Source organism: Macaca mulatta, chromosome 1 (assembly GCF_049350105.2).
Source record: "Macaca mulatta isolate MMU2019108-1 chromosome 1, T2T-MMU8v2.0, whole genome shotgun sequence".
Classification (NCBI taxonomy): domain Eukaryota; kingdom Metazoa; phylum Chordata; class Mammalia; order Primates; family Cercopithecidae; genus Macaca; species Macaca mulatta.
Genome location: NC_133406.1, coordinates 148,141,365 through 148,418,173, shown reverse-complemented (window position 1 = coordinate 148,418,173; position 276,809 = coordinate 148,141,365). Strand labels below are relative to the sequence as shown.

General features: G+C 39.9%; 4 protein-coding genes and 1 pseudogene across 4 annotated transcripts; 4 read left to right on the top strand and 1 right to left on the bottom strand.

Annotated features, from left to right (window-relative positions):
- The first annotated feature begins 60,887 nt into the window (after nucleotides 1–60,887).
- BRDT (bromodomain testis associated) lies at nucleotides 60,888–112,884 on the top strand. Its single transcript, XM_015144758.3, has 18 exons — nucleotides 60,888–61,106; nucleotides 63,110–63,247; nucleotides 66,274–66,388; nucleotides 72,168–72,340; nucleotides 72,945–73,295; nucleotides 74,076–74,204; nucleotides 75,460–75,648; nucleotides 76,511–76,683; nucleotides 76,757–77,046; nucleotides 77,132–77,245; nucleotides 77,473–77,610; nucleotides 86,640–86,701; nucleotides 87,394–87,444; nucleotides 89,520–89,691; nucleotides 97,371–97,471; nucleotides 103,851–104,056; nucleotides 104,862–105,042; nucleotides 112,699–112,884. The coding sequence occupies exons 1-18, from the start codon at nucleotides 60,915–60,917 to the stop codon at nucleotides 112,765–112,767; spliced, it is 2,844 nt and encodes a 947-aa protein (XP_015000244.2). The 5' UTR covers nucleotides 60,888–60,914; the 3' UTR covers nucleotides 112,768–112,884.
- Nucleotides 112,885–125,859: 12,975 nt separating this feature from the next.
- EPHX4 (epoxide hydrolase 4) lies at nucleotides 125,860–161,290 on the top strand. Its single transcript, XM_001098374.5, has 7 exons — nucleotides 125,860–126,185; nucleotides 128,428–128,513; nucleotides 138,808–138,965; nucleotides 141,537–141,665; nucleotides 144,657–144,760; nucleotides 146,898–147,046; nucleotides 160,613–161,290. Exons 1-7 carry the CDS (start codon nucleotides 125,955–125,957, stop codon nucleotides 160,842–160,844), a joined length of 1,089 nt encoding a protein of 362 aa, XP_001098374.1. The 5' UTR covers nucleotides 125,860–125,954; the 3' UTR covers nucleotides 160,845–161,290.
- A 10,599-nt stretch (nucleotides 161,291–171,889) lies between these two features.
- Nucleotides 171,890–173,281, bottom strand: SETSIP (SET like protein). The gene has a single exon (XM_077953086.1). It carries the CDS (start codon nucleotides 173,264–173,266, stop codon nucleotides 172,394–172,396), a length of 873 nt encoding a protein of 290 aa, XP_077809212.1. The 5' UTR covers nucleotides 173,267–173,281; the 3' UTR covers nucleotides 171,890–172,393.
- Nucleotides 173,282–178,128: 4,847 nt separating this feature from the next.
- Nucleotides 178,129–276,446, top strand: BTBD8 (BTB domain containing 8). The gene is made up of 18 exons (XM_015144794.3): nucleotides 178,129–178,504; nucleotides 187,055–187,252; nucleotides 200,609–200,805; nucleotides 205,394–205,511; nucleotides 227,331–227,420; nucleotides 230,159–230,239; nucleotides 231,918–232,014; nucleotides 238,292–238,380; nucleotides 238,793–238,895; nucleotides 258,438–258,620; nucleotides 259,233–259,370; nucleotides 260,237–260,366; nucleotides 262,795–262,856; nucleotides 268,545–269,265; nucleotides 269,533–269,620; nucleotides 270,030–270,169; nucleotides 271,962–274,292; nucleotides 275,583–276,446. Exons 1-18 carry the CDS (start codon nucleotides 178,356–178,358, stop codon nucleotides 276,050–276,052), a joined length of 5,385 nt encoding a protein of 1,794 aa, XP_015000280.2. The 5' UTR covers nucleotides 178,129–178,355; the 3' UTR covers nucleotides 276,053–276,446.
- LOC106999689 (cAMP-dependent protein kinase type I-alpha regulatory subunit pseudogene) lies at nucleotides 222,774–224,138 on the top strand (annotated as a pseudogene).
- Nucleotides 276,447–276,809: the final 363 nt, after the last annotated feature.

Genomic DNA, 276,809 nt, shown 5'->3' with positions numbered 1-276,809 from the left:
GGAAAATAGTTGGGATGAGAGCAAAGCTGAATCATCATATCACGTTACAGTGTCTCAAAGTATCAAATAGTAAAATTGCGATTGCCCCACTCTCTGGATATTTCCCCAGTGGTGCCTATCTTGAAAATGCAAATTCAGGAAACATGAAAGAAATTTATTGGGTTTGGTTTGGTTTTATTTGATATAGGGTCTTGTCATGTTGCTCAGGCTGGCCTCAAACTTCTGGGCTCAGATGATCCTTCTGCCTCAGCCTCTGGAATAGCTGGGACTACAGGCATGCACCACTGAATGTGGCTTCTCATATGGTAATTCTATTTTAAATTTTTTAAGAGCTCTGTATGCCATTTTCCATGGCAGCTGCACCATTTTACCTTCCCACTAACACTTTACAAGAGTTCCACTGCCTCCATGTCCTCATCCTCACCAACACTTGTTATTTTCTGTGGGTTTTGTTTGTTTTAAAAATAATCATACATACTTTTTATTAGGTGTATTTTTATTGGGTTTCATTCTCTGAAAAATATATAACAACTCTTCATCAATCCAAATATTTAGTTAGTTGGAACACATACAAATAATATCCAAAGAAAAATAAGTAGCTTCTCCAGCATGGAAGAAAAGGTCAGAACTAATATCTGAAAATATGCAATTAATGGAAACTACATGCAAAGATTATAGTGAAACAAGGCAATCTATATGCAATAAGCTGATTATTTATGGGATTAAGCTGACAAGGATTTATATCTGTTTTCAGCTTTTTGTTTATATAATAGCATTGTACATTCTCATAAATGTTATTGTATACTATTATATATTATAACATGTTTAAAGACATTGAACTAACTTTTTCAACTGTTCTTGAAATTTTACAGAAATAAACATTAGAATAAATGTTGTGGGCCAGGCTCATGCCTGTAATCCCAGCACTTTGAGAGACAGAGATGGGAGGATAGCTTGAGGCCTGGGTTAGAGACCAGCCTGGGCAACATGGCAAGACCTAGTGGCTAAAAAAAAAAAAAAAAAAAAGTAAAAATTAGCCAGACATGGTAGCATACACCTCTAGTCCCAGCTACTCCAGAGGCTGAGGTGGGAGGATCACTTGAGTCCAGGAGTTTGAGGCTGCAGTGAGCTATGAACACGCCACTGCACCACTCCAGCCTGGGCAACAGGGCAACAAAGCAACGCCCTGCCCCTCCCCCACCCCACCAAAAGAAAAAAAACGGTGTGTGTTCACTGATACTCAAGAAATTTATAGATTTTCCTATCAAAATCAGTAGGCTCTATTAATTTATAGTAATTTTTGTGTTTTAAAACTTACATAATACTAGCATGCACAGAATTTAATTGCCCCTACATCCTTATAAGTTAAATATTACTGAAAAACTGAGGTACAAACATCTGCCCAAAGACATATATTTAGTAAATAGTTAGCTGAAATTCAAAGTTAGGTGATCTCTTTCCAAATCCCTACTTCTTTTCACTCCTCCATTAGAGAACATAGTTCTGTTTGAAGAAGTGCGGTTTCTTTTCTTTGTGTGTGTGTGTGTGTGTGCGCGCGACAGGGTCTCACTCTGTCACTCAGGCTAGAGTACGGTGGCATGATCATAGCTCATTGCAGCCTCAAACTCTCAGACTCAAGCAATCCTCCCACCTCAGTCTCCCTAGTAGCTGAGATGACAGACGCATGCCAACACGCCTGGCTAATTTTTTTTACTTTTTGTAGAGACAGGGTCTTGCCATCTTGCCCAGGCGGGTCTCAAACTCCTGGGCTCAAGTGATCTTCCTGCCTCGGCCTACCAAAGTGCTGGGATGCTGGGATTATAGGCATGAGCCACCACACCCAGCTAAGTGCAGTTTCTTTTTTTTTTTTTTTCCCCTCACATCTTTTTAGGTCTCTGAACACGCAGAACACATTTATTTCAAATAAGGGCTCAATTAATTACATTCCAGACTTCGTCCCTGTATAAGAAGCTAAAACAAACACAGGATGCCAATTCAGCACCCAGCACTGAAGAGTCAACATGAAAACAAGGCATTGTCACACACAGAGATGATGGAGGTCAGGAGTAGAGTTCGCATCAGAGACTTAGCTTAGGAAAGGAGACAGCTGTGGACAAAGGCAGTGCCAGGCTCTCCACCCCTTTTCCCTGCCTGCTATGCTGAGGATCTCATGAGATGGGTAGAGACGCCCTCCAGATCTTCCAAAACCACTGGGTTTTGTGAATTTTTTGAAAAAGGAGTGACTCCCAAGTTCTGGTAACAGTCTTCTAGCACCTCACTTAAAAAAAAAAAAAATGCAGCCCGGCGCGGTGGCTCAAGCGTGTAATTTCAGCAGTTTGGGAGGCTGAGGTGACGGTGGGGGTGATCACCTGAGGTTAGGAGTTTGAGACCGGCCTGACCAACATGGTGAAACCCTGTCTCTACTAAAAAATACAAAAATTAGCCGGGCGTGGTAGTGCGTGCCTGTAATCCTAGCTACTCAGGAGGCTGAGACATGAGAATCCTTTGAACCTGGGAGACAGAGGTTGCAGTGAACTGAGATCATGCCACTGCACTCCAGCCTGGGTGACAGAGTGAGACTCTGCCTCAGAAAAAAAAAAAAAAAAATTGCCAATCTGGACCTCTGTCTCATAAGAGAAATAATTTATCATTCATATAATGATTGTTGATGGCAAATTCTGATTACCTGTAAGAATTTTGACAGGCTAGGTGCTTTGGCTCACACCTATAGTCTCAGAACTTTGGGAAGTCAAAATGGGAGGACTGCTTGAGCCCAGAAGTTCAAGACCAGCCCAGGCAACATAGTGAGACCCCCATCTCTTTAAAAAAAAATTTAAAAATTAGCCGGGCATGGTAGTCTCTGCAGGTACTTGGGAGGCTGAGGTAAGAGGATCATTTGAGCTTAGGAGTCCGAGGCTGAAGTCAGCCTGTGTAAAAAAAAAAAAAAAGAGTTTTCAAATAAGATCTCCATGTCAATTAGACATTCTTATTCCTGGCTGATAGCAGGAATAAGCTACATATATATTCAAAATATGTTGAAAAAATGGTATTTGAATGAATTCTTATGAACTGCTAGTTACATATGGTTGGCAAATTTAAAGAATCAATCTAAGGCATCTAACATTAAAACTTAGTAAAACTGGCCGGGCGCAGTGGCTCAAGCCTGTAATCCCAGCACTTTGGGAGGCCGAGGCGGGTGGATCACGAGGGCAGGAAATCGAGACCATCCTTGCTAACATGGTGAAACCCCGTCTCTACTAAAAACATACACACACAAAAAAAACTAGCCGGGCGTGGTGGCGAGCGCCTGGAGTCCCAGCTACTCGGAGGCTGAGGCGGGAGAATGGCGTGGACCTGGGAGGCGGAGCTTGCAGTGAGCCGAGATGGCGCCACTGCACTCCAGCCTGGGCGCCACAGCTAGACTCCGTCTCAAAAAAAAAAAAAAAAAAAAAAAACTTAGTAAAACTAGCCGGGCATGGTGATTCACGCCTGTAATCCTAGCACTTTGGGAGGCCTAGGCAGGCAGATTGCCTGAGCTCAGGAGTTCGAGACCAGCCTGGGCAACATGGTGAAACCCCATCTCTACTAAAAATACAAACAAATTAGCCAGGCATGGTGGCGCGTGCCTGTAATCTGTAATCCCAGCTACTCGGGAGGCTGAGGCACAAGAATCGCTTGAACCCGGGAGGCAGAGGCTGCAGTGAGCCGAGATCGTGCCACTGCACCCAACCTAGGCAACAGAGCAAGACTGTCTCAAAAAACTATAGAAAAAACCCCTGCTAACTCAAAAACCTACTTTGGAAATTTATTGAGAGCACAGTGGTTAAAAGCATGGGTTTGAAATTAGAAAGATCAGGCCTTGAATTTTTTTTTTTTTTTTTAAAGAAATACCAACATGAGGCCAGGCGTGGTGGATTAACTTTGGGAGGCCGAGGCGGGCAGATCACATGGTCAGGAGATCGAGACCATCCTGGCTAACACGGTGAAACCCAGTCTCTACTAAAAATACAAAAAATTAGCCGGCGTGGTGGCCGGCGCCTGTAGTCCCAGCTACTCTGGAGGCTGAGGCAGGAGAATGGCGTGAACCCGGGAGGCGGAGCTTGCCGTGAGCCAAGATCGCGCCACTGCACTCCAGCCTGGGCAACAGAGCGAGACTCCCTCTGAAAGAAAGAAAGATAAAGAAAGAAAGAAAGAAAGAAAGAAAGAGAGAGAGAGAGAGAGAGAGAGAGAGAGAAAGAAATATCAACCTGAGGGCTTAAATTTGGGTTCTACTACTTGTCAGTTGTCTTTCTAATTTCAAAGCCCATGCTTGAGCACATTGCTAACCCTAAAATTCTTTTTTTTTTCTTGCTCTGTCGCCCAGGCTGGAGTGCAATGGCGCGATCTCAGCTTACTGCAACCTCCACCTCCTGGGTTCCAGCGATTCTCCTGCCTCAGCCTCCCAGATAGCTGGGATTACAGACCCCCGCCGCCATGCCCAGCTAATTTTTTGTATTTTTAGTAGAGACGGGGTTTCGCCAGGTTGGCCAGGCTGGTCTCGAACTCCTCCTGACCTCAGGTGATCCACCCGCCTCGGCCTCCCAAAGTACTGGGATTACAGGCATGAGCCACCTGCCTGGCCGACCAGTTACTTTTGCTTGCACCAAGTTGAGCATTCTCACTCCTAGATGAAAAGCAGTATCAAAGCACTTTTGGTTGCAAATGATCGAAATTTAATTAATATTAGCTTAAGCAAAAAGGAATGTATTGACCTCAGTGTTGCCAGAGCTCTGCTTCCTTCTGTGTGCTGGCGTCCATCTGCAGATAGCTTCTTCCTGCACAGCCTGATGTCAGGACCATGCGCAGCTTCAGGCTCATGCAGTTCTTTCAGTTTGAAGGCCCAAGGGAAAAAAAGCTCCTTTCTTTCTTAGTAGCTACAAATCTCAGATAAACAAATTTTAAAGACGATTCTGGCCAGGCGTGGTGGTTCACGCCTGTAATCTCAACACTTTGGGGGGCCGACGCGGGTGGATCACGAGGTCAGGAGATCGAGACTGTCCTGGCCAACATGGTGAAACCCCGTCTCTACTAAAAATAATAATAATAATAATAATAAAATTACAAAAATTAGCCTGGCGTGGTGGCGTGCGCCTGTAGTCCCAGCTACTCAGGAGGCTGAGGCAGGAGAATCCCTTGAACCCAGGAGGCGGAGGTTGGGATCGCGACACTGCACTCCAGCCTGGGCGACAGAGCGAGGCTCCGTCTCAAAAAAACAGAAGATTCTTAGTTCAGAGTAGGTGGGGCACTGTGGTCATCTCGCGAGAACCACATGGCCAGGGGAGGGGCGATTCCCCAAAAGGAAATCAAGAGCCGATTCCTGACAAAAAGGAATGGTGGGTGGGTTCAAAGAAATGGTTCATAGGGAGGTTCATCCCTGTGAGGTTGGCGGGGCGGGGCAGCTAGGAGGGTGGCCCTGAGGTTTCTGGGGGGTCGCGGACGGGATGCCCAAGAGGCAGGACTCAGTATAGTTTCGGAGCTTTATTTGCACTATCCCTAAGTTTCCGCGGAGTAATAATTGAATTAACCAGTTTTCTGTTTTCTTCTGTCCTTCATTGGTTTTAGGGGAGGGTTTGGAGAGATGTGCCTGTGCCTGCATTTGGCGTCCTCTCTTCTTTAGCTGTTATTAGCTCTGAGCAGTCCCTTTTGTATAGGGAATTGTGTTAATTTTTTTTTTTTTTTTTTTTTTTTGAGACGGGAATCTCGCTCTGTGGCCCAGCCTGGAGTGCGGTGACCGGATCTCGGCTCACTGCAAGCTCCGCCTCCCGGGTTTACGCCATTCTCCTGCCTCAGCCTCCCAAGTAGCTGGGACTACAGGCGCCTGCCACCTCGCCCGGCTAGTTTTTTTGTGTTTTTTTGTATTTTTTAGTAGAGACGGGGTTTCACCGTGTTAGCCAGGATGGTCTCGATCTCCTGACCTCGTGATCCGCCCGCCTCGGCCTCCCAGAGTGCTGGGATTACAGGCGTGAGCCACCGCGCCCGGCCTATTGTGTTAATTTTTATGTGCACCCAGAGCGATGTACCATTTGAAAGATATAGGTAAGCACTAAGGTACTTTTTTTTTTTTTGGCATAAAATGGATAAATTTGGATATCACAAAGGCTGTATAATTGTGTTCATGTGTTCTAGAGCCTTTTTCCTATTTCTCTAATGGGGAAGATTATCAAATAATGAGGAATATAAACGTAAGTGTGCGTGGCTGTCAATGAAACAGGGAAAGCAAAGGGAGCCTGTATTGCGCTTCCCGACTTTGAGATCTGTAAAGTAGATATTTACCCAGGAGTACAATACCTATCTCTTTCTCTTTCACTTTTATATCACATTCTTTACTATTTAAAAATATATATTATTCTAGTTAGAACAAATAATATCTAGTATCTAATAGCACAACAGGGTAACTAAAGTCAATAATAATTTCATTGTACATTTAAAAAAAAATAGAGTATAATTGGATTGTTTGTAACACAAAGGATAAATGCTTGAGGCAATAGATACCACATTTACCATGACGTGATAATTATACACTACATGCCTGTTTCAAAATATTTCATGTACCACATAAATATATATACCTACTATGTACCCACAAACAATAAAATTTTTTTTAAAATTTTTTATCAGGTATGGTAGAGTGAGCAGAAAAAACAAAAGATGCCCGGCTGGGCACAGTGGTTCACACCTGTAATCCCAGCACTTTGGAAGGCTGAGGTCGGCAGATCACCCGAGGACGGGAGTTTGAGACCAGCCTGACCAACATGGTGAAACCCCATCTCTAATCAAAATACAAAATTAGCCGGGTGTGGTGGCGCATGCCTGTAGTCCCAGCTACTCAGGAGACTGAGGCTGGAGAAACGCTTGAACCCAGGAGGTGGAGGTTGCAGTGAGCCTAGATCGCGCCATTGCACTCCAGCCTGGGCGACAGAGCGAGACTCCATCTCAAAAAAAAAAGATGCTCACAGCAGATAGTTTGGGTTGGATGACCCGAAAACAAAGACTTCAGCATGGCCATCTTGAGATCTATTAAAATATGCATTTATGCCAGGCACGGTGGCTCACACCTGTAATCCCAGCACTTTGGGAGGCCGAGGCAGGTGGATCACCTGAGATTGGGAGTTCAAGACCAGCCTAACCAACATGGAGAAACCCCCATCTCTACTAAAAATACAAAATTAGTTGAGCATGGCAGTGCATGCCTGTAATCCCAGCTACTCGGGAGGCTGAGGCAGGAGAATCTCTTCAACCTGGGAGGTGGAGGTTGCGGTGAGACAAGATTGCACCATTGCACTCCAGCCTGGGCAATAAGAGCAAAACTACCTCTCCAGAAAAAAAACCTTTATTTCATGAAACCACATACAAATGTTTCAGAGGGGCATTGGGGTGGCCATTCTTGACTCATGAGTATTCTGTATGCTAACTAAGCTCCACATATGGTAAACATCTGCCAAAAAAAAAGTTATCCTCATATGTTCTGCATCCTAAGCAATAAAGTGTGTGCATAATTACATGAAAAAAGGGAAAATTATCTTTCCATATTGAAAAAGCAAATCAGACCACTAATAAATAATAATCATATACATTTACGTGAAAAAGTAACAAAGGAAAAATGTTTCTTCATATTAAAGGAGCAAATCAGGAAATTAATAAATAGTAGTCTAAGAGTTCTTCATAAAATTTTGCCAATTTTGGCCCAGCGTAGTGGCTTATGCCTATAATCCCTGTACTTTGGGAGGCAGAAGCGGGCAGATCACTTGAGGTCAGGAGTTCGAGACCAGCCTGGCCAATATGATGAAACTTTGTCTCTACTAAAAATATCAAAATTAACTGGGCACAGTGGCAGATGCTTGTAATCCCAGCTACTTGGGAGGCTGAGGCAGGAGAATCGCTTGAACCCAGGAGGCAGAGGTTGCAGTGAGCTGAAATTGAGCCACTGCATTCCAGCCTGGATAACAGAGCGAGACCCTATCTCAAAAAATAAGTAAATAAATATAAAAATTTGCCAACTTAAAAACAAAAGAGTTAACATTATAGAAATAATTTCCACAATACTGAGAAAAAAAAAAAAAAGGAAGACATTGGCATTATTTGCATTTGCAAATCACTGTTGTTGGCTGAGTCGATTTTTCTAAGTGAAACAGCATCATGCTTACAAGAAAAAATAAGCTATTATAAATATTTTAAAAATACGAAAAGGAAAAATTCAGTGTTCTTTGTTTAATCCCAATGCTGAAAATGACTTTTTCAACTCCTGATTTTATTCTTCAGCATTTTGGCATATGAGTGAGTAGAATACTGATGCCTCTCAAATTAGAAGATTCTTGCTGAGATTTCACTGGGCTCCACCAATATGATCTCATCTTTCAGCTTGGTTATGTTCCAAATCTAGGAGTGAGGGCGAGTATATGATCAGGGAGGAAGAAAAGGAAACGTTTACATAAGCCCTGTAATAATACAACTTTCTTTTTTCTCTTTATTTCTTTTTTCTTTTTTTTTTTTTTTTGAGACAGAGTTTCATTCTTGTTGCCCAGGCTAGAGTGCAATGGCATGATCTTGGCTTGCTGCAACCTCCACCTCCCGGGTTCAAACGATTCTCCTGCCTCAGCCTCCTGAGTAGCAGAGATTACAGGGATGCGCCACCACACCTGGCTAATTTTGTATTTTTAGTAGAGACTGAGTTTCTCCATGTTGGTCAGGCTGGTCTCGAACTCCCAGCCTCAGGTGATCCACCCGCCTTGGACTCCCAAAGTGCTGGGATTACAGGTGTGAGCCACTGCACCCAGCCCAATACAACTTTTTAAAACTCCAATAGAAATCTGTGGTGAAGCCAGGTGTGGTGGCTCACGCCCGTAATCCCAGCACTTTGGGAGGCCGAGGCGGGCAGATCACCTGAGGTTAGGAGTTCGAGACCAGCCTGACCAACATGGAGAAACCCCGTCTCTACTAAATATACAAAATTAGCTGGGCATGGTGGCGCATGCCTGTAATCCAGCTACTCGGGAGGCTGAGGCAGGAGAATAGCTTGAACCCGGGAGGCAGAGGTTGTGGTGAGTCAAGATGGAGCCATTGCACTCCCACCTGGGCAACAAAAGTGAAACTCCATCTCAAAACAAAAAAATCCATTATGAAAAGAAGATGTATACATAATACATATACATACGTGTGTGTGTGTTTGTGTATTCCCTATGGGAGTACACAATCCAAACAGGGCATAATCATAGAATATGGTAAAGAAGTGAGAAAAAAGAAGTCACCCTTTGCAATGAAAACACCAAAAAGAATGAGATGAGCCATATGAAGATATCTTCCCTAGAGTGGACACACCCAAAATTTGAAACCTTATAACTAATAACGCTAGGTTGTCTTCCTAAATCACTAAGATATTGCATAAAAATCTCATCTGGAAGGCATCAAATTCAAATATTAACTAATTAATATATAATAAACTGGCCGGGTATGGTGGCTCAGGCCTGTAATCCTAGTACTTTGGGAGCCCAAGGTGAGTGGATTACTTGAGGCCAGGAGTTCAAGATCAGCCTTGGCCACATGACAAAACCCCATCTCTACTAAAAATAAAAAATTAGTTGGGCATGGTGGTGCACACCTGTAATGCCAGCTACTCGGGAGGCTGAAGCACAAGAATATCTTGAACCTGGGAGGCAGAGGTTGCAGTGAGCCAAGATCATGCCACTGCACTCTAGCCTGGGCAACAGAGCAAAAGTCCATCTCAAAAAAAAAAAAAAAGAAAAGAAAAGAAAGAAAAAGAGAGAGGAAAAAAAAATATATATATATATATATATAAAATAAAGCATCCCTGGAAATGATATATTGCAGTGATGGAAGCTTTTGCAACTAGTGGGTTGAACATTTTTAGTGTACTTCCAGAGTCCTTTTCAAGGAGAATGGACTTTGAGTGACCTACTGTAAGTGGTAATTAAATAGAATCAATTTATGAGAATCAGTTTTTTCTCTAATATTCTTCTTTTTTTTTTTTTGAGACCGAGTCTTGCTCAGTCACCCAGGCTGGAGAGCAGTGGCGCAATCTCGGCTCACTGCAAGCTCCGCCTCTCGGGTTCACGCCATTCTCCCGCCTCAGCCTCCAGAGTAGCTGGGACTACAGGCGCCCACCACCATGCCCGGCTAATTTTTTGCATTTTTAGTAGAGACAGTGTTTCACCGTGTTAGCCAGGATGGTCTCGATCTCCTGACCTCGTGATCCACCGGCCTCGGCCTCCCAAAGTGCTGGGATTACAGGCGTGAGCCGCCGTGCCTGGCCTTTAATATTCTCAAAATATTTACTAAGTTCTATCATGTTTTTTACCTATACCATCCCAATTTAACTAATTAGAGTATAAATGTTGCATCTCATTTATAAGGTACCTTTTAGGGATGATATCTACACAACCAAAGATGAAAGTCAGACTGGGCAATTTATTCAGTCAATATAATTAAGATATTTATTTAGTTATTTAGTTATTTATTTATTTTTTTTTATTTATTTTTTTTTTAGACAGTCTCCCTCTGTCGCCCAGGCTGGAGTGCAATGGCACCGTCTTGGCTCACTGCAACCTCCGCCTCCTGGATTCAAGCAATTCTCCTGCCTCAGCCTCCTGAGTAGCTGGGATCACAGGTGCATGCCACCATGCCCGGCTAATTTTTGTGTTTTTAGTAGAGACGGGGTTTCACCATGTTGGTCAGGCTGGTCTCGAACTCCTGACCTCGTGATCCACCTGCCTCAACCTCCCAAAGTGCTGGGATTACAGGCATGCGCCACTGTGCCCGGCCATTATTTATTTTTGAGACGGGGTCTCACTCTGTCACCCAGGCTGGAGTGCAATGGTGCAATCATGGATCACTGCAGCCTCTTCTCTGGCTCAAGCGATTCTCCCACTGTAGCATTCTGAGTAGCTGGGACTACAGGTGTGTGCCACCACGACTGGCTAATTTTTTATTTCTTTGTAAGTCTCCTTTTATTTCCCAGCCTGTTCTTGAACTCCTGGCTTCAAGTGATCCTCCTTCCTTGGCCTCCCAATGTGCAGGGATTACAGGAATAAACCATCACACCTAGGTATGTTGCCCAGGCTGGAGTACAGTGGCTATTCACAGATGTGATCATAGGGCACTGTGGCCTGGAACTCCTGGATTCAAGCAATCATCCTGCCTCAGTCTCCTGAGTAGCTGGAACTACAGCTACTCAAGAGGCTAAGGTGGAAGGATCACTTGAACACAGGAGGCAGAGGCTGCAGTGAGCCATGATCATGCCACTGCACTCCAGCCTGGGTAACAGACTGAGACCCTGTCTCAAAAAAAAAAAAAAAAAAATTCTCAGCCTCAGAGAGCTTCTATTCTGGAAGACGGAAGTAAAATGCTTAATTAACATTTCACTACATCTTTTCTTATTTGAAAAGTAGATCACAGGCCATTAAAACATTAAAATAGGCTGGGCATGGTGGCTCACACCTGTAATCCCAACACTTTGGGAGGCCAAGGTGGGTAGATCACGAGGTCAAGAGATCGAGACCATCCTGGCCAACATGGTGAAACCCCATCTCTACTAAAAATACAAAAATTAGCTGGGCATGGTGGTGCACACCTGTAGTCCCAGCTACTTGGAAGGCAGAGGCAGGAGACATGGCTTGAACCCAGGAGGCGGAGGTTGCAGTGAGCTGGGATTGTACCACTGTATTCCAGCCTGGCAACAAAGTGACACTCTGTGTCAGAAAAAAAAATTAATTTCTAGATTGTCATCACAGACTGAATTCAAGAACACCTAGAAGGAAATATTGTACCACATGCATTACTTTTCTAGATTTAAGAGAGTGTGAAATCTCTTTAGCCGAGTGCCTATAATCTCAGATAGTTGGGAGGCTGAGGCAGGAGAACCTCATGAACCCAGGAAGTAGAGGTTGCAGTGAGCTGAGATGGCACCATCGCACTCCAGCCTGGGCAACTCAGTGAGACTCCGTCTCAACAACAACAACAAAAAAGGTATGAAATCTCATTTAATGTTTATCATATAAATGATTACCTTATGGTTAAATTTGTATGCATCGTCCTAGAAAATTGTGCTTTTCTTTGTAATTATGCTTTTCTCTCTCTTTCCAGAACACATTTCTTCCCAGAGAGAAAGTCTCTGGGAAGAAATGTGTTCACAGTGGAATGTCTCTAATGTTTACATTAAAATCAATGTAGATATCAATCTCTCACAGGGTCTCAAGACTTCCTTTCTGTCCCAATGAAGAAGCCTCTGATTTAATACTTAGTTTGTTCATTAATCATCATTGCACTATATTTTTTTTAAATCCCAATATATTTTGCTGGGTAAAAACTGCTGACTCCTTGTTTACTTGAAATATGATAGAATCAAGCATGAACAAATCACAGAACATAAATTTGGGTGTTCAAAATACAAAAGATTAAAAACATACTCTGTCTACGTTAATAAAAACTTTCAAAGGGATTGCAACCAATTTTATCAAAGCCTCAGAAGTTCCTGCTTTGGCAGTTAAAAGAGAAGAACATGAAACATCTTGTGAATTTTTTTCTTTGTGGATAATTAAACACAAGCCATGAGAAAGCAAATGTGCAGATGTACACCATATTTTCCTCACTCTGAAGACTAGAGCCATGTTTTGGAGACTTAATATTTGAAAAAAAAAAATTTGAACTACATGTGAGGCATGTTACTGACTTTTTTCTTAAATTAATGTTTTTTGGTAATTTTATCAAGCATCGCCCCTGTGTCTTCCTTTCTATTTAAAGTGATAGAGTTTAGTTACCCTCTTCTTTTTTTTTTTTTTTTTTTTTTTTTTTGAGACGGAGTCTCGCTCTGTCGCCCAGCCCAGGCTGGAGTGCAGTGGCGCGATCTCGGCTCACTGCAAGCTCCGCCTCCCGGGTTCACGCCATTCTCCTGCCTCAGCCTCCCGAGTAGCTGGGACTACAGGCGCCCACAACCGCGCCCGGCTAATTTTTTGTAATTTTTAGTAGAGACGGGGTTTCACCGTGGTCTCGATCTCCTGACCTTGTGATCCGCCCGCCTCGGCCTCCCAAAGTGCTGGGATTACAGGCGTGAGCCACCGCGCCTGGCTAGTTACCCTCTTCTTTCAGGGAGGCCAAACTTACATTTCCAAATAACCAGAGCACACTGTAAAAGTGTGTACATGGGGGTGAGGGAGTGGCTCTCTATGTCAAGGTGGACATCGTCCTTCATTCAGTTTTCCCTTCATTCGTAAGAGAAACCCTTCCTGCTGGTTGCTATCACAAAAGAGATACCATTTCTCCTGGGGCCTATAAGAACTTACTTCCTTTTACTCAGAGTTGGAATCTCCCCAGTAGGGAGAAAATCAGACTCAATATTATTATGAACCACTTTTAAACCCTAAAGAGCCACATAGAAGTGAGCCATCCTGGGAACTCTTACAATTCATCTGGTAACTTAATAATTAGTGGCAAAATATGTTCATTTATTTCATCTATCCAGCCAACATACAATGAGATCCTGTAACTGGCCCAGGGCGGCTGGATGTGAGGGATGCCACCAAGAACAAGATACCTGCTCTCATGAAGATTAAAATCTGGTAGGGAAGAGACATTAATAAAATAATCCCACTAAAAAATATATACATATAATTACAACTCTCATAAGAATCAGGCAGAAAAGGTACACGGTGCCAGAAAGCTCAAAATAGGGGGACTTGATACAGCTGGGGAGGGAAAGAGGTCAGGACTGCTTTTCTAATGAAGAGGTGGGAGACCCATTCCAGATTGAGCCAGGGTTTGTGGAGCTGGAAAGACTGAATGAATGTCAGTGCAGCTGGATCTCAGAGAGCCAAGTCCCCATGGGTGTTGGGATGGGCGAGGGAGGGGAGAGATAAAGCTGGAAATATAGTTAGATCAAACAAAGCTTTATGGTTTTTTTGTCCAAGGAGCACTGAAGAATGGGAAGCATATTTGCGTCTTGAAAACGCTCCCTTTCTCGAAGAGCTAGCAGGAAGGTTGGGGTAGGTGGAGGGTTGCCTGGGATCTGGCCAGATGTAGGAGGCTGCTGTAGTACTTCCGGAGAGTCACAATAGGCTGGTGCTAGGCTGATGATATCAGCCATGGAGACAAGAGGAGGTAACATAGACAGGCCAGTAAAAGTAACCATCACATTGGAGAATACAGAAACTACAGAACAGCCCTTGACAAAATGCTGTGAAGTCCGTGCAGTAGATTTCCTCTCTTAATATTGTAAAGACGTCCACTGTGTATCTTTCACGTTTCTTCTCATTCTGGAGAAGGGTGTGTCGGCTCAGATTCCATCTGTGGGGAAAAAAGTTGGATAAATGAGTTTTCAGGTTGGGTGCGGTGGCTCACGCCTGTAATCCCAGCACTTTGGGAGGCCGAGACGGGTGGATCGCTTGAGGCCAGGAATTTGAAACCAGCTTGGGCAATAAGGCGAAAACCCGTCTCTACTAAAAATACAAAAATTCACCAGGTGTGGTGGCATGTGCCTGTAATCCCAGCTACTCAGGAGGCTGAGGCATGAGAATCACTTGAACCTGGGAGGCAGAGGTTGTAGTGAGCTGAGATCGCACCACTGCACTCCAGCCTAGGTGACAGAGCCAGACCTTGTCTCAAAAAAAAAAAAAAGTTTTCAGGCAATGGCATAGTGGTGAGGAATCTTTCTCTGGGCTGCCGCTTCCCTCCCATGCAAAGCTGTAAAGCAAAGATGGTCAGGCTTTAGAGGTTCCAGGTTCTCTTGATTGCCTTTTTCTACTCAGCCTGCCTAACTTTCATTCTTTCACACTCTATCACCCACTGCATCATAACCTGCTCTAAGGAAAGTATCTGATAAACAAATTCTAACAAATATATAAAGAAAAAGCATATGGGCCGGGCGCGGTGGCTCAAGCCTGTAATCCCAGCACTTTGGGAGGCCGAGACGGGCGGATCACGAGGTCAGGAGATCGAGACCATCCTGGCTAACACGGTGAAACCCCGTCTCTACTAAAAATACAAAAAAAAAAACTAGCCGGGCGAGGTGGCGGGCGCCTGTAGTCCCAGCTACTCGGGAGGCTGAGGCAGGAGAATGGCGTAAACCTGGGAGGTGGAGCTTGCAGTGAGCTGAGATCCGGCCACTGCACTCCAACCTGGGCGACAGAGCGAGACTCCGTCTCAAAAAAAGAAAAAAAAAAAGAAAAAGAAAAAGCATATGAATGACTTCTCCCAAAGAGTGTTTATGTTTGAATATCTAAAGGAATGAATCTCTAATTATGGAAGGCCAGGCATCAGTCAACAAACGGAAAAAAGTATTTGGGACTAGACATGATGGCTCACACCTATAATCCCTGCATTTTAGGAGGCTGAGGCAGGAGGATTGCTTGACCTCAGGAGTTCAAGACCAGCCTGGGCAATATAGCAAGATCCCAGTCTTTAAAAAATTTTTTTTAAATTATCTGTGCACAGTGGTTTACACTGTAATCTCATCACTTTGAGAGGCTGAGGCAAGAAGTTTGCTTGAGCCCAGGAATTTGAGACCAGCCTGGACAAGATAGTGAGACCCTGTCTCTACAAAAAAAATTTTTTTAATTAGCCAATGAGGCCAGGCACAATGGCTCATGCACTTTGGGAGGCCGAGTGGGGTGAATCACGAGGTCAGGAGTTCAAGACTAGTCTGGCCAAGATGGTGAAAACCCATCTCTACTAAAAATACAAAAAATTAGCCGGGCATGGTGGCGGGTGCCTGTAATCCCAGCTACTCGGGAAGCTGAGGCAGAGAATTGCTTAAACCTGGGAGGTGGAAGTTGCAGTGAGCTGAGATTGCACCACTACACTCCAGCCTGGGTGACAGAGCAAGACTCCATCTCAAAAAAACTAAAAACTAAAATATAAAATAAAAATTAGCCGGTGTGGCGACACATGCCTATAGTCCCAGCTGGGAGGCCAGGAGTTCCAGGCCACAGTGAGCTGTAATCTCACCACTGCACTCCAGCCTGGGCAACAAAGCGAGACCTTGTCTCTAAAAAAAAAATCAATTAATTAAAATTTAAAAAGAATGTGATCTGTACGCTTGACAGTTCCCAGTTTCTACCTTCCCACCTGATCCTCCTCTGAGTTCCAGACTACACCATCCAGCTCTTGATCAACCATCTCTGCTTGGACATCTTACAAGCATTTCAAACGTAATGTGTCCAAATCAGAACTCTTAATCTCCCAACCCCCAGAAACCCAGACTTCTCTAACTCAGTAAATGACAACATCAGACACTCAGAAACCTGGGGTGAGGGTCAGGGGCATCCAGGACTCCTCCGTCTCTGTATTAGTTTCCTATGGCTGCTGTAAACAATCGCAGTGTATTTTTTTCCCCGTTCTAGAAACCAGAAGTCTGAAAGCACGGCGTCAGCAGGGCTGCTCTACCTGTGGGGCTCTCAGGGAGAAACCTTCTTGCCTCTTGCAGCTTTCTGGTGGCTCTAGGTTTCTTTGTGGCTGTATCACTCCATTTTTCTTTTCTTTTTTCTTTCTTTTTTCTTTTTTTACATATACCTATTTATTATGAAGGATATTACAAAGGATACAGATAAAGAGGCATGTAAGACATGTAGGGTGAGGCATAGGGGAAGGGGTGTGGAGCCACCTTGCCCTCCCTGGTGCAACCTTCCAGGAACCTCCATGTGTTCAGCTGTCTGGAAGTTCACTAAATCCAGTCCTTTTGGGTTTTTCTGGAAGCTTCATGACATCAGCATTTCTTCCCCCAGGGTATAGGGTGGGACCCTCTCATGGGAAGGTCTTAAAGTCAGGAGGACATTAGAATGGAAGATGGGGAGAAGAAGGTCAGAGGCCTGCCCCTGAGGCCTAACACAGCCAACATTCTAACAGAAGGTTCTGACAGGGCCTATGGGAGTTATGAGTCAGGAACCCTGGGTAAAAATAATATATATATCATAACACCACAGGCCACCACCTGGTTTTCAACCACGGATTTTTTACTCTCTCTATATAAACTATATATATATTTACTATATATATGTGTATATGTATTTACTATATATGTGTGTATATATATTTACTATATATGTATATATATATTTACTATATATGTGTGTGTGTATATATATACACACACACGTACAATCATGAATGATCCAGACCATCGTACTGTTTCATGAACCCAAAAGTATCTGAGACAGATCCCAATCAATTTAGAAAGTTTATTTTGCCAAGGTTAAGGACACAACCGTGACATAGCCTCAGGAGGTCCTGGCAACATGTGCCCAAGGGTCTTGGGTTAGAACTTGCTTTTATACATTTAGGGAGACATAAGACATCAATCAATACATGTGAGATTTACGTTGGTTCAGTCTGGAAGGGTGGGACAATTCAAAGCAGAGGGGCTTCCAGGTCATAGTCAGATTTAAAAATTTTCTAACTGGCAACTGGTTTAAAGAGTTATTATCAATAGAAACGAATGTCTGGGTTATAATAAGGGGCTGTGGAGAGCAAGGTTTTATCATGCAGATGAAACCTCTAGGTAGCCAGCTTCAGAGAAAATAGATTGTAAATGCTTCTTATCAGACTTAAGGTCTGTGTTGATGTTAACGCTGGTTGGTATTTCCCAAATTCCAAAAGGGAGGAGGGTATAGTGAGGCATGTCCAGCCCCTCCTTTCCATCATGGAACTAGTTTTTCAGGTTAACTTTGGAATGTCCTTGGCCAAGAGGAGGGGTCCATTCAGATGGTCAGGGGGCCCTGGAATTTTATTTTTGGCTTACAGTTTGAATATCTCCCAAGATGAGGCCACTCAGTTTTGTAGGTTTCCTCTCAATCTTGTCAGGTTCCAAAGCAGAAGTGGTCTTGGTAAATATACAGCTTACCCTTTCAGGCATCTGGGATGATGGAGCTAAGACATAATGTCATTTCTTAATCAGAGACTCTTGAGTTTTTGAGTTGTTAACATAATATTGAATTATCCTCAATTAATAACTAATTGATTCATTCTCTCTTTTTTTTCCCCACACAGGATCTTGCTCTGTTGTCCACGCTGGAGCAAAGTGGTTTGATCATGGCTCACTGCAACCCTGACCTTCTGGCCTCAGGCAAACCTCCAGAATCAAGTGATCCTCCCACTTCACCCTCCTGAGTAGCTAGGACCACAGGTGCATGCCATCATGCCCAGCTAATTTTTTTTTTTTTTGAGATGCAGTCTCACTGTTTTGCCAGGCTGGAGTACAGTGGCGTGATTTCTGCTCACTGCAACCTCTGACTCCCTGGTTCAAGTGATTTTCCTGCCTCAGCCTTCGAAGTAACTGGGATTATAGGCACGTGCCACCATGCCCAGCTAATTTTTGTATTTTTAGTAGAGATGGGGTTTCACCATGTTGGCCAGGATGGTCTCAATCTCCTGACCTCATGATCCACCCGCCTCAGCCTCCCAAAGTGCTGGGATTACAGGTGTGAGCCACCAGCCCAGCCATGCCCAGCTAATTTTTAAAACAACTTCCCATAAAGCTGGGTCTCACCATATTGGCCAGGCTGGCCTCAAATTCCTGACCTCAAGTGATCCACCTGCCTTGGCCTCCCAAAGTACTGGGATTATAGGCGTGACCACAATGCCCGGCCTTAATTTCTTTACTGGAAGTTACTGTTTCTCTTTCTCTCCATTAATACTCAAACTTTTTCACCTTTGGAAGGAACATTAGAATTGCCACTGTGTTGGTCTAAACTGCAGGTAGCAATGCAAGTCTAGCAAGTACCTCCTCCTCAACCCATTCTCATTCAGATAGGGTAAGGTTACATAGGTGTAGAACTAATGAGCTGTTTTTACCACTAGGCAGTATAGCTACATTCACACTTTTCTTTTTTTTTTTTTTTTTCTTTTTCTTTTTTTGAAACGGAGTCTCGCTCTGTCGCCAGGCTGGAGTGCAGTGGCGTGATCTCGGCTCACTGCAACCTCCACCTCCCAGGTTCAAGTGATTCTCCTCCTTCAGTCTCGCAAGTAGCTGGGACTACAGGCATGCGCCACCACGCCCAGCTAATTTTTGTATTTTTAGTAGAGACAGGGTTTCGCCATGTTGGCCAGGATGGTCTCAATCTCTTGAGTTCGTGATCCGCCCACCTCAGCCTCCCAAGGTCCTGGGATTACAGGCGTGAGCCGCTGCGCCTGGCCTGCATTCACTCTCTGCTGCAATTTTGCTAGATGGGGTGAAAGTACACCCATCCCAGTCATGCCCTTAGGAATTTCAACATAAGGTTAAACAACATCATTACATTTTTTGCTTACAAATCTGGTTCAGGGCTAGGCGTGGTGGCTCACGCCTGTAATCCCAGCACTTTGGGAGGCTGAGGCAGGTGGATTATCTGAGGTTGGGTTTTGAGACCAGCCTGAACAACATGGAGAAACCCCGTCTCTACTAAAAATACAAAAAAATTAGCTGGGCATGGTGGCACATGCCTGTAATCCCAGCTACCCAGGAGGCTGAGGCAGAAGAATCACTTGAACCTGGGAGGCGGAAGTTGTGGTGAGCCGAGATGGCGCCACTGCACTCCAACCTGGGCAACAAGAGCAAAACTCCATCTAAAAAAAAAAAAAATCTGATTCTGATGCGATGGCTCATACCTGTAATCCCAGCACTTTGGGAGACCAAGGCGGGTGGATCACTTCAGGTCAGGAATTCAAGACGAGCCCGGACCACATGGTGAAACCCCTTCTCTACTAAAAATACAAAAATTAGCTGGGCGTGGTGGTGCATGCCTGTAATCCCAGCTACTCGGGAAGGTGAGGCACGAGAATCACTTGAACCTGGAAGACAGAAGTTGCAGTGACCTGAGACTGAGCCACTGCACACGCTGGCCTGGGCAACAAGAGCGAAACTCTGTCTCAAAAAAAAAAAAAAGAAATCACCCCTCCTGATCCAGCACTTGTACTAACAGCCCTGGCCCTGGGACCACTGCATCAGGTAAGGGAGAAAAGAAAAATTTCAAGATGATTTCAGGAAGAAATAAAAAATTATAGTTGTTATACCAGCATACTCCTCCCTTGGTAAGGACTGCATAGTCAAACCAGCATCCTCCCCAACCACCTTTCCCTTCCTCAGATCAGCCAGAAAAACAGAAAAAACCTATCAGGGCCACTCCAGTCCCACTCATGTTGAGTGTGAGCACACACTCATGAAGATATGAAAGCCAGCCTAGCGTGCTCTTATCTCCCCCGATTTAGACAATGTTTCAATTGCCCATCTACTTCTCCATCAAACTATTACTCTAAAGAGCGTATCTCTCTGCCCATTGTTGGACGTTATGTGCTGTACAGTGTGTTCCTTAATCTGAAGAAATGATGGTTGGCTGTCCTAATCCAGGCAACATCTTCTGTTCTGTTTTTCTTTCTTTCTTTTGCACTCTGTTTTCATTTCCATTGGATAAGCAAAGCCCATTTGAGTCAGCATCTACTCCTGTGATTGCCAGCTATGTTCACGGCCTTCCCATCACAGACTCTGTTCCACAACCATCAGCAGTCCCTGTCTCTCTTGCTGAGATACAGAATAGTTCTTCCTGGCATTTTGTGCCTTGGAATTGCCATCCACAAACCAAGCGGCTGTTGGTTAGTAGGTTGAGAGCTGTTTATTGTGCACTGTAGAATCCCGCAGTTTCTCACATAGTTCCAAAATCAGTCATAATGGAAAAGCAACTTCCTGCATTCCCCAGGTAGCATGATCCTCCAGAAACCATTTCCATTTTACTATGGAACTCTTCTGGGCACTGTGTCCCCATTAGAATGTTTCTCTGGCCAGGCACAGTGGCTCACACCTGTAATCCCAGCACTTTGGGAGGTCAAAACAGGAGGATTGCTTGAGCCCAGCAATTAGAGACCAGCCTGGGCAAGGCCCTGTCTCAAAAAAAAAAGTGTTTCTCTGACATCACCCAAGACAGCATGGGTATTTCAGGTGGTATACAGGTAACTTCAGCTAATGTTTCATAGCAAGGCCCATCAAGAGGAAATTCCCTAGTCCAAAGGTTCCAGTAGTTGTTGCTGGGAGGTGTTCAGAGGCTTTTTTTTTTTTTTTTTTTGAGACAGAGTTTCGCTATTGTTGCCCATGCTGGAGTGCGGTGGCACAATCTCAGCTCACTGGAACCTCCACCTCCTGGGTCCAAGTGATTCTTCTGCCTCAGCCTCCCGAATAGCTGGCATTACAGCCCATAGCCACCATGCCCAGCTAATTTTTGTATTTTTAGTAGAGACCGGATTTCACCATGTTGGCCAGGCTGGTCTGGAACTCCTGATGTCATGATACACCCGCCTTGGCCTCCCAAAGTGCTGGGATTACAGGCATGAGCCACCACACCCGGCCCAGAGGCTTTTGCCATAAGCCCCAGGAAATACTCCACTGAGCGTTAGCAAGTGGAGAATTTGTCCCTACCGGCACTGTAGCTTCTACTCTGCACTATGTGAGCTTGGGCAATATTACTGGTTCCCATTTAGCATGTCCAATTAATATTGTTTGAAAAGCAGATTCACATGCCTTATGTTTTACAGTACCAGGTAGGGAAAACATTCCCCAGTCAGATAAAATGTTCATTCCCATGATACAGTTAGGCAGAAGAGATGCTGCCATGTGTGGTGGCTCATGCCTATAATCCCAGCTCTTTGGGAGGCCGAGGCAGGCAGATCACTTAAGCTCAGGAGTTTGAGAACAGCCTGGCCAACATAATGATACCGCGTCTCCACAGAAAATACAAGAATTAGCCAGCATGACAGCACATGATGGCAGCTACTTAGGAAACTGAGGCACGAGAATCACTTGAGCCCAGGAAATGGAGGTTGCAGTGAGCTGATATTGTATCACTGCATTCCAGCCTAGGCGACAAAGTGAGACTCTGTCTCAAAAAAAAAAAAAAAGCAACCACTTCACTTGAAGTATATTCAAATATACCAACTTTCATAATTCTGGCTCCTACATTTTTTAATTTTTTATATATATTTTTTGAGATGGAGTTTCACTCTTCTTGCCCAGGCTGGAGTGCAATGGCACGATCTCGGCTCACCACAACCTCCACCTCCCAGGTTCAAGCGATTCTCCTGCCTCAGCCTCCCTAGTAGCTGGAATTATAGGCATGTGCCACCACGCCAGGCTAATTTTGTATTTTTAGTAGAGACGGGGTTTCTCCATGTTAGTCGGGATGGTCTTGAACTCCCAACCTCAGGTGATCTGCCTGCCTCGGCCTCCCAAAGTGCTGGGATTACAGGTGTGAGCCACCGTGCCCGGCATGCTGGCTCCTATGTTTTTATATTCTAGTTTCATGAACTCTTCCTCACCCTGAGACCATTTTGCCCTCTCTTATGCCAAAGTCTTTGGGTCCCCAGCCAAGGGTTGAGCCAAAGAACCCTGCCTCTTTTGTCAATCTTTCTCCTGATTAGTCTGCCCGACTATTGCCCTAAGCAATTTCAGATCAGATTTTTCATTGTAACCTCTGCTTTCCAGCTTTTTAAATTTCTCCAAACTGAGAAAAACACAGCAACCTGATTTGGGCCCTTTAATTGTGGGAGACCCAGAAGGCTTGGTTCACTCAACCTACGATAGTATTAAGACTTTTATTGTAACCTCATCAATTTTCATTTTATTAATTCCATTTCTTAATAGCCATCTAAAGATTTCCACCATGCTGGGATGAGTCCCATGACTCCTCCTTTCTTTTCTCCTTCCTTCCCTCCCTTCCTTCCTTCCTTCCTTCCTTCCTTCCTTCCTTCCTTCCTTCCCTCCCTCCCTCCCTCCCTCCCTTCCTGTCTCCCTCTGTCCCTCCCTCTGAGACAGAGTCTCATTCTGTTGCCCAGATTGGAGTGCAGTGGTGTGCTCACTGCAGCCTTGACTTCCTGGCTCAAGTGATCCTCCTACCTCAGCCTCCCAAGTTCCTGAGATCACAGGTGTGTGCTACCATGCTCAGCTAATTTTTTCATTTTTTTGTAGAGATGGGATCTTGCTTTGTTGTCCAGGCTTCTTTTTCTTCATAGTTTCACCCCATCATCTTATTTCTTTATTCACCTTATTTCTTAATAAACATTAAAAAATTTCTTGGCTGGGTGTGTTGGCTCACGCCTGTAATCCCAGCACTCTGGGAGGCCAAGGTGGGTGGATCATTTGAGGTCAGGAGTTCGAGACCATCCTGGCCAACATGGTAAAACCCTGTCTCTACTAAAAATACAAAAATTAGCTGGGTATGGTGGTGGCACACCTGTAGTCCCAGCTACTCTGAAGGCTGAGGCGGGAGAATTGTTTGAACCCGGGAGGCAGAAGTTGCAGTGAGCCGAGATCACGCCACTACACTCCAGCCTGGTGACAGAGCGAGACTCTGTCTCCAAAAAAAAAAAAAAAAAAAAGTCCACCATACTAGGATGAGTCTTTTGACTCTCCCTTTTGCCTTTCCCTGTTCTCTTTTTAACCTAATGCTTTTATTAACATCTGTAAGACCCAAAAAGCAAATTTGTTAAGGCTTCTCTGTAGTTGGAGTCTGTAGGAGTAATGTTACATGGGGTCCCCAGGTAGAAGGGGCCCCCTTAATCACAGCATTTACCCTGACCTGGTTAACAGACACATTCAGCAGGTGAATATCCTGGTCATCCCAAAGCCAGTCCCACATGGCTTGAATACAAAGCAGATCAGCTGCCTCATCTGGGGTGTTCCACTCGACATTTGTACATGAATTCCAGCAGGCCTTCTTCTCAGGATAAACGGACCTTACAGAGGCTTATATCCACTCCACCAGGCTGGCTGTTGCCTCAGGAATAACTTCCCATGTGTCTGTGGGTCCTGCGTCACGCCAAACATGCCCTTCCACTCTGCACATGTCCCCTGAATTAGTCACTCTCATAATCCATTTTAGTAAAGCATCCTCAGGAAGCCAATGATACCAGTCTACAAAATGGAACAATTTCTTCACACTCTCCTTCTGGTTTCAATAGTTACTTGGTTTTGCCCTTCCTTCACATTGACTACCTTCTTGGTAACCACAGATCTCAGAGGCACATTCTGTTGTCCCTGTATAATTTTCTCCTTTGCGGGTGACTTTGAGGCTAATGGCCTGAGCTCAGACAGACCCACATCTGAGGTTGGTCAACCTCAAGTCCTGACCCAGTACCATCTTTTACTTTCATTTTAGCCATTGCAGGTAACAATAACCAATGAATTGAATGTCTTAACTCCACTGGTAACTTTTACCTTTAGTAACTGATCTCGACACAGCTGTAGCTTCATACCATGAGTGACCACGTGGCCACCCAGGAATCAAAGATTTCTCATCCCCACCCTTTTATTCTTTCTCTTCCCAAACCACATGTTTCCATGAGTCAGAGCCAGTCCAGCAAATCCCGTTTCACTGACATCAATTGTGTAGGGAAAACTCTCTCTGACTGTGTTTTTCCTCTACTCTCACACTACAACAATCATCAACACAAAAGGAGATTTCTGTGACCATATGTATGGGTTTATTTTCCCCTAGACACCAAGCAGTGGACACCATCTGGGCGTCTTCTAATTCAGTTCCAACACTGTCTACCAGAATAGTGTCAGATCCCACAAGTTGAGACCAAGACTGGCCCCCCACCCACCCACACACACCAGTCTCAAGTCCAGGCCTCCAGAACTTCTAACCAACTGGCTTCAAGTTGGGGTTCCTATGTCCCCCTCTTTGAGTTTGATTAATTCGCTGGCATGGCTCACAGAACTCAGGGAAACACTTACTTGTGTTTACCCGTTTATTATAAAGGATATTGCAAAGGATACAGATGAAGAGACACGTAGGGTAAAGTATGGGTGAAGGGTATGGAGTTTCCATGCCCTCCCTGGATGCGCCACTCTCCAGGAACCTCCGTGTGTTCAGCTGTCTGGAATCTCTGTATCATCAATTTATGCCTCCATTTTCACATGGTCTTCCCCACTTTTGTCTGTTTTTGTCCTCTGTGTGTCTCTTATAAGGACACTTTTCATTGGATTTAGTACCCACCCGGATAACCCAGAATGACCTAATTTGAAGATTTTTTAAAATTTTATTATTATTATTATTGAGACAGAGTCTCCCTCTATTACCCAGATTAGAGTGCAGTGGCATGATCTTGGCACACTGCAACCTCTGCCTCCTGGGCTTAAGCCATCCTCCTACCTCAGCCTCCTGAGTGACTGAGACTACAAGCACACACCACCATGCCTGGCTAATTTTTCTATTTTTTTGAAAAACCAGGGTTTCACTATATTGCCCAGGCTTGTCTCGAACTCCTGAGCTCAAGCGATCCACTCACCTCGACCTCCCAAAGTGCTGGGATTACAGGCATGAGCCACCACTTAAGCTGGGTGAGGTGGCTCATGCCTGTAATCCCAACACTTTGGGAGGCCAAGGTGGGAGGATCACTTGAGCCCAGGAGTTTGAGACCAGCCTGGGCAACATAGAGAGGCTCCATCTCTACCAAAAACAAAAAAATTTTAAAAATTAGCCCGGATGTGGTGGTACATACCTATAGTCCTAGCTAGTCAGGAGGCTGAGGCAGGAAGATTGCCTGAGCCAAGGAGCTAGAGGCTGCAGTGAGCTATGCACTACAGCCTGGGGGTAGGGTAAGACCTTGGAGGGGAGGGGAGGGGAAGAGGAGAGGGAGAGGGAGGAAGAGAGAGAAAAAGAGAGAGAGAGAGAAATAAAGAAATAGAAAAAAGGAAGGAAGGAGAATAATAAAAACTTGCTGATTCCTTCAATTTTTTTTCCCCCAGTAAGAAAACTGAGGTCTAACAATATGAATAAAGTAACCCAAGGTCAACAGCTATGACAAAGCCCAGGCCCTCCATCTTAAAAAACTCATGCCTTTCCCCTGCCTTTAGTGATCATAACAATCACCCTGCATGCATGGACTTTAGTTTCTAAACCACTATCATAATCATTATCTCATTTCATCTTCATACCAACTCCATGAAGCAGGTGTTATACTCATTTACACATGAGGAAAGTGAGGCTCAGAGGCTAGGAATTTGAGGCCTGCCTGGCCAACATGGTGAAAAACCGTCTCTACTAAAAATACAAAAATTCAGCATCACTTGCTGAAGGTCACATAACCCGTAAGTAGCTAAACTAGGACCAACCCAAGATTCCAGCTTCTGAAGCCTAAATTCTTTGTTATATGCCACATGGCACTATAGCAAAGTACAATTCATCAAGTGAACTTTGTTAAATCATTTTTCTGCCAGTAGAAGTCTGTGCTAAAAGGACACCAATCAGTTGCTTACAGTAAACTTGGAAAACCTAACCAGTGGTTGGGCATAGTGGCTCACGCCTGTAATCCTAGCACTTTTGGAGGCTGAGGAGGGTAGATTGCTTGAGCTCAGCAGTTCGAGACCAGCCTAGGCAATATGGCAAAACACCACCTCTACAAAAATTATAAAAATTAGCCAGGTGTGGTGGCGCACACCTGTGGTCCCAGCTACTGGGGAGGCTAAGGTGGGAGGATTGCTGGAGCTCAAGAGGTCAAGGCTACAGTGAGTGTGATTGCACCACTGCACTCCAGCCTGGGCGACAGAGCCAGACTCTGTCTCAACAAAAAGAAAGAAAAAGAAAACTTAACAGCAATATTTAATGAATTTAAGTGCTTGTTTCTACATGTAGGTAATTTTTCTGCTATTTCACTTCAGTATTCCAGATCCATCCAGGGCTCAGTGCACGCACAATTCTCATTAATGCTCATGTGAATTGCATACACCAGTTGTCTACAGAAAATATACCCAACAGCACTCATCATTTAAGAGGCAGAAACTTCCAGGTACATGCTGTCACGTGATCAGGAGCCCTGACTGTCTTCCCTACTTCACAGGGGCATCATAAAATATTGTTTGTGGGCCGGGCGCGGTGGCTCACACCTGTAATCCAAGCACTTTGGGAGGCCGAGGCAGGTGGATCACGAGGTCAGGAGATCAAGACCATCCTGGCTAACACGGTGAAACCCCGTCTCTACTAAAAATACAAAACATTAGCTGGGCGTGGTGGCGGGCGCCTATAGTCCCAGGTACTCGGGAGGCTGAGGCAGGAGAATGGCCTGAACCTGGGAGACGAAGCTTGCAGTAAGCCGAGATCGCGCCACTGCACTCCAGCCTGGGTGACAGAGTGAGACCCCATCTCACAAAAAAAAAAAAAAAATGTATTGTTTGTGAAAGTATTTTGTCTGCTCTAAAGTACTCTCCAAATATAAAGTAGTAGTAGAAGTACTGCTTCCAAAAGGTGACACAGAATCACGCCTCCATTGACAAAGTATGTGTACATATTCTGCCACCTCATGGCCAAAAGAAGAAATCATTTTTAATATTTATGCTTCTGGTATGAAGGTAAAATTAGTGAAAGGGACCTTGTTCATATTTTTGGAAATGTCGAACCAAGACAGAGTCTCATTCTGTTGCCCAGGTTGGGGTGCAGTGGTGTGATCATAGCTCATTGCAGCGTCGATCTCCTGGGCTCAAGCAGCCCTCCCACCTCAGCCTCCCGGGTAGCTGGGACTACAGGTGCCACGCCACCAGGCTTGGCTAATTAAAAACATTTTTTTGTAGAGACAGGGTCTCGCTGTGTTACTCAGGATGGTCTCAAACTCCTGGCCTCAAGCAATCTTCCCACCACGTCCTTTCAAAGTGCTGAGATTACAGGCATGAGCCACCACATCTGGCATCCAATTTATCCAATTAATTTCAATATTTATTGAATCTATTAACTTTATATCTTTAATGCAGTAGGAAAACACAGCACCAGAAACATAATTAGATAATTTAAATTTACTTGAACTAAAATTTATGACCTGCCTAACACCAAATTTTTTCAAGTCAGATCTGGTTTTTTTCAAGCATATATTCATTGCACATGAGAGTAGTTACTGGGGACAACTCTGCTGGGGATGCAGCAGGGAAGCCAGCAAAAGTTCCTGCTTTCAGGGGAGCTTACATTGTAGTGGGGGAGATAAACAATAAACAGATAAATATAAAATAGTTGATGATGAATTTAATGAAGAGAAATGGAGTTGAGCAGGGGGAATCAAGTGTGACTGGCAAGGCTGTGTGTGCTCCACTTCAGACAGCGCTATCAGGGAAGGCCTGGGTGCAGGGAGAGTATTTCAGGCTGGGGAAACAGAAGGAGCAAAATCCTGATGCTGGGAAATATTTGATGTGATTGAAAAACAGCAAGGAAGCCAGTGGAGCAGAGTGAGTAGGGGGTTTTAGGGGACAAGGTCAGAGAGGTGGTGGGGATGCCAGCTTGGTGTAGCCATGGTTAGGACTTCGGACTTGGCATTGGGATTTCTAGGTGAGAAGGGAGTCACAGTGCGATTCTGAGTAGTGGAGTGACCTAATAATCCTGAGTAGCTCTCTGACAAACAAAAGATAATACCAAATAACCTGACAGACAAGTTTAATAGAATGCCTGGCGAGAAATGGTTCCCATAAGAAGGTAAAATTGTTCAAAATAGTTATAAAAACAGCTCTTTTAAGAGAACTCAGTGTTATATAGAAAGAATGCATGGCATCTTTACACTAAAACAAGTTACATCAGGCCAGGCATGGTGGCTCACGCCTATAATCCCAACACTTTGGGAGGACGTGGCAGGAGGATTGCTTGAGTGCAGGAGTATGAGACCAGCCCGTGCAACATAGTAAGAACTCATCTCTATTAAAAATCAAAATAATTAGCCGAGTGTGGTGGTACACACCTGTAGTCCCAGCTACTCAGGAGGCTGAGGCAGAAGGATCACTTGAGCCCAGGAGATGGAGGCTGCAGTGAGCTGTGATCATGTCACCGCACTCCAGCCTGGGCAACACTGTCTCAAAAATAAAACAACCAAGAAAAGAAATGAAAAAAAAAGAGAGAGAGAGAGAAACAAATTATATCAGGCAAACCAAAGCTATTTTTACTTAGGATTGTCTCTGAAAAAAAGGAAACTTTCACAATAGTACATACATTCTCAAGACACTCTTCAATGAAGAAATAAATACTTCCTGAATGTCCACTATATGCAGGTAACCTGAAAAGGTAGGTTACAAGACAGGGCTCCTGCTTTAAAGTCACTTATAATTCAACTGAGGAGAAATATAAAATATAAAAAATCATGCATATAAAATAATATCATAAGGAAATGTACAAATTCTGAAGGAGAGCTGGAGACAAGGCAGTGGCCTTTGGCAGGAGGACCTATGCTAATGCCAGGCTGCAGAGGAATGCAGGGTCAGGCAGGAACGGAGGCAGGGAAAACAGGGCAGGGCTGGGGTCCAGGAACAGTGACCTTGGTCTGGGCCAAAAGCCAAGAAAGACCAGGGGTCAAGGGGCCATACTTGGGATTAGAGACTCAGAGAACTTTAAAGGGGAAGAAAAAATGGAGATGATTCAATCCAGGTTTCCTGTTTCACAAAAAAGGAAAATCAGATCAATCAAGATTTCACTGGTTAGTGACAGAGCTGATCCTAGAGCAAAGACCGTTGAGTGTTTTGTTTTGTTTTGTTTCGTGTTTTTTGAGACAGAGTTTCGCTCTTGTTTCCCAGACTGGAGTGCAATGGCATGGTCTCGGCTCACTGCAACCTCAGTGTCCCAGTTCAAGCAATTCTCCGGCCTCAGCCTCCCGAGTAGCTGGAATTACAGGTGCCTGCCACCATGTCCAGATACTTTTTTGTATTTTTAGTAGAGACAGGGTTTCACCATGTTGCCCAGGCTGGTCTCCAACTCCTGACCTCAGGTGATCTGCCCACCTCAGCCTCCCAAAGTGCTGGAATTGCAGGTGTGAGTCACTGCAACCGGCTGATCCTTGAGTTTTTAGTCCATTGCTTTTGCACATCACCATCAGGAAAATGACAGTGAACCTATGGAATTCTCAAAATTGCAAAGCAGGGTTGGAAGGGAGCTTCATGGGACCATGAAGAGAACACAGATCATCATGATAGGCTAGAAGCAGGATGCAGATCTAGGAATTAGGTGGTCAGCAAGATGGAAAGAAGTAGCTAGGCCACAGGAGAGTAACTGACCAGTATCTTGAGGACAAATTAAGTGAGCCCAATGCTGGGCAAGGATAAGAAATCCTGACCCTGTAAACCTGAGCAAGAGGCACGTAGAGAAGCAGACAGAATTCAGAGTATTCTGAGATGGGGAGGGTCACAGGAGGAGTCATCCAGTGAGAAATCAAGCACAGGGGAGTGGGGTGATGGAAAGGTATCATTCTCTCTTTCCTAATAATGACGGTACGATCATTTGTCCTTTATTTGGTGATGGTGGAGGAGGAGCATGTAAATTGATAGGCTTTGGACTTGGTTTTTAGTCTTTAAAAGTTACACTTTTTTGTCAGATATGACTCCTACATGGATAGTACTGGCTAATAAAAGATGCAACTATTTGGGGATATGAAGATGTGTCACCTTTTTTATGTCAGATAATTGAGGTTTCCTATCACTTTGTTCTACAAAGAAATTGTTAATGTATGCTTCCGGTCAATCTTCAAGTATTACTAAAATTACTAGATCTTTTCTGAAAGATTTTATGGAAAAAAAAAGATTAGTACAGAGAACAGAGAAAGAAAGGAATACCCCCTTTTCCTACGGACCAAGAGAGAAGTTGGCCTACCCTGTTGTTATCACAGAGGCAGGGGGAAAACATGGTCTTTTTTCTGTTCCAGGATCCGTCACAGGATGATGATAATACATTGTACTTAGAAAGATGTCTGTTGACAAACATAAATTCTTAATTTTGTTTTGTTGTTATTTGGTTTTTTTTTTTGTTTTTTTTGTTGTTGTTGTTGTTTTTTTTTTGAGACGGAGTCTTGCTCAGTCGCCCAGGCTGGAGTGCAATGGCGCTATCTCGGCTCACTGCAAGCTCCGCCTCCCGAGTTCATGCCATTCTCCTGCCTCAGCCTCCCAAGTAGCTGGGACTACAGGCGCCCACCACCACGCCTGGCTAATTTTTTGCATTTTTAGTAGAGACGGGGTTTCACCGTGTTAGCCAGGATGGTCTTGATCTCCTGACCTCGTGATTCGCCCGCCTCAGCCTCCCAAAGTGCTGGGATTACAGGCGTGAGCCACCGCGCCCGGCTTATTTTGTTTTGTTTATGTTTCTGTTTTATTTGTTTGTTTGTTTTTGGAGATGGAGTTTCACTCTTGTCGCTCAAGCTGGAGTGCAGTGGCACCATCTTAGCTCACTGCAACTTCTGCCTCCCAGGTTCAAGCGATTCTCCTGCCTCAGCCTCCCAAGTAGCTGAGATTACAGGCGTGTGTCACCACGCCCAGCTAATTTTTTTGCATTATTAGTAGAGACAGGGTTTCACCATGTTGGCCAGGCCAGTCTCGAGCTCTTGACCTCAGGTGATCCACCCACCTCAGCCTCCCAAAGTGCTGGGATTATAGGTGTGAGCCACCGCGCCAGGCCTTGTTTTGTTTTTTGAGACAGATTTTCATTCTGTCTGTCACCCAGGCTGGCTCAGTAACAGCTCACTACAACCTCGAACTCCAGGGTTCAAGCAGTCCTCCTGCCTCTGCCTCCCAAGTAGCTGAGACTACAGGCGTGTGCCACTATGCCTGGCTTTTTTTAAAAAACATATTTTAGCTGGGTGCGGTGGCTCACGCCTGTAATCCCAGCACTTTGGGAGGCTGAGGTGGGTCGATCATCTGAGGTCAGGAGGTCAAGACCAGCCTGACCAACATGATGAAACCCCATCCTTACTAAAAATACAAAAAAATTAGCTGGGTGTAGTGGTGGGTGCCTGTAATTCCAGCTACTCAGGAGGCTGAGGCAGGAGAATCACTTGAACCCAGGAGGTGGAGGTTGCAGTGAGCCAAGATTGTGCCACTGCACTCCAGCCTGGGCAACGAGAGCAAAACTCAGTCTCAACGGAGTCTGATGGAGTCTTGCTCTGTCGCCCAGGCTGGAGTGCAGTGGTGCAGTGTTGGCTCACTGCAAGCTCCGGTTCCTGGGTTCACACCATTCTCTTACCTCAGCCTCCCGAGTAGCTGGGACTACAGGCACCCACCACCACGCCAGGCTAATTTTTTGTATTTTTTAGTAGAGACAGGGTTCACCATGTTAGCCAGAATGGTCTCGATTTCCCGCCCTTGATTCACCCGCCTCGGCCTCCCAAAGTGTTGGGATTATAGGCGTGAGCCACTGCACCCGGCCAAAAAAAAAAAAAAATTTCTTTTGGAGAGATAAGGAGGGTCTCACTATGTTGCCCAGGCTAGCCTTGAACTCTTGGCCTCAAGCAATCCTCCCACCTCGGCCTCCCAAACTACCAGGATTACAGGTGAGAGCCAACACACCTGGCCTTGATTTTAATAGTCAAATTTATCTACATTTTCTTTTTATACATAACATTTTTAATGTCTTAAGACATTTTTTCCTAACCCAGTCACCTATGTTTTCTATTAAAAGTTTTCTTAAAGTATTGTTTTTGACATTTAACTTTTTAATCCATCTGGAGTTGATTTTTTTTTTTATGTTGTGAGTAGAAATTCAATTTATCTTTTTTCCAAATGGATAACCATTTTTCTCAGCTGTATTAAATGACCAGTCTCTCCTTTTTCCACTTACCTGACATGGCATTCCAATATATACCAAAGTCCCAACTTAAATGGATCTCTCTGTTATGTTGGTTAATTTGTATCACAGTGGCTAAATTCACTCCCAAAGTGAACAGAAGAGGTCTCTCTAAATAAAGTTACATTTTTTTTTTGTTTTTGAATATCTACAAAATACAAATGCTTAAAGTGTTAGTGAGTAGGAGTTGTGGAGAACCAGCTTTAAGAGTTCCTATCTATAATAAAATAGCTTCATAAAGAATCCTAATATAAGAGAAGACAATTTCCCTTCTTGCTTTTCTTTTTCAGAAGATTCTTGGCTATTGTTAGCCCTTTACTCTTCCTTATACATTTTTTAATAATCTTGTCAAGTTCCATAAAAACCTTGTTGAGTATTGTCTGAATGGCATTGAAGCTACAGACCAATATGGAAAGAACTTACATCATTAAGATACAGAATTTTCCTTCACATGGCCACATGATATCTCTACATTTGAGTCTTTTTTTTTTTTTTTTTTTTTTTTTGAGATGGAGTCTCGCTCTGTCACCGAGGCTGGAGTGCAGTGGCGCGACCTCGGCTCACTGCAAGCTCTGCCTCCTGGGTTCACGCCATTCTCCTGCCTCAGCCTCCTGAGTAGCTGGGACTACAAGTGCCCGCTGCCATGCCAGGCTAATTTTATTTTTTCTTTTTTTTTGTATTTTTAGTAGAGATGGGGTTTCACCATGTTAGCCAGGATAGTCTCGATCTCCTGACCTTGTGATCCGCCTGCCTCGGCCTCCCAAAGTGCTGGGATTACAGGTGTGAGCCACCGTGCCTGGCCATTTGGGTCTTCTTTAATGTCTCTTAACATTTTATAATTTTCCCTTTAGATATTTTATGTGTTTTTCCTAAGCACTTAACATTCTCCAATACTGTTTAAAACAGTGTAGCCAGGCATGGTGGCATGTCCCTGTAGTCCAGCTACTCGGGAGGCTGAGGTGGGAGGATCGCTCAGGCCTGAGAGGTTGGGGCTGCAGCGAGCCGCGATTGCACCATTGCACTCCAGCCTGGGCAACAGAGGAAGATCATGTCTCACACACAAAAACAAATATTTGATATCGGTGTCTTACATTTCGGCCATTCTGGTAGGTGTGTAATGCAATCTCGCTATGATTTTTTTTCCTTAAAAAAATTTTTTTTTTCTTTCTACATAATAGAGATGGGGGTGGTCTCACTTTGTTAAGCCAGGCTAGTCTTGAACTCCTGGCCTCAAGTGATCCTCCCACCTTGGCGTCCCAAAGTGCTGGGACTACAGGTGTGAGCCACCATGTCAGGCTGTCACTGTAACTTTAATTTGCATTTCTCTGATGATTCATGATATGGAGTACTTTTTTGTATGTTTATTGGCCACATGGACATCTTTGTCAAGCACCCCATTTTTCTACTGGGCTGTCTGCCATTATCTTATTGATTAGAGTAGTTTTTCACATATTATGAAAACAAAACCTTTGTTACCATGTGTGTTACAAATAGCTTCTTCCATGCTGTACCTTACATATTCAGTCTCTTAATGGTGTCTAGGTAAACTGAAGGGATTATTGTTAGTGAAGTACATTTATCTACTTATAATACTCCCAAAGTGAACAGAAGAGGTCTCTCTGAATAAAGTTAAATTTATTTTTTGTTTCTGAGTGTTATCTATAAAGTTCAAACACTTAAAGTGTTAATGAGTAGGAGTTGCAGAGAACTAGCTTTGAGAGTTTTTATCTATAATAAACGTTTTGAAGGAAGTATTGTATATAGGTTTTAAGTTTCTCTTTGAAAAGACTTTCCAGACATCTATCTCCTTTCTTTTTTATCTCCTTAATTTAAAACTGTATTGTCTAATATGGTAGCCACATATGGCTATTTAAATTTTAATTCATTGGGATTAAATAAAATTTAGAATTCAGTTTCTCATAGCACTAGCCATCTTCAAGTGCTCAACAGCTAGCTACACGTGGCTAATGGCTACCATACTGAACAGTGCAGATATAGAACATGTCTGTCCTTGCAAAAAGTTGTCTTGAGCAATAGTGGTCTATAGTACAGTGCCTACTACTAACCTAAGGTGGCTTCTTTTTTTTTTTTTTTTTTTGAGACGGCGCCTCGCTCTGTCACCTGGGCTATGCAACCTCCGCCTCCTGGGTTCAAGCAATTCTCCTGCCTCAGCCTCCTGAGTAGCTGGGACTACAGGCATGCACCACTACTCCCAGCTAATTTTTGTATTTTTAGTAGAGGCGGAGTTTCACCACGTTGGTTGGCCAGGATGGTCTCCATCTCTTGACCTCGTGATCCGCCTACCTCGGCCGAGGCTTCTTTTTTTTTTTTTATTTAATTTTTTTTTTGAAACAGGGTCTCACTCTGTCACCCAAGGTGGAGTGTAGTGGCACGATCACAGCTCACTGCAGACTGCAGCCTCAATTCCTGAGCTGAATCAGTCCTCCCACCTTAGCCTCCTTAGGAGCTAGGACTACAGATGTGCCACCACACCTGGCTAATTTTTTTTTTTTTTCAGAGATGGGGTTTCACTATGTTGTGCAACCTTCATTCCCAATTTTAAGGAGAATGCTTCTAATGTTTGCCCATCTGCCATCATTATGTCTCTAGATTTTTTAGTGGATAGACTTTTTACAGGTACTCTTCTGTACGAGTCTGCTAGCGCTATCATCACAAAATGCCACAGACTAGTTGGCGTAAGTAACAGAAATGTATTTTGTCACAGTTCTGGAGTAAAGAAGTCCAAGATTAAGGTGTTGGCAGGTTTGGTTTCTTCTGAGGCCTCTCTCCATGTCTTGTGGGTGGCTGCCTTCTTTTTGGGTTCTTACATGATCTTTTTCTATGCACTGGCACTGCTGATGTCACTGTGTATCCAAATTTCCTCTTCTTATAAAAACACCAGCGAAGATGGGTACAGTGGCTCATGCCTGTAATCCCAGCACTTTGGGAGGCTGAGGTGGGAGGATTGCTTGACCCCAGGGGTTCAAGATCAGCCTGGGCAACATAGTGAGACCTTGTTTCTATAAAAAATAAACAACAATTAGCCAAGTATGGTGGTACATGCCTGTAGTCTCAGCTATTCGGGAGGCTGAGGCGGGAGGATTGCTTGAGTCCAGGATGTCAAAGCTGCAGTGAGCCAAGACGGTGTCTCTGCACTCCAACTTGGGCAACACAGAAAGACCCTGTCTCAAAAACAAAAAACAAAAATAAACAGTCAAAACTCTAACGGCTTCATTTTAACTTAATCACCTCTTTTAAGGCCCTGTCTCCAAATACAGTTGGCCCTCTATATTTGTGGATTCTGAATCCATGGATTAAATCAACCTCAGTTGGAAAATATTTAGGGAAAAAAAATTGCATCTGTACTGCTTACATACAGACATTTTTTCCTCATCATTATTTCCTAAACAATACAGTATAACAACTATTTATGTAGTCTTTTTATTGTAGTAGGTATTATAAATAATCTAGCAATGATTTAAACTATATAGGAGGATGTGCGTAGGTTATATGCAAATATTATGCCATTTTATATCAGGAACTTGAGCTTCTGTAGATTTCTGTATCCACTGTGTCCTGGAACCAATCTCCCATGGATACTGAGAGAGGACTGTACAGTTACATTTTACAGTACTGGGGACTAGGGGTTCAGTATATGAATTGGGGACAGGGAAACTCCATCTCAAAAAAAAAAAAAATTAAGGCCAGGCATGTGGCTGATGCCTGTAATCTCAGCACATTGGGAGGCTGAGGTGGGAGGATCTCTTGAGCCCAGGAGGTCGAGGCTACAGTGAGCTATGATCATGCCGTTGCACTCCAGCCTGGGTGACAGACTGAGACCCTGTCTCAAAAAAAAAAAAAAAAAGTGCACAAGGAGTAAAGGAGGCACAAGAGTTGATCCATGAAAAAAACATAATTATAATCTACTATTGGCGTCTATTATGGGATGAGTTGTATTCCCCAAAAAGGTATGTTCATGTCTTAACTCATATCTGTGAATGAGACCTTATTTGTAAATAGGGTCTCAGACTGGGCACGGTGGCTCATGCCTGTAATCCCAGCACTTTGGGAGGCCGAAGCAGGCTGATTGCTTGAGGTAAGGAGTTTGAGAACAGCCTGGCCAACTTGGTGAAACCCCATCTCTATTAAAGATACAAAAAATTAGCCGGAGTGGTGGCATATGCCTATAATCCTAGCTACTTGGGAGGCTGAGGCAGGAGAATTGTTGAACCCAGGAGGCAGAGGTTGCAGTGAGCCAAGATCATGCCAGTGCATTCCAGCCTGGGAGACAGAGGAGGACTCTGAGAAAGCAAGAAAGAACGAAAGAGAGAGAGAGAGAGAGGAAGGAAGGAAAGAAGGAAGGAAGGAAGGAAGGAAGGAAGGAAGGAAGGAAGGAAGGAAGGAAGGAAGGAAGGGAGGGAGGGAGGGAGGGAGGGAGGGAGGGAGGGAGGGAGGGGAGAGGGTCTCTGCAGATATAATTAAGATGGGCTCGTACCAGAATGGGGACACTTGAGCCAGTATGACTGGTGTCCTTCTGAGAAGAGGCAGAGGCCAGTCAAAGTGGCTATAATCCCAGTACTTTGGGAGGCTGAGGGGGGCAGATTGCTCGAGCCCAAGAGTTCACGACCAGCCTGGGCAACATGGTGAGACCCTGTCTCTACTAAAAATACAAAATTAGTCAGGCATGTTGGTGTATGCCTCTAGTCCTAGCTGCCCAGGAGGCTGAGGTGGGAGAAGTGCTTGAGCCTGTTGAGGCTGCAGTGAGCTGAAACTGCACCACTCCATTCCAGCCTGGACAACAGAGCAAGACCCTGCCAAAAAAAAAAAAAAGAGAGAGAGACAGACACAGGAAGAACATCTTGTGACAATGGAGGCAGAGATTAGAGTGATAGATCTACACACCAAGGATAGCTGGCAACACCAGATGCTAAGAGAAAAGCATGTGGGCGAATCTCCCTTAGGGTGTGTCCCTGCTGGCACCCTGATTTCAGCCTATTATAGTCCCCCCTTATCTTCGATTTCACTTTCTGCAGTTTCAGTCAACCATGTTCCAAAAATATTATCTGGAAAATTTCAGAAGTAAACAATTCATAAGTTCTACATTGCATGCTGTTCGGAGTAATGTGAGGAAATCTGGTGCTGTCCCACTCTGGATGTGGATCATCCCTTTATCCAGAGTATCCATGCCTTACTTTATCCAGAGTATCCATGCCTTGACATCCCTCCCCTCTTGTCACTGAGTAGTGGTCTTGGTTATCAGATCAACTGTTTTGGTTTGGCAGTGCTTGTGTTAAAGCCATCTTTATTTTACCTTATAGAGTCTTTATAAAGACCCCAAAGTGCAAGAGTAGTGATGCTGGCAATTCAGATATGCCAAAGAGAAGCCATAAAATGCTTTCTTTAACTGAAAGAGTAAAAATTCTTGACTTAATAAAAAAAGAGGCCGGGCGCAGTGGCTCAAGCCTGTAATCCCAGCACTTTGGGAGGCCGAGACGGGCGGATCACAAGGTCAGATCTAGACCATCCTGGCTAACACGGTGAAACCCCGTCTCTACTAAAAAATACAAAAAAACTAGCCGGGCATGGTGGTGGGCACCTGTAGTCCCAGCTACTCGGGAGGCTGAGGCAGGAGAATGGCGTGAACCCGGGAGGCGGAGCTTGCAGTGAGCCAAGATCGCGCCATTGCACTCCAGCCTGGGTGACAGAGTGAGACTCCGTCTCGGAAAAAAAAAAAAAAGAAAAAAAATTTCATGTTAAGGCTGTTAAGGTATACAGTAGTAACAAATCTATCCATGAAACTGTAAGAAGGAAAAAGAAACTCAGGCCTAGTATGTACATATATATATACAGGGTTCAGTACTATCCATGGTTTCAGGCATTTACTGGGAGTCTTGGAACATATCCTATGAGGATAAGAGGCAACTGTTGTACAAGCCTTCAGAACTATGAGAGAATATATTCCCGTGGTTTTCAGGTATCCAGCTTGTGGTACTTTGTTAGGACAGGTCTAGCAAACTCATACAGAATCTCTTAAGAATAACTATCTTTAAAAGCCAGGCCGGGCACAGAGGCTCACGCCTGTAATCCCAGCACTTCGGGAGGCCGAGGTGGGTGTATCACCTGAGGTCGAGAGTTCGAGACCAGCCTGACCAACATAGTAGAGATGGAGAAACCCAATCTCTACCAAAAACACAAAATTAGCCAGGTGTGGTGGCGCTGGCTTGTAATCCCAGCTACTCAAGAGGCTGAGGCAGGAGAATTGCTTGAACCTGGGAGGCGGAGGTTGCAGTGAGCCGAGATGGCGCCACTGTACTTCAGCCTGGGCAATAGGAGCAAAACTCCATCTTAAATAAAATAAAATAAAATAAAACAAAATAAAATAAAATACCAACTACTTGGAAGGCTGAGGTTGGAGGGTCTTTTGAGTCCAGGAGTTTGAGGTTAGCTTGAGCAATTTAGTGAGACTCCATCTCTAAAAATAAGAAGAAGAAGAAGAGCTGTCTTAAAAACAGTGAATGCCTCCACAAGCCAGAAGAATTCCCAGTTTCCTTTGAAATTACCATTCCCAGCTTGTTAACTAAAAATTTTCAACTTGTGGCTGCTTGTAATCCCAGCACTTTGGGAGGCCGAGGTGGGCCTGAGGATCACCTGAGGTTGGGAGTTAGGGACCAGTCTGGCCCACATGGTAAAACCCCATCTCTACTAAAAATGCAAAAATTAGCCGGATGTGGTGGCACAACCCTGTAATCCCAGCTATTGGGGAGGCTGAGGCACAAGAATCGCTTGAACGTGGGAGGTGGAGGTTGCAGTGATCTGAGATTGTGCCATTGCACTCCAGCCTGGGTGACAGAGAGAGACTTTTTCAAAAGAAAAAAAAAATCAACTTTGTCAGATATCTTTAAAGATCAGCCAGAGAAGAGGAAAACATTATCTTTATCTTTTTTTTTTTTTTGAGACAGAGTCTACCTCTGTCACCCAGGCTGGAGTGATATGGCGCGATCTCGGCTCACTGCAACCTTTGCCTCCTGGGTTCAAGCGGTTCTCCTGCCTCACCTCCCGAGTAGCTGGGACTACAGGCACACACCACCACACCTGCCTAATTTTTGTATTTTTAGTAGTGACAAAGTTTCACCATTTGGCCAGGCTAGTCTCACTCGAACTTCTGATCTCAGATGATCTGCCCACCTTGGCCTCCTAAAGTGCGGGATTACAGGCGTAAGCCACTATGCCCAGTCCAGTATGTTTATAATAGATTCAAAACCTAAGCTTACTCTTGTTGAGGAGTAGTTTAAACTACTGATGATGTCCTTTCTAAGGTCTACCTTCTTAGAAAATAGTTTTGCTTTGTCTTTCATTCCTGGAATGGTGTTTTATATATTTCTTCATTTTAAGCAAGGTATGGACAGTTGTTAATCAAGCATCAGTTATGGTGATTGATCAGTTAGAATTAAATCACTTCTTTTGGCTAGGCTCGGTGACTCACTCCTGTAATCCCAATACTTTGGAGGCTGAGGTGGGTGGATCACCTGAGGTCAGGGGTTTGAGATAAGCCTGACCAATATGGTAAAACCCCGTCTCTACTAAAAACAGAAAAATTAGCTGGGCATGGTGGCATGCGCCTGTAATCGCAACTACTCCGGAGGCTGAGACAGGAGAATTGCCTGTGGAGGTGGAGGTTGCAGTGAGCTGGGATCGTGCCACTGCACTCCAGCCTGGGCAACAGAGTGAGACTCCATCTCAAAAAAAAAAAAAAAAAAAAAAAAAGTAAAGCACTTATTTTGATCATGGTACATAAAAAACAGTCATTTGTATTCAGAACAAATTTCTGAATCAATGGAAAGATAGCCAGTTACATCTCTAGAGTTTTTTTCTGTTACATAAGCTATTCATTAACTTTCATACTTAACAGGAAGAAAAAAATTTAGACTGAGAATCTTTTATTCACAAAACCATAGCAAATTTTGTATTTTCTAAATAACATTATGGTATAATTAAAAACAATGGTTTTTGATCCAGGTTCTTAATACTGGCTCCTAAAACCCTTGGAATCTTCTGAGTGATAAGAATGTCTTTTGTATGCCAATGAGTGACTCAAGGTAGGAGTTCCTAGATAGCCAGCTGTAGGACAGGGGCTGGTTGGCCAGAAAAACCCACCAGGTGATTGGAGTTAGAACTTTCAGTCCCCTCCCACTTCACCTCCCAGGAAGGGAGAGGGGCTGAGAGATTAGGCTTAATCACCAGTGACCAAAGACTTAATCACTGTTACTGTGTAATGAAACCTTGATTTAAAAGAACCCCTAAACCATAGGGTTCTGGGAGCTTCCGGGTTGGTACACAGGTAGAGATGCTGAGAGGGTGAAACATCGAAGAAGGCTAGGAGCTCTGAGTCACCCTCTACCCCTCATAACTCACTATACCTCTCTTCAATTTGGCTCCTCCTGAATTGTATCCTCTGTAATCAACCCATAAACATAAGTAAAGCGTTTTTCTGAGCTCATGGGAACCTCTGAATTTGTAGTCTCCGTGGCAGAAGTGTAGGTAGCTTGAGCACTCTACTTGTGGCTGATATCTGAAGTGGGGGGTCTTGTGGGACTAATCTCTTTTTTTTTTTTTTGAGACAGAATCTCATTCTGTCACCCAGGATGGAGTGCAGTGGCACGATCTCGGCTCACTGCAACCTCTGCCGTCCGGGTTCAAGCGATTCTCCTGCCTCAGCCTCCTGAGTAGCTGCGATTACAGGCGCCCACAACCACGCCCGGCTAATTTTTGTATTTTTAGTAGAGACGGGATTTCACCATGTTGGCCAGGCAGGTCTTAAACTCCTGACTTCATGATCCACCCGCCTTGACCTCCCAAAGTGCTGGGATTGCAGCCGTGAGCCCCGATGCCCAGACCAGGACTAATCTCTTAACCTGTAGAGTCTGTGCTAACTCCCAATAGTCTTAGAATTGAATTGTTGGACACCAGGTTGGGAAGAATTGGAAAATTTGGTGTAGAAAATGCCCACACATTTGGTGCTAATAATGATGTCAGAAATGACAACATTATAAATACTATGGGAGTATTTATATTTACCCAAGTGTCACTCAAAAAGCAAACAGTAAGCCAAGAGGCCGTGGCTCACGCCTGTAATCCCAACACTTTGGGAGGCGGAGGCGGAGGCGGAGGTGGAGGCGGAGGTGGAGGCAGAGACAGAGACAGAGGCGGGTGAATCACTTGAGGTCAGGAGTTTGAGACCAGCCTGGCCAACATGGTGAAATCCTGTCTCTACTAAAAATACAAAAACTTGCTGGGCGTGGTTACACATGCCTGTAGTCCCAGCTACTAGGGAGGCAGAGGCAGGAGAATTGCCTGAACTCGTGTGTGGGTGGTTGCAGTGTGCCCAGATCATACCACTGCACTCTAGCCTGGGTGACAAAGCAAGACCCTGTTTCAAACAAACAAACAAACAAAAAAATCACATAGCAGATTGTAAATTCTTGGCATATCCAACAGTCATTGTGAGAACTTTTTTTTTTTTTTTTTTTAATGGAATCTCAGTCTGTCGCCCAGGCTGGAGTGCAGTGGCGCGATCTCGGCTCACTGCAACCTCAGCCTCCTGGGTTCAAGTGATTCTCCTGCCTCAGTCTTCGGAGTAGCTGGGATTCCAGGCATCCACCACCATGCTCAGCTAATTTTTGTATTTTTAGTAGAGACAGGGTTTCACCATGTTGGGTCTTGAACTCCTGACCAGGCGATTTGCCTTGGCCTCCCAAAATGCTGGGATTACAGAAGTGAGCCACTGCGCCTGGTTGAGAACGTCTTACATGCTCGCTTATTAGCAATGGCTTAAGTTTCTTACTTTCCTTTCTTCTTTTTAAATAACAGAGATGAGGTCTCACTATGTTGCCCAGGCTGGTCTTGAACTTCTGATCTCAAAAGCGCTCCTGCTGCCTCGGCCCCGCAGAGTGTTAGGATTATGGGTGTGAGCCACTGCACCCAGCCTCCTAATTATGTTTTAATAGAAATATGGCCGGGCATAGTGGCTGACCTCTGTAAACCCAGCACTTTGGGAGGTCAAGGTGGGTGAAGCTCTTGAGCTCAGGAGTTTGAGACTAGTCTGGCCAATATGGTGAAATCCCATCTTTACAAAAAAATTTTTTAAAAAATTGCCAGGTGTGGTGGTGCACACCTGGGAGTATGCCTTGAGCCCGAGAGGTTGAGGTGGCAGTGAGCTGTGCTTGCACCACTGCACTCCAGCCTGGGTGACAGAGCAAGACCCTGTCTAAAAAGGAAAAACAAAAAACAAACAATAAAAAAAGCCTATGCATTTTGTTCTACCTCCACTGTTTACTATTGGAGAATTTTTCAAAATGAATAAATGAAGCATAATCCCAAAGCTCCCATTTAAAGATTAAGAGATCGTCAATGAAGTTTAAAAATAAAAATAAAGGCCAGGCCCAGTGGCTCACACCTGTAATCCCAACACTTTGGGAGGCCGAGGCAGGTGGAATGAGGTCAGGAGTTCGAGACCAGCCTGACCAACATGGTGAAACTCTGTCTCTACTAAAAATACAAAAATTAGCTGGGTGTGGTGGCAGGCACCTGTAATCCTAGCTACTTGGGAGGCCGAGGCAGGAGAATTGCTTGAACCCCGGAGGCGGAGGTTGCAGTGAGTCAAGATCACACCACTGCACCCCAGCCTGGGTGACAGGGCAAGACTACGTCTCAAAAATAAATAAATAAATACATACATACATACATACATACATAAATACATAAAGCAAAAATTGAGGTCATTGTTAATACATGAACATATACAATTATATATGGTTAATAGGTAGAAATAGAGTATAGCAGTGCCCCCATTTCCTTGGTTTTACTTACTGAGGTTTCAGTTACCCATGGCCAACTACAGTCTGAAAATATTAAATGGGAATTCCCAGAAAAAAAGAATTTTATAAGTTTTAAATTGCCTGTCACTCTGCATAGCAGGATAAAATCTTGCACCATACAGCTCTGTCAATTCTTCTCATTGTGTAGGTATTTTATTATTTCACATCATCACAAGAAGTGTGGGTACAGTACAATAAGATATTTTGAGAGAGAAAGAAACCATTCACATAACTCGTATTACACTGTATTGTTATAATTGTTCTATTTTATTATTATGTATTGTTACTCTATTACTATGTGTAATTTATAAATTAAACTTTATCATAGGAATGTATGTATATACAGAGTTTGGTACTATCCTCAGTTTCAGGCATCCACTGGGGTTCTTGGAACATATTCCCTGCAGGTAAGGAAGGATCACTGTATTATGTGGTATAATGAAATATATGTTTAGTCTTTGTCCCCAGTTCCTAGCCCAAATCATCTAAAACCATTGGAATTTCCTGAGTGATAGTAGCTTTTGTTATTCATTACAAGTGCCTTCTATCACACCTCAGTATATGCTAACAAGGTGACTCAGGGTGGGGCGTCTCCATAGCTTCAGGATGAGAGCTGGTCTTTGGAAAGACAAAATACTTGATTAGAGGGTTGGAACTTTCAGTCCCCATCCTCTCCGACCTTGGACCTCCAGGGAGGAGAGGGGGCCGTGAGCCAGGCATAGTGACTCATGTTTGTAATCCCACAACTTTGGGAAGCCTCGGTGGGAGGATCTCTTGAGGCCAGGAGTTTGAGACCAGCCTGGGTACATGGCAGGACCTTATTTCTACAAAAAATAAAAAATTTAACCAGGGGTGGTAGTGTGCACTTGTAGTCCCAGCTACACAGGAGGCTGAGGTGGGAGGATCTGATTGCTTGAGGCCAAGAGGTTGAGGCTGCAGTGGGCCTGACTGCACCACTGCACTCCAGCCTGGGTAACAGAGCGAGACTCTGTCTCAAAAAAAACCTCAACAGACTGAGGATCCCTTGAGGCCAGAAATTCGAGACCAGTCTGGGCAATACAGTGAGACTCTGTCTCTACACTTTTTTTTTTTTTGAGACGGAGTCTCACTCTGTCACCCAGGCTGGAGTGCAGTGGCATGATCTCCGCTCACTAAAACCTCTGCCTCCTGGGTTCAAGTGATTCTCCTGTCTCAGCCTCCCGAGTAGCTGGGATTACAGGCGCCCGCCACCACACACCAGCTAATGTTTGTATTTTTAGTAGAGATGGGGTTTCGCCATGTTGGTCAGACTGGTATTGAATTCCCGGACTCAAATGATCTGCCTGCCTTGGTCTCCCAAAGTGCTGGGATTACAGGCGTGAGCCACAGCGCCCAGCCCACTTTCTTTTCAATATTTTTGAAGCTACTTTCCCCTACCATTTTTCTGTCGTACACCCCTGGCAAATCTCAATGCTACTACCTCATTTCTCCACAGTCACAAATTTCTGTGTCATCACTGTCTCAAGTATGTCTTACTAAATGTACTTTTCCAATCAGCTTGTTCTGTTCTCTGTAATAATTATTTAGAAAAATTTCCACTCTCACCTAACCTCCTTCCTGCCCTTCTTTCCCATCTTTAGCCTAGACTGTATTTTGAACTGGTTAATCAACTTCTTATTCAAAATCTCCACCTAGATATCTTACAGAATAATCAAAACTGAACTAAGAATCTTCAGTTTTCTAAGACTGATTCCCTTTCAGTAAATGGTGCCATTCTCCAAATGCTCAATGCAACCCAAGCCATCTTTACATCTAATCTAATACCAAATCCTGGCGGGGAGGCCTACCTCCCAAATAAACTCATTCTCCATATTCTCCATTTTTGCAGCCATTTCAAGTTTAAAAAAAAATAAAACAAAAATAACAGAAAACAAAATAAACTTCAAATCTGGTCTTGTTACTTTCCCTATCCCCTTAATTCAAATCTAATTTGCCAGAGTCATTAACACCCAGGCAGGGCCTGGTGCAGTGGCTCACACCTGTAATCCCAGCATTTTGGGAGGCTGAAGCAGGCGAATCATTTGAGATCAGGAGTTCAAGATCATCGCGACCAACATGATAAAACCCCGTCTCTACTAAAAATACAAAAAAATTAGCTGGGTGTGGTGGCGCATGCCTGTGGTACCAGCTACTTGGGAGGCTGAGGCAGGAAGGAGAATAGCTTGAACCCAGGAGGTGGAGTTTGCAGTGAGCCATGATCATGTCACTGCCCTCCAGCCTGGGTGACAGAGCAAGACCCTGTCTCAAAAAAAAAAAGGAAGGATTGAAGGGTAATTTACTCAACGATAATACATTTTAAAGGTTTTTGATACTTTGCACTTACGGTACATACTGTCTAGTGCAGGAAATAGACATTAAATATACCACTGGCTATACAATTGGAATTAGTGCTATTTAATTAGGTTGTAATAAGAGTGTTTAACAGGAAGACCTAATCCAGTGGAGGCCCCCTTGAGGAAATGACTTTAGCCTGAGAGTTGAGGAATCAGTGTGGGAGTGGAGGAAGGATGAAAGAGCCAACTGTAGAAGCCCAGAGACAAAAGATAGGGTCCTGGAAAGAGCCGGAAGGTCACTGGCTGGAGATGGGGACACCACTTCGTAGTTCATCTTAAGGGGTTTGCTTTTTATCCTAAAAATAATGGAAAGTAATTGAAAGGTTTTAAGGGTGGTAACATGATGAGATTTAGCTTTTTGTTTGTTTGTTTGTTTGTTTGAGATGGAGTCTCACCCTGTTGCCCAGGCTGGAGTGCAGTGGCACGATCTCGGCTCACTGCAACCTCCACCTGCCAGGTTCAAGTGATTCTCCTGCCTCAGACTCCTGAGTAGCTGGGATTACAGGCCCACCCCACCACGCCCGGCTAATTTTTGTATGTTTGGTAGAGACAGGGTTTCACCATGTTGGTCAGGCTGGTCTTGAACTCCTGACCTCATGATCCCCCCACCGCCCCCCGGCCCCCACAGCCTCCGAAAGTGCTGGGATTACAGGCATGAGCCACCGCGCCCAGCCTGAGATTTAGCTTTTTAAAAGATCGTTCAGAAGGCAGTGTAGTGTTCTGAGCCTACAGTCCCTGCTACTGGGGAGGCTGAGGTAGGAGGATGTTTAAGCTCAGGAGTTCAAGACTATCTTGAGTTATGATTGCATTGCTTCATTCCAGCCTGGGCCACAGAGCAAGACTCAATCTTTTTTTTTTTTTTTTTTTTTTGAGACGGAGTCTCGTTCTGTCGCCCAGGCTGGAGTGCAGCGTCCGGATCTCAGCTCACTGCATGCAAGCTCCGCCTCCCGGGTTTACGCCATTCTCCTGCCTTAGCCTCCCGAGTAGCTGGGACTACAGGCGCCCGCCACCTCGCCCGGGTAGTTTTTTGTATTTTTTAGTAGAGACGGGGTTTCACCGGGTTAGCCAGGATGGTCTCGATCTCTTGACCTCATGACCCACCCGTCTCGGCCTCCCAAAGTGCTGGGATTACACCCTCAGTCTTCTTTACCTAAAGTGTGCGTGTCTCCCTGCCACTAATTCTCAGGTCAAAAAAGGAGGGTCAAAAAGTTGATAGTTGGGGCAAAATTTGTACTGAGTCATTCCTGTCTTTCATTTCCCTTGACTTCCTTTAGACTTTTCATGATATGAGAGTCACACCCTAAATCTGTACCCATCTACTCTTTTCCTGAACGATAAAATAATCTCTATATCTAATCTCTATTTAATCTATTAGAGTTTCACTTTGTTGCCCTGGCTGGCCTTGAACTCCTGGGATTAAGTAAGCCTTCCGCTTTACCCTCCCCAGTAATGGGCATTGCAGGCGCCTGCAGCCACACCATGAATACTATTTTAAACTAACACAAACAAGAACACGAAAATTAAATCTAAACAAAAAGTGCTTGCCAATCCAGGTATTTATGTGACGTCTAGTAAGTAGATGAAGTGTGTTGCTTTCTTGTGAACACTTGGTTCTTTCCTCCCACACCAAAGTGATTTAATTAAGACGTGTCAAGCTGTTAATGGCCCCCAGACTTCCGGTTCAGGAAACTGGCGATCGATGGCTTTTTAGCCGGATTTGGGAGCAGCTCGTCAGCCGTTTTTGCCCTCCCCTTCCCATCCATCCACTGGGAATGAGTATTAGGAATTCAGAAGGGTTATTTGCTATTTGATCCTAAGGGAAACTACTGTACTAAATATATTCTTCTGACACATATTAGCACCCTTAAAGTATCTGCAAACCATCAAGAGGTAGTTGCGAAGACTCAAAATCCTAAATCACTCACTTACCAGCACGCAGCTGTTGCGAAACAGCTCTTAAATTGCCACTTTAAAACCAATGAGAGCATGTCTCCAGCCTCAGCTGCTACTTAATATTGATCAAGCACTCACTACGTGCAAGAGACAGGAACTGTGGAGAAGGCTGGAAAAAAAAGTGTGAAAACGACGAAAACATCAGAAGCCAAAACTCAAGAACCTGTACTAGGCTAACTGATTAGTGAAAACGTTGTGTTAACAGCAAACGCCCGCTCTCTGCACAGCAAGGACCCCAACCCACTCTGCCTGCCCTATGAGGCCTGAGCTGCCCAGCTCAGACTCCTACACCTTTTTTGCGCTGCGCGGGGGTAGGTGTGGTCACGTGACAGGTTCAGACCAATGGGTAGGCCGCCCGCGGGGGGTCTCCTATAAAGGCGCCTGTCGCAGTCGCCTAGCGGCCGCCATTGCAACAAAAACTGGCAGCGAGGAGCCGCGGAGAACTGCTGGCCTGCACGGCTTAATTTTGTGCGGCCAAAAAGGGGCAGTCACGTAAGGTCCGTTTTGTAATATACAGGTAACATTACAGGTAATGTACCCTCCATAGGGGGTGTTGCCTTAGGCCGGCCCCGAGGTGCGGCCTTGGGTGGGAACAACCGTTTTTTCCCCTCTCCCCTCCCCCACCCCATCAACATCGTAGGACAGTCCGGGCAGTTGAGAAGGCCACCCCGACTTCGTGCCTGCAGCCCAGGTGAGTTGCCAGTGACTTTCCTTTGGCCTTACCAACTTCAGACTCGTTGCCCCCAAGGAATCTTTTTCTCTCTCTCCCTCCTTCCCCCTAAATGTCTGGTTTTTTCTTCAAGGGAGGGCTGGGAAGGAGAAGGTTGGGGCGAGGGAGTGGGAGGTCCAGTTGTCCAACTGACGCCTCCCATTTTGAAATATACTCATGGTCTTTGTAGTTCCTCTTAGGTCTTGGACTGGTGTGGATCGCTGCTGCCTGTAACTGTAATTTTGGAAATGCAAGAGAAAGTACGGAGCTTTTAGCTTTAGCTAGCATTTTGTGTTTATTCTCCAAGTGGTCATTTGGGACGGGGAAGTTCGGGTTCTTGCTTCATTTATTTATTCAACTAACTTTATTAAGCCCCTGGAACATGCTGAACCGTCTTCTGGGTACTGCAGAATTGTGGTGGGCCTTACCTCAAGGCCCAATACGGGCGCGCTGGCCTGTATTAAGAATTAAGATAGAAGAGGCCGGGCGCAGTGACTCACCCCTGTAATCCCAGCACTTTGGGAGGCGGAGGCAAGCGGATCACCTGAGGTCAGGAGTTCAAGACCAGCCTGGCCAACGTAATGAAGCCCCCGTCTCTACTAAAAATACAAAAATTAGCTGGGTGTGATGGCAGGCGCCTGTAGTCCCAGCTGCTCGGGAGGCTGGGGCAGGTGAATTGCTTGAACCCAGGAGGAGGTGGATGTGGCAGTGAGCTGAGCTCAGGCCACTGCACTCTAGCCCGGATGACAATGAGACTCCGTCTCAAAAAAAAAAAAAAAAAAAATGGGCCTGCTGTGTTGCCCAGGTTGGAGTCAGGGGCTATTGACAGGCACTGTCATGGCCTACTACAACCTCAACTCCAGACCTCAAGCGATTCTCCTGCCTAAGCCTACTGGCTAGCTGGTACTACAGGTACCCTGCTTCACTGTGGCTGACAGTGTTGGGAATTGGTGAAGTAGGAAGAGATGAGTCTAGTAAGGTGGCCAAGGGGGCAGATTATAAAGGGGTTTATATAGCATGAAGGATAGTGAGTTGAACTGTGTGATCTTAAGCAACACTGTTGCATAATTCATATGGTGACTAGTGATTGAACAAAAGCAGTGGTTTGCTGATTGGAGAATAGGAAAAGAGTAAGTATCTCGAATATTTAAATTATATTAAGCATTCATTTGTGCCCATGTATTTGATACTTTGGAGTGGCTGAGATTGGCATAAGGTGGGGCGGTGGGGCTGCAGGGGCCAGGGACGGTGTATAGATGGAATTAAAAAAAAAAGGGGGGGGGCAGAGCACGGTGGCTCACACCTGTAATCCCAGCACTTTGGGAGGCCAAGGAGGGTGGATCACAAGGTCAGGAGTTCAAGACCAGCCTGGCCAACATGTTGAAACCCTGTCTCTACTGAAAATACAAAAAATTAGCTGGGTGTGGTGGCATGTGCCTGTAATCCCAGCTACTCCAGAGGCTGAGGCAGAGAATTGCTTAAACCTGGAGGGGTGGAGGTTGCAGTGAGCCGAGATTGTGCCACTGCACTCCAGCCTGGGCAACAGAGCGAGATTCTATCGCAAAAAAAAAAAAAAAAAGAAAAGGGAAGTTGAGGTGGCTCAGACCTGTAACCCCAGCACTTTGGCATGTTGAGTCGGGCAGCCAGGAGTTCAAGACCAACCTGGCCAACGTGGCGAAACCACGTCTCCACTAAAAATACAAAAAAAAAATTAGGTGCAGTGGCTCATGCCTGTAATCTCAGCACTTTGTGGGGACAAGGTCAGAGGATCGCCTGAGTTCAGGAGTTTGAGACCAGCCTGGGCAATAGAGTGAGACCCTATCTCTATAAAAAATACAAAAAATTCTGCAAAGAGACTGTATCCCCAAATTTTAGCTCAATGCTTTGGCCGCATTTGTAGGTGCTTTATGTTAGTACATATTCAATGAATGAACAAATAGAATTTGGAAAATGGTATCCTGGAAACCAGAAGAGCATTTTAAGGGTCATAATAGTTTAGTGACAGATGTTCCTGGGAGGTCAAGTTAAGAGTCAAAAATAATTCATTGGATTTAACAATTTAGTATGGTAAGTGTTAATCTTAGTGTAAGGGGAGTTTTAGAGGAATGTTGGGGAAAAGCCAAGTGTGAAGTAGGCTGTAAAGACAATGTAGTTTCTCAGGATGCTCTGGGATGAGGTATGGAAGAAAAGATTGAGGTCCCAAGAAAATGATAGGATTAAGGGAAGCATTTTAAAGGAGACTTGACAAAGTTTATATGGAGGGAAGCTAGTAGATAAATGTCGAAGATACAGAAAAGATGGACCAGGACATCTGTTGAAGATACAGAAAAGATGAACCAGCATAATGGTTCATACCTGTGATCCTAGCACTTTGGGAGCTTGAGGCAGGTGGAGGAGTGCTTGAGCCCAGGAGTTCAAGACCAGCTTGGGTAACATAGTGAGATCCATCTCTACCAAAAAAAAAAAAGGGGGGGGACCAAGGGCCTTCCAGGGGTGAAGGGGAAGTGTTATCTAGAGTCCCTGGGAAAAGAGTTCTAGATAGAAAAAGCGCCTCATCCTTAGACTGAAGGGAGAAGCAAATGAGAAGATTGAGTCATTGTAAGGAATAAACATTGTAATTCATTTCTATTAATTACCTCTGGCCCAAATTGAAGCCTGATCTAAGTTTGCAGAAACTATTTTCTCCCTTGGATTGGAGACTGCTCATTTGATGTTGTAGGATTTGGAGTTAGTATATGAGCTCATCAAGGGCCAGGTTACTTTTTACCTCCAGCTCTTTAGTTCTATGCTGTACTGTTTCCTGAGACTCAAGTATGCACATAGGGCAACACAATTTAATACATCCATCTTTGTGGTTAGTAATCATTGAGGGAATTCAAAAATTTGTCAGCTGGGTGTTGTGACTCATGCCTGTAATCCCAGCTCTTTGGGAGGCTGAGGCAGGAGGATCGCTTGAGCCCAGGAGTTCAAGACCAGCCTGGCCAATATGGTGAAACCTTGTCTCTACTAAAAATACAAAAATTAGCCAGGCGTGGTGGCACAGGTCTGTAATCCCAGCTACTTGGGAGGCTGAGGTAGGAGAATCATGTTACTGCATTCCATCCTGGGTGACAGCAAGAAAAAGATTCTTTTCAGAGTTGCCAAGGTTATTTTGAGAGTTACTGAGGGGTGAAGAGGCATGTGGTTTTCAGGTAATTTGTTCATGGAACCATAGACTGATGTAACAAGGGGAGGCTACACTATTATGTGATTGTCTTCAACAAAGTGAATTGAACTTTTAATTATGATACATTGTTTTTGAACAGTTGTAATGAGTGGTTACTATGCAACATTGAATTCTTGACATTAGATTTCATCTGCTTATGACACATCTTTTTTTTTTTTTTTTTTTTACCATTTTCTTCTCCTACCTGTTTTGTTTGTTTTTTGAGACAGTCTCCCTCTGTTGCCCAGGCTGGAGTACAGTGGCATGATCTCACCTCACTGCAACCTCCCCCTCCCGAATTCAAGCGATTCTCCTGTCTCAGCCTCCCAAGTAGCTAGGACTACAGGCATGTGACACCACACCTAGCAAATTTTGGTCTTTTTAGTAGAGACAGGGTTTTGCCATGTCGCCCAGGCTGGTCTTAAACTCCTGACCTCAGGTGATCCATTTGCCTTGGCCTCCCAAAGTGCTGAGATTGTAGGTGTAAGCCACCATGCTTGGCTTTTATTTTATTTTATTTTATTTTATTTTATTTTATTTTATTTTATTTTTGAGGCAAGTTCTCACTCTTGTCACTTAGGCTGGAGTGCAGTGGTGCAATCATGGCTCACTGCAGCCTCCACTTCATGGGCTCAAGTGATCCCCCCACCTCTGCCTCCAGAGTAGCTGGGACTACAGGTGTGCTCTATGATGCCCAGTTAATTTTTGTATTTTGTGTAGACACAAGATCTCACTATGTTGCCCAGGCTGGTCTTGAACTCCTGGACTCAAGTGTTCTTCCCACCTTGGCCTCTCAAAGTGTTGAGTTTACAGACATGAGCTACGGTGTATGACCCATCTTTCTAGAGATAATATCCATGGGCAAAAAATGTTTTGAAAGCAGAAATAACAAAATGACAAATCACTATAAACATTAGAAGCAATAGTGGAGGCTGGGTATGGTGGCTCACGTCTGTAATCCCAGCACTTTGGGAGGCCGAGGTGGGAGAATCACTTGAGACCAAGAGTTTAATAAGACCAGCTTGAGCAGCACGGTGAAACCTCATCTCTACTAAAAAAAATTACAAAAATTAGCCAGGTGTGGTGACATGCACCTGTCATCCCAGCTACTTGGGAGGATGGCTTGAGCCCGAGATCGAGGCTTCAGTGAGCGGTGATCGTGCACTCCAGCCTGGTTGACAAAGCAAGACCCTGTCTCAACAAAACAAAAAAACAAAGGACTTTCACCTAGATGGGTTAGACTGCAGATTATAGTTGCCAGTATAATGGTAACTCTGTACTTTTTTTCCCCCCTTAAGGTGACACATTGGAATGTGAGTGTAAGTGCTTTTTAGAACCTTAAATTAACCAACATGTTTACTTCTGATACTTCACAAGTGATTAGGACCCACCATTAAGATGAAAATGGTCTGGGTATGGTGGCTCAATCCTGTAATCCCAGTGCTTTGGGAGGCTGAGGCAGGTGAATCACTTGAGGTCAGGATTTCAAGACAGCCTGGCCAACATGATGAAATCCCATCTCTACTAAAAATGCAAAAATTAGCCGGGTGTAGTATAATGCCTCCCTATAATCCCAGCTACTAGGGAGGCTGAGACAGGAGAATCTCTTGAGCTGTGGAGGCAGAGGTTGCAGTGAGCCGAGATTTCTCCATGGCACTATGGCCTGGGAGACAGAGTGAGACTCTGTCCTAAAATCAAAACAACAACAAAAACCTCTTTTGGGTTATTTTATAGGACTCTTGTGGTGGCTTTTTCGTTTGTTATTAAAAATTAAGAGCGCCGGGCGCAGTGGCTCAAGCCTGTAATCCCAGCACTTTGGGAGGCCGAGACGGGCGGATCACGAGGTCAGGAGATCGAGACCATCCTGGCTGACACGGTGAAACCCCGTCTCTACTAAAAAATACAAAAAAACTAGCCGGGCGAGGTGGCGGGCGCCTGTAGTCCCAGCTACTTGGGAGGCTGAGGCAGGAGAATGGCGTGAACCCGGGAGGCGGAGCTTGCAGTGAGCCAAGATCACGCCACTGCACTCCAGCCTGGGCGGCAGAGCGAGACTCTGTCTCAAAAAAAAAAAAAAAAAAAAGAGCTAAAATTAGTCATAAAGGCTTTAGGGAAAGTGAAATAGTAAAATTGACAGCTGTCTAGCATAGAAATTTGTGAAGTATAAAAAGCCACATAAGCGCATTTTTAAACGTTTAAAAGAAACAGATTAAAGTAATTGAAGCAGTAAGATGGGTAATGACAGTGGATAAATTATAAAAAGGAAAATTTTTAGTCATATATTGCTGGGCAGTGAGCTTCACACTAGAAACCAGGGCCTGCAGCCAAGAAATCCAGAAAATTCACCACTGAGAAGATAATCGGATTATCAAATATTAGCTATTGTTTTGCCCAGTGACAATGATATCAGAATTATTTGTTAATGTTTGGTCCATTCATGTTCAAGCCGTCTGTGGCCCTCAATTACAGTGTATTTAAGGCTGTTGTTAAAATTTTCAAGCATAGAGAAAGGTAAAATAATACAAAAAACATCTCTGTATATCAGCAGTTGTCAACTTTTTGCCATGTTTGCTTTTCTGTATAGCCTTCTTCCCACAAGCCTTTTAAAGATATATTACAGATATGACTTTACAAGTTTTTTTGAGCAACACTTAGCATTTTTTTCTGTACACCTTGCTATTACATCTATCAAGATGAACAATCCCCTAGATTTCCCTAGTTGTCTCAAAATGTTTGTTATGACTGATCTTTTTCTTTGCCACCTTTCTGGCTGGAAATATGGCTGATTTTTAAAACCAAGATTTGATATAGAATAACCAATTGAGTTTGGCTAGCATGGCTCTTCCCACCCCCCACCCCCTGCCTGCTTTTCCTGAGTTGTATGTCATGGATCTTAATGTAGAGTCATTTTTCTTATTTTCTGTAATGCCTTGTCTTTTGTGAAATAGGCCATTCCAGCACTGTCCCTTAGAACTTTTCTGCTGTGATGGCAATGTTCTATATCTGCATTGTCTCTTACAGTAGCTGCTAGCCACATGTGGCTATTAAGCACTTGAAATGTGGCTAAGTTTTTTAATTCTGTTAAGTTTTGGGTGATTTAAATTTAAATTGTTATAGTTAACTAGGGGCCATCATATAGCACAGCTCTAAGTCCCTGAATTTTCTGTAAAATAAAAGTTAAATCTAAAAGCTTGATTAGGCTGGCATGGTGGCTCACATCTGTAATCCGCAGAGCTTTGGGAGGCTGAGGTGAGAGGATGACTTGAAGCCAGGAATTTGAGACCAGTCTGGGAAACATAGTGAGACTCTGGCTTCCCCCCTCCCCTGAAAAAATAATTAACCAGGCATGGTGGTATGTACCTGTAGTCCTAGCTACTCGGCAAGCTGAGGCAGGAGGATTCCTTGCGCCCAGGAGTTCAAGATTGCAGTGAGCCATGATTGAGCCACTGCACTCCTGCTTGGGTGACAGAGCAAGACCCTGTCTCCAACAAAATTTTAAAATTATAAATAAAATCTTGATTACATTCAATTGCACATATTTGACAAAAAGACTTATAAGTAATTTATAGGTACTATGTACTTAGCCATGTTAAATACTGCAGAGAAGTCTAGGAAGGTAACTGAGGAAGGCCAGTGAGGGATATAGAATTATGGAATGTTTTAAGGTATTTAGGATTTGTGGGAGAGCAAAAATTTTGTGTTAGCGCTGAACATAGTGGGAGAGGATTTTTATGTATGTGTGTTTTAATAGATTTTATTTTTGGCCCGGCGCAGTGGCTCATGCCTGTAATCCCAGTGCTTTGGGAGGCTGAGGCAGGCGGATCACGAGGTCAGGAGATCGAGACCAGCCTGGCGAACACGGTGAAACCCCATCTCTACTAAAAATACAAAAACTTAGCTGGGCGTGGTGGCAGGTGCCTGTAGTGCCTGTAGTCCAGCAACTCTCGAGGTTGAGGCAGGAGAATGGCTTGGATCTGGGAGGCGGAGCTTGGAGTGAGCCGAGATCGTGCTACTGCATTCCCGACAGAGCAAGACTCTGTCTCAAAAAAAAAAAAAAAAAAGATTTTTTGTGTTTTAGAGGAGTTTAGGTTCACAGCAAAACTAAGCAGAAAATAGTGTTCCCATCTACCCCGTTTCAAGTACAGCACCAGAGTGGTACGTTTGTCACAATGAACCTACATTGACACGTCATCACCCAACATTAATAGTTTACATAGTTTCTGTTTTGGTGTATATTCTATGAGTTTTGACAAATGGATCTACCATTATAGTATCATACAACATAATCTCACTGCCCTGAACATCCCCTGTGCTCTGCCTATTCCTTCCTCTCCAGACCCCTAGCAACTGCTGATCTTTTTACTATAGTTTTGTCTTTTTTTTTTTTTTTTTTTTTGAGATAGAGTCTCACTCTGTCGCCCAGGCTGGAGTTTAGTGGGGCCATCTTGGCTGGCAACCTTCACCTCCCAGATTCAAGCAATTCTTGTGCCTCAGCCTCTAAGTAGCTGAGATTACTGGCATGCACCACATTGCCTGGCTAATTTTTGTATTTTTATTAGAGATAGGGAGGTCTCACCCTGTTGACCAGGCTGGTCTCGAGCTCCTGACCTCAGTTTTGCCTTTTTTTGAGAATGACATTCAAGTTTTCACGATGTCTTTTCGTGACTTGATAGCTCATGTCTTTTTTGTTGTTGTTGTTGTTTTAAGGAGTCTCGCTCTGTCACCTAGGCTGGAGTCCAGTGGTGGGATCTCAGCTCACTGAAACCTTTGTCTACTTGGTTCAAGCGATTCTCATGCCTCAGCCTCCTGCGTAGCTGGGATTACCACCATTTCCAGCTAGTTTTTGTATTTTTAGTAGAGATGGGTTTTCGCCATGTTGCTGAGGCTGGTCTTGAACTCCTGACCTTGGGTGATCTGCCCACCTTTGCCTCCCTAAATGTTGGGGTTACAGGTGTGAGCCACCACGCCCAGCCGATAGCTCATTTCTTTTCAGTACTGAATAATATTTCATTGCATGAATGTAGTAGAGTGTATTTACCCTTTCACCTACTTAAGGACATCTTAGTTATTTTCAAGTTTTGGCAATTATGAATAAAGCTGCTATAAACATCCTTGTGTAAGTTTTTTGTGTGGCAAGGTATTTTTTTTAAAAAAATCAAGGCTGGGGAATGTCTGTAGCCAAAGATACCAGCAGAAAGTAATTCCAAATAAAAAATTACATGTAGAAAATGAGGCAGGGAACCGTGGGCTTACCTGTAATTCCAGCATTTTGGGAGGCCAGGGAGGGCAGATTGCTTGAGCTCAGTAGTTCGAGACCAGCCTAGGCAACATAGAAAAACCCCATCTCTACAAAAAAATACAAAAAAAAAAAAAAAAAAAAAAATGAGCTGGATATGGCAGCGTGTACCTGTAGTCCCAGAGAATCAGGAGGCTGAGGTGGGAGAGTCGTTTGAGCCCAGGAGTTTGAGGCTGCAGTGAGCCAAGATCATACCATTGTACTCCAGCCTGGGTGACAGTCAGACCCTGACTCAAAAAAAAGTAGAAAATGAAACCATGAGACTGCAGAAAGTATATTGTGTATGTGTATATATATGTGTATATAATATATATTTTTTAGCCCAGATTGCACCACTGCATTCCAGCCTGGGCGACAGAGTGAGACGCCATCTCAAAACCAAAAACATAATACATAGTAAATAATACTATATGTAAAGTTAAAAAATGGTCACAGTTTGGTCTATAGTGATAAAAGTCAGTGGAGTGTTTAACCTTTGTGGATGAGCGAGGGTGTGGTGACTGGGGCACCTAAAAAGTAGGTTAGCTTTAAATAATTACGAAGCCAGGATAAGAGCCAGTTTAGTTGTGACATCCTAGAATAGCTCCATCTTTGTTCTTAATGATGTTCTTAATGATTTTTCTTTTTCTTTTCTTTTTTAATTTTACAGGTGAGGTCTCACTGTGTTGCCCAGGCTAGTCTTGAACTCCTGAGCTCTTTTTTGAGACAGGGTCTTGCTGTGTCACCCAGGCTGGAGTGCAGTGGCACAATCTGGGCTCATTGCCACCTCTACCTCCCGGGCTCAAGTGATCCTCCTCAGCCTCCCAAGTAGCTGGGACTACAGATGTGCACCACCACGCCCTACTGATTTTTGTATTTTTTGCAGAGATGGGAGGTTTAATCTTGTCCAGTCTGGTCTTAAACTCCTGCCCTCAAGCCATCTGCCCTCCTCAGCCTACCAAAGTTCTGGGATTACAGGCATGAGCCACAGCACCCAGCCTATGAGTTTTATTAAGTGTTATATTTCCATATATGTGTAACATGAAAATCGTGAAAGTAGAAGATTGATAACCACCTTTAATTCATTTTAATGTAGTAGTACTCAATCTTGGCTGCACATCAGAAGTAACAGTTAAAAAAACCAACAAAACTGATTCCCCGGCACTCTCGCCAGAGATTGGGACCTGAGCATTGGTATTTTTAAAGATCCACAGCTCCTCATAACTATTAGGATGGCTAGTATTAAACCAAAAAATTTCTATTGGCAAGGATGTGGAGAAATTGAACTCTTGTACATTGTTAGTGGGAATGTGAAATCATGTATTGGCCATGGAAAATGGGATAGGCTTCCTCAAAAAATTAGAAATATAATTGCCATATGATCTAGCAATTCTACTTGTGTATGTATATCCAAAAGAATTGAAAGCAGGGTCCTGAGATACTTGTAAACCCATGTTCATAGCAGCAGTATTCACAATAGAGTCAACAAGTGGAAGCAACCCAAGTGGCATCAATGAATGAATGGATAAAGAAAATGATACACATACAATGGAATATTATTTACCCTTAAAAGGAAGGGAAATTCTAACACACACTACGACATGGATGAATCTTGAGGGCTTTATATTAGGAAAAATAAGCCAGTCACAAAAAAGATAATATGATTTGTCACTTTAATGAAGTATTTAGAGTAGTCAAATTAATGGCAACAGAAAGCAGAATGGTGGTTGCTAGGTACAGGGGGGACAGAAGAATGCAGATTTGTTGGTTAATGCACATAGAGTTTCTGTTTTGCCAGATGAAAAAGTTCTAGAGATTGGTTTCACAAAAAACATGAATATACTTAAATAACACTACTGATCTGTACACTTAGAGTTAATATGGTAAATTTTGGTATGTATTATGCTGTAATTCAAAAATATCTACAAGTGATTAATATGCAACAGGAGGTGAGAACTAATACTACTTTAATGCAGACAAGGATATATTATTGGCTGTTAACACTGATCTCTAAAAGTGGGCAAAATTATTTCATAACTACTTTTCATTTTGCTCATGTACTTGAGGTATTATGTGTACATTGGTAGTACCATTTTTATCCTTAATGATGCTGTCTAGGAATATTAAATACTGTCTTTCTGAAACACCTATGAAATTTAAAATATTTTATTCTAGATGTAGCAATATATGCCACAGAGTAACATTTTACTCTAATAAATTTGGTTTTAAAATAAATCACTTTGGGTCGGGTACAGTGGCTCACGCCTGTAATCCCAGCACTTTGGGAGGCCGAGGAGGGCGGATCACCTGAGGTCAGGAGTTCCAGACCAGCCTGGCCAATGTAGTGAAACCCTGCCTCTATTAAAAATATAAAAGCTGGGCGTGGTGGCAGGCGCCTGTAATCATAGCTACTCAGGAAGCTGAGGCAGGAGAATCACTTGAAGCCAGGAGGCGGAAGTTGCAGTGAGTGGAGATTGTACCACTGCACTCCAGCCTGGGCGGTAGAATGAGACTCCATCTCAAAAAAATAAATAAAAATAGAAAAATAAAAATAAAATCACTGCCGGGCGCGGTGGCTCAAGCCTGTAATCCCAGCACTTTGGGAGGCCGAGACGGGTGGATCACGAGGTCAGGAGATCGAGACCATCCTGGCTAACACGGTGAAACCCCATCTCTACTAAAAAATACAAAAAAAAACTAGCCGGGCGAGGTGGCGGGCGCCTGTAGTCCCAGCTACTCGGGAGGCTGAGGCAGGAGAATGGCGTAAACCCAGGAGGTGGAGCTTGCAGTGAGCTGAGATCCGGCCACTGCACCCCAGCCTGGGCGACAGAGCAAGACTCCGTCTCCAAAAAAAAAAAAAATAAAATAAAAATAAAATAAAATAAAATAAAATCACTTTGGCTGGGCATGGTGGCTCAAGGTTGTAATCTCGGCACCTTGGGAGGCCAAGGTGTGTGGATCACCTGAGGTCAGGAGTTTGAGACCACCCGGGCCAACATGTTGAAACCTTGTCTCTCCAAAAAATACAAAAATTAACTGGGCATGGTGGCATGCATCTGCAGTCACAGCTACTTGGGAGGCTGAGGCTGGAGAATCGCTTGAACCTGGGAGGCGGAGATTGCAGTAAGCCAAGATCGTGCCATTGCACTCCAGCCTGGGTGACAGAGTGAGACTCCATCTCAGAGAGAGAGACCATAAATAAATAAATCACTTTTTTCAAATTAGCCAGAAAAATTTTTTACTTTGCTTTTCTCTTTGTTGAATTAACAGTTGTAGAATACTTACACACTGTTCATGTCTTTAACATTCTGTTATTTCTTCCGACTAGGAATTTATAGACTTTTCCTGCTAAGACCTCAATTTGTGTTTTTTTGAAAGGCAGAAAGACTGAGATGTTGAAAAATTTAAAACATCCAAGACTAAGGCATATATAGTAAAACTTTTACTACTTGTATAGAAAAAGTTTGTTTAAAAATTGCTGCTTTTGGCTTTTTTTTTTTTAAATCCTGTCTTAATCATGATGTGCTTTAAAATACAGTATCTGTTACTCTTTTTTGAGACAGACTTTCACTCTTGTTGCCCAGGCTGTAGTGCAATGGCATGATCTTGGCTCACTGTAACCTCTGCCTCCTGGGTTTAAGCGAGTCTCCTGCCTCAGCCTCCCAAGTAGCTTGGATTACAGGCATGTGCCACCACGCCTGGCTAATTTTTGTATTTTTAGTAGAGACGGGGTTTCACTACATTGGCCAGGCTGGTCTGGAACTCCTGACCTCAGGTGATCCACCCGCCTTGACCTCCCAAAGTGTTGGGATTACAGGCCTGTGCCCCGTGCCTGGCCTCTGTTACTGTTGAATAACACTTTTCAGCTCCTGTGGAAACCATTCCTAAAGTGCTTCTGAAGTACTCAGTTTTTGTTTTTCAGGATATGTACGTGTAAGCAGGATTCGAAGCAGTTAAGAATGTCTCTGCCAAGTCGACAAACAGCTATTATTGTTAACCCTCCTCCACCAGAGTATATAAATACCAAGAAAAATGGGCGATTGACAAATCAACTTCAGTATCTACAAAAAGTTGTCCTAAAGGATTTATGGAAGCATAGTTTTTCATGGCCTTTTCAACGTCCTGTGGATGCTGTGAAACTAAAGTTGCCTGTATGTATGTCTTCAACTATATTTCAAAAAAAAAATCCTGTACCTTTCTGTAAGACATAGCTAGTCTTTAATAAATCATATTTGTTGGGCACGTTGGCTCCTGCCTGTAATCCCAGCACTTTGGGAGGCTGAAGTGGGCAGATCACCTGAGGTCAGGAGTTCGAGACCAGCCTGACCAACATGGAGAAACCCCGTCTCTACTAAAAATGCAAAATTAGCCAGGTGTGGTGGCACATGCCTGTAATCCCACCTACCCAGGAGGCTGAGGCAGGAGAATCTCTTGAAGGTGGAGGTGGAGGTTGCAGTAAGCTGAGATTACACCATTGCCTGGGCAACAAAAGTAAAACTCCATCTCCAAAAATTAAAAATACAAAAGTATTTAACAAATACCTGATTTATTTAGCATCACTGAAGTCTATCCCAATGAGTAATTGTTTTCCAAAAAAACAAAGTATTTTTCTGAGCATTCACATTCTTATTTTAATGAGTTGTGATAAATTATAATACATGTTTTATTATAGTATATGTCACTTCACCTTTTGGATGCAGAGTTATCCTGAATTTTACCTTTTCCGTGAAGTTTCTCTTGACACTTCCTGGCAGGCTTGGTCGCATCACATACAGAATTTGACTTTAGGTCTTACGTTAGGAATTTTTAGCCATTCAGTAATGCAATGGTTGAGTAGTTTACAATATAGCTAGTCAACTTGAAGATGGGATTTTATTCTATGGAGTCAGACTCCATAAAAACAAGGTTCTTACTCCTCCTGCCCTTTTTATTTTCAAGGATAATTTTATTCTGAAATTCTTATCTTTATTCATCTTTATTGGCTTTTTTTTTTTAAACATCTAAAAATAATGCCATAGCAGTCAGCTTTGTTTCTCATTACTAAAGGTTTTAGTTTCTAGAATATGGCCTTTTTTTTTTTTTTTTGAGACAGAGTCTCGCTCTGTCACCCAGACTAGAGTGCAGTGGCATGATCTCAGCTCACTGCAACCTCTGCCTCCTGGGTTCAAGTGATTCTTGGGCCTCACCCTCCCAAGTAGCTGGGAAGATAGGCGTGTGCCAGCACACCTGGCTAATTATCTGGGTTTCTTTGTTTGTTTGTTTGTTTTTTGTTGTTGTTGTTTTTTTGTTTTTTTTTTTTGTTTTTTTGAGACGAGTCTCGCTCTGCCGCCCAGGCTGGAGTGCAGTGGCCGGATCTCAGCTCACTGCAAGCTCCGCCTCCCGGGTTCACGCCATTCTCCTGCCTCAGCCTCCCGAGTAGTTGGGACTACAGGCGCCCGCCACCGCGCCCGGCTAGTTTTTTTGTATTTTTTTTTTAGTAGAGACGGGGTTTCACCGTGTTAGCCAGGATGGTCTCGATCTCCTGACCTCGTGATCCGCCCGTCTCGGCCTCCCAAAGTGCTGGGATTACAGGCTTGAGCCACTGCGCCCGGCCTGTTGTTTTGTTTTTTGAGACAGAGTCTTGCTCTGTCCCACAGGCTGGAGTGCAATGGCACAATCTTAGCTCACTGCAACTTCTGCCTCCCAGGTTTGAGTGATTCTCCTGCCTCAGACTCCCGAGTAGCTGGGATTACAGGCACGCGTCATCACGCCAGGCTTATTTTTGTATTTTTAGTAGAGATGGGGCTTCCCCATGTTGGGCAGGCTGGTCTCGATCTCCTGACCTCAGGTGATCCACCCACCTCGGCCTTCCAAAGTGCTGTGATTAAAGGTGTGAGCTACCACGCCCGGCCAATTTTCTGTATTTTTATTAGAGATGGGTTTCACCATGTTGGCCAGGCTGATCTTGAACTCCTGGCCTCAAGTGATCCTCCTGCCTCAGCCTCCCAAAGTGCTGGGACTACAGGCGTGAACCACTGTGCCCAGCCAGAATATGACTTTTTAAAGATAATCAGTTTCTCTAGTTACAGGTGTATAGTGTATTAAATTTCTTTGTATATCAATGGTTGTAGTGTATTCATTCTTACTAACATTTAGAATTTGTTCAAAACCATAGGATTATTATACCATTATAAAAAACCCAATGGATTTAAATACAATTAAGAAGCGCTTGGAGAATAAATATTATGTGAAGGCTTCAGAATGTATAGAAGACTTCAATACAATGTTCTCAAATTGTTATTTATATAACAAGGTATGTAAGCTTTATGTTATACTTGCTAATTCTTTGCCGTTACATATAGGAGAGAGATGTATAAAATCGTGATCATTTCAGATTTCAAGTCTCTTCATTTGAAATCTTTTACGTATATGTGTGTGTGTATATATATAATTTTTTTTTTTTTGAAATGGAGTCTGGCTCTGTCACCCAGGCTGGAGTGTAGTGGTGTGATCTCGGCTCACTGCAACCTCCGCCCCCAGGTTCAAGTGATTCTCCTGCCTCAGCCTCCCGAGTAGTGGGGAATACAGGCACTTGCCACCCTGCCAGGCTAATTTTTTTTTTTTTTTTTTTTTTGAGACGGAGTCTCGCTCTGTTGCCCAGGCTGGAGTGCAGTGGCCGGATCTCAGCTCACTGCAAGCTCCGCCCCCCAGGTTCACGCCATTCTCCTGCCTCAGCCTCCCGAGTAGCTGGGACTATAGGCGCCCGCCACCTCGCCCGGCTAGTTTTTTGTATTTTTTAGTAGAGACGGGGTTTCACCGTGTTAGCCAGGATGGTCTCGATCTCCTGACCTCGTGATCCGCCCGTCTCGGCCTCCCAAAGTGCTGGGATTACAGGCGTGAGCCACCGCGCCCGGCCCAGGCTAATTTTTTATACATTTTTTTTTTTTAGTAGAGACGGGTTTCACCATGTTGGCCTGGCTCGTCTCGAACTCCTGACCTCAGGTGATCTACCCACCTCGGCCTCCCAAAGTTCTGGGATTATAGGTGTGAGCCACTGTGCCTGGCCAAGATCTGTTACATATTTTTAAGGATAATACTTTTTCACTGAATTTCACAATTTTCACATACCAATACTTGTTCAGTCTATTTGCTATAATATTTTTGTGCCTGAATAGCTGTAGTGGCTTGTTATGTTTTTAAAAAATACCAATGAGAGCTGGTTTCTGTGAATAAAGTATTTCAGAATGTTTTCTGTTGCATTCCTGTCATTTTAGTTATGAGATAAAGGAAAAGTCTTAGTATATATTAATCTTCATTAAATTTTCACAGTATGGACCCCTGGCCATAAACTAAAAAGCCAAACCAATTGCCTACTTCTAAACTTCACAACAAGTTGATTTAAAGATCAGATATGTTCTCGCTGGGCACAGTGGCTCACAACTGTAATCCCAGCACTTTGGGAGGCGGAGGTGGGAGGATCATGAGGTGAAGAGATCGAGAACATCTTGGCCAACATGGTGAAACCCCGCCTCTACTAAAAATACAAAAATTAGCTGGGCATGGTGGCACATGCCTGTAGTCCCAGCTACTCTGGAGGCTGAGGCAGGAGAATCGTTTCAGCCCGGGAGGTGGAGGTTGCAGTGAGCCGAGATCACACCACTGCACTCATTTAAAACTATCAGCCAAATTTAAAACTATCAGCACAAATTTAAAACTATCAGCCAATGCAAATGATTTTTTTTTTCTGAGACAGGGACTCACTGTGTTGCCTAGGCTGGACTTGATCTCCTGGGCTCAAGTGATACTCCTACCTCAGCCTCCTAAGTAGCTGGGATTATAGGCACACACCACTGCATCCAGCTCCAATGTGGATTTTTTTTTTTTTTTTTTTTTTTTTGAGACGGAGTCTCGCTCTGTCTCCCGGGCTGGAGTTGCAGTGGCCGGATCTCAGCTCACTGCAAGCTCCGCCTCCCGGGTTCACGCCATTCTCCTGCCTCAGCCTCCCGAGTAGCTGGGACTACAGGCGCCGCCACCTCGCCCGGCTAGTTTTTTGTATTTTTTAGTAGAGACGGGGTTTCACCATGTTCACCAGGATGGTCTCGATCTCCTGACCTCGTGATCCACCCGTCTCGGCCTCCCAAAGTGCTGGGATTACAGGCTTGAGCCACCGCGCCCGGCCCCAATGTGGATTTTTTAAAAATCAGTACCATTGGCAACTTCATTTTAATTTAACTACAATTCCAAAGGGTGCTTTCAGATGTAATATTTTTAAATGAAGTTTAGTAATTTTCCTGAGCTACCTAACTTAGAAATAAATGTTCTCTTTAAGAGAACTGTTGCTTTGTAAATTACTTACTTTTTTCTCAGTCATAAATTGAAGCAAGATGAAGACTTGTAAGCAAATAATTGATTGAAAAATTGAAATTTTTTTTGTTTTTTTTGAGACAAGAGTTCGCTCTTGTTGCCCAGGCTGGAGTGCAATGGTGCAATCTCGGCTCACCACAACCTCCACCTCCCAGTTCAAGTGATTCTCCTGCCTCAGCCTCCCTAGTAGCTGGGATTACAAACATGTGCAACCACACCCGGCTAATTTTTTTTTTTTTTTTAAAGACATAGTTTTGATCTTGTTGCTCAGGCTGGAGCACAATGGCACTATCTCAGCTCATCGCAACCTCCGCCTCCCGGGTTTAAGCAGTTCTCCTGCCTCAGCCTCCCGAGTAGCTAGGATTACAGGCATGCACCACCATGCCTGGTTAATTTTGTATTTTTAGTAGAGACGGTGTTTCTCCATGTTTGTCAGGCTGGTCTCAAACTCCCGATCTCAGGTGATCTGCCCGCTTCAGTCTCCCAAAAACTGCTGGGATTACAGGCGTGAGCCACCGCGCCCGGCCTAATCTTGTATTTTTAGTAGAGACAGGGTTTCTCTATGTTGGTCAGGCTGGTCTCGAACTCCTGACCTCAAGTAATCCACCCCCCTCAGCCTCCAAAAGTGCTGGGATTATAGGCATGAGCCACCATGCCTGGTGAAATTCTCATTTTTAATACCTCTTTGATTTAGTAGGATTGGTTGGATTGTAATTCTCTAGTGTTCGGAAAGCCATTTGGGTACTTGTTAGAAGTTGAAGGAGTAGAATGCTAGAATTTTAAATGTGAGCTGCTTTCAACCATAGAGAATAAGAAAATAAAATGTGAGCAACTTCACTATTTTCTAAATTTATAAGAGATTAATACTGTCTAGGAGTACTATGTTACTGCCTTCAATAAAGTGGCCTGAATTTAAAACATTTGGTACAGTGACCATACTGTATATCCTTATGGTATATTTAATATGTTTTGTAGCCTGGAGATGACATTGTTCTTATGGCACAAGCTCTCGAGAAGCTGTTTATGCAGAAATTATCTCAGATGCCACAAGAAGAGCAAGTTGTGGGTGGTAAGGAAAGAATCAAGAAAGGTAAGGCAGGAGGTAAACACTTCATGGTTCTCTCTGTTTTTTTCCCCTCTCTGTCTCGTGTGTGTGTGTGTGTGTGTGTGTGTGTGTGTGTGTGTGTGTGTGTGTGTGTGTGTGTGTGTGTGTGTGTGTAAATCCCTCAAAGGAGACAGACATCCAGACGTCCTACATCCTATTCGATTGATAAAAAATGTCCATTTGAAATAATCTGCCAAACCTTGATCACAAGGATGGGTATCATTCAAAAATAGTGAGGACTGCATTGATTTTGGCCTTGGAGCCAGCTTTCCTGTAGCATAATGCCATTCACATAGTAGGGATTCAGAAAATCATAGCTGTTACTACTGTTTTCAGTGGATCTTGTATCTGTGCTGTACTGATAAGAATGCCCAAATTGCTAGTGCTCTCTGCATTAAAAAAAATTTCCATAGCTGAGAATGAAATGTTAGTATTGGATTGGGAGATTGTCTTTTTTTCCTAACTTTTTCTTCAGTCACAAAAATCTTTGGAGGAAATCATCTTTACAACTAATAATCATATTGTTTAAATATGGTGTTTCAAAAATCTTAAGTATCCAAATAGATTTATTGTAGAGGTTAACCAAGAATTTAGTAAATGTTGGTTTATCTTTGGATCACTTAAGCAGTGTAATCTTTAAGTTCTTAGTCATTCCGTGTTAGTTTCCTCATTTATATTATCAGGAAAATATTTATTTATTTTTTATTTTTGAGACTGAGTCTTTGCTCTGTCACCCAGGCTGGAGTGCAGTGGCACAATCTCGGCTCACTGCAAGCTCCGCCTCACGGGTTCACGCCATTCTCCTGCCTCAGCCTCCCGAGTCGCTGGGACTACAGACACCCACCACCACACCCAGCTAATTTTTTGTATTTTTTTTTTTTAGTAGAGACAGGATTTCACCGTGTTAGCCAGGATGGTCTCAATCTCCTGACGTCGTGATCTGCCCGCCTCAGCCTCCCACAGTGCTGGGATTACAGGCGTGAGCCACCGCACCCGGCCCGAAAAATATTTTTCTTTCATGATTGTAAATGTTTATAAAGTGTATAGTTAAGTGCCTGAGATATAGGAGGCTTGTAATAGGTTCATGGCAGAAGTTGATTTTTTTTTTCAGGTTTTTATTGATAGTAATATATATTTTTTATTGCTAATAGATCCTTAAGGTGGGTCATAACTTATAGTGCTTTAACCAAATCTATGAGATATTCACTGATTATTTAAGTCGTTATTCTTATTTTAGAAAAGGTTGATCTAATGTCTGACAATGTGAGACCTAGGCTTCTACAAGAAGATTTAAGTAAGCCCTTATGAGGTAGATAGTACATAGATCAGTATGGTATTTAAATTGTAAAACCAACGTGCTAATTGTTGCTGACTTAAATTATTACCCTTAGCAAGATAAAAATTGGTATTTTTTCCATTTAATGTTGTTAGAAGGTAAAAATTATTGATCTTCTCATTGATCTTTTATCTGAGGGAAACATGCTCTTAGCAGTTACCTGAGCATCTGAAACAAATAGCTACAACTTAACTTTCAAGTGTTTCTTTAAGGTTTTTTGTTTTCTTTTTTTTTTTTTTTTTTTTTTTTTTTTTGAGACAGAGTTTCACTCTTGTTGCCCTGGCTGGAATGCAATTGCATGATCTCTGCTCACTGCAACCTCTGCCTCCCACATTCAAGTGATTCCCCTGTCTCAGCCTCTTGAGTAACTGGGGTTACAGGCATGCACCACCACGCCCAGCTAATTTTTGTACTTTTTAGTAGAGACAGGGTTTCACCATGTTGGACAGGCTGGTCTCAAACTCCTGACCTCAGGTGATCCACCCACCTTGGCCTCCCAAAGTGCTGTGATTACAGGCATGAGCCACTGCGCCAGGCCTACATTTAAGTTTTTTGTTAGAAATAAAACTTGAAAAAACTTACAAGGCAATGCATTATGGAAAAAAATTAAGACAATGCATTATGACACGTGTCAGATGAAATTACATGTAATATATACTGTGTTTCAAAAGAATGAGAAGTTTTGTTTTATTTCGAGACAGGTCTCATTCTGTCACCCTGGCTGGAGTGCAGTGGCACTCCACGATCACAGTTCACTGCAGCCTCGAGCTCCTGGGCTTAAACAGTCCTCCCACTTTAGCCTCCCAAGTAGCCAATATTAAAGACACGTGCCACCACACCCAGCTAATTTTTTTGTTTCTTATAGAGGTGGGGTCTCATTTTGTTGCCCAGGCTGATCTTGAACTCCTGGCTTCAAATGATCCTCATGCCTTGGCCTCCCAAAGTGCTAGGATTACAGGCATGAGCCACCATGCATGGCCAAGAGTGAGAAATTGATATGTGATGTGTGCCAGTACATTTTATATTGCTATAAAGAAATACCTGGCTGTTCGTTGTGGCTCATGGCCGTAATGCCAGCACATTGGGAAGCCAAGATGGGAGGATTACATGAGCCCAGGAATTCAAGACCAGCCTGAGCAAGACAGAAGGACCCTTTACAGAAAAATTTAAAACTTTGCCAGGTATGGTGGCATGCACCTGTAGTCCCAGCTCATCAAGAGCCTGAGGTGGGGAGGATTGCTTGAGCCCAGGAGTTTGAAGGTGCAGTGAGTCATGGTCACACCACTGCAACAGAGTGACAGAGCGAGACCCTGTCTCAAAAAGAAAAAAAAAAGAAAGAAATGAAATATGTGAGGCTGGGTAATTTACAAAGAAAAGAAGTTTATTTGGCTCATGGTTTTGCAGGCTGTATAAGTATGGCACCAGCATCTGCTTAGCTTCTGGGCCTCAGGAAGCTTTCAATCATGGTAAGAGGCAAAGAGGGAGCTGTTGTATCACATGGCAAGGTGGGGTTAGGGAGGAGGTGCTCTTTTAAGCAACCAGATCTTGTGTGAACTCATAGAGTGAGCACTCCCTCATTACATCGAGGACGACACCAAGAGAATCATGAGGGATCCACCCTCATGACCCAAGCACCTCCCACACCAGGCCCCACCACCAACATTGGAGGTCACATTTCAACATGAGATTTGAAGAAGATGAAACATCCAAACCATATCATGCTGAAAAAGTTGGGAAAGGCTTTAGAGGTGCTATAAGTTATGTTTGACCTCAAAGGATAGGTAGGATTTGGCTTCAGAGTGAATGTCTAAGTTTAAAAAACTTCTGACAGAAGCATTCCACTACCAGAGTCATGTCTTTGTTAGTCACGGTAGTAGGGAAATTGTCATATGATGGTAGCTAGTTTAAAATAATGTGGTTATGTACATGTTGATAATTTATGGCAAAGAAAACTCGGTATTAAATTGATAATATTGATTGAGCAAATACTTGAGTGCTGATTATGTACCACAACACTGTTCTGTGCTCTTGAGATATTATCACTAAATAAAACAAAAACTTTGCCATCTTGGAATTTATATTCTAGTAGGAAGTGAGAGACAAACATGACAGATTCAGTGGAGGCCTCGTTGAGAAGTGAAGATTTGCAAGAAGAACATTCCAGGCGGAGGAATCGGCTAGAGCAAAGGCCTATAACAGATCCTCCATCACTTTGGGCCATGCCTTCATTTGTGAATCGATCTTGCCATCTCAACCATTTTATTCCTTTGTTATCTCCCTTTTTTCTTGCATCATTAATCTCTCCTCCTCTATGGGGTTAGTTTCATTACCCTATAAACTGGGTCTAGTATCTCATCTTTAAAATACTCCTTTATTCATATTCTTCCAGCTATTGTTCCTTTTTTTCTTTCTTCCTGTATACTCATGTACTCCCCTTAGCACAAGTTCTAGCTTTATTTCACCACCAAAGACGTTTTGTCAGTCAGGGTCACTTGTAGTCTTCATTCTGCAAAATTTAAGTAGTGTTTTTTTCTATTCTCATTTTATTTGACTTCTGTCAGTATTTGCCTTAGGAGACTACTTTGTCTTTTTAAAAATGCTTTTATTTCTTCGTGCACACACTAATCATGTGTACTTACTTCCCATTCTATAGTTCTCTTGACCTAGCTGTCTTCTTCTTACCTGTATAGTGACACCTTAGTTGTCAGCTTTAGAGAGGGAGGCCTTCCTTGGCTACCCTGTCCATAATAGTTCTCTGCCTTAGTTTAGTTAGTAACGTGTATATTTCCTTCCTAACACTTAGCATCACTTGTACTCAATATGATTACTTATTTTTTGTCTGTTTCTTACACTAGACAGTAAGCTCCAAGAGCAGATACTATGTCTGTCTTGTTCATTTTTGAGCCCAGGAGGTTGAAGGTGCAGTGAGTCATGATCACACCACTGCAACAGAATGACAGAGCGAAACCCTGTCTCAAAAAAAAAAAGACATATGTGAGAATTTGCGCCCTAGCACCTAAAATGGTGCCCAACACAATAGGCATGCAGTAAATATTTACTGTGTTTCTCTCATGTACCAAGTACTGCATTAGGTACAAAAGATTTAGGGGTGACCAAAACAAAGTCCCCTTACTCTCACAGAGCTTTTTATTGTGAGAGACAGAGACAAAATTAAGTAATTGTAACTATTCCTCACTATGCAGATCTAATTAGCTCCCAAGTTCAAAGAGTAACAACAGTTGGAATATCAAAGGATGTGAGATTATCTGAATGTATTTGATTCCTAAGTTTTAAAGAGTAGTGACAACTCAGATATTGAGGAATATCAGCCCTGTCTTAAAATACATTCAGATTTACTTAGGCAAAACAAATAGTCGTCTTCTGCTTACCAAATTTGAGCAAGGCCAATAGGCTAGAGTGAGGTAAGGACAGGGAAGTAATAAGAAGTGAGGTTGGAAGGAGGGAAGAAGTACGGAGAAGAGGACAAGCAGGTCGCATATATGCTGTGAGCACTTTGGTTTTTACTTAGCAAGATTCCAAGTCGTCACTAATTTGAGTTTTAAAAGATCACTTTGACAGCTGTTTTGAGGATAGACTATAGAGTACCAAAGCAGAAGGAAGACCTGCCTGGATGTTATTGCAGTAATTGAATTGTGCACTGATGATGCCTTGGGCCAGAGTGAATGCCGCTTGTGAGAAGTGTTTGGAGTCTAGATAGGAAGATAATGCTAACAGGGTTTGCTGCTGGGTTGCATATGGAGTTTGAGAGACAGTGGAATCAAAGATGACTTCAGGGTTTTTGTTGTGAACAATTAGAAGAATAGAGTTGCCTTGATGGAAGGTTGAACTCTTGAAATAACAGATTTCAGAGTGATATGATCCAAATGTCTGAAGTCATAACATTCTGTAAAAACAGATAGGGCAGAAGAACATGACAATTGTTCCTTTGGCAGAATTTTCTGAAGAATGTATTGATAAGAGAATCATATTCACATCTTTTGTTCTGTGATGGACTATGTGTAACAATTAATGAAATCCTTGGATATTTATGCAGAGCATTCTGAAGACCTCACATAGTACTGTGTGGTTGGTCTCCAGAGTATCTGAAATTTTTGCTTATGTTCACAGCTACCTGAAGCTAACCACATGGCTCTATTATTAGTCTTGGTTTAAGCCAGGCACCTTTTTGAATAAAGCTGGTAAACCTACCATTAATAACAAATGTTGAAGTCTCCATTATTATATCTTTATATCTAAATTGGTCTAACCTGTCTAATCCTGTGTGTGTAGATTTCAAAATGAAATAAGTATCCTATGCTTATATTGCTAAAAAGCTGAACTAAATGAATTGAAATAGAAAATAAGACAGAAAGTGGTGTTTTATACTTTATTCATTCATATATTTGATTCTGGCTCATACTTTTCCAGGCACTCAACAGAATATAGCTGTTTTTTCTGCTAAAGAAAAATCGTCGCCCAACGCAACAGAAAAAGTATTTAAGCAGCAAGCAATTCCTTCTGTATTTCCTAAGACATCTGTTTCTCCCTTGAACGTGGCACAAGGAGCTTCAGTCAACTCCAGTTCACAAACTGTGGCCCAAGTAAGTTTATTATAGTTTTAAAATCATTGCTTTTTAATTTTGGATTTTTTTTTTCAGTTAATAGGAAAACTAGTCTTCAACATCTAGCAGTTTTTCTTTTTTAATTCATTTAGCATCTAGCAATCTGAAATCATACTATTTCCACCTCTATGCATTTTATGAATAGAGACCTAAGAGGCTAGCCAAATTTTTGATATTTCTTAGGTAGAATTTGTACTGTTTGGATGTCTTGATAGTATTAATATCAGAAGTTGTTCACCTACATAGTTTTCTTTTAAAAATCATATATTCTTGCTGATTTTCAGGTATTCAGAAACTTTGGTATAACTATGACTTTGATTTTTTACTTTTCATTCATCTTAAGGTTTGCACAAGACATTCTTTGGTACGTGGGAAGATAATATTAGAACTATTTAGTTTGCCTACAAAAGGAAATTAACCTTTAGCAATAGTTAATACATGGATTGACAACAATATTTGTAAATTATCTATATAAAGATTTGGTGCCAATAATCTTTCCCTTTTTTCTTTTAAGTGATAAGGAACTATTGCTCTGAATATCACTTTAAATATATTTTTTTGTTGTTGAATTGTTCTGTTTTAGGTTACAAAGGGTGTGAAGAGGAAAGCAGATACAACAACTCCTGCAACTTCAGTAGTTAAAGCAAGTAGTGAATTTTCTCCAACATTCACAGAAAAATCAGTGACATTGCCACCTATAAAAGAAAATATGCCAAAGAATGTTTTGCCAGATTCTCAGCAACAATATAATGTTGTGAAGAGTGTTAAAGTAACTGAACAATTAAGGCACTGTAGTGAGATTCTTAAAGAAATGCTTGCAAAGAAACATTTTTCATATGCATGGCCCTTTTATAATCCTGTTGACGTTAATGCTTTGGGACTCCATAACTACTATGACATTGTCAAAAATCCAATGGATCTTGGAACTATTAAGGTAAATGTTGCCTTAATAGGAAGAACTTCTTTTTCTTGATTATAAAAGTAATTCATCATTGCAAAGAAATCTTAAAATCTAGAAAAAGATGAAGGAAATTAAGATCATCATTGTCATACTACCTGGAGTGAGTCACTGGAAATTTTAAAAATATATCTTTTTGTTTTCTTCCACTTGAACATGTCCATGGTTCTAGACCACGCACAGTGGCTCATGCCTGTAATCCTGGCACTTTAGGAGGCCAAGGCGGGCAAATCACTTGAGGCCAGGAGTTCGAGACCAGCCTGGCCATGGCAAAACCTCGTCTCTAATAAAAATACAAAAAAAAAAAAAAAAAAGCTGGGAATGGTGGTGCCTGCCTATGGTCCCAGCTACTCCAGAGGCTGAGTCACGAGAATCACTTGAATGCAGGAGGAGGAAGGGTTGCAGTGAGCCGAGATCATGCACTGCACTCCAGGCTGGGTGACAGAGGGAAATTCTGTCTCAAAAAAAAAAGATTATATGAAAACACTCTACTTTTGTGATTTTGTTCCAGTTCTCTTTACCTGGAATGTCCTCCTTCCTTATCTCTACTTATCAAAATTCACTGGATTTTTTTTCAAAGTCTAAAAAATATGAAACAAATGTTGCAAAATTTTAACATTTGTCAAATCTGGATGGTGGGCAACTGTTTTCTGTATATATGAATTATTTTGTAATATGAACATTTAATATCGGTGCTCAAATAATTATTGAATTGAACTATTTGTTTGTGAATCCTGTAGTTTTTCTTTAATTTAGGAGAAAATGGATAACCAAGAATATAAGGATGCATACAAATTTGCGGCAGATGTTAGATTAATGTTCATGAATTGCTACAAGTACAATCCTCCAGATCACGAAGTTGTGACAATGGCAAGAATGCTTCAGGTGAGCCATTACTTGTGCTCTGAAAGTGTTTTTCCTCTGAACATAGTTTAAACATCTTTTAGAACCATAACTTAAGAGATAAAGAATAATAACACCCACATCTCTTAAGTATTAAATGGCAAAAACCACAATTGCTTTTGCACCAACAAAATAGTTTATGAATTATACTTTTAAAACTGAGGGGGTTGTGTGTTTTTTTGTTTGTTTGAGTTCTTGCATCCTTTAGTAGTGAATATTTTAATGAAGCTGCCCTGCATACAAAGGAAACTGGGGAAATATTAGTGAAGAGGGGATGTAGATATATATATGGTTGACTAGAGCCCATGTCCCACTGAGGGGACAGTCTAAATGAACCATTTGGAGGTAATAGAATGATCTACCAACTATAGGGCCCTTGAAAGAAGATCCCATGTATTACTTGAGAGGTCTATCTTGCCTGAAAAAAATGGAGAAAAGTTGCTAAGTTTGGCAGGCAGAGAAGCATGAGTCTTTTTTTTTGACATGGAGTTTCATTCTCGTTGTCCAGGCTGGAGTGTAGTGGCACAATCTTGGTTCACTGCAACCTCCGCGTCCCAGGTTCAAGTGGTTCTCTTGCCTCAGCCTCCCAAGTAGCTGGGATTTACAGGCATGTGCCACCACACCCGACTAATTTTGTATTTTTAGTAGAGATGGGGTTTCTCCATGTTGGTCAGGCTGATCTTGATTTCCCCATCTGAGGTGATCCACCCACGTCGGCCTCCCAAAGTGCTAGGATTACAGGCATGAGCCACGGCGCCTGGCCTGCATAAATCTTAATATGTTTCTTCTGATATATCTTTTTTTTTTTTTTTTTGAGACGGAGTCTCGCTCTGTCGCCCAGGCTGGAGTGCAGTGGCCGGATCTCAGCTCACTGCAAGCTCCGCCTCCCGGGTTCACGCCATTCTCCTGCCTCAGCCTCCCGAGTAGCTGGGACTACAGGCGCCCGCCACCGCGCCTGGCTAGTTTTTTTTTTTGTATTTTTTAGTAGAGACGGGGTTTCACCGTGTTAGCCAGGATGGTCTCGATCTCCTGACCTCGTGATCCACCCGTCTCGGCCTCCCAAAGTGCTGGGATTACAGGCTTGAGCCACCGCGCCCGGCCATCTTCTGATATATCTTAAAGGCAAAAAGAATTCTGGTCAAAATATGACACTGAAATGTACCTTTTATTAAAAGCTATAATTGCTGGATTAAATTAAAAATGCAGAAAACCATAACAAACTAATTTTTCATTATAGGATGTTTTCGAAACGCATTTTTCAAAGATCCCAGTTGAACCTGTTGAGAGTATGCCTTTATGTTACATCAAAACAGATATCACAGAAACCACTGGTAGAGAGAACACTAATGAAGCCTCCTCTGAAGGAAACTCTTCTGGTGATTCTGAAGATGAACGAGTTCAGCGTCTTGCAAAGCTTCAGGAGCAGGTAGTTGATTGTATTGATACAAATTTTGATAGTCTATGAGCACTAATCTATCAGGAAATTTTTTCTGCAGATTTAAAGCTGTTATAATTAAATCATTTCATAACTGTGGCTTTATTTACTTATTGGCAAATTTGTAATGTTTAATAGTCTTTCCTAATCAAATATTTATTATAAAAATCTGTTAATTTAAAAAAATTATGTCATCCCTAATCATGAATGGTTGATTCTCATTGAAATGATTTATGAAATAATCAGAGAGATTTTATGGATGAGGTCTTATTTAACATTAACTACTTTTTATGATAACATGTTAAACTGTTCTGGAGCTCAGGTCTCAAAAATCAATGATTAAAAACCAGCCGGACACCGTGGCTCACGCCTGTAACCCCAATACTTTGGGAGGCCAAGGTGGGAGGATTGCTTGGGCCCAGGAGTTCAAGCTTGGGCAACATAGTGAGACCACGTCTCTACAAAAAAATCAAAAAAATGTGGCAGGAGGATCACTTGAGCCTAGGAGGTTGAGGTTGCAGTGAGCCAGGATCACAACACTGCACTCCCACCTGACAGAGCAAGACCCTGGCTCAAAAAAACAAAAAAGACCACCTGGAAATGTTATTTATTCTTGATCTGTTTGTAGATGAATATTTAAGTTTATGAGTTGAGCACATGATAGTTTTTGTAATTTAAAACATGCCCTTTAAAAATTCAGTGCATTTGTGAAATTAAATAAAAACTTGAAGGAAATGTAATAAGAAATGAATTTCACAAAAGACACTCTTGACTTTGGAGTGCCTTCATTTTTTTCTAGTTTCTTTAATTATTTAGAGACATGAATGTTTACAGATTTTTTTTATTTTATCAGCTTAAAGCTGTACATCAGCAGCTCCAGGTTTTGTCCCAAGTACCTTTCCGTAAGCTAAATAAAAAGAAAGAGAAGTCTAAAAAGGAAAAGAAAAAAGAAAAGGTTAATAACAGCAATGAAAATCCAAGAAAAATGTGTGAGCAAATGAGACTAAAGGAAAAGTCCAAGAGAAAGTAAGTATCTTTTATTATGATAGCTTATTAAGACAATAACGATAAGTTGGACTAAATTTAGTTTTTGTTACAGTCAGCCAAAGAAAAGGAAACAACAGTACATTGGTCAAAAATCTGAAGATGAAGATAATGCTAAACCTATGAACTATGATGAGAAAAGGCAGTTAAGTTTGAATATAAACAAACTCCCTGGAGATAAACTCGGGCGAGTAGTTCATATAATACAGTCAAGAGAGCCTTCTCTGAGCAATTCCAATCCTGATGAGATAGAGATAGACTTTGAAACACTGAAAGCATCAACACTAAGAGAATTAGAAAAATATGTTTCCGCGTGTCTAAGAAAGAGACCATTAAAACCTCCTGGTATGTATTTCTGCATATTAATAGAAATCAGTTTTGTATTTGGTTTGGTTTTTGGTTATACTCACTTTCTTCCCTCCTAACACAGCTAAGAAAATAATGATGTCCAAAGAAGAACTTCACTCACAGAAAAAACAGGAGTTGGAAAAGCGGTTACTGGATGTTAATAATCAGTTAAATTCTAGAAAACGTCAAACAAAATGTAGGTGGCAGTTTTTATATTTATTTACTTATTTTTGTAGAGACAGGGTCTTGTGACATTGCCCAGGCTGGTTGTGAACTCCTGGCCTCATGTGATTCTCCCACCTTGGCCTCTCAAAGTGCTGGGATTACAGGCATGAGCGAGCATGCCCAGCCTAGGTGGCAGTTTTTAAATGTTCCTGCAACTGTTTAATTCTTCTGGCATTTTAATGTTTCTCTGTTTTGTAGCTGAGAAAACACAACCATCCAAAGCTGTTGGAAGTGTTTCCCGACTGAGTGAGAGCAGCAGCAGCAGCAGCAGCTCATCAGAGTCTGAAAGTAGCAGCAGTGACTTAAGCTCTTCAGACAGCAGTGGTTCTGAATCAGGTTAGCTGTCCCCTTAAATGTACCTCTGTTGGTGGGAGCATTTTTTTTCCTGTAATATTGATTTATATTTTGAAGAAATATTTGTTACTTACCCAGAATCCATGGTTTGTATATCATGCTAATTATTTAATTGCATGTTGACAATCTTAGTATTTTCCCTAAAAGAGATACTGTGTAAGACGAAACTTCATATTACATGTATATGACGTGTAGGTTTGTAATGTTGAAAAAGTTTACTCAAGGAGGGATAGTCTCAATAATTTCAAATCTTAATATCAAAATATATCAGATAATAAAATAATCTTGTTTTATAAAATAAAAGATTGAGAGCACCTTTCGCTTTACTCTCCATGATCTATCAAATCACTCTCATGTTGCAAGGGTTGCCATGTGGTGATACTATGTTCTGAATGGAATAATCATTTTGAGTTAAGAAACCAGTCATCCCAGAAGCTAGAAATCAGATTATTTTTCTACTTCTTTGGTTTCTTCACTGTAGAATATTTTCTTCCATCTATAGAAAAATGTACTTTAAATTCAGATTCTCAGCTATGCTCAAGTGACCTATTGTATAGTTTAGCAGTTGTGTCAAGCTTAGGTCACTTATGTTTTCTTTGTGCTTTTCTATTAATGATTACATAGTTGATAAGTAATCACTACCCCAAGAATACTGACTTGGCAGTGGTCCATCTTTATTGACCAAAAGGCAAATTCAGAATATAGGACACTTGTCCCTAAATTTTGCTTTATTTTAAATGAAGTATTTCTTGTGAAATTCAGTTCTCTTTTTAAAGAAATATCTCACACAGAATATTGTGACATCAGGAATTCTTAGCATTATTAAAAGCATCCCTCTTTTTTCAGTGTGGTAGTACGGTCTGCTGAATTGCAATACATTCTATTTAACTCTTAGTTCTGTTTAGTTTGCATTTATATGGTGCTGATTGCTGTGTTTTGCTTTTATATTTCTAAAGTATATAGTGATAAACATTTTTGGAGAATAAACAGAATTTTTACTTTCTTTGGAATTTGTCATACTAGAAAATTTAAAAAGGTAGGGCTCTGATTATACAGTATTTCCTTATTTGACTTCTAAGCATAGAACAATACTGGAAAAACTTAAGCTGCATTTAGTATTTTCAGTTGTAATTAGCATTTGTAACTTCATCTAATAAAGCATTTGTGGTCTAATAAGTTAGAGCACTTTGTCTTTTATTTGTAGGATAAAACTCTTACTGTACCTGTTAGTTTGAATTATCTAATTATAATAAATGCTTCAAGTGTTAGAGGAAAAGTACAATATAATATAGAGTTTTCAATAAAGTACCTTAATTTTAATATGAATTATCAGTTTCTGATACAATATTATTATATGTTGCTTGGAGGAAAGAATGTTTATCACTAACTTGTGTTCTTAAAATTGTGCAATATATATTCTCTGTTTTCCTAACATTCTATCAGAATAACTCAGCCTCAGAATTCAAATCTTTTTTTTTTTTTTTTTGAGACGGAGTCTCCCTTTGTTGCCCATGCTAGAGTGCAGTGGTGTGATCTCGGCTCACTGCAAGCTCCGCCTGCCGGATTTACCACCTTCTCCTGCCTCAGCTTCCCAAGTAGCTGGGACTACAGGCATCTGCCACGACGCCTGGCTAATTTTTTGTATTTTTAGTAGAGACGGGGTTTCACCCTGTTAGCCAGGATAGTCTCGATCTCCTGACCTCATGATCCGCCCGCCTCAACCTCCCAAAGTGCTGGGATTACAGGCGTCAGCCCCCGTGCCTGGCAATTTTTTGTATTTTTAGTAGAGATGATGTTTCATCATGTTGACTAGGCTGGTCTGAAACTCCTGACCTCAGCTGATCTGCCCACTTCGGCCTCCCAAAGTGCTGGGATTACAGGCGTGAGCCATTGTGCCTCGTCTTTAGTAATTTTTTCTTAATGTAGTTTTCATTTAGTATCTGTCTTCCTGGATTTTCTTATAGCAATTTGGCTATATGCAATTTTTTAAAGCAAGTCATTCTTTCTTTTATAATGTTTGTGTCAGAGAGCTTTAATTACTTTCTCTACAGTTTTTTTTTTTCTTTTTTTCCTGAGATGGAGTCTCACCTTGTTGCCCAGGCGGGAGTGCAGTGGCCCAAACTCGGCTCACTGCAAGCCCCGGCTCACTGCAAGCCCCGGCTCACTGCAAGCCCCGGCTCACTGCAAGCTCCGCCTCACTGCAAGCTCTGCCTCACTGCAAGCTCCGCCTCCCAGCTTCACACCATTCACCTGTCTCAGCCTCCGGAGTAGCTGGGACTACAGGCACCCGCCACCACACCCAGCTAATTTTTTGTATTTTTTAGTAGAGTCGGGGTTTCACTGTGTTACCCAGGATGATCTTGATCTCCTGACCTCGTGATTCGCCCGCCTTGGCCTCCCAAAGTGCTGGGATTACAGGCGTAAGCCATCGCACCCAACCTAAAGTTTTAAATATTATTGACTTCTTATAGTTATGCTGTTGTGAGTTGGTCTCTCTTTACTACAATACCATTATGCTGTTTAGGTGGGGCAAATGTTTTAAGATTTAATATCTGAAAAATCTTTGAGTGTTGTAAGTGATATTGAAGCTATTTATTATTCCACGTTACTTAAATGGTTATCTTTCATCATTCCCAAACTTCAGTTTATGCACTTTAGAAAATATAGACTTAGTTCTGCTTTGAGAGCTTGTTTGGAGGGTCTAGTAGGGGAGCACAGCTACTCGTGTACCCTTGACCAATGAACAGTCTTCCTCTATCAGAGAAGGTCCTCTTCAACCAAGTGCACAGCTTCGGGAGGGATGTACATGGAGTGGTGAGGGAGGAAGGAGATACCTTCCTGGCCATCCAGATCAGCTGAATCAACCCTTTGACCAATGGGGTGACAGGTGTTGCAACCAGATCACCTTCACTCACTCAATTCTGCTTTGTTAAGTAGGATTGATCACATGGTGGAGCACTGATTTACAAGGAAAGTTTTATTTAAAAATCTACCAAATTCACTTAATTCTCATTTTAAACAAGATATTAAATCAGTTTCAAGATAGTCGTAATGAAATCCCAAATCCTTGAAAAATGAAAATGAGAGTTCTATGGACTGGAAGCAGCATGTCATTGCAAATTTTAATGTGATTTTATTTTATTTATCTTTTTAACTGGTGTCAGCATATGCAGATAAGTCAAGAACATTTATTAAACATCAGTATAAATATAAAATCTTTTAAAATGATTTTTCATAACTAAAATCATTAAATGTCAGATCAAAGATGTAGCCAAGCCTTGAAAATGAAATCAATTCTAATGCACGTATCTTATGTTGACTAGGCTGTGTTAGTATGCATGCATAAGCTATTGAGAGTTTTCTAATGCTCAACAATCTTGGGGTTACCTTGAGTGATTTATAGGGAGGAATATAACTAATAGCTTTAATCCTGTGACTAGTAATGATACTGAGAAAAAAAAATCAAAAGGAGCAGCTCATCAATAGGAGTACTTTTAATAAAAACCTTCCTTATAGGGAATAACTCCAGGAACTGTCTAAATATAAGCCCAGATACTTGATTAGTGTGAAATAGAATTTTTTCAGTGTACTTAATTTCAGTTTTTGCACAGTTAAACACAAACTAAATGGTCATGACATCAATTCATTGTTTTTCTTTTTTCTTTTTTTTTTTCTTTTTTTTTTTTTTTTTTTGAGACAGAGTCTCGCTCTGTCACCCAGGCTGGAGTGCAGTGGCCGGATCTCAGCTCACTGCAAGCTCCGCCTCCCGGGTTCACGCCGTTCTCCTGCCTCAGCCTCCCGAGTAGCTGGGACTACAGGCGCCCGCCACCTTGCCCGGCTAGTTTTTTGTATTTTTTAGTAGAGACGGGGTTTCACCGTGTTAGCCAGGATGGTCTCGATCTCTTGACCTCGTGATCCGCCCGTCTCAGCCTCCCAAAGTGCTGGGATTACAGGCTTGAGCCACCGCGCCCGGCCCCAATTCATTGTTTTTCTTTAGCTGTTTAAGACTTAAAGTGAATTTGTCACTTCATCCTTTGGACTCTTTACATTTTATTGGATTTGGTGTAATGTTCAGAGAAAGAAATTTATTCTTTAAATAACATTTGTTTCTTTTTTAAAAAGCTTTCTTAGTTATGGGTGACATCAAACAGGAATAAATAAATTTGTAATTTTAGTACTACAACCTAGGTCTTCTATAGATATGACAAAGATATGATTTTTTTCATGCAAGGTTTGAAAACTGACAAACTTTGTTCAAGCCTAGATTTTAACTTTTTAGAGGAGGATGATTTAGTAAGTGCAGGAAGTATACAAAGAAAGCCTCTAAATAATGTTTGCCATTCAGACTAGAAAGCTAAAGGTAAATGACTAGAGTTTATTAAATTATTTTAGACTTTTATAAATTTCTTTTTTTTTTTTTTTTTTTTTTTTTTAATTTGAGACAGAGTCTCACTGTTGCCGAGGCTGGAGGGCAGTGGCTCCATCTCAGCTAACTGCAGCCTCTGCCTCCTAGGTTCAAGCAATTCTCATGCCTCAGCCTTCCAAGTAGCTGGGCAACAGACGTGCAGCACCAAGCCTGGTTAATTTTTGTATTTTTAGTGGAGACTGGGTTTCACCATGTTGGCCAGGCTGGTCTTGAACTCCTGGCTTTAAGCGATCTGCCTGCCTTGGCCTCCCAAAGTGCTGGGATTACAGGCATGAGCCACCACACCTGGCCTACCAATCACTTTTCTATAATCTGTCCTCTATAACAAAAGTGTGATTTCTTTTTCTAATTTAAAAGTCTTTGGTAATTATTTCTGCTACATATGGCATCATATTCTGTTGTGTGTATGTTTTTTTTTTTTTTTTTTTTGAGATGGAATCTCACTCTGTTGGCCAGGCTGGAGTGCAGTGGCATGATCTCGGCTCACTGCAACCTCCACCTCCTGGGTTCAAGCAATTCTCCTGGCTCAGCGTCCTGAGTAGCTGTAGCTACAGGTGCATGCCACCACCCCCAGCTAACTTTTTTTGGTATTTTTTAGTAGAGACGGGGTTTCACCATATTGGCCAGGCTGGTCTCGAACTCCTGACCTCATGATCCACCCACTTCAGCCTGCCTTGGCCTCCCAAAGTGCTGGGATTACAGGTGTGAGCCACTGTGCCGGGTCTTGTTTTTTTCGTTTTGTTTTGTTTTGTTTCTTTGTTTTTTAAATTGTATTATGTTCCTATTCAACTTTTCAGGTTTTTTAATTCAAATTGGCTTGCTAATAATATTTAGTATCTCTGGAACATCTATCTCAGTGCTTTGATTGGTGATAGGTAGTAAACTCTTTAATCAGATCTCTATGATTGCAGATTTTTTTTAGTTCTGTGTTTTTTTGTGTTTGATTTTTTGTTTTTTGTTTTTTGTTTTGAGACAGAGTCTCGCTCTTTCGCCCAGGCTGGAGTGCAATGGCGCAATCTCCACTCTGCAACCTCTGCCTCCCGGCCTCAAGCAATTCTTCTGCTTCAGCCTCCCAAGTAGCTGGGATTACAGGCACCTGCCACCAGGCCCAGCTAATTTTTGTATTTTTAGTAGAGATGAAGTTTCACCATGTTGACAGGCTGGTCTGGAACTCTTGATCTCGTGATCCACCCACCTCGGCCTCTGAAAGTGCTGGAATCACAGGTGTGCGCCACCGTGCCCGGCCTATGGTTAATTTTTTTTTTGACAGTTTAAAATGAAAACTTTGGAAGCTAAATTTTATATTGAGTTTTTGGGGCAGATGTGAAATTAGAACATTTATAATTAGGATATATGCCACAATATGCATTTGTTTAGTAATACACATAGTATCCATTTTGATCCTCTTAAGGTAGGTGTATACATGTTGTCATCCTTCCCTAGAGAAATTAGTTGACAATGTGTATGTTGTCATTATTGTTACCGATTTTATTTTTTATTTTTATTTTTGAGATGGTGTCTTGCTCTGTCACCCAGGCTGGAGTGCAGTGGCACGCTCTTGGTTCACTGAAACCTCTGCCTCCTAGCTTCAAGCGATTCTTGTGCCTCAGCTTCCCGAGTAGCTGGGATTACAGGTTTGCACCATCACGCCCAGCTAATTTTTATATTTTTGGTAGAGAGGGGGTTTCACCAGGTTGGCCAGGCTGGTCTCAAACTCCAGACCTGGCCTCAAACTCCAGGTAATCAGCCTGCCTTGGCTTCCCAAAGTGCTGGGATTACAGGTGTGAGCTACCACGCCTGGCCTTATTATCAATTTTAATTGATGTTTGCTAGCACTGATAGAGCTTCTTCACTAATTGAAATAGGGTTGTAAGTTTGGTAGTGAAAATATGTATGTTTGTCTTTTAATTTCAAAGGCCAGGAACTCATGAATATCATATATGTATAGTTTTAGTTTATTATGCTCTTAAAAAGTCAATTATGTACAATTAGAATGAGAAGCAAAATGCTGAGACTTTTATAAGCCATATATAGTAGGTGTTTTTATTTTTTTAACTAAAATTCCTTGATGCCTTTTGCTAATATCTTTAGATTTTGAGGTGCTAAGGTTTTGGGATTTCGAACTCCTGACCTCAAGTGATCCACCTACCTCGGCCTCCCATAGTGCTGGGATTACAGGCGTGAGCCACTGCGCCGACCTTGAGGTGCTAAGTTTTATAATAATTTTGAGCTTAGTTTTATATACTAGAAAACTAAGGTGATGCCCTTGAATTTCTTTTTTTTAGTAGAACACCAATCTGGTATGTCATATTTGTACTATACTTAAGAGTTTATATTGTAGGATGATGTCATTTTAGGTGCATATTTGAATAATTTAGATGTATAGATATACATATATGATCATATTAGTGAAGTCTTTTTGGTTTTGTTTTTTTGTTCAAAGCTGAAACCATAATTTCTCCTTTATGATTATGATTACTTTTAGACAGGGTCTGGCTCTGTCACCCAGGCTAGAGTGCAGTGATGCAATCTCAGCTCACTGCAACTGCCTTTTGGGTTCAAGCGATTCTTCTGCCTCAGCCTCCCAAATAGCTGGGACTACAGGCACACGCCACCACACCTGGCTAATTTTTGTATTTTACTAGTGATGGGGTTTCAGCATGTTGGCCAGGCTGGTCTTGAACTCCTCACCTCAAGTGATCTAACTGCCTCGGCCTCCCTAAGTGCTGGGATTACAGGCATGAGCCACCACGCCCTGCCTAATTTGTCCTTTAAATGCGAAAGCTATCTGGATATATATTCTCAATCTTCTCAGTCTGTCTCCTTCTCTTACCCCTACACCTAGCCTGCAACACTTAAATAATACTTAGCTGAGTGACATTAAGATGATTCATGTCATTTTAAATACTTGAATTATTTAAAGGATGTCATTGAGTGGCATTCAGCAATTTTAACAATGTCCAGCATCAAACATTTTAGGAGAGGAAAGAACAGTAACACATCCAGTGGAAACTGATGGCTTTTCAGAAGGCAGAAGGTAATTATTAAAATTAGAATGTTTTAAGTTTGAATAATGTTTGGTGTTGACCAGCCTTGGTGTCCTGGAGCATGAAACAAATAACACTCAGGTGGTCATGAAAGCTGGCTTGGAGAGACTGATCAAGGCAGTTACTACCAGTTTGGTGCTTTACCATACTGACCCAGGATTATGACTGGGGAGGATAGCATCAGAAACAATTGTAGGATAAAGAAAGAGAAACCCACTAGCACCCTGTTGGAGAGATCTCTTTTTATGTCTGCTTCTACTGCCAGTGTCAGCTGTACAGTATTTCTAAAGGCAGAGGAGATAATATAAAACCCATTTCTTGCTGTATAGCTGAGGCTGCCAAATAGCTTAGAAGTAATCAGATAGAATCTTTATTACAGAGTTTAGCAAGCACAGCAGACCTTTCCACAGACCTAAAATAGCATTACTTTTAATAAAAGACTGTATCCTCTCAGATAAATGACATCCCCTTCTCTTATAGTAAATTCTTGATTTTTTAAAAATTAAGCCTCTTAGGGCTATATTTATGGCTATTTGATAAAAGATGATTTTAGCATAATGGATGCTGCTTATTTGAAACCTTATCTCTGTTGCAACAAATTCCTTTTTAAACTGTCAGTTATTCAAGCTCTTTACTGTTAAGTAACATACTGTGCTTTTTTGCCTGAACATAATGTAAACTGAAATTTATTCCACTATAGGAAAATAAAATATCTTTTTTTTTTTTTTTTTTTTTTGAGACGGAGTCTCGCTCTGTCACCCAGGCTGGAGTGCGGTGGCCGGATCTCAGCTCACTGCAAGCTCCGCCTCCCGGGTTCACGCCGTTCTCCTGCCTTAGCCTCCCGAGTAGCTGGGACTACAGGCGCCCGCCACCTCGCCCGGCTAGTTTTTTGTATTTTTTAGTAGAGACGGGGTTTCACCGTGTTAGCCAGGATGGTCTCGATCTCCTGACCTCGTGATCCGCCCGTCTCGGCCTCCCAAAGTGCTGGGATTACAGGCGTGAGCCACCGCGCCCGGCCGGAAAATAAAATATCTTAAAAGCAGGTATCCCTTTAGAAATTCTAGCTGATTCAAAGAGAGTGAAAACCTGTGACTATAAGGATTTCTTCATATGAGAGGTTGGTAATAAAGGCATTTTCTTGAAATCACCACTGTATTTCTTTCTTTTTCTGAGACGGAGTCTTGCTGTCTCGCCCAGCCTGGAGTGGGGTGGCGTGATCTCGGCTCACTGCAACCTCTGCTTCCCAGGTTCAAGCGATTCTCCTGCCTCAGCCTCCCGAGTAGCTGGGACTATAGGCACCTGCCACCATGCCCAGCTAATTTTTTATATTTTTAGTAGAGATGGGGTTTCACCGTGTTAGCCAGGATGGTCTCCATCTCCTGACCTTGTGATCCACCCACCTTGGCCTCCCAAAGTGTTGGGATTACAGGCGTGAGCCACCGCGCCCGGCCCTCACTGTGTTTCTAATGTTGAAAAATTATAGCTTGTTATTTTTTAAGCTAATAAATATTAAAATATTTATGTGTATACATTTGCAGAAATGTTCCCTAAGTTTACAGAAGTAAAACCAAATGATTCTCCTTCTAAAGAGAATGTAAAAGTAAGTTAATTCTTTATTCGTATCTCCAAATTTTAAAAGTATGTATGTTATAACTCATAGGTATAGTAGTAGCTTTCTTTAAAATTGTTTTCAATTTTATTTTCATGAAGAAAGTTGTCACTGTTTTTAGCTTATCAACTAAATGTTCAGTGATTTCTTCCCGAAGAAGACCGAATAGGGAAACTCTTTGGCTTCATTTTTCAATAAGATATAACTGTTATATAAGCCAAATGGATAAGTAGAACAAATTCTAGAAGCTTCAGCTTATCCCTGACAGTCTGAATACAGAGGGATGGCCTTGGCATCCTGAATGAGTGTACAGAACTGTGCGTACAATGAAGTGAAATTTCTCAAAAGATGGTAGGAGAATGGTAATTAAGGTTTCTACAGATAAAGCTTATAATTGCCTGTTATCCATTTTGACACATCTATGTTTGACTAGTAGTTGATGTGCTTTGAAAAGAACAGAAGTGATTTTTTTACTAGCTCAAGTTGTCATCCTCATGTACATTTTTTTCCCTTTGTACCCCTTCCAAACATAGAATTATTTATGCAACAACATCTAACTAGGTTAGGGAAACACAATAACAAATAATATTGTCTTAAAAGACTTGTAATTTGTGAAATAGGAATATAATCACATGGTTAAGAGATAATATAATTAATGCCATAATCTATATAATTATTTTTAGAAAATGAAGAATGAATGTATACTGCCTGAAGGAAGAATAGGCATCACACAGGTAATGCTTAAAATGTGTTTTAAAGAACATGGAAAGAAATGGTTTACATACAGATTAGAGGCTTATTTTTTAAAATAAGTAATAGCATGAAGAGAGGCAAAAAAAAAAAAAAACGAAAAAACACAGCAAGCATGTTCAGAGAAATATGGAAGGCTAAGGATATTTATTAGATGACTTGTAGTGTATAACAGGGCTTTGGACACATAAGAGAAAATATATACACACACACACACTCACACACTTATTTGTTTGTTTGTTCTTGTTGTTGAGACAGAGTCTCACTCCATCACCCAGGCTGCAGTGCAGTGGCATGATCTTGGCTCACTGCAATCTCCGCCTTTCGGGTTCAAGCAATTTTCATGCCTCAGTCTCCGGAGTAGCTGAGACCACAGGCACACACCAACACGCCTGGCTAATTTTTGTATTTTTAGTAGAAACGGGGTTTCGTCATGTTGGCCAAGCTGGTTTCAAACTCCAGACTTCAGGTGACCCACTCACCTCGGCCTCCCAAAGTGCTGGGATTACAGACTTCAGCCACCATGCCTGGCCTTCCCATTCCTTTTGAATAGGAAGAAGTTATAGATGATCTATCTTGCCAAAGGTATATTAGTGGAATAAAAAAATTATGTCAAGTTATGAAGGAACTTTGGAAGCATTTTTATCTCAATATGTAGCATGTAGAATGCCACTTTTTTTTTTTCTATTTTTTTTGAGACAGAGTCTTGCTCTGTCACCCAGGCTGGAGTGCAGTGGCACGATCTTGGCTCACTGCAAGCTCCACTTCCCGGGTTCACGCCATTCTCCCACCTCAGCCTCCTGAGTAGCCGGGACTACAGGCACCCGCCACAACGCCCGGCTAATTTTTTGTATTTTTAGTGGAGACGGGATTTCACCATTTAGCCAGGATGGTCTTGATATCCTGACCTCATGATCGGCCCGCCTTGGCCTCCCAAAGTGCTGGGATTACAGGCGTGAGCCACCGCGCCTGGCGAATGCCACCTTTTTAATGGTCTATTTTTGGTAAAAATTTTTGCACTCACTGAGAAAAAAAATGTCTGTTTATGGTAAAAGATAGTATATATTAATCCATAGGTTCATGTATGAATGTGTATATTTGTGTAGTTCTGAAAGTGATTTTTTTCTTCGGCTGATTTAAACCTGAGCATTAGGCTTTAAGCTTTGGCCTGGGTCTATATTGTTGTGATAAACATTCCTATGGCATTTGTTTTATTCATGTTCGCATAGGTGTTACTTGTATACTTGCCTACCTACTCACTCACCCCAATGCCTTGTTAGACAAAGGAGAAAGACTGTCTTATTTATCTCTGTGCCATCTACTACTGGTTAGATAAGGTTACTGGGCTTTGCTACTGTAACTTCGCTTGCCGCAGAATAGGTGTGAGATTTTAGGTAAGCTGCTTCTATTATTTCTAGAAAATGTAAATAGAGATAAAAATTATACCTAACTCATAGGATTATTGTGAGAATTAAAGAAAAACCATATAAAGGACTTACCCTGGTACCTCACATAGAGTAAACATTAAATAAATGTTAGCTATTATTACACTATAGCTTTTACTTGATAGTTACCTGAATATTGAATTAGAATTTATTGATAGTCTTGTGGGTTGACCATAATGTAATTTTAAATTTCTCCCCTTATGTCTGTAATACAGTAAGGAAAAATGGCTAAAGTAAGTGAATTGGTCTCTAGATTTGCTATGAAAACTCAGGGGTTTGTTTTGTTTTGTTTTTTAGTAATTACAGGAAAGCTTTAAAAAATGAATAGCATTGTTTAATAATATACATGTATACTCATAACTAAGATCATAGGCTTTGACTTACTCTACCTCTTGTAAGCCATATAATGACCAAGTTATTTAATCCTTTTAAACCCCAGTTTCCTCATTTGCAAGATAGGGATAACTATACATTATAGATTTGTGTGACTTAAATAATAAGGTATTTTAAAAAGATAGCGTTAAATTATATTCTTGCCTCTTGTATTTCTGTTCTCTTTGGTATATTTCTTGTATGGATAAAACTAAGTGATAACTTTGATTTTGTTTTAACAGATAGAATGTTCTGTGCAAGACAAAACCTCTGCCAATACTACCCTTGTTCATCAGACCACACCTTCACATGTAATGCCACCAAATCACCACCAATTAGCATTTAATTATCAAGAATTAGAACATTTACAGACCGTGAAAAACATTTCACCTTTACAAATTCTGCCTCCCTCAGGTAAGAAATTAACAAGTAAACAACTGTTATTGAGAAACTGACTTCTAAAACTATACGTATATGAAAATGCTATGGTCATCTTAAGTGTTAAATATCTGGGAAATACCAACAATCATAACTAGTAAATTCCAGGTTACGAATAATCACTGAAGCACATCATTAGAAATTATCTGCTTTATACCTGTAGGCATTCATTACATTTAAAAGAAAGAAAATTATGTATACAGTTCACACCCAATTTACTTTCATGTAAATTATATACATTGGTATGATATATATATACACACATGCACTACATATATAAATATATATATATAAATTATATACACATTTATGTGTATAATATACATACATTTTACACACACACACACACACACACACACACACACACACGCCTGTTACTGCCGGAGCCCATACTACCAAGTTCTGAGCAGATCTGGGAAATGCTGCTTTAACTTCCATGACACCTATCTGGATTAGAAAAGTAGGAAAGAATAAGGGAAAGATAACTTACTTAGAGATTCTATAGGTAAAGAAATGAAGTTATAGGTATATAAAATAGTTTACACTTAAGGAAACTTGGGCTAGAAATTCTTGCCTAAGGGTAGTTCCTATTCATCTAAAACTGGTTAAATTTTTATATTTTTAGATTTGTTTGACTTAATATCTTATCAGAAGGGAAAGTTTTGCATCTCAACTTGGTTCTCCTGGTGGGTCGAAGGGGATGTGTGGCACGAAGGGTACTTCTGATATGAGTTTAGCCTAGAGCATAACTAAACCTTGAGACACTAATGTATTTAGGCCTAAGTTAAAGGCAGATATGAATATTCCTTGTCCATTCTTCTTCCCTCTAGAATGTGCTCTGGTTTCCACTTGGCCACCCAAGAGCGGAAGTATCTCCCTAGCAGAATAAATTTCCAAGCTGTTTTACTGCAACACAGATTAGGAGGAAGAGGGAGACGTTTTGATCCTTCTTTGCAGCTTTCAGTTTAAAAGCTCCCTATTATTTTGTGTGTGTGTGTGTGTGTGTGTGTGTGTGTGTGTGTGGTTTTTTTAAATTTATTTTTTGAGATGGAGTCTCGCTCTGTCTTGCAGGTGGGAGTGCAGTGGCACAATCTTGGCTTACTGCAACCTCTGCCTCCCGGGTTCAAGCGACTCTCCTGCCTCAGCCTCCTGAGTAGCTGGGATTACAGGCGTGCGCCACCATGCCCAGCTAATATTTTTGTAATTTGTTTTTTTGTTTTTTTTTTTTGTTTTTTTTGAGACGGAGTTTCATTCTTGTTACCCAGGGTGGGTGCAGTGGTGCGATCTTGGCTCACTGCAACCTCTGTCTCCCAGGTTCAAGCAATTCTCCTATCTCAGCCTCCAGAGGAGCTGTGATTACAGGCATGTAGCACCACACCCAGCTAATTTTTTTTCTTTTTAGTAGAGACAGGGTTTCACCGCGTTGGTTAGGCTGGTCTCTATCTCTTGACCTCAGATGATCTGCTTGCCTCAGCCTCCCTATTCTGTGTTTGAATATTCCATTTTGTCTTTACCTAAAGTTATATCTCTTCATTGTGGGGAAGGGAATGGAGATCAATGGAGAAAATATCTAAGGCCACACCGGAGGGCATTCCAGGAAGAAGAATAAACAAATATCCCAAGTATGAAATATTTATGTCTACTCTTTTTTGGAAATACATTTTCAAGATTCTTGGAGAATAACAGAATGATAGCTATAGGTCATGAGTTACCTAGAATATACCAGTGCTATTAATTTGTATACAACAAATTGTATACAAATTTGTATACTTTTATTTGTGTACAACAAGGAGCTTCATATAGGAAGCATAATCAGATTTTATTCAATTTTATTTATTTTTTGACACAGAGTCTCGCCCTGTTGTGCAGGCTGGAGTGTAGTAGCACAACGTCTGCTCCCTGCAACCCCTGCCTCCTGGGTTCAAGCGATTCTCATGTCTCAGCCACCCAAGTATTTGGGATTACAGGCATGCACCACCATATACGGCTAATTTTTGTATTTTTTGTAGAGATAAGGTTTCGCCACGTTGGCCAGGCTGGTCTTGAACTCCTGGCCTCAAGTGATCCACCTACCTTGGCCTCCCGAGGTTCTAGGATTACAGGCATGAGCCACCACACCTGGCCCTAGGTTTTATAATAGGGAAAAAATTGCTGCTTACTATATAGAGGATGGATTAAGATGATACTCTGATGTAGTTAGGATCAAGTAAGGACACTGAATGCTATAGTCTAGGAAATGAATTATTAGGACCAAAAGTAACACAGCAACTATAGAAAGGATGTGGATGTATAAGGCATTTTTGTGGCAGAATTGATAGACTTTGTTAAAATGAATGAGCCACTGGGAGATTATCTAATAGTTGGATTGAAAACAGGAGACAACTCATTTTGCACATGTTTGAGATGTTACAGAATATCTAAGTGGAAATATAAAGCTAGAAATAGGTTTCTAGAACTACCAGCATGTAACAGGAGTTACAAATTAGGAATTAGCAGTATGTAGAAGCTACTTGAAGCCGTAAGAATAAACGAAAACACCCAGGAAAATCTGCAGAGCAGGAAGAGAAAAGCTCAAGGACAAAATTCTAAGAAACAAAACCTCCTCAGTAAAAGTAGAAAAAAATAGTTAAAAGAAGAGGTAATCAAAGGTAGAGAAAAAGGGAAAATAGTGTAATAGAAGCCCATGAAGATAGATTTTTTTTGGAAGGAAATCAAGAGTATCACATACGGCAGAGCATTTAAGTAGGATGAGGAATGGAGAGAGGGCATTACATTGGGAATGTGAGAATTTTTACTTTTGCAGAGGCTTTTTTAGTACCCATTGTGATGGGGTGGAAACCAGATTGTTGTAAATTCAGAAGTAATGGAATTTGAGTGTAGTGAATTTGAGTGTAAACCATTCTTTGAAGAACTTTGTTGGTAAAGAGGATGGGAAGATATTTGTGGCTTTAACAGGAAAATAGATTTTTTTGGAGGAGTGGGCGAGATTGTTTTGAGTTTTTTAATTGGAGAGATTTGAACATTTGAAGGCTCATTATAAAGAGCTAAAGTAGGCAAAAGTTACTGCTTTAGCCAGAGTATGTTTTAGAAGAATGCCAGGGTAGCCTTGCCCTTGAAAAGGAATAGATTATGAAAAACAAAGGTAAGAATATAGTCAAGGTGTTCTCTTATTCCTAATTTAAGAAAACACCCTATCTATGAAAAGTCAGACTTTTAATACCTACACCTTCAGTAAGGATCAGTTTGTTATATTACTTGAAATTCTGTTTATATGATTCTTATTAGTAATCTAATATATAAAGGAAAGTTTGGATGGTGCCAAAGTAGCTGTTCTTTTGCAGTTAGCAAAATTCTCAGAAACAATGTGGTTTACATTTGCCAACTGTAGGTGGCACTATGCCCAAGGGAAATTGCAAATGTATGTGAGCCATAAGATTTATAAAGACATTTTCTTTTTCTGGAGTTAAATCTCAATAGAAATAAATTTTTTGTTAAACCTTACAACTAAATGATAAAAGTAACATGTATGTTGAAGTTTTCTTATTGGAAAAATAGTTTGACAAAATGTTAGAGTACGTAAAATATTAAAAAGTGAATTTTTAAGTGTTACTGGTTTTCATCACACCTGCCCACATACGATCTCCACATGAAATGGACGATGTTGAATTTTTTTTCCTTATAAGTTGAAGCTTTTAGCCATACATAAAAGATTACTACCCTTATCCTTATAGTTTACCCTTTCCCTGTCTCATAAAAACTTCACTAAATTGCAGCCATAAAAAAAGATGAATTCATGTCCTTTGCAGGGACATGAATGAAGCTGGAAACCATTATTCTCAGCAAACTAACACAAGAACAGAAAACCAAACACCGCATGTTCTCACTCCTAAGTGGGAGTTGAACACTGAGAGCACATGGACACAGGGAGGGGAACATCACACACTGGGGCCTGTGGGGGGCTAGGGGAGAAGTAGCATTAGGAGAAATACCTAATGTAGATGACGGGTTGATGGGTACAGCAAACCACCATGGCACGTGTATACCTATGTAATAAACCTGCACGTTCTGTACATGTATCCCAGAACTTAAAGTATAATAAAAAAAAATTTTTTTAAACTTCACTAAATTATATTGAGTCTTTAAAATATTTAGGTTGTTATATAAACATGAATTCATAATTGCAAATGAAAAAGTAAATCCAGGAGTTTGCTATCTCATAGGAGACATGAACAACTGGTATATAAAGTAAAAATAATGTGCCCTGAGAGAAGCTAAAGTGAACTTTAAGGAAGTAAAGAAGGCAGAATCACCTGATCTGTTTGGCAGATACGTATTTTACAGAATGAGTATCATTTGAGCTGGATATTGCAGAAAAAAATAAGGCTTACCTATGTATATTTAGTATAGAAAGGCATTTGGATGGAGGAAGCAACATGAATGTGAAGGTTTTTAGGCAACTCATAATTCCATGTGATTAAAGATTTGGTTGGATTAAACAGGAATGTGGAAAATTAGAAAGGTAGACCAGGTTTAGATCATTTAACCCTTTAAGTCCAGATACTTTGTACTTAATTATAATAGTATAGTCAGTGGGGAGGCAGTGAAGGCTTTTTGAGTGAAGTTGTGCCTCTGGGTGATTTATTTGCCAATATTATTTAGGTGAGTTGAAGGAAAGAATATAGAGACTAGAGAAGGGAGGAGACCAGCTGGGCTGTTGCAGTAGTAGGGAAAAAATGACATAAAGTGATAGAAGGAAAGAGAAGGGGAAAGTTAAATTAGAAGAGTAGAATGGGCAGGTCTGCAAAATATGAAAACGTGCTGGGTTAATAACCCAGGGATATAAGCTTTGGTGGCTCACAGGATACTGGCTGGATACTGTCCAGGTTGACAGACCTGGGACACAGATGAAGAATAGGCTTCTGAGGAAAGATTAGTTTTGTAGTGTTTTGAGGTGTCACAGCGTAATTTATGTAAAAATATTTTTCAGGGAGTTGGACCCTTGACATACTTCCTAGGCTTTTATGACACCTCTCTTAACCATCCTATCTCTCTGTTCCTTACAGATCTCTCTTTATCTGCCTCCCTTTAGATGTTGATAATTGTCTAAGTCGCATCCTTAAGCCTCTCATATGTTTTTTTCGTCTACTCCAGAATTACCCAACCATGTTTCAAAGCACAGTCTTACTGAATGAATGTCCCCTCAGCTCTTATAGCAATGAGCTGGGAGCAGCCTTCCCATTTGTGCAGGTGGCCATACATTGATCATTTTCTATATATCATGACCTGGAAAAGGTTGGAAGCAGTGCTGTATACTTGAGTGATCTTTGGCATCCATGACTTCTAGTCTCATTTTTACAGTTCAAATGTATCCAGGCCCCAGGCATGTTTATACAACTCTACTAAATGTCTTTGCTTAAACATCACATAGGCATTCCACACACAGCCATGTAAAAACTGAATTCCCCCTTTTAGTCCCCAGATTTTATTTATTTTTTTGAGACAGTCTTCCTGTGTTGCTCAGGCTGGAGTACAGTGGCACAAACATGGCTCATTGCAGCCTTGACTTCCTGGGCTGAAGCCATCCTCCTACCTCAGCCTCTCAAAGTAGCTGGGACCTCAAATATGTGCCACCATGCCCAGCTAAGTTTTTGTTTGTTTGTTTTGTTTTGTTTGGTAGAGATGGGGTCTCACCATGGCTGGTCTCAAACTTCTGGGCTAAAGGAATCCTCCCGCCTTGGCCTCCCAAAGTGCTGGATTGCAGGCCTGAGCCATTGCACCCAGCCTAGTCCCCAGAATTTAATCCTTCCTCTTTAATTGTTAATAATGGCACTATCACCACTTACCAACTTAGGGTCAGCAAATTGAGGGTCACTTTAGAATTTCACTTACCATACATACTTTTTCTCCTTTGTAAATCATCACTGACAGGAAGCAGAGAAGGGAAGGTAGTCCTGTACTTACAGCTTTGGCTTTTCTCAGTTTTTTTTTCCTTTCCTTGTTGAAGTGAGGAAACACGGCTACACTGGGGCTGTGTAGAGACATACAAATTAAAAATTTGAGCTTTTGTTCATGCATTCTTTGACAGTGTTTTGTCTTGCTCTCCTGTGCTCACTGCTATTCCTTGATGTTCCTTGCTCTCTTCTTCTAAACCTCAACCTCAGAGTATGATTTAGCCAGAGAATCCATCAAGGGATTGATGGGTGGTAGAAGCTTAAATGTAAGTCCCTATAATATGTAAGTGGCCAGGATTTTGTTAGTTTGGGTCAGTTAATAAAGACAGCAGCTCAGTTTTGATTTGTCCCTCTTGTTCTTCAGCCACTAATTAGAACCTGTGGACGATGACTAGAGAGAATTGAATCAAGTGGTCAATTAAGTTTCATGTATCAGGATGTTCCATGTTGCGGATGACAGAAAACTCAGCCCAAACTGATTTAATAAGGAATTTTGTTGGCATATATAGGCAATAGTCCAAAGATAGGTCAATCTTTTAGTCATGGCTTTATCAGGGCTCACACTCTGTAGTTAATCTTCACCAGTAATAATAAATGAAATATTTGCATGAAAACTTAAGAATTAATGAGATTGCATGAGTTCTCCTCGCCTCAAAGTCAGACTTACTGCATTTCTCATCCCTGTTCCCTTGGTAGCTATTTTGAGTGTCTGGTATCTTAGTTCCCCTCTGTGTTTTTTTGTCTCCAATTGGCCACCCAGGCAGAATCTTTCCCTTGGAAGCCCTGCACTGGCTCAGGTCTGCTCTTCCTAAATGAGTTACTGATGGTGAGATACAATTACCATGATTGGCTTGGCCTAATCAAAACCCACCTCTAGGCTGGGCACGTAATACCTGAGGATAGTTACTACGTTTTAGTCATCCTTATGTTCCCAGTGTTTAGTACATAGTATGTGCTCAGTAAATGTTTAGTGATAACTGGGTTTTATCAGCAGTCTAAATTGCTTCAGATAAGTTATGCTATGGTTTTGAATATTTGTCCTTTCCAAAACTCACATTGAAATTTACAGGCCTGGCCAGCCACAATGGCTCATGCCTGTAATCCCAGCACTTTGGGAGGCCAAGGCGGGTGGATCACTGAAGGTCAGGAGTTCAAGTCCAGCCTGGCCAACGTGGTAAAACCCCATCTCTACTAAAAATACAAAAATTAGCCAGGCATGGTGGTGGGCACCTGTAATTGGGAGGCTGAGGCAGGAGAATCTCTTGAACCCTGGAGGTGGAGGTTGCAGTGAGCCAAGATTGCGCCATTGTACTCTAGCCTGGGGCATCAAAGCAAGACCTCTCTCAAAAAAAAAAAAAAACAACAAAACATCTGGAGCTGAAGTCACTCTGTACACTGGAGAGCTGCTATAGCATGGGGTCAAATAAAATAGGTTTTGGTATGTGAGTATGATGTCAGCTATACTTCATGCTGACCAGAATAAGCAAAAATAACAAAAAGAGAACAAAGTGGTAACTTTCAAATGAGAAATATTTTACAGTATAACAGGTCCCTAACTAAGAATATTCCAAAGTTAAATGATGCATCAAAAAATTAGTCTCTTTGTTTTCATAGTGTCTGACCTGGAAGGAAAAATAAAATCAAATTCTGGTTGAGTAGGATGAAATATTTTAATTATACTATTCTAAAAATGTGTGCATCCAGGTGATTCTGAACAGCTCTCAAATGGCATAACTGTGATGCATCCATCTGGTGATAATGCCACAACGATGTTAGAATCTGAATGTCAAGCTCCTGTGCAGAAGGTAAAAGTAATGTTTTTTTTTTTTTCTAACAAATCTTGAAAGGATTTGAAATTGGGTTTGGAAGTGGTACAAGAGGTATTTAAAAGCCCTGACTTAAATGAAATGTTGGATCTCTAAGCCTAATTTTTGCCTATGTAATTTTTAAGAAAAGTACTCACGAGCAACATCCTTCCCCTATCCACCTACCTACCTATCATTGGTCCTCTTGTTTGTATTTTTGTTTGTTTGTTTGTTTTTTGAGACAGAGTCTCACTCTGTCACCTAGGCTGGAGTGCAGTGGCACAATCTCGGCTCACTGCAACCTCTGCCTCCCAGGTTCAAGTGATTCTCATGCCTCAGCCTCCCGAGTAGCTGGGATTGCAGGTGTGTACCACCATGCCCGGCTAATTTTTGTATTTTTATTGGAGATGGTGTTTCGCCATGTTGGCCAGGTTGGTCTCGAACTCCTCATCTTAGGGGATCCACTCACCTTGACCTCTCAAAGTGTTGGGATTACAGGCATGAGCCGTCGCACTTGGCACTCTTGTTTGTGTTTAACTGAAAGTTCTATAATGTTGATATTTATTTGCCAGCAATCCCAATTTTAAAGCATGTCATAAAACCATCTATTAGAATCTATTCTAGGGATATCTAAGAAATCCAAGGGATTTCCTAATGGAGTATTATGCCTACTTAATCTTCAAATTATATACTGATATTCTTTCAACAAATATTCTAGATGATTGGGATACATTAAGATACATAAAGTACTGTTCAAGGTGTTTTCAGAAACTGTGAAAGGAATATATTTGTATATTCTCTCTCTCTCCCCCTCCCTCCCTCTGTTCCATTACCCCCTACTTCTTACCTTTTTCTTACAAGTACCTTAGAGGACAAATCTTAGCCTTAGTGTTTAAGATTGTTGTCTGGGGATACTTAGGAAACCATTTCACCATGAGGATCAAACTGCTTAGGCCCTTGTGCTTTCTTAGCATCTTTGATTCTTTTACATAATTCTCTGCTCATAATTATTATCATTAAAGACTGGCAATGTTTAGTGTGGATGTTTTGTTATTGATAAGTATGGATAAGAACCATTCAAAAGTGACTTTCCTGACAACCAACATTAATTAATTTTGTATTTTATTGTATTTTGTTTTACTTAACAACAGAAGTGTCCTCCATCCATCCCCCCCCTCCTTTTTTTTTTTTTTTTTTTTTTTTGAGACAGAGTCTCTCTCTGTCGCCCAGGCTGGAGTGCAGTGGCCTGATCTCTGCTCACTGCAACCTCTGCCTCCTGGGTTCAAGTGATTCTCCTGCCGCAGCCTCCCAAGTAGCTGGGAATACAGGTGCGCGCCTCCACGCCCGGCTAATTTTTGCATTTTTAGTAGAGACGGGGTTTCACCATGTTGGTCAGGCTGGTCTCGAACTTCTGACCTCGTGATCCACTGGCCTCGGCCTCCCGAAGTGCTGGGATTACAGGCGTGAGCTACCTTGCCGGGCCCCTCCATCCCCTTTAAGATGCAAAGAATCATGTTGCAGAGTTTTTGTTTTGTTTTTAAATTTTTTGTAGAGATGAGGTCTCCCTTATGTTGCTCAGGCTGGTTTCAAACTCCTGGGCTCAAGCAGTCCTCCCACCTTGGCCTCCCAAAGCACTAGGATTATAGGCATGAGCCCCTGTGCCCAGCCTGAGCAACATAGGGGAGACCTCTATTTTTCTTAAAATAGATTTTCTTAAACATTTGGTTCATTATATACTATACTTTTTGTTTCTAATTTAACAAAACTTTATAATTTTGACTGGCCCAAAATAAAGTTTCAAAACAATAAAATGCCCAACAGGACAAAGAGGTTACAGCAAAAATAAGCACCAAAGCATCAAGTCTATGATATGTTACACCATTCAAGTTTGTGCTACAGGTGTAAGTCACTAAAATGTTGGAGTAAAAGTTTAAGAAGAAATGGGATTGTGTAGTTGGCTCTCTTCAAAACAGAGGATCAAGCAAACTGTTTACATTCTTGACATTTCCCACCCTTGTTCCCTCATTTTAAGCAGTGTTAACACTTACTGAAAAGAGAGGTTGGGCCCAGGTGCAGTTGCACGTACCTGTAATCCCAGCTACTCAGGAGGCTGAGGCAGGAGGATTGCTTGAACCGAAGAGTTTGAGGCTGCAATGAGCTATGATTTTGCCACTGCACTCCAGCCTGAGTGAAAAAGCAAGACCCACCTCTTTAACATTAAAAAAAAAAAAAAAAAAAAAAAAAAAGGCTATGGAATTTTGGTGCTAAAAGAAATCTTCAAGAAAGTCTTTATGAATAAATTGCACCCCAGATGGCCCAAGCATCTTGCCCATGTAAGAGCTGGAATTAAACCTAGTCATTTCAGTAGACTTTTAAAAAAATTATTATTTAAGTTCTGGTGTACATGTGCAGGATGTACAGGTTTGTTACATAGGGAAACGTGTGCCATGGTGGTTTGCTGCACTCAGTAGACTTTCAACTTCTCATCTTCTAAGCAGAGCCCTTAGCTTTGTCATCCTTCTCTTACCTCTTTCTCAGGAAAAGGTATCCCTTCTCACCACGTCTAACCCATCTGTCTCTGTTCTTAATTCCCTTTCATTCAACATGTTTACTATGGAGCTCTCCTGCTCCTATAGCCTCTATCCATTATTCCTTTTTGTCTTATTTTCTCACTATCTGTTCAGATCTTAGAGTTTCTCAACCATAGCACTATTAACATTTTAGGCTGGGGTAAATTTTTCTTGGTGGTGGGCCTGTGCACATTGTAGGCTGATTAACAGGAACCCTAACTGCTACCTGCTAGATGCTAGTAGTGCCCTTTCCTCCACCCGCATTTGAAACCAAAATTGTCTATTAACATAGCCAAATATCCCAGTTCGGGGAGATAAGGGGCAAAATCAGCCCCAGTTGAGAGTCAGTCTTTATTTTACTTAGCATCTAGGTGCTCCCATATGCCTATAATTTGCATCCCTGCCCCAGAGGGGCCAGTGACCTCTAAATAACTGCATCCCTCCCAAAGTCTTCATAAGGTGTGAAACCAGGGCCTACTACTATTCTTTTCTGATTGAACGTCCACTGTGGAGATTTCAGTTACAGTCTCTATGTAGATGACTCGTATATACTTCATCTACATGATCTCTCATAAGTTTTATCATTTTTGACAACTTCTCAGTTCTCTACAACTAAAGAGGTGCTAAATTCTTTGGGTTTTACCTTTAAAGAGATCTTCTTTTTTTGTGTTTATTTTTTAATTTATTTTTTTCTTTTTGAGATAGAGTCTTGCTCTGTCACCCAGGCTGGAGTGCAGTGATGTGATCTTGGCTCAGTGCAACCTCCACCTCCTAGGTTCAAGCGATTCTCTTGCCTCAGCCTCCTGAGTAGCTGGGGATACAGGCTAGCACCACTGTGCCTAGCTAATTTTTGTATTTTTAGTAGAGATGGAGTTTCACCGTGTTGGCCAGGCTGGTCTCGAACTCCTGACCTCAAGTAATCTGTCTGCCTCGGCCTCCCAAAGTGCTGGGATTACAAGCGTGAGCCACCGCACCAGGCCTAAAGGTATCTTCTTTTCCCTTAGCATCACAGATACCAGGCCTTATTGCCTAAATCTGAGCCCTTTTAACATTCCTAAGTGGTTCTGGTCTGACTTAGTTGAGGCTTTCCTTGTTATAATCCATTCACTGTTTTGTTTTGTTTTGTTTTTTGAGACAGGGTCTCGTTCTATCACCCAGGCTGATGTGTAGTGGCATAATCACGGCTTACTGCAGCCCCGACCTCCCAGGCTCAAGTGATCCTCCCACCTCAGCCTCCTGAGTAGCTGGGACTACAGGTGCACACCACCATACCCGGGTTTTTTTTTTTTTTTTTTTTTTTTTTAAATTTATTGAGATGGAGTCTCCCTCTGTTGCCCAGATTCTGAGTAGCTGGGACTACAGGCGCCCAGCACCGTACCCGGCTAATTTTTTGTATTTTCACTAGAGACGGGGTTTCACCGTGTTAGCCAGGATGGTCTTGATCTCCTGACCTCGTGATCCACCCATCTTGGCCTCCCAAAGTGCTGGGATTACAGGCATGAGCTACTGTGCCCAGCCTACACCCTGCTAATTTTTAATATTTTGTAGAGGCAGAGTTTCGCCATATTACCTATGTGATTTACCTGAACTCCTGAACTCAAGTGATTTACCTGCCCTGGCCTCTTAAAGTGTTGGGATTATGGGCATGAACCACTGTGCCCAGCCTATTCTACTTTTAATATTTTTATATTAGTCCTCTTGATGTACTGTTGTGATTAAATTACTTATCTGTGTGAAAGCTTTAGTGGTTTCCAACTTCTGCCACCAGAATGAAAAGTAAGCACCTCTGTGTTGTGACCCCAAGCTAACTTCTCAGTCTTAACTAATGTGTCTTGTAATTAATTGAAACTGAACTACTCATTTCTCTCCAGATAAACCTAGCAAGACCTTTGACTATGTGCTTTCTTCCATGAGGAATGCTTTCCATCCTCATCTCTGCTTGTCAAAAGTCTTCTCATTCTTGGTAATACCTGAAAAGCTCCATACATGAACTTTCCTGACTTGGGGTCTGTCAAAATTTCATTGCAGTAAAATAATTATTTCAGGACACAGAGTCAGAGACCAGGGTTTCATCCTTCCTTTATTCTCTATTAAATATACAGTCAGCCCTTGGTACTTGTGGGTTCTGTATCTGTGGATTCAACCAAGGATTGAAAATATTTGGGAAAAAAATTGGATCCATACTGAACATGTACAGTCTTTTTTTCTTGTCATTATTCCCCCAGACAATAGAGTATAACAACTGTTTACATTTGTGTTAGGTATTATAAGTAGCCCAGAGAGGATTTATAGTATATGAGAAGATATGCACAGGTTATGTGCAAATACTATACCATTTTATATCAGGGACTTGAGCACCTATGGATTTTGGTATCTGTGGAAGGTCCTGGAACCAATTCCCCGTGGATACCAAGGGATGACTGTACTACCAGATATTACTTGTTCTGTTTCAAATCTCTGTTGGAAGGTGAGATGCTTTAGTTGAGTGAGTCGTAGAACTAGTAATTAACCCATTCCATAGGTAGAGACAGAAACAGGTTTTATTGACAACTTATAGGAAAGCACAACTGGCTGATCATTGGTGATTGGTAAAGGTCCTTGTGTTGGGGTCAGGGAGGGATGTTTTTACTCCATTACTTCAGCACAGAAATGAAAGACCTATAAATGTATCTAGTCATACATTTTCTTTTGCCTTATATGGGACCCTAGACAAGTTTTCTCCCCATATTTCATGGAAATATATCAAAAGTGCAATCAAGCATAATTATTAAGGAGATAATTATTTTTAGAAACTCAGAGGATGTTTTAGTATTGCACAGCCCTCTTCCCTTATTATAGATGGACAGGTTAACTGTTAGAAAGGGCCATCTAGACTTGTGCTTATCTAATATGGTAGCCTCTGGTCATATGTGGCTAATTGAGCCCTTGACATGTAGCTAAAGGAACTAAGTTTTAAAATTTGTCTTTTAATTAAAATTTAAAATGGACACAATTCAGTTTCGGAAGACTTAGATGTGTTTGGAACAGTTTGACTATACATAACTAGTTTTTCAACTGTGAATTTTATGAAATCTACAGATCAATTGTTTTTAGTAGGAATTTAGCATTTGAATTGAAATGTCTTGCAAATGTAATAATTGGGATGACTTAGTAAGAAAAAATATCTTATGTCTTTTATATTGATTACATGTAGAAATAATGCTTTGGGTATATTTGGTTAAATAAATATATTAAATTTACTTACATTTTTAAAATGTGGATATTAGAAAACATTAAATTACATATATTTCTGATGGGCAGCACTAATCTCAACCATGGTGTATCTTGTTTAAGAAGAGCAGTCACATCACTTACGTTTTTTCTTCTTAACCACCAAAAGAAAAAATACATATGTGTCAGAGGGCTCTCAACAAACTGCATGGCATTTTTAGGGTGTGATCTTACTTTGCCTCTTATTAATCCTTTGAGCATTTGCCTTATTTTCCCTATCAGATGATAAGTATCTTGATTACACTGAGGGATTTATTTATTTTTATACTTTCTGCAAATTATACAGTTAATATATATGTCTTAAAATAATTGGCAAGTGTGCTACTTTAATTTGGTCTCAGATTAATAATTGAGTTTAGATGATCTATTATGTTTTTGTATTTTTTTTCTGACTTTAGCAACCTTTAACTTTAGTAAAAAAAGTACATGAAGGCCTTTAGAATCTTCATTAAATTTATTGCTGTATCAAAAAATATTTTCTTCCTTCTAAAATTTGGTTAACATCTGTAGACGTAGACTGAACCAAATATTTGTTTTAGGATATAAAGATTAAGAATGCAGATTCATGGAAAAGTTTGGGCAAATCCGTGAAACCATCAGGTGTCATGAAATCCTCAGATGAGCTCTTCAACCAATTTAGAAAAGCAGCCATAGAAAAGGAAGTAAAAGCTCGGACACAGGAACTCATACGGAAGCATTTGGAACAAAATACGAAGGAACCAAAAGTATCGCAAGAAAACCAGAGGTCTGTAATTTACTGGATTAAAGGAGGCTTTGGGAGATATAGAATGTATTTTAAATATATTAAATTTCTTTCTTTTTTTTTTTTTTTTTTTTTGAGACGGAGTCTCGGTCTGTCGCCCAGGCTGGAGTGCAGTGGCGCAATCTCGGCTCACTGCAAGCTCCGCCTCCCGGGTTCACGCCATTCTCCTGCCTCAGCCTCCCGAGTAGCTGGGACTACAGGCGCGCCCGCCACTGCGCCCGGCTAATTTTTTCTATTTTTAGTAGAGACGGAGTTTCACCATGGTCTCGATCTCCTGACCTTGTGATCCGCCCGCCTCGGCCTCCCAAAGTGCTGGGATTACAGGCGTGAGCCACCGCGCCCGGCCTATATTAAATTTCTTACTTGTTAAGTGGCTATGATTCAACTATTTAGTAGAACACAAAGCAAATTGTAATTGCAAAAAGTACATTTTTATTGATACTTTTTCTAAGTGGTGGTATCTCTTTTGAAGACAAATAAGGGATTAAGCTAAAGATACTAATTACTAAATTATATAGTCATTATTTTACAGAAATGTCTTAAAGTTTTTCTAGTCTATGTGTAAGAAGATAGTGGTTCATCTTGGTCAGTTTTCTAAAACCATTTATTTGTTAATATAGATTAACCTATGTATAATTTGATGCATCAAGAATAAAGCTTAAAATAATGTTATAACATGAAAATGGTTGTCTAATATATGGCTTTATATTTGTCATTTAATAACATATTTTTGTAATACTTTTAAGGAACTTGAAACCTACTTTGAGCTATACTTTTTTTCTTTAAGGGATCTTGGGAATGGATTGACTGTAGAATCTTTTTCAAATAAAATACAAAACAAGTGCTCTGGAGAAGAGCAGAAAGAACATCAGCAGTCATTGGAAGCTCAAGATAAATCCAAACTCTGGCTTCTCAAAGACCGTAATTTAGCAAGGGAGAAAGAACAAGAGAGGAGGAGGAGAGAAGCAGTAAGTGAATTTTAGTTTACTAAATCTAATTTAACAAGGGAAAGATTGAACAGAGCACTGTCTTTTGTATGTTCAAGGATGCATTTGGGGTAACTTTTCAGTGACAGTAGACTTACCTCTTTAGTGAGGATCAGGTTCTAAAATTAAAGCTTAAAATAAAACATTTCATAGCCAAAGGAGGCAATGCCATAATAGAGTATTGATCCTGGAAGTACTAGACTACCTGAGTTAAAATGATGGTTTTGGAGGCAGGAGGATCTTTTGAGGCCAGGAGTTAGAGGCTGTAGGGAGCTATGATCACACCACTACACTCCAGTGTAGGTGACAGCAACATCGTGCTCTTAAAAAAAAAAAAAAAGATGGTCTGCCTATTTACCAGACTCTTAGACCTTGGCAATTATCTAACCCCTAAAATGGGAATGATAATACCTATTGTGAAGGTGAAATGAATGAGCATGTATTAAGCACATAGGAAAATGCCTAGCACTAGGTGAAGGGATTTATCACTTACTATTATTACCGTTTAAAATCTGTAAACCACCTATGAATTGTGGCCAGAAGATACGCCATCTGTTCCAGGTCAGCATTTCTTCAGTTGACTGCTAGATTAAGAAGCTGACTTTCACTTAGGAGTCCTAATATGCAGAAAATAATACTTTAAAAGCTAGAGTTGATTCCTTCTTTTATTCATGGATTGTTTCAGAAGTGTTTCGTTTCCAGATATTTGGGAATTTTCTGATTCTAGTGATTTCTGTTAGTGATTTCTAATTTAATTCCATTGTGGTCATACACACATCTGATTGAACTGTTTGAAATTTACTGAGAGTTATTTTATGGCCTGGCTTATGGTCTACTTTGGTAAATATTCTGTGTGCACATGAAGAATGTGTATTTTATTGCTGTTGGATAGGGTTAATCGGGCCAAGTTGGTTTGTCTTCTTTTTCATTATGAAATGATCTTTACTTCTGGTAATAATTACTCTGAAAATTACACTGAAATTTAAAATAGGCACTTCACCTTTTTATGACTAGTGTTGGCATAGTAAAATTCCTTCTATCATTTTACTTTTAACCTATTTTGTGTTTTTTAAAATTATTTAAAGTGAGTTTCTTGTAGGCAACATGTAATGGGAGCTTGCTTTTGTTTGTTTGTTTTTATTGAGACGAAGTTTCACTTTTGTTGCCCAAGCTGGAGTGCAATGGTATGATCTCGGCTCACTGCAACTTCCACCTCCCGGGTTCAAGCGATTCTTTTGCCTCAGCGTCCCCAGTAGCTGGGATTACAGGCACACACCACCATGCCTGGCTAATTTTTTGTATTTTTAATAGAAACAGGGTTTCACCATGTTAGGCAGGCTGGTCTCGAACTCCTGACCTCAGGCGATCCGCCTGCCTCGGCCTCCCAAAGTGCTAGGATTACAGATGTGAGCCACCATGCCCGGCTGTTTTTTATTTTTATTTTTATTTTATTTTATTTTTTTTGAGACAGAATTTCGCTCTTGTCGCCCAGGCTGGAGTGCAGTGGCGCAATCTTGGCTCACTGCAACCTCTGCCTCCTGGGTTCAAGCGATTCTCATGCCTCAGCCTCCCGAGTAGCTGGGATTACAGGCCGGTGCCACCACACCCAGCTAATTTTTTATAGTTTTAGTAGAGACAGGGTTTCGCCATGTTGCCAAGTCTGGTCTCAAACTTCTGAGCTCAGGCAATCCGCCCACCTTGGCCTCCCAAAGTGTTAGGATTATAGGCATTAGCCAAAGATCCCTGCCTTTTAATCACATGTTTAGACTAGTTACATTCGGTATAATCATTGACATCGTTAAGTTTGAGTTCATCATCTTGATATTTGTTTTCTGTTCCTGTCCTTCTTGTCTTTTTTTTTTTTTTCTGCCCGTTTTTGTGTTAAGCTTTTTTTGTTGTTAACTTTTGTTTTAGGTTCTGGGGTACATGTGAAGGTTTGTTACATAGGTAAACAGGGGTTCATTGTACAGATTATTTCTTCACCCAGGTATTAAGCCCAGTACCCAATAGTTATCTTTTTTGCTGCTCCTCTCCATCCTCCCAACCTCCACCCTCAAGTAGACCCCAGTGTCTGCTGTTTCCTTCTTTGTGTTCCTAAGTTCATATCATTCAGCTCCCACTTATAGGTGAGAACGTACAGTATTTGATTTTCTGTTACTGCATTAGTTTGCTGAGGATAACAGCCTCCAGCTCCATCCATGTTCCTGCAAAAGACATGATCTCGTTCTTTATGTCTACAGAGCATTTTTTTAGTCCACTTTATCTCCTTCATTGACATAATCAGTAACTCTTTGTTTTCCTATTTTAGTGGTTGCTTACGGTTTACAACATACACCTTTAACTTAATCGCAGTCTGCTTTCAATTTATGTTATACCACCTCATGTTTAGTGTGAGAGCTTTACGATAGTTACTTCCATTCCTCCCCTGTCAGCCTTATGCTATTGTTTAAATACTGATAATATCTCTTAAATTGTTTTAAATAATAAGGAAAGAATGTTATATTTATGCAGTTACCACTTTGTGTGCTTTTCATTTCTTTGTTTATTTTATTTATTTATTTATTTTTGAGATGGAGTTTCGCTCTTGTTGCCCAGCCTGTAATGCAATGGTGCAGTCTCAGCTCACTGCAACCTCCACCTCCCCGGCTCAATCAATTCTCCTGCCTTAGCCTCCCAGGTAGCAGGCAATTAAGAATAAAGTTGTCATAAACATTTGTTTGCAGGTTTTTCAACTTGCCACTTTTATTTTTTTTGATACAGTCTCACTCTGTTGCCCAGGCTGGAGTGCAGCAGCATGATCATGGCTCACTGTAGGCTTGACCTCCCAGGCTCAAGCGATCCTTCTACCCCAACCCCCCCAGCAGCTGGGACCACAGGCATGCACCACCACAGCCAGCTCATTTTTTTGATGGTTTTTTTTTTTGGTTTGTTTGGTTTTTTTTGTAGAGACAAAGTCTCACTGTGTGGCCCAGGGTGGTCTTGAACTCCTGGGCTCAAGCAGTCTGCCTGCCTCTGCCTCCCAGAGTGCTAGAATTACAGGTGTGAGCCACTGCGCCTGGCCCTGCCTTCAATTTTGAAAGATACTTTTGCTGAATTTAGAACTCTTAGAGCTTTAATGTTTTTTCTTTTAGCACTTTAAAGGTACTTGTTCACTGTCTCATTGATTCCATTGTTTCCACTGAGAAATCCAATACTATTATCTTTGGTCTTCTGTATATAGTATGTTTTTCCTCTACTTGCCTTTAACATTTGTATTAATCACTGGGTTTCAGCAATTGTTTTCTTCATGTTTCTTGTGATTTGTTGAGCTTATTTGAGATGTGTGTTTATAGTTTTCATCAAGCTTGGAAAGCTTTTGGCCATTATTTATTCAAATAATATCCCCCCTCACTCCCTTGTGAGGACTCCAGTTATTTATGTATTAGACCATTGAAAGTTGCCCCATAGCTCACTAATGCTCTTTTATTTTTTATTTATTTATTTATTTTTTTGAGACTGAATCTCACTCTGTTGCTCAGGCTGCAGTGCAGTGGTGTGATTTCGGCTCACTGCAACCTCTGCCTCCTCCCAGGTTCAAGTGATTCTCATGGCACAGCCTCTCAAGTAGCTGGGACTACAGGCACATACTACCATGCCCAGCTAATTTTGTTTTTGTTTTTATTTTTTTAGTAGAGACAGGGTTTCACCATGTTGGCCAGGGCTAGTCTCAAACTCCTGTCCTTAAGGGATCTGCCTGCCTCTGCCTCCCAAAGTGTTAGGATTACAGGCGTGAGCTACCTGCACCTGGGCTGCTCTTTTAATTTTTAAAATTCTTTTTTCCCTTTGAATTTCATTTTGGATAAATTCACCAGTCTTTTCTTCAGTATCTAATCTTCTGTTAATCCCCAGTGTTTTATTTTTCATCCCAGACATTGTAGATGTGAGATTTGGGTTTATTAAAAATGTATGTGTTTTTTTGTTTTTTGTCTGTATTAAACTTCTGAAAAAATGGAATACAGTTAAAATAACTGTTTTAATGTGCTTCTCTGCTAATTCCAGTATTTTGTCAGTTCTGGGTCAGTTTGAATTGATTGGTTAGTCTCTTCTTTGTGAATAGTGTTTTTCTGCTTTGCATAACTGATAATCATAAATACCAGATGTCGTGAATATTACCTTGTTGGGTGCTAGATTTTTTTTTTTCCCTAGCAATGTTAGTCCCATAGAACTAGATATTTTTGTAATCCTAGGAAAAACATGTAAATTCATAAGGCATATAAGAACATTAGTTTGAGAAGAGAAGAGCCATTGGCTTTAGCTATAGTATTGGTTAAAGTACAGAGTAATTTTCTAGGGAATAACAAAAGTTTTGTCAGCCACATATTTTATAATACTAAGGTAGAAACAAATCACATTTAATAGTGCTGTACATTTAACATATGGTGAAGTTTACTTTAGAGCAGTGTAATCTTAATGGAACTTTCTACAATGACAGAAATATGCTTTATCCATTCAAACATACTAGGAAGTAGCCACATAGGGCTCTTGAGCACGGGAAATGTAGCTAATGCAACTAAGGAACTGAATTTTAAACTTTAATGAACTCAATTTTAAATAGAAACTTTTTGGTATTGTCTTTTTGGAGGTTTTTAGGAACTCATTGTTAAATTTCATTAGCAGTTGACCTAAAGTCTTTCTGTACTGATGTAAAAATGTTTCCTGTTGGTACTCACAAGGGCCTGACTTAAGTTACCCCCAAGTGATTTCACTGCACCCTAGTTGCAGCCCAACAACGCAACTAGGTAACCTGACACATTTCCTAGTATCCTAAGCACATTTCTGGAACATGACTAGACTAGGAACCCACTGAAAGTTGACTAATGATGTTACATCTAGCAGCTTGATAACTAACAACCTGACCTTGGATCTATTTGCTATCATTTTTGACAGCCCAACCTCTTGCTGCCAATTGAGAGAGCCATACTCTGTAAAGCAATAACAACTTGACACTTAGCAGAGCTCCCAAAAGTTCACCACATGCCAGTTCCTTTGACCAAACTTTTTATCTTAAATTTGAATAGTTGAAGAGTGTGTTTAGGACCACATGGTAAGGAACAGCCAGCTTATAGTGTCAGCTATGGGGAGCATTAGTATTAAAAATCATGGTATTGGCTGGGTGCAGTGGCTCACGCCTATAATCTTAACACTTTGGGAGGCCGAGGCAGGCAGATCACGGGAAGTTAGGAGTTTGAGAACAGCCTGGCTAACATGGTGAAACCCCCTCTCTACTAAAAATACAAAAATTGGCCAGCCATGGTGGTGCACCTGTAATCCTAGCTACTTAGGAGGCTGAGGCAGAAAAATCGTTTGAACTGGGAGGCAGAGGTTACAGTGAGCCGAGATCACGCCACTGCACTCCAGCCTGGGCAACAAGAGCAAAACTCCATCTATAAAAAAAAAACAAAAAAAACAAAAAAAAAACATGGTATCTAAGGTTAATTGGTACAGTTCTCTGTCGATAATTGTTCCACATGCACAGATTTTAGTCAAGATGTAAGAAAATCTAAAATAAGCCAATACACACAACCTTTAAATAAAAGCAGGTTTCATTACATATTCTACAAATTTTGCAGTATGTCTGGATACTTATAGCAGTATCACATGATATTTAAACTAGGACAACGTATCCAATGCCTATATTGGAGGCTTAGAATAGAACTTTAAGGAACTATCTGGGCTAGACATTTGGCATCCTAGAAACTGGGTGTTAAGAATGTAGTCTGGGGCCTGGTGCAGTGGCTCATGCCTGTAATCCCAACACTTTGGGAGGCCAAGGCAGGTGAATCACTTGAGGTCAGGAGTTCGAGACCACCCTGGCCAACATAGTGAAACCCCATCTCTACTAAAACTACAAGAATTAGTTGGGCTTGGTGGTGCGCACCTGTAGCCCCAGTTACTTGGGAGGCTAAGACATGAGAATCACCTGAAGCTACGAGGCAGAGGTTGCAGTGAGTTGAGGTCATGCCACTGCACTCCAGCCTAGGTGACAAAGTGAGACTCTGTCTCAAGAAAAAAAAAAAAAAAAAGAATGTAGTCTGTGCCAGTTGCAGTAGCTTGCGCCTTGTAATCCCACACTTTGGGAGGCCAAGGCAGGTGGATCACTTGAGGTCAGGAGTTCAACACCAGCCTGGCCAATGTGGCAAAATCCTGACTCTACTAAAAATGCAAAAATCACCTGGGCATGGCGGTACACACCTGTAATCCCAGCTCCTCGGGAGGCTGAGGAAAGAGAATCACTTGAACCCAGGAGGTGGAGGTTGCAGTGAGCTGAGATCATGCCACTGCACTCCAGCCTGGGTGACAAAATGACACTCTGTTTCAAAAAAAAAAAAAAAAGATGGCTGGGCACGGTGGCTCACACCTGTAATCCCAGCACTTTGGGAGGCCGAGTTGGGCGGATCACGAGGTCAGAAGATCGAGAGCATCCTGGCCAACATGGTGAAACCCCATCTCTATTAAAAATAAGGTGTGGTGGCGGGCACCTGTCCTCCCAGCTACTCAGGAGGCTGAGGCAGGAGAATGGCGTGAACCTGGGAGGCGGAGCTTGCAGTGAGCAGAGATTGCGCCACTGCACTCCAGCCTGGGCGACAGAGCAAGACTCCCTCTCAAAAAAAAAAAAAAAAAAAGATAAAAAAGAATGTAGTCTAGATTAAGATTTAAGAAGTATTCCTTTGTCTCTAAGGCAGATTTAAAGAAATTTATATGGTTTGTAAGAGTCAGACATACCTTTCAAATATTCTTTCAGTAGGTAAATCATAATTCCAAATATTTTCCCACATAGTTAATGAGAATGCTAATTCCCATTCAAGAAGCCAACCCACTGATTGCAAATTGGTGCTTTTACCTACCACTCTGGTCTGTTGCTGTTTATTAATTTATTTTTTAAAAATAATTTTGTGAACTCTAATATTTGGTGTCATCTCAGATGCTAAAGAATATCTACCTATAAGGGGATTTAGAAAAGGCTTCAGAATATAGTTGACATTTGTTTCCTTTGTCTTAATTAGCTTTTTCTCTACTTTGGCTTATTTTTTAAATAGCTTTTTAGTGATTAATATGGCATTTTGCTGAATGTTATACATGTAATCTAATTCTTCATAAATGCCTATACATAGAATAGACTTACTAGGTTACACAGTAAGTGGCAGAATCAAGGAAAGCTCATAGCTTTAGCATTACATGTTGTGGTTATCTCGCATAACAAAGATATTGGTTCATTCAAAAAGTAATTTTGTGTGTCTGGCATTATGTTGGGTTTATAAGTAAGACAATGTGCTCTCAGAGTTCATGTTCTTACCCACTCTGTCAACATTGAACTTTCTCTTTTACTTGTGGAGAGGGGTCAAACTTATTCTTAGTGTTCTTGTAGGTTTTGTTTTTTATTTATTACATGAACAATATATTAACAAATCAGGTAGTATTTGAACAAAAATAATTATGTACAAATTTATTGTTCAATCTGAGAAAATAAAAATAAAAAAATTATTGAATAGTTTTCATTTTGTATGATCTGTTCCCAAATGTTGCATAATCATTATTGTATAGTTTTAGTAAAGGCATACATTTTTAAAGTAATCTTAAAATTTTCTGCTTTTTCTACAGATGGCGGGTACCATTGATATGACCCTTCAAAGTGACATTATGACAATGTTTGAAAACAACTTTGATTAAAACTTAGTTTTTAAATTAACCATCAACTTAAAATGAATGGTAAAAGATCAAAATGCATGTGGTAAAATGATTGCTTTCAGATACCAAGATACCAATCTTATATTGTATTTTGACTGCTCTAAAATGATTAAACAGTTTTCACTTACATTTTTAATAGCTACATGCTTATTTTTCAAATGACATAATTCACAGGAAATTTAGTAATTTTGGATCCCTAAAAATTGGACAAAATTCCCAGATATTCATTCATTCTATAAATAATTGTCTATGTATTATAGGCCCTGTACTAAGCAATGAAAATCCAAGATAGTTCCTGCTTGTTTAAAAATGAAGAGTATGATTTTTGTAATTCAATAAGTGAAAAATAATGAAGAATATATGAAAGTGTATAAAAAACATAGTTCCTGTTGAGTTTTTAACTTTTAAAACAAATATTTGTCTGCCTTCAAAAATATTTAGATTCTAACAAATAATACTTGGTTTCACTGAATGTCAGATTTCATAAGATTCCCAGCTGGTTCTATATTAAAAATTTATATTGAAATGTAGTTTTAAAGAAATACGGGCTGAAACTGCCAGTTGTGGTGGCTCACACCTATAATCCCAGCACTTTGGGAGACCAAGGTGGGCAGATTTCTTGAGCTCAGGAGTTTGGACCTGGGAAACATGGTGAAACCTTGTCTCTACAAAAAATACGAAAAATCAGTTGGGTGTGGTGGTGCATGCCTGTGATCCCAGCTACTTGGGAAGCTGAGGTGGGAAGATCACTTGAGTCCAGGAAGCAGAGGTTGCGGTGAGCTGGAATTGCACCACCGCACTCCAGCCTGGGTGATAGAGTGAGACCCCTGCCTCTACAAAAAAAAAAAAATTTGGCATGGTGGCACACACCATAGTCCCAGCTACATGGAAGGCTGAAGCAGGAGGATCACTTGAGCCCACAAGGTCAAGGCTACAGTGAACTGTGTTTGTGCCACTTCAATCCAGCTTGACCAACAGAGTAAGACCCTGTCTCAAAAAAAGAAAAAAAAAAAAAACAAGAAATATGCCGATGGTTTCAAAGATGTTGAATTTGAGTCAAAATAACTAAAATATTTATTTGTAATATTTAATAGTGAATACTATGTATGTAAGTTTCTATATAAATGAGACATTTCTTAATATGCATATGTGATAGCAATGAATGTTTAAAATATTTTAACTACAATAAGACTTATTTAAATATTCTGTAAAATATTTCTCTTGTTATTTTCAAGTTGCAATTATGTGTAAACCATGTGTATCAGCTTAATGTATTTTAAAATTTTGAACTCTTGAAGTGTAACATGACTCAGGCAGTGTTCTGCTACCATCTAAAGTAAAAATTTGAAGTGTATGTTTATTATAGAGAGAGAAAAAGTTGTCTTGACTTCACTTATTTTTACAATTAATATGATAAATTTTCAAACTATCTTTAAATTTTAATCAGGCATTTTAAAAACATGATTAAGTAGTAACTAAATGGTGATGTGACCTTCATGACACAGCCAGAATTAAAGTGACAGTTAGGGTGGCTCATGCCTGTAATCCCAGCACTTTGGGAGGCTGAGACAGACAGATTGCTTGAGCTTAGGAATTCAAGACCAGCCTGGGCAACATGTTGAGACTCTGTCTCTACAAAAATAATACAAAAATTAGCTGGGCGTGGTGGCACGCACCTGTAGTCCCAGCTACTGGCAGTTGGTGGGCGGAGGGGGGTTGGTCAGGAGGGCAGAGGGGGCAGGGGTGGATCTCTTGAACCCAAGGAGGTCAAGACTGCAGTGAGCCAAAATCATGCCACTGCACTCCAGCCTGGGCAATGAGAGTGAGACCCTGTCTCAATAAATAAAGTGATAGTGTATTCTTATCCAACTATACCTATTTTAATTAAGAAATCAGTTTATGCTAAATAGTACAGATTGTCCTATGATTATATATATATAATTTTATTTACATAATAGAAAAGATTATAGTGAGCTATGTTTGGTTATTCTGTTTAACCGACTTGGCACTTAACCTCTTCTTAGGCTATAAGGGGCCTGGCACATTGCAGATACTCAACAAACTTTTAGTGGGTTAAAGTCAGTTTAGCAAATAAAAGTATTGGCTTATAACCAATCCTTCCTATATTACACATTATTTTTAGTAAAAGATTGTTTGGCTTCTCTTAACTGTCTTCAGCTAAAGCCTGATTTTGTGAAGACTCCCTTTCTGGCCCCATCTCACACCTGCTCCAACTCCTAGAACTTTTTTATTGTGTTTTCTAGAATCCGTGATAAGTCATCAATGATGTTCTCTACATAGTCAATCCTTTTGCTTTTTTCTTTCTTGTTTTTGTTCTGAGTTGTTCTGAATGTGTAGTCCCTGGACCACACAACAATACCTGGGAACTTTTTAGAAATGCAAATTCTAAAGACTTAAGACTTATTAAATCACAAACTCTGGGTGTGGGGTCCAGCAATCCATAGTTGAACTAACCCTCTAGGTCATTCTCGTACACGCTGAAGTTTGAGATCCCCCTGCTCTCACAGGAATCTGGCTGTCTCCTGCAGCTCCCCCCTATTTGGTGCTTGTTTTCTTGTGGCTTTTCTTGTCTTTGTAGTGCTGCTTGTAGACCATTCTCTTTCTTACCTCCCTCCTCCCTAAAAACTTCCGTCTTAAAATTTTTCATGATCATTAGACTATGCCACCCATTGTCATTTACCATTCCTGGTTCACTCTTGTTCTCAGAGATTTTAGTCTCTACCTCACCGTCACTCTCCAAATGATACTTCTCAGTCCTTTGACCTCTCTGCTAATGACCTTGAGTAGCAAGATCAGCCTCAGCCACTCACTCCTTTGTCATTACCGATAACAAAAACCCTTAGTCTCAGTTTCAAGCATCCTATTCTCTCACTACTTTCTCCTATCTTTTCTAGCATACTCCTTATAGACCCTTGATGCCAACAATCCATTAATCCTAGTGTTTTCGCAGCACCTCTCCTTTCATGCCCTCACTTCTGTGCTTATCCTGAGTTTTTAGTACATCATTTATCTTTTTATTTATTTGAGACAGCATCTCACTCTCGCACAGGCTGGAGTGCAATGGCACGATCTCAGCTCACTGCAATCTCTGCCTCCTGGGCTCAAGCAATCCTCTTGCCTCAGCCTCCTGAGTAGTAGCTGGGATTACGGGCACATGCCACCATGCCCAGCTAATTTTTTTGTATTTTTAGTAGAAACGGGGTTTCACCATGTTGGCCACGTTTGTCTCGAACTTCTGACCTCAAGTGATTCGCCCTCCTTAGCCTCCCTAAGTGCTGGGATTACAGGCGTGAGCTACTGCACCCAGCCTGTAGTATGTTATTAATAATCACTCCTTTGCATACTCTGTCAACTCCATTGCTCCTTTGTTGTATTCACTTGGCAAAGCTCAAATCCTTATGAAATATGAACGCCTACTTTTGCACTCAGGAAGCTGAGTGTGGTTAGAGAAAGATACGTGACCATGATAACCAGTCTCACTTTAAATTTGTGAGCACAAATTCAAATTAACTTTAATGCTGCCCAGAAGTCTTACTGTTTCCATGGTCCATTCACTCTCCCTAGGGAGTCAACTGTTTTATATCTCCATTCTACTCAGACCACTAATCAACACTACCCACCATCAGTCTATGCTACCTATTTCTTGCTTCTCTTGGACTGAGAACAGAAGCAATCTGAGCAGACCTTCCACAGACTTCCAAAACCACATCTACAAGCATCACTATTCAGATGCTCTGCTATCTCCTTTGTTACAAACGATGAATTGTCTGTGCTCTCATTTAAGGGGAATCTGTTATTTTTTACCTTCCTAAGGGCATTCTACCAATTTTGGTTTCTACCATCAGTGTTTCCTCCTATAAATAATTATCAGCTTACACACTGGTTTTTCTGTAAGTGTAATTCAATTAGAAGAAAACCTGGGTTTTCTTCTCTAAGTTGGCTCCTCACATCCTTGGCCCTTTCTTTTTTTCTTTATAGTAATGTAATTTTTTTTTTTTTTTTTTTTTTTTTTGAGGTGGAGTCTCGCTCTGTCACCCAGGCTGGAGTGCAGTGGCACAATCTTGGCTCATTCCAAGCTCTGCCTCCCAGGTTCATGCCATTCTCCTGCTTCAGCCTCCCAAGTAGCTGGGACTATAGGCGCCCACCACCACACCCGGCTAATTTCTTTTTGTGTTTTTAGTAGAGATGGGGTTTCACCATGTTAGCCAGGATGATCTCAATCTCCTGACCTAGTGATCCTCTCATCTCAGCCTCCTAGAGTGCTGGGATTACAGATGGGAGCCACTGTGCCTGACCTTTTTTAATTTTTTAAACCCTTTATGAAATTTGGTGGTTTTTAGTATAGTTACTCTATATGGGAATTCTTAGTTCTTTATAATTCTTTGTATATTCTGAATATTAATACTTCATGTAGAAGTTCTATATATATCATTCATTAATTTATTAATTTGTACGCAATTGTGTAGAAGCCAACAGCCAAAACCAGTTTGCCAGTCCAAAAATTGTTATAAGTCATTTATACATGAATTCTATATCCAATTATGAATATTATAATTTTTAAATTATAAAGCTTTTAAATATGATATAAAGATAAAATTTAGAGGTATTAAAGTCTCTGTCCACTTCATATACTGAGAGGTGAAATCTTTTTTTCTTTTTTTTGAGACAGAGTCTTGCTCTGTCGCCAGGCTGGAATGCAGTGGTGTAATCTCGGCTCACTGCAGCTTCCACCTCCCAGGTTCAAGCAATTCTTCTGCCTCCCGCCTCCCAAAAAGCTGGGACTATATGTGCATGCCACTATGCCCAGCTAGTTTTTGTATTTTTAGTAGAGACAGGGTTTCACCATGTTGGCCAGGATGGTTTTGATCTCTTGACCCCATGATCCACCAGCCTCAGTCTCCCAAAGGAGAGGTGAAATCTTATGTATTATACTGTCTTATTTATGCCCATTCAAATATGAACATATAGAAGGTTTGAGGGACTTGTTTTTATAAAATTATGATCATCTATGTATGTTACTTGGCAACTGATTTAATGCATCTTGAGCATTAAGTCATCAGAAGGATATACACTAATTCATTTTTAAAGGCCGTACAGCATTCATTAGTATAGCTATATTATAATTTAAATAAGTCCCTGTTCATTCAGTTGATTACAGCCTTTTCCCACTATGAGCAATCACATAATTTATATAATTATACTTCTATTTCCAAAGGGTAGAGCTCCTACAATGGGATCGCTGGGTCAGAAGGTATAGTCAAAGGGAGTAGTTTTAATATTAATAGATTTTGAATCCAGTAAGTGTTAGAGCAATTCACATCCTTATAAGTTTGAAAATACCACTTTCCCATGATCTTCACCAGCATTGGATATTATTGTCTTTTTTTTGTTTGTTTTTATGTTTTTGTCTTTTTTGAGACAGGGTCTTGCTCTGTGGCTCAGGTTTCAGTGCAGTCACACGATCGTAGCTCACTTACCACCTCAAACTCCTGGGCTCAAGTGATCCTCCTGCCTCAGGCTCCTGAGTAGCTGGGACTATAGGTGAGTGCCACTACACCCAGCTAGTTGTTTTTTTGTTTGTTTTTTGTAGAGATGGAGTCTCACTATGTTGACCAGGCTGGTTTCAAACTCCTGGCCTCAAGTGATCCCCCTGCCTTGGCCTCCCAGAGTGTTGGGATTACAGGTATGAGCCATTATGCCTGTATTTTTTTGTTGATCTGAGGAAACAGGTTTTTTTAATTTGCATTTCCCACACTACAGGTAGAGTTGATCGTCTTATATTTGTTTGCCATGTGACTTGCCTACTCATTCTTTTGGGATATCTTTTTCTTATAAATTTGTACTCTGGTTTTTAATCTGTTGTTTATCCCTCAAAGCTTGTCTTTTTTTTAATTATTAAAATTTTAAATTTTGTATAGTCAAACTTTTTCTTTGTTGTGTCTGGTATATTATGCCTTGCTTAGGAATATATTCTCACATCAAGATGCTAAATAAATAAAATATTCTTATATATCTTTTGCACTTAAAATCCAGGTAAAATTAATTTTTACATGGAAAGTCCAGATGTATTAAAGATATTTTTACTTGTGGTATGAGGTAGAGAGCCAGATTTCTTTTTTCCCCAAATGAATTGTCAGTTATGCTACCTCTGAATTGCTTAACTATGACCATTTACTACTGAACTTCTGAATTGCTGCACTGTCACTCTATGAGAAATTTATAATTGCTCTAATTTGTAAAAGTTGAGTGAACTAAAATTAGAATTTTGATTGAGATTAGTTAGAATTAAACTTAGAAACCTATCAACTTTATTTCCAGTTTTACAAATATGTCCCGCATGGATATATTTTTCTGAGGCACTACCCGTCCCAGAAGAGGTGAGGGAGTTCCCAGGTTTTTCACCCCCAAATTAGCTAGGAGCAGAGCAGTCAGCAGCTGGGATGGTGGGATTTGCTTTAGGTCAGATGCTTGGAGCCATGTTAACATGCTAATTGTACCATGGGCTAATGGTGAGGTGGGAAAGTTGAATAAAGGTCTTCAGGAAGCTAAAGGTCCCGGACTGGCTATTGGCAGAAGCAGGATCAAGATGAAGAAATTAGCTCATGATCAAAGGTGAATTACATTAAAAAGCAAGCTATAATAAGTAGAAGCAGAAATAATGAACAACAAATATAGACCCACTAACTTGCACCCTATTCTCCCTAGGACTTCAGTAGAATAGCTGTTTTTAAAATCTTTAAGACTTTTGGCCGGGCATGGTGTCTCACTCCTGTAACCCCAGCACTTTGGGAGGCCAAGGCAGGTAGATCACTTGAGATCAGGAGTTTGAGACCAGACTGGCCAACAGGGTGAAACCTCTTCTTTACTAAAAATACAAAAATTAGCTGGACATGGTGGCACCCACCTGTAATCCCAGCTACTTGGGAGGCTGAGGCAGGATAATCACTTGAACCCAGGAGATGAAGGTTATGGTGAGCCAAAATCATGCCACTGCACACCAGCCTGGGTGACAGAGCAAGACTCCGTTTAAAAAAAAAAAAAAAAAAGTAGACTTTTGGGAGGAGGAGAATAGGCAGATTTAAAAAAAAAAATGAAACTTATAGGTAAGAAAATGACATAGACTCAGTTTTTAAAAATCTCAATGGATAGGTTAAAACAATTAGACATAGGTGAAGAGAAAATTAATGGGTTAGAAGATATATCCAAATAAAGATACCAGGATACATCACAGAGAGACAAGGAGAAGCAAAATAAAAAAATAAACCCTCAAAAACAAAATATTTAGTATCTGACCTCTTATTGAAAATATGTCAGAAAGTTTGCCAACCCCTGATCTACAGGACAGAATGGAAAGACCTAACATATATCTAAATTAGAGTCCTTGGAATCAACTACAAGAATAAGGAGGGTCATTATTTGAGGAGACAATAATTGTGATTTTCTTAAAATTAAAAAAATCATTTTATCCTGTAAGTATAACATTCCAAACAAGATAATTAAAAAGAAGTTCATACCTAAGACATTTTTTGGTGGCCTACACAACACCATAAGCAAAATTTTACAAGCAGCAAGGGAAAAGCGGCTTATTTTTATTTTACCAAATATAAATGAGTTATCAGTAACAATGAATACCAGAAACAGTATAATTAAATCCTCAAAGTTTTGAGAGAAAAATAACTGTCGACTTGAAATATGGAGAAACTTTGGAGGGCTGTGATTTTTTTTCCAGTATTAAACATGCATGTATTAATCTTGCAGCTTATTTTCTTGTTGTATATCTGTATATAGCTTTTCTCTGCAGCAGTTTCTCTTGATAGTGTCCCTCAGGGCACAACTAGTTATCAGTGACTAAAATGTATCTCAATCATACCTGTTTCTGTTTTTTTTTCATTAACAAAGTTTATATATGTTAGCATATTTTTTGTACCCTATTTGTGTCTGAACTATGTCACAGCAAAGTGTGTGCTGATAGGATTCTAAATTTGTATGGTTTAAAAACTTTTTTGCGGCCGGGCGCGGTGGCTCAAGCCTGTAATCCCAGCACTTTGGGAGGCCGAGACGGGCGGATCACAAGGTCAGGAGATCGAGACCATCCTGGCTGACACGGTGAAACCCCGTCTCTACTAAAAAATACAAAAAAACTAGCCAGGCGAGGTGGCGGGTGCCTGTAGTCCCAGCTACTCAGGAGGCTGAGGCAGGAGAATGGCGTGAACCCGGGAGGCGGAGCTTGCAGTGAGCCAAGATCACGCCACTGCACTCCAGCCTGGGCGGCAGAGCGAGACTCTGTCTCAAAAAAAAAAAAAAAAAAAAAAAACTTTTTTGCCAGGCACAGTGGCTCATGCTGCCCAGGCTGATCTCGAATTCCTGGGCTCAAGTGATTTATCTGCCCGCCTCAGCCTTCCAAAGTGCTGGGATTACAGGCATGAGCTACCACGCCAGCCTAGAGTGTTTTTAATGCCCAAACTTGGGAGAAACTTAAACCTCTTGCACTCATATCCCTCTGGCCAGAACCCAATCACTTGGCCACACCTGACTAAGCCTGAGACATTTGGAGCAACTTGTGGGTATTGGTAATTTCTGCCACACATAGTCATTTTACTTCAGAACTTATACTAGTGGTCAGGAGTATAAATAGAACAACATTGGCTGAGTGCAGTGGCTCATGCCTGTAGTCCCAATACTTTGGGAGGCCAAGGCAGGAGGATCACTTGAGGCCAGGAGTTCAAGATGGCAGTTGAGCCATGATCATGCCATTGCACTCTAGCCTAGAAGACAGAGAAAGGTTAAAAAAATTTTTTTTTGAAAACAATTTAACATTATTTTGTAAAATTGAATAGTGCTATGGTTTGGATACGTGTCCCCACCTAAATCTCATGTTGAAATGTAATTCCCAATGCTGGAGGTGGAACTTGGTAGAAGGTGATTTGATCATGGTGTTGGAGTCTTCAGGAATAACTATTCATGAAGCATCATCCCCTCTTAGTACTGTATAGTGAGAGTTCTCACAAGATCTTTGTTGTTTAAAAATGTGTGGCACCTCCCTCTTCTGTCTCTTGCTCCTGCTTCTGCCACCTTACCCCCCCGCTTTGCCTTCTGCCATGATGGGAAGCTCTCTGGGGACTCCCCAAAAGCAGGAGCTGCTATGCTTTCTATACAACCTGCAGGACCATGAGCCAATTAAATCTCTTTTCTTTATAAGTTACACAGTCTCAGGTTTTCTTTATAGCAATGAGAGAGTAGACTAATACAAATAATTCTGTAGTCATAACTGCAATTCGCTCAAAGTATATAACCTAGAGAAGCTATTACAAAACAGACTGAGGAGACATGTACAAGAATATACAAAACATTTGCAAGGATCGTAATAGGGAAGGAGGGAGAGGGAAAGAAAGACAGGACCAACCCAAATGCTGTTAATACAAGAATGAATAAACTGTCATAATCTCACAGTGGAATATTATCAAAAATTAATTATATGCAATAATATGGGGGAATGATACAATGTTGAGCTCTCCTGCAATCTCATGAATGTAGTTTCAATTTCTAATTGGTTAATGCTGGGATACGGAAAAACTATTGACTTTTGTATACTTACCTTGTATCTAGACACCTTACCAAATTTTATTCTATTAATTTTTTAAGGTTTAAAGAAATATAATCTGCAAATAGCTATATTTTTGCCTCTTTTCCAATTTTTATGTAATTTTAAAAATTTATTTGGTTCTTTTTGGGTTATTTCCTTAGCTTGAATTTCCAAAAATAATGTTAAATAATAGAGTTAATAGCAATCATTCTTTCTTACTCCCAACTCTAAAATAGAGGATTTCACTATAGGTTACTGTTTTCTGGTAATGGTAATGTTTAAGCAGTTTCTTGCTACCTGGATTAAGTTAGCTTTTAAGGAATAGTTGCTGAATTTTGCCACATGCCTTTATTGGCATTTGTTGATATGTGGTTTTTCTTCTACAAATGTTGATATAGTATGTTTATAGATTTCTTGATGTTGGACCATTCTTTCCTGAAATAAAACCTCCATAGTTGTATTATTCATTTTATATACTGGTAGATTCAATTTCTAATATAATTATTGAAACTATTTTCATTCAATAAATTTCTATATTGTTTTTTAATCTTCATAAGATTTTGGTATTGCGATCTATAAATTGAGGAACTTATTTGATGTGAATGAATTTAACAGGAATTCTCTTATTTAAAAGTTGACATAAGCTGGGTGTGGTGGAATGTACCTGTAATCCCAGCTATGTAGGAGGCTGAGGAAGGATGGTCATTTAAGCCCAGAAGTCTGAGGCTGCAGTGTGCTTAATGACTGCACCTGTGAATAGCCACTGCACTCCATCCTGGGTAACAAAGTGAGACCCTGTCTCTTGAAAAAAAAAAAGAAAAAGAAAAAAAAAAAAAGGTAAGACACAAGCAGCCAACATAATCTAGCAGACAAAGGTAGAACACTCCATCCACACTTTTATTTTTTTTTTAAACAACCATGTAACATTCACCAAGATAGACCATATCCCAGATTATAAAACAAACTTAAAAGAATAGAGGTCATGTGGAGTATGTTCTTGGGCCATAATAGAATCAGATACAAGTCAATAATAGACTGCCAGGCACAGTACCTCATGCTTATAGTCTCAGCACTTTGGGAGGGTAAAGTGGGAGGACTGCTTGAGGCCAGGAGTTCAAGACCAGCCTGATCAACATAGCAAGACCTCTATCTCTTAAAAATTTAATGTGTTATGAGTTAAGACTGAGGCAGAGTCTCCCTTTGTCACCCAGGCTGAACTGCAGTGGTGTGATCTCAGCTCACTGCAATCTCTGCCTCCCGGGTTGAAGCAATTCTCATGCCTCAGCCTCCCAAGTAGCTTGGACTACAGGCATGCACTACCATGCCTGGCTAATTTTTTTTGTATTTTTAGTAGAAATGGGGTTTCACCATATTGGCCAGGCTGGTCCCAAACTCCTGACCTCAGGTGATCTGCCCACCTCAGCCTCCCAAAGTGCTGGGATTACAGGTGTGAGCCACCACCCCCGGCCTTGTTTTTTGTTTTTTGAAACATAATCTCACTCTGTAACCCAGGCTAGAGTGCAGTGGCATGATTTTGGCTCACTGCAGCCTCAACCTTCCAGGGCTAAGGTGATCCTCCCACCTCAGCCTCCCAAGTAGCTGGGACTACAGGCGTGTACCACCACACCTGACTAATTTCTCTATTTTTTTGTAGAGACAGGGTTTTGCCATGTTGCCCGCACTGGTCTTGAATTGCTGAGTTCAAGCGATCCTCCTGCCTCAGCCTCCCAAAGTGCTGGGATTATAGGCGTAAGCCACAGCACCCAACCTAAAACAGGACATTTTAAAAAATACGTAACGAATGGCAAAATACAACATATCAACATATATGTAATGTGGTTAAAGGGTACTGAGAGAGGCCAGGCACAGTGGCTTACGCCTGTAGTCTCAGCACTTTGGGAGGCCGAGGAGGGCAGATCACGAGCTAACCTCGCTAACACGGTGAAACCCCGTCTCTACCAAAAATACAAAAAACTTAGCAGGGCGTGGTGGCGGGCGCCTGTAGTCACAGCTGCTTGGGAGGCTGAGGCAGGAGAATGGCCTGAACCAGGGAGGCGGAGCTTGCAGTGAGCCGAGATGGAGATCGCGCCACTGCACTCCAGTCTAGGCAACAGTGAGACTCCGTCTCAAAACAAACAAACAAACAACAACAACAACAACAGAGTACTGAGAGAAATTTATAGGTGCTAAATGATTGCATGAGAAATAGCAAAGGTCTCAATAAGTTCCTAACTCAAGACCCTAGAAAAAGAGCAAAATACAGTTAATCTTCAAACAACATGGGTTTGAACTGTGTAGGTTCACTTACACATGGATTTTCTTCCACCTCTTCCCTCCCCATCACCCCAAGACAGGAAGATCAACCTCGCCTCTTCTTTCTCCTCCTCAGCCTGCCTACCCTGATGATGACAAGGATGAACACTCTTAAGATAATCCACTTCCACTTAATGAATAGTAAATGTATTTTATGATTTTAACATTTTTCTTTATTATAAAGATATGGTATATAATACATAAACATATGTGTTAATTGTTTTGGTCAGTAGTAGGCTATTAGTACTTAAGTTTGGGGGAACTCAAAAGTTATACATGGATTTTCAGATGTGAAAGGGGTCAGCAACCCTAACCCCCCACATTGTTCAAAGGTCAATTGTATAACTCACACATGCTGAAGTAAATTCAAAATTGTACGGCCACTTTGTAAACCAGTTTGACAGCTCACAGAAAATGAACACTTAACACCTGACCCAGTGATCGGGAAAAGGCTGAATGAAATTCTAACAGTGAGCTGGACGATAGAGGAGGTCAGGACAAGAGGGGTCACGTCGGTGCTGAGGCTGAGATATCTTCCGGGGACTGTCACTCTCACGGCTTCCAGCCCTTCCACGAACTCTCAGGTGTGTGGCCTTCTAGCCAGGCTTCTGCCGCGTCACGTTTTGGAGCATTCATTGTATCCCCGGGGTTGCAGCTCTCTGTAAGTTTGCTGTGGCTGAACCAGGCAAGGAATAGGCGGATTTCTACAGAAATTATGATTCCATGAAAGATTTTGAGGAGAAAAGGAAGGCTGCTATCTTTCACAGTGCAGAGTGATTTTGCACTATGAAGAATCTATTTGGGTGTAATAGCATAGAAGTTTGTCGCTGACCTGTGTCCCTGAACTATGACACACGAATATGTGGGCTTAAAACTAGTTTTGCTTGATACATTGAGAACAACAAAGAGAACGAGTGGCGCTTCCTTCCTTGGTGCCCGGGATGGTTTGGAGAGTATCGCCTTCGTCCTCCCCCACAGTTTTGCAATTTTGAAACCGGATCTCGCTCTCCGCGGAAGACGGCCGAGCTCTGCACCCCGGCCTGGCCCGCCGCACCCCGCAGGCCCGGCTTTCCCCTGCGCGCTCCGGGCTGGGCGCAGCGCGTGTGCGGAGCAGCCGCGGTGACACGGAACGCCGGCCGCCCCGGGCCGGGGGAGGCGCGCACCAAGCGGCGACGGCGGGCTGGCCTGGCGCGCCGCGGCACTCGCTCACCGGCTCCCGAGGAAGGGCAGCGGGCCCCGCCGCTGCCTCCCGATGGCGAGGCTGCGGGATTGCCTGCCCCGCCTGATGCTCACGCTCCGGTCCCTGCTCTTCTGGTCCCTGGTCTACTGCTACTGCGGGCTCTGCGCCTCCATCCACCTGCTCAAACTTTTGTGGAGCCTCGGCAAGGGGCCGGCGCAGACCTTCCGGCGGTCCCCCCGGGAGCACCCTCCCGCGTGCCTGAGCGACCCCTCCTTGGGCACCCACTGCTACGTGCGGATCAAGGTGAAGGGCGGCGCGGGCCTGGCGGGAGTGGGAGGGAGCGTGACCGCCGCGAGGGCGGGGGGCGCCGGGCTGCTCCTTCCAAGACGCCAGCTCAGCGTCCCCTAGTGTCCGGGCAGGAGGGGAGGAGGGGTCGGGTCCCTGCGTGTCGCGTGTGTGTGTGTGTGTGTGTGTGTGTGTGTGTGTGTGTGTGTGAAAGAGAGAGAGAAAGAGAAGGATGCTGATAAACAGCACTCGGTCTTTGCAGGCACCTTGATTGGTTTCTGAATGTGGAACTTCTTTAATCAGGGTCCTATTATATTACGGCCCCCCCCCCAACCCCCGACGCCCCGCGCCACAACAACCCAGAATAAACCTGCTCTTTTTCCGACTGCAAGGGAAAGCTGTCTCCTGTCACCCTTTTGCCCTTTAGAGCTCAGATCGGCTGTAGAGAATTGTTCCTCGTGGCATCCTAATGTCTCAGGAGCCTGTTCTTGCCCAATTTTAGAGATAATAAGAGTAAACAGTCAGCCTTTGGGAGTCATGAGTTTATTATGATCACAGATGACTTAGGTTGCATGAAACAATAAGTAAATTGTGTGTGCTTGTGGGGAGGAATGCAGACTTATGAAGTCAGGGACCAAAGAAAGGAATGGAATAAAAAGTAAATCCAGCCTTTCCTGCAGACTGTAATTGTTCAAGCTTCCTCACAGCCCACAGATATTCTGTTTCCTGGTGCTCCAGGTGGTGAAGGGAAATAGTTCCCGTGATATACACCCTGCAGTCTGACTCACAGGCCTTTCAAACCCAGCCTCATAAGAGGGGATATTTATGTCATCAAGTCCTTATTTCCTGTTAGGAGTTAAATTAACCCGCAGCTGAAGTTCAGAAAGGCAAGAGAACTTCTTTCTTGCCTGGGGTCGACATGAGAATTAAATAGGTTAATATTTATAAAAACAAACACGAAAAACTTAAAACAATGCCTGATGCATAGTCAGTGCAATAAAGTATATGTTAATTAAATCCAATCCAGTGCCCACAACATTTAATCCTCCAAGACTCACCACCAATAAAAGAAGTTATTGAACCTCTAGGAAGCCATCGTGCAACTGAGGGTAAAGTCAGATTTTGTTATCTCTGTCCAACTTGAGGAGTAAAAGTAGTATAAGAACCATTTGGAATTCCATAAAACACCTTTCCCCTCGCCCTGGCCGCCTAAAGAGCTTCCCCAGAGACAGAGAAGGAAGGAGTGGAAAGAACATTGTCCTGGGAGTTAGGACAAGATGGAGATTCTGATCACAGCCCTGCTGTCAACCATTTTATGACCCATGTTACCATCTTTGGGCCTCATCTTCTGAATTTGCAAAATGATTCTTTCACATCTGAAAACTCAGTTGCTTGAGTTGCCTGATATAAAAACCCAATGTCTGTGTTCAGCTTTTGGTTCTTTTTGTTTCCTAGCTTGCTTGCTTTCAGAGTTTTTTATTTTCCTGCTGTTCCGTCTACTTTCCTCCATTCAGCTTGCTTAGTATTTGCTTGAATTCCTGTCTCATTCCCATGTTTTTAAAATTTTCCTTGGGTTTTCTTGTCTCCCACATGCAGAGTGAAGTCTTGAGCACTCAGGGCATTCTGTTATTAGAAACGCACACTGACATGACATGAGCAGGCAGCAAGGGGAACAGAACATGCAACACTCAAAATAATAATGTGGGAAGGAGAGACCTAAAAATAAGAGAAGGAGGTGTGAATTATATAACTGATTGCACAGCTCTTGACGGGCAAGCTGAGAAAAGTAGATGACTAGGATGTAAACATGGCAGAAATATAAATTCAGATTAGAATTATTTACATGTCCTGCAGCATTTGACGGAGATGAAACGTGACACATCAGTAACATGCAAGTTACAAACGGTAAGATGAAAGTTACAAATTGTGACATTGCTTCAGAAGCTCATAATATATAAATTGACCTTGTACTAGAACAAGAAGAGAAGACACTGTCAAGGGAGTGTTTGTTGACAAAGTGAATCTGTCAATTTACCCTATTAATAGGGCATGGGGTTTGCTTTTCTTTTTGAAAATTAATGAAAGTAAATTTATTTCTTGATGTTAAAAATAAGGCAACTGAGTGTCATGAAGATATTGTAAATACACAAATGTAAAAAAATAAGGCAAGTTATTATTTTTTAATGAAGTGGAAATGCTAAATATATTTCTTTGTCAATCAACACAAACATCACTAAAATTCCATGCCCTCTACTTTCAGGATTCAGGGTTAAGATTTCACTATGTTGCTGCTGGAGAAAGAGGCAAACCACTTATGCTGCTGCTTCATGGATTTCCAGAATTCTGGTAAACTTACCAACTAACATTTATTGTTATATTAAAACTTGGCTTATTTTCTCAGTTCATTTTGTGCTGCTGTAACAGAATATCACAGTCTGGGTAACTTATGATGAACATAAATGTATTTTCTCAGAGTTCTAGAGATTGGGAAGTTTAGGATCAAGGTGCCAACATCTGACAAGGGCCTTCTTGCTGCAATATCACATGGCAGAGGAGGAAGAGCAAAGAGGCAAAAGGGGATTGAAATTACCCTTTCATAGTGGCATTATTTCCATCCATGAGGGCAGAGCCCTCGTGACCTAACCACCTCTTAAAGGCCCCACCTCTTAATACTGTTACGATCGTAATTTTTGAGACAGGGTCTTACTCTGTCACCCAGGCTGGGGCACAGTGGCATGATCACAGCTCACTGCAGCTTTTGACCTCCTGAGCTTAAGCAGTCTTCCCACCTCAGCCTACCAAGTAGCTGGGACTACAGGCATCTACCACCACACCTAGCTTTTTTTTTTTTTTTGGAGATGGGATCTTGCTATGTTGCCCAGGCTGATCTTGAAAGCCTGGGATCAAGCAATCCTCCCACCGTGGCCTCCCAAAGTGCTGGGATCACAGGTGTAAACCACCACACCAAGCCTCTTGTAATGACTTTTAACAGACCCTACTTTTTGATCGTGTGCCCAGAGTTAATATTCCTAAATGTTCCTGAATCACAGCAATGGTTTTCCTCCTTAAAAGACCTACCTGCTACCATTTTAAATTTATATATTTTTTGAGGATTAAAAGACATATCTTTTAATGTTTCAAATTTCTGAAATAGTAACAAAACAGTTTGTGGAGAGTATCTACTATAGACAAAATACAACACTGGGTAGGGAAAGGAGATTTTGAACAAACCAAAGATGTGGAGTGATTGTTATCAGGAAGATTTTGGTGAAGCTGGGGTGAGGAGAAGGCAGAGAGTAGAGCACTCATGGAAACTGAAAATGAACTATTTCCTGTGCACAGAGCAATAGGCTTACAGGAATGCAGGATAATTTACCTAAATATTTCACATTAGGAAGAAAATCTAGAGCCCAGAATATGTAATTATTAGTTACTATCTTTATTCATTTTTGTTGCTATAACAAAATACCTGACACTGGGTAATTTATAAAGAACAGAAATTTATTTCCCACCATTCTGGAGACTGGGAAGTCCAAGATCAAGGCACTAGCAGATTCAGAGTCTAGTGACATCCACGTCGGTGTGTGTCCAAGATGGTGCCTTGTTGATGTGTCCTCTGGAGGCAAATAAACGTCATCATATGAATTTTGGGAGAACATATTCAGACCATAGCAGTTACCTAAGGAGAAATGTTCTATTCTCTATTGACCCCACTGGGTAAAATTTTTTTTTTTTTTTTTGAGACGGAGTCTCGCTCTGTGGCCCAGGCTGGAGTGCAGTGGCCGGATCTCAGCTCACTGCAAGCTCCGCCTCCCGGGTTCAGGCCATTCTCCTGCCTCAGCCTCCCGAGTAGCTGGGACTACAGGCGCCCGCCACCACGCCTGGCTAGTTTTTTGTATTTTTAGTAGAGACGGGGTTTCACCGTGTTAGCCAGGGTGGTCTCGATCTGCTGACCTAGTGATCCGCCCGTCTTGGCCTCCTAAAGTGCTGGGATTACAGGCGTGAGCCACGGCGCCTGGCCTTTTTTTTTTTTTTTTTTTTAATGAACATCTTTAAAAGAGGTAGTACATATCAGGAGGCCGAGGCGGGTGGATCACGAAGTCAGGAGATCGAAACCATCCTGGCTAACACGGTGAAACTCTGTCTCTACTAAAAATACAAAAAAAAAAAAAAATTAGCTGGACCTGGTGGCAGGCTCCAGCTACTCGGGAGGCTGAGGCAGGAGAATGGCGTGAACCCGGTAGGCGGAGCTTGCAGTGAGCCGAGATCACACTACTGCACTCCAGCCTGGGCGACAGAGCGAGACTCCATCTCAAAAAAAAAAAAAAAAAAAAAATAGGTGGTACATATGGCAGTAAAAGAAAACCAGTTTTTGATAGCACAGGGCTATGAGAAATAGTTCATAAAGTAAATAGGTCAAGAAATTGATGTTTTTAAAAGCCCAGTTCCCTTAGTTGACTCAAAGGTAGAATAATCTGGTATATTTTGAAAGGTCTAGGACAATATCCTGTCTGCAAATCCTCCCTTACTATCTTATAACACCTAGAATTCCACCATTACAGATTTCTTACCTCCTTTAGAGTCTTAAAGATTTTATGTCACTCAAAATCCTGATTTAAAATGCATCTAGTGCTGAAAGGATTACTACCTTAAGAAACTTTTTTTTTTTTTAGACAATCTTGCTCTGTCACCCAGGCTAGAGTGCAGTGGTGCAATCTCAGCTCATTGCAACCTCCACCTCCTGGGTTCAAGTGATTCTCCTGCCTCAGCCTCCAAGTAGCTGGGATTACAAGTGTGCACCACACCCAGCTAATTTTTGAAGTTTCAGTAGAGACAAGGTTTTACCATGTAAAACAGGCCAGGCTGGTCTCAAACTCCTGACCTCAAGTGATCTGCCCACTTCAGCCTCTCAAAATGCTGGGATTACAAGTATGAGCCACTGCACCCGACCCACTTTAGTTAATACTTTGTGAGTGAAAGGGACTTTATGAATAAATGTATTGAGGATGTTAGTATACTAGGAGGTATTAGGCGTTGAAGAAAAGAGTGGAGGATAGCAAAGACGCCTATACCTAGTAATTTTTCCAGAGTGAGAAGTCTTCCTTTCCCTGCATGAAGATCTTTTTCCCCTTCTGGATTGATGTGCATAAATAAACATAAGTCATTTTCCTGTTATGCTTTGATCTGTTCTTTCATTCATTTGGAGACAGCTTAATGAGGTGGTAGATTAGCTGCCCAGTGCAATTCGAGCCTATGCATGTGGTCTCACCTCATGGAGTGCATGGCATAATTAGTTCACAATAAAATGTTCCTCTGAAACATTGATCAAATCTGCTTAACATAGCATGGGCAGTACATTCTGGCTCAGCCACTAATTTGCTGCAGAACCCTAAACAATCATCTACAATAATGTTGCAGAGTTGGGTGAGGATGAAGAGAGTCAAAACGTGAAAAATCTGGCCCCAGTGAATATTCAGTAAATGTTCATTTTCTTCCTTCATTCCCATTCATTCAGTGTGGAGATCCATGTGTCAGATAATAATTTCCTAACTCTGGTGATGATAGTTAACATTTTCTGAGCATTCACTATGAGCCAGGTATTCTCTTGTTTAAGTTCTGGAATACATGTGCAGGATATGCAGGTTCGTTACGTGGTAAACATGTGTCATGGTGGTTTGCTGCATCTATCAACCCGTCACCTAGGTATTAAGTAGAGCATGCGTTAGCTATTTATCCTGATGCTTTCTCTCTCCCCACCCCCGACAGGCTCCAGTGTGTGTCATTCCCCTCCCGAGCCAGGTACTTCTATAAGTGTCGTATATATACCATCTCATTTAAGCCCCATAGCTACCCTTCTGAAGTTGGCAGTGCCAGAAAGTCAGGTGCCCCTTGTTTTTGAAAGTCAGGGCTGACCTCTGCAGCTTGTTCTCATTCTATAGGAATTACAGTAATCTGATCTGATAACATGCATGGATTTTTACCTTTCAAACGTCACACCTTATACAAACATTCAAGAGGGTGTTAAAAAATCAGCCAACAATATAAAAATACCTTAATTTAACATTTTAAATCATCATCCTAAATAAAATTCATACATCAGGGAGATGATACTTAACTTTTTAGAAAGAAAACATTTGAAAGCTATTTTCTTTCTCTACCTCACACCAACCCCAGTACTTGTCCATCCTTATTCCTCTGGAACTTCACCTCTTTACATGCGGAACAATATACACAAAGATAAAAATGAACCTACAACCACTTTCATACAGGGCAGTAGATGCTCTCTGTCATATTCTAAGAGATTTTGTGCATGTTTTTCACAGTCATGTCTCACTATTTACTCCTCACGAGAGCCCTTTTGCAAAATAGAAATGGCTGGTGATTCTTGTTCTAGAATCTTAAGGGGATGAAACAGCTTAGGAGGGGTCCAGCACTGGTCCCTGGACATCATTCCCATTTGTTCCCACAAAGTCAAATCTTGGATGTATCCAAAAGGGATCTGGTCATTGTGAGGAATGGTTTAGTTTTGGGGAAGCTCCTAGAGATATTTTCATTCTGAAAAGCCGTAGATTAAGAAATATGTGAAGATCATAGATAGGCATGAGTCCCTTCTATTCACTAAATCTGTCATTTGTTACTCCAGTAAGAACATTGCTAGAATTTAAAACAGCAACAACTACAAACGCAGATACTCAGCTACTCAAAATAGATCATATTGAATTCATTGAACTTTGCTGATCATTAATCTGAAGGCTACCTGGTTGTTTAGGGAGCATCTGAAAATATTACGTGGAGATTGTTGGTAATCAGGTATCTCTGGAGTCATACGCTAAACCAAGACCCCTGTTGATGCTCACTCTGTCTTTCCTTTCAATCAATCAAATTGCCACTGTTACCCATTATGAGGTCTAGTCAATTCCATTGAGGTGCTAGTGGAAACAAACAATAGGAAAAAAAAGGTCTGAGAATTTAGGACAAAACTCTAGGGTTTAAGTTTTAAGACAAAACTCTTATTTATTTTTTTCATTTTAAAGGCCAAAAAAACTTCATGCGTGGCATTTCAAAGCAATTTCAATTTACATTACAAATTTAAATGTTATTCCTCTAGCAATTAAGTTTTGCCTAAATACACATGGAAGTGTATGCTTGATTGTAGGTTAAGTAGGTAATAAATATTTAATACAGTGAAAAACAAAAAAAACCCATGAATTGATAATGTGTGTGAAAGTACTTTTTAAACAGAAAAGCACCATACAAAGGTAACATATTATCTGCATTTATCATCGTTGCCTGAGAATAGCTGTTGAGAAATGGTGATATTTAATGTACACAATCAGCTGTTACACAGCAACAATAAAATCCTGGGTCTTCTTAAAGTCTAAAGGAAATATTAAGCAAGATACACATCTACAGGACCTTTGACTGAATTAACCCCAAATAAGGCTGTTTGTCAAAGGATGATCTTTCTCCCACTCTCTCTCTCCACTTCAATTTGCATCTCCTTTAAAAATATTTTGAGCTGAGGCGGGCAATTTCTTTGAGTCGTCTTCGTCTCCAGCTGTATGGAATGCATGCGTCATCATTCAAGTGCTGAGGCAAGTGAGGGGCCTTCATCATACAGCTGAGCACAGAAGCTGACAACTATGGCATTTCTCTGTGGTAAAGAGGAGGATGAGAGTCTACATCTGAAAGTGGCTAGCCTGGTAAAACCAGGAGCCCTCCTTAGGTAAAGAGCTATCACTGGGAAAGAGATTGGTTATTTTTCCTGAGTGTCCTCTGCTATTACCTAAAACTACCAGAAAAAAGGCAATGTGGATGAAAATAGTTTTGCTTATTTATAATGTTTTCAGGGTTACTGCTTTTGTAATGTTTTTCATTCCTGTGTCAAGGAGATTGTTTTTGCTTTATTCATGTAAATGATATGTCCATCAATCTAATACTGGGGTGACTTCTTTTCCAGTTTAGGGCTAACATGTAAATCAAATGTGTTTAATTTATGAACTTCAGGAAGATGACAGTTAAAAATTATTCCTTAGTAATTTATTAAAAACATGCAGTTGCCCTATTTCTTAGAATTGTTTAGGATATTGTTTGGCTTTCAACTCATTGTTAAAAGCAGTAGCTGGATTTATTTTTAAGGCAATTTAAATTATTTCTAACATGACATGGAGGCATCATGTTTGCATAATCTCTAATCCAATTCTAAATGTAAAATGTTGCAGGATTATATACATTAAGTCAAATTTCTACCTTGAAATCTCTAATTAAATCCTAAATGAAGACATGGACCCTTAAGGTACTGAAACCACGTGCAGTTCAACAGAAATTGAATACAAATTCCCCAGTAGGAATTTGGGACCGATAACTGTCATTGTCTCAAGGTTTGAACTGGGACAAAAGTCCTACTGCACAACTGGTACTTCTAGCACTATCATTACTCAGTGTTTTTATTTGTTTGTTGTTTCACTTATTCGACAAATCTTTATTAATCTCCTACAGGGGTTAGATATTCTCATAGACAACCCAGGAAACGATCTCGTGGAAGAGCCAGGTATCAAAAGTGATGTGTGCCTCAGCCCTGAAGAGTGCACATACAAGTGTGGAAGGGGCCCACGCACCCCAGCTGTAATGGAGAGAGCTGGGAAGTCTCCTAGAAGAGGAGATGCCCAATGTGATAAGAAGTTAACTGAGGGGTGAGAGTCAGGGATTATGGAGTAATAGGGGAATGGTGGGGAGTGATGGTATTTCAGACAAGGGAAACCACATGAACAAAGTAATAAAAGCAAAAACCAATATCTCTACTTGTTCACCTATTTCAACCTAGTGCTGCAGAGGCAGTACAACATGGACTCTGGGGCCAGACTCCCTGGGCTAGAATCCTGGCTCTGCTGTTTACTGACTCTGTGACCTTTGGTACTTCAGTTAACCTTGTTTTCCCTCCACTTCTTCATCTGTTAAGTGAAGATAATAATAATACCTACTTCATAGTATTGTTGTGAAGATCAATATTACCATACAAGAAGCACTTAGAGTTGGGCCTGACATGTAGTAAGAATGGTATAGATGTTAGCTCTTTTTGTTATAAAGCAAATGACAGAGTGTAAAGTAATCTGGCTGGAAGATTGGGCAATAGTCAAATCTTTCAGTTATTTTTCTGCTAGAAAAATGAGCTGGAGCTTTATGTTATGAGTAATAGGGAGTCAAGATTTTCAGCAAGGAAATGACATGAGTTTGTGTCTTTGCTACATCACTGGTTTTGTAGAAGATAGAGCAGAGGGGAATGAAAGGGACACACTTAGACCAAGCAACAGGCTGCTGCCTAAAAGGAGGCCTGAATTAAGGTAATGACAGAATGATAGACGGGAATGTTTAAATAAATATTTATGAGGTTAAATTAACAGAACTTTATTGATTGGGTATGATGGATTATAAAGAGGGAAGAATTAGGCTTCAATTACGAAGACATAAAAAATCAATTCAAAATTTTAAGTAAGGCAAATCAGAAAAAATACAATCATATGTGTTGACAGATGAGTATCTTTAAGGAAACAAACTACTTTATTTGTTACAATCCACAGACAAGATTAACAACATTACAGCCTAGCCAAAAAAGACACGTTTATTTTATTTTATTTATATATTTATTTATTTGAGATGGAGTTTCACTCTTGTCACCCAGGCAGGAGTGCGGTGATGTGATCTCGGCTCACTGCAACCTCCACCTCCCGGATTCAAGCAATTCTCCTGCCTCAGCTCCCCCAAGTAGCTGGGATTACGTCCACCACCACGCCTGGCTAATTTTTGTATTTTTAGTAGAGATGTGGTTTCACCACGTTGGCCAGGCTGGTCTTGAATTCCTAACCTCAAGTGATCCGCCCGCTTTGGCCTCCCAAAGTGCTAGGCTCAAAGGCATGAGCCACTGCACCCTGCCAGAAGACATGTTTATTTCCTTTTTCTTTTTTGTTATTCTTTTTTTGTTTTTGTTTTTTGTTAACATTTTCAAATCCATCTTAGTTGGCATGCTTTGGCAGATTTTCATAAAATATAAATATCCTAGTGATAGATCAAAAAATGCCATATTCATTCATAATTCCAAATATGTGTCTGACACTCTTCCTGATGATGTAAGGTGGTTCATTTGTTACAATGATTTTTTTTTTGTGGGGGGCGGGGCAGGTTCTGGCTCTGTCACCCAGGCTACAGTGCAGTGGCGCGATCACAGCTCACTGCAAACTCTGCCACCTGGGCTTAAGCCATCGTCCCACCTCAGGCTCCTGAGTATCTGGGACCACAGGCACATGACACCATACTTAGCAAAAATTTTTTTTCTTTTTTTTTTTTTTGAGATGGGGTTTGCTCTTGTTGCCCAGACTGGAGTGCAATGGGACGATCTCAGCTCACCTCAACCTCCGCCTCCTGGGTTCAAGCGATTCTCCTGCCTCAGCCTCCCAAGTAGCTGGGATTACAGGCATGCACCGCCTGTTTTGTAGTTTTAGTAGACGAGGTTTCTCCATATTGGTCAGGCTGGTCTCGAACTCATGACCTCAGGTGATCTGCCTGCCTCGGCCTCCCAAAGTGCTGGGACAGGCGTGAGCCACCGCACCCGGCCTAATTTTTTAATTTTGTGTAGAGACAGGGTTTCGCCATGGTGCCTAGGCTCCTGAGCTTAAGTGATCTGCCTACCTCGGCCTCCCAAAGTGCTGGGATTACTGGTGTGAGCCACTGTGCCTGGCCTGTTTGTTACATTGATCTTACTGTTGTGTGTCACTTCATATCATTGCCCCCCTTTCACTGTTGGCTTATAATCTTATATTACAATCTTTACACTGGTTTATAATCTTAACATTCAGTTGTTAGCTTGCCTACTGCACTCCAAAAGTATTTTCAGACCATAATCTCCCACTTGGCTTGTGTCAGATAATTTTACACTGTATTTCCATGAACAAATGTGCACGCAGATGCGTTTTTTTAAATGCATATTTTGAGTCCCGTAACATAGTGAGTCACTTTTTAAAATCCATGTCTTTTTTTTCTGTTGGTTATCTAAAATGGTTTTGCTTATTTGAAAAAGAAAATCTCATGGATCTCTCTATTTCGATTAATTCTGCAGTTCCATGATCAAGCAAAGGGAGAATGCCTGGCTCAGCAGTGGCCTCCAGAACTTGGCTGCAGCACTGTGGCTGTTCTAATTGGTCAGTGCTGGTGCCATTTTGGTTGTTAAATGTTTTTAGTATCACTCTTGCTTATACTCATGGTTCAGGATCTTCTCCACAGAATTTTGCTTTAGCAAGCAGAGGTTTATCTTAAATGATTGTTTTATTATTAGATTATTTCGGTGATAATCTTTTTTAAAAAAGCCTTCAGACTTTTTCACCCATAAATAAGCTGTGGTTATTACTAAAACATTGACCCTATTTGACAGTGGAGTAAGGTGAGTAAAATCTACTTTTCAGATAAATATAATCAATTTATTATCTAGAAATTCGGGCTGTAAAATAACTAACTGTTCATAGTACAGATTCCATGGTGGCTATACACACCATTTAAGAAAAGCTTTAAAAATTGACTTATTTGGCTAGGCACAGTGGCTCACGCCTGTAATCCCAGCACTTTGGGAGGCCGAGATGAGTGAATCACCTGAGGTCAGGAGTTCGAGACCAGCCTGACCAACATGGAGAAACCCTGTCTCTACTAAGAAGAAAAAAAAATACAAAAATTAGGCAGGCATGGTGGCACAGGTCTGTAATCCCAGCTACTTGGGAGGCTGAAGCAGGAGAATCGCTTGAACCTGGGAGGCAGAGGTTGCAGTGAGCCAAGATCACGCCATTGCACTCCAGCCTGGGCAATAAGACTGAAACTCTTGTCTCAAAACAAACAAGCAAATGAAAAATTGACTTATTGGCCAGACATGTTAGCTCACACCTGTAATCCCAGCACTTTGGGAGGCCAAAGCAGGAGGATCACTTGAACCAGGAGTTTGAGCCCAGCTTGGGAACATAGCGAGACCTTGTTTCAATTTTTAAAAAATGGACTTATTAAGACTTATGTAAGTACAATGATTTTAGTATCTGATACTGTGTAGTTTCTGTAAATAGTGGCACTTTGTTACCCTCCACTGGAATTGGTAAAAAGATAAAATAATTCTAATAGAATGTCAGTGTTTCCTTCTCAAGTAGGTCTCTTTCTTGCTTACTTGCAGCTATATATCTGTTCTAAAAATAAGGAATTTCTTACAGTTTTCCACTGAGAAAATCTGAAATGTGGCCAGGTGCAGTGGCTCACACCTGTAATCTCAGCACTTTGGGAGGCTAAGGCATGAGGATCACTCTTGAGCCCAGAAGTTTGAGACCAGCCCTGGCAACATAGGGAGACCCCGTGTCTACAAAAAAATTTTTAAATTAGCTGGGTGTGATGATGTGCACCTGTAGTCTCAGCTTTTTAGGAAACTGAGGCAGGAGGATCACTTGAGCCAGGAAGGTTGAGGCGGCAGTGAGCTGTAATTGCACCACTGCACTCCAGCCTGGGTGACAGAGCAAAACTCGTCTCAAAAAAAATAAAAAAGAAAAGAAAAAGAAAATCTGTAATGTTACTCTTTGTTCTAGTAAATATGGTATTTTAAACGCTTCCTTTTTTCCTGCAGGTATTCTTGGCGTTACCAACTGAGAGAATTTAAAAGTGAATATCGAGTTGTAGCACTGGATTTGAGAGGTTATGGAGAAACAGATGCTCCCATTCATCGACAGAATTATAAATTGGACTGTCTAATTACAGACATAAAGGATATTTTAGATTCTTTAGGTAGGTTAGTTTGAAACAAAACAACTCTTTTTAAGGGACAAACATTCAACAAATTGTGAATCGATGACATCTTTTCTTGGGAGGATGCATATTCCATCTCCCCAAATTATCTGGATCCTGTCACCATGGTTTCAGGTAGTCAGCCCAAAATATCTATACAGGAAATTTAAAATGATGCATCTAGAGCAACTATTCCATCTACCAGCCAAGAATGACTTTTCAGATTTGTTTTTAAACATAGACCTAACGGCCCGGGTGCTGTGGCTCGCGCCTGTAATCCCAGCACTTTGAGAGGCTGAGGCAGGCAGATCACCTGAGGTCAGGAGTTTGAGACCAGCCTGGCCAACATGGTGAAACCTTGTCTCTACTAAAAATACAAAAATTATCCAGGCATGAACCCAGGAGGTGGAGGTTTCAGTGAGCCAAGATTGTGCCATTGCACTCCATCCTGGGCAACAAGAGCGAGACTCTGTCTCAAAAAAAAAAAAAAAAAAAAAAATAGACCTAATGTATGCTGTTTATTATTTTCAGAAATAATTATTGAAAATTTTATTTTTGTACTTAGAAAATTTATTTCTTTAGAACACACACCTAAATACTCATTTTAAAATGTTATAAAATACAGATGCACTTGCATTATTTCTGTTGTTATCCATCAGTTAGAACCACATAATATTGTGAAACAAACCACCCCAGATCAGTGACATAGGGTCATAACCATTTTTTCCTGTGCTCATGGATCTGCAGGTTAACCATAGGCTGGACTCCTCTGGTCTTTACCTCAGGCTGCAGGTCCAGCTGGGACTGGCTTCTCTCTGTGAGTTGGGCTGGAGCCCAAGCTAAAAGGGAGTGGCTGCCTGAGGGAAGCTTTTCTCCTGGCAATGGTAGTGGGTGAGCTCAGCTGCACAAGCTCAAGTTTCTACGGGCAGCCCATTAGTCAAAGCAAGTCATATGGTGGAGCCCAAAGTCAAGTTATACAGCCACCATGAGACCAAAGCAAATCACATGGCCAAGTTTAAAATCAAAGGGCAGCAGGTAGACTACTATGACAGTAGGGAGAAGGGGAAAGTAAGTATTTTTTAACAATAATCCAATCTATTAATAGTATATCCCTTTTGACTGAAACCAAGCTGCTACCATCAGTATGTTAAGGGAAGCAGTATAGTGAGAAACACCATGAAATGAAAGGCACTTTCTACAGTAATCTAATGAAAGCATAGATCAGGCCAATATTTTTAGGGGAGAAAAAATGGTTGGGGTCTGGGGGTGTCACATACAATGTTGTCATTTAGTCTGATTACAGTAAAAGAGACTCCAACACTGATTTTGAACAATTATGTTTCAGATTTTGTGATAATTCAGTCAGACCTGGCCTAAATTTGTCATCATGAAATTTTTAGGCAAATAATTAATATAAACAAGATTTATGTGTGTGTGTCTATGCCTATGTGTGTGTATTAGTATAGTGGTGAGAAGTGATGGTGAGAAGTACTTCCTTGAAAGAATTAAGCAATTTTAAGTACTCCAGGAATAAATTACAAATGAATTTTATCCATCCATACAATGGAAATCCTGTAGGAATCTCTATTCATCAACATTTTAACCTACTTTAAATTACTGAGTGATTACATGAAATGAAACTGGTGCAAAATTGGTGCTATAATTAAGACTTTCCATTACTTCAATTTGACTTCACAGTTCCAAATTAGTGACAAACTTTCTGTGTTGAGCTGTACATAGGATTTATGAAGTTACAGAAGAAATAGATGCTTCCTGGAAATAAAGATTTATGAGTTGGACATAGATGAGACATTTATAATTTTACTATAACTAGAAATTTCTGAACATTCAAAAAAAGAAAATAATCTTGCTTTTGACTTCATTATGTGCAATCTTTACCATGGTTTCCAAACTCAGGTCCATGGGACCGGAGCTGAGCAACATTAGCTATTTCAGATGTTTTTTTGTTTGTTTTATACCCCCGCTTCCCCGTCGCTTTTTTTTTTTTTTTTCTGTTTTAGAAACAGAGTCTCAGTCTCGCTCTGTCACCCAGGCTGGAGTGCAGTGGCATGATCATGGCTCACTGCAGCCTTGAAGTCCTGGGCTCAAGGGATCCTCCCACCCCAGGCTCTACAGTTGCTGGTACTACAGGTGGACACCACCACACCTGGCTAATTTCTTTATTTTTTTGTAGAGATGGCTGGTTTGGTGGGGGGTGGTCTTGCTATGTTTCCCAGGCTGGTCTCGAACTCCTGGCCTCTAGAAATCCTCCTGCTTTGGCCTCTCAAGTGTTGGGATTATAGGTATGAGCCATCACACCGGCCTATTTCAGATTTTTTAAAAAAAATATGGATTCCTGGCATAGTTTCTCAATCTATAGGTTTAGAGTGGAGCTATGTAGGTGATGTACAGACAAGTTTTGGAACCACTGAACTCAATATCTGCACAAAGTCCATAATTAGGATAAGATAATGAAAAGAGGTGCTTCAGAAGTATAACTATTTTATGTGAGGTAACGGTGCACTCACCTGTTTCTTTTTAATGATGTCAACATTTATTTCTTGATTACAGGGTATAGCAAATGTGTTCTTATTGGTCATGACTGGGGAGGCATGATTGCTTGGCTAATTGCCATCTGTTATCCTGAAATGGTGATGAAGCTTATTGTTATTAACTTCCCTCATCCAAATGTATTTACAGGTGAGTTCAAGTTTTATCAAAACAGTTCTGCTAATGTGACAATTCACTCCTGCCACTGACATTTTGGATTAGAAACAGCAAAATTTGGTTACTATAATATTTTAAAACTAAGTGACTAAACCATGATAGCACATGATAGTGTCAGATACCTTGGTTTTCAATCTTCTAGGGGAATCTAAGAAAATTTAGCTTTATACTTGCTTACATAATTTTATTCCTTCAAAAAAAGATTTTACTGTTAACTTGGGGAGGGATAAAGGGAAACATACAGTGACATTGCTTTGACAGTAATGAATCCTGACAGCCTAGAAATAAAATCTCCTCTTGCTTGACTGCTTTGGCTGTCAGGAATAGCAGTATTCTTTAAAGCAGTTCTCACATTTTTGGTCTTGGGCTTCCTTATGCTCTTAAAATTATTAAAGACCCCATTGAGCTTTTACTTATATGGTTTATAAATATTCACTGTATTGGAAATTAAAATAGAAATTTAAAAATATTTGTATGTTAATTCCTCAAAAGAAATAAACCATTACATGTTAACATAAATAACATATTTTAAATGAAAGCTAACTACATCTTCCAAAACAAAATTTTAGTGAAATGAGTGTCATTGTTTTACATTTTTGCAAATCTCTTCAATATGTTGCAATATGTTGTTTGAATTGAAGTATATGAAGAAATTTGGCCTCACACAGATCTGTAATTGGAAAAGGGAGGAGTATTTTAATAGCTTTTTCAGATAACTGTGGATTTTCTTTCTTAATACTATACCAAACTTAAAAATTAATGGTTTTGTTTTCGTTTTTGGTTTTGTTTTTTGAGATGGAGTCTCGCTCTGTTGCCCAGGCTGGAGTGCAGTGGCGCCATCTCAGCTCACTGCAACCTCTGCCTCCTGGGTTCAAGAGATTCTCCTGCCTCAGCCTCCCGAGTAGCTGGGACTACAGACACCCGTCACCACGCTTGGCTAATTTTTGTATTTTTAGTAGAGACAGGGTTTCGCCATGTTGGCCAGGCTGGTCTCAAATGCTTGACCTTGTGATCTGCCCGCCTCAGCCTCCTAAAGTGCTGGGATTACAGGCGTGAGCCACTGCACCTGGCCGATAGTTTCTTAAAGGTAACAATGTGGAATGTGATGGCATGTAAATGTTTTTTTAATAGTGTGAGCTATTAAAACCCACAGGTCTCCCTAGTACTTTTATTGGATCTTTTATCCGTGCCTGGTTTTTTATCATCATGCATTAGAAGATGTTGGTTCGCTGATTTATGCAGATCTTCCATAAGTTGACACATTTCATCAAACAGTATCAAAAAATCACATTCTTTGGCATCACCCTAATCTCATCAGAAAAGCTTTTAAAGTATTGCAAAGCTGTGAAGCTCACAGTAGCAGATATAAGTTTTCCAGAGTTCTAAGGTTCATTTGAAAGTCTGATTTTTATCAATGGCAACTACTACTGATGATTCTTTTCCTTGACGTGACAGGCTCACTTTGTTAATTTTCAAGAGATTATCTCCCAATACCCATGTCTGACTGATGATAGGTTGTTAGTCATTCTCTCAAGTAAAACAATGTTACATTTAAAAATGCAGCTAAAAATTAGCTGGGTGTGGTGTGTGCACCTGTAGTCCCCGCTACCTGGGGGGCTGAGGCTAGAAGATCACTTAAGCTCAGGAGGTTGAGGCTGCAGTGAGCTGAGACTGTGCCACTGCACTCCAGCCTGGGAGGCAAAGTGAGACCCTGTCTCAAAAAAAAAAAAAAAAAGAAAAGAAAAGAAAAAACAGCTAATTCAACCCGTCAACTCAAACAATTGTAGAAGTGCTTTTCCTTGGAACAATCATTGTATTTGTGTTGTCTTGAGACAACGGAACTGCTTTATGTGTACTTTCTATTTAATTACATAGAATAATTAAAAAGATGTACTCAAAGGTCAAGTTTAATTAATATTTTTTGCTGTTTCATCAAGGACACTGTTAAGTGAAACTAGCACTTAATTAAATTTAATTAATTAGTTAGTTTACCACCAGTGTGTGGTGGTGAAGAAGTGTATTCCTAGGAAAAGTGGTAGGTCACTGATAATGACCTTGGAGGAAAAGCAGTGTCGTTTGGGCTTCCTGTTCCCTTTTGAGTCAAGATTTCATAAAGTGAAACTTTCTTTTTTTTTTTTTTTTTTTTTTTTTGAGACGGAGTCTCGCTCTGTCGCCCAGGCTGGAGTGTAGTGGCCAGATCTCAGCTCACTGCAAGCTCCGCCTCCCGGGTTTACGCCATTCCCCCGCCTCAGCCTCCCGAGTAGCTGGGACTACAGGCGCCCGCCACCTCGCCCGGCTAAGTTTTTGTATTTTTTAGTAGAGACGGGGTTTCACCGTGTCAGCCAGGATGGTCTCGATCTCCTGACCTCGTGATCCGCCCGTCTCGGCCTCCCAAAGTGCTGGGATTACAGGCTTGAGCCACCGCACCCGGCCATGAAACTTTCTTTTTATTTAAAGTGTATAAGGCCAGGCGCAGTGGCTCATGCCTGTAATCCCAGCAGTTTGGGAGGCCAAGGTGGGCAGATCACCTGAGGTCAGGAGTTCGAAACTGGCCTGGCCAACATGGCGAAACTCTGCCTCTACCAAAAAGACAAAAAATTAGGTAGGTGCGGTGGTGGGCACCTGTAATCCTAGCTACTCGGGAAGCTGAGGCAGGGGAATTGCTTGAACCCAGGAGGCAGAGGTTGTAGTGAGCCGAGATTGTACCATTGCACTCCAACCTGGGTGACAGAGTGAGACTCTGTCTCAAAAAAATAAAAAATAAAAAATAAATAAAGTGATATACATTTTGGAAATACTGAAATACTCATAATAAGATATAAGAGCATAGAAATTGTTCCAAAGAAGCCTTATGGATTCTTTTATGGGATCATCTTAAAGTGAAATTATCCTAAAAAGAAGTTCTTCTAACAGTAAGTAATTTATACCTCTTGGATAAGGTCTAACATGGCATTTTAATTTCAGAATATATTTTACGACACCCTGCTCAGCTGTTGAAATCCAGTTATTACTACTTCTTCCAAATACCATGGTTCCCAGAATTTATGTTCTCAATAAATGATTTCAAGGTAAGCCAAACAAATCAAACAAATAATGTATTATTCTTATTAATGAAAAATGTTTTAAAGTCCACCTTTAAGAAGAATAATGAAAAATGAAAGCAAATTATTATAACTTAACAAATGGTTTTAAGAACTTACATATAGTCTTGCTTATTTTCATAGTCTCTGTTTATGTATTTAAATACCTGGCTGTTCTTCAATTTTTTTGTGAGACTGTGCCCCTACGGGCATACCCCTTTTTAGAGAACATCTCATGGGGAGATGAGGGAATACAAATGTCAGGTTTAATAGCAGCAAGGTAGAAGACTTTGGGATTAAAAAAAAAGCCCCAAACAAAGTAAACATGCAGATATTAGTGTCGCACGTACACTGACACCAGTAGTCATACGCAAATATCTTGGAAATTTATTAAATTATTCTTTGTTATTTTTATTTTTTTGTTTTGCTTTGTTTTTGAGACAGGAACTTGCTTTGTCACCCAGGCTGGAGTGCAGTAGTGCAATTACAGCTCACTGCAGCCTCAAACCTCCCAGGCTCAAGCAATCCTCCCACCTCAGCCTCCCAAGTAGCTGGGACTGCAGGCATGCACCACCATGCCCGGCTAATTTTTGTATTTTTTTGTAGAGACTGGGTTTTACCATGTTGCCCAGGCTGGTTTGAAACTCCTGGCCTCAAGCAATCCTCCCACCTCAGCTTCCCAAAGTGCTGGGATTACAGGCGTGAGCCATCACTCCCAGCCTAAATGCTTCTTATATGTCTCACGTGGTATTAGATATTGGTGAGGATTTTTAAAAGGCACAATATAATTTTACCTGTAAATAATTCCGTGTATAACTGTGATGGGATAAGAACTTAAAAAAAAAAAAAAAAAAAAAAAAAAAAAAAAAAAAACAGAAAAATCCAATGCCACTATCAAACCTAACAGAATAAATGAAAACTCCTTACTATCATTTAATACCCATTCAAATTTCATTAACTGTCATAAATGTCTTGATGTATTTTCTTTGTTTGAATCAGGAACCAAAGCCTATACCTTGTATTTAGTTGTTACAGCTTTTAAAATGTATAATAGTGCCTTCTTTCTTTTTTTTCTTATTTTTTTTTAATCTCACTTATTTATTGAAGAAATTTGCCTGAGGAAAGCTCCATATTTTGGATTTAGCTGATTGCTTCATCATGGTGGTATTTAACTTGTTCCTCTAACCCTTGTTTTTCCTACTTCATAGGTACTGGTGATCTAGAGGCTTGATTAAATTTTAATTTGAAAAGGATACTTAATAGGTGGTGCTATGTATTTCTTAACACATCCCATCAAGGAAGCGCATGACACCTACTTGGTCCAGTTTTACTAATGCTAACAGTGATCAGTGGGCTCATGAGTTGTTAGCCTATCCAAAATTTCTTCACATCCTTCCACCAAATTAATTTTAGCATACATTAGTGATCATAGCCGAGGCCCATTATTTCATTAGGGTATGAAAAATGGTGATTTTCTAATTTGATAATTCTTTCTGTTTTAATTGAAATTCTGCTATAAAGAATTTTTCCACATCTATTTATTCTGAAATATAGTTCACACAAGAATGGCAGGATATATTCTCATTCTTTTTCTTTTCACAAACAATTTTTAGAGTAATGAATATATATTTGATATATACCAATCATTTATAGTCATCATTCTTTTGGATGCCCAAATTATCCCACAATAGGCATCAAATGAGGCATTCCTTCAGGTTGGCTCTTGTGGCTTTTTGATATAATCCCTGTAGTCAGTGATAGCTTGCCTCCTCAATGTCCTGGGCTTATGTTTTCTTTCCTGCCCAGATGGGGAATTAGTCATTTATCCAAGGAACTCTTGAACTGGGTCTTGTAGAATATGAATAGGCACCAAGAAGACAGGATGCTTTTTATAAAAATGAAGTGTGCAGGGGAGATTAGAAGGGAAGAATATAGAAAAAATAAAGCCAGGAAAGCAGAAATGCATAGAATATGTATGTATAAACAATGAGATCTCAAATTTGGCTAGAGCAGAAATTAGGAGTTGTCACTGCACAATGACCACCATCCCCTTTCCAAAGCCAAAGACTTAGCTTATTAATAGATAACTAAAAAGTTTTAATTATTCTTTTCTCACTTAAATTAGGTTTTGAAACATCTGTTTACCAGTCATAGCACTGGCATTGGAAGAAAAGGATGTCAATTAACAACAGAGGATCTTGAAGCTTATATTTATGTCTTTTCTCAGCCTGGAGCATTAAGTGGCCCAATTAACCATTACCGAAATATCTTCAGGTTAGTATAATTTCTTTTTAGTTAAATAAAAATATTTCAGTCTGACCCTAAAGGGACAATATTTTATTTTTAAGGTTAAGTTAACCACTTATCCAAAGACTCAAATAAGGTATTTTAATTTTTTAGTAAGTTGCATAATCTTTTTATGGACAATTTCAAACATAAGGAAAAGTAGACAGAATAATATCACAAATCCTCCATGCAGCTGTCACTTGTTTTATCCATAACTCTATCCACTTATTCTCTCCTTTTACATTATTTGGAATAGATGTATATTTTTAGTTATTTTTAAATAATGATTTATTTATTCAAGAAATATTTATTAATCACTATGTTCTGGGCTGTGTTAGTACTCAGAACATAGTAATGAGCAAAACCAGATAAGGTCTCTGATCTCACAAAACTTGTAGCCTAATAGAGAAAACAGACATTAAGCAAATAACCACAGTAATGAGTGAATAGTTATAAATGAACAGAAAGGCTTTGAAAGAAAGAGATGAGAACTGAGGAAATGATGTTAGACCAAAGAAGTGAAGGATGACTTAAGTATTGACTAGACAAGATTGGGGACAGGGGGACTGGCATTCCAGAAAAAGGAAACAGCAGGTACCAAAGCCCTGTGGGAAGATGCAAGAGGGTTGTAGCTTCAAGCAACAGAATTATGGCTTCTTGGCTGGAGCACAGAAAGTAAGGGTGAGAAGAGCATTATGAGGCTGGGTCCAAGAGGTGGGTAGCAGCTGGCCAGGCACAGCCAAGTAGACCATATGAAGGATGTAAAGACCACGAATGTGAAGCCAGTGAATGAGAATCTCAAGCAGAAAAGAAAAACAACCCACATGTGTATTTGAATAAGTTCAGTGTGGCCATAGCGCAGAGAATGTACTGGAGAATTTTCAGAGTACATGTGGGAAAACTGCAGCAGTCCAGGCTAGAGATGATGGTAACTTGAACAACTAGTCTGAAAACAGTGGAGATGGAGAGAGTGGGCAGATTTAAAAGATACTTAAGCGGTAAAACTGACAGGGGTTGGCAATGGGTTGGAGGGAGAATGAGAAGAGAGATGTCAAATATGGATCCTGGATTTCTGGCATGTACAACAGTATGGATAAGCATGCCATTTACTGAGACAGGAAACACTAGAACGGGACTAGTTTTTATGGGAAAGTCATGAATTTTATTGATCTTAGGCTAGTTGACTTTTAGGTGATACTTTAGATATTCAAATACACAGTTGGATAGTAGGGTCTGGAACTCAGGAGAGAATCTAGGATGAAGATATATAAGATCTGGGAGTCACTGACGTAGAGACAAGCTTTGGTTTTAGAACATATTGTCTGGGGAGAAAGTATAGCGTGAAAGGTAAGACATGAATATTTGTCAGTTTGGGTCTGTACTTAGGGAAAAAAATGAGATTTCATTTCTCTTAAGAATTAGGAGCCACAGCTGGCCTTGAATTTGAGGTTTATGGATTTGAATTTGTGCTACCTCCATGATTCTGGAATTCGCAGGGCAGAAATTATGTGTTAACATGCCTTAGGCTGTTAACATTCCCTAGGAAGCCTGGCAGAAACAAAGACAAAACTTCTCTAGGATACATCTCAATTCAGGCCTCACAATATTCCCACAGATGAAGTCCCCTAAAGGTGAGTTCATAATCCAAATTTAAAAATATCAACCTGGGCCACGCCTATAATCCCAGCACTTCGGGAGGCTGAGGTGGGCGGAGTTCGAGACCAGCTTGGCCAACATGGCAGAACCCTGTCTCTATTAAAAATACAAAAATTAGCCGGGTGTGATGGCTCATGCCTGTAATCCTAGCTACTCGGAAGCTGAGGTAGAATCGCTTGAACCTAGGAGGCGGAGGTTGCAGTGAACTGAGATCACGCCACTGCACTCCAACCTAGGTGACAGAGAGAGACTCCATCTCAAAAAAAAAAAAAAAAATTAACCTACCATGAATGGTAGTCAGAATACAATTGCAGCCAAACTCCTACAACTTTCAAATAATAGAACTAAAAAGACTATTAAGTATGTTTAAATAATTACACATAAGAAAGAATAAAAAATATGAGAAAAGAACAAGGTAATATCAAGACAAGCTGGAAAGAGCTGAAAAACAACTTCTAGAAAATGAAAAATATGGTCATTGAAATCTAAAAGTCTATAGATGAGTTAAATTGCAGATCAGACAAGCCAAAGAGAATTATGAATTGAAAGATAAATCCCCCCAAATTACCCAGAATGTAGCTTAGAGAGATAATGAAGTAAAAATGTAAAAAGCAAGTTATAATTTATATGGAGGATAGAATTAGAAATTGCCTATGTATATATATGCTAATAATTTTTTATGATAAAATAATAGAAATAGAATAGTATTGTTTTCAAACCAGTAGAGGGGAATAAGGAAATAATCAATTAAAACCTGTCAATAAAAAAATTTAAAACTATCAAAAAGGCAGAAAGGGAGAAAAAGAAGCAAAGCAGGGTAAATATCACAAACTGAAATGACAAACAATTTCAACATGTCAGTATGCACAACCAGCATTTATATATTAATATTGCCAGTTACAAAACAGAGAATATCAGATTGGATTTTTAAAAGAATCCATCTATATGGTGTTTGCACAGTTACAATTAAAGCATAAGGACACAAAATGGTTGAAAGTAAGAGATGGAAAGTTACAGCAGGTATTGGTTTAAATAAAACAAAATCTTTCAAACTCTGTGGAATCCAAAGGGAGTCATGAGATTATATGAATGAGGGAAGAAGAGGTAAATCCAAATCTTTTTTGAATAACAAGAACAAATTTACAAATATATTTAAATATATATATATCTTTAGCAAAACAGAGATGTTAATTTAAATGGTCTTTGTAGGTAACAGTTTATCATGCAAGGCAAAGTGAAACCCCGTCTCTACTAAAACTACAAAAAAAAAAAAAAAAAAAAAAACTAGCCAGGCGAGGTGGCGGGCACCTGTGGTCCCAGCTACTTGGGAGGCTGAGGCAGGAGAATAGCGTGAACCCAGGAGGCGGAGCTTGCAGTGAGCTGAGATCCGGCCACTGCACTCCAGCCTGGGCCACAGAGCGAAACTCCGTCTCAAAAAAAAAAAAAAAAAAAAAGGGCAGATAGATTGCAGAGGCTACAGGTTATATTTTATAGGATATAGCAACAATATCTGAAGTAACAGTGTCTGAAGTTCATGTTTTCTTGTTTGGTTTTTATTTGTTTTTACAAATAACATTTGTAAAGAGAAAATAGAGAGAATGGCACATTTTCAAACAAGTCTTTTTTTATATTAAGGAAAAAAGATTTAAAATCTTAATTTTGGGTAGGAGACAAGAACGACAATTTTCAAACATGTTCTCAGTTTATCTTTTTATAGTGCTTGCTTTGAGTTGTAGAACAGTACGTTGTAAGTATCTATAAGGAAAGAGGGAAAATATTCTCATCTTTCCGAGATTCTTTTACTAATAGTTGTTTATTAGGAGGACTTGCATTCCCAAGAGTAGTCACTGGAATCCTGTTAATTAGCAGAGAGAGAGAGAGAGAGAGAGAATGAGAGCGAGCAGGCCTATAAACTTCAAAACAGTTTTATCAAGGCAAAAGATGGATTTTTAAACTAGCTGGTTATACGTTAAATCTCGTTGAGGGAAAGGTTCATTAGACCTCTAGAAGCTCACTGACCCCCCTCCCCAAGTAATTCTTTATATAGATAAGCAAAGCTGAGTATATCATTAACAACAGGGCTATGTAATGCACAGTAAGACTACAAATATAAGGTATAGTACATTATAGTCAGGCATGAAAATAGCCCTCATTTATTAACCTAAGCCTCCTTGGGACTATATCCTCATCCAAAGACTTGCCAAAATTTGGACCTGAGGAACCAGGATGAACTGGGAATAAGACTAGCTATAGGACCTATACTGCAAAAAGATAATTCTAAACGTATAATAAAGCATCAGATAATAAAGCAAAATGTAACAGACTTACAAGAAAAAATGGACAAATCCATAATTACTATAGGAGATTTAAACCCACTTCTCTCTGAAGTTGATCAATCAAGCAGAAACAAATTAACAAGGATATAGAAGATTTCAACAACTCTATTAATATCTTTGATCTGTACAACTCTGCACCTAACAATCAGAAAAATACACATTCTTTTCTTTTCTTTTTTAAATAGTGGTGAGGTGTCACTATGTTGCCTAGGCTGGTCTCCAAATCCTGGTCTTAAGTGATCCTCCTGCCTCAGCCTCCCAAAGTGCTGGGATTACAGGTGTGAGCCACTGTACCCAGCCTATTCAATAATGTAAAGAATATTTATGAAGATTGATTACATACTGGACTACAAAGCAAAATCTTAACCAATACCAAAAAATATTACATAGATTATTTTCTCTGAACACATTACAGTAGAAATCAATAACAATAGCAACAAACTTTTAGAAAACTTCATATATTCAGAAATTTGACTTCTGAATAACTATGGGTAAAAAATCTATGAAATTAGTAAAAACTTAGAAAAAATGATATTTCAAAACATGAGGAATAGTTAAAACAATACTTAGGAAGAAATATATAGCTTTAAAGATTATATTAGGAAATATTGAAAATCAGTGACGTAAGAGTTCAACTTAAGAAGTTAGAAAAAGAACATGTAAACAAAAATAAATTAGAAGACAAACAATTTAAATTACATATATAAAGCAAAACTTAATACAATAGAAAACAAAGACACAATAGAGAGAAGTGGCAAAACCAAAAGCCGATTATTTGAAGACTACTAAGATAGATAAGCTATTGGCAAGAATGGTTAAGAAAAAACAGAAGGCACAAATAAACAAAGTTAGGAACCAGAAAGCAGTAAATAAACATAACTATCAATACAAATATTACAGATATTAAGGTATAAATGTTTAAGTTAACAAATTTTAGAACTTTGACAAAATGGGCAATTTTTAAGAAAAACATAACTTATCCAAAACTACTCATGAAGAATTCAAAAACATGAAAAGACTTATAGCTAACCAATATGAATTTAAAGCATATCTATAGTAACACACATAGACATACAAATACACAGCTATACATAGAAGCCTAGATGGTTTTACAGGTAAGTTAGTTTTTTTTTGAGACGGAGTCTTGCTCTGTCATCCAGGCTGGAGTAAAGTGGCACAATCTCGGCTCACTGTAACTTCCGCCTCCCAGGTTCAAGTGATTCTCCTGCCTCAGCCTCCGCAGTAACTTAGATTACAGTCTTGTGCAACTGTGTCCGGCTAATTTTTATATTTTTAATAGAGACGGGGTTTCACCATGTTGGCCAGGCTGATCTCGAACTCCTGGCCTCAGGTGATCCACCCACCTCAGCCTCCCAAAGTGTTGGGATTACGGGTGTGAGCCACCGCACCCAGCCTACAGGTAAGTTTTATCACAGAAAATCCCACTGTTAAATACTCTTTCAGATATTATAAAAGGAAGATATATTTCAGCTCATCTTATGAGGCTAATATAACTTTCATACCAAAACAAGGATTGAATAAGACAGGCAAATTATAGGTCAATTTAGGTTATAAACATAGATCCACACATTCAAAATAAAATATCAAACTGAATTCAGTATGCATTAAAAAATTAAACCAAGGACGAGTTAGCATTAAAAATTCATTAATTAGGCTGGGCGCAGTGGCTCATGCCTGTAATCCCAGCATTTTGGAAGGCTGAGTCAGGCGGATCACCTGACGTCGAGAGTTCGATACCAGTCTGACCACCATGGAGAAACCCTATCTCTACTAAAAATACAAAATTGGCTGGGCGTGGTGGTGCATGCCTGTAATCCCAGCTGCTCCAGAGGCTGAGGCAGAAGAATCACTTGAAGCTGGGAGGCGGAGGTTGCAGTGAGCCAAGATCATGCCAATGCACTCCAGCCTGGAGAACAAGAGCGAAACTCCGTCTTAAAAAAAAAAAATCCATTAATTTAATTACGACATTAATAGATTAAAAGGGAAACTATGACCAGCTAAATCAATTAAGAAAAAGCGTTTAATAAAATTTAATGCACATTCATGCAACAATTCTTAGTAATCTAGAAATAGAGGAGAAAGGAGTGGACCTCAGATAGGTGGGATAAGCCTGCATCTGCTGAAGGGATATTTCTGGGAAACAGACCTTTGCTTTACTCAATTGTTCCAGAAAATAATAATAATAATAAAACATTGAGGGTGTTTTCCACTGATTGTTTGCACCTGGAGAGCTGGCAGGCATAGAAGATTCTTCAGGAGTTGGGGCCAAGGATATACAAAACCTCTATTAAAATGGTAAAATACTTGCTTTGTATTAGAAAGTAAGTAATACATTTGTAGTGCTCTTCACAGTTGTATTTCCATGGGAAACTTTGGAGGGCCTGGAAAGTTTTACTGGTATCTGAGAGAGTAATATATTATCTCCTGCTTTATGAAACCATCTTTGTAAGTTTCTTTTTCTGTGTCAGCTGGTGCCTTTCTGTTAATCATATTACGGTTCCACTACCACAACAATGAAGAAGGGAACTTTGTCTACCAAAAACCTATAGTAAACATCATTTTGTGATGAAACACTAAAAGCATTTCTTTCAAAAACAATGAATAAAGATAAACTTGAGGGGCCAGGTGCAGTGGCTCACGTCTGGAACCCCAGCACTTTGGTAGGCCAAGATGGGTGGATCGCATGAGGCCAGGAGTTCAAGACCAGCCTGGCCAACATAGCGAAACCCAGTCTCTACTAAAAATACAAAAAATTACCTGGGTGTGGTGGTGGGTGCCTGTAATCCCAGCTATTCTGGAGGTTGAGGCACGAGAATCGCTTGAACCCAGGAGGCGGAGGTTGCAGTGAGCCCAGATCCGTCATTGCACTCCAGCCTCAGCGACAGAGTGAGACCCTGTCTCAAAAAAAATTAATACATAAATAAACCTGACTACTATAACTGTTTCTCTTCACCACTGTATTACGTCTTAGCCAGCATGTAAGTTAAGGGAAAAAAAGTGAGAATCAGGGAAGGAAGAAATAATAATTCATAGATAATGTGTTTATATATCTAGAAAAACCAGGAGAATCGGGGAAGGAAGAAATAATAATTCATAGACAATGTGTTTATATATCTAGAAAAACCAGGAGAATCTACAGGAAAATTATCAAAATTAAAACAGCTCAGCAGAGTTGATACATAAAAGTTCAAGATACAAAATTATAGTCTCACAAACCAACAACCATTATAAAACACATATTTCTTAAACAGATGCACCTGCAAATGCAACAAAAAATTCTAAGGCATATAGGAATGACTCTAACAAAAGATGACCTTTATGCATTATCAAAATTTATTCTAAGACATTAAATAATGTGGGCTTAGAACAGTGACTATTTACCAACCAGTAGAGAAGTTTTTTGTTTTTTGTTTTTTTTGAGACAGGGTCTCACTTTGTTGTTGCCCAGACTGGAGTGCAGTGGTATGATCACAGTTCACTCCAGCCTCGAACTCCTGGCCTCAAACGACGCCATCTCAAAATGTTGGGATAACAGGTATGAGCCACCCTGCCCTGCCGAGAAGTATTGTAATAATTTCACAATTGATACAGACTTGCTGGTATAAACTACTGAAAACCAGCTCTGGTTTATCATGTTCATGAGTGGGAAACTACAGTATCATAAAGTTCTTGGGGCCAGGTACAGTGACTCGTGCCTGTAATCCCAGCACTTTGGGAGGCTGAAGTGGGAGGATTGCTTGAAGCCAGGAGTTAGAGACCAGCCTGCAACACAGTGAGACCATGTATCTACAAAAAAAAATTTTTTTTTTTTTTTTGAGGCGGAGTCTCGCTCTGTCACCCAGGCTGGAGTGCAGTGGCGCGATCTCGGCTCACTGCAAGCTCCGCCTCCCGGGTTTACGCCATTCTCCTGCCTCAGCCTCCCGAGTAGCTGGGACTACAGGCGCCGCCACCACGCCCGGCTAATTTTTTTTTTTTTTTTTTTGTATTTTTAGTGGAGACGGGGTTTCATTGTGTTAGCCAGGATGGTCTCGATCTCCTGACCTCGTGATCCGCCCGTCTCGGCCTCCCAAAGTGCTGGGATTACAGGCTTGAGCCACCGCGCCCGGCCTTTTTTTTTTAAAAATTAGCCAGGTGTTGTGGCATGCCTCTGCAGTCCTGGCTACTCAGGAGGTTCAGGTGGAAGGATCACTTGAGCCCAGGAATTCAAGGCTGCAGTGAGCTATGATGCTGCTAGTGCACTCTAGCCTGGGTGAGAGAGCAAGACCCTGTCTCAAAAAAAAAAAAAAAAAAAAAAAAAATAGTTTTTAAATTAATAATTAAAAATAAAAAATAGTTACTGGACTCTCCCCAAATTATTCTATGAACTTAATGCAACTTCAGTGAAAACCATAAGAAAATTTTTAAATGAAACTTGACAAGCTAATTTCAATATTTATATGGGAGAGCATAGGACCAAGAATGACCAAGATCATTTTAAAGAAAAGAATAGTTAACCAGAGGCGGTGGCTCACGCCTGTAATCCCAGCACTTTGGGAGGCCAAGGTGGGTGGATCACATGAGGCCAGGAGTTCAAGACCAGCCTGGCCAACATGGCAAAACCCCATCTCTACTAAAAATACGAAAAATTAGCTGGACTTGGTGGTGCATACCTGTAATCCCAACTACTTGGATGGCTGAGGCATGAGAATCACTTGAGGTTGCAGTGAGCCGAGATGATGCCACTGCACTCTAGCCTAGGTGACCAAGTGAGACACTGTCTCAAAAAAAGAAGAAGAAGAAGAAGAAGAAGAAGAAGAAGAAGAAGAAGAAGAAGAAGAAGAAGAAGAAGAAGAAGAAGAAGAAGAAGAAAAATAGGTGGGTGAATAGCTCTATTAGATATCAAGACTTACAATAAAGCTATAAAATAAATAAAATATGGTGTTCACTCTGGGATGAACAAATTGACGAAACAGACAAGAAAGCCCCAAAACAGAACCACATATGGGGGAACTTGATATGACAGAGATAGCATTTTAAACCAGTGGTGAAGATTCAATAAATTTTGTTGGACTAATTGGATATGCATATAGAATAAAACTAAATTAGGTCCCTGTATTTTATTTTACCAAACAAAAAATAAGCTTCAGGCATTGGGTATTCATGGACATAAAGATGGGCACAATAGACAATGGGACTCCAAAATGGTGGAGGGAGGGAGGGCAGCAAAGGTTGGAAAACTTCCTGTTGGGAACTATGTTCATTATTTGGATGACAGGATCGATGGAAACCCAAAGCATCATACAATATACCCATGTAACAAACCACACGTGTACCCCCTGAATCTAAAATAGTAGAATAAAATAAAATAAAAATAAACTTTAGGGAAATAAAAACCCATCTGCAATAATAAAACTTTAAAATGTCTAGAAAATAAAACTTTCATGACCTCATGTGGGAAGGATTTCTTAAATAAAGCACAACTAGCTCTCAAATTGTGAAGACTGATACATTTGACTACATTAATATTTAAAAATATCTATATGTCAAAAGATATAAAATGATGAGCAACCTTAGGTGGGTAGAAGTTATTTGCAATACACAATTAATTTTGAATTAATATCTAGAGTATAATAAGGAATACCTCCAAATCAATACGAAAAAAAGTAGCTCAATCAAAAAATGGATAAAGGATATGAGAAAGCAATTCACAGAAAAGGAATCTAACAGCCAATAAACATATGAAAGATGCTGAACCCTAATGGTAGCCAGGTATACAACATAGGTGTTACTGCTTGTAAGAGAGAGATGAAATAACTGGCAAAAACAAGATGGAATTTCTTTCTCTCACAAGTAAAAGTCTAGGCTGGTGCAGTTTTGCTCTGTGAAATCATCACAATTATGTTTTTCTTTGGTCAGAAGCCTTGGTGCTTTACGTTTTGTTGTTCTGTTATACATAGGGTGTTGCCCTTGTCTGTGTGGTCCATGGTGGCTTACCACCACATCTGCATTTGTCAGTGGGAAGTGAGAAGGGTCAGAGAGGGCATGCTGGGCACACATTACATCCTCACCTAACAATAGGAAGTTTAGGAATTCTGGATGACCAATTGTCCTGCTAAAAATTGGATTTTTTAAAACACTATAGTGGAAGGGAAGAAGTTTTGTGGAGCAGTATCTGGTACATCAGGTAAGTGAAAATGTTTCACACTTATTTGATTGGAAAAAAATTAACCAATTGAGAACATGTTGGCAGTGAAGTAGAGCAAAGAGAATTTTTACATGCTGCTTGTGGAACATACAATCAGTTTAAAAAACAATTTGACAATATCAAGTAAGGTTGAGGATGTATATACTCTGAAAAGCAGTTCTATTTCTGGGGATGTACTGTAAGGAAACTGTTGTACATGCGCATAAGTGGATGTGTACAAGAATGAATTTGGTTATTATTTGAATTATCAAAATGGACATTTTAAAATGTCTTTTAACAGAAGAATGGATCAATTGCAGTATAATCATATGATGGAATTCTATATAGGAATGAAAATGAGTGAAGTAGAACTTCATGTATCATTGATGCAGGGCAGGCAAACCCCAAAATTGGAGCTTTGCCTGGAAGGGTTCTTGGCTTTGCCCAGGAAGATTCAAGGGCAAGCTGGTGGTGTTAGACAGCAACTTTTATTGAAACAGCAGTGTACAGCAACAGCAGAGGTACTGCTCCTTACAGAGAAAATCTAACCTATAGGTAGTGTGCCCACAGTAGCAGCTCAGGGGCAGTTCTGCATTCGTCTTTATACCCACTTTTAATTACATGCAAGTTAAGGGACATGTAATTTCTAATTTTCTAACTTCTAAATTTCTAGAAAAGGGGTGGTAACTTCTGGGTGTTGCCACAGCAATGGTAAAGTGTCATGGCACTGGTGGGCATGTCATATAGAGAAGTACTTTTGGTGCCTCTTACCAGTTTCAGCCAGTCTTCAATCTGGTCCAGAGTCGAGTCCCACCTCCTACCTCATCATCATCAATGAATAAATCTTAAAAATATATTAAGGCACAAAAACAAGTTGTAGAAGGATATATGGAATATGATACCATTTATATATTAAATGCATCCAAAACAGCTTTATATATTTGTATAAATGCATGTACTACTCTTGGGTAGGGGGAATCTGACAAATAGCACCTCTTTTTGCTGCACAGTGTTTGAACCAGTTGAGAAATCATGAGTCAGCAGATAAAAACCAAAATATCATCTTAATTACTGATTACTTTATTTCATATGTAACATATTTAATGTGAAATTTAGTAATTTGAAACCTCAGGACCAGAGAATATGCTTTTCTTCTGTTTTCTGGAAACTCCTCTCTTTTATCTCTATTTCGATTTGGTGGAGAGTTTATATTTCTCTTTGCTCTTTGACTAATAGTCCTTTAAAACTCCGCTTACACGTGAGGCTGAGGCAGGAGAATGGCGTAAACCCGGGAGGCGGAGCTTGCAGTGAGCTGAGATCTGGCCACTGCACTCCAGCCTGGGCGACAGAGCCAGACTCCGTCTCAAAAAAAAAAAAAACAAAACAAAACAAAAAAACTTTGCTTACTTTACTAATTCAATTGTTCTGTGCACCGATATTGCTAAACCATGCAGATAACTGTTAGAAAATGGTTTGGTTTTGAATATTATTGTGCTGTAGAATGTAAGTGGCTTTAAAGTTTGCGTTTTTTTTTTTTTTTTTTAAGATGGAGTTTGCTCTGTTCCCCAGACTGGAGTGCAATAGTGCGATCTCAGCTCACAGCAACCTCTGCCTCCTGGGTTCAAGCAATTCTCCTGCCTCAGCCTCCCGAGTAGCTGGGATTACAGGTGTAAGCCACCACACCCGGCTAATTTTTGTATTTTTAATAGAGACGGGGTTTCGCCATGTTGGCCAGGCTGGTCTTGAACTCCTGACCTCAGGTGATCTGCCCACCTTGGCCTCCCTAAGTGCTGGGGTGTGTGAGCCACCGTGCCTGGCTCTAAAGTTTGAATTCTAACCCATGAGTTAGTAAGTATAGAATACATTTTTCTATCAATTTACCCATTTACAAAGAACTTAATTTTTAGGAGCATTACAACCAAATGTTGGCCACTTGTGTGGTGTCAGAAGTTAAGTCCATGGTGGGCATGTGTAATATCCTGCTGTCAACTCTGAATTGCCACAAATCAGGCTTTTTTATTTACTAGTAAAAATGTGACTCAGTGATAAACAGTTAGATGTTCATTTTCATTCTTAATCAATAGGAGTATAATTAATACTGTCAACTTTTCTGAAAAACAGTAACAGAAGATGTCAAAAGCTTCCAAAATATTTGTTCCCTTTAGCTCAGGAATTTTACTTCTAGGCTGTAGTCCAAAGGGATTATCAGAAATGCCAAGAAAAATCTGGCTATAAAATGCTTATTATAGCATAATTTAAAACAAGGAGAAATACCACAAAACCTAAATATTCAATTATAGGGGAATAGTCAAGTCATTTATGAGTTATGCCATAAACTAGTATCTTTTACAATTATTTTTGAAAAATGTTATGGAATTAGAAAATTCTTGATATCATTTAATGTGAAATTTGCATACGTGTACTGTGTATAAATTGTCTATATTGCATTATATTTATAGTATGGTTTCAAGAATATGCATAGGAAATGCCAAAATATTACCCTTTTGATAATGGAATTATAAATGATTTTATTTTTGTTCTTTATACTTTTCTGTACTTAAGAAAATATAGGCCAGGTGTGCTGGCTCATGCCTGTAATCCCAGCACTTTGGGAGGCCAAGATGGGAGGAGCACTTGAAGCCAGGAGTTTGAGACCAGCCTGGTCAACATAGCAAGAGCCCATCTCAAATTAATTTTAAAAACATACATATACACAACAAAAACTTAGTTTTAAAAAATAATCTTCTTGCAAAATATAGTATCATGTAATATTAAAGCTCAGTCCGAATATATTTTTTGAGTTTTCAGTTCCAATTTTTACAGAAAATGCATCAGATTATCTAAGAACAATTTAAAAATAAAGCTAAACAGTAACATATAAATAGTTTAAATCTCTCTTTCATTACACCATTCAGAAATTCTGGTATCCTTTTAAAACAAATTACTCCTCATAGTGATGAATTTCCTATTTAACTTATAGCTTTTATCATACATTTTACTAGCCTCATCCAATTTAAATTTTATTGGACCTTTTCTTAAATAGCCTTTTAAATATTTTATAGTAAATGTTGATTACTTAATGCATTGTTTCTCAATCACTTTTTCATTATCACTTTCCTAACGAACCTTTTTAGACATTTTTTTCCCTAATCACCCCCACCCTGTGAAATTTTAATATCTGCTTATGTACTGTATGTATATCCTTGCTTTATATATGCAAAGGGTAAGCTTTTTTTTCACCCTCCCAAGAACACAATTTTCACCCTTCTAGAAGCAAGATTGCCCCCTTCGAGAATGAATGGCCTAATGGGGCAGTGTAGGAAAATGTCATTTTAACTTTGACAGTGAATCTCAAGCCCATGTATTTTGTTTTTATAGCTGCCTGCCTCTCAAACATCACATGGTGACCACTCCAACACTACTACTGTGGGGAGAGAATGACGCATTCATGGAGGTTGAGATGGCTGAAGTCACAAAGATTTATGTTAAAAACTATTTCAGGCTAACTATTTTGTCAGAAGCCAGTCATTGGCTTCAGCAAGACCAACCTGACATAGTGAACAAATTGATATGGACATTTCTAAAAGAAGAAACAAGAAAAAAAGATTGACTTTTCTTTATCTTCTATGAAGGGTCTGTAATGAAATCTCTAAGTAATTTTTAAAAATTGTTCATCAATTTCTTTATGTTTTATTAGGAAAAAAACTGTTTTAATGTGCTTTATCATAAATAAATATCCTGACAAAATGGTATTGAAAAAAATCTGAGATCGTGTGAACATGTAATACAATGTTGATTTTCTTCTGGTGTATTTTGCACAGACAAGCATCTGCCTTAAAATATATACACTTGTACAAAAAGGAAGTTTGGAGTAAGTGGCTCCGTTTTGGTTTCTTGCTTTTTTTCACTCTGTTAACATATGGTGCCTTTTACAAATGTATATTAAAGATTAGCTGTGCTATATTGTAAGGCAAACCTGCAATGATATAAATTTTCATTCTATTGTTCAAAAGTTCTTTTTACTACTTTTAACCATTAAAAAGTTATATTATCAAATCTCTTTTGGATTTATAGTATATCTATTAGTTTGAAGGCAAATATAACTAAATGAATATGCATTTTTTTTTTTTTTTTTTTGAGACGGAGTCTGGCACTGACACCCAGGCTGGAGTGCAGTGGCGCGATCTCGGCTCACTGCAAGCTCCGCCTCCCGGGTTTACGCCATTCTCCTGCCTCAGCCTTCCGAGTAGCTGGGACTACAGGCGCCCGCCACCTCGCCCGGCTAGTTTTTTGTATTTTTTAGTAGAGATGGGGTTTCACCGTGTTAGCCAGGATGGTCTCGATCTCCTGACCCCGTGATCCGCCCGTCTCGGCCTCCCAAAGTGCTGGGATTACAGGCTTGAGCCACCGCGCCCGGCCATGAATATGCATTTTTAAAATGGGCCATATACTATTTATACTGGGAACATTAAACCATTTTTTAAAGCTGACATCTTGACTGGGCGTGGTGGCTCATGCCTGTAATCTCAGCACTCTGGGAAACCAAGGCGGGAGAATCACTTGAGGCCAGGAGTTTGAGACCAGCCTGGTCAACATGGTGAAACCTTGACTCTACCAAAAATAAATAAAAAATAAAAGTAGGCAGGCGTAGAGGTGCACACCTGAAGTCCCGGCTACTCATGAGGCTGAGGTAAGAAGATAGCTTGTGTCCGGGAGCTTGAGGTTGCAGTGAACCATGATTGGGCCATTGCACTCCAGCCTGGGCAATGGGGTAAGACCTTGTTGAAACAGAAAGGGAAAGGGAGAGGGAAAAGGAAGGAAAGGATGCTTTTACTCCATTCAATGCAAGAAGAATTGAATACTACATGTCTTGTGTGCACTAGAATCTAAGCTCCACAGGGCAGGGGTTTTTTTGTTGTTTTGTTAACTGATACCCAACTCCAGACTAAGGGCCTGGCATATTGTAGGCACTCAAATATTTGCTTAATGAATAAATAATATATGTGGCACACTGCTAGGGACTGGGGGTGGGGGGGAAATATAAAAGAAAGATAAGGTGGTAACATAGAACTTTCCCATAAGAAGCCTTAAGGGCCAGGTGCAGTGGCTCACGCTTGTAATTCCAGCACTTTGGGAGGCTGAGGTGGGTGGATCACCTGAGGTCAGGAGTTTGAGACCAGCCTGGCCAACATGGTGAAACCTCGTCTCTACCAAAAATACAAAAATGAGACAGGATGGTGGCAAATGCCTGTAATCCCAGCTGCTCGGGAGGCTGAGGCAGGAGAATTGCTTGAACTTAGGAGGCGGAGGTCGCAGTGAGTTAAGATCGTGCCACTGCATTCCAGCCTGGGCAAGAGCAAAAGTCTGTCCAAAAAAAAAAAAGAGAGAGGCATACATAGAATGCAGTTAAATTAAACAAGGGTTCAAAAGTAGAAATGAACATTATAAGTAAGAGTTGGAAAAGAGTTACAGAATAGAGAACAATACCAACTCAAGGGACTACTACTCATTCTCTTGGGTTGTTCTCCTTTAACATGGGAGAGAACCAGTAACACTGCCAAATCCCATCACGTAACAGATAAGCTCTAAATTGGTGAAAGGATTGCTTCCTACATTAAGCATAGTTCTGATTGTGACAGAACACAGGAGAAAGTCCCTAAGAATTCTCATTATTTTATCATAGCAACTTGTATTTACAACAAAAGTTCAATTTTCTATATAACAGCTTCATAACAACATGCAAGGTAGGTATCACCAATTTATAAATAGTAAAAATGTGATTTAACGTGTAACTTTGCCAATACCCATAGTGTAAGTGCTGGAGCTAAGATGTGACCTAGAGCCATCTGGTGGTAAAGCCCATGATCCCACTTACGTCAGATACCGTTTAGCAGACTTTGGTATCTATGCCACTCTTCCTGTTTTAGCAGTAATCTGGTGTGTTTCAATAGACGGAAACATCTCTCAGGAACCTACAATTTGACTTTTAATTTCGGGAGGGAAAAGGAATTCAAGTTAGCAATTAGTAAACATCGGAATATTCTATAGAACATTGTCAGAGTTGCAAATGCCACAAGGTATAGAAGAAAGCCTGGTTCATACCAACTTGGTGCTTCCCTCTTGATCCCTCCGGAAGGGCAGCAACAAGGGAAAGAATGGGACATGCTGAGACAGTAAAGTAATCCTGACTTATTTTAATAAAAACCTGTTACTGACAAAAGTGATTTTAAGATTTGTTGTTGTTGCTACTTCTGTCAATTTAGGAAGCTGACAAGTTCATGTGGACTAATATTAAGAATTTTATCAATCAAACGTTCCATGGACAATTCTGGCCTATTACAATGAATGTACTCTAATTTTCAATGGATATGGAAAAGTACTTGTAACAGATATAAAGCTTCAAGGGTGCCATCAGTTAAACCTCTTATGATAAACAGTTATTACTATCTCTAGAAATCTATTTGTAGGGCAAGTAAGTGAATTTGACTTACTAGCTGCCAAAGCAGCTCACAGTAAATAAAAACAGGTAATGGCACCTAAATTAAAAGTTGTAATTTCTAATAATATTCATCTATTCGAATTAATATATCCCTAATAGTACTAATCTATGCCTAATTTAACATCAGAAATTGCTATGTGAAAATAATTTATTAAGCATATGTCAAAAGCAAGATATTTGCAAAAAAAGAAAAAAAGATTGTGCTGTTGATATGAATTCTCCTGTTACATCATTTACCAGCTTTGATTTTTCTGATTTTAAAGGTAATGCAGCATTTTTTATTAACCTACAATTGCCTCTAAGAGTTCTAATTATGTGCAAACAGAAAAAGCAATTGGATGTGGGGAAGGGGTATATGCCAAAGGCTGCCCCCAAATCCAGGCTACATAGCCTGAGTCTACTAAGTTGGTTTCATGACTCTGCAGTCCACAGACTCTGAGTTGGAGGCGAAGGAGTCTGGGATCATGCAGGAGCTAATCAAATCCTTGTACCCTCAGTCGACATGCTTTGGTGCATGGTGCTGGACCTGCATCATCCTCGTGGGTATGAATGTCCTGCATGGTCTTACTCTTCCTCTGGCCAGTGGCCATGCTTTCCACCTTTGGCTATCCTGCTCAAATCCTACAACCCTGCCAAGAGTTGGAAAAAAAAAACTGGTGAAACCAGTACTCAAGCTCATGGTTCAGTTGACTTTCTTTTTAGCAGGGTTCCTAGCTAAAGTGAAAGGGAAAAAGGCAACCCAAGACAAGGCCCCTATCTTCATTACAGCACCACACTCCACTTTCTTTGACTCAATCCCCTGTGTGATGGCAGGGTTACCCTCAATGCTCTCTGCAAGTCAAAATGTGCAGATCCCATTGACTGGGAAATTCCTACTGTCAACACAGCTGGTGCTTGTGATCCGAGAAGACCCCAATTCCAGGAAGAATACTAAGGATGAAATCCTGAAGTGAGTGACATTTGGAAAGAAGTGGCCACAGATTCTGATTTTCCCAGAAGGTGTGTGCATCAATCGCTCCCATCTAGTCACTTTTAAACTAGGGGACTTCTGTCCAGGTGTTCCTGTGTAGCCAGTGCTGCTCAGGTACCCAAACACCCTGGACACGGCAGTCTGGACCTGGCAGGGATTTACAGGCTTCCAGGAATGTATATTGATCCTCAGTCAACCCTTCACCAGGGTAGAAGTTGTGTTTATGCCTGTTTATATCCGAAATGATGAAATAAAAAAAGACCCCATCCTTTTTGCCAATACAATACGCATCAACATGGCAAATGCTCTGGGGTGCCTGAGACAGAGCACACTTATGAAGACTGCAGACTGATGATCTCCGCAGGTAACCTTCAACTACCCATAGAAGCTGGTTTGGTGGAATTTACAAAAATTAGCCAGAAGTTGAAGTTAGATAGAGATAACATTCATTAGCATTTGGATGAATATGCTGCAATTGCAGTTGCCTCAAAAAGAGGGAAGATAGGAATTGAAGAATTTTCAAGTTATTTAAAACTCCCAATTTCAGAGCCCTTGAGACAACTTTTTGCCCTCTTTGGCAGGAATAATGCTGGCAGCATAGACTTCAGAGAGTATGTAATAAGTCTGACTGTCCTATGCAATCCTGCCAACATTGTAAAGAGTCTGCAAATGTCCTTTAAGCTTTTTGATCTTGATGCGAATGGCTTAATAACATAACAGGAGTTCACTGCTATACTTCAGGTAGCTTTTGGAGTGCCAGATCTTGATGTTTCCAGGCTCTTTCAGGAAATAGCTGGACAGAAATCAGTGTACATTTCATATGAGAAATTTAAGAAATTTGCCCTGAAGCATCAAGCATATTCCAAGTTATTTAATTCACACCTAGACCTACAGGCAGCCTATATATATTTATTACCCTAAAAAGTACATTTTTAATCACTGTATTCAAATGTTACAGGTTAGTCCTGAAAATAGTGAAAGTATCTTCTGGTAGAAATGATGATTGAAGTAAAAATTACTCTTTGAGGAAAAACTCAATAGTTTTCACTCTAAGTGGCATAGGCAATTATGATATTTAAAATATGCTTGAGGAATATTTCAGTTAGATTTTATAGTATCTATTTTTCTTCTTTCTTAAGATAGTGTTTATTTTAATGTGACCTAAATGTAGAAGAATAAGTGATCTAGTCATAAATCTTGTTCACCCAGCAGGGTTCTAGTTAGTGCCTTTATTGTCTTTAATGCTAAAATAAGGCCAGAGGAACATTAAAGCCTATCACCTCTCCCTCACTGTTGCAGAAGAAATATCACATTAAGAGCTATACTGGGGCAAGCACAGTGGCTCACGCCTATAATCCCAGCACTTTGGGAGGCTGAGGTGGAAGAATCGCTTGAGACCAGGAGTTTGAGACCAGTCCGGGCAACATGGCAAAACCCCATCTCTAAAAAAAATACAAAATTAGCCTAGTGTGGTGGCATGCGCCTGTAGTCCCAGCTACTCAGGAGGCTGAGATAGGAGGATCACTTGAGCCAGATGTTGCAGTGAGCGGATATTATGCCACTGTATCAGCTTGAGCGACAGAGATCCCATCTCAAAAAAAAAAAAAAAAAGAGCTACACTGACAGTAAATAAAAACATTAAATTACCATTTGCATTTCCTCCAAAAAAAGGAAAGAGCTATATAAATACCTCTTTAGTCATTCAAAAAGTAGCCTCAATTTTCTTATTTTTCTTATTTATTATTATTATTTTTTGAAGCAGAGTTTTGTTCTTGTTGCCCAGGCTGGAGTGCAATCTTGGCTCACTGAAACCTCTGCCTCCTGGGTTCAAGCGATTCTCCTGCCTCAGCCTCCCGATATGCCTGGGATTACAGGCATGAGCCACCACACCAGGCTAATTTTGTATTTTTAGTAGAGACGGGGTTTCTCAATGTTGGTCAGGTTGGTCTCAAACTCACGACCTCAGGTGATCCGCCCTCCTCGGCCTCCCAAAGTGCTGGGATTACAGGCACGAACCACCGTGCCTGGCCTAATTTTCTTATTTTTCAAGATAAAATAAATATTAGGAAGATATAGTATTGGGAACATATTGCAACACTTATATATGGTATGCCTGTCCCCTGCTTGCCTTTTTAAAATATAAAAGTGATTATTTAGAATGAGAAATCACAACAGATTATAATTTCTGGAAAGCTGAAAAAATATCATAAACATAGGTCATAAATATAGGAATTTTGACAAATTTCACTCTGTATGACTTTAATCAAAACATAAAAAAATTGTGTTTATAATTAACATGTTGTGCATTACTGAGAATATTCCTTTTGTTCCAATAAGGCATCAATGAGAATGGAAGTCTCTACTTATTTACACATTTATTTCCAATACCTGTCAATATGTGACATCGTCACATAGTGATGTGATCTTTGGGCCCTACCCCTTCATGTCACCATGCAGGATGAATCAGCAAAGTATTCCTGGAAACCATTCCTATACCAGGACAGGGAGCAACAACCTATCTAGACATGGAAGTGAATGTGAACTGATAAACATACCCCACCAGTCCTACTCACTGAAGCCCCTACTTAGTTTCACTGTGACTGAATCTTAAAAATGCTTGTAGCTACTCAGTAGCACCAGATATGAGGCAACATTTGACCAAAGTTTGCCAACTTTACAAAAACATAACCAAGTAAACACACTTTTAGGGATGCTACTAGAACCCTAGAAGGGGCTTGTGGAAGTGGGGCGCCTAAAGCTTTAACTCTGTCAGTTTCCTTATACTTTCAGAAAGTAGAAAGAAAGAAGAAAAGAATGGGAGAAAGGTAAGGAGATGAGGAAGGAAAAGAAAAGAAAAAAAATCAAATATTATTTTGAGATAATTTCCATGCAGTTCTGCCCTGAAAAAAAAAAAAAAAAGGATTTGGATCAGTGATTTTTCATAATCCCCATCCAGTGCAATATTCCCATGATAATAAATGCATATATATATATATATATATATATAGAATTCAATACAATGATTTGTTTAAATGTACTGAAAATTGTTCATTTAAATAACAGCTTTCACTTAAAAGTAGTTACCAAGCAATATCTTTATTCAAACAGTGGTAGTGCTACCTAAACATTTGTAGAACTCTTTTAAGGTTGTTTCTCATTAGATAGTGAGCTATACAAAAAAGCAGGGTCTTTATTATACTCTCTACATTTTAACCTCAAATGTTTAGCTGGGCATGGTGGTGTATGCCCATAGTCCCAGCTACTCAGGAGGCTGAGGTGGGAGGATTGTTTGAGCTAAGGAGGCACAGGTTGCAACAAGCTGAGATCACGCCACTGCACTCTAGCCTGGGCAACAAAGCAAGACTCTCTCGGGAAAAAAAAAAAAAAAAAAAAAAAAAAAAAAAGGTTTAACATAGCTTTGTTTAAATCCTCTTTAACACTTAACACTTAAATTTTTTTATTTAAAAATAAATACAGATACAGAAAACCATATCAGGGAAATTTATAGCTAATAATTATTTTGTGTTATAAATATCTATATTTCATATTCTAAATATAATCTGTTTTAAGATTAATACTTTTGGCCAGGCCCGGTGGCTTAAGCCTGTAATCCCAGCACTTTGGGAGGCCGAGGTAGGCGGATCACAAGGTCAGGAGTTCAAGACCAGCCTGGCCAATATGGTGAAACCCCGTCTCTACTAAACAAAAATTAGCCGAGCATGATGGTGGGCACCTGTAGTCCCAGCTACCTGGGAGGCTGAGGCAGGAGAATCACTTAAACCTGGGAGGCAGAGGTTGCAGTGAGCCAAGATTCTGCCACTGCATTCCAGCCTGGGCGACAGAGGGAGACTCCGTCTCAAAAAAAAAAAAAAAAAGGTTAATACTCTTGCAACCAACACTCACATTGAGAAATGAAACTTGTCCAGCCACCTTGTAAGCTCTTCCATACCCCTGTCATAATTACAAACTCCCTCTTCCTCTCAAAATTAAGCTCCTTTCCTGACTTGGATAGCTTCACTTCCTGTATTTCTTTACTTTTTAATCATCTAAATCTGCGTATTTTGATACCGTGATGCTTCATTTTGTGTGTCAACTTGGCTAGTCCATGGTACCCGGATATTTGGTCACAGATTACTCAAGATGTTTCTGTGAAGAGATTGTTTACATGAGATTAACATTTAAATCAGTAGACTGTGAGTAAAGCTGACTGCCCTTCATAATGTAGGTGGGCTTCATCCAGTCAGTTAAGGCCTTAATAGAAGAAGACTGACCTACCCTGAAGAGGGTAGAATTCTGCCAGCAAACTGCCTGTAGACTTCATGTGCAATTCTTCCCTGGGTCTCCAGCCTGCAGGCCTCCCTGCAGATTTGGGGGTTGCCAAGCCTTTACAATTGTGTGAGCCAGTTCCTTAAGTCCTGCCCCCTACCCCATACACACACACACACACACACACACACACACACACACACATATTTGTATGCATATATATGTGTATACACACACATACACACACACACAGAGTTCTCCAGAGACACAGAACCAATTGGGTGTATATATATACATACAGAGAAACAGAAAACTCTAATAATAGATGCTATTCCTAGACCCTATAGTTTATTCATGCCAATTTTAGACATTGTATGTTCCCCCCCCCTACATTGTAGCCCATGAAAGATATTTTTTAGACCTTTTAAAATCTACAGATTTCCCCTCTTTCCCTTTATTTTGCTTATACTTCTTCTATTGCAGAACCTGGGCTGTTCAATCTGTGGAATTTCCCATAGTCTGCATTCTGCCAACTGCATATTTATGGTACAAATCAGCATATGCTTCTGCCCTTTGTGTTTTCTGCTGATTGGAATCCAGAGGCTTGATCAAATTCAGGTTTGATTCATTTGGCAAGATCATACATGTAGTGTGTTTTTCATCAGAAAGCATATATTGCCTGGTTTTCTTTTTGTGATTTTTGCAGCTATTGCTGCTCATCACTTAGATCATTGAGGGTTGTAATATGGTGCTATTCTGATTCTGTAATCGCTTTTCTTTTTCAAATGGCTTTTCCAAATGGCTGCCTATTCTTAAATATGATGGCAGGAAGAAATCAAAATCACAACTTCCCTGTCCATGAAGACCTTCAGTGCTCATCATCACTATCACCTTTGTAAACCCACCACATCCACTGGAGCTAGTAAAATTTAACTGCTAGGAGGAAACAAACACTAACAGCAAAATGACATTGCCTATTTAAATGGAAGACAGCGTAGGGGGAAAGCTAAAACTCTAAAGAGTAACCTTCAAAACTATTTTGTGATGATAAGTCATAAGCTAATAATACACATCATAGCAGAATTTTACATGGATTATCTCATTTAGTCTTTCTAACCACCACATGAGATACCCTTATCCACATTACAGGGAAACTGAGGCTTGGAGAGCTTCACGGATCAGCACAATAGACTCAAGCTCAATAGACTTAGACTATTAGACCAGTAGGCTAGGTCATACAACAATAAACAAGTTAAATTGGATTCAATATCATGATTCTAAAGTCTGCACTTTTAACCATTACACACATGCAGGGAAGAGTCCAGAAACAGTATAAGTGAGGTTTGTGCAGAATCCTCAGCTTTATCAGTTCTATGTGTTGCTGTTAGCACTGAGAGGACATTGAACAGATTAACAGTTGACCAATACTAAGGCAAAAAAATTACTGCACCCTCACCCTTGGGCATGGAACATTCAGCAATTCATTTTTTATTTTGTATTTTTTGAGACAGGATCTTGCTGTGTCACCCAGGCTGGTTTGCAGAAGTGTGATCTCAGCTCACTGCAACTTCCACCTCCCGGGCTCAAGTGATCCTCCTGCCTCACCCTCCTAAGTAGCCAGGACCACAGGTGTGCGCCGCAACCCAGGGCTAATCTTTTTTATTTTTGATAAAGATGCGGTTTTGCCGTGTTGCTCAGGCTGGTCTCGAACTCCTGGACTCAAGTGATCCACCCACCTCAGCCTCTCAAAGAGCTGAGATTACAGGCATGAGCCACTGCACCCAGCCAGAAAAAAATTTTTTTAAAGCAATGTATATAAAGCCTCTATAATTAAAACTGTGATACTGGCACAAGAATAGATGGCCTGAACAATGTGATAGAATAGAAAGTCCAGAAATAGAACTAAGGGAGAAAACAATTTAGCATATGATAAAAGTGGCATCTAAAATGAGAAGGGGAAAAGTTGACTTTTAGTAAACGGTATTGGGATAACTAGATAGCCACTTGGAAAAAAATAAAATATACAATTGGATCTTTCCTTCATACTATGTAACAAGATAAATTCCAAATGAATTAAATAGCTACGTATAAAAAGTGAAATCACACATTATTAGGGGAAAAGCGTATGAATTCCTTAACAATCTGGAAGTTAGGATAATCTTTCCCCCTATGACTCAAAGTCCAGAAACAATGAACAAAAAGAAAGAAAAAATTTGACTACATTAAAACAAAAACATCAGGAAAAAAAAAAAAAAACCCACTAAAAGCCAAGCCAAGTCAGAAGACAAATGACAAATGGAAAAATGTATTTGCAAATTATATCACGGACAACACTAATATCTCCAACATCTAAAAATAGAGAAAAGACCAAAAGCAAAATGGGCAAAGGATATGAATAATCATTCAAAGAAGAAATTAAAACGGCAGTTGAGTGAAATGTAGTGGAATTGCCACCATAAAAAGAAATGACAAAGATCTGCATTAGCATGGCATAACCGCTAGGATATACTGGTTTTTTTTGTGTGTGTGTATACATTTAGTTTTATTGTAACAAAGCAACTTGTACACTTTTAACGTTTAAAACCGAGCATCATCTTTCCTTTCCAGTGAAACAAAAAGAAAATTTAAAAATAATCAGGAATAAAATTACAATAGAGAATGTCAATTCCAAATAAGATCCTACAGGTTCTGCTGAGTCTCCCACTGAGTGGCAGCACTCAAGTCATCATTAGGAGAGAATTTATTTTAAAAGTGTTATCTTAAACTGCAAGGATGTCTGTCAAATATCACAATTAAACATGCCAAAGGAGAAGCCATGTTGTCAAAATGCCCACTTAACCCACCCAAACATCTCAAACCCACCCTTTGCTGACCTTCTACAACCCCATTTTTTTAAAGTTTTTTTTTTCTTTTTTTAAACAAGAGAAAGTAGACAGACACATGTTGGTAAATCTAACTGCCCATATTGTCCCTTTGACCTACATAGAGACACAGTGTACTCTCTGAGCCCAATATACAGAGAAAGGAGGAAAAAAGCTAGAATTCTATGCACTATGACACAGGGGCCTAGCACCCTCCAGCTTCCAGCAGAGCGAAGGGAGCAGGTTTTTCTTCTTTCCCACAGAGCTAGGTTGTGTTGATTCCGTACAGTTTTTGTTCAGACAGGAAGGGATAAAAATGAACTTCGAACAGAAAGGGGAAGACACTCTTTTCCCATTGTATTATGCTCAAGGTATTTCCCCCAAATAAGTTGAGAACCATGGAGTAGAGAAAAGAGACCTCAAGAACAGGGCAACTGAGCACAAGAGGCAAAAAAAGAAAAAAAAAAGAAAAAAAAAGAAAAAAAAAGAAAAAAAAAGACTGCAACTTGCTCCCAGGGACTGGAGAAAATTTTAAAAAAGGAAGGTTGGAATCCATCAGTGTTCTATTCGTCATCTTCTCCTTCATCCTCCTCTCCTTCCTCCCCTTCATCATCATCTTCATCTTCTTCACCTTCATCCTCATCCCCTTCTTCATCAATATCTTCTAATCCTTCCTCCTCTTCATCATCATCATCATCTTCTCCTTCTCCTTCTTCATCATCCATATTAGGAACCAAGTAGTACTGCAATGGGTTTGGCCAAATATCATCTTTAATGACCTCTCCTAACTTATCAGCACGTGCATCAGAATGGTCAGTAAACCAGGTAAAGAAGATCTCTGGTTCCTCATGCTGCCTCTTCCTGCTGGCTTTATTCTGCGTTTGACTTGAACATTTCGTCAAATCCTTTCCAGATTTCCATTTGATTTCAGTGGACTTTGAAGATGGATCACCACTCTCATTCAGATGAAATTCTTTGGAGAAAACTTTATTTTCAAAGTAAGGATTTTCATCAAAATAAAAATCTATTCTGTAACCTGATTTAATATCTTCAAATTCTGTCACTTCAACTTTGGTCAAATAATGCAGTGCCTCTTCATCCTCCTTCCCAAGCAGTGCAGACATTTGTGGATGGTTGACAAATGTTGTTACCCAAAAATCTGGTATTTTGGCGATCAATTCTGACCTCTTCTGAAAAAATGGTTGGCAGAGTTTGTTATATTTCTGTTCTACTTTCAAAATCTCCTCACTGTCTTGTTCATTAAGTCTGTCTATTTCATTTTGTACTTCATCAATGTGTTCAATTGCTTCTTGCTGTTCTTTTTCTCCCTTCTTCAGCAAGCCTGCAGAGGCCGATGTGTCCTCTGGTCCCAGAGTAGGAGGCGGTCTTGGTTTCTTCTTTTCAAGTGGGAGTGGAGACTGGCGTTTAGGGGCCATGCTGTTAGGGAAGTCCAAGAACCAGACCACGAGTCTCCTTGCTCATCTGGAAGCAGGCAGAACACTCTAGTATATACTGTTAAATGAGGAAAAACAAGATGCAGAATGGTAAATATATAGTATGCATGTTACCTTATGTTTAAGAAGGGGTGATCTGAGTACATGGAATATGTGGAATACACACATATACATATACACATTCATTCTTTTTTCCAAGGTAAAAAGGAATTTACCCACTTTATTTCAAGTAGTATATAATTTCACTTTTTATATTTAGCTGTCCTATCCATTACATTTTTATATATAGTTTTGTTTTTTTTTTTTTGAGATGGAGTTTCGCTCTTGTCACCCAGGCTGGAGTGGAGTGGCTTGATAATCGGCTCACTGCAACCTCCACTTCCCAGGTTCAAGCAATTCTCCTGCCTCAGCCTCCCGAGTACCTGGGATTACAGGCCTGTACCACCACACCCAGCTAATTTTATATTTTCAGTCGAGACAGGGTTTCACCATGTTGGCCAGGCAGGCCTTGAACTCCAGACCCCAGGCAGGGCCTTCCAAAGTGCTGGGATTACAGGTGGGCACCACCATGGTCAGCGAATTTTTATATATAGTTCTTAAAAACAACAACAACGACAACAACAACAACAAAAACACTACTCAGCTGGGCATGGTGGCACATGCCTATAGTTTCAACTACTCAGGAGGTTGAGGCAGGAAGATCACTTGAGCCCAGGAGTTCAAGGTCAGCCTGGACAACATGACAAGATCTCTCTCTCTCTGAAAAGCTTTTCGCTTTTTTTTTTTTTTTTAATTTATTGAGATGGAGTCTCCATCTCGGCTCACTGCAACCTCTGCCTCCCAGGTTCAAGCGATTCTCCTGCCTCAACCTCCCGAGTAGCTGTGATTTGAAATTTTTCCTGTTAAAACATTCACTTTTTGTTTTGAAACAGGGTCTCACTCTGTCACTCAGGCTGAAGTGCAGAGGCACAATCAGGGCTCACTGCAGCCTCTAACCCCTGGTTTAGGTGATCCTTCCGCCTCAGCCTCCTGAGTAGCTAGGACTACAGGCATGTGCCACCACACCTGGCTTTAATTTTATTTATTTATTTATTTATTTATTTATTTATTTATTTATTTCGTAAGTAAGTAAGTAGAGACGAGGCTTTGCCATGCTGCCAAGGCTGTTCTTGGACTCCTGGGCTCAAGCAATCCTCCCACCTCAGACTCCCAAAATGTTGGGATTACTGGTGTGAGCCACCAAGCTCAGCCTAAACATTTTTAAAGAGGGAGAAATAATGCATCAAAAATGGATTTGTTTTCATGAGATTGAAGTTCTTGAAAGAAGTTTTTTCTTCCAAGGCAATTTTACCTACATTTATTTTTCACACATTAAGATCACAGTTAAAGATAACCCTAAACCAAATTACGAGTTTAGCCATGTTTACCTTCACAGCTCCCACCGCTAGTTCCTTAAACTCTCTTTTCCTCCTGATCAAAAATGCTTTCAGGAAGAACATCTGAAAACCCCACTCACATTAGGGATAAATAACTATAGAGATGAATTAAAATAAAAATAATGCTTTAAGTTAAATTATCTAATGGTAGAATGTGAAGCATCAAAGACAAGATTTTTTTTTTTTTTTTTTTTTTAAAGAGACAATCTTGCTTGCCCAGGCTAAGTACTGCAGTGCTGCAATGTGATCATAACTTACTGCAGCCTTGAACTCCTGGCCTCAAGCAATCCTCCCACCTCAACTTCCCAGTGCTGGAATTACAGGTGTGAGCTACCATGCCCAGCCATGTTTTGTTTTTTTAAGGGAGTACTTACTTATTCTTTAATCATTTCACATAGCTGCCTAAGCTACCTTAAGTTTTGTTATTTTTACATATCTTTCTTGAGACGGAGTCTTGCTCTGTCACCCAGGCTGGAGTGCAGTCGCACGATCTCGGCTTACTGCAACCTCTGCAGTGAAATGATACAGTTAAGTGATTCTCCTGTCCCAGTCTCCCAAGTAGCTGGGACCACAGGCACGCACCATCACACCTGGCTAATTTTGGTATTTTTAGTAGAACTGGGGTTTCGCCATGTTGGCCAGGCTGGTCTCAAATTCCTGACCTCAAGTGATCTGCCCGACTCGGCCTTCCAATGTGTTGGGATTACAGGCATGAACTACCACACCCGGCCTAACTTAAGTTGTTTTAAGATAAAACATGAATCAGAAATCATTCTGTCACCCATTTGCAACCAGAGAGTAGCCTAGTTGTTACTTTATCAGATGATAAAGAGGCCTGGTAGAAATCCAGCAGGGCTTTGAAGGGAGTCTGGTGCTAGACTGCCTGGGTGTTTTTTTCATTTTTTTTTTTAACCTGTAGATATTTAAGGTATACAACATGATGTTTTGACATACAGAGTAAAACGATATAGTCAAGCACATATCATCACACATACTTTTTTTCCCTCTCACCACACAGTTACTTTTTTGTGGTATGAGCACCTAAAATCTAATCACTTAGCAAATTTCTAGTATACAACAAATATTATTACCTATAGTTCTCATGCTGTACATTAGATCTCTGTACTTACTCATCCTACATAAATGCAATTTCCCCAACCACCTTTCTACTGTTTACGTACTTTTAAAAAGATCCTATATATGAGAGTATGTATTCAGTATTTGTCTTTTTTTTTGAGATGGAGTCTGGCTCTGTCACCCAGGCTGGAGTGCAGTGGCGATCTTGGCTCACTGCAAGCTCCACCTCCCGGGTTCACACCATTCTCCTGCCTCAGCTTCCTGAGTAGCTGGGACTACAGGTACCAGCCACCACACCTGGCTAACTTTTTTTGTATTTTTAGGAGAGACAGGGTTTCACCATGTTAGTCAGGATGGTCTCGATCTCCTGACCTCGTGATCTGCCCACCTTGGCCTCCTAAGCTGCTGGGATTACAGGCGTGAGGCAGTGTCTTTCTGTGCCTGGCGAATTTTACTCAACTTTACGTCCTCCAGGTTCATCCATGTTGTCACAAATGGCAGGATCTTCTGTTTTAAGAATGAATATTATTCCATTGTATATATACAACATTATCCATTAATCTATCCTAGGGACAATTAGGTTGTTTCTATATCTTAGCTATTGTGAATAATGCTGCAACAAATATGAAAGTGCCCATATCTCTATGAGGTGCTAATTTCATTTCCTTGGTATATACCTGAAGAGGGTTTGTTGGATCACGTCATAGTTCTATTTTTAATTTTTTGAGGAACCTCCATACTGTTTTCCATAATGGCTGCACCAATTTACATTCCTACCAAGAGTGTATGTAAATTGACTAAATTTGCCAGTCAAAAAATAAAAGATAAATACTGTCTGGGTTATAATATACCATTATTATGGTGTAACACACCATATATTATAGTGTGATATATGACATTGTGTGACCTTGGCCAAGTTACCTATCCTTTGTATGCCTCAGCTTCCTCATCTGTAAATTAGGTCTGAAGACAGTACCTAGCTAAATGGTTGTTATAAGGATTAACTGAGTTAAAACACACAGAGCAAATAGAGTAGCGTTTATCACATAATAAGGATTCAAATATAATCTACTATTATGTTATCTTTGACACCCCTCTTTTCTACAGGAATAATTAAGAATCAATTATCGATCCAAGCATTTGGGAATTTAAAAAATCAATTATCCAGTTATATTTTTCAGAATTAAGATGTCCAAATATTTGAGAGAGGGCATTATCTGAAGAAATGGTTACTTCTTGGCCAATCTTATGGTACAAATACAAAGACCATATATTCCTCTCCCCACCTCCTTTTTTTTTTTTTTTTTTGGTAGAGATAGGGTCTCCTTATGTTGCCCAGGCTGGTCTTGAATTCCTGGGCTCAAATGATCCTCCCGCCTTGGCCTCCCAAAGTGCTGGGATTACAGGTGTGAGCCACCGCAAGCTGGTCAATATATTTTCCAAGCAATTCCTTATCTTCACCTTGTGCGTAGAGTTTGTGAATGAAACAGAATTTTTTTTTTTTTTTTTTGGAGACAGGGTCTTGCTGTGCTGCTCAGGCTGGAGTGCAGTGGTGCAATCATAGCCCACTGCAGCATCGACCTCCCGGGCTCAAGTCATCATTCCGCCTCTTCTTCCCAAGTAGATGGGACTTGCCAGGCCCAAAGCAGAACTACTGAGTTTTCTTCTTTTGGAGGCAGTAATCAAATAAAAAATAAATACCAAAACCTTAAATGATAATCACGTTTGCTACTTTCTTTGGAACAAAAAAGAATTCTATATTTCATCCATCCACCACTTCACTGCTCAAAGACTTTGCCCCTTACCTATTTCTCCCTTCTTGGTCATAAACGTTAGGGCATTATATGCAAAGCCCCGTCCTATTAACGGAGCTTTCTCCGATCAAGTCCAAAAGCTTATGAGCGACTCCGCGGATACGAAGGGGATGGGGCCTTCTAGATGTTGTAAGTACCTCTTATATTGGACTCAGAATTGTTCTGACTGGCAGTTTATGAAGGTCTTCCCCTACCCCTCCCATCGCCAATTTTTCTTGCCCCAAACATTTATACCTCAGGGTTAAGAAGCCAGGTAAGTGAGGGTGTGTGACTCGCCCAGTCTTTCGCTGGAAAAAGTGTAGACCTGTCAGGAAGACGCATACAAAGGCTGCATGTGCTGATTTGAACTGCCTCAGTAAAACACTGAATGAATGAACACCAACCGGAAGGGAAAGTAGAGGGGAGGGGATAAGGAGCCTGAGGACTGGTTTGCCCCGCAGGATGGTCCGCGCCGGAGCCATGGGAGGCGGGGTGCCCGCAGGCAGAAGTAAACAGAGCGAGTACGCCTGCGCACGCTCTTCCCGGGTCACGAGCCGGCTTGGTTGTGGGCCTCTGAGGCTCCCCACCGCGGTCCGGCTGCTCTGTGAGACCGTCTACAAACCGACAAGAGGCGTCAACCTTTTACCCTAGGGGGCGGATTTGGGTAGGAGCCGAGCGTTCGGTTGGAAACGCCCCCTTCTTCCTCCTGGGCGGGGCAAGTGAGGCCAAGTACTGGGCCTCCAGGGCGCCGTACCTCTGTGAGACATGGCTCGCTGTGGGGAAGGCAGCTCGGCCCCCGTGGTACTTCTGGGGTCCGCTGGAGTTTGCAGTAAGGGGTTGCAAAGGAAGGGGCCGTGTGAGCGGCGCCGGCTGAAGGCGACGGTGTCGGAGCAGCTCAGCCAGGATTTGCTCAGGTAGGAGGAGGCGGGAACTCTGGCTGCTTCAGTTCCTAAATCGCCCACCTCCGCCCCGAAGCTGTGGCTTCTTTCGGCTCTGCCTCCCCCTGCCTCAGCACTTGGTTCTCCTCGCCTCAGGCGACTGCGGGTCGTTCGTCAGTCTCCCCACTATTCCGAAAGTGGCTTCGTTCGCCCTGGAATAACCAATGCGGAGCACCTCGACACCATGTACCAGATTCAAAAGGAAAACAAAAAAGCTTAATTATGTGCGGCACCAGTTTGCCAGAAATATCTTAACACAGGCACGCTTAGTTGTTTCATATCACTAAGGTCGGGGTGGATCCAGGTCCTGAACACAATTTTTAAAATAAGTTTATACAATTTTAGGAAAAAGAATAAAATTAGGAAAATGATTATTTGAAATGAAACAGCAATACTATAGTCTTGGAGGTCTCCTCTGAGGTCTATTTAAGCAGTTTACCAGAAATGCTTCCTGACTGCGACCTGGCTTCCTCTCTCCACCTAGAGCTCTCTGTAGCTCCCAGCAACTCCCAGCTCCTGTCAGGACCAAAGCAAATGGAGGGTCGTCCTGACATTTAACCTTTGTAAGCCTCATGGATATCCATCTCGGGTTATTGGGAATCCCGTTAAAATAATTTCAGCTTGCAAAGAAAATGAAGTTAGAAATATGACCTAATTTCCAGCAAGACATTGATTCTTATATTTCAGTGCATCAGAATCACCTGGAGGAGCTTGTTAAAACACAGGTTTACTGGGTCCCAGACCATAGTTCTGATTCAGTTGGTCTGAGTTGGGACCGAAATTTTCGATTTCTAACAAGGCCCCAGGTGATGCTAATGCTGCTGGCTAGGGTGACTATGAGAACCACTGAAGTAAACATAATTACTAATAACTAAAAGTTGTGCAGCATTCTACTTTTTTTTTTTTTTTTGAGACAGAGTCTTGCTCTGTCGCCCAGGCTGGACCCAGTGCAGTGGCGGGATCTTGGCTCACTGCAACCTCCACCTCCCGGGTTCAAGCAGTCCTCCTGCTTCAGCCTCCCCAGTAGCTTGGATTACAGGCACCCGCCACTACGCCCAGCTAATTTTTGTATTTTTAGTAGAGACTGGGTTTCATCATGTTGGCCAGGCTAGTCACGAACTCCTGACCACAAGTGATCCGCCTGCCTCGGCCTCCCAAAATGCTGGGATTACAGGCGTGAGCCACCGCGCCCAGCCAGGATTCTACATTTTAAAGTGCTTTCTGTCAAAAACTCACCCGTACTTAAGGCTCCGGTAGCTATAAACAGAATTTATCAAAGTAAAAAACATTTCCCTTGAATTTAGGACTATCTACTGGGGAAGCTACTTTGTCTCTACCAGGGAGGGACTGATGAAAAAGATGGAAAAAATAATACTGAAGTTGTTAACGTTTCTAGGGTAACACATCTAATTTATATGAAGAAAATGAGGTTGAAGTATTGCTAGTGAACGATTTATCCTCATCTTAGTTACAACTGAGGGTAGGACTCAGAACTCCCAAATTCTTATTATAAACAAAGAAAAATATATATAGCAAGATTTTTTTAAAAACAAAAAGTCTCACCCAACTACCTTAAACGTTATACTAAATTTTCTCCAAGCATAGCAGTCATTTATTTATTCTAATAACTAAAAGTTGTGCAGCATTCTACTTTTTTCTTTTACAAATACGAAGTATCTAGCACCTACCACGTACCTAGCCCAGTACTAGGTCTTAAGTAATAAAGGTTAATGTTGTTTGTTCTTACACTCTAGTGAGAGGTAATGGCTAAACAAAAGTGATAGTTGTGGTGGGGTGAGTTGAGAAGACTTTATAGGGTGACATTTGAGCGAGCTCTTAGGGATTGGTTAAGAATTGATTAGGCAAAGATTGGGAAGGGAGAGGTAGAGGATATCTACACAAGGGGAATAACTTTTACGGAACCACAGAAATTTGAAAGAGCTTGATTGATTTTGAGAAAGCAAGTCGTGTTAGACTCTGCCAAAGAGTAAGGAACAGAGACACTCCTAGGTTACCTGACGTGATAAGATATGTAGAGAAGTGAGGAAAAGTGGGAGACAGTTTTAGCCCTCAAAAAGCTGGTTCCAATGTACAACCGGAAAGTTGTTTGGGATATAACAGTCATACAATAAGACCACATCGACAAATGGACTGTTATTCAGGGCAGTTGTAAAAAAACAAAACTAATATCTATTGCCATCCTACTATTTGCTATACACTGGGCTTACATGAAATGTTTTACTTACTTCTCTCATGAATCCTGTGAGGTAAGCCTTGTTATTCTTATTTAACACATAAGGAAACTGAATGTTAAAAAAAAGAGATGATGGTGGCACCTGTAGTCCCAGCTACTTGTGAGGCTGGGGCAGGAGAATTGTTTGAACCTGGTAGGTGGAGATTGCAGCGAGCTGAGATTGAGCCACTGCCTTCCAGTCTGGGCATCAGAGCAAGACTCTGTCTCAAAAAAAAAAAAAAAGTGATGGAGTCAGAATAAGAACCTTGACAATCTGGCTCCAGAGACTTTCAAGTGACTTGCCCAGGGTCACATAACCAGAATATGAACCCAAGCAGTCTGCCTCCTCTACAGTAAACTGATCTTCCAGTTAACTTTGCACCTTCATCTCCTCTTCTCTCCTTACCTATTTCTTTTTCTACCATAGATTTGCTTAAGAATGCTCTTCAGTGCCATCAGTTGGTTTGTGTTTGTTATAGAACATCTTTGCTCAGGTTCTCCTGCTTGACTACTACATTGGCCAGTGGCTAACCTTGGTTCAGTCCATTGTCCATTCAGATGTGATTAGGATGTAGGGGCATGTGGTACAAACCAGGGCCACATATAAGTAATAATTGAATTTGGTAGCTTTATTTGGAAGGAGACTGTATGGCAGGCAATCAAAGTTACAGTAGGTAAGGGTGAGTGGGTAGACTAAGACTAGATCATAGGGGCTTTCTTTCTCCAGTGAAATGTTTGTGATGTATTCTAGAAGCAGTGGAGAAACATCAGTGTTTTTAAAATAGGGAATTAACACATTTGGATCTGGAATTTAAGGAAAGGGAAATTGGAAATGGGACCAGCTGCTGGGAGATTTTATAGCAGTCCAGGGATACATAATGGCAGTGGAAATGGAACAATTGATAGGCTTGGTGACTGATGACATGCTGGGGAACAGGGTAAAGGAAGCATTGAAAATGGCCCCAAATCTTAGGATATTTGAAAGGGAAGCATTTAGGCTACTACCATACCACCCTGAACAAGCCCGATCTTGCCTGAAAGGGAGGTGTATAATGAATGTCCAGCTACCTATATCCAGGAAACAACTGGAAATGTGTCTGGAGTAGAGGAGGGAAGTTGGACTAGCAGATTGGTAGTATCACTAGCACCCAGTTATCCAAATATGAGAGAGATCCAAGTTATTCCCTTCCATGCCAATTTTACCAACTCCTGCCAATTTTATTACCTAAATATATTTTAATGTCATCCCCTCTTTATCACCATTGATCCTCTCCTGGCTTCATTCATCTGTGTGGTAGTTTTCTCATCTTCATTCTCATTTTCTTTTTTTTTTTTTTTTTTTTTTTTGAGACGGAGTCTCGCTCTGTCGCCCAGGCTGGAGTGCAGTGGCCGGATCTCAGCTCACTGCAAGCTCCGCCTCCCGGGTTCACGCCATTCTCCTGCCTCAGCCTCCCAAGTAGCTGGGACTACAGGCGCCCGCCACCTCGCCCGGCTAAGTTTTTGTATTTTTTAGTAGAGACGGGGTTTCACTGGGTTAGCCAGGATGGTCTCGATCTCCTGACCTCGTGATCCGCCCGTCTCGGCCTCCCAAAGTGCTGGGATTACAGGCGTGAGCCACCGTGCCCGGCCTCTCATTTTCTTTTTTTTTTTTTTTTTTTTTTTTTTTTTTTGAGACGGAGTCTTGCTCTGTCACCCAGGCTGGAGTGCAGTGGCCGGATCTCAGCTCACTGCAAGCTCCGCCTCCCGGGTTTACGCCATTCTCCTGCCTCAGCCTCCCGAGTAGCTGGGACTACAGGCGCCCGCCACCTCGCCCGACTATTTTTTTGTATTTTTTAGTAGAGACGGGGTTTCACCGTGTTAGCCGGGATCGTCTCTCGATCTCCTGACCTCGTGATCCGCCCGTCTCGGCCTCCCAAAGTGCTGGGATTACAGGCTTGAGCCACCGCGCCCGGCCCTCTCATTTTCATCTGACTCCTCCTCTACACAAATTTATATATTTTGAAAAATAAATTTGCCATTGTTTCAAACCAGTTACAGGGCAAACACGCCTGATAGCAATAATGTAGGCATAACCTTAAAATGACCCTGTATGGTGGATGTACCTGCGTGTGTTGCGAGCTAGGGAATCTGGGAGTCGCTATCCCGGAGATTAGTTCTTTGTGAGGAACATCTGAGCTCCTGGGCCCATACTGTGGAACACAGGCTGTAAAGGGGATTGAAGCTGTGAGTTTTGGGGGGGGGTGGGGAGGGGTCTATGAAGATTGCCAGGACATTAAGGGAATGTAGAGGACATACATAATGTGGAGGACATTAAGGGAAGGGGGTTAAGTGAAAATGCTGTATAAACTTCTATGCTGCTTGCAAGGGTTTGCAGTTTTCCTTCCCAGTCCGTCACCACTGGACTGTAGGTAAGGTGGATACCTTGTCTGGCCTGCCATCACTGGACTCTCTCCCCTGTATGTAAACCCCTGATAAAAGCCTATGTCTCATTTGCTGGCTCTGGGTCTCTTCAGCCTCTTGAGCCTGTTGCCTTCCCTGTTGAGGTTAATAGAGGTTCAGCACACACAATTTTGTGACTCCTCTTTCACTGTAAGATACAGTTAAGCTCTTTGCCTCTTATTCATCTTTATCTCTGCAGCTTCATCTGCCATTTCACACCCTCTCAATACTTTATGCTGACTGATGTATAGTTCCACACTCACACGTATCTTTGTAAGGAACATGGAGCCAGGCACTTACCTTGCCTTACTTCCCTTACCAGCTCTTACTCAGTATTTAAAATCCCATTTGGTTTTCATGCCTCTATGAGGTCTCCTCTTTTGTTTGTCCCTGAACAAAATTTACTTATGCTATTGAATATATCACACACTTTAATTTTCAGACCTGGCTTCCCTACTATACTGTAAACTCCCTGAGGATAGGTATTATGTTTTAGTCATCTTTGTGTTTCCAGTGCTTAGTACATAGTATTTGCTCGGTAAATGTTTAGTGATAACTGGGTTTTATCAGCAATCTAACTTGCTTTAGGTAAGTTACGCTACAGTTTGAATGTTTGTCCTCTCAAAACTCATGTTGAAATTTATGGCCTGGCTGGGCATGGTGGCTTATGCCTGTAATCCCAGCACTTTGGGAGGCCAGGGCAAGCAGATCACTTGAGGTCAGGAGTTCGAGACCAGCCTGGCCAACATAGTGAAACCCTATCCCTAGTAAAAATACAAAAATTAGCCTGGCATGGTGGCACGCATCTGTACTCCCAGCTACTCAGGAGGCTGAGGCAGGAGAATCGCTTGAACCCAGGAGGTAGAGGTTGCAGTGAGCCAAGATCACGCCACTGCACTTCAGCCTGGGTGAGAATGAGACTCCATCTAAAAAATAATAATAATTTACAGGCTAGGCAGGTGGCTTATTCCTGCATTCCCAGCACTTTGGGAGGCTCAGGGGGACGGATTGCTTGAGCTCAGTGTTGGGGTGATCAGACCCAACACCAGGCCTTGGGGGCTATGAAGTTCGGTGGAGTCAAAAGAATGAGATAAGACATAAAGTGGGACCAGGTGGCAACACTAGTATGGGGGCCGTGAGGGCCCTGAACTCTGGAAGCCTGCACTATTTATTGGCGATCAAACAAGCAGATGCTAAGGATGTGGGGGTTGAAAGAAAGCAGTGTATCAAGTGCATGATCTACAGTTGTGACGGTTTAGCATTTTCTTTGAAGCATATGGAACATGTTCTGCTACTTGAGATAATGGGAAACATGTTCGTCTAGTTTAGGATACAATTGATCTATGAGCCTGGGAGTGCTAGAAGCAAGGAGCCAGAGACCATGAGGGGTTTTATGCTCTGAGCCCTGGATTCCATCCAAGCCATGAGGGGTTTAATGCCCTGGGCTTAGATTGTGGTGCAGCAGGGCAGCCTTCCACCCTTCGGCACAGAGCTTGGTGTTCCAAAGGCAACGAGGGGTTTTAGACGCTGGACCCCAGACATGTTCCAAGATTCTTTTACATTATGTCAGATATGCAGGCCCTGCCTCAGCTTTTTTCCTGACACTCAGCTTTTCCCCAACACTCAGGAGTTTAAGACCAGCCAGGGAAACATGGCAAAATCCTGTCTCTCCAAAAGATACAAAAATTATCCAGGTGTGATGATGCTTCCCTGTGGTCCCAGCTACTTGGGAGGCTGAGGTGAGAGGATCCCTTGAGCTCGGGTGGTGGTGGTTGCAATGAGCCGAGATGGTACCACTGCACTCCAGCCTGGGCAACAGGGCAAGACTCTGTCTCAAAAAAAAAAAAAAAATTTAATTGCCATTGTAGCAGTATCAAGAGGTAGGACCCTTAAGAAATGATTAAGCCAAGAGGGCTCCACCCTTGTGGGTGAGATTGGTAGTGTTATAAAAGGATGAATTTGGCTCCTTCTTGCTCCCTTTTGTCCTTTATCCTTCTACCGTGTGATGACTTACCCTTGCAGATGGTAGCACCTTAATGTTGGACTTCCCCGCCTCCAGAACTGTGAACCAATAAATGTTTGTTCATTATAAATTACCTATCCTGTGGTATTCTGTTACAGCAGCACAAATGGACTACGATAGGTGAATACAGTAGTTGGCAAAGATATGAGATGGAAAGAAGCTGGGCCTTGGCATCATTGAGACTTTGCTCCAATCTGTCCTTCCTCTGGACTTTACTATTCTATGAGCCAGTAAACTCCCTAATGTTTAAGCCAGTCTGAATCAGATTTTCAGATTTGTAACAGATATAAAATATACTTGAAACTGATAAAAGTGGTTCTATCAAATAAAAAGCACTGTATTTTCACATTAACAATTTTATACACACTTTTTTTCCCCCCCATTTAGCAAGTACTCATGAGCATCCATTAGCAGCAAGGTGGATTTCCTGCCAATGGTTGTATGGCTACCAGTTGCAGTGCTTCCTTATTCACTTGAGGGGTGGGATGGGGGAAGGAGGGTGGGAGGAAGGAACAAATTGAGTGTTTATACAGTTTCTGTTTCAATTAAAGTTTGAGAGCCCAACACCTTTTTGTGTAACTTTAAAAATTACTTATGAAAATAATTTATTGAAAATATTGACCAAACTAAGATGCACCTGTTTGGCCATTATTTTCAAGGTTTGAAAGCTTTTGTGCTCTGAAGCATTTGTTTTGTCTAGGGTAAAATAGGATCATTCAATAAGCAGATATTGAACTCTTGCTGTATACTGAAGATACAGTTTTTGCCCTTGGGGAGTCACAGAAATACTATAATAGAGGTATGCGCTGAGTCTGATGGGATTAGAGGAAGGAGCCATTAACTTGGTGCTGGGGGAGTATGAGTGTCATTGGCAACTTTCTAAGCTTTCACTGTAATGGATATCTTTATCCGTTACTTGTACCTCCTGTAGTGTACTGTTGTGATTGCCAGTTTTATATATCCTGTAATACAGAAGTCCTCTGAGAATATGTACCTTGCTGATGATATTGCTATAGTGATATGAAGTATTATTTAATATTTAGAGAGTAAAATATATAGTTACTGCAGAGAGACAAAAGATTATATTATGACATTTTCTATTATGTTGATTTCTCTTCTATCACTCATGGATACGTGTAATCAGTGGGCTTTACAGTAGCTATGTCTGTACATTAGCAAAGGGATTTGAAAGGGTTTACCTCATGAATCCATCATTTAATGATAGATTAGAGCATAATTCTATTTGTGGGAGTGGGAGACTGGAAAAGAGACTAAATGTCACATTTTTGACAGCCACACCTGGATTTCCGACTTGGTAATTAACATTAGCCAGAACTAAGTACCAGTTTCTAACCTGAATTTTCTACTGACATGTGTGGTTTGTTGCTGTCATTGACTATTAACTTTTTTTTTTGGCTTCAATTTAAGTAAGATTTTAAAAAATGGATTCTTTTAAATAATTAAAGATCATGTCAACTTTGCATTTTAAAAATAAATCTAAAGTACATCTAAAGACAAATCAACATAAGTAGCAGAAAATGATTTTTTTATTATCAGAAGGAATTCATAAGAAAAAATATTTTGAAACAGTAGTCTTACTCTTTTAGTGAAATTATCTTTGTTTTCACTATGAATTTTAGAAAATTAGGCTCTAAGCCAATATTAAACAATGTTCTTTGGAATGAACTGAGGACAAACTCATTTTTATATTAACTTTATGTTGCCTCTGTATTTTTTAGCTTGTGTGTTATTTTTAAACCTACTTTATAAAAATATGTATATGTTTCTTAGCATCACTAATTAAACTATGATTCCTTTTTATTCCTTATAGGCTTCTAAGGGAAGAATTCCATGCAGATGTTACCTTCTCTGTGGGTTGTACTTTGTTCAAAGCACACAAAGCAGTCCTTTTAGCAAGAGTTCCTGACTTCTATTTTCATACTCTTGGACAGACATCAAATAGTTTAACAAATCAGGAGCCTGTTGCTGTGGAGAATGTTGAAGCTTTAGAATTTAGAACGTTTTTACAGTAAGTGCTTTCTTTATTCATGTAAGTCTAATATGTAATTGCTTATTTTTAACATGTGTGTTTTTATTTAATATATTTTCATATGTATTTTGTAACCTGATAAGAAAAATCCATTCACTTAAATTGCAAATTATCTTAGTAATTAGTGTTAATGGAGGCTAAGTGTTAATATTAGAAGCTTAGTAGTGATAGAGGCTAAACATTAAGCTAAGACTGATCCTGAGAAAGGGGAAACGGTGTGCTCTGTAGTAATTTAAATGAATTAGTCTATTCCAGGATTTCTCAGTAGTGGCACTATTGGCATTTCAGGTTGTATAATTATTTGTTGTGGGGACAATGCTGTGCATTTTAGGATGTTTAGTTGAGACCGAAATATCTCCAGACATTGCCAGATGTCCTCTGGAGGTTCTGATTGCCCCCTGTTGAGAACCATTGCTACGTACTGATTTCTGTATTGTTGGTATGTGAAACTTTATGTATATTTATAAAAATATAACATCATAACTGTTTTTATTCTCATGGCTTATGTCTTAGTCCATTTGGGCTGCTATAACAAAATACCTTAGACTGGGTAATTGGTGAACAACAGAAACGTATTGATCACAGTTCGGGAGCCTGGGAAGTCCAAGATCAAGGTGCCAGCAGATTCAGTGCCTGGTGGGGGTTAGTTACTTGAAGACAGCATCTTCTCTGTGTCCTCACATGGCAAAAGGGATTAACAAACTTTCTTGGGTCTTTTTTATAAGAGCACTAATCTCATTCGTGAGGATGGAGCCCTCATGACCTAATCATCTCTCAAATGTCCCACCTCTTCATACCACCACATTGGGGATTAAGTTTCATCATATGAATTTTGGAGATGGGGGACACAAACATTCAGACCATAGTAACTTGTATTTGGTCAAATTGTTTTTTTAGAACAGAACATCTTGGGGATTCATGTTTTAACTCAGAATTGTCATCAGCTAAATAATGGGAGAAACCAGTTTAAATTAATCTTCATTCTGTACTTCATTTCTTTTTGTTGTTGCATAATATTTCATTGTATGGCTATTCCACATTTTGTTAATCCATTCGTTGCCATTTAAATTGTTTCTATTAGTACTTTTTGGCTATGATGTATAATGCTGCTATAACACTTATATACAAATTTTTTTGTGAACCTATGTTATTATTTTTCTTGAGTATATACCTAGGAGTGGAATTGCTGGGTCATATATATAGTAACTATGTTTAACCTTTTGAGGAACTTCTAAACCGTTTTCCAAACTGGCTATAACATTTTACGTTCCCACTAGCAATGTAAGAGGGCTTCAGTTTCTCCACATCCTCAGCATACTTGTTATTATCTTCTGTATTTTTTTATTATTACCCTGCTTGTGGATGTGAACTGGTATCTCATTATAGTTTTCATTTGTATTTCCCTGATGACTTATGATGTTGAGCATATTATCATGTGCTTATTTGCCATTTTTATGTCTTTGGAGAACTATCTACATCCTTTGCCCATTTTGAAATTGGGCTCTCTTTATATTATTGACTTCTAAATGTTCTTTATATATTCTGTAATGTTAGACTCTTATCACAAATATGATTTATACATATTTTCTCCTATTCTCTGGGTTGTCTTTTCACTTTCACGATGGTATCATTTATGACACAAAAGTTTTAAATTCTTAAGTAGTCAGGCCAGGTGCAGTGGCTCATGCCTGTAATCCCAGCACTTTAGGAGGCTGAGGTGGGCAGATCACCTGAGGTCAGGAGTTCAAGACCAGCCTGGCCAACAGACGGCAACCCCGTCTCCATTAAAAATACGAAAAAGTTAGCTGGGCATGGTGGTGCATGCCTGTAATCCCAGCTACTTGGGAAGCTGAGGCAGGAGAATCACCCGAACCCAGAAGGTGGAGGTTGCAGTGAGCTGAGATTGTACCATTGCACTCCAGCCTCGGTGACGGAGCAAGATTCCATCTCAAAAAAAAAAAAAAATTATGTAGTCTAGCTTATGTAATTTTTCTTTTGTCGCTGTGCTTTTGGTGTGATGGCTAAGAAACCATTACCTCATCCATGGTGTTGAGGATTTACTCATTAATATGGTTTGGATTTGTGTCTCCACCCAAATCTCATGTCAAATTGTGATCTCCAGTGTTGGAGGAGGGGCCTAGTGGGAGGTGATTGGATCATGGGGATGGATTTCCCCCTTGACGTTCTTGTGATAGTGAGTTCTAAGGAGATCTGGTTATTTACAAGTGTGTAGCACCTCCTCCTTGTTCTCTAGAGCTCTTCCTCCTTCTTTGGCCATGTAAGACGTGCTTCCTTCTTCTTCGCCTTCTGCCTTGATTATAAGTTTCATGAGGCCTCCCCAGCTATGCTTCCATGCCTTCCTGTACAGCCTGGGGAACTGGGAGTCAATTAAACCTCTTTTCATTATAAATTACGCTGTCTCAGGTAGTTCTTGATAGCAGTGTGAGAACGAACTAATATACTCGTGTGTGTGTGTGTGTGTGTATGTGTATGTGTGTGTATGTATATATTTTTTTGAGACAGGGTTTTGCTGTGTTTCATAGGCTGGACTCTTAACTCCTGGGCCCAAGTGAGTCTCCCAAGTAGCAGAGATTACAGGCATGTGCCACGATGCCCAGGTTACTCCTATATTTTCTTCTAAGAATTTAATGTTTTTATATTTTTAGCTCGTACATGTAGGTCTTTGATCCATTTTGAGTTAATTGCCATGTATCATGTAAGGAAGGGGTCTAGCTTCATTCTTTTGTATGCAGATATGCAGTTGTCACAGCGCCAATTTTTCCTCCTCCTCTCCCTTCTTTTCCTCGGATTGTCTAGACACTTACTGAAAATCAGTTGCCCATTGCTGTGGACTGCAGTTGTCTCCACCCAAAATTTATATGTTGAAGCCTTAGCCCTCAGTGTGATAGCAGATGGAGATCGGCCCTTTGGGAGATAGGTTGAGATGAGTTCATGAAGGTGGGGTCTTCATGAGGATTAGTGCCTGTATAAGAAGACTTAGGGTGGGTACAGTGACTCATGCCTGTAGTCCCAGCACTTTGCGGGGGCAGAGGTGGGTGGATCACTTGAGTCCAGGGGTTTGAGACCAGCCTGGGCAACATAGCAAAACTCAATCTTTACCAAAAATACAAAATATTAGCTGGATGTGATGGTGTGCAGCTAATAGTCTTGGCTACTCAGGAGGCTGAGGTGGGAGGATCACTTGAGCCCAGAGACAGAGTAGTGAGCTGAGATCAGGCCACTGCACGAGCCTGGGCCTCAGAGTGAGACCGTCTCCAAAAAAAAAAAAAAAAAAAAAAAAGTAAAAAAGAAGAGGCTCCAGAGAGCTTGTGTGCATACTTACTCTATCCCTGCCATCCAAGGACACAGTGAGGCAATGGTGTCTGGAAGCCAGGGAGCCCTTACTAGAACCCAACATACTGGCACTTCATCTTGGTCTTCTAGCCTCCAAAAACTGAGAAATACATTTCTGTTGTTTAAGCTACTCAGTCTATGGTATTTCATTATGGCAGCCTAAGTTAATTCACCCATAAATGTGAGGGTTTATTTCTGGTTTCTCAGTTCTATTCCACCAGTTTGTATGTCTGTCCTTAATGCCAGTGCCACTTACCTGTTTTGACTTTTATGAGAAGTCAGTTGGATTTTTGTGTTTTTATGTCCTTATGTATCTTTTATATGTCTAAAAAACTTCTGGGATATCTGTCCTTATATCCCAGAAATTTTTTAGATGCCAGTCTTTTAGTTATTTGCTGACGTGGTTTTTGCCTATAATCAAAATGACATTTACATTAGTATAGAAAATTATCTTTGGATAATTATATTTTAAGTGTATTTATGTGATTGGCTTATTCATTTTATGCTTTAGCAGTTGCTTTAATGACTTTTTTCTTTATTGTTTCTGTTTCATGTGTGAAGCTCCTATGGAAAGCATAAATGGAAAATTGCCTAACTTCGGCTACCTGTGTTCCTTAAAATAATATACTATAATTTAAGCAGATACTTTAAGTACAACGTAGAAAATCATTATCGTTTTTCAGTACAGGTTATATGCTCATCATTGAGTTTGAAATACCAATTTTTGTTTTGTTTTGTTTTTTGGAGACAGGAGTTCCGCTCTTGTTGCCCAGGCTAGGGTGCAATGGCATGATCTCGGCTCACTGCAGCCTTCACCTCCCGGGTCAAGCGATTCTCCAGCCTCAGCCTCTTAAGTAGCTGGGATTACAGGCATGTGCCACCATGCCTGGCTAATTTTGTATTTTTAGTAGAGACGGGGTTTCTCCATGTTGGTCAGGTTGGTCTCGAACTCCCAACCTCAGATGATCTGACCACCTTGGCCTCCCATAGTGCTGGGGTTACAGGTGTGAGCCACCGCACCCAGCCAAAATATCAGTTTTAAAGTGTACACTTTTTTCTCCTAGTAGGTAATAGAGAATTGTTATAAGAACAAGCTTTGTGGTGAAGCCAGTTCTACCACTTCTGTGTGAACTTAGACTAATCACTTACCATTAGTTTCCTCATCTGAAAAATGGGCACATTAATAATACTTATAGTGGTGTTGTGATGGTTAAATGTGATGGTTATAAAGCACTTAGCACAGTGACCTGGGCATATGGTAAGCACTGAATAAGATTGTTTTATAGGTAGTGACTGCAGATATGGCTCAAATGATTCAGTGGAAAGTTGTGCTTGCTTTTTGAGCTCATGATTATTGCATTATTCATAATAGCAGGTGCTATGAAATTATACACTTCTTCAGCTGTTGAGTGTATGTTTAAAAGAAGATCCTTGGCATAGATCAGATTTTTATACATTAGAGAAAGGGAGACATTACATCAATGATATCCTTTATTTGTTATCATTGAAAGTGATTGGAAAAGATTGAATTAGACCCAGTATGGGAGAGTAGAGGAAGCACTGGACTTGGCAGTAAGACAGATCTGCCTTCTGGCTGTGCATTATCTTGTTTTACTGTTTTTTAGCCTCAGTTTTCTCATTTCAAAGAACGTAGTTGGAGTAGCTGGCTGTGTGCTTCATAGCACTTCACAGTGCTCTATTTTAAGCACTTAATCATATTCTGTTTTGTATTAGGTTAGTCGTGTGTGTCTGTGATTATGTAAGCCCCTTGAGATTAGATCGTCTCATTGATGTGCACATCTCCATTGGTGCCTCATGTAGTGTCTTGCACATAGAAAGCACTTGTGATGTACCCTTTTTTTGCTTTCAAAGCAGATTGCTTTGACATTTGTCTGTATGAAAAGAAGGCAAAAGGAAGGGAGTACAATGGAAAATGTTGACATGAAAATTTCTTCTAGTGAAAATTCTGATAAAATAATTTCTTGAATTTTTGCTTTGTGAAATTCAGTCCTTGTAAGTCTCTTCAGTTCACATCCTTTCTTTTTAAGTCATGGATAAAGATCTTGAAATAGTCTTTTATGGTACCACTTATTGTAGCCTTTTGGTGTGCACTTTGTGCACTTGAGTTAGAGTGTGAAATACAGCCTTTGAAAAGTTGTTTTATATGAAGTGACTTCAGATATAGCTCAAATGATTGTCAGTGGAAAGTTGTGCTTGCTTTATGACCTCATGATTAAAGTTCAATTCAGGATCATAAAAATCTTTGATTTCCCAAGAAGACTAACCTGGTTATTGTTGTGAGAGTGTGTATGCATGTGAAAGGTAAAGAAAAGAGGGAGGACCTTTGAATGTTTAGTTTAACATCAAGAGCTGGACAAGATGCCAGGATAAAGTCTCAATCAGGTAAGTATATAAAACAGCACAGAACAAAGGAAATCATTTCCTCTGCAAGCTTTCTCTGGCGGTGGCCATTGTCTCTCCCACATTCCTTATACTACAAGGATTGACAGTGGTTGGAATAGGTGTCTTCCTTGTTGTATTTTCTTTCCGGTATCTGGGGTCTTGCTGATGGGGTTGGGGGAAAAGACTGCCCCTTCCAGGGTTCGCTAATTCCTAGATATAGTAAATGACTTGCCTGTGAACCAGCCAATCCTAAGTACAGGGACCCACCTATATATCCACCCGTATATCCACATTCTCTATCTGCTTCTTATATTCCAGGAGATAATATTCTTTCCCCCTAATCTCCCTATAGCCAAGTACCAGACAAGTAGGGATCACTCCTGTAGGCCAGAGCCAACCAACGTTATTCAAACAATCCAGTCCTGATCCTGTTCAGTTGCTTACCTTGCCTTGCTTATTCCTTCTCTTGAAAACCCCAATAAAGGCTTTTGTCCATGCTTTCCCCTTGCTCCTTCTGACCAACCCTGTTGCTTCCCTGTGTGGCCCTGCATGGTGTGCCCCCTCCTCTTGTAAATTATAACTAACAAATTATCTTTTCAATGGCAATTGTCTCCTGATCTGTTGGCCTCACTATACCTGAATAACACCAAAATTCTGGTACATTTTAAACACTCATGAATGTCGTTGTTTCCTTCCTTCTTACTCCCCTATCATTGAATCTCATTTTACTAGTCTATACCATAGGACAGTCATCTACAGACCGCCAGTTCAGTCCTCCTTCCATAAAGATTTTAGCTACTATTGTCAATTTTCCTAAGCATATGTTTTAGTAATTGCAATTGCTATATAGATGATGTTTCCAGTAACATGGCCTCTCAGTGCCTGCAATTCCTGTCTTCCAGTAATCTTGTTATCCATTCTACCTCAACTACTCACTGCCATGTCAAATCCTAAATAGTGCTGTTATCAATAACTGCAGCCCCCCATCATCTTGATTCTAAGAGTCTTACTCTCTAACTTCTACCTCCTGTCTTTCTAGCTTATTCCCTTTAGGACTTAAATTCATTAATTGCAGGTCCTGGTATAGTTAATCATACTACTTTTTTTTTTTTTTTTTTCTGAGATAAAGGCTTGTTCTGTTCTGTCACCCAGGCTGGTGGGCAGTGGCGTGATCTTGGCTCACTGCAACCTCTGCCTCCAAGACTTAAGCAATTCTTGTGCCTCAGTCTCACAAATAGCTGGGATTACAGGCGTCCATCACCGTGCCAAACTAATTTTGTGTTTTCAGTAGAGACAGGGTTTTACCATGTTGGCCAGGCTGGTCTCGAACTCCTGACCTCAAGTGATCCACCCGCCTCAGCCTCCCAAAGTGCTGGAATTACAGGCATGAAACATCAAGCTCAGCCTACATTTAAATTTTCTTTTATCCTCTTACGTCCTCATTTCCCTCCTTACTCAGCTTAAATGCCTTCCACTATCATTGTATTACTCCCTTTGCATACAATTTCAACTCTGTTGTTCCCTTTGAATTTGATTTGTATGTCAAAACTCCAAATCTTACATTCAACTCTGACCTCCCCACTTCTACATTCACACAGCTGAATGTGGCTGGAAAAACACAGTCATGCTAACCACCAGTAGGCACTTAGTGCTGTTAGTCATACTACATGCAATCACCTGTATTTCCTCTTTTTTTTTTTAGAGATGGCATTTCATTCTGTTGCTTAGGCTGGAGTGTGGTGGTGCAATCATAGCTCACTGTAACCTTGAATGCCTGCACTCAAGTGATCCTCCTGAGTAGCTGGGACTACAGGTGCATGCCACCACACCCGGCTAATTTTTCTATTTTTTGTAGAGATGGGGTCTTGCTGTGTTGCCCAGGCTAGTCTAGAATTCCTGGGCTTAAGCAGCCCTCCCACCTTATCCTCCCAAAGTGCTGAGATTACAGGTATGAGCCATAGTGTGTGGCCAATCACCTATATTTCCCTAGTCCTATTGGAGTTCCCACTTTCTTGGAGTATCATTTTATACTTCCTCTTTTCTGAACCTTCAGCCATTCCTCTTCATTCTCACTTTTGATGACCTGCTTTCTATTTCACTGAGAAAGTCAAAGCAGTGAGAACTTTTACAAACTTCTTCCATATGTATGCACATGTTTGCATTTGTACCTATATGCTTTATTTTCCTCCCTGTTATTACTGATGAACTGTCAGTGCTTCTAAAATCAAATCCTCTATTTGTCCACCAGATCTCATCCTATTCCTTTTCACCTAGTCAGGGACATTGTTGCAGCAGTTTTCATCTTTCCACAGAAAATTTCTTCTGTCTTAGATCTCTTCACCTAAGCATGGTATTTTCTCCCCTACCTAAAAAATGACTCTTTTCTAACCTGCTTTCGCTTTCAGCTAATACTCCACCAGCTAATACCCTAATGCTCTGCTCCTTTTCACATCAAAGCACCTCAAGAATCATCTATCACACCCTCACCAATTCCTTTCCTCCCATCTACTCTTTTTTTTTAATGGCTATAATATACACATACTATAAAACTGACCATTCTAAAGTGTATGAGTCAGTGGTTTTAATATATTCACAATGTTGTGCCACCAGCATCACTAATTCCAGAATATCTTCATCATCCCAGAAAGAAGCCCCATAGCCATTAGCAGCCACCCCTATTTCCTCCTTCACCCAGCCCCTGGCGAACAACCTACTTTCTGTCTTTAAGGATTTGCCTCTTCTGGTCATTTCATATAGATGGAATTATACAATATATGGCCTTTTACGTCTGGCTTTCTAAACTCAACATGATATTTTCACAGTTCATCTATGTTGTGGCATGTATCAATACTTTATTCCCTTTATGGCTGAACATTTTTTATATGATAAATCAGGGGTCATAGGATCATCCTTAGGTTTGATGATTTGCTGAGAGGACTCAGTACTCAGTGTATAGTCATGCTAAAGGCTATGATTTACTACAGAGAAAGGAAGCAAAGGGAAAAGCCGCGTGGGGCAAAGTTCATGAAAATCAAGGCATAAGTTTCTAAGGGTCTTCTCCCAGTGGGATCACAGAGGACATGCCTAATTTCCCCAGCAATGAGTTGTGACAATGCGTCTGAAATGTTGCCAACAAGAGACACTCATTAGAAGCTCAATGCCCAGGGTTTTTTATTGGGAATTGGTAACGTAGGCACTTCCGCCCAATGTGTACCCCAATTCCAGACTCCCAGGAGGAAAGTCTGTGTTCAGCATAAACTATTGCTTGCATAAACGGTTTAGACAGAGTGAGCCACCTTTACATTTAGAGAATGCTAAGAATACTGCCCAAATCCATGTTTCCAGATATCAGCCAAGGGCCAAGCTTATAACTAAATCTTTCAAGTTATAGCAGTCAGGCCTGCTATGTTACCTATTTTCCCCTACATATGGATATACTATATTTTGTTTACCCAGTTATCAGATGATAGGCTTTTGGGTTATTTCAACTTTTTGGCTGTTATGAATAAATCCGCTATGAACATTTATGTATAAATTTTTTGTGTGAACATACATTTTCAAGTCTCTTATATACCTAGGAGTGTAATTACTGGGTCATATAGTAACCTTTTCAGGAACTGACAGACTCTTTTCCATAACGACAGTACCATTTTACATTACCACCAGCATGTACAAAATTTCCAATTTCTCCATATTCTCAACATGTTACCTCTTTTTTTAAAAAAGACTGTACCTATCCTAGTGGATGTAAACTGGCATCTTATTGTTTTCATTTGCATTCCCATGATAGCTAATCATTTGCATTCCCATGATAGCTAATGATCTTGAGCAATTTTTGTATACTTATCAGTTATTTTTATATATTCTTTAGAAAACTAATCACATCCTTTGCCCATTTTAAAATTGGGTTCTCTTTATTGTGCTTTAAGAGTTCTGTGTATATACTGGAATACTAGACTCTTATCAGACATGATTTGCAGAAGTTTTCTCTCATTCTGTGGGTTCTCTTTTAGGGTATTCTGGAAATCAAACATCTTTAATTTGTGTCATTTCCACTTTATCTTTTCTTTTGTCACTATGCTTTTGATATATCTAAGACACCAAGGTCATGAAGATTTATGCCTATATTTACTTATAACAGTTTTGTACTTTTAGCTTTTCCATTTAGGTCTTTGATCTATTCTGAGTTAATTTTTGTACGTGGTATGAGGTTAGGGTCTAACTTCATTCTTTTGCATTTGGATGTTCTGTTGTCTCAGCACCATTTATGGGGGAGATTGTTGTTTTCCCATTGTATTATTGTCTGGACACTCTTGTCAAAAATTAGTTGCCCATAAATGTGTGTTCTAGACTCAGTTCTATTCTACTGATCTACTTGTCCACCATTCTTATGCTAGTACCACACAGTCTTGATTACTGTAGCTTTGTGGGAAGCTTAGAAAATTGAGAAGTGTGAATCCCCCAACTTTGTTCTTTGCAAGATTGTTTTGGCTATTCTGGGCCCCTTGTATTTCCATTTGAATTTGAGGATTGGCTTGTCAATTTCTGCAAAAAAATAAAAAAAAACCCAGAAAAAAGTCAGCTAGAATTTTAATAGGGATTGCATTTAATCTGTAGGTCAATTCAGAAAGTACTACTGTCTTAACGATATTAAGTCGTCTAATCCATGAACACGAAATGTGTTTCCATTTATTTAGTTGCTTTTGACATTGTTTTGTAGCTTTCAATGAATGTCTTATACTTCTTTTGTTAAATATATTCCTGCTATTTTATTTTTTAGAATATTGTTGTAAATGGAATTATTTTCTAATTTCATTTTTGATTGTTCATTGCTAGTATATAAAAACATAATTGATTTTTACATGTTGATCCTGTATCCTGCAACCTTGCTAAACTTTAGTGTTTTTTTTGTGAATTTCCAAAGATTTTGTATATACAAATTTGTCATCTATAAATAAGGATAGCTTTACTTATTTCTTTACCATGTAGATACCTTTTATTTATTTTTCTTGCCTAATTGCCTGGCTAAAACCTCCTATAAAATGTTGAGAGAAGTGTTAAGAACAGACATCCTTGCTGAGCTTAGGAAGAAAGCTTTCAGTTACCATTAAAGTATGATGTCAACTGTGGGTTTTTCATGGATGTCCTTTATCAAGTTGAGGACAGTCTCTTTTATTCCTAGTTTGTTGAATGTTTTATCATGACAGCGTGTTGGACTTTGTCAAATGATTTTTCTGCTTTGGTTGAAGGGATCATGTGGTTTTTGTCCTTTATTTTGCTGGTATGGTGTATAACATTAATTTTCTGAATTCCTGAGATAAATCTTTTTGTCATGGTATATAATCCTTTTTATGTGCTGCTGGATTCAGTTTAAAATTATTTTGTTGAGGGTTTTTTTTATTTACACTAATAAGGAATGTTGAACTATGTTTTTCTTTCCTTGTGGTGCCTTTGTCCGCCTTTGTATTAGTAATACTGGCCTCATAGAATGAGTTGGGAAGTGTTCCTTCCTCTCCTGTGTTTTTGGAAAAATGTGTGAAGGATTGGTGTTAATTATTAAACATTTGGTAGAATCTACCAGTCAAGCTATCTGGTTCTGTTTTTTTTCTTTGCGGGAAGATTTTGATTACTAATTCAATCCCTTTATTTGTTAATAGGTCTACTCAGATACCGTTTTTTCTTGAGTCAGGTTTGGTAGTTTGTGTCTTTCTTGGAATTGTCCATTTCATCTAGATTATCTACTTTCTTTGGCATTATTATTATTATTTTTGAGACGGAGTCTCACACTGTCACCTGGGCTGGAGTACAGTGGCATGATCTCGGCTCACTGCAAGCTCTGCCTCCTGGGTTCAAGTGATTCTCCTGACTCAGCCTCCCAAGTAGCTGGGATTACAGGCAACCCACGCCCGGCTAATTTTTTGTATTTTTAGTAGAGACGGGGTTTCACCATGTTGGTCAGACTGGTCTCAAACTCCTTACCTCGTGATTCGCTCACCTCGGCCTCCCAAAGTACTGGGATTACAGGCGTGAGCCACCGTGCCTGGCTGGCATTATTTTTTGTTTTTATTTATTTCCATAGGTTTGTGGGGGAACAGGTGGTGTTTGGTTACATTAGTAAGTTCTTTAGTGGTAATTTCTGAGATTTGGGTGGGCCCATCACCCGAGCAGTATACACTGTACCCAATTTGTAGTCTTTTATCCCTCACCCTCCTTCCACCCTTTCCCCCACCAATCCCCAATGTCCATTGTATCATTCTTATGCTTTTGCATCCTCATAGCTTAGCTACCATTTATGAGTGAGAACATACGATGTTTAGTTTTCTAATCCTGAGTTGTTTCTACATCACAGGATAGTTCTCTGTCAGGAATATTCTGCGTTGTCATTTTCAGTCTCATATCCCAAGCTCTGAAGGGCACAGGGATCAACTCAGGCCATGTGCATGGATACTTGACCATTGATAGTTGTTGAACCTTAGCCATTTATGCCATCTCGGTAAAAGCAATGCCTTCCAAGCAAATCTCTGGAATAATTTTACTGAAGCATGACAGAATTCTCACGGAAGAAGACAGCTCCTGAAATATCCATGACAGCTCCCACAGACACAGTGCTCACTGCCCCAACAGGACCCGGGGAACCTCCCCCAAGAGGAAACAGAGGCATCATAGGTTCCAGGGATGAGGTGGCAGTCAATGTGGGCAGCCAATGGCAGCCACGAGTTCAATTTTTTGGCATTATCTATTACTTTTTAACATTTAACATTTTTATAGACTACTTTTCAAAGTTTCTGCTGTTTATTTTTTATTTTTATTTACTTATTTTTGAGACAGAGTTTTACTCTGTTGCCCCAACTGGAGTGCAGTGGCATGATCACAGCTCACTGCAGCTTGACCTGCAGAGCTTAAATAATCCTCCCACCTCAGCCACCCAAGTAGCGGGGACTACAGGTGCACGCCACCACACCCTTCTAAGTTTTTAAATTTTTTGTAAAGATGAGGTCTCACTATATTGCCCAGGCTACTCTTGAACTCCTGAGCTCAAGCAATCCTCCTGCCTTGGCCTCTCAAAATGTTAGGATTACAGGCATGAGCCATCACACCCGGCTTCTGCTATTTTATTTTATTTATTTATTATTATTATTTTTTTTGAGATGGAGTCTTGCTCTGTCACTCAGGCTGGAGTGCAGTGGCACAATCTCAGCTCTCTGCACCCTCTGCCTCCTGGGTTCAAGCGATTCTCATGTCTTAGCCTCCCAAGTAGCTTACAGGCACCTGCCACCATGCTCAGCTAATTTTTGTATTTTTTTAGTAGAAACGGGGTTTTGCCATGTTAGCCAGGCTGGTCTCGAACTCCTGACCTCAAGTGGTCTGCCCACCTTGGCCTCCCAAAGTGCTGGGATTACAGGCATGAGCCACCGTGCCCAGCCGGCTTCTGCTGTTTTAGATTGACCTTTCTTCAGTTAGTCCAAATTAAGAAGGTTTAATATTATATATGAAAGTGGCACACTAAGGAAACTAGCATTCTTTTTTTTTAAGAATCACCAATGTTATTTAATTAATATTTTATATTTTGTCTTTTAGGATTATATATTCATCAAACAGAAACATAAAAAACTATGAAGAGGAAATTCTTAGGAAAAAGATAGTGGAGACTGGGATATCACAAAAGCAACTTGACATCAGTTTTCCACAGTGTAAAAACTCATCTGATTTTTCTCTTCAGAAGCATGAAATTCCAGAGGATATCAGTGACAGAGATGATGATTTCATTTCCAATGGTAAGGTATTTTTTAGGGAGTTTTATTTATAGCTGTGAAAATAATTATATTCTGATACAGTTAGAGAAAAGCATACTTCAAAGATATACTTTACTGATTTTTTTTTTTTAAATAAGCATGGAGAATTGAAAACACTAGTATCATTAACTCCCAGTTTTTCCCAAGTAATTGGAGATAGGCTTATTATGAATAAATCCATACGTAACTCACAATTCTCCTTTTAGCCACTATGCCTCTGTGTTATTGTCCTTATTATACTCTATGGCAATAAAGAAGCTTTAGCAGAGTCAGTTCTGTTTAATACCCTAATAAAAATGGTAGCCTAGTTTTATGAATATTAAATGGTTAAGAAATACATAAATACTATAATACATATGGCATTTTACCATGAAAAAGGCCAGAAGTTTGCTTGTCGAAGTGGATTTCAGAAGGGTTGCAGCTTGTGAGTTATTGCAGATTGATGGAAAGAGAATATTAAGGAGGGATGCATGCATAGAGAGAGGTTCTGACAGAAAACCTGAGGTCCCTGGATCAGAGAACAGACCATTTATCACTTGCAGAGCATCTTAGTGCCAGTTCTCAGCTCCTAAACTCTGTGAGGCACTGCGGTGAGGGCCTGATGTTACCCAGCCCATGCAGTGGGATTGCACCACAGAAGAGGAACACCAAAATTAGGAAACTTTAAGCTTTCACAGGTTGCTGGCAGATCTTCCCATTCTCTTCTCTAGAGACAGAAAGACCTTTCTTTGGAAGGTAAATCTTTGGGAGGGGAGGAGAAGGTAGTTTCCTTACCCTGTAATATAAGGAAATGACTTCAGAGGAGGAAGGTTTCTCAATGTTTCTGAAGTAATACATATCTCTAGTTTCCAAGGCATGTTTGCTGTTTAATCATCCTTTAACCAAGTTTACTGGTGCTCTGCTCAGACAGATCAGACCATGATGAAACATAAAAATATTCATAGAAAAGTGTCTCCCAATAGTTGGTTATCTGAAGTCAGATGGGAATTTATAAAACCAAATGTAGATGGGTGTGTCTTATAACACATGCAGTAAACTGAGGTATCTGGTATTTAGGTGTGCGTGTGTGTGTGCATGGCTCAGTTCAACCGAGTGCAGCTTTCTGCATTAACTTAGTGTTTCTCATCTGAATTTTGCACCTAAGCAAATGCAAAATTTATGTTATGCTCAAAATGTTCCCTAATACATGAATTGTATTGGATCAAACTCATTTTTTCAAAACAAGTGTTAGAGCAGAATTGATTGTATTTGAAAACATTTGTTGGGCTAAAGGATCTTATTACTGGTGTGTAAAGCAACAATTACTCATCTGATTTATCCTGGTTAGATTCCTGTTATATTACAGTCAACATATCTATTTATGAGTGAATGAATAGACATTCTAGGCCTTGAGGTAAATCATTCATATGCTTTATTTAATTTCGTCTGATAAAACCCTAGGAAGTGTTACAGACTGATTTTATCAATAAGACCCAGATAGGACTCTAAGACTCAGAGAGCATAAGAGACTTTCCTGAGGTCACACACAGCAATTGACAGAGCTGATATTTGAAATCCAGTTTTCTTACTCTAGTCTAGAGCTCTGCTGTGGCTCTATGGCAACCCTTTAAAGTGACTAAATAAGTTACGAGTTTAAGTGAAAAGAGCCTCTGCCTTTTGACTCTTTTCTCCATCACTCCATGGAAAATCCCCACGTTCACCAGTAACCTCCTAGTTGCCAGCTTAGCAGACATTTTTTTTGTCTACATCTTATAAACCTTTTTGCAACCTTTCATACTGTTAATGCTGCCCTCCTTGAAACTTCTGTTTTCTGTGACACCATGCTTTCCTGATTTTCTTTCTTGGCCAATTCTCAGTCTTTTTTACTGATCTATCATCTTTCTGCCCCTTAAATAAATGGTATTCTGTAATTTTTTTGAGCTTCATATCCAGTCACTGACTAAACATATCTGTTAAAGTCAACCTTATTTTTTTATTTTTTAAATCTTTATTGTTTTTAATGAGATGGGGTCTCACTCTGTCACCCAAGCAAGAGTACAGCGTCATGATCTCAGCTCACTGCAACCTCTACCTCCCAGGCCCAAGTGATCCTCCCACCTCAGCCTCTCGAGTAACTGGGCCCACAGGGGTGACCACCACGTCTGGCTAATATTTTGTAATTTTAGTAGAGATGAGGTTTCCCTGCGCTGCCCAGGCTGGTCTTGAACTCCTGAGTTCAGGCAATCCACCCACCTCAGCCTCCTAAAGTGCTGGGATTATAGGCATGAGCCACTGTGCCCAGCCAAAATATATCTTAAATATCTCAAATGTAACCTGTCCCAAATTCAACTTGTGGGACTCTGTCACCAGTGACTGATCTTCACCAGATCTACTGGCCAAAGTTTGTTGACAAGCAAAGTTACGATAAACAGTTGTTAAAAGAAAAACGTTAGATAAAATAAACCTGAGTTTATTTGAACAAAGAACAATTCATGAATCATGCAGCACTCAGAACCAGAAGAGGTTCAGAGAACTCTGCTCTACAACTGGCCAGTGAGTATGTATAAACAGAACATGGAAGTAAAGTACAGAAATGACTTGATTGGTTATAGCTAAGTGTTTGCCTTATTTGGACATGGTCAGATCAGTTGGCTGCTTGTGATTGGGCAAAGCTCGGCTTCTTATAATTGGCTGGGATCTAGCTATCTATTACCAAAAATAAACACTCCTAAGTTAGGTTAGGTTTTAGTTTGTTTACATACTAAGGTTGCAGTTCCTTAAGTGGGAACTCAAAGTATGGAAGCAGCCTTAGTTCAAATTTAAGTTAACAATTTCTGCCTTTGGATTAGTCTCTTGATTGTGAGATCGACCAAAACCTTGGGCATTGATGCCAGTCTCTTGATACCATCATAATGGACTCGTTTGGTCTCAGAGTAGAACCTACTGGTCTCCATGTCAGGTCAGTTAAATGATTAAGACCATTTAATGCACGATGGATGGCAGCATACAAATATTTAAGACTCCTGAGAGGATATGGTATGCCAGGGATGCTACTATTATGACTATCAGGAGGCTAATACCAAAAGACAAAAGTGTACTGCCAGGTGCGGTGGCTCACGCCTTTAATCCCAGCACTTTGGGAGGCTGAGGCGGGTGGATCACGAGGTCAGGAGATTGAGACCATCCTGGCTAAAACGGTGAAACCGCATCTCTACTAAAAATACAAAAAAGAATTAGCCTGGCGTGGTGGCACGTGCCTGTAGTCCCAGCTACTTGGGAGGCTGAGGCAGGAGAATGGCGTGAACCCAGGAGGCAAAGCTTTCAGTGAGCTAAGATCGCGCCACTGCACTCCAGCCTGGGTGACAGAGCGAGACTCCGTCTCAAAAAAAAAAAAAAAAAAAAAAAAGTGTGCTCCTTTATAGGGGCTCCTACAAACCAAACTGATCAAAATTAATCAAATAAAAATTTAGGCAAGATAGAGAGTTCAATAATATTTCAAATTGGTCATAGTCTGTTCAGGGAATGATGGTGATTAAGGACCGTAGTTTACTGTAGAATGATCTGATTTCAAAAGGTACCCAAGTTTGTGACCAGCCTGGGCAACATAAGGAGACTCTGTATCTATAAAACATAAAATTAGCTGAGTATGGTGGCGTATACCTGTAGTCCCAGCTACTTGTGAGGCTAGGGTGGGAGGATTGAATTGCTTGAGCCCAGGATTTTGAAGCTATAGTAAGCTATGTTCATGCCACTGCACTCCAGCCTGAGTGACAGAGCAAGACTCTGTCTCTAAAAAATAAAATAAAAATTTTAAAAGATAATCCAATATTGTTGTTAGCCTGATAACACAGGTCATAGTAACCTAGAGACCCACAAGAAGAAACATAGAGATTAGAAATTTTTCTAAATTCTAATTAAGAAGTAATTAATTCTAATTAAAAATTAGAAAAAGATGTTCATGAAGAGGCTTCATTTTTGGTGTATAATTCTCTGATAATACTACCTATATTTAAATATGTATATTTAAAAGTATACAGTCATGTGCTGCATAATGACATTTTGGTCAACAATGGACCACATATATGACAAAGGTTTTATAAGATTATGATACTGGATTTTTACTGTACCTTTTCTATGCTTACATACACAACTACTTATCATTGTGTTACAGTTGCCAACACTATTCATTGCAGTAACATGCGGTGCAGGTTTATAGCCTAGGAGCAGTGGGCTATACCATATGGCCTATGTGTGTAATAGGCTATATCGTCTAGGTTTGTGTAAATACACTCTGTGATGTTCACACAGGAATGAAATCAGCTAACAACATATTTCTCAGAACTGTCATTAAGGGATGCATGACTGTTATTAAGCAATGCATGACTCTATCTATATTTACATGTAAGTAGAAATATATTTCAAAGGAGAAAGTCTAGATGATTTAACCTTTTTGTTTTATTTTTAATTTACTACTTACATATTCCAACTAATTGAGATAATTATGTGGGAAACCTCTTGATAATAATAGAAAACAATTTTTGGATGTTTGTAATATTAAACTATTTTTTAGTCTTGTTTTTCTTTTTTAAAGATAATTATGACTTGGAGCCTGCATCTGAATTAGGAGAAGATTTATTGAAGCTTTATGTGAAACCTTGTTGCCCAGATATTGATATTTTTGTTGATGGAAAACGTTTTAAAGCTCACAGGTAAATAGACATGACTAATTTGCTGTCTTGGTTGTGACTGTAGAGTGTGGAAGGGCAGCTGTCTCTTTCCAGCACGGTGGTTTTCAAGCTTTGATTTTCACACAGGCCACAGGGGTTCCATGAAGGCCAAAGGGGTTCCACTGTGATTCCTCAGGGGGGAGTCGAACAGGGGAAGAGGTTGACCATCAGGCAAGGTTTTCTGCCGGTTTTCACACATGCACACGTGGGCCCACCCAGACATGTGCATGTATATGTTTCTGCCAGAGCAGATCTCATCTATGTTTGGGCATGAACCTAAGATTTTATTAGAAGAAAATGTTCTGCTGCCTAAAATAGATTTGAAAGCCACTGTCACAGAAAATGTAGTTAAATGCAGTTTTTAATTTTATAGGCATTATAGTATTGAGAAGTATTATTTCTACATGAATGACATGTATTTTCTCTGAATGCATTTTGGCTCAGATTCCGTGTTTCAAAATAGATGATGCTCATGAATAGCATTGATTAGGAGGTTTAATATTTCAATGTACTTTTTAAAAACCATTGTTCTGCTTCAGAATTGGGTTGCTTAAACATTCCAGGCATTTAGATTTCAAATTAAAGCCGGTTGCCTGTTTTAGTCAGGCTCTTTGATTGCAAGTAACTAAAATCTGCTTAAAAGCAGAAAAAAATTTAATAAGAAATACATATTATCTTTTGGAACTCAAGGGAAAGAAGTACAGCTGGGTCTCACTATAGACTAGAATCTGAACCAGAAAACTTAGGAACCCAGACAGTTCTTCCTCCTTCTCTTTGTGTTTCAAATAGAATGTTGATAAGAAGTTATTCTGGTGCTTCTGAAGAGGAAGAACCAGAGTATTTGCAGTGGCAAGTGGTGATCTTCTAGGTTCAGGGGTGCCAGCCCTTAATGAAATTAGCAGTGGGTTTAGGTTACTGTAATCCAGCAAGCCAAATAGTGGTAATATTTGTACTCTTAGAAATCACACTGGTTTTGCCAGTTGACAGCAATACAACCCAAGGATTGCTAGTCTGAACTAGACTATTTACTATTCAAAATTTAACTTTTCTCTATGGGAATATGTACTTTGTAAATATACATATACGCATTTTTCTAATTCTTGTGAAATCTGCATTAAATATTGCAAAATTCAGAATATAATCTAGATTGATCATTATATTTTCCATCTCATGGGTATATTTCCTAAATCATGGTGTGGGTGTGGTTGTGTGTCTCTCCATCTTGTTTTCATTTTTTTTTCTGACCAACACAATTTTATTTTAAAAATTAATTTTATTTTGTGTCCAGGTTTTTCATGAGACCGTGTGGGCATCCTACCAAAGTTACAGAGCCCTAAAGCTATTGCCGTCATACAGGGAAGGCAGGACCCTGTGACCATTTGCAATATGTCCTCAAACAGTGCCTATATTTGGCCTCTCCCTGTGTACTGCCTGACAATGAACTAACAGGACTGTGTTTTAGGAGCTGGACCTAGAATAGTAGGTTTGTATTCCAGGACAGCTCTTGCTCAATTTCTGGTTTATTTTGTTCACCTAGCAATAAAAAAAAAAATTCACATTAACTAGAAAGACAATAAGTTTTCCTACTTTTTTCTTGCCCGTATGTAAGTTAGAATAGCAAATTCTAAATTATAAGGTTACCTTCCTAGTCCAGACTCAAACATCTTTCTGTTTATAGTACATACTAATTTTATTATGCAGTTTAAGGAATATTGTGTCAGTAGTTCAGAGAATACATATTCATCTAAAGCCCAACATTGGAACTTTCTCAGTTACTTGTTCTAGATGATCATTGTCAGCATTCTTCTAGTGGTGTGGCTAAAAATCCTTTTGTAATATGGCTGCTTTAATTTTTTAATTATACATACTTATATATTAAAAGATCAATACAAGTACTTACAAAGGACCAGGATTTATGACTGGAATTTTATTCAGTTTAGGTATCAACATTTTTAAAACCTTAGTTTGCTAGTTTAATGTGCCCAAATTGTTATGGTCTTCTATTAAGCTAATCTTTCTCTCATGGTCAAGTTACTTCCTCGGTAACAGTTCTTCCAAGGTAGTCTCTCCAGCTGCTCTGTCCATTCTTTACCATGATCCTCAGCCCAATTCCTGGAACACTTTGTATGCTGAAAGACAGTCTGATGCCAGTCACTTGCTTGTGGTGGCACAACTAAGCCAAAGAAATCATTTGTAACAGAGTGGTTAAGAGTGTGTAGACTCTAGGGACAATCTGCATGGGTTTTAATTTCATGTCCACCATTATTAGCTGTGTGAATTTGGGTAAGTCATTTAACCATTCATTCTGCGTTTCAGCATCCTTATCAGAGATGGGGGTTATAACAGTCTCCATCTCATAATGTGATTGTGAGAATTAAATTACAGTTGTTACTGAGCACTCAATGGGCTTACTACCTGATTAGCCTTCATGGATTCCATTAGTTAGTTATGTTACTACTTTTCTGAATATTGTATCCTGGGATACTACTGCACATTACCCCTTGTTGTGGACCTCTGTAACATTATCTTCCTGCCCCAGATGCTCTCAATTACCATATGAATACCATCTGGATATTGTACATTTCTTTCTGCTTGTATTTATTCCTGTCACCTTCAGTCTACTTCTAAGTATCTGCCTGAGTCACTGCATTGCTGACTTCCCTTTTTTTTTTTTTTTTTTTTTTTAAGATAGAGTCTTGCTCTGTTGCCCAGGCTGGAGTGCAGTGGCGTGATCTCTGGTCACTGCAAGCTCCACCTCCTGGGTTTACACCATTCTCCTGCCTCAGCCTCCCAAGTACCTGGGACTACAGGCGCCCACCACCACGCCCGGCTAATTTTTTGTATTTTTTGGTAGAGACGGGGTTTCACTGTGTTTGCCAGGATGGTCTTGATTTCCTGACCTTGTGATCTGCCTGCCTCGGCCCCCAAAGTGCTGGCATTACAGGCGTAAGCCACCGCACCTGGCTGCTGACTTCCCATTTTGTAGTGTAATTTATTATTTTAATGTTTTATGAAAGAAGTTTAATGTTACATTTTTAAGATAATTTGTTGCACTTCTGTGTTCCGTAATTAAAATTCTCTTATGCTGCCTCATTGAAAAAGAGCAGTCATTCTTTTTTTTTTTTTCCCTAAGACAAAGTTTTGCTCTTTTGCCCAGGCTGGAGTGCAGTGGCGTAATCTCGGCTCACTGCAACCTCCGCCCCCTGGGTTCAAGCGATTCTCATGTCTCACCCTCCCAAGTAGCTGGGATTACAGGCACACGCCACCAACCTTGGCTAATTTTTGTATTTTTTAGTAGAGACAGGATTTCACCATGTTGGCCAGGCTGGTCTCAAACTCCTGACCTCAAGTGATCCACCCGCCTTAGCCTCCCAAAGTGCTAGTATTATATGTGTGAGCCACTGTGCCTGGCCCCGTCATTTCTAACTTTAGCTTTGTGACGCTCAAAATCTGGTATATCTTCCAGAATACCTTTCTTATCAGTGCCTGATAATATACCATTAGACATTCATTCATTTGGTAAGATGTCAAATCTTCCTTTAATATCTCTCTGAATATTTAGTAAATTGGCACTGTGTCCTAAGATCATTGTTCTGTATGTCCTTGAAAAAGCTAAAAGTTTTTTCAGAAGTGGTATGATTTAGTCATTAAGAAGTTGGTCTTTTTGTATTTAGATTATGATTCCACCACTTATTTTGAAAATTCCACCACTTATTAATTGTTGGGAAGTTACTTAATCTCTCCAAGTTTCAATATCTTTATCTGTAAAAGAAATAGTAGTAGAAATTATAGCATGGGATAGCTGTGAAGATTGAATCATATAATGCACATGAAGCACTTAGCAGAGTACCTGGCACATTGTAAGCTTTCAAAAGTAAATGTTAGTTGCTATAAGTATGTAATAGATATCTGTAAGACTGGCACATATGTTGCCTGTTCTAGCTTGCCTTATATCAGGGGGCAAACTGTGGCCTAAATGTGGTTAAGTGGCCTGTTTTTGTATGAGGCAACAAAAAAGCAGAGACAAGTAATGCCACAGGGACCTGCAAGTCTAAAATGCCTTTCAAGAGTCACTTGGGTTTGTTCCCAAACCTGCTTATGCCATTTGAATTTATTTTTTTGATGACAATGAATATAAGTCAGTGATACATAAAATGTGAAAGAGAAAAGTTATTGTTCCAGTGAAAACTCGGGTGAGTGCTTTGGGAGGATTAAATAAGGATTAAATAAGGGAAAGGCACTTTAAAAATTGCTGTTGTGGCCAGGTGCAGTGGCTCACACCTGTTATCCCAGCACTCTAGGAGGCTGAGATGAGAGGAACACTTGAACCAGGGAGTTTGAGACCAGCCTAAGCAACAAAGCAAAACCCCATCTCTACAAAAAAATTTAGCTGGGCATGGTGGTGTGCACCATGTAGTCTCTGCTAATTGGGTGGCTGAGGTGGGAAGATCATTTGAGCCTAGGGGTTTGAGGTTGCAATGAGCCAGTGAGTGCCACTGCATTCCAGCTTTGGGAACAGAACAAGACCCTGTCTCAAAAAAAATTAAAATCAAACTAGATATCATAGTGTATATGTGTATTGTTTTTGTGAGAATGACGCTTATATCAGTGAACCCATGTTAAAAAAAAAAAAAAGATGGGTCTTATGATAAAAGATGTGTGAATTAAATGCATATTTCTTCTTAAGTTAGATAGAATAAAATTATAGTATACAGAAATAGCTTTTTAAATTCCTCATTTTTTCAATTAACTAAACGACTATTACTCCAAATTGTGTTGGATAATAGGGTATCCACGGCACTTAACTTCAGAAAAGTCCAGTCCTATGAAAGCTGTAGTCAATGGATGTCACAAAATTCTCAAGAGATGGTTAACTTTGCTTTCACAAAGTTATGTTCTCTGAAGTATTTGCTAAGAAGTGACATGGACAATAGTGATTACTCCAAAAATTTAGATTCGTGACTCTGGATTTAACTCTTACTCAGTTATGTGGAATTAAAGCAAATAAATAAATAAATACATTCTTGGAGTAAGAATACTTCCTTCTCTAGAGCTTCTCTGCATAATCCAGGCCATTATTCTGCCTGGAGTAGTGAATGTAGTTCAGCTAACATTGGGAAGTATTGAATAGCAGTGTACTAAAGCAGCAGCAAGGTGGAAATTAGGGCATCTTGATAGAGCCAGAAGCAGCGTTAACAGTTGAAATTAAACTTAATCAAAAGGAGAAAATAGTTTTTGGCATGATGGAAAATAAAAAATTTGGCAAAGATTTTTAATACACCATACCATCTACAGCATTATTTTTTAACCTGAGGCATCTGTCCTAATTAAGTAGGAATGTTTTCTAAGTTTCTGTTTTAAGGTCAGGGTAATTGTTTAAGCCTCAGATGCTCCTAATTTTACTAAAATGGAAATGGCTGACATGCTGTGTTCAAGTCTTCTGAGGAGTAGACACAAAGATGGGATTAGACTTTCAATAAATGTATTAGGCTAAATGCATGTGAGAGAACATAGAAAGCCAGAGAAAACAGAGCTGCTAGACTGCAATGCTGATTTGACTCTAAGTGAAGGAGAAAGAGAAGGAAGTTAGATAGAAGCATCTTAGACTGCAGTGGAGTCCTAAGAAAAGTTGGGCAAGGCCGTTAAAGTTCCCATGCCAAAGGCACCCATCAGAGAAGCACCTGTTTTCTAGGGCTAGCCCTGCCTTATCCTTGCTGGGCTCAGTCATTGTCGGGAAATAGCTTCTGAGAAGATGGCCTTGTGACCCAGGTGGAATAAATTTCAGAGTGCTGTAGCTGAAGCTGTCGGTCATTACGCAGTCAAAGATTAGAGGGGTAGGCCCGGCGCACGGTGACTCACACCTGTAATCGCAGCACTTTGGGAGGCGGATCACGAGGTGGGTGGATCACGAGGTCCGAGATCGAGACCATCCTGGCTAACTTGGTGAAACCCCGTCTCTACCAAAAATACAAAAAATTAACCGGGCATGGTGACATGCCTGTAGTCCCAGTTGCTCGGGAGGCTAAGGCAGGAGAATCACTTGAATCCAGGAGACAGAGGTTGCAGTGACTTGAGATTGTGCCACTGCACTCCAGCCTGGATGACAGAGTGAGACTCTGTCTCAAAACAAAACAAAAAAAGATTAGAGGGGTATATTCTCATGACTACCACACATATAAATCATCACATGCTATATATATATTTATATTTCTTTACCACTAGGCATAGTCAGATGAAGTAAGAAATAATTGTTAAAAAAACATTTATTGTTTGCTAGGTATTATGGTGCTGAGATTGGGATTCATAAAGAAATGAATGAAGTACTGAGGATTAAATGGGTTATATATCAATATTCAACAGTGTGATAGAAAAGATTGCCATGGAAAAAAGGCCTGACAGATATCCAATAAACTGCTAAAAGTGGTTTTTTCTAGATCATGGAATTGAAGTAAACAAGGAAGCAGGGTGAGAACTTAAAATTTTCACTTTATCCAATTCTATATTGAAGTTTATTACAAACATATTGTTTTTATAATTTAAAAAAGTTTTTAAAATCTGGCTTTCCATTTTTAAGGAAAGAATTACAGACTAAAAATTTTTTATCGGCAGCACATATAATTTTTTTTTTTTTTTTTTTTTTTTTTTTGAGAGGGAGTCTTGCTCTGTCACCCGGGCTGGAGTGCAGTGGCCAAATCTCAGCTCACTGCAAGCTCCGCCTCCCAGGTTTACGCCATTCTCCTGCCTCAGCCTCCCGAGTAGCTGGGACTACAGGCGCCCGCCACCTCGCCTGGCTAGTTTTTTGTATTTTTTAGTAGAGACGGGGTTTCACTGTGTTAGCCAGGATGGTCTCGATCTCCTGACCTCGTGATCCGCCCATCTTGGCCTCCCAAAGTGCTGGGATTACAGGCTTGAGCCACCGCGCCCGGCCAGAATTTTTTTTTTTTAATCTGTTCAAATAGGCTCAACCATACTCTGAGGTCACTATCTTTGTCCTCTTTTATTGAAAAATAAAAACTATATAGCCGACTTAGTGCATTAAGTATTCATTTGATTGTCAGGGTCCCTGAGATCCCTCCTTCTTCAGGGGGTCTGGTGTACAAACTGTGAGGAGGGGAGATTCTCAGTGTGGTGGGGGACTGAGTGTGGTAGGGACTCCCCAGCAACTGAACGCTTCTCTCTTCGTCTCATGCTCTTACTGGGGCTGGTGGTCCGGAGGCTCTTACTCTTTGGAGGCCATGTGGACCATGAGGTGCACCACCCTGTTGCTGTAGCCAAATTCATTGTCATGCCTGGAAATGAGCTTGATAAAGTGGTCATTGAGGACAATGCCAGCCCCAGCACTGAAGGTGGAAGAGTGGGTGTCACTGTTAAAGTTGGAGGAGACAATCTGGTGCTCATTGTAGCCCCAGATGCCCTTGAGGGCCCCCTCTGATGTTGCTTTACCACCTTGACGTCATCATATTTAGCTGGTTTCTCAAGAAAGCAGGCCAGGTTCATAACTAACGTGGTGGTGGGGACATGGAAGGCCACGCCAGTGAGCTTCCTGTTCGACTTGGGGATGGCCTCGCCCACAGCCTTGGCAGCACCAGTAGATCTCTACTGGTGCAGGGATGATGTTCTGGAGAGCCCCATAGCCATCACACCACAGTTTCCCAGAGGGGCCATCCACAGTCTTCTGGATGTCAGTGATGGCATGGACTGTGATCCTGATTCCTCCCATGATGCCAGAGTTGTTATGGATGACCTTGACCAGGGAGCTAAGCAGTTGGTGGTACAGGAGACGTTGCTGATGATCTTGAGGTTTTTATACTTCTCATGGTTCATGCCCATCACAAACATGGGGGCATCGGCAGAAGGGACAAAGACGATAACCCTTTTGGCTCCACCCTCTAAGTGAGCCCCAGCCTTCTCCATGATAGTGAAGATGCCAGTGGGCTCCATAACATAATCAGCACCAGCATCATCCTGTTTGATTTTGGTGGGATCTCACTCCTGGAAGATGGTGATGGGGTTTCCATTGATGACAAGCTTCCTGTTTTCAGCCTTGATGATGCCATGGAACTTGCCATGGGTGGAATCATACTAGAACATGTAGACCATGTAGTTGAAGTCAATGAAGGGGTCGTTGATGGTAACAGTATCTACTTTGCTAGAGTTAAAAGCAGCCCTGATTACCAGGCACCCTGATGTCTCAGGGACATGGCTGGTGCTGCCCAAGAACGGAAGAAGGAGAGGGCAAGGTTCTGTCACTTTTTCTCTTCCTTTTGCTTACTTTAGGTTTAATTTATGCTGCTGTTTGTACTTTCTTAAGGTGGAATTCGAGATCATTAATATGAAACCTTTTTCCTTTTCTACAATAAGCATTTAAAAGCTAAACATTTCCTTCTAAGCACTGTTTAGCTGCAGCCTGCAAATTTTGATATATTGTATTTTCACTCAAATAAATGTATTTTCTAATTTTTCTTTTGATTTCTTCTTTACCCATGGGTTGTCTAGAAGTATGTTTAATTTCCAACTCTTTGGGAATTTTCCAGATAATTCTCCATTATTGATTTCTAGTTTAATTCCATTGCGGTCATAGAACATATTTTATATTATTTTAGTTTTGTTTAAATTTATTGAGACTTGTTCGATGGCCCAGAATATCGTCTGTGTTAGTGAATGTTCCACATGTAGTTAAAAAGAGTATGTGTTCTGTTGTCCTGTGGTGGAGTGTTGTATAAATGAAAATTGGTTGATAGTGTTGCTCAAGTTTTATGTTTCCTTAGCTGAACTTTTGTCTATCTATCCTGTTAATTAGAAGTCTCTAAGTATCATTATAAATTTGTTTCTCTTCTTAGTTCTGTCAGTTTTTGCTTCATGTATTTTGAAGCTCTATGATTTGGTACATACACATCTGGGATTGTTATTTCTTCATAATGAATTGAATCCTTTTTATTTTGAAATACTGCTTTTTACCCCAGGTAATGTCACTTGTTATGAAGTTTACTTTGGTTAATATCACCACTCGAGCTTTCTTATGATTAGTGTTTATATTGTATTCTTTTTATATCCTTTTACTTCTAAACTTTGTCTTTATATTTAAAATGGATTTTAAATTAATTTCTTGTAGATAGCAAATAGTTGTATCTTGCTTTTGTTATCCAGTCTCATAATCTCCTTTTAATTGGAGTAGACATTAATAGTATTTGACTATTTATAATAATGTAGTTATTAACATGTTTGAGTACAATAAGTCTACCATTGTACTTTTTTTTTTTGGATCCCTCTCTGTTGCCCAGGCTGAGTGCAGTGATATGGTCATAGCTTCTGTAACGTTGAACTCCTGGGCTCAAGTGATTCCCTGGCCTCAGCCTCCTGAGTAGTTGGGACTACAGGCACTTGCCATCATACTCAGCTAATTTAAAAATTTTTTTGTAGATGTGGGTTCTCGCATTATTGCTCAGGCTGGTCTTGAACTCCTGGCCTCAGGGAATCCTTTTGCCCCAGCCTCCCAAATTGCTGGGATTACAGGTGTGAGCCACCATACTCAGCCCTAAAATGCTTTGTCTGCTAACTCCATCTTCTGTGTCATTTCTGGGTCTGATAATATTGACTGATTTTTTCCCCCTTTTAATGTTCACAATTTACTGCTTCTTCACATTACCTAGTACGTTTTTGATCAAATGCCAGACATTATAAATATTATGTTTTTGAATGTTTGAATTTTATTGTTTTTCTTGAAAAAGATTATTGAAGTTTTTTTTAGCAGGCATTTAAGTTATTGTGGATCAACTTCACGTTTATAAAGCTTCTTTTTGAATTTTGTTAGGGTGCGTCTAGAATAGCCTTTGCTCTAAATGTTGTAAAGCCTTTCTACTGAGGCTTCTGGGATCTTTCCTTAGTGCCCCAAGTATTCAATTCTGGCCGGAAGGAACTTGAATATCTGTCAGCCATATAGCTCCCTGGCTTTTATTCTTTGCCTGGCTTTGTGTAGTTTTACCTTATGCACGCTCAAATTATATTCAGACAAAAGCTCAAGGGAGGGAGTATCTACTCTGATTTCTGGAGTTCTTCATGACTCCCTCTTCTATATTACTGCACACCACAAATTTCAGCTGACTCAGCTTCTTGGGGCTCCTATATCTGTCTCCTCAACTCAGCCACAAGGCTCTGCTCATTTGTCCTTCCTGTGCCTTGACTAGAAACTGCTTCTAGGAAGAAAGCATTGTGATTGTAGAGCTTACTTCATTTGTTTTTCTTCTCTTGGGGATCAGAGTCCTGTACTGCCTTTTTTCATGGTCATATTTTGTTCAATTTTCTAATTATTAAATGGAAGGTAGGGAAGTCCTATACTTATGGGTAGAAGCAGAATCCTAATTTTTTCTTAGTTGGCCTTATTTTTTAGAACAGTTCCAGATTTACAGACAAGTTAAGAGAGTATGGTATTCTCATATACCCCCACACCTAGTTCCTCGTTATTAACATCTTATAGTACATTTGTTACAATTGAGTCAATATCAATACATTGTTATTAACTAAAGTATGTAGTATATTCAGATTTCCTTGGTTATTACCTAGTGTCCTTTTCTATTTGAGGAATCAATCCCCAATCTCACATTACACTTAGCTGTCATGTCTCCTTAGGCTCCTCTTGGCTGTAACAGTTTTTCAGACTTTCTTTTTTTTTTTTTTTTTTTTTTATGACATTCCAGTTTGAGGAGTACTGGTCAGGTATTTTATAGAAATGTCCCTTAAATGGAGTTTATCTTACGTTTTTCTCACAATTACATGGATTATGGGTTTGGGACAGGAAGACCACAAAGATAAAGGGCCATTTTCATTACATCATATTAAAGGTACATGTGATCAACATGACATCACTGTTTATGTTAACCTTGATGATGACCTTGTTTTCATCTGGTTTCTCCACTGTAAGTTACTCCTCTCGTCACCTCCCATTTCCAGACTGTGCTCTCTGGAAGGAAGTCACTGTGTGTGTCCCATATTTAAGTGATAGGAAGTAATGTTCTACCTCTTGAAGCGGGGGTATTATCCACATAAATTATTTGGAATTCTTCTGCACAAGAAACTTATCTCTTCTCCTCCACATATTAATTTATTCAATCACTTACATATATCGGTATAGACTCATAGATACTTATTTTGTACTTTGGCTTATAATTTGACTTATTTTTTAATTTGGCTTGTCTTTTTTTTTTGGCTCAATTTGTTACAACTTTAGCTGTGGGAGCTCTTTCAGGTAGCTCTTATGTCCCTTTTATTCCCTCAGTGTGTGTGTGTCTGTGTGTGTGTGTGTTGAGCATTTTCTTACTTTCTGGCACTAAAAGATATATCTGGTATAAAAGACAAATGATACACCTATCTACATAGGGCGCTTACCGTGAATAGAAGTTGCAGGACTGGAAGTTGCTTTGGGCGAGTCATTGAGTGAGTGGTGGGTGAATGTGAAGGCTCAGTTCATTACTGTACACTACTATAGACTTTATAAATACTAAGGATACACATGAAATTTATTTTAAAAAACTATCTTCAATAATTAAACTTGACTTATTGTAACTTTTCATTTTATAAACTTTATAATTTTTTGAAACTTTTTATTCTTTTGTAATCACACTTAGCTTAATCACAAACATGTATAGCTGTGCAAATTTTTTTCTTTTTTTCTTTTTTCTTTTTTCTTTTTTTTCTTTGAGACAGGGTCTTGCTCTGTCATCCAGGCTGGAGTACAGTGGCGTGATCATGGGTCACTGCAGCCTTGACCTCTCTAGCTCCAGTGATCCTCCCACCTCAGCCTCTTAAGTAACTGGGACCACAGGGGCATGCCACCACACCCATCTAATTTTTGTATTTTTTGTAGAGACAAGTTCTTCCTGCGTTGGCCAGGCTGATTTCACATGCCTGGGCTCAAATAGTCCTCCTGCCTCAACCTCCCAAAGTGCTAGGATTGCAGGTGTGAGCCACCACATCTGGCTTTTTTACTTTGTATCCTTATTCTATAAGCTCTTTTCTTTTCTTTTTGAGATGGAGTCTCGCTCTACTGCCTAGGCTGGAGTGCAATGGCACTATCTTGGCTCGCTGCAACCTCCACCTCCTGGGTTCAAGCAATTCGCCTGCCTCAGCCTCCCGAGTAGCTGGGATTGCAGGCATGCACCATGACGCCTGGCTAATTTTTTTGTATTTTAGTGGAGATGGGGTTTCACCATCTCTAACTCGAACTCCTGATCTCAAGTGATCCACTCGCTTCAGCCTCCCCAAGTGCTAGGATTACAGGCGTGAGGCACTGCACCTGGCCTATTAGCTTTTTTCTGTTTAAAAAATATTTTTAAGTTTTTAAACTTTTGTTAAAAATTGAGACAGAAGCAAACACATTAGCCTAGGCCTACACAGAGTCAGGATCATCAGTATCAATCCCTTCTGCCTCCACATCATGTCCCACTGGAAGGTCTTCAGGGGCAGTAACACACATGGAGCTGTTATCTCCTGACATGCCTTCTTCTGGAATACCTCCTGAAAGACCTGCCTGAGGTTATTTCACAGTTAACTTTTTTTTTTATATGTAAGTAGGAGTACTCTAAAGTAACAATATAAAATGTAGTACAATAAAATAATAAGCCAGTAACATAGTTGTTTATTATCAAGTATGTACTGTACATAATTGTATATGCTAGACTTTTACACAGCTGGCAGCGCAGTAGGTTTATTTATACCAGCACCTCCACAAACATGTGAGTAATGCTTTGCACTTGACCTTCTGTCAGCTATGATATCCCTAGGTGGCAGGAATTTTTCAGCTTCATTGTAATCTTATGGGACCATCTTCATATGTGTGTGGTCTTTTTGACCCAAACATTGTTATGTAGCACATGACTAAATTTTGGAATCACTTTGTCAGTATTTACAAAATAGCTTTCTGAGATTTTGATTGAAATTGTCTAAAAATTTTTTTCTTTTTTTTTTTTTTTTGAGACAAGAGTCTCACTCTGTTGTCTAGGCTGGAGTGCATGGCACGATCTCAGCTCACTCCTATCTGTACCTCCCAGGTTCAAGTGATTCTTACGCCTCAGCCTCCCAAGTAGCTGGGATTACAGACATGCACCACCAGGCATGGCTAATGTTTGTATTTTTAGTAGAGACAGGGTTTTGCCACGTTGGCCAGGCTGGTCTCGAACTCCTGGCCTCATGTGATCTGCTTGCCTCAGCCTCCCCTAGAGTGCTGGGATTACAGGTATGAGCCACTGCACCTGGCCAAAATTGCCTAAATTTTTAAAATCCTAAATTGGTGTTGAATTTTGTCAAATGCTCTCCTGCATCGATTTTGCTGATCACATGATTTTTCTCCATTCTTTTTTAATGTACTAAATTATATTGCTTAACTTTGGAATGAAAAAATAATCTTACATTCCTGAAATAATTTCAGTTTGGTTGTGATGTTTTATTCTATTCGTGCTGAATTCAGTTTACTAATATTTTGTTTAGGAATTTTGCATCTATGTTCATGAGACAGATTGGCCTGTAATTTTCCTTTTTTGTAATGTCCTTGTCAGGTTTAGGCCTCAAAGTTATGTTGACTTTATAAAATGAACTGTGAAGTATTTCCTCTTTTTTATGCTTTAGTTTGAGTAATATTGATTTTTTTATATCTTCCTTAAATATTTATTAGAATTCACCAGGGAAGTTATCTTGGCCTGTTATTTTCTTTCTTAAGTAAATTTTGTTTTCATTCTTTTTTATAGTGAAGTATATTGAGTTAGAATGCATACACAAACAAATGCACACGACTTAAAGTCCAGTTCAATGAATTTTGACTAATGTATAAACCTGTTTTACTTCCACTATAAGCAAAATACAGTGAATTTTGTATTTTGTAAAAAAAGTTCCCTTGTGCCCATTTACCTTCAGTACCTATCCCTACCCCAACCACAAGCAACAAATGATTTTCACGTGCTTATTTGCCATCTGTATGCCTCTTTGGTTAGTTTTCTGTTTATATCTTTTGCCCATTTTTTTTTATTTTTTATTTTTTATTTTTTTGAGACAGAGTCTTGCTATGTTACCCAGGCTGGTCTTGAGTTCCTGGGCTTAAGGGATCCTCCCGCCTCAGCCTCCCAAGTAGTTGGGACTACACACGCACAGTACTACTCTTGGTTTGCCTACTTTTAAATCAGGTTGTTTGTTTTCTTATTATTATGTTCTCTATACTGTAGGATATTCTTCCTTTCCTAGAATTTCATGTAAATGGACTCAGATATACTGTTGTGTCTGGCCTCTTTTGTTCAGTGTAATGTTTTTGAGCTTCATCCTTGCATATTACATGTGTCAGTGATTCATTCTATTTTTATTGCTGCGTAATATTGGATTGTATAGCTATACCACAATATGTTTATTTATTCTCCTGTTGATGGAATATTGGTTGTTTCCAGTATTTAGCTATTATTATTATTTTTTATTTATTTATTTATTTTGAGACGGAGTCTTGCTCTGTCGCCAGGCTGGAGTGCAGTGATGCAATCTCGGCTCACTGCAGCCTCCGCCTCCCAGGTTCAATCAATTCTCCTGCCTCACCCTCCTGAGTAGCTGGGACTACAGGCTTGTGCCACCATGCCCAGCTAATTTTTGTATTTTTAGTAGAGATGGGATTTCACCATGTTGGCCAGGATGGTCTTGATCTCTTGACCTCATGATCTGCCTGCCTTGGCCTCCCAAAGTGCTGGGATTACAGGCATGAGCCACCATGCCTGGCCTTTTTTTTTTTCTTTTTTTTTTTCTTTTTAGACAGAGTCTCACTCTGTAGCCCAGGCTAGAGTGCAGTGGCACTATCTCGGCTCACTACAAACCTGTGCCCCTCAGGTTCAAGAGATTCTTGTGCCTCAGCCTCCTGAGTAGCTGGGGTTACAGGCGTGTGCCACCATGTCCACCTAATTTTTGTATTTGTAGTAGACACTGGGTTTTGCCATGTTGGCCAGGCTGGTCTTGAACTCCCGACCTCGAGTGATCTACCTGCCTTGGCCTCCCAAAATATTGGGATTACAAGCGTGAGCCACCACACCCGGCCAGGGATGTCATTTTTTATAACTAGCCATAAACTTTAGCTTTGAAGTAAAACTATTTCTAGCAAGTGATTTTTACCTGATATTTTTTGTTGTTCTTGCCCATATTTTAGTTGGGTTGTGTTATTATAGTTCTCTATGTATTCTAGATTTAAGTTTTTGTATATGGTGTGAGGCAAGTGTCAAGTTTAATTTTTTTCCTACAAACATCCAGTTGTTCCAGTACCTTTTGATGATAAGACTGTCTTTTCCCCCATTGAATTATCTTAATACCTTCATGAAAAGCAATTGGCCATATATATGTGGATCTATTTTTGGACTCTCAATTCTGTTCCAGTGATTTATATGTCCACCCTTACGTCAATACCATGTTATTTTGATTATTGCTACTTTATAGTAAGTGAAGCATGTTGCCTGAAATCATGTCTTCCACCTTTATTCTTCTGTTGATGTTTGCTTTGGCAATTAGGGGTCCTTTGCATTTTCATATACATTTTAGAATCAGCTTATCTATTGCTACTAAAAATGCTTGATTGGGATTGTGTTAAATCTAGAAACTAATTTAGGAAGAATGGACATATTAACAGTTTCAAGTTTCAGACCCATGAGCATATTTTAACTCTCCATTAGGTCTTTTAAAATTTATCACAGCAGTGTTTCATGGTTTTTAGTGTAGAGATCTTAACACGTTTTTGTTACATTTGTTGCTATGTATTTGACCTTTTTGATACTAGTGTAAATGGAAATTTTTTCTTTTATGTTCTAGTTATTCATTATTACACTAAATCATCTTTGGGTTGACTACTAAACATTCTGTTGAAAATTTGTAGAAATAATTTGACACTCAAGGTGATATTTTAATGCAGACAGGATTTCCTTTTGCTTTTGTCTGGCTCGCAGACTAGATGCTGATCACTTTGTTTCAGTCAGGGACCGAGATAATTCAAAACTGGCTTTCAAGGCTAATACGGGCTTGTCTATTTCCTGTTCACTCTTCTGTTTAGAATGTGGCCCTTCGGGATCCAACTGAAATCCTGGGTTATCTACTAAAACCCCTCCTCTTTGATGGGCCCCAAGTTCCAATTTGTGTGAAGATTGCCAGAAGCTATACTCAGCTTATCAGCCTTCCAGCTGTTGCTTTTGCTTTCAGATTTGGCAATTGCCTCAGTGGAAAAAGTTACCTCAAATACTTGGGTCGCTTCTTTTGTCTTCTCTCTCAAAACTTGTGTAACTTTTCTAATCACTGTGGCAGTATTCTGATGCCTTCAAAGCATGCTTTCCTTTTTTTGCTTCTTTTCTTAAATATATATATTTTGTCCATCTTTCCTAAGCTGCTTTCAGCAGGAGGGTTGATCTGAGATAACCTGGGAAGCCATTCCAGAAGTGTCTTTCTCTTCCTGTCCTCCACCTTTCACTGGAATATAATATTGTTTTCTGTATCTCATTTAATGCTGTACTCCCAGCACTTAGAATAGTGTGGAGCACAGAGTAGAATATCTTTTGGATTAAAGATGAGGCTAGCCAAGAGTTTGAGGCTGCAGTGGCTATGATTGTGCTACTGCACTCCAGCCTGGGTGAAAGAGCGAGAGACCCTGTCTCTAGTAAAAGAAAAAGAAAGAATGAGGGTGAGTGCAGTGATTTAACACCTGTAATCTCAGCACTCTGAGAGGCTGGGACAGGAGGGTCACTGGAGCCCAGGTGTTTGAGACCAACTAAAGCAACATAGTAAGACTCTGTCTCTCTCTCTATTTTTTTTAATTTCTTTTTAAAGAATGAATTCATTAGCATTTTATTTGAGAAGATAGAATGGTAATTCAAAAGAAAGTATCTTTCTTGTCATTTTTTCAAAACTAAGATATATCCTTTCTTAAACATAATTATGGTGAGTTTGAACTCAGGACCTTTAGGATTGTAAGCTCTTTGTTTTATAATTTAAAAATATTTTAAATTTAGAGTTGGTCCTATTTTTTATTTTTATTTTCTTTCTTTCCTAAGATATTGTAGAATCTATTTTTTATTTTAAAAATGTTTAATTGACAAACAGTAATTGTAATCTCTTATTGATATTTCCTTAAAATTTAAAGTAACATCTTTGGTCTTTGTTTCTCCATTTGTAAATGATTTATTCCTCTTAGTCATGGACATAGTTTCCATTGTTGTTAATTAAAGAAACTTTGAGAGGCATTGAGGGAGGTTGGAGGGAGAGTAGGGTGGACAGAGGAGCAGAGGAGAGAAGAGGGAAGCTCATTGAAAGCCACGTGGAGAAGGAGTGAAGAGGAGAAGAAAGAATAGAGGGGACCTGAGACACCCAGAGAGGGACAGAGAACCATGGCGTCTGGTGACACTGCTGCCAGAGAGGAGGAGCATAGCCTTTGAGAATGTGAGCTCTGCCTCCAGAAGCACAACATTCAGGTACTGCTCAAAGATTCTATTATGCAGTTGTGCACTGCTCAACCCCGGGGACCAGTGGCATTCCTCAAGGAACACTTTGAGAGGTTGGAGAAGGAGGAGACAAAACAAATTCACAATATGCAGGAAGCAGGCACTTGTACAGAATTAAGGAGAATGAAATCTCTCCTCCTCCATCCAACCCAGTGGTTAAAGATCAGAGGTGACAAGGTACCGTCAGCACTGAATTCTTCATGGAGGAAGATGCCACATTATATGTTAGAAAGATTATACCAAAAGATTATAAGATTATACCAAAAGCCATTATAAGGCAATGTCTTTAACTAAAGCCATTGAAAAGAATGTGCTGATTTCACATCTTGATGATAATGAGAGAAGTGATATTTTTGATGCCATGTTTCCAGTCTCCTTTATCACTGGAGAGACAGTGATTCTGCAAGGTGATGAAGGGGATAACTTCTGTGTGATTGATCAAGGAGAGAGGGATGTCTGTGTCAATGATGAATGAGCAACCAGTATTGAGGAAGGAGGGAGCTTTGGAGAATTTGTTTTGATTTATGGAACACCTAGAGTAGCCACTGTCAAAGCAAAGGCAAATGTGAAATGGTAGTGTATCAACCGAGACAGCTATGGAAGAATCTGTATGGGAAGCACACTGAGAAAGTGGAAGATGTATGAGGAATTCTTTAGTAAAGTGTCTATTTTAGAGTCTCTGGATAAGAGGGAGCATCTTATGGTAGCCGATACATGGGAACCAGTCAAGTTTGAAGACTGGCAGAAGATTGTGGTGCAGGGAGAACCAGGGGATGAGAGGTGAGTTCCTTATTATTCTAGAGGGGCCAGCTGCTATGCTGCAATGTTGGTCAGAAAATGAAGAGTTTGTTGAAGTGGGAAGATCGGAGCCTTCTGATTATTTTGGTGAACTTGCATTACTGATGAATCATCCTCCTGCTGCCACAGTGGTTGTACATGGCCCCTTGAAGTACATTAAGCTGGACCAGCCTAGATCTGAATGTGCTCTTGGCTCATGCTCAGACCTCCTCAAACGAAACATCTAGTAGTACAACAGTTTTGTGTCACTGTCTGAAATCTGCCTCCTGGGCCTCCCTTTTTTCCTCTCCCCAATCCATACTTCACTCATGCAGACCACTTTATTTTCGCTATTTACAGTGCCAGATGGACACTAGCATCACAGCTTCTTGTCTGTTTGTATATTACAAGTTGCTCTTACTGTACCATTTTTAATTTGGAGTAGTAATTAAATGCTCGTACACAATTAAATAGAGTTTTGTGGAGTCTTTGCTGTTACTGCTTCACTTTGGGCAATGTTAGTATTCAACCTCTGAGCAGTGAGTGCCATGCTTTTGGGTGAGGGCAGATTGCAGCATCAGTTGAATTACCATAGAGTAATGATGGAACAGTGTAACATTTTTTTTTTTTTTAACTGACATAACTTTCCAGTTTTAAGCATATTTAGACTGTGGACATATATGCTGTATTTCTTTATAGAATAAATGATTTATCATTAAACTTTAAGGATTAGGAAAAATGGATACAGAAAAATCTTAATATAGTAGAAATACATCTGCCTGTAATTAAACTAGTTTAAGGGTGGAAAAATGCCCATTTTTCCACTCTTAAATTATCAGTGGGTATGATCAGTTTAGTTTCTTTTTTTAACCAGAATTTTTGTTTGCCAAGCTAATTTGCCTGGTCTTGTTTATATCTTGTTATTAATGTTTTCCCTCCAATTCTGAAATATTTTTAGATGTATCTATCTATACCTGTCTTTTAAGTTTGGAACCAAATCATAGACTGCAAATATTGGGTTATGATTTAACTACGTCTGCCTCTGCTCACAAATTCTGATTAGACCTTTATCCAGCTAGTGCCAAGTATTGATCAGATGCTGAATTGAGGATCAGAATTTGAGATCTACACTCCTGGTTGTTAATTTAGAGCTTTTGGTTAATGTACATCCTTCAGTTGACTCTAGTATAATCTCCTATGCTTATCAAGCTGATTCCAGGAGATTGAATTTGCTACAACTAGATTCAGTTGGAACAAAAGTCATAACAGAAATGGAGGTGATATTGCTAAAGGGAGAGGTATCAAGCTGACAAAGTTCAGTGTCTGGAATTTTTCCCCACTAAATTCAGTGGGATATGAGATTTTGGAATTTTTTTTCTTTCTTTCTTTTTTTTTTTTTTTTTTTTGAGACAGAGTCTTGCTCTGTCACCCAGGCTGGAGTGCAGTGGCGTGATCTCTGCTCACTGCAACCTCGGCCTCCCGGGTTCAAGTGATTCTCCCGAGTAGCTGAGACTACAGGCACAGCCACCACGCCCAGCTAATTTTTGTATTTTTAATAGAGATGGGCTTTTACCATGTTGGCCAGGCTAATCATGAACTGCTGACTTCAAGTGATCCACCTGCCATGGCCTCCCAAAGTGTTGGGATTACAGGTGTGAGCCACCGTGCCCGACTGAAGCTTTTTACTTTAGCATTTGTTCCTTCCTTTTTATTTCAACTAGAATTTCTGGTGGGATGGGGGTAGGGTATGGTATGTTTGTGTTTTTCAAATTGGTATAAAAGGCCATTCTGCTACAAGTCCTACTTTCCTATCTAGCATTTATTTCTCTAGCAGACTTTTTAAAAAGTGAACTTATGTTATGAATCTGAACTGTATTTCAGTATTTTCTAGCCTTACAAGTTACATTATTCCAATGATACCCAACAGTTTATTTTTATTTTTTGTTTTTATTATTATTTTTTGAGACAGAGTTTTGCTTTTGTTGCCCAGGCTGGAGTGCAGTGGCGTGATCTCGGCTCACTGCAACCTCCACCCCCTGGGTTCAAGCAATTCTCCTACCTCGGCCTCCCGAGTAGCTAGGATTACAGGCACGCGCCACCACACCTGGCTAATTTTTTGTTGTTGTTGTTTGTTTTTTTGAGACGCAGTCTGGCTCTGTCGCCCAGGCTGGAGTGCAGTGGTGCGATCTTGGCTCACTGCAAGCTCCGCCTCCCAGGTTCACGCCATTCTCCTGCCTCAGTCTCCCGAGTAACTGGGACTACAGGCACCCGCCACCACGCCTGGCTAATTTTTTGTATTTTTTGTAGAGACGGGGTTTCACCATGTTAACCGGGATGGTCTCGATCTCCTGACCTCGTGATCTGCCTGCCTCGGCCTCCTAAAGTGCTGGGATTACAGGCGTGAGCCACTGCGCCTGGCCATTATTATTATTTTTTTTTTTAAGTAGAGATGGGGTTTCCCATCATTTTGGCCAGGCTGGTCTCGAACTCCCGACCTTGGGTGATCCACCCACCTCAGCCTCCCAAAGTGCTGGGATTATAGGCGTGAGCCACTGTGCCTGGCCTATTATTTTCTAAATAGAATTTCATAGTTCTGTAATGTAGGCACTTATTTCCATTGTGATTTACATATAATGTAATGTAGGGATATATTTGGGAGTGACAACAAGCATTTTTCCATCTGTGTGCAACTGGCTCTGATTATTGATCACCTCTCCTACCCTTTCCCAGGTCATTTAAATTGGTCATGGTAGGTTTTTTTTTGTTGTTGTTGTTGTTTTCATTGATTTGAAAAAGTTTCAGATTGTTTCTAAGTATGAAATATAAATCTGGGAAAGAGATTTGATTTATACTTTAGTATGAGATAGGAGGCCACCTCGTTAAAAATTTTTAAATTTCCAAAATAATCCATATTAAATGAGGTTTGCTGATCAGTACTTTGTCTTTAGCTACCTTTTTATATTTAACTAATTACATATAAAAATTATGTTTTTATAAGCTTAAAAAATTAAAGAGCCTTCAAAGAAAAAAAAGATAGCAAGGGCATTGGAATTAATGTTTTAAACAATCAAAATGCTTAGTTATAAATCCCAGCACTTCAGGAATAGGGGGATTGCTCGAGTTCTAGAGTTTGAGACCAGCCTGGACAACATAGTGAAACCCTGTGTCTACCAAAAATTTAAAAATCAAGTTGAGTGTGATACTGTATGCCTATAGTGTTAGCTTCTTGGGAGGCTGAGGTAGGAGGATCATACTTGAGCCTAGGAGTTCAGGGTGGTAGTAAGCTATGATCACGCCACTGCACTCCAGCCAGGGTGACAGAGGAAGACCCTGTCTCTTAAAACAAAAAACAAAACCCTTAGGTATAAATATAAACTTATAAGTTTTATTATGTAGTAATCCTGCCCGTGAATACAAACAAAACAAATAGATTATTGTGTTTTAATACATAAAGATGAAAATTTTCATAAAAAATTACATTTTGAGTAATATGTAAATGTTTATCTGTGTTTCTCCCCCCTCTTCCCTTTAGGGCCATTTTGAGTGCCAGATCTAGTTATTTTGCTGCAATGCTGAGTGGCTGTTGGGCTGAAAGCTCCCAAGAGTACGTTACTCTTCAAGGGTAAGCATATTTTTACAGGGCCATTTGACTGCAAATGATTGCAAATTGTATTTCATACAAAGCACTTTTTATGAATCTGATTTCCCTGGATGTTCAGTGAAATATTTCTCAGGTAGAATTCAACAACGTACATTTTCTGAAACAGGAAGTAATAGAGAGCATTTATTAATAGAGGTATTGTGTTAATCTGCTTATGCTTCTATGACAGAATATCCAAACTGGGTGATTTAAACAACAGGTATTTATTTTCTCAAGGTTCTGGAAACTGAAAGTTCATGATAAACGTGCCAGCAGTTTTGGTGTCTGATGAGTGCTCTGCCTCTGGGTTGCACTCTGCCGCCTTCTTGCTGTACACTCATGTGGCCCTTCCTTGGTGCATGCACTTGGAGAGAGAGTCTTATGGTACTTCTTATGAGGAAACAAATCCTATCAGATCAAGGACCCATGTGACCTCATTTAACCTTAATTACTTTCTTAGAGGCCCCATCTCTAAATATGACCACACTGGGGGTTAGGGCTTTACCATATGAATTTGGAGGGAACACAGACATTTCAGTTCATAACAGGTAGTTTTCTAAATTTTTTTTTTTCTTTTTATTTTTTTGAGGTGGGATCTAGCTATGTCGCCCAGGCTAGAGTGCTGTGACACAGTCGTGGCTCAGGCGTTCGAGGCTGCAGTGAGCCATGGTCACACCACTGCATTCCAGCCTGGGTAACAGAGCCAAACCCTGTCTCAAAAAAACAAACAAACAAACAAACAAAAAATATATATGTACACATACACACATATATACATACACACATATATACATACACGTATATATTTTATATAACTTAAAGTATCTCCAGTTATCTCAAAGGGATCTTAATTGTTTAAACTATTAATATGCAAAGCAAATATTTCCATTCAATTTCTTTTTTGTTTGTTTGTTTTTTGAGATGGAGTCTCATTCGGTCACCCAGGCTGAAGTCAAGTAGCGAGATCTCAGCTAACTGCAACCTCCATTGGTATCCCAGGTTCAAGTGATTTTCCTGCCTCAGCCTCCTGAGTAGCTGGGATTACAGGCATGCACCACCATGCCTGGCTAATTTTTGTAGTTTTAGCAGAAATGGGGTTTTGCCATGTTGGCCAGGCTGGCCTTGAACTCCTGACCTCAAGTAATTCACCTTGCCTTGGCATCCCAAAGTGTTGGAATTACAGGCATGGGCCACTGCACCTGGCCTACATTCAAGTTTTTAAATACTAATATAACACTTTTAGGAAAGGGGTATTAGAAAATCAAATTAATAGCAGTTCATAAATAAAGACTTGGAAATCACTGACCTTACCAGAAGGACTATGCTGGAGACCTTTCCAAAGAAGGTTTTGCTATTCTCTGAGAGAAGAGATCTTCAGAAATACACATTTAGATACTAGATATACAATTTGGCTGTTTGATGGTCTTTATTAAGTGTATAAAGAGAAATTAAACTCTTCAACCTAACTGAGAAATAAATGTGCTTAGAAACGTCCAAAACATGAAAATACATGGCATGGGCAATACATAGCAAAGATGTGTAACAACAGGAGAAGTGAGTTGTTTTCACTACTTGTATCTACCTTTTATTTGTTTTCATTTATTATTTCTGTATATGCGCTTTTAAAAAATACATTATGTAGGCCAGGCGCGGTGGCTCCCACCTGTAATCCCAGCACTTCGGGAGGCCAGGGTGGGGGGATCATGAGGCCGGGAGTTCAAGATGAGCCTGACCAACATGGTTGAAACCACGTCTCTAGTGAAAATACAAAAACTAGCTGGGCATGATGGCACATGCCTGTAATCCCAGCTACTCAGGAGGCTGAGGCAGGAGAATCTCTTGAACTGGGGAGGCAGAGGTTGCAGTGAGCCGAGATCGTGCCACTGCACTCCAGCCTGGGTGACAGAGTGAGACTCCGTCTCAAAAAAAAAACACAAAACAAAAAAAAACACGTTATGTAATGATGATCAAATTAAATTCTTTTTATCTGAGATCAATATAGGGCCTCAAGTGATCCTCCTGCCTCAGCCTCCTAAGTAGCTGGGATTATAGATGTGTACTCCTACACCTTGCTAGTTTTTATAATTTTTAGTAGAGATGAGGTCTCATCGTGTTGCCCAGGCCGGTCTCAAACTCTTGATCTCAAGCGATCCTCCCACCTTGGCCTCCCAAAGTACTGGGATTATAAGTGTGAGCCACTGCACCCAGCTTAAATCACATTTGTCAATTCATAATTCAGAGTTCATTCCACCACAGTCAGTGAAGAAATTTAAAAGTTTTCCCATTGGTATGTGTTCTTGAGCTAGCTCAGACTGCTCTTCTTCTCCACTGTGTAAATCTTTGTCCCACAGAACCCTAATGTTCCTAGTAGGCATGTTAGGAGAAACACATGGCATAGGATTGGGATCTTAGGGGAAGGCCATTTGGTAAGGGATGCCCCTTCAACTTTTATCTGTTTTATATAGTTCAAGGTAGAAGATGCTCAATAAATAATGATTTGCTAACATACTAATAACACTGTATAACTTATATAAAAATCTATTGTTGTCGTTCTGTTTAAATTAATGGTATACCTGCATGGATGTTATTTGAAGAGTGTATTCTTCAGGTAAAAGGAAGATTAGAACATTATCTTGGCTGGAAGTTTATGGGAAAATTGAATCATTGATATTGATTAAACCTTAATTATTTCTGGATTTGAGTTTTCTTTTATTTTTCAGTATAAGCCATGTAGAACTGAATGTTATGATGCATTTTATATATGGAGGAACTCTGGACATTCCAGACAAAACTAATGTTGGGTATGTATTCCTTTTTAATAATTTAAAATATAAAAGAGTTAGGTTCTACTTTGTTGAGCTGTGTTGCAAAGTGTTAATGAAGTAGAAACTGCTTTTTATAATCTATTTTACTATATCTTCAGTATGTCTTGAGAACATCTAAAAATAAGCAGGTCACCTTATTTAGAAGAAAAGGTGACTTATCAACTCACAGTAATAAGATTGAAAACAGTCTTTATTAGACTTAAATTTAGAAGAAGCTATAAATTATGGTTTATAGATCAATAAATTGATTAAACTTTTATCAAACTTTGAAAATTATTTTACTACTTTTTGAATTTTAGTATATCTTTTCTAAACAGCAAAAGAAAAGAAAAAACACACTTAAGAATATAGGGGCCGGGCACAGTGGCTCTCACCTGTAATCCCAGCACTTTGGGAGGTTGAGACGGGCGGATCTTGAGGTCAAGAGATCGAGACCATCCTGGCTAACATGGTGAAACCTCGTCTCTACTAAAAATACAAAAAAAAAAAAATTAGCTGGGCATGGTGGTATGCACCTGTAGTCCCAGCTACTTGGGAGGTTGAGGCAGGAGAATCACTTGAACCTGGGAGGTGGAGGTTGCCGTGAGCAAAGATTGCACCACTGCATTCCAGTCTGGTGCCAGAACGAGACTCCATCTCAAAAAAAAAAAAGAAAAAAAAAAAAATATATATATATATATATATGGCATTTGCCAGGCGCAGTGGCTCACACCTGTAATCCCAGCACTTAGGGAGGCAGAGGCGGGAGGATAGCCTGAGCCCAGGAGATCAAGACCTGCCTGGGACTATAGTGAGACCCCGTTCTTGGAAAAAAAAAAAAAGAATATAGGGCATCCTAAAGACCAACAACTGTGATTTTTAAATGCGCTATAGTGAAATACCATCTAAGCCTCTGAAATCCTACTTGGGAGTGAAAGTTCACCTTGCTCTTTTAATTTTCTGGATGTCTTCCATTTTCTTGGTATTCTCACATCAGACAAATGAAAGCTACTTTTTAATTTTAAAAATTATTTGGTTCCTTTAATTTTAAACTGAATAAATATGTTTTTCAGGAGAACATACTGTGAGTCCCAGGATTTACTACTAAGTTTTTATCCCCTGACAACCTATACAAAATTTTGTCATTCTTTCAAAGCTTGTAGGCTTCTTAAGTACCTAAAGTATGTGTAGGTGTTCAGAAATACTTGCCAAATGAAAGAAGCAAAAGAAACTCTGGTCACTGGATGCTGTCTCCAATCTTAGGGTTATTTGTAGACATTTTCAATAGGATAAGACATTAGTGAATTGCCCCTCCGCCTGCCAAGAAACTTTTATTATACAAATTTGATACAGAGAGTTTTGTAACTTTTACAGCCTTTATAGCAGTTTCTTGGATTTTGTTCTGTATATCACTTAGTATATGAAGGGAATTTGAGACATCTCCAGATTTATTTCTTGTTCTTTACTAATCAAATCACGTGTCAGTGCTTTCAACGTTTGGCCTATGCTGTGTTTATAATCCATAAAGGGTATATATTATGTAAGGCAGAAAATTAGAATCAAAATATTTCAGATTATTTTTTTCTAAACAGACTATATATTATCAATAAATTAGTATGTATTGTGCCTTGAGTTTTAAATTGGAGAATTAACAGTGCATCTATTTTTATTTTAGTCAGATACTCAATATGGCTGATATGTATGGACTAGAAGGATTAAAAGAAGTAGCAATCTATATTTTAAGAAGAGATTACTGTAATTTCTTTCAGAAGGTAATTATTGAGCCTCAGAAATCTTTTATCCAGTGCGTTGTCATCCATTATTACCTACCAGATTTTTAACTCTGATAGTAATAGTGCTTTAAATATTTTAAATATTAAGTAAATTTAACTAATGAGAACTCCAGTTGAGAAATAATACATATGGTATGCTTGCAAAAATCAGAAACTAATTCAAATAATTTTAAGTAAAACAAAATTGATGGGAGGGCAGGTATTGAGAGGAGGTAGGAGTATCCTGTATAATTCAAAGGTGCCCAGAGTTCGGAACTAGGAGAAAGGAAGTTAAGAACTAAGGTTACTAGGTTACTTTCCCATTTATCAAAGGGCTACACAGTGCTTTATTTGTTCTTACTCCTGAAAGTATACTCCTTCCTTCTACCACTTCTCTTTATAGCAGGGACTTGGGGTGGAATGTAGTTCTTTTATGCCAGTCTCTTCAGGTGACCTATGGATACTAACTAATTTTAATTTTAGTTACTGCAAAGGTAAGTTAAATGTCTAAAGAAGGAGCTCATACTATGCATTTCGAAGCCATTCATACATTATTCTTAGATTATCCATTGTTTTAATACATTCTGCGATTTTAGGTTATTTTTATTTTCTTATTTATGCTTGTCTATGTTTTTAAAATTTTCTACAAAGAACAAGTATTTTATAATCAACTAAAACAAATCTAACTTTTTACATCATATTTCTCTTTTGCTGGTGTTTGAAGCAATAATATACATTGTGTGAATTCTAATTAGGTGGTTTTAATAATGCTTAAATTTAGATTTTTGTTTCGGGTAGGTCTTTTTCTGCCTCCCTACAAGTTGTAGGTGCGGAAGCAGCCCATGTGCTAAACAAAAGCCATGAACAACTGGGTCTAGTACCACCACTACTACCAACCCCACAAGGTTTACTGAGAAATAGTTAACCCCTCAGCTTTCTTTAACGAACCATTCACTTCAGCCTCTGTAAGTAAGGGCCTTGGAAGAAGGACGGCAGCTGGTGGTGTCCTCAGCTTTGTAGAAAGTGAGGAATTCTGGTGAAAGATTCTTCCTTCTTCATATGTCCCCCTCATATTTCCAGTCAAGTGAAAGTTAGGGGGATCCAAGTAAATCACAAAGATTAAAGCTAGAGAATATCTGCAATAAGGAGTTGTTGTCTTCTCATCCCCTAGATGAACATTAACTATATCTGTAAAACCATCCCACCCTGGAGCTTCTATCAAAGACAAAGAGAAAGTGGTAATAAATTTCTTAGGAGAGCTTGGAATATGTCTGAGAAGCCAATGAGAATGTAGTTGAGTGAGGAGATTTCTAAAGAGAGAAGACTTGCTGGAGAAGCCAAAACTAGCCTTGGTGTAAGGAACTTCAGTTACTGTCATACAGAGAAAAAGTATGAGGATTCCACTCTGTACCCCAGTTACACATGGTCCACAGGGAAGGAGGAGGACCTTAATGGTTTCATGAAAGTTAGAGAAGACTGATAACAGGGCTAGATGACACCGTGTCCCGCTTGGGGAGGTATTGTGCATCATGAGCCACTTAAAGAGTTCTTATCCACAGAGAGCCCAGGTTGAAGCTTGATCTGCCACTAAAAGAGCCATTATATCAATAAAGGCCTCCAGTATCTGAATTAGAACAAAGCCAAGGATATCTCCCTACTACCATCTTGGTCTCTGCTTAATTACGTAAGGTGACCAGAGCCATCTATAGTCTTCTGTACGAATTTGACCCAGAAAATGGAGGAGCAGGAGATCAGACCATACACTACTCCCTATTTCACATTTCAACCATAAATCTAGTCAGCAATGGGGAGGGAAATATTTATATCAGATACGATGAAGAGATAGATGTTAAAATAGTACTGTGCTGCATTTCAATAACAATAGTATCCAGAAAGTATTGGAATCTGCCTATAGTTTCATTAAGGGATGGGAAAAAGGGGAGATTTGACATAGCATGGTTGAAAGCGTTAGTTGGGAAAATAAGAAGTCTCATGTTAGTATTTTTGAGCTGAGATTCTTCAGTAAGCCAGTTAAAGCTTATTTAAGAGCTTTAAAAGTTGTAAAAATAATCTTTTATGAGTAGTCTTTGGATCATTGCCTCTATTTTTATTTTTTAATATGTGGATGAGTGTATTGGGTTATATGCAGCTTCTTGTATTTTACTTTCAATAATTCACTTTATTTTAAAAACACAAAAGACATATTTGTTTATATTATTAATAAAACAGAAAATGAAGTTTATTTTAAATTATCAGTATGCTGTTTTGTTGAAAACTTTTTTTGCTTTTATTTATTTGTTTATTTATTTATTTATTGAGACATAGTTTTGCTCTTGTTGCTTAGGCTGGAGTGCAATGACATGATATCAGCTCACTGCAACCTCCTCCTCCCAGGTTCAAGCGATTCTCTTGCCTCAGCCTCCCAAGTAGCTGGGATTACAGGCGCGTGCCACCCCGCCCAGCTAATTTTTTGTATTTTTAGTAGAGACGGGGTTTCATCATGTTGGTCAGGCTGGTCTTGAACTCCTGACCTCAGGTGATCCACCTGCCTCGGCCTCCCAAAGTGGTGGGATTACAGGTGTGAGCCACTGCGCCCAGCCACGTACTTTAATGTTGTCTATTTTGCTGTGGTAACAGATATTTGAGAGAACAATTTCTGGTTTTGTTGACATAATCTTTAAAATTTTTGCTTTATATTTCTTAATGTATATTTTTATAAATATGCTTTTGAATAGATATAATTTTGAACTTTTAGTCCTTTTTTTTTCTTTGTGATGGAGTCTCACTCTGTCAGCCAGGCTGGAGTACAGTGGTGCGATCTCAGCTCACTGTAACCTCCGCCTCCCAGGTTCAAGCGATTCTCCTGCCTCAGCCTCCCCAGTAGCTGGGACTACAGATGCATGCCACTACGCCTGGCTAATTTTTGTATTTTTAGTAGAGACGGGGTTTCACCATGTGGGTCTCGAACTCCTGACCTCAGGTGATGCACCCGCCTTGGCCTCCCAAAGTGCTGAGATTACAGGAGTGAGCCACTGCGCCCAGCCTTAGTTCTTAGTTATGCATATTTTTGGCTGTGACTTAAATATCATAAACTTAAAATAATGTTACACAGTAATACAAATATGGGTATAATGTGATGGACAACTGGTCCCAGAACTCCTAGCAAGCTAGCTTCAATAATTTCATTAGCTTCACAATCCTGTCTTTTACACAATTAAACATTTTTGACTTCATTTATAGGATTTTGGTAGGCTTTACTTTTTTTTTTTTGTCACCAATTAAAAATATACTTTAGGCCAGGTGTGGAGGCTCATGTCTATAATCCCAGCACTTTGGGAGGCCAAGGTAGGAGGATTGCTTGAGCCCAAGAGTTTATGACTAGCATGGGCAACAGAAGGAGATCCTGTCTCTACAAAATTTTTTTAAAAAATTAGCCAGGCATGGTAGGATGTGCCTGTGGTCCCAGCTACTCAGGAGGCTGAGGTGGGAGGATCACTTGAGCCCAGGAGTTCGAGGCTGCAGTGAGCCATGGTCACACCACTGCATTCCAGCCTGGGTGACAGAGCCAAACCCTATCTCAAAACAAAAACAAAAACAAACAAAATATACACACACACACACACACACAGATATTTTATATAACTTAAAGTATCTCCAGTTATCTCAAAAGGATCTTAATTGTTTAAATTGTTAATATGCAAAGCGAAAGATTTGCATTCAATTTCTTTTTTTTATTGTTTTTTTTTGAGATGAGTCTCACTCATTCAGTCACCCAGGCTGGAGTCAAGTGGTGGGATCTCAGCTCACTGCAACCTCCACCTGCCTCCCAGGTTCAAGTGATTTTCCTGCTCAGCCTCCTAAGTAGCTGGGATTACAGGCATGCACCACCACACCTGGCTAATTTTTGTAGTTTTGGTAGATTTGGGGTTTTGTCATGTTGGCCAGGCTGGCCTCGAACTCCTGACCTCATGTAATCCACCTTGCCTCAATATTCCATAGTGTTGGGATTACAGGTATGAGCCACTGCACCTGGCCTACGTTCAATTTTTTTAATACTAATATAACACTTTTAGCAGAGGGGTGTTAGAAAATCAAATTAATAGTAATTCATAAATAAAGAATTGGAAATCACTGACCTTACCAGAAGGACTATGCTGGAGACATTTCCAAAGAAGATTTTGCTCTTCTCTCAGAGAGCAGATCTTCAGAAGTACACATTTAGAGACTAGATATACAAATTAGCTGTTTGATGTTCTTTATTAAGTGTATAAAAAGAAATTAAACTCTTCAACCTAATTGAGAAATAAATGTGCTTAGAAACGTCCAAAACATGAAAATACATTGCATGGGCAATACATAGCAAAGATATGTAACAACAGGAGAAGTGAGTTGTTTTCCCTACTTGTATCTACCTTTTATTTGTTCTCATTTATTATTTCTGTATATGCACTTTTAAAAAATACATTATGTGGCCAGGCGCGGTGGCTCCCACCTGTAATCCCAGCACTTTGGGAGGCTGAAATGGGTGGATCACCTGAGATCGGGAGGTCGAGACCAGCCTGATCAACATGAAGAAACCCGTCTCTACTAAAAATACAAAATTAGCCAGGTGTAGTGGCACATGCCTGTAATCCCAGGTACTCAGGAGACTGAGGCAGGAGAATCTCTTGAACCTGAGGGAGGTTGCAGTGAGCCGAGATCACGCCACCGCACTCCAGCCTGGGCGACAGAGTGAGACTCTGTCTCAAAAAAATATGTATATAAGCCGGGCGCGGTGGCTCAAGCCTGTAATCCCAGCACTTTGGGAGGCTGAGACGGGCGGATCACAAGGTCAGGAGATCGAGAGCATCCTGGCTAACATGGTGAAACCCCGTCTCTACTAAAAAATACAAAAAACTAGCCGGGTGAGTTGGCGGGCACCTGTGGTCCCAGCTACTCCGGAGGCTGAGGCAGGAGAATGGCGTAAACCCGGGAGGCGGAGCTTGCAGTGAGCTGAGATCCGGCCACTGCACTCCAGCCTGGGCGACAGAGCCAGACTCAGTCTCAAAAAAAAAAAAAAAAAAATATATATATATATATATATATATATGTGTGTGTATATATATATGTAATTATGATCTAACTAAATTCTTTTTATCTGAGATCAATATAGGGCATCTCATTGCACAATTACTTTAATTTGTATTTATATGTTAGGAAGCAGATTAGACCATGTTGTTGTATTGCAATGTGATGTGCTAGAAATTATTATACCACTTTTGCTTTAAAAAAGATATTTAACCTAAAATAAATTAGAATAAAAATTGTGTGCATTCTGGCAGCCAAAAGAGTTCAAATGATATGCCATAAAATTGAAAGTTGTTAGTGACACTTAGTTTTAAAGGAATTACAGACTTTTTAACAAAAAAAACTTAGAGCATTTTTAGGTTCACAGCAAAATTGAGAGGAAGATACAGAGATATCCTACATACCCACTTCCTTCTACACATGCATAGCTTCCCCCATTGTCAACATCGCCCACTGGAGCGGTACATTTGTTACAACTGATGAGCATACAATTACACATTATTGTCCAAAATTCATGGTTTGCAATAGAGTTCGCTATTGGTGTTGTACATTTTATGGGTTTATACACGTGTATAATGGCATGTATCTACCATTATAGTATCATAAGGAGTGTTTTCAGTGCCCAGAAATCCTCTATGCTCTGAGTGCTCATCCTTCCCTCCCCATTAACCCCCAGCAACCACTGACCTTTTTACTGTCTCTGTAGTTTTGTTTTTTCCAGGGTGTAATATAGTTGCAATCATATAGTATTTTCAGATTGGCTTCTTCCACTTAGTAATATGCATTTAAGATTCCCCCATGTCTTTTCATGGCTTGATAGCGCATTTCTTTTTAGAGCTGAATATTTCATTGCACAAATGTACTACAGTTTATTTATCCATTCATCTAGTAAAGGACAACATGGTTACTTCCAAGTTTGGGCAGTTATGAAGAAAGCTGCTATAAACATTCATGTTTAAGTTTTTGTATAGAAAGGTGTTTTTAAGGAAAAAAATAGACTCTGACTAGAGCTTATTTGTAGCCTCAGTACCAGCAGAAGTTAATTTCAGATAAAGGGTTAAATATAGAAAATAAATTTTGAATTTATCAGATTTTGAGTTGTATGTGTTCTGCAGTTTAGGTATATAAATTGGATTATCTTTATGAACCAAATATTTTTAGCCTCTGTAAATTGAAAAAGAATAAATGTTGTGTTTTCCATCAATTTTAGCCTGTTCCCAGAACATTGACGTCTGTACTAGAATGCCTGATTATTGCTCATTCAGTTGGAGTGGAAAGTCTTTTTGCTGACTGCATGAAGTAAGTTAAGTAGTGCTAATACTATTAATTTTAGGGATTTTGTTTTTCTATTCTTCTAATTTTGTGGGGAACTTTAGAGTTGGCCTGTTTTCTTGGACACAATGTAAGTAAGTAGCTTAGTGCTGTACTAGTTTCACCACTAAATAGAGTAATAATGTAGATATTACTGAAGATACTTAGGATCATTTTATCTTAGCTGAGCCACGGTTAATTATGTTAAAATCTCTGCACATGGGTTTAAAATACTTGTTTACAGGAAAGAGAATATAAAGTCCATTTTAGAGTTCATAAAATCAATAGTATTAATCAGGTCATATATATATGTACAGTTATGTAATTGAAACCAAAATATTGACTATTATAATGAAAAACATTTTAATTTCTTTAACTTGGTATTCTTTGATTTTAACAGGTGGATTGTAAAGCATTTTGCAAGGTTTTGGTCTGAGAGAAGCTTTGCAAATATACCTCCTGAGATTCAGAAAAGTTGTCTTAATATGTTGATTCAGTCCTTAGTAAGTATAACCTGAATACTCTTTTGTGTGTGTGCCATTAAAAAGTTTATTCAGTTTTGTATAGTACTTACAGTGATTGAAATATAAATGTAAAATATTATAAAAGCAAGAAGCGTGAACCAATTCAGATAACCTAATCCTAAGATTCAGTTCCTTTGAAACCACTCTCCATACCCAGCTCATCTGTCAGGGTTCAAACTGAGAAGCAGAACCACCAGGATGTGTATATTGATTCATGAACAAAGCAGATATGGTGCCACAGAGAAAGGCTTATGCATTGGTTCAGTAATATCAACCCACTCACCCAGGTGGATCTGGGTACAACAGTGAAACTCTCAGTGGTACCATTCTTCAAGGGAATCAGCCATCTACCTGGTGGCAGGTTGATTACGTTGGATCAGTTCCATCCTGTAAAAGGCAGTGCTTTGTTCTCACTGGAAAAAACATTGCTCTGGATAGCGATTTGCCTCCCTTGCTCATAATGTTTCTGCTGAAACCACTATCCATGAACTTACAGAATGCCTTATCCATTACCATGATATTCCACACAGCATCACTTCTGAATAAGGAACTCACTTACCAGCTAATGAAGTATGGAAATTGGTTGGGCCTTGCTTGTGGAATTCACTGGTCTTAGAAAGATCCCAGTCATCCTGAAGCAGCTGGGTTGATAGTAGGTAGGAAAGGCCTTTGAAAACTCAGTTACAGTGCCAGCTAGGTGGCAATGCCCTGTGGGGCTGGGGCAGTATCCTCCAGGATGCAATACATGCTCTAAATCAGATTTTGATTTATGCTGCTATTTCTCCTCTAGCGAGGATTCACGGGCCTAAAAACCACAGTTTGGAAATAGGTGTGGCACCACACACAATTACTCCTAGTGATTCAGTAGCAAAATTTTTGCTTCCTATCCTCCCAACTTTAGGCTCTGCTGATTTATAAGTCTTAATCCCCAAAAGAAGAATGCTTCCATGTGGGGACACAAGTAATGATTCTGTTGAACTGGAAGTTGAGACTGCCCTCCTATGGCCACTGTAAACCCACAGGCAAAGAAGGGGAATTATTGATAGATTGAGCCTATCGAGGAAATTGAGTTGCTACTACACAGTGTGGGTAATGTAGAGTACGTCTGGAATGCAGTACTCATAGGTTCTATGAGTAAAATCAATAGAAAGCTATAAGAACCCAAGTTAGGCAGTGCTGATGATGGCCCCGATTTTTTGAGAATAAAGTTTGGGCCACCCTTCCAGATAAGAAACTATGAATAGTGAAGTACTTGCTGAGGGCAAAGGGAATATGGAGTGGTTAGTAGAAAAAGATATGTAAAAATAACAGCTACAGCTATGTGAGGAATTACAGAAGTGAACACTGCAGTACTGATACAAACGTTCATATTCCTTCTTAATACATGTTTGTCTATATATTAATCAAATATTTTTGTTTCTCCTACTGTCTCATTCCGCATCATCTAATATAAGACATGTTAATAATAGTTAACTTTGTATCTACATATTTAAGTTACAAAATATCAAATAAAACTGTGAATCAGATTGAAGGAGAATGAACATCCCCTGAAAACAAAAAAAAGGAACTCATATCCTGTCTTTTAGAAGGAAGGGGTTAGGATGTTTGTTCTGTGGAGGGATAGTTATATCATGTTAGGTGGAAGCATGACTGTTATTTTCTCCATTTGAGAACTAAGTATGGTTTTAAGAGATGTGTATGGTTGAGATGCCAGGTTGACAAGATGTTGACTGTGTAATATGTTAGTTTCACTAGGGTCAACTACACTTCACAGAATTTCCTTCTTGTATGTTTCTAGTTAGAGTGGCCAAAAGAGACAATTTTGTGTGAAATTTGGAGGATGAGAGTGAAACAGCAGCTGTTTTTGGCTTTTATACTAGGAAGGTTGGAACACTACTGCAGTGTTCATTTACGCTAGGAAAGTTATTTACTGGCTCACTGCAGTCAGGTCTGTAACTGTTCTTCCTTGCCCTATATCCTCCTTCAGCTTCTCTTACCCCGTGCCAGTATATGTCTAGCTCCATAATGAAAGGCACCAGCATCTCCTGCAGGATACCCATTGCATCCAGGTTGGAGGCAGTAAGACTGATGTGAGTCCATCCTTGTCAACCAGCTGATGCTCTTGGGTGTCAGTTTGTTCTCACTCTCCCCAACATTACATCTTTCCTCTTCTCAACTGCCTGCCCTGTGGAATTCAAACTACACCATCAGATACAAAGGCTGTTTAAGCGGCTCCTACAATTGTGTAAGGTCAACTCCCTGTAACAGATTTCTTTATTCAATAAGTCTGCACTTGATGTCATTGATGGGTCCTTGGAATCTTAGAATCTTGGAATCTAATTTAACTTTAAGCAAAACAATGTATAGCAAAACTAATTTTACTGTATATAGACTAATGGATATGAACAAGAGTTAAGTTCCTATGGCATATTTCTGGTCACAAAAAGATCATCAGCCTTCTAGTAAAGACCTAAGACACTTCTTATATTGAACATTGAAGTAAATGTGAGCTATACATACATTTCAGAAATATTAATAAAAACAAGGTAATTATTTACCCAGTTTTTGGTGAATCCGTGAGTGGCAGTAGTAGCAATGGTGGGTTAAATCAAGGAATAAATGTTTGCAAAGCAAAAATTGTAAAGAACACCTCCTACTATATGCAGTTCCAAAGCAGTCACAAATATGGCAGGCTCATTGAGTGTTTTTATACTGCATCGCTTATTGTCTTATATTTGTATGATCACCATATGCTTTATGAATTTTTACTTTACAATAATTTGTATTCATTCATTTTCCAACATGCTTTTTCTGGTTTCAGTTGTGGGTGGCTGGAACCTGTCCTTGCAGCTAAAGGCCCAAGGTTGGAACCAAACCTGGACAGGATGCCATTCCAGCGCAGGGTGTACTCACAGCACAGAACACTCACTTATACTGGGACATTGTAGAGACGCCAGTTCAGCTAATGTACACATCTTTGGGATGTGAGAGGAAACTGGAGTGTCCAGAGAAAACCCATGCAGGCATGGTTAAAACATGAAAACTCTACACAGACAATGGCCTGGCCAGGAATCCTTTTTTCCCTTATCAATATTATAATGAAACAACAGTAAACAAAATGACATTATTCACGGACCTCTTATGTATATCTAAATACCTCCTAGTGGTCCCGTGAACCCTGAAGGATAACATCAGACTGGGTTACATAGAAGATACGTCGAAATCTAACTGAGAAAACACGTGTAGGATATCAGCTGTTGAGATACCACTACAAAAAGTAAATGTAAGGCTGGGCGCAGTGGCTCCTGCCTGTAATCCCAGCACTTTAGGAGGACAAGGCAGGTGGATCACCTGAGGTCAGGAGTTTGAGACCAACCTGGCCAACATGGTGAAACCCCATCTCTACTAAAAATACAAAAAATTAACTGGGCGTGGTGGTACATGCCTGCAATCCCACCTACTCGGAAGGCTGAGGCAGGAGAATCACTTGAACTCAGGAGGCAGAGGTTGCAGTAAGCTGGGATCATGCCATTGCACTCCAGCCTAGGCAACAAGAGCGAAACTGTGTCTCAAAAAAAAAAAAAAAAAAAGTAAATGTAATTCTGTGTTTTAGCTAATGAAGGACTGTGTTGTATTGTTGCTTACTGTTTTACATTAGTTTGTTGGTCAGTGAATAGTTAACAAATTATTGGCCCAGCCATAGTTTAGTTCAATAGAAGAGGCAGGTTCATTTACTAATGTAGTAGTAGTACTGGTATTTTTTTAAATGATTTTTTTTTCAATAGTTTTTGGGGTACATGCAGTTTTTGGTTACATAGGTGAGTTCTTTAGAGGTGAAGTCTGAGATTTTAGTGTACTTGTCACCTAAACAATGTACACTGTACCCAATATATAATCTTCTATGCCTCACACCTTTTCCAACCTTCTCCCCTCCCTGAATCCCCAAAGTTCATTTTCTCACTGTGTATGTTTTTGCATTCTCATGACTTAGCTCCCACTTATAAGTGAATGGAATAAATACAGTATTTGGTTTTCCATTCGTGAATTATTTAGAATAATGGCCTCCAGCTCCATCCAATGTCTTGCTGCAAAAGACATTATTTCATTCCTTTTTATGACTCAGTAGTATTACATGTAGTACATATGTACCACATTTTCTTTATCTGCTCAGTACCAATATTTAGTGGATTTTTTTAGACTTATAGAGCTCCACAAAATCCTTTTTTTTGTGAAATTTAGCATAAGACAGGTACTGTTGTCTCTACTTCACATATGAGAATAGAGAATCAAAGAGTTAAGTGCCTTGTTCAAGTTCCCAAGACAATAAAAGACAAAACCTAGTCTTAAAACCAATTGCTACCATTCTAAATATAATACGATAAGTACTCCATGTGAGCAAAGCTTTTTTTTTTTTTTTTTAAATGTGTGGGACTTGACTTCAAGAAACTCACAAATTTGTGGAAAAATAGGCATTTAAACAACTAAGAAAAATACAAGGTAGACCATGATGAGTACAAGCATTAAGTTACATGTCAAATCTTTACCATTGTAGCCTCAGCCTTAGAACAGTGCCTAGCACATGTTAGCACTCAGTATATATTGTCAAATAGGTAAGCAAGTGAATTGTATAACTTAGAATTCAGGTGTATACATAGGATCACACAGGTTAAATCTGACTGAAATAATGAGAGAATTAATTTGAAATGAACCTGGTTAGAGGACAATTTTAAAATAAGTAGGTTAGGGCATTCCTGAAAGACTAAAAATGTGACCAGGGATGTGGAGTCTAGGTAGTGTCAGTATTCTGCTGTAACTAGAATGAGAGAAGATGAGTCTGGGGACAGGCTAAAGATAGATTGGGAGGGATTTTAGCTGAGTATCTTTTTAACGAGTTTGATTTTTTTTTTTAAACAAGTGGTAGATATATGATTTTAATTGAAGAATAAGCCCATCAAACTATGCCTCTCCCAATGCTATACTCTTTTATTTTAATTTTATGGCTCTAATTAGGTCCTTGTAAACTTTGTGGTGAATACTTGACTTTTTCTTTCAAGACAGATGAAAAGATAAACATCAGAACAGCCAAACATCCAGTTTGATCAATAGCCTCTGGCATCATAGTGATTATTCTCAAAATTTGTCTTTCTTTGTGGATAATCAGGTTTTAAGAAATACTAATTTAACATATTTGTCATATTCTATTATATAAGTAAAATATGTTTAACTTTATTGATGGAAAATAGAGTATTTTAATTTTCTCAAAATTCGAAGTATGTTACCCAGAAAGAGTATTTTAATTTTCTCAAAATTCGAAGTTTGTTACCCACAGACAATGGCCTGACCAGGAATCCTTTTTTCCCTTATCAACATTATAATGAAACAACAGTAAACAAAATGACATTATTCACGGACCTCTTATGTATATCTAAATACCTCCTAGTGGTCCCGTGAACCCTGAAGGATAACATCAGACTGGGTTACATAGAAGATACGTCGAAATCTAACTGAGAAAACACGTGTAGGATATCAGCTGTTGAGATACCACTACAAAAAGTAAATGTAAGGCTGGGCGCAGTGGCTCCTGCCTGTAATCCCAGCACTTTAGGAGGACAAGGCAGGTGGATCACCTGAGGTCAGGAGTTTGAGACCAACCTGGCCAACATGGTGAAACCCCATCTCTACTAAAAATACAAAAAATTAGCTGGGCGTGGTGGTACATGCCTGTAATCCCTGTAATCTGAAAGAGCAAGCAGTCTTTTTTTTTTTTTTTAGTAATAACCCCAGATTGACCTTTTAGAAAATCTTATAATATGTACATGCAATATTAATAGTGTTATTTTTAAACATAGTTCCAAATTGTTATGTTTTTACACATTTGAAACTAACTTAAAAAATGAATTGCATTTAAAAAAATTTCTTGTGTGTTTGCAGATCTCACAAAGCATTACTTCTGACCAATTCTTATTAATGTGGCTTTTACCTGTGGGAAGTAATTTATATATGAATTATATCTGGCAATTCTAGTTCGTTAATATTACTTTCTATATATTTTCTTATTCATCCTTATTTTATTTTGGAAAGAATACTTAACATGGTATCTATGCTGTTAACAAATTTTTAAGCGTACAGTACAGTATTGTCAATTATAGGCACACAGTTGAACATCAGATCTCTCATCTTTCGTAACTGAAACTTAATGCCCAGTGATAGCAACTCCCTATTTTCCCATTCCCCAGCTCCTGGCAACCACCATTCCGTTCTCTGATTCTATGAGTTTGACTTGTAATGGAATCATACAGTATTTGCCTTTTCTGTGACCGGCCTATTTCACTTAGGATAATGTCCTCAACATTCATCCATGTGGTCACATATTACAGAATTTCCTTCTTTTTAAAGAATGAATAATATTCTGCTATATGTATACACCACATTTTCTTTATCCATTCATCCACTAGTGGACATTTAGGTTGCTTTCACATGTCGACTATTGTAAATAGTGCTGCAGTGAACATGGTAGTGCTAATATTTCTTTGGAATCCTGATTTCAGTTCTTTTGAATGAATGCTGATGTGTTTTGAATGTTTGTCCTCTCCAAGTCTCATGTTGAAATGTAATCTCCAGTGTTGGAGGTGGGGCTTGGGAGGGATTTGAGTCATGGGGGCAGATCCCTTATGAATGGTTTGGTGCCATCCCCATGGTGATGAGTGAGTTCTCACTCTAGTAGTTCAGGTGAGACCTGGTTGTTTAAAAAGGAGCCTGGTATCTCCCCACTCTGTCTCTTACTCCCTCTCTCACCATGTGATGTGCCTGCTCCCGCATTACCTTCCAACATGATTGTAAGCTTCCTGAGGCCGTCATCAGAAGCTGAACAGATGTGGATGCCATGCTTATACAGCCTGCAGGACCATGAGCTAATAAACCTCTTTTCTTTATAAATTGCTCAGCCTGCAGTATTCCTTTCGTAGCAATGCAAACAGGCCAACACAAATACCTAGAAGTAGGATTTTTGGATCATATAGTAGTTCTATTTTTAATTTTTTGAGGAACCTCCATACTGTTCTACATAGCAGCTGCACCATTTTGCATTCCTGCCAGTGGTGTACAAGTGCTCCCTATTCTCCACATCCTCACCAAGATGTGTTATTTTTTATTTTTTTGATAATAGCCATCTAAACAGATGTGCGGTGACATCCCCTTGTGGTTTTAATTTGCCTTTTCCTGATGATTAATGACACAGAACATCTTTTCATATACCTGTTGGCCATTTGTATGTCATCTTTGGAGAAATATGTATTCAAATCTTCAGCCAATTTTTAATTGTGTTACCAGATTTTTGCTATTAAATTGTAGGAGTTCTTATATATTTTGGAATTAGCCCCTTATGACATGTATGGTGTGCAGTATTTTTCCCCATTCTGTAGATTTTTTCGATGTCTTGTTTCCTTTGCTGTATGGAGACTTTTTAATTTGATATAGTTTCACTAGTTTATGTTTGCTTTCGTTGCTTGTCCTTTTGGTATCATATCTGTGAAATCATTACCAAGACCAATGTCATGAAGCTTTCCCCTGTGTTTTCTTCTAGGAGTTTTAGAGTTTCAGGTCGTAAGTTAGAAGTCTTAAATCCATTTTGAGTTGATTTTTGTGTATGTTGTACGATAAGGATCAAATTGTATTCTTTTGCTTATGGATATCCAGTTTTCCCAGCACCATTTGTTGAAGAGACTTTCTTGACCCATTGTGTATTCTTGGCACCTTTACTAAAGAGCAGTTGTATGTATGCGGATGTATTTCTGGGCTCTCTGTTCTGTTCCATTGATCTCTATGTCTGTCTTTAGGCCAGTAATCACACTGTTTTAGTTACTACAGCTTTGTTATATATTTTGAAATCAGAAACTCAAAGTCACTCCAACTTTTTCCTTCTTTCTTAAGATTAATTGGGCTATTCGGGGTTTTTCGTGGTTCCATATGAATTTTAGATTTGTGTTTTCTATTTCTATAAAAAAAGCAATCAAAATTTTAATAGAGATTGCATTGTATTCATAGATCACTTTGTGTAGTATGGACTTTTTAGCAACATTAAGTCTTCCAATCCATGAGTACTAGATGTCTTTCTGTTTGTCTTCTTTAATTTCTTTTTAACATTTCTATCTATCTGTTTATTTATGAGACAGGGTCTTGCCCTGTTGCCCAGGCTGGAATGCAGTGGCATGGTCATAGCTCACTGCAACTTTGAACTCCTGGTCTCAAGTGATCCTCCTGCCTCAGCCTCCCAGGTAGCTGGAGTTACAGGCACAAGCCACTGTGCCCAGCTGTGCCTTCTTTAATTTCTTTCATCAATGTTTTGTAGTTTTTAGCATACAAGTCTTTCACCTTCTTAGATAAGTTTATTCTTAAGTATTTTACTCTTTGGTGCTATTGCAAATGGGATTTTTTTCTAATTTCCTTTTCAATCATTACAATTGTTAGTTGAAATGCAACTGATTATTGTATGTTCATTTTTTTATCTTTCATCTTTACTGAATTTATTTTAACAGTTTTTTGGTGGAGTGTTTAGAGTTTTCTATACATAAGATTATGTTATCTGCAAGCAGGGACAATTTTACTTCTTCCTTTACAGTTTGGATGCCATATTATTTCTTCTTCATACCTGATTGTTCTGGTTAGGACTTCCAGTACTATGTTGTGGAGAGAATAGAAGTGGAGAGAATGAGCATCCTTGCCTTGCTCCAGATATTAACTTAAAGGAAAAGTTTTCTGGGTAAACCTTGGGTATGATGCTAGTGATGGGCTTGTGGCCTCTATTATGTGGAGATAATTTACTTCTATTCCTAACTTGTTGAGAGTTTTCAATCATGAAAAGCAAATTGAATCTTGTCAAATACTGTTTCTGCATTTACCTCAGTCAGTTACCTCAGTCATTTACCAAAGTCGTTTGACTTTTATCCATTCTGTTAATGATGTGGGTTGCATTAATTGATTTACATATGTTGAATCATCCTTGTATCATAGGAATAAATACCACTAGTTCATGGTGAATTATCTTTTTAAGTACTGTTGAATTCAGTTTGCCAGTGCTTTGTTGAGGATTTTAACATCTATGTTCATCAGGGATATTGGCATATAATTTTTCTTTTCTTGTAGTATTCTTATGTGGCTTTGGTGTCAGAGTAATGCTGGCCTTGTAAAATGAGGGAAATATTCCCTCCTCTTCAGTTTTTTGGAAGGGTGTGAGAAGGATTGGTATTAGGTCTTTCCTTTAACTAGCAGAATTCAGTAATGAAGCCATCAGTAGAATTCAGCAATGAAGCCATCAGTTCCTGGACTTTTCTTTGATGGGAGACTTTTTATTACAGCTCAATCTCCTACTCATTATGAGTCTGTTCAGATTTTCTATTTCTTCATGATTCAACCTTAATAGGTTGTATGTGTCTAGGAATTTATCCATTTCTTCTAGGTTACCTTCTTTATTGGCTTATAATTGTTTATAACAGTCCCTTATGATCATTTTAATTTGTGTGGCATCTATTGTAATGCCTCCTCTTTCATTTTTGATTGTATAATATTTATTTGCATCTTCTCTGCTTTTTTTCTTAGCATGGTTAAAGTTAAAGGATTGTCAATTTTGTTTATCTTTTCAAAAAAGCAACTCTTAGTTTTGTTAATTTTTTAAAAATCGTTTTTCTATCCTCTATTTATTTCTGCTCTAATCTTTATTTTTTCCCTTGGTTTGCTAACTTCAGGCTTAGTTTCTTCTTTTTTTAGTTCCTTGAGGTATAACGTAAAGTTTTCTTTTTTTTTTTTTTCAGATCTTTTTGTTTTTAATGTAGGCATTTATTGCTGTAAACTTTCCTCTTAGTTCTGCTTTTGTTGCATCCCATAAGTTTTGGTGTTTTGTGTTGCTGTTTTTGTTTGTTTCAAGATACCTTCTAATTTATCCTTTGATTTCTTCTTTGGTCCATTGGTTGTTCAAAAGCGTGTTAATTTCTACAATTTATGTATTTTTCAGTTTTTCTTCTGCTGTTGATTTCTACTTTCATTCCATTGTGTTCAGAAAAGATGCTTGGTATGATTTCAGTTGTCTTAATTTTGTTAAGACTTATTTTGTGGCTGATTGTGATATATTCTTGAGAACATTTTGTTTATGTTTAAGAAGACTGTATTTTCTGCCCCCGTTGGTTGGAATGTTCCGTATAGCTATGTTAGGTCCATTTGGTCGATAGTGTTTTTGAAGTCCAATATTTCTTTATTGATTTTTCTGTCTGATGTATTCATTATTCTTTTTAGTTAGTTAGTTCAGAGATGGAGTCTCACTTTGTCTCCCAAACTGGAGTTCAGTGGCATGATCATAGCTCACTACAGCCTCAAACTCCTTGGCTTAAGTGATCCTTCTGCCTCAGCCTCCCAAGTAGCTGGAACTACAGGCATGTGCCACCATAGCTTTTTTTCTTGGTAGGGATAGGGTCTTGCTGTATTGCCCAGGTTGGTCTTAAAATCCTGGCTACTTTCTTCCAAAGTGATCCTCCCATCTCAGCCTTCTGAGTTTCTGGGATTACAGGCATGAGCCACTGTGCCCAACATGTTGTATTCACTATTGAAAAGTTGTGTATTGAAAGTTCCTACTATCTTTGTATTGCCATCTCTCTCTCTCTTCAGATCTATTAATACTTGCTTTATATATTTAGGTACTGTGATGCAGGATGCATATATATTTATAATTTTTATATCTTCCTATCTTCCTTTTATCATTTCTTTTAGCATATTATTTTATCATTACATAATGTCTGTCTCTTGTGACAAGTTTTGACTTAAAGTCTATTTTGTTGATAAGGTATAGCCACTCTTACTCTTTTTATTACCATTTGTATGGAATATCTTTTTTTATTCCTTCACTTCCAGCCTAAATGTGTTGTTAAATCTCAAGTGAGTCTCTTGTAAACAGTATATCATTGGATCTTGTTTTTGAATCCACTTAGCCACTCTGTCTTTTGATTGGATAGTTTATTTATATTTTAAGTAATTATTGAGAGGAAAGGATTTACTATTGCCATTTTATTATTTTCTGTTGTCCTATAGTTCTTTGGTCCCTCTTTTTATCTCCTGCTGTCTTCCTTTGTGCTTTATTTTCTTAATATTGATATACTAAAAAATTTTTTTCTCTTTTTTGGTATAACTTCTATATGTATTTTATTTATAATTACCATGGGGCCTACATAAATATCTCATAGATATAACAGTCTATTTTAAGCTCAATCACATACACAGAAATTCTCCACTTTTACTTCTCCCCCCACACATATACTCTGTTACTGATTTCACCATTTATATCTACCTATAGTACATATTTGTTAATATACTTTTTAGTTATAGTTATTTTTAATACATTTATCTTTTAACTTATATGCAAAAATTAAAAGTGATTAATTCAGTTGAAACAAATATACCACTCTGGTGTTGAATGTCAATAATGGGAGAGGCTGTGCGTTGTGTGAGATCAGGGGGCTTATGGGAAATCTCTGTACTTTCCTCTCAGTTTTGCTGTGAACCTAACACCATGCTTAAAAAATGAAAAAAAAATTTAAGACAGGGTCTCACCCTGTCACCCAAGCTGTAGTGCAGTGGCATGATCACAGCTCACTGCAGCCTTGAGCTCCTGCCTCAGCCTCCCGAGTAGCTGGAACTACAGACACGTGCCATCACACCTGGCTGATTTTTGTAGAAATGGTTTTGCCATGTTGCCCAGGCTTGCCTCAAACTCCTGGGGTCAAGCGATCTGCCTAGATCAGCCTCTGAAAGTGTTGGAATTACAGGCATGAGACACTGTGCCCAGCCAATATCTTTTTTTTTTTTAAGTGATTTATTCACTACCATAAGTGATACAGTACTCATTACTCTTTGTTTGTTTATATGTATTTTTCTTTTCTTTTCTTTTTTTCCTGGAGATAAGGTCTTGCTCTGTCACCTAGGCTGGAGTGCAGTGGCTCACTGCAGTCTCAGCTTCCTAGGCTTAACCAATCCTCTCACCCCACAGCCTCCCAAGTAGCTGGGACTGCAGGTGCATGCCACCACAACCAGCTAATTTTTTGTATTTTTTTGTAGAGACAGGGTTTTGCCGTATTGCTCAGGCTGGTCTCGAACTCCTGAGCTCAAGTGATCTGCCCACCTTGGCCTCCCAAAGTGCCTGGATTACAGGCATGAGCCACCATGCCTGGCCTTATATATTTTTCTTCACCAATGAGTTTTATACTTTCTTATGCTCTCATGTTACTTTTTAATGTACTTTTGTTTCAACTTGAATTCCTATTAGCACTCCTTATAAGTCAGATCAACTGGTGATTAATTTTCTCAGCTTTTGTCTTTTTCTTGCCCTCATTTTTGAAGGACAGTTTTGCCAGGTTTAGTATTCTTGGTCGGAAGGGTTTGTTTTTAAAAAGCATTTTGAATATATCATTGCACTCCCTTATTGCCTGTAAGCTTTCTGCTGGAAAATCTGCCTTTAGTCTTATAAACATTCCCTGTGCATAAGTTGCTTTTTTCTTGCTGCTTTCAAAATTTGCTTTTACTTTGGCAGTTTGATTATATGTCTCACTGTGGATTTCTTTGGATTCATCTTATTTGGGAGTACTTTGGGCTTCCTGGATCTGGGTGTCTGTTTCCTTCTCCAGATTTAGGAAGTTTTCAGCCATTATTTCTTTCAATAAGTTTTCTGACCGTTTTTCTCCTTTCTCCTTTGGAACTTTAGTAATGTGTGTATTTTGCCACAGTGCCTTAAACTTTCTTTACTATTTTTCATTCTTTTTGCTCTTCTGACTGAATAATAATTTCAATGACCTGTCTTTGAATTTGCTTATTCTTTCTTCTCTTTGATCTAGTCTGCTGTCGAACACCTTTAAAGAATTTTTCAATTCAGTAATTGTATTCTTCAGCTCCATGATTTCTGTTTGGCACTTTAAAAATATTGTATATCTCTTTACTGAAATTATTACTTTGTCATGCATTATTTTCCTGACCTTGGTGTGAACATCTTTATGATGATGATATTGAATTATCTGTGAGCTAAATCATATATCTCAGTTTCATTTAGGCCAGTTTCTGGAGATTTATTTTGTTCTTTGGAACATATTTCTTTGTTCATTTTCCTTAACTCTGTTTGTATCTGCACATTAGATTAACAGCTACCTCTTCCAGTTCTCATGGACAGGAAGAAGACCCTTAATAATCAGCCCAGCCAGAGGTTCAGGGCCTCTCAAACCTTCTTGCTAGTCAAACTCACTTTCTTTGTAGTGGCTTCCAAGCATCTAGAGTATACTGGGTCATATTAGTGCTCTGAGTCAAGTTTCTTGGGTAGCCCTCAGAAAAGTTAGGTCATTGGATATTCCTCTACACTCCTTCCTGCCCCAAGTAGAAGGCGGGATTTGGGGCTTTTCCAGCTGTTCACTCTTTACTGAGACAAGTGAAGGGGCTCTGGCAACTAGTCGCATGCAACATCATCTGCCTTCTTTGTTCTCATTGGCCCTCGGATGTCTAAAACATGCCACGTCCCATTAGCACTCCAAAAGAGCAGGACAGAAACCTGTTCCGTGGACAGTCCTCATAAAAGTTGGGGCTTTGGATACACATTTCAATTCTTTGTCTCCCTAGGGAGATGTTGGGAACTAGAAGCTGTCGTCTACTCACTGTGTGCTGAGCAAGAGTGAGAGACTGTGCTGACTCTCGGTCAGAATCACCATCTCTGTTCTCACTAGTCCCCAGGTGACTACCAGCCCAAATCACCATTTGTGTTCTTTCCCAGGTAGCTAGAGTTTGCTGGGTCCCATCAGCACTCCAAGACTGCAAGACAGAAATCAGTCATGCAAGCAACCCCTGGAAAAGTTGGATGTTTGATACATGGTCTAACTCTTTCCGTCCCCAGGGAGAAGCTGGGAGCTTGTGGTTTTCTTCCCAGTTGTACAGCTCTGTGCCAGGGGTAGGATTCTGGTGAGAGTGTGTCTCAAATTTCCCTATCAGCTTCAAAGTGTCTGGTTTCATGCTCATCCTCAGTGCAGGAGCCTTTCAACTAGCTTCTCAATTTCTCACAAAGACAATTTGTTAATTGTTGAATCAGTGTGTTCATGGGGGAAGGAGGGTTTAGGGCTTCCTATTCTGCCATCTTGCTGATGTCACTTCTCAAACAGTCTTCTTAAGCCTTCTTTAGTTCTAATTCAGTTCAGCCACATGTGCCATGGAAGGTGCGCTGATCCATCAAGTATTTCTTTGTCATCAAGGGAGATTTGAAAGTGCTACTACATTAGCGTATAACATGGAGAATTTTTAAGTATATTTTAGTGTGAGGAACTTTAAATTTTTATCTTTCTTTGTCACCAAGTCAAAAGACAGATAACATTTCATATGATATTTATAACACTAATTTTCCTAGTATATAGAGAGTTTCTACAAATTGATTTTTAAAATCAAAGCGAAACATAGGATAGAATTAGATAGTTCACTAAGGAAATACAGATACCTCTTAATTTGATGAGCAGATCCTGAACTTCATTAGAGAAGACATGAGAACTACCATGTCAGACCATTTTCTGTCTTTTGGAATAACGAAAAGAAATTTTCACTGTGTTAGTAAGAATATATGGGATAAATATCCTGATTTATTCCTGGGAAGGTCGTAAATTAGCACACCTTTTTCTGTGTTTCCTAAGCTTTTTATTTGTGACCCAGAATAAAAAGATGTTTTTTGTTTGTTTTGTTGTTGTTTTCATTGCAACCCAATACACTAACACATATAGGACAGAAACACAAGTTTCACAAAAGATCTCTTAGCCTTATTTCATATGATGTACTGGTGTTTTCTATGTTTCTCCTTCCTTTCTCACCCACCCACCCCCTTCTTTCTTTTGTTTTCTAGTGCTGATTGTGAACCACTAAATACATTTCTCTAGGTTGCAATGGAGGAGTCTACCACTTGAAAAACAGTGCTCCATTGATTGTATATTGGCAGTGTTTTGGATACCCCGGGTGTCCCACCTTATAGCCTCTTGGCCCATGTTTGTACTCAAACTATTGCTGCAGCATCTAGCTGCCCGTGGATGTGATTCTGACAGCACTTTCCCTCAGCCACATCACATACACATCTTTCTCACTTTCTGTCCTGAGGCTTCACTGCTACTCTACATGAGATACCTGCAGCTCAGCAATTCTGAACCTGTGTAAACCTGGAGGTGAAAGAGAGTTAACATCCCTGAGGGAAAGCCTTGACCAGTGGGAGAAGAGAGCCAGTGGTTAATGTTTCCTTGTTCTGTCTGTTGGATGGATAATTCAAAGTGTGTCCTTCATAGCTCTTCAGAGGGTCCCCAACAAGATTGAGTCCCAGTTGCCTACAATAGTGAATTCTATATTAGTGCTTTTCAAACTTTAATGTATCTGCAAAACACTTGGGGGTCTTGTTTAAATGCACATTCTAATTCAGTAAGTCAAGGGAGGATACAGAGATTATGTATTTCTAACAGGCTCTGGCTAGCTGACGCCACTTTGAGTAGTAGAGAGATAGAAAATACACCCATGAATTGGCTTTCCTTCCTTTCTTCCCTGTTGCACTCTTCCAGCACCTCAGATCCCCCAGGATCACTTCACAAATAAACTGTCTGCATATAAGCCTGTTTCTCAGGCTCAATTTTTAGGCAGAATCCAGGTTAAGAGAAGTAGTATTGACCCAGCAATTCTACTTCTAGAAATGTATCTTGTAGATATTTTCACATATATGTGAAATAATGTTGTATACAAGGTAAGTCATTACGACATAATAGCAAAACTGAAAACAATGTAAATGTCTTGAAGCACAGGACTGGTTAAATGACTTGTGATATGTCTATATTATGGACAATTACATGGCTATTAAAACAGAAAAAATATGTATGCTGGTAAGAAGAATATTCAAGATGTGTGCTAAGTGTAAAAGGGAAGATACAGAGTACTGTGCATATTAATGCCTTCATTTGGATAAATAAGCAGAAAATTACATATATGTTTTATTTGTATATGCATAAAATAACTGGAAAGATAAGGGAAAAAATAATATTGGTCGTAAAATGGATGGTTTGGGGACAGGGAGGAGAGGAAGACTTTTCGTAGAATGTCCTTTATACATTTTGATTTTTTTTTTTTTTTTTTTTTGAGCAGTAGCAAGGTTTATTGTGAAGAGTGAAAGGACAAAGCTTCCACAGCGTGGAAGGGGACCCGAGTGGGTTGCCCTATATTTGAAATTTTAAAACTATGTGATTGTATTAACTGTTGAATTAAAATTTAAGTGTTTGGTCTAAAAGTATTACTTTTTTTTTCTTTGAATCTCGAGGTACTCTAGCATTTAATGTTTATCATATATTCAGATGAGTATGGAATAAGATCATGTATCACCTATGTTATTTAACTATGTCCATATAGTAGTTTTCCAAGCTAAATTATGACGGTTTTACTCTATATCTGTGGTTTTTTTAAAAATGCTACTGTCAGAGCACATCACATTATGTATATAGTAAGCACTTTGTAGATACCTGCCAAATTTATTTAAATACCTTACATTTGACTTCCTTACCAGAGCAGTGCCTGCAGTAGAACTGATTGAGCTTATTGTCTAAAACTTAGTAATTGCACAGTTACTCAGGAAGTCACTGGAAGAGGAAACGACAATGGTTCTAAAAATGAGACGAATTATAGCAAAGTATGACTTTTTTTTCTTTTACTCAAAGCAGTGGAAGAATATAATACATTTTTTAAGGATTATTGGCTGGGTGCAGTGGCTCACACTTATAATCCCAGCACTTTGGGAGGCTGAGGTGGGAGGATCACTTGAAGCCAAGAGTTCAAGACCAGCCTGGACAGCATGGCAAGACTCCAGCCCTACAAAAATTTTTTTAGAGCTGGGCATGGTAGCTCACACCTGTAATCCCAGCATTTTGGGAGGCTGAGGCGGGTGGATCACTTGAAGCCAGGAGTTTCAGACCAACCTGACCAACGTGGTGAAACCCCGTCTCTACTAAAAATACAAAAAATTAGCTGGGCATGGTGGCATGCACCTGTAATCCAAGCTATTCACATGACTGAGGCACAAAAATGGCTTGAACTGGGGAGGTGGAGGTTGCAGTGAGCTGCGATCGCACCACTGCACTCCAGCCTGGGTGACACAGCAAGACCTCGTTGCAGTGAGCCGAGATCGCACCACTGCATTCCAGCTGCGGGGTCTCGCTCTTGTCGCCCAGGCTGGAGTGTAGTGGTGCAATATCGGTTCACTGCAAGCTCTGCCTCCCAGGTTCACGCCATTCTTCTCCCTCAGCCTCCCAAGTAGCTGGGACTACAGGTGCCTGCCACCACACCCAGCTAATTTTTTTTGTATTTTTAGTAAGGATGCCAGTGTTAGCCAGGATGGTCACAATCTCCTGACCTCATGATCTGCCTGCCTCGGCCTCCCAAAGTGCTGGAATTACAGGTGTGAGCCACCGCGCCTGGCCAATACTTTTTAAAAAAATAAACATGCACCTATGGTTTCAGCTACTTGAAAGGCTGAGGCAGGAGGATCACTTGATCTCAGGAGTTTGAGGCTGCAGTGAGCCATGTTCAAGCCACTACATTCCAACCTGGGTGACAGAGCAAGACTTGTGTCAAAGAAAAAAAAGAATTATTAGTAAATGGTTAAAATTTTTAGTTTTGAAGTTGAAAGATTAAACTTGTTATCTTAGAGATTGATTGATAGACTCTGTCTCCAATCACGTTAAAAGATCAGCAAATAAATTTTAGTGTCTACTATAACCCAGTTTTATACTAGGCCCTGAGGATACATTGGTGAGCTAAAACAGAGGTAGTTTTACACTCATTGAACATACAGCCTAGTGAGGGAGACAGACATTAATCATACAGTAATGTTCATGTTTGATTAATTACAAATGAACTAAGTGCTCTAACAAAAAACGACAGATTTTCTCGTAGTGTGTATAAAAGGAATCTGATGTAGATGTATGGTATCAGGGAAGACGTAGTGCTTCTGGACCTAAAAAAAAAAAAAAAAAAAAACCAGAAGCTGTGTAAAGTCCACATCATGCTGTCTGTGTTAGGTATTTCAGTCATTTCCAGATTTATCAATGATAATCTATTGCTGTGTAACAAACCACGCCCAAACTAAGCGGCTTGAAAAGACTTCTCACAATTCTGTGAGTTCACTGGGTGATTCTTCTGCTGGTCTTGTCTATGGCGGCTGCATTCAGCTGGGGACTGAGCTGGGGGTCTAGTCCTCCTGCACCAAATGTTCTTCCTTACCAGGCTTCTTTTGGCATTCTCAGAAGGTAAAGACTGAAGCTGCAAGCCTTCTTGAGGCCTAGGCTCTAGAACTTGCACATCAACCCTGTTGGTTAAGGCAAGTGAAAAGGCTAGTAGTCTAGATTCAAGACTGAGGAAATAGATTCCACCTCTTGGTGGATGGAATTTGTGGCCATGTTTTTCAATTACCAGTCTATCAAGTAACTAATTAATAAATAGTTATTTACTAAGTATTGCTTTAAGAACTGGAAATAAAACATGAATAAGATACAGTAATCTATAAGTTGCCTTTTTTTTCCTTTTCCTTGGAGTACATGGTATTTGTGCATTGTCATTCCACTTTCCATAGAGATCAATATTTGTGAATGTTTTTTTCCATGGTATAATAATGAATCATGAAATGAATAAAATATAAACAGCAGAGTCTTACCTAATTAGAGAAGAGGAGGAAAATCCCTAGGAATTATAAGTAATTTTTAACCTTTCCAAATTTGCATAAAGAACATGTATTTTGTAGTCAGAAAAGAGTGAATGCTATGCTGGTGGAGCCATGCAGTTATGAATGGTATCTGTAAGCCCAGAAATTACCTTAGTAGTGATAATCTTAGGGAACTCAAATTTTTCTTTCTAGTTATTATCACTTTGCTGTCAGGTTTATTTTAGCTACTTTTTTTTTTCTTTCTTTCTTTCTTTCTTTCTTTTTTTTGAGACGGAGTCTTGCTCTGTCACCCAGGCCAGAGTGCAGTGGTCTGATCTCGGCTCACTGCAACCTCTGCCTCCCGGGTTCAAGCAACTCTCCTGCCTCAGCCTCCTGAGTAGCTGGGATTACAGCTGTGCACCACCATGCCTGGCTAATTTTTGTATTTTTAGTAGAAGTGGGGTTTCACCATGTTGGCCAGGCTAATCTTGAACTCCTGACCTCAAGTGATCCACCCTCCTCAGCCTCCCAAAGTTCTGGGATTATAGGAATGAGCCACCGTGCCCCACCTGTTTTAGCTACCTTTTAAAGCTGGTTTCTTCCTAGCTCAAACTTTACCCTTTTGAATAATTCTGAATGAATGAGTAAATTAACATTATATGTAAAACTAATGACAAAGACATTAGCTACCTGGAATTTTGTTTTTGCAGGAAACATCCCACAACAACAAAAGTATTTTATTGGCTTAGAGAGTTACTTTATGAGCAGTAATACCATCTAACTTTTTCAATTTTTTTTTTAAATCTAAGAATGATAAGAATGCTGCTTTTCTTCTGATGGAAAGTGACAGGCTAATCATCAGTTTACCCAGAGTGAAGTGGACAGAAGTGGCACTGACCATGGCGTCTCAGCTTCAAGAAAAATGTATTGCATTTATTGTAGAAAACTTCTCCAAGATTATTCAGAGTGAAAATTTTGCTCTTCTCTTACAGGTACTATGTCTAAAATTATATCCTATATTTAGTTCCATCTTTGTGTTCTGATTTCAATTATATAAGAGCTTTTAAATGCAGGTTGCTTTTGATTAAATTAATGTGATTTAAATAAACTCCATGGCAGATGGCATGTTTACATAGGATTTAAGGCAGTGATGGACAGGATTTTTGGCTCACAAGATGAGAAAGGCGAGAGGGACAGGTTTGAGTGCCCTGGCAAGGCACAGTGTAATTCTGGCCAACTCTAGCCCTCCCTCAGCAAACCACGTTTTAGAAACCAAAGTCATAAAGATACTGTTTTGGCCAGTAATACAATTATGGTCCATGCAGAATTCTCTGTCTTATTGGAAAGCTACTTTCTCTAAAATTATTCACGGAATAAATAACTCCTATTGTTTATTTCTAGATTCTGTATTTAGGGCTATGTTGGCTTTTAAAAACTGTGTGTATATGCATATATGTGGATTTTTTAACAAAAGAAAGGGAAAAGACAAATATTTCTGGTTGACTTCATACAGCTAGTTATAATGATCTGTTAACGCCAGACTTTCACATTTCTTGTGCATTTTGTATGTATTCCTCTTAAATATTAATTTATGTGTTTTATAGTCACAAGCAATGAGTAGCACAGCCGATCTGTTGGACACAATTTTCAAAGCAATTGAAGAAAATATCACCACTGAAAATAGTTGCTCTCTTCTTATGGCTCTGGACACATTGCTGAACTCTGACAGTACAAAGGAAATGGTACTGAATGTAATGAAATTTATTAAAATAATGCAATATTTGAACTAAGATTTTTAAATGAATGTGCATTTTAAATGTTGCATGGGTCATTGAAGCCAGGCAGTGGATACCTAGGGGTGGATTAAGATCTCTACTTTTGTATGTGTTTGGAATTTTTTATAATACTAAATTTTAAAAATTCCATTTGTCTCCAAATGGACTTTTTATAAAAGTTTAGAAATTGGCACTTTGGCTGGGTAATTTTAAATGTAGTGTGACACTTAGCAATATTATTTGGCACAGCATAACTTTAGTATTTCTCCCTGGTCCTACAGTAAATTTTTTAGATATAAAATGTATATTTTAGAGTTTTTAATCATCAGTGTCTTTTATTTTTATAATCTTAATTTTTCTTTTCAAAAAATCATATTTTAAAATTAGGCGGTGAAGCAAAATTAAAATATTTATTTTTAAGTACAATTAATCAGTGGCCATTAATTAGGTAATTACAAATTATTGGCATTCTGTATTTGTTCAACAAAAATGGTTTTTAAAATATATCATATTTATTACTATTCCATAGAGCATTTGACCTTGTAATGTCATAGTTGATATGAAAAGGCTGCAGAAGGTGTTCATATCAAGGGCATTGGTGTTTTAAAATAACGTTTGGTTGAAAAGATGAGATTTTTTAGCTTTGTGTTCATTTATAAAATTTTGTTATTAATGAGTAAGCCTTCATAAATAACATGTACCCAACGATCTTAAAAATCTAAATGATGACATCATTGATCTAGCTTAGGAGTAAGTAGATTCTGAAAGGAATAATGACTGGTTGCTATGACAATGTGGCTCTCACCAGCTGCTGATTTGTTGCTTGAACACAGGGTTTTACGTGCAAGATCCAGGCTCTGCGTGATAAGCTGTGGATCTTCCTGGTTCAGTCTTTCTATGCTGTTCGTCACACAGAAAGCTGGAAGCTGATGAGCACAGATGATCAACAGAAAATCCAAGCAGGTACGTTAGCCTTGAGATATTTCAATTCTTATGTAATGATTGTTGTGACAGCAGATATTTTGAGGGCATTCTGATAAGTGGAAAGGTTAACATTTGTGTGCTTCTGTTGGATAATAGGATGCTAACTGAAACTGGTGCTCATATGTTTAGGCAGTTTTAATAAATCATGCTTTTTAGCTGTTCTTAGAAAATGAAACTAATTTCCTTTACATATATATATATATATATATATCAATTTTTAATCTTACTATACATTAGCAACAATGTTCTAGGCAAATTTGCTTGCAAGCATTCTTGTGAAGAGATTAAAAGTGTAAGAAAATGTAGCCCACATAGAACAGAGTATCAAACATACTTTTTCCTCCTTTTTAAATATGTTTTGTCATAAAGCTTTTCCATCTTTTTCATAAGACACGCTTTCTTGTGGTTTTGCTTGGAATAGATGGCTTTATTTCACAACTGATTGGTTCAGTGATGTGCAGTGTGCTATTGCGGACTGTCCCTCAGGAGCTGCACAGTGGTCCGTGACATTTAATAGGTATCATCTGAAACATTAGCATTAAACAAAAGATGTATATATTTCAGAACGTGTTTAAAAATATATATCAAAATAAAAATTCGAGGGTGTGGAACTAAAAATGGCTTCATGAGTATTTTTGGGTTAAAGCAGGTGCCTTAGAAAAAATATTGACATATCCAGTGTGTATAGTTTTTACAACGTTTTAAGAGACTAAATTTTATGAAGCAAACATTTTAGTACTGTAAAACATGGAAGCCATATCTGTTAAAATATATTTTGAGAATGCATAAATATGTTAAATTCTTTAGTGGTATTATCAGCATAGGATCTGCTTTTACATTATAAGCATTACATGATAGTGTAGCTAGATGTGATATGAAGAGCACTTTTCAAAAAAATTCCATTATTTTAAACAAAAATTATGAGAAGAAGGTCTTAGAAATTGGACATTTTTTTCCTTGTGACTCTTTCTCTGCTGATTTTTAAATGTTTTATTTTTACAAAATGTATGTAATGTGAAGTAACAAGGTAAGATCAGCATTCCTTCAGTAAGTGTCTTTCAGCGCTCTCCTGATTAGTAGGAAACTTTGTTTTTCTCTATTTTAGAGGATTTCATAGTTAAGTTGAGCTTCAGTGTTCTTTAATTCTTCAGAGTGCTAATTAAAAATACATGTAAATACCCATATTTAAATAAAATGTTATTGGTAATCCAACTATCCAGCTAATCCAACAATCCTTTTTGAATTGTCAAAAAGGACTTTTCATTCTATTACGTTGAGTCAGTATAATAATAATGTTTTAATCTTAAATAAGTTGAATTATGAGTCCTGACTTATGCATAATTACTTCCTCGGGAAACCCAGATAAAGGAATGGTTCTGGGTTGTCTGTTACTACATTTCGTATGTCATAGTTGAGTTACTGACTTTGGGGTGAAATTTTTTATTTTAATTTCTTCCTGTGTATTATTGTGCAGAGTCATTTGCTTACTGCAAATCAGTCCTATAGTGCCATTTTCAGGATCCTGCTTTGTCTTATAGCACATATCCTATAGAATAGAGATCATGGAAGATGCATGGTAGTTACAGATAATTTAATGTAGTTTTTATTAGCTGATTTAATAAAAATCAAATAATTTTTGGAGATTACATATATTTCTTCAAAATAATCTTAAAGCCCAGTAACCGTCAAAAGAAAGAAATACATTTGCTAAACTATATTTGTAGCTCTCATATCATTTTTTCAGCCTACATATTTTCCTGACATCTTTCAAATTCTTATTTGAATAGCATAGACATGAGTTCTGCAATAAATTCCCATATAAACCTAACTTATAAAATGAATTTTTATTTAATTATAAAAAGAATGATATTTTGAAGATTGTTTCTTGTTTTATTTTCAATAGAACCTTATTTTTTCTTTTCTCTTTCCTCTTTCCTCATTATATATATCTGCAAAACCAGAAAATATTTTTAACTTCAGAGTATTTTTACATTTAGTATAAACATTTTCTCGTATTTAATAGCTTGTAGAATGTTACCTTTGCCATAATCTGTAATTTTTTGTAATTTGGAAAACTAAATGAAACCAATTATCTAAAATGTCACGGTTTGAGAAAATTCTCGTGTTTTTGTAAATGTATGAATCTTCTCTGTGAGATTGTACAGTTCTTATTTATTAATTTTAATAACATAAAACCTAGGGGCCAGAGAGTCAGATAGAAAATGAGGTTCTTTTAAAAAAAATCTAAAATATAATAGGGAGTTGTTTTGTATACTAGATTGGTTTCAGGTTTATTAAGTTATTTCCATTAAAATATGACTTTTTTTCTGCTGACATACTATTTTTCCTTTACTTCTAAGGTATAATAATGTTCCCTATAAAAATAAATTGCTGTTTCTTTCTACAGCTGCATTTGACAAAGGTGATGATCGAAGACTTGGCAAAAAGCCTATATTCAGTAGCTCACAGGTAAACTTTCTAAATTTTATAGGTACAAATGAAAAATATAACAAATTATTTAAAATTATTTAAAGTTTATTTTATATTTCAGAAAAAGTTTTAAAAATCTGTTCATTAATTGAAGCTATTTCTTAATGGAAAATTTTTCTTTTTCTAAATCAAGTGAACATTTAATAAATGTTTTAAAGTGAATTTTTTATATCCAACTGGCATTGGAAGTATCTACCTTTTTCATTTCCTTGAAAACCTTTTTGGCAGCTAACAGAGCTATTTCAGTCTATTGGCAGTTGTTTAGAACTATAGACCTAATTCAATGTCTATTTTTCTAATTAGCCTACTTCTTAAAAAAGAAGATTTTAGGCCAGGCGTGGTTGCTCACGCCTGTAATTCCAACACTTTGGGAGGCCGAGGCGGGTAGATCACCTGAGGTCAGGAGTTCGAGACCAGCCTGGCCAACATGGTGAAACCCCATCTCTACTAAATATACAAAACTTAGCTGGGCATGGCGGCGCACACCTGTAATCTCAGCTACTCAGGAGGCCGAGGAAGGAGAATCGCTTGAACCTGGGAGGCAGAGGTTGCAGTGAGTCGATATTGTGCCATTGCACTCCAGCCTGGGTGACAAGAGCAAAACTCCGTCTCGAAAATAAAGTTTTTAATTCACATAATATATTTTTGGTGTTTTTGAAAAAAGCAATTAGTACTAAGAGTACAACTGTGTTTTACTTTAAAAGTTACTTGTTATACTTATATGAGGTATCTAAAGTAGTTGAACTCTTAGAAGGTAGTATTGTGGTTGCTGAAAACTAGGGGGAGGGAGAAAGGGGGAGTTGTTCAATGAGTACAGAGTTTCCATTTTGCAAGTTGAAAAGTTATCTGTTGTGCAACAAAGTGCATGCAGCTAACATTACTACACTGTTACTGAAGTGTATTAAAGAGTACTTAAGTATGTTAAATGGTTAAGATGGTAGATGTCATGTTTTATGTGTTTTTTGTTTGTTTGTTTTACCATCCACAAAGTTATTTGTTGTTTTCCTTATAACCTGAAATAAATTTTTCTTCCCAAAAATGTTATTAATGATGGTTAGGGTTCCAAACTAACTTACAGATGTTCACTTAAACAATAATATATTCAAAGTACAAAATTATTCTAACCTTCTCTGTGTGGTACAATGATAGACATACATTGAGAGTTCCAGTTTGGAATGCAATGAACATATTGCCCTAGCAGAGTGGAATAGGAAATCCCTTTTTCTTCCTCATCAGCCAGTTGATAGGAACTAATGCAGCTCCAAGCCACAACCGAGAGTTCTCATGGCTTGAGGAAGAAGTCAAGCTCCAAATGTCTTGAGTGAGAAACCAGGAAACTGGATTTTTGCCAGTTAACCTCTTAGGATTGTTTCCAAAGTGCATTTCACAAGATATGAGCTCCATCTAGCATCAACTATAAGTTGGAGAGTTGCTACACACACCATAGTTCCTCTTTTTTTTTTTTTTTGAGACAGAGTTTTGCTCTCGTTGCCCAGGCTGGAGTGCAATGGCACGTTCTTGGCTCACCGCAGCCTCAGCCTCCTGGGTTCAAGCAGCTCTCCTCCCTCAGCCTTCCGAGTAGCTGGGATTACAGGCATGTGCCACCACACCAGGCTAATTTTGTATTTTTAGTAGAGACAGGGTTTCTCCATGTTGGTCAGGCTGGTCTCGAACACCCGACCTCAGGTGATCTGCCCGTCTCGGCCTCCCAAAGTTCTGGGATTACAGGTGTGAGCCACCACGCCCAGCCCCATAGCTCCTCTTATAGACCGATGATGCATATTACACCTTGAAAGTGCTGAGAAACACTAAAGAACTACTTTTGAATTATTGCATCCAAAATTTCCCCCAATGTTATAGCTATGGAATAAGACTAGGGTTCCCTCATCCCTTTTTTTTTTTTTTTTTTTTGAGACAGAGTCTCGCTCTGTCACCCAGGCTGAAGTGCAGTGGCGTGATCTCGGCTCACTGCAAGCTCCACCTCCCGGGTTCGTGCCATTCTCCTGCCTCAGCCTCCCGAGTAGCTGGGACTACAGGCACCCCCCACGACGCCTGGCTAATTTTTTGTATTTTTAGTAGAGATGGGGTTTCACCGTATTAGCCAGGATGGTTTTGATCTCCTAACCTTGTGATCCACCAGCTTCAGCCTCCTAAAGTGCTGGGATTACAGGTGTAAGCCACTGCACCCAGCCCCCTCAACCCTTTTAAAACATATTATATGATTCCACAGAACATACTCTAGGAAATGGTGCACTAGGACATTTTTTTCTGTGTTCCCTGTTATCCGCGTGTTTTTTAAAGGCCCCGAGGAATTAACCTACTTGCCTTCCTTTCCCCTGCTACCAACCAGGCTTTTCCTCCTTCCTTGCCTTATTGCAAAATAGAGCAAGGTTTCATTATTTTTCCTCATCCTCCTGACTTTGTGGTTGTCTAAGTCTTTTTTCTGTTAAGAACAGTTGGAAGGAAACAGTTTCCTTCCCAATGGGAAGGAAGTAAGTTTCCCCCAGAAAGACAGTGATATGCTGAAATGGATGCTGGACATAAAATAAAGAGTTCAAATTTTGGCTTTACATTTATTATGTGTCATCTGTGAGTCTCAGTTTGCTTATTTATAAAATGGAGTAATAAAACCTCACAGGATTATTGTGAAAATTACGTGAAATAATTTATGTGCAATTACCTGGTATGTAGTAAGTGCTCAATAAATATGGAGCAAATAAATGTGTTTTCCAAACAGGGATGAGCTATCTAGGAGGTGGGAGAAAGTTTATCAGATAAGACAGGGAAGAGGTTTTTTGTTTGTTTTGTTGTGGTGGTGGTTGTTGCCTGCTTCATTTTTCCATCATAGAGCAATTTAAGAAGAATGCTTAGTACCAAAGTACTTAAGAATAAAATATATGATATCTGGGATTTGCTTCAAAATAAAATAGGAGTAGATGTGTATGAAACAAAATGGGAATTAATAATTAATAATTTTTAGAGTTGGCTATTAGGTATGTGAGGATTCATTATACTCTTCTGTCTTCTTTTGATTATGTTTAATTTTTCCCATTTTTTGAGACAGGGTCTCACTCTGTCACCCAGGCTGGAGTGGCATGGCATAATCACGGCTCACTGCAGCCTTGACTTTCTGGGCTCAAGGGATCCTTCCACCTCAGCTTCCTTAATAGCTGGCATAGGCCCAAATTACCATGCCTGGCTAATGTTTGTGGTTTTTTTTTTTTTTTTGTAGAGGCAGAGTTTTGCCATGTTGCCTAGGCTGGTCTCAGACTCCTGGGCTCAAGCAATCCACACCTGGCCTATTGTGAAATTTTTCAAGGCATACAGCTATACCGTATACTATATAGATTTCACCCATAGCATAATACTTCAAGATGCATAAATTCAAGGATAGAATAAATTAAGTAGAGTTAGTGTTAAGGGTGGGAAGGAGTTCTAAAAGCAGAAGTCAGCCTGGCTTTAGGTATTAAAAATAGAGAAATGTTATGTTTTGAGCTAAGATTTGAGCAAGAAAACAAAAAATGAGGACTAAGTCTATTTGAACTTTTTAATGGAATCCTGGAAGACTGCTGTGAATAGGACCAGTCTCTGCCCTGTGGACAGGCATAAGCTGAGACCCAAAGCTGTTAATAATTTCTGAAATGTCCCAGGTTGGTTAGAGGCAAAACTAGGACAAGAATCTAGTGGTTGCTTTATCACCATGCTTTCCTTTTTTCTAAATTTAACGAGGTTATTTATTATATATTTTTGTGTGTGCACACACATTCACATATGTTATTTTATCTTTGACAACTTTTAATGTAATTGGAAGCTTTTCGTATTTAAAAATAGACCTTAAACTGCATATCAAAATATACAATATATGCCCAGTGTTAACAACATTACGTTTTTTTTGTTTGTTTGTTTGTTTGAGTATCCAATATGTGATACGGTGCTGAGGGATATGAAAGATGAAGAGAGCACAGGCTCTGCCTCAGACCTCTACAATCTCATACAGCTTCCAAAGGGGAAAAAAAAAACCATTTGCATACTTACATAAAGAATGACAATAGGATGGGCACGGTGGCTCATGCCTGTAATCCCAGCACTTTGGGAGGCCCAGGTGGGCAGATCACGAGATCAAGAGATCAAGACCATCCTGGCCAACATGGTGAAACCCCGTCTATACTAAAAATACAAAAATTAACTGGGCGTGGTGGCGCATGCCTGTAGTCTCAGCTACTCGGGAGGCTGAGGCAGGAGAATTGCTTGAACCTGGGAAGCGGAGGTTTCAGTGAGCCAAGATCACGCCACTGTACTCCAGCCTGGTGACAGAGCAAGACTCCATCTCAAAAAAAAAGAATGACAATATTGGCTGGGCACAGAGGCTCATACCTGTAATCCTAGCACTTTGGGAGGCCGAGGCAGGCGGATTGCCTGAGCTCAGGTGTTCAAGATCAGCCTGGGCAACACGGTGAAACCCTATCTCTACTGAAATACAAAAAAAATTAGCTGAGTGTGGCGGCGTAGTCCCAGCTACTCGGGAGGCTGCGGCAGGAGAATTGCTTGAACCTGGGAGGCGGAGGTTGCAGTGAGCTGAGATTGGGCCACTGCACTCCAGCCTGGGTGACAGAGCAAGACTCTGTCTCAAAAAAAAAAAAAAAAAAAAAAAAAAAAGAATGACAATATGATCTTAAAATATTTTTCTAGAATTTCTACCAACTTAAAAATTTTCTTTGTTCCCTTTCATATCAAGGTTGGGTCTAAGGAAAATGATGAAGTAGGTACGTTTATCTTCAGTGCCATTTTATTTGTCCCTTTTTAGGCTGTTTCAACTATTTTTAGGATCCCTTTTCCTTCACTTCCTATAGCCAGCCAGTGCTGTACTAGTATCTTATTTGTCCAAAAACCAAGCTTTGCAGATGTAGTGTATTGATGTGCTGTGCTTTCTAGGAGCTTTAAAAAAAAATTTTTTTTTTTTTTTTAAATAAGGACTCCAAGAAGTAAAGTATTCTTCCCACAGAGGATTAAGTCTTTAATGATAAAATTTCTGGCACTTGGGATAAGGTTGAAGAGAGAATTTTTATTGAAAATCTTTATAATGTTCCCTCAAATTATGCCATATAGATGACTTCGGTGTGAGGTTAAATCATGAGTTCAAGTCCTGGTTCTGTCCCTCACCAACCTGAGACCTGAGGTAAATCACATACCTACTTTAATCCTCAATTTATTGTCTAAGAAATAGAAACAGCCACAGGAGCTATTTCATGGGACTGTTGTGAGGTTTAAGTGGGATGATGTATACAAAAGATGTAGTATAAAACATGGGAGTAAGTCTTCTAAAAAATCTTGGATATTATCATTCCTCAAGGCATCCTGAATCTTTATAGACATTAATTTATACCAAAACTTCATACATTAAAAAAGCATTCCTGTTATTTATTTATTTAATTTAATAGAATAGCATGCCTTTAAAATAAACACTTATGCTATATTTCAGATTTGATTAAGGTAGTCTGAGACAAAGTTTTGATCCAAATGATCAAAGACAGTTCAAGCTTTGACCTTAAATCAAAAATTGAACTTTTCTATTTTTTTCTTCTTTGAAAGACTGGTTTTTGGAAACACATAATATTATATGTTAAAGATTTCAGTCAAATTACAAAGTATTTTTTTTCTTCTTTATAGCAAAGGAAACAAGTTTCTGACTCTGGTGATATAAAAATCAAATCTTGGAGGGAAAATAACAAGAAAGAGTGTTGGAGTTATCTCTCTACTAATAAAAAGATGAAATCCGATGGATTAGGAGCATCTGGACATTCATCAAGTACCAATAGAAATAGTATAAATAAAACTCTGAAGCAAGATGATGTAAAGGAAAAAGATGGTACAAAAATAGCATCTAAAATTACAAAACAACTAAAAACTGGGGGAAAAAATGTTTCTGGAAAGCCCAAAACTATAATAAAATCCAAAACAGGAAATGGTGATAATGCACGGTTGGAAAACATGTCACCTAGACAAGTTGTAGAAAGATCAGCAACAGCAGCAGCAGCAGCAGCAACTGGACAGAAGAATTTACTAAATGGGAAAGGAGTGAGAAATCAGGAAGGGCAAATTACAGGTGCCAGACCCAAGGTACTCACAGGAAACTTAAATGTGCAAGCCAAAGCAAAGCCTTTGAAGAAAGCGACAGGGAAGGATTCTCCATGCCTCAGCATCGCAGGACCCTCCAGCAGATCCACAGATTCAAGTATGGAATTCTCAATTTCCACTGAATGTCTGGATGAACCAAAAGAAAATGGATCAATAGGAGAAGAAAAGCCTTCTGGACATAAACTATCCTTTTGTGATTCTCCAGCACAGATGGTGAAAAACAGTGTAGATAGTGTCAAAAATTCCACTGTAGGTGGGTTTTAGCACTGTAATTTTTAATATCTCCTGACAGTTAAAGTTCCTTAAAAAAACAAAAACCTAAACCTGTATTTGGGCTTTTATTTAGTTTCAAATGCCAACAGAATACTTATTTATATGTACTTATGCAAACTGAGAAAAAATGTAGTCCTTCCCACTTTAATATTTCATTTTGTTTATAGTGTCTAACCAGTAAACTTATACATATTTGTTACATATTTAATGTATTCTATCTTATGACTCACTTTTTCTTAATTTTTAGCCATAAAATCTCGACCTGTTTCAAAAGTTACCAATGGAACTTCCAATAAAAAAAGTATTCATGAACAAGACACTAATACAAATAACAGGTAGGTCTTCATTCAGTATTTTAACCTATCTGTTAGCTTTCTCTCAAAGTTAATTATATACTAACTTCTAGCTAAATATTTTTAAAATATCTTTTATTTTTTGTTAAAAAAATTTAGTGTATTTACATAATTTAACACAGTTTATTAAAAGAAATTAGTATATGCAAAATGAGGCACAATATTTAAAAGAATATCTTAATGTATACTATGGTATATGATTATGCATTGCTTTATTATACTTGATCTACAGTTTTACAAACTTAAAGACTTATGAGCATATGATTTTTCTATTTTCAGGAGAGATGTATTTTTTATTTCTTGAAAAAAAAACTGTTTCAGGTATCGGTCTTTTAAAAAGTTCATGTTTTGGAATCTCAGTGTAATACTGAATGCAAATAATTTTTCTTAGTGTACTAAAGAAGGTCAGTGGCAAAGGATATAGTGAGCCAGTACCACAGGCAATTTTGAAGAAAAGAGGAACTAGCAATGGATATGGCGCAGCTCAGCAGAGGACAAAGAGTACCCCATCTAATGTTACTAAAACTCAAGGTAAAGCTGAAATAGTACTGGATATCTTGAAATTATTTCCTTGTGTAAACTGGATAAGCCAAACTCTGATTTGGAACTTCAGGAGCAAATAAGCAAAATATGGTTTTACTCATTTTGTGTTTGTTTCACACCAAAGAGATGAGATTGTATACTTTTCAGACAGGTGTTTTGGGATGTAGGTTTGGTTTTGTTGTTTTGTTGTTGTTATTGTTGAGACAGGGTCTTGCTCTGTCACCCAGGCTGGAGTACAGTGGCATGATCACACTGCAGTCCTCCTTCGTCTGCCTCCCAAAGTGTTGGGATTACAGGCATGAGTCAACACACCTGGCCTCTATTTGGTTTTATTGTCTCTTGTGAGAGAAATAATTAAGGGAGTTACTAGTTTAGCTGCATTTCTGGTCCTTTTAAATATTATGCCCATGTTTCTTGAAAGTTCCATTGTTAATTATAGGAATTTCATTTGTAAAACTGGCACTGAAGAACTCTTTAAAAAGTAATAGTGTAGGCTGGGTGCAGTGGCTCACGCCTGTAATCCAAGTACTCTGGGAGGCCAAGGCAGGTGGATCACCTGAGGTCAGGAGTTCAAGACCAGCCTGACCAATATAGTGAAACCCCATCTCTACTAAAAACACAAAAATTAGCCAGGTGTGATGGTGTGTGCCTGTTGTCCCAGCTACTTGGGAGGCTGAGACAGGAGAATTGCTTGAACCTAGGAGACGGAGGTTGCAGGGAGCCGAGATCATGCCTCTGCATTCCAGGCTGGGTGACAGAGCGACACTATTATCTCAAAAAAAAAGATAATAATAATGCAGTCTAAACAACTATGATACATAAGGAGGAAGAATTTCCCTTCCAGAATCTGTGTGAGTCCATTGGTTTTCAGTGTTCTGAAAAGGAAAAGAGTACTGATCAGATTGCATAATTTGCTAACATAATAACTGATTTTCAAAATTGCTTTTATGTATCAAGCATTCACATATGTAAAAGCAGTTTGTAAAATCCTAAAAACAGTTTTGATTTGGATTATGAGTTATTACTGAAAATCAATTAAAAATAAGGCAGAGAAAATATTTTCATATCCTAGTAATAGCTAAATATTAAACATTTAAAAATATTTGATAATTCTGTTTGACAGATTTGAATGTCCAAAATATCATCTCTAAGACTTTCACCAGTGTAAACAAATGGATTCCCCAAATTAATCCCCTTCTTTCCAGTCAGCAGTTCTAGTTTCCACTGGAGATCTAAGTTATTAACCCTAATAAGCTACAGTAATAATAATCTGGTTATGACAAGTAAATTGGTTTTATTCATGTTTGAAGAAAACAACTGCAACAATTTTAACAGTTCTATTTATTTTATATTTAGCTTGATTCTCCTTTTCAGCTATGTAGAACACACTGTTTTTTTTTCTCTGAAAACTTCAAAGGGAAGACCTTTCTTGCTCCTTTGATAAAAGAAAATCCGATTTTTTTACCCTCATACATTTTTGCAAATCCAGTTTTGGCATAAAAATCAAGTCTCTTTACTTGAGGAAGAGAGATCCTATTTTAGTAATTTTTACTGGGACCCTGGAGTAGTCCCTCTGTATTTCTAATTGAAATTTTTTTTTTTTATTTTATCATGTAACTGATTCCTAATCTGTGCTTGTCCATTTGATCATAGATATGTTACCCTTCCATTGTGGTCTTGATTTTATTTTTTCTGAAGTAATTTTAAAACAAATATTAAATTTTACTCACAAATTGGAGGTGATAATACATTTCTGAATATACCCTCTTACTTTTCTTAGGATCCCAAGGAGAGTCACCAAACTCAGTAAAATCTTCAGTCTCTTCAAGGCAGTCTGATGAAAATGTGGCAAAGTTGGACCATAATAAGCCTACAGAGAAACAAGCACCTAAGAGAAAAATCGTCAAGCAAGTACACACAGCTTTGCCTAAGGTTAATGCAAAAATAGTGGCAATGCCTAAAAATCTAAATCAGTCAAAGAAAGGTGAAACTTTGAATAATAAAGATTCAAAACAGAAAATGCTTCCTGGACAGGTTATGTCAAAAACTCATCCTTCCTCCCAAAGACCTTTAAAAAGTGAAACATCTATTGTCCAAAAAAGTATGTTTCATGATGTGCGTGAAAATAACAACAAGGACAGTGTTTCTGAACAGAAGCCTCACAAACCTCTCATTAATCTTGCATCTGAAATCAGTGATGCAGAAGCACTCCAGTCATCCTGCAGGCTTGACCCACAAAAGCCATTACATGATCAAGAAAAAGAGAAGTTGGTGTTAGAATGCCAAAATATTTCAAAGCTGGATAAATCATTAAAACACAAACTGGAATCCAAACAGATTTGTTTAGATAAAAGTGAAACAAAATTTCCCAATCACAAAGAAACAGAACATTGCAATGCAGCTAACATATGTTGTCATTCTGATGGGAGTGATAATGTAAATTCAAAATTGTATAGCACCACAGCCCTAAAATACATGGTTCCAAATCCAAATGAAAATTCCTTGAACTCTAATCCAGTTTGTGATTTAGACTCAACAAGTGCAGGGCAAATCCATTTGATATCAGATAGGGAGAACCAAGTAGGGAGAAAAGATACAAACAAACAATCAAGTATTAAATGTGTGGAAGATGTTTCACTGTGTATTCCTGAAAGGGCATATGGTACCTTAAATTCTGCTCAAGAAGACAAAAAATTGAAAGTTCCTTTGGAAGGACTGACAATTTCTAGTAAGTTGTCTGATGCCTCTGCTATGGATGAAGACAAACATGCTACAGCAGACTCAGATGTTTCCTCCAAGTGTTTTTCAGGACAGCTGTCAGAAAAAAATTCTCCTAAAAATATGGAAACATCAGAATCTCCAGAGAGCCGTGAAACTCCAGAAACTCCATTTGTGGGTCACTGGAATTTGAGTACTGGTGTTCTGCATCAGAGAGAGAGTCCTGAATCTGATACTGGCAGTGCTACCACATCCTCCGATGACATAAAGCCCAGATCTGAAGACTATGATGCCGGAGGGTCTCAGGATGATGATGGGTCAAATGACAGAGGTATCTCTAAATGTGGCACTATGCTGTGCCATGATTTTCTTGGAAGAAGTAGCAGTGATACCAGTACTCCTGAAGAATTAAAAATTTATGATAGTAATTTAAGAATTGAAGTAAAAATGAAAAAGCAAAGTAGTAATGATCTTTTCCAAGTTAATTCAACAAGTGATGATGAAATCCCTAGGAAAAGGCCAGAAATTTGGTCTCGATCTACAATAGTTCACCCTAGGGAAAAAGAAAATATTCCACGAGGCAGTGTCCAGTTTGCTCAGGAAATAGATCAAGTATCTTCTTCAGCAGATGAAACAGAGGATGAAAGATCTGAAGCTGAAAATGTTGCAGAAAATTTCTCTGTATCTAACCCAGTTCCTCAGCAGTTTCAGGGAATAATTAATTTAGCTTTTGAAGATGCAACTGAAAATGAAAGTCGTGAATTTTCTGCAAATAAAAAGTTTAAAAGGTCAGTTTTACTTTCAGTTGATGAATGTGAAGAGCTGGGATCAGATGAAGGAGAAGTCCATACTCCCTTTCAGCCTTCTGTAGATTCTTTTTCACCTTCTGATGTTTTTGATGGCATTTCTCATGAACATCATGGAAGGACTTGCTATTCCAGATTCTCACGAGAAAGTGAAAATAATATTTTAGAATGTAAACAAAATAAAGGCAATAGTGTATGTAGAAATGAAAGCACTCTCTTGGATCTTAGTAGCATTGACTCTTCAAGAAAAAATAAACAGAGTGTTTCAGCCACAGGAAAAAAGAACACAATAGATGTCCTATCCAGTAGAGGCAGACAGCTGCTTCCAGAAGATAAAAAAGTAAACAATGGAAGCAGTGTAGATAATGACATTCAGCAACGCAGCAAATTCTTGGATAGTGATGTAAAATCTCAAGAAAGACCATGTCACTTGGAGCTTCATCAAAGAGAACCCAATTCTGACATACCAAAGAACAGCTCTACAAAATCTCTAGACTCCTTTCGGAGTCAAGTTCTGCCTCAGGAAGGTCCACTGAAAGAGAGCCATTCTACCGCTACTGAAAAAGCTAATATTGCTTTATCTGCAGGTAATGTACAGAAATAGAAATGCTAAATGCATAAGAAAATAAGTTTATAAAATTTTAAAGTTGTATGAAGCCCTGAATGTTATATTTTAGTCAAATAATTACTTAAGCAACAGATTAAAATTTTAAATGAAAAATTTCTTAATATGAAAATTAGCTAGTTACTCATTCTTTATTGTTCACTTAAAATCCTAATGAAGAAGTAATATATAGTAAACATTTTGATTGTTATATAGAGCTAACCTACTAAGAGATTTTACATGAAAGAATAAATAGAAAACCTTAGTTTGCTGCTATTTAGTTATTTATGTATAATTTAACACAAGAATTCTTGACTATTAGAAATTTTATTATACATTGGATATGATTTATAGACTTGATAGTATATTAAAGGCCTGTGCAATAACTCTAGTAATATGTAACTAAAAGCACTGAACTATTTTGACAACTAGATTGATTTACAATTTATATACATTTTACAGAGATTAAAATTTTCAGGATCTCTCTATTCTAAAATTTTCAAATAAAAAGATAAATTTCCTAAAAGAGATTATATTTAGAAGCAATGATAATATATGAAAAAAGCCCAGGCTTATTTCATATTGTTTAGATGATTTTCTGTCTAATTGTTTTGTGTTTTTTGTCTTCCTTATTATAGTAATTCAGACTAATGACCCACATTTAAAATATGCAATAGTGGCTAACTGAGTAGCTATTGTGTATTATAACTAAGAAAAATACTGATCAGTAGTTTCCTGTTCAGCAAAATCGGAAGAATAAGGAGGTCTTTGAAGTTGTACTTTTTTGTTTGTTTGTCTTTGCTTGCATCTTCCTTTGCATGTGCAATATACAAATAAGCCTTTAGGTGAAATGTATTTATCCCCCCCCCGCTTTTGCAACGGACTTACCCTAAGTCATCATCAAAACACTATGTCTTTTTTTTCCTCTTTTTCTATTGTAGTGAATTAGATATATGTGCACATTCTATGTTTATGTTTAAATAATTTGTTTTCTGTATCACAAGTTTTCAAATTAAACTATGGAGAATTATTGTTAGTTGCCTATGTTGATTTTGCTTCTAAACGTTACCCTTGAATTTTTGACACAGAAAAATGCCTCAAAAATCTTGTCAATTTTGTATAGATGTTATTTTTCCCATTGTGGTGGTGTTTTTTTTTGTTTTTTTTTTTTTTTTTTTGGACTATCACTGTTATATTGTGTTAATATTCTACAAAACTCTGAAGGGTACCAACGTGCAATTTTTACATTGTGTAGTATTATGAATTATTTCAGGAGACATAGATGATTGTGACACACTGGCACTAACCTGCATGTATGACCATCGGCCTTCAAAAACCCTGTCTCCAATATATGAGATGGATGTAATAGAAGCATTTGAGCAGAAAGTGGAATCAGAAACACATGTTACAGATATGGATTTTGAAGATGACCAACATTTTGCAAAACAAGATTGGACACTACTAAAGCAACTGCTCTCTGAACAGGATTCAAACTTAGATGTTACAAATTCCGTTCCTGAAGACTTAAATTTAGCACAGTATCTAATCAATCAGACACTACTTTTAGCGCGAGATAGCTCAAAACCTCAGGGTATAGCACATATTGACACTTTGAACAGATGGAGTGAACTAACATCTCCACTTGATGATTCCTCAGCGAGCATCACCATGGCTAGTTTTTCCTCTGAAGATTGTTCGCCTCAAGGGGAGTGGACAATTCTGGAACTGGAAACTCAGCATTAAGTGTTAACATTTTGGAAAAATTTATGCCACTCCTTTATTTTTTGATGCCTATATTATATCCAAATGATAATTGCATTAGCCAGATATAAACTTTCCTTAATATTGAGTCTTTCCAATTTAATGAGGTAAACATAGTTTATTTATTAATATATCACATACAGAAAAATGTTTTTCTAAAGTTTTTGAGCATGTTTTCTATAATTATTAGAAAAATTAGAAGACTTGTAAGGAAACCCTTGCTTCAGTTTTCCTTTCCTAACTGATCATTTGTTCACTTGTTCATTATTCAAGAATTTAAAATGTGAATGCACAAGTAGATCAGTCCCTTTACTTTTTGCTCTGCATATGGTAACATAGTAATTTAACAATAAAAAACTTACTGTGCTTGTGTCCATTCATGTAGAGTTTTCTGTGAATAACATTCAAACTCACATTTAGGTGATTGAGGCTGATAGCTGAGTGTTGAGAAAAATCTTAGCTTTCCCAACAATTCAGGCCCAGGAAATTCTGAAGCAAGTACATCTCAAATTTCAACCACATCATTGCTAAAACAAGAGAAATGGAATTTCCTGTCTCTCTCTTTTGGGGATATATCCAGAGAAGAGAATCTGCCCTTGTTCAAAAGCATAAACTTCCTTTACAGGTAGTCGCTCATTCTCCATTTTCTATTCCATGTTAGGGATATGTTGGAACTGCACCTGCAATAAGCCAGCACTAAATATAAACTTGAAAACGAGTATATGAGGCAACTGAGTTA

Bases quoted from the DNA above. Each gene is read 5' to 3' on its own strand.
- BRDT (XM_015144758.3), top strand. From the start codon at position 60,915: ATGTCTCTGCCAAGTCGACAAACAGCTATTATTGTTAACCCTCCTCCA. The intron at 77,611-86,639 runs GTTAGCTGTCCC...ATACATTTGCAG, and splicing joins CAGCAGTGGTTCTGAATCAG to AAATGTTCCCTAAGTTTACA. The intron at 86,702-87,393 runs GTAAGTTAATTC...AATTATTTTTAG, and splicing joins CTTCTAAAGAGAATGTAAAA to AAAATGAAGAATGAATGTAT.
- EPHX4 (XM_001098374.5), top strand. From the start codon at position 125,955: ATGGCGAGGCTGCGGGATTGCCTGCCCCGCCTGATGCTCACGCTCCGG. The intron at 126,186-128,427 runs GTGAAGGGCGGC...CTCTACTTTCAG, and splicing joins ACTGCTACGTGCGGATCAAG to GATTCAGGGTTAAGATTTCA. The intron at 144,761-146,897 runs GTAAGCCAAACA...CACTTAAATTAG, and splicing joins TCTCAATAAATGATTTCAAG to GTTTTGAAACATCTGTTTAC.
- SETSIP (XM_077953086.1), bottom strand. From the start codon at position 173,266: ATGGCCCCTAAACGCCAGTCTCCACTCCCACTTGAAAAGAAGAAACCA.
- BTBD8 (XM_015144794.3), top strand. From the start codon at position 178,356: ATGGCTCGCTGTGGGGAAGGCAGCTCGGCCCCCGTGGTACTTCTGGGG. The intron at 259,371-260,236 runs GTACTGAATGTA...GCTTGAACACAG, and splicing joins CTGACAGTACAAAGGAAATG to GGTTTTACGTGCAAGATCCA. The intron at 269,621-270,029 runs GTAGGTCTTCAT...AATTTTTCTTAG, and splicing joins GACACTAATACAAATAACAG to TGTACTAAAGAAGGTCAGTG.